We start from the raw sequence: 288,358 nt of genomic DNA, 5'->3' as shown, positions 1-288,358 counted from the left end.
CAGTCAGAAGTTCCGGAGACTGGGAATGATGAATTGTGTCTAATGGGGGGTGAGGAACAGTTGGGGGAGTGAGCCCTCACCCCCCAGGGAGATAGTGTCAGAATTAAACCAGAGGACACGCAGCTGGTGGCCATTGCCCAATGCAGAATGAATTGATTGGTAGAGGGCAGCCTGTTTCTGAGTGTGATGGTGGAAACTGAGCATGTCCGGCAGCAGCAGGTGTGAAAAGCCATCACTTTGCTGCAGACAAAAGAAGAAAGAGGCTGATACCACCAAGTCCTGTTGGCTGGGGACAGGGCCCCTACACCTGGCACCACAGGCTGACTGTATGATCAGGAGGTTTTCTTCTCCCTTGGGGGGGGTCTCACCTTCCTCCTCGGCCAGCCTGAGTCTCACTTCAACTCATCCTCCCAAAGGAGCTCAGTCTGCCCCTGGGGCTGTCCCAGTTAGCCACCCCTCCGGACTCAGCCATCACCAGGACCTGACAATGACTCTCACTGCTTCTCTCTTTCTCTTTCAGATACCAAGTCGTGCTGGAACTAGGAAGATAGTCCTGATTTAAATGAAATTTTGTCACACACACACACAAAAAAAAATAGCTTTTCCACTTGATGGAAACAAAAGAACACTGGAGAAATTCTTCCCTGAGAATTGAATTTCACAACCATGAACTCTTCTTGACAATTTTTAATCACATCAGCTGCTTTGTCCAGAGAAATCACAGTCCTTCAGCCTCCATTTGTTATAAATACCTAAAGAAACCAATGCGTAGATCAGGGTGGGAACCTTTTCGTGTTGGAAGCTGCACAGATTGGGCTGTAAACAAGTAAGTCTACATTCAAGAAACTGTAATTAGATATGCTTTAAAATGTACATTATTTTGTAAAAATCTAACTACTATGTACTTAATAATTTCAAAGGAAAAGGAAAACTGTTAAAGTGCACTGACCTTTCAATGACTTTCTGGTGTCTGCTTTTTTTGGAAATCATTTGAATATTTGGCATCAGCATCGAGGTGCTCATTTCAGTTGATCAGAGTGTCAGTCATTTGTGACCTTGGTTTAGGTTAGGTAGGGTGTCTTGATGTGGGTTAGGTAGGAGAATGTAGATTTGTAGCAGTAAGTGGCTGGAAAGCAAGAAAGCATTTTTCAGGCATGTTACCAAAGGTATGAATGTTCTACTTCATTTTTCCCTATTTCAACTGGATCTTTCTTAACATCAAACAATGACTTCAAAATGTCATCTGCTGAGAGCTTAATCAATTCCATCTGTAGTTCTTTAGATGCCTTGATGATCTCCCAACTAGGTGAGGCTGAAATACTAATTTGAGTGTGATGTCATGATTCCTAAAGTCAGTGAACCTTTCATTCTATTCACTAATTAATATGTCTATAAGTACATATTCTTCAAATGATTCGCATGTATCATCCTGCTCATCACTGGCCTTTGCTAACTGGGGAAAATGTTCATCTGAAATTTCCTTTTGAAGAAGAAATGTTTTGAAGAAAGGTAGCTTGTCTACCTCATTATTTCTCCAGTCCATGTAATGCCCCATATAATAGCAAACTTGTAAAGTTAGAATGGTAAATGTTTGTAAGAAATGGCCTGCAATCATTCCTTTCCATGAATCAATTTCCCCCCCTTTTGAATCTGAGCTAGCTTTATGATTTGCTTTGGCCCACAAAATGAAGTGGAAGTGATGTTCAGCCAGTCCCAACTTGAACGTCAAGAGGGCTCATCCACTTTTACTTACTCTCCTGAGGCCCTGGGCACTGGCCACAGGAATAAGCCTAAGGTGGGCCAGGCTGTTAGAGGATGGGAGGCCATAAGAAGCAGAGATGAGCCATCTGAGTTAAGGCCATTCTATACCAACCCATCCTTGATCATCTCACAGCTAACTACAGATGCCTGAGCTCAGAAAACGTAAGTCCCTCCTGGGCCAGGTAAGAGACACAACCAGTCAAAACAACAGTCTCATGAGCTAAATAATTGGCTGCTGTGATTAGCCACTAAGATTTGGGGTTATCTGTTACACAGCAAAAGCTAACGAATACAATGGTAACCCTGGCTTGCCCAGCGACGGTGGTGAGTGTTGCAGTGACTGCACCGTAAGGGAAGTAAAGCAGCAACAGCCCACACACCAAAGACCAGTCAAACCAAAGACCCAGTTCTGCCTCTCCTTTTTGCTCTCACCCCAAAGACTAGTCACAAGGTCTTCAAGATGAGAAAGGATCACGGATAGTTCCAAATACCCTGTGAAAAGAAAATAGGCAAACAGGCTTGAAGGGCTTTTAGCACACAGTAACTGATAATATAATAGAACTATTATACTGTTCTATACTGTAACAAGTGTTAGGTGAACAGTCTCTCTCTTTCTCTCAAAATATTTTATTTTACTTACCTATCTTCTTGTGATGACGTGAGATGATAAAATGCTCACATGGTGAGATGAAGTAAGGTGAACAATGCAGGCATTGTGACACAGCATTGGGTTAAGACTGAATAATTCTGACAATATGTCAAAGATGAATCTGTTTATTTCCGGAATATGTTCCATTTAACATTTTTGGAAAGCAGTTCACCACAGGTAAATGAAACCATGGAAAATGAAACCACTGACAGAGGGAGACCCCTGTGCTTGAGCAGACTCCACCCTCAAGGTTGGCTTCCGCCTGGCTCCTCTCTCCCCAGCCCCAGGGCAGGAAGGCTGTGCTATCTGTTCATTGGCCCTGCCCCCAGTCCCGTCCCTGTGGGCTGTGTCTCTTGACCTTGGGCTTCCTGCTGGACACAGCCAATAGGAAGCAGAGCAAGGCCAGAGAATGAGAAGTAGGGTTTTTCTGTCCTTCCATGGCCATGGGTCTCCCTGTAGCCTCCTCCACTGTTACAGCCTCTCCCAACCCACTTCCCCCTCTTTCCCTGCATCCCTGGGAGGGGTGGGTACTTCCAGTTGTCATAGTCCTAGGGTGCTGCCCTCGCATGTCTCTTCACCCTGCTCACACCCCGCGATGCTCTCTGCTCTTCACTGGGCTCTGTGCCGCCAGGTCTCTCTACTCTCTTCAGAGGTTCAAACATCAGAGGGGTAGACAGCTGTTTCTGTCAAACCTTATTTTAAAAAAATAATTCTGATCCCTCCATGAGAAGGCAGACCAGTGATGGACAGATTTAGGGATCAGGAGGAGCTTTTCTTTTCCCCTGAAATCATGCAGGAAAAGGGTGGCCTTCCCTGCCTTTGCAAAGATGCCTCCCCAGTCCTTGCCATGGCCATCACAACTCCCTGAACCCCACCTCTGTTCTCTGCCTAGGGCCATCTTGAGGCCTCAAGCAAAAGAAGGGCCCTTCAGAGACCTTCTGTGGCCCAGAAATGGCCAGAGGGAAACCTGGTCCTCTGCGTGGGTCATTGTTCCTGCAGCTCTCAGGTGTGCAGACCCAGATTGCTGCCCCATATCTATGGGAAGAGCCAGAAGGAGACCCAGCTCTGAGAGGAGCCAGGCTCCCTAGGCCAAGTTAGAGGTCAGGGCAAGATCAACAGGCAAGAAAGGCAATGCCCCCTCAGCCAGGAAGGGGCAGGCCCACAGAACCGTCCAGCCATCTCTGGAGTTGTGCAGTGAGAAAGTGTGTCTCCCACAACCCAGGTCTCCCCTTATATAGTCTCCCCCAACCTCAACCCACCCTCATAGGTGCCCAGCTGCGTTCTCTTTCAGGACCTGCTAAGACCCCAAGACCTTCAGACAGGGAGACAGCAAGTGCTGCTACTCCATGGGGAACTTACCCTTTGAACAGAAGAACCCCAGACAGGCAACTTCAAAGAGGGGCTTTAATGGGGAGTGGCAGGCAGACTTGGGGCAGTCTCAGGTGGCAGAGGCAGCAGACCATAACCAATTTTCTCTTGCCTTTCAAGGGAGAGTCAGCCAGGTCACTGCCCATGGCTGCCTCTAAAAAGAAGCTCCTCTAACAAGGTTCTGGCAACACCAGAGGAAAGAGCTGGTTACAGAGATTCAATTTGGGCTCAACCTTCCCTCCTCACTCCCCCACTCAGGCTGAGGCTCTCAGGTAGCTGCAGTCAGCAGCCTCTTTGGGGTGGCAAACAGCCCCACACCCAGAGATCAGAAGTCCTGTGTTCTGCTCCCAGCTGTCTCCTAATTTTCCATTTGACGTTAGGCAAGATACTAAACCCCTCTAGGCCTTGTGTCATGATTAGATGTCTCCAAGGTCCCTCCAACTCCAATATGCTATGACCCCTTCTCCCTCTCCCAGTATTGTCTCCCTTCCCCCACCATACACCTGCCCCAAAGAAAGCATCTTGAGACAAAGGCAGAGAAATGGTCTCAATCCGTCCAGAAATTCCTCAGAACTGCAATAAGCCTGCAGCTCACATCTGGTCAGTGTGGCCAGCTGTCTTAGGGACTGAAAGAGCTTCCCTTCCCAGGTCAACCAAAAGTTCAGGCCCAGATAAAAAGCCTGCCCCATACTTGTCTAGTGGAGTTCCTCTCCCGCCTGCAGGATTAACCAAAGCTCCTCATTGGTGCTCTGGTTTCAAAACAAAACAAAACTTTGAAAGCAAACTACATTCAATGGAAAATCCCCCAGTAGCAAGGCTCCAGGGAGCAGTTTGGGGGCACCATCTGTCGAGCATCAGTTTTCACCACCTGTGACCAAAACAGCCTTTTCATGTCAATCCCAGTAATAATAATAGCACCTCGTGTATTTAGACAGCTCTGTCACCTTTCAGAGCTTCTCATCTGGTCTCAGTTTGGCCTCATGCAGGCTTTCTGTAGCAGGCAGAGCAGGGGACTGTCACATAACTTAGTCTTGTTTTAAAAATGAAGAAATAGAGGCCCAGAAAGATAGGAAGAGACGAGTTCAGGGCTAGGACTAAGTCCCCTGAGCAAAGGTCGCCGAGTTCCTCCCCTGCCAGTGCATCTCAGACGTCTACCAAGGCTCGCCTGTTGGAATCACCAGAAAGATTTTGGAGGTCTTAGGTAAAACCCCCAAACAAGTATTTTTTACGATGATGCACACAGATTTGGGAGGCCCTGCCCACTGTGCTGTGTTCACAAAATCTGGGAATCCTGGAAAATCCAGACTAGAAACCCATCGGAGCTCATCGAGTGCAGACACCTGCTCAGCGCCTCGCACTCCACCACAGCCTGCAGCAAGGCCTTACTTAGGGCAGTGTTTTGGACCTTGTTTTATCTCACAGCACATTTGAACTTATAGTTCAACTTCCCCAGCACACTTAAATTATGTTGACGTAAAAAAAAGAGCGTTAAAAGGAATATACCTACTGTGCTTTAAACTTCTTTTGAAAATAATTTAATTAACGATCTTGAACAATTTTCAAGGCACACCTACGAGCCTCTCTCCGTACACTAGTATGCTGCCACACATGGGCTGAAAGTCACCAGCTTAAGGTGTGGACTGCACCGCAGCAGCAGACCAGAACAGTGACAGCTACAGGGGAGTTTCTTTCTCCCATCACAGTCTGGGTATAAACAGCCCAGGGCTGACGTGGCACCCCACGGTGTCAGGGACGCAGGATGCCTCACTGCTTTGGGTTCTTTAGGGTGCCTTGCAGCTCAGGCTTCCCAGGAAGCAGACTTGGAGGTGGGGGTGCACACACAGGAAATGAACTGCAGACCGCCCTCGGGATCAATGCCGTAGACTCGGATACAAAGCAGGACTAAGCAGAAAGAGACGTTGGGCTGTGATGAAGTCACAGGCGAGGCAACAGCTGTGGCAGACTTTCAGGGTTGTCTGAGTTGAGGCAAAGAAGCAGGGCCTTTATACACACAGGGGCTAGTCACTGGACACTGCTCCTCCTGGCAAGGACGTGACCTTAGACTGGAAGACTCTTCAAGCTGACAGCAACCCTTAGCTCAGGATGAGAGCTGAGAGCTGACAGCTTTGGGAATAAGCGGTTCAGTATGCAGCAGCGATCTGGTGTTGCAGTGCGGCATCTACCATGAGGTTATTGAGAGTCAAACTACATCTTCCCCAATATTCACAGGCAGAAGCCCTAACCTCCAGTACCCCAGAATGCGATCTTTGGAAAAAGGGTCATTGTCACTGTAATTAGTTAAGACGAGATCCCACGGGAGTAGATGGGCCCTTCGTCTGATAGGACTGGTGTCCTTACAGGAAGGGAGATGTGGACATGGACTCACACAGATGACAGGAGTGAAGACACGGAGGAGACGGCCACCTACAAGCCACAGACGGACAGAGGCTTGGAATGGATCCTGCCAAAACCCTCCTCCTCTTGGACTTCCTGCCTCCAGAACTGTGAGACAATAAATTTCAGTTGTTTAAATCTCCAAGTCTGTGGTCCTCTGTCACAGCCGTCTCAGAAAATTGTGATACAGTGTCATCTTTGTCCTCCTGGTCCACGTGGTCCACACCACGTGTGCATTCCATCCACAGGCAGAAGGAGGAAGACAGGGAAAGCAGACAGACCACCTCCCACCCCCACAAGGGTCTAGAAGTTTCCTGCCTCACTCAGTCTATGTCATCACTTGTCATGGCCACACTGGCTACTAGGGAGGTTGTCTCCGGCTTTATGCTGGGCAGCCGTATGCCCAGGTAAAAAGTCTACAACTAAAGAAGAATAGGATGGCTCGGCGCCTGTGGCTCAAACAGCTAAGGCGCCAGCCACATATACCTGAGCTGGCAGGTTCGAATCCAGCCCAGGCCCGCCAAACAACGACAGCTGTGACCAAAAAATAGCTGGGCGTTGTGGCGGGCACCTGTAGTCCCAGCTACTTGGGAGGCAGAGGCAGGAAAATCGCTTGAGCCCAGGAGTTGGAGGTTGCTGTAAGCTGTGATGCCAGGGAACCCTACCCAGGGCAACAGCTTGAGGCTCTGTCTCAAAAAATAAATAAATAAAGAAGAATGGGGTCATGACTAAAATTAAGCGAATCCTTCCAAGGAGCTCAAATGAACTCAGGGGAGAGGAGCAGACAGAAGAACACTTTTCTTAGAACACCTCACCAGGAGGTCTCTGAGAAAGGAAGGCTGTGGGTCTGTGGAAGCACAGAAGACGTTCAGATTCACCCTGACTGAGATCTGGGCAGGCTTCCTGGAGGAGGTGACATGGAGCTGAGCTGCAAGAAACAGAGAAGACATTCCCAGGACGTCACCAGAAGGGGAAGGGACTGCAGAGGAGAGAATAAAGAAAAGCTTGCTCAGCACACAGTGTGGAGAGAGCTCTGCATGTATTATCTCTTTTCCTCAGAGCCACCCTGTGAAGCAGTTGTTATTATCTTCATTTTACAGAGGAGGAATCTAAGAGGGTGAATTAAGGGTGAATTTTGGTCAGTTCTTTATCAAAAGTCACACAACTAGTAGGAGGCAGAACAAAGGAATAAACTAGTTCTAATTCCAAGCAAAGGCTTTATTTCTAACCCAGATATAGATGGCTTGAGATCTATACTGAATTGTCTTGAGGGGGCACAGACACAGCTAAATATTGCTAACCCTGTCCAGTGTGTGCGCATTCCCAGGGATCCAATCATTCCTGGTCTCCTGTCTCTGCCTCGGAGGTCCTGGGACTTCATGAGCTGTCTTGGTCCATCTGAGGCTCCACTAGGTATAAAATCCTTCAGCTGTTTCCTAAATAAGTAAGTAAAAAGTCCAGCTAGGAGGGATAGTGGGGAGGGGCACATTGCACCCTGCATAACCATCTCCTGACCCTCCAGCCCCAGCAAAGCTCTATCACGTGTCTAAAGATGGTCTGAAGTTGACACCATGAACATTAAGGCCACTTTAGGCTGCCCTGTATTTAGTGAAGAGGCTTCCCACAGCCCACAGTCAACATTTCCCATCATACAAGCATCTGGAAGAGATACCAGTTCTGTTCAAATGAAGCCCTATTTGTCACTTCTCTGATGTTGAAGGGTGCAGAGAAGCAGGCTGGAACTTCAGTGCAGGCTGGAGATCAGGGCACCATCGGGGTGGAGGTCTGGCTTGAGCTGGACTTGGACAGGAGAGGGCTGAGGAGCCAACAAATGAAGGCCAAGATAAGCTCAAGAAATCCTTTAAACCAGAGCCCAAGAATGACCTATGTAAATCCAGGTACACTTGTCTCCATAAGCTCTTGGGTAGGAAACTTGGCAGTCCCCAGCCCTCATGAATCTTTCAAATAATGGGAATTGAATCATTCGTTTCTTCGTTCTGACATGTCTCCTAGGCAGGACTGCCTGGGGATTACATCTTCCCGTTCTGGATTTGAATCTTGACTCTGCCTCTTATTATCTTTATGTCTTGGGCAAATGATTTAATCTCCCTCAATCCCAGTTTCCTCATATGTAAAAGAAAAGCTGGATAGGATGGAAAGTTTATCATACTTCCCTCAAAGGATTGCCGTAAGGATGAAATGAAATGATTCAAACCGCGATCACCCTGCCTCCCTGTGGCAAGAACACAGGCCCATAAATCAGAAGACTTCAGCTGGAGGGGCGTCCTCTCACCCACCAAACAGGTGACCTAATCCAGTCCCGCAGTCCCTGAGCCCTCCACTTGCCTGTTCTGTAAAACGAAGACACCAATGTCCCCTCTCTTATCTTACCAGGCTTTTAAAGCCGCAAATACTAGCCATGATTAGTTCATACAGCTTTGTATATCTTGACCCATCTTACAAGATTTTGAAGTTGAAAATCCCATAGACAAGAACCGTGTCTACTCAAATGCACCCCAAAGCACCAGGACGTCTACTGATCCTTGGAAAATGTCAAATAACTCCAAGTTGAGAAATAGCAAAGCACATTAACTTTTCTAAAACAGAGGATACAGATTTCGTACAGAGAACAAATGTTAAGAAATTAGTCAATTGCCTAACTCGCATTCCCAATTATTCTTTGGAAACACTATTGGATGGCAATTGGGGTGACTCACACCGAAGAATGGATGTGTCTGTGTGTTATTTCTTCAAGTAGCTATTAAAAACGCCACGGAATAGCATGTGTTTTTCCATTCTCTGGAAATCAAGAAATATAGAGCTGTTTTTACTCAAACTTTTCCAAAACAAATCACCTTTTGTGATGGAAAATGTGGCCCTAAGAGAAATTTTCAGGAAAATTATAAGTGGTGAAGAAAAACAGAGCACCTAATAGAAGTCCTGTTTAATGAAAACAAGACCTTGACCCCGCTAGCCTGAGTCCATTCACAGCCTGTGTTGCTCAGCTGTCTCTTCCCATCTCATGAGCACTAGAGTGTGGCAGGCCTCGGTTCATATCCAGCCGTGCCTGATATTGGCCGAGTAACCTGAGATGTCACTTCATCTCTCTAAGTCTCAGTTTCGTCAGCTATAAAATGTGGGTGAAAAAGCCTCCTCAAGGGCTTCTGGGAAAATTGAATGAGGTTATGTACTTAAAGTGCCCATGACGTTGTAAACTTGGAACAAATTGTCATTTCCCTCATACTTAACATGTGTGTTCCCACTAAATAGATACCTAAGACAGCCCTCCAAGGGCTGTCTTCTAGGAACCATTCTCCGCCTAGTGAAAGCTTTCGGTTCCTAAAACTGAGATTTCAGGCCTCTAACCAAACAGGAATTGGATTTAGAAAAGTAAAACGACTGCGTTTCCTCTCTCTTATCAAGTGTTGGAAACCACATTGTCAGTGTAAAAGATAGAAACCACTACCTACATGCCACCGGTGCCTATGGTATGTAAGGTGGGTAAAGAAGAGAGGAAGGAGGCAGGTGGAAGTGGACTAAGAAAGAAGGGAAGAGAGGATTGCAACTTTATCTTTAGTTTTTAGATTTTCAAAAAATGATAAAATAAATGCTTATGGCTATGCAAGGCGGTGGGTACATGAATGTTTGTTACCATATTCTTTGTACCTTTCTGTGTCTTTTTCAATCTCAAAATCATTTCCAACTAAACAAATTATTAATTAATTTCTTTCCACATTTTTAATGGAAAGAAATTCACCAGTATCCTGACCACCCTAACAATTGGTGTAACTTATTTTCTTTTTCTTGTTTTTATATACTGGCACAGCCATTCTGCAGAGTATAACGTATAATCTGTTTCCCCTTAGGGATAGGCAAAGATGGCAGAGTAGCTGCCCGAGGGCATGTTTTGTTGGGCAGTTTGCTTGACCCGAATAATGGCGCAGAAATTAGGTGGTTCACATTATAAGCAGGCTGGCATCTCCAGTCTCCAGGGCCGTCACTTCAGGGAATTTAGTGGATGATGTTTTCACCTGCCTGTGCCTTGACTTCGTAAGCTCCTCATTATAACACGGTATCTTCCTGCTTTACCCTTGGGTTAGCTCTTCCTCAGTCATAGATTCATCAAATAGTCTATGTCTGTTTACTGGACACCGTAAACCTCCTGTGCTAGGCCCAAGGAAACAGAATGCGTGAGGCCTGGTGGCTGACCACCTGTAGCTCACAGACAGATGTGAGAGACGGACAGGGAAGCAGCCTGCAAGGTCACGCAAGGGGGCAAGCTGCAATGACGGGCGCAGAGCAGGTGCCGGGAGGGGAGCGCCCCAGGAGGGCTGAGAGCTAGAAGAAATCTTGGAGGAAAGGTAAAAGCTGCTGACATCTGAAACTTGGGAGGTTCTTTTCCATTTTTAAATCCAGATGTTTTAGCATGTCTTAAAAAATCATATCCGACGACACTGAGGAAGAGTCCTACAGGGCAAAACTCGGCCGCACCTGGAAGACTGTGTGCCTGAGCAGAGGGGAGTGCGAAGAGCTGTGATTGTTCCAGAGCCAAGCCTGCTCACACTCCATGGACACCACGTGGGCCAGAGGTTTTCTGTGCCCCTTTGGTTTCTCTCATTTTTGAAGTGGACACATTGGCTCCTTCAGGCAGAGGAGACTTGGTTTGGAGAGGGGAAGGCTAAGGCCCTTAGGGAGCAAAGACAGAGTTCAGACTTTGCCGTCTGAAAAGCTTTGCCTCTAGGCCATCCCTGCTGCCATGATCCGGAGAAGTCCACCTGATGGGGAAGCTGTTGGGCATCACGGGACACCAGTTGGGGTGATGGTTTAGGGTGGGCAGTTAATTTGCGTCTCTATAGATCAGGCGTCCTCAAACTTTTTAAACAGGGGGCCAATTCACTGTCCCTCAGACCGTTAGAGGGCCGGACTATAGTTTAAAAAAAAAAACTATGAACAAATTCCTATGCACACTGCACATATCTTATTTTGAAGTAAAAAAACAAAACAGGAACAAATACAGTCACACCACCTCGTGTGGCCCGCAGGCTGTAGTTTGAGGACCCCTGCTTTAGATCACACCTCATGGTCCACGCTCTTCCCTGTGGCCTTCACAGAGGGGGGTTCCTTAGCAAATGAGGAGAGAGAAGAGGCATGTTAAGATGGTTTCATGCCCAAAGTGAGCTGAAATTAGATGACAGCTAGGAGGGTGATCTAGAGACCCTGGCCCCATTGATAAAAAGCCTACAGAGTGTCTGAAATGTTTCCACCCTCAAACCTAATTATACACATGTTCTGTTGCTGCGTTTGCCCTTCAGTGGGAATTATTCCAGCATGAACCATTTCATCCATATGAGAACCCCAGGAGGGAGGCTTTCTAACCTATACCTTAGAGATGAACAACTGAAGCTTCAAAAAGTATATGACTTATCCAGTCATCCACCTAGTGACACAGACCCAGGTTATCTGACTCAGAAACCTAAGGTCTTTCCACTAACCACAGTCAAGTGCCTCCAATTTCTGGGAAACCTAGCCAAAGAAGATAATCTCAAACTTCAGAAAAGCTTTATTATATACAACATCATTCACCCCAAGACTATCTATGCTATTTCAAAAAATGAACACTGCCTAAGTATTTACCAGTGGCTGGCCCAGTCTGGGCCCTTCAAAATGTATCTTTCAGATGAATGTAAAGGAAATAGTTGAGGAAATGATGGACTACCCATCTTGTTGGAGTATAGCATGCCCTTGACCAAGAGCCCTTAAGAAGAGTTTGTGATATTACCTTAAGAACTTGTTATCATGTCACGAGAGTACACAATTATATGCATCGTATCATCCCAATTACATTCAAACACATTTCGTGTAGACAAAAAGAATGCAAAAAAATATAACCTAGGTCACTACATTTGGCTGTTAGTTTCAAACTAATGAAGATTTAGTTTTTTCTTTCTTCCTGTTTTCCAGATTTTCCAGTTGTAAGTATGGATCACTTGTATAATGAAGAGGAAACACTTTCTCTTATTTAAAAGAAAACCTGACTTTTTAGGGTTCCAGTCTCAGACAATGAGGACATGGAAGAGCATGTGTGGAAAACTGGCTGGGCCAAAATGGCAGCCCCATAGGCAGGTGGCGGGAAAGGCCAGCCCCATAGGCAGGTGGCGGGAAGGCAAGAGCAGCTGCTCCAGGACTCACAGGCAAGAGCAAAGTAGACAACAGGGACAACTGCAAGGGAGGAGACTGTCCTTGTGGGGATGTGGTACAGAAAGGACATGGGCATAGGCAGGAGTGGGAGGCCACAATTACACACACAGTCAACGGGCACCTGGTGCTATTTTCTTATCGAGCATTTACTATATACGGGACTGTGGGCGTATTATCTCACTGAACCTGCACTGCAACACTGTAAGTTTTATTATTTCAATTTTACAGATTTTTTAGAAAGCTGATCTGGAGCCATCTTAGAGATGGAAAACACCTGAAAATTGATTAGCAGCAGAGATTCCCAGACCTAACTGTCTATCAGAATGCCTGAGATACTCTTTTAAAGTCCTGGGATATCATTTGGCCTGGGATAGCATTTAAAGTCCTGGGATATCACAAAGCTAGCAAAATAGCCAGGCTGAGACTAGAACACAGCCTTGGCAAGAGACAGCAGAGGACCCAGCACTTGGAGCAGCACCTCTAATGCTCCAAGGAGGATGTCATGAAGGAGACCTTGCCTTCCCACCACCACACCCCTGGTAACTCCCCAGACTGGTACCCTGAGCTTGACCTCACCGGCAGTCCTAAGTCTTTCTTGTGTATTTATTTAGCTTACACACACAATAGACTCATAGTTTGGGAATATTAGAGACAAAGATATCTTAGAGAGACCTAATTTAACCTGATTTCACAAATGAGAAAACTGACATCCAGAGAAGTTAAGGAACTTGCTCAGGCTCCCACAGCTCAGGAGTGCTGCTGGTCTTAATTCTATTAGAACTGGAACCCAAATGCTTTGACTTCAAGCCCACTTTCCATTTATCCCTCTCCGTTTGTTTAACTTTCCACGTTCCATTGCATTCTTCCTAAGAAGAAAAATCATTGATACCAAATGGGAGCGAGAGAAGACAAGTTTTTGTTTTTCGTCCCCAAAGGACTTTATTGCCAATAGTCAAGGGATTATTGTAAATGACAATGAGTAATATTAAGTCATTAAAACACTCCCATGTAAAATGAAAAAGCCATTTCTCAGAAACTGGTTTCAGACTCATTCTTCAGAAATTAGGGGGAAAAAACTAGAAACAGAGCAGGAAAGTCACAATTGATTCAAAGTGAACACATGTCAGGTCCAGGGCTGAGCCAAAGGAGGCAGAAATAGCCAATTGCTTTTAATTACGCCCATTTTCCATCCCCTAATCTAGATGCAGGCTGTCATTTTATTGGCTTGTCAACCTTCAGAAAACTGAACTCTGGTCTTCATTTATTCCATTATCTCTCCAGCTCCAGCACCCTAGCCAGAGGAAAGCACATGGCCCTGCTAACTCACTTTGTCCCCTCGGATTCTTCTGTTTACTTGTCATTGCCCGAGGAGTGGCTCATCTTTCTATTTAGTTTTCATTTTCCAACATTCCTAAATTCCTTGCTTTGCCCACTGCTCCAGAAGAGTGGACTTTAGAAATCAGCCTGAAGTTTGGTTTCAAGTTTCACAGGGCCACACACTAGCTGAGTTGCCTTGGATATTTGAGCTATCTGAGCCTTACTTTCTCAGTCTATAAAATGGTGATAATAAAAGATGATTTTTGCATGAAATAAATATGATTGTGTGTGTGAAGTAACCAGCACATAGCAAGTATTCAATAAATGCTGTTTTTATCACCCATCACCCATAACCCCCGGTGTGACAGACATGTCCTTTTAGCTTGGGAAACCTTGACTAGTTAATATTCAAATAGCCATAAAAGATTCCAAGTACTTTAATACTTAGAGAATACAAAGGGAGAAATAGTACACAAAATACAAATAGAAAAGTAAAGCTTTCCCTTGGGGGGAGAAAAATCAGAATTGGTAATTTTAAGAAACATAACAGGAGACGGAGCTGGGTAAGGACCCAGAAGCAAAGGCACTGAGAAGTCCTGCAGAAAGAAATCTGCATCCCTTTGCTTAACTAAGATTTTTTTTTTTTTTTGAGACAGAGCCTCAAGCTGTCGCCCTGTGTAGAGTGCCATAGCGTCACAGCTCACAGCAACCTCCAAATCCTTGGGCTTAAGCGATTCTCTTGCCTCAGCCTCCCAAGTAGCTGGGACTACAGGCACCCACCACAACACTTAGCTATTTTTGGTTGTAGTAGTCATTGTTGTTTGGCAGGCCTGGGCTGGATTTGAACCCACCAGCTCTGGCATATGTGGCTGGCACCTTAGCCACTTGAGCTACAGGCGCTGAGCCTTAACTAAGATTTTTGTAAGTTGGGCGGCGCCTATGGCTCAGTCGGTAGGGCGCCGGCCCCATATACCGAGGGTGACGGGTTCAAACCCGGCCCCGGCCAAACTGCAACCAAAAAATAGCCGGGCGTTGTGGCGGGCGCCTGTAGTCCCAGCTACTCGGGAGGCTGAGGCAAGAGAATCGCTTAAGCCCAGGAGTTGGAGGTTGCTGTGAGCCGTGTGAGGCCACGGCACTCTACCAAGGGTCATAAAGTGAGACTCTGTCTCTACAAAAAAAAAAAAAAAAAAAAAAAAGATTTTTGTAAGTTTATTTGACCACAGAAACTTTTGTCAAGTAGTTCTGATTAATTCCCAAGGAATTTACATGACCTTCATACACTTTGGGAATAGTTGATTATTTTAACAGTATTTATAGCTATCACTGGTCAAGATGACGTTATGTGTCAGGTGTTTCAACAGTCTCTCCTCTGCTCACACATGCACGAGAGTCTCTGTGATCCATACGAGGCAACAGTCTTGAAGTAGCCCAATATCACACAGCCAGTACGGCAGCAGATCTAAACCCAAGTCCAACCAACTCTGAAGTTCATGGCCATTCCCCCACGTTGTGGTGCAAGAGGGAGTGCACCAGTCCCCTGGAATGTCCGCCTGCACTGTATTTCCGCCCACACCCCACTATCATTCTCCCTCCCAATTTTGTCTGATTTCCGCTCCGTTCTTCCCAAACAGAGCTGCAGCTAGCACTTCTAAGTTCTGCTGAATCAGTTACCAAAATTTCACGATCAGCTGATACAGAGAAATTTGTAAATTTCAGCAAATATGTACTGGGAATATCTACAAGGCATTGTCCAGACTCTGCTTCCCTCTGGACCCTTCCTTCCCAGAGCATCTCACAGACAGGCTCCCAGAAATACCTAACTGGAGTCTATATTACCCTGTTTCTCCAAAAATAAGACCTACTTACAGGAAAGATAAGACGTCCCCTGAAAATAAGACCTAGTGCATCTTTGGGAGCACACTTTAAAATAAGACACTGTCTTATTTTCAGGGAAACAGGGTAGTAGGCACAGTGGAGGCAGAATTCTGGTCATTTTAACACAAGTCCTGGTTTTTCTTCAGGGTGACACTGAGCAGGAGTCAGAGGCTGGGTTCTTACCCAGCTCCCTCTCCAGTCACCAGTATGTCATTGAGTAAATCCTCAAGGCTCTTCCTCCCCAGAATTCTGCCCCCCACAGGCTAGGAAATGAACAGGGTACAGCAGAAAACTAACCTTTGGCATTCCCAACAAGCACATATGATAAGATAATCTGAGTTTATCATCTCATAGGGATTTGAGTTCTGAAGTTCAATTGCTGGACTGAAATCCTGGTTCTACCACTTACTGTGTGACACTGGACAAGTTACTTAACTTCTCTGAGTTAACTTACTCAGTCCCTCATCTGTTAAATGGGGTTAAATCATAGAGCCTATTTTGAAGGGTAAAGTGGTTAAAACAGAGTCAGGCACATCCAAGAGCTTGAGAAATATTAGTTACCATTGTTATTTGCATTAGCCCTGTGCACAGACTGCTCAGAAGCTTACACATCCCACAGTCCCCGGGTGCCTGGACAGAGATGACCCCTCAGCCACAAAGCTCCTTCTCTCCCCTTTTCCCTTCCCCCTGCTCCTCTGCACTCCTCTCTTCCGCCCACCCCCTTCTCAGCCTGAGAGTGGAATGCCTCTAAGAAGAATCTCCAAGGAGTATAAATGGAAGCCACCCGGCCTAAGGGTAGAGAGGCTGACCTCACACAGCTGGACCAAGTTTGCAGTAACTAGCAGAGCCATGCAAGGTCAGGGGCAGCAGTGGGGTCACCTGAGAAATTGGCCAGGTCACTAGACCATTCAGGGACACCTGGTCCCCTGCCCGTCCCTAAGCCTCAGGGCCTCTGGGCATATTGTGAGGGAGAAGTTCTTTTGGGCTTAGCCCCCCTGGGCCCCACAAAGAACCTGGCTGCCCAGTGCTGCCCGCAGAAGGGGCTTGCACCAACAGGGGTTCAATTGCCACATCTGGACTCAGAGAAGAGCTGGTGGGGGTGGGGCAGAGGGGGAGTGGGCAACAGCTACACCTGGTGGCGTCTCTGCTGTGAGCCAGACTCTGAGTGATGGTTGTGAGCAAGCGCTCGGGGGAGAAAATCCCAAGCTCAAACATGCTCCATCCCTGTGTCCCTGCGTGTGCCCATGTCACCTCACCACTCCAGGCCTCAGTCTACTGAGAGGATCGAATGAAATAACATGTGGAAACCCGTCGGAGGACATTGTAAACACATAATAAATCTCAGGCATTATTGCCAACGATTCTTCTTTTATTCCTCACAACAATCCTTGGAGGTAAAAAAGATTTCCATTTTCCTGATGAGGAAACTGAACCTCTCAGAGCTGGTAAGTTTGGCGGCCTGGGTTTAGATGCCGCTCTGACCCCAATGTCCCTGCTGTTGCTTGTCACCCCCATCTTAGAGTTTCGGATGGCCCCTTTCTAGCACATTCCCCTCTGATAGAGACAAAAGCTGTCAAGTTTGTCCATTCTGCCCATATCTGGGATACGCCAGGCACTATGTCAGGGTTACAATGGGAGCAATAGATGCGCATCTTGCAGAGCTTATGATTTGGGGCTGGGAAGGAATATGTCAACCAACAGGAGCAAAGTTTAGTTCCAGCACGAGGCAAACACTATAAAGCTGTGTTCCCCAATACTATGCCACTTGTCACGCGTGGCTATTTAAACTTAGGCTTGGGAGCTGCAGCCCATGCCTATAATCTCAGCACTTTGGGAGGCCAAGATGGGAGGATCACTTGAACCCAGGAATTTGAGACCAGCCTGAGTGACAGAGAAAGACCCCATCTCTATAAGAAAGAGAGAGAGAAGGAAGGAGAAAAGGAAGGAAGGGAGGGAAGGAAAGGAGAGAAAGGAGGAAGATGAGGAGAGAGAAAGAAAGAAAAGTGAGCTGGGCATGGTAGCATGCACCTGAAGTCTCAGCCACTTGGGAGGCTGAGACAGGAGGATCACTTGAGCGTAAAAGTTTGAGGTTGCAGTGAGCTGTGATTGCACCACTGTACTCCAGCCTGGGTAACAGAGAAGGACCCAGTCTCTTTACAAAAAAGCAAACAAACACTTAACTTTAAAGTTAAAAAAAATTTTTTAAAGACCCTTAACTTTCAATTTTAAACAAATTGAATAATTCAGTTCTTCAGTCCTACGAGCCAAGTGCCCAACAGCCAGTGTGGCTAGTGGCTACCATCCTGGACAGTGCAAGTATAAAGCGTTTCCATCAGAGAAGCTTCTATTGGAGGGCATTGCTTAAGAGGAAAGCAACCAAAACTATGGGTTCTGGGGGTTCAGATGCTGAGAAGCTTCCCCAAGGAAGCGACGTGTGAGCCGAAGGATGGAGGGGAAATTGAAGGGAAGAAGGTTTGGGGAGGGCAGGAAAGCACACCAGGCAGGGGACCCCCACAACTGGAAGGTGGAGAGGTAGTGCAGGATCAAAGGCAGAGTCTCCCAGGGCTTGTCACCTGGCTCACTTCCCCTGTAAAATGAGAACAGTAACAGTACCACTCTCCCAGGGTTCCTCTAATGACTGAAGGAGCCTGACACATGTTTAAGTTTTGTTTGGCCTTATGGTTACTGGCATAAGATGAAGCTGGAGAAGTAGATAGGAGTCAACTATGCAGGCCTTGTGGCCATGCAAAGAATGTTGGTCTTTATCCTAAAAGCAAAGGGAAGCCTAAAAGGTTTTACTCACAGAGGACAAAGAGTGACCGTGGCCGGAGGAGAATCACAGCCCATCTGAAGGCTACAGCAGCCACCACTCACTCAACATCAGCCACACTGGAATGTGCAATAGTGGGTCCAGGATTGCCAGGCCTGCCAGTTTTTTAAGAGACTGGAAATCCAGATTTTTTTTTTAATGCAAAAATCTTTTTTAACATTTTAAAGTAGGCCTCTTATATTCCCAAATGTTTAAATATTGCAAGAAACAAAACAGCTACCTACTAGAACATCTGGTCTACCCCACAATCTGCAGCTCCTCCATCCTCAATAAACCAAAGTCTATAACTAAAGCCACGTCACCCGATTAGCCAGGTGGCTCCGGGAAGAAACCAATAGACTTCCTGGAACAAAAATGGCACATCAAAAGAGTTGCCAAATTAAATAGGAACCAAATTGCTGCACAATTGAGCCAAAGGATCCCAGCGCCTGAGTAAAAAGAACCCAGGGATAAAGTATGAACAAGCTGCACGGCCTTTTAACTTTTTTAAATTCTGGTGGTAAAAAGAAAATATATGAAAAACAGTATTCTCTTCAGTCTGAGGTTGTTAAGTGAATTTTTATTCTCAGTCCCTTCATAGAATCTGTCAAGCCTTTCACCCAAAAAATATAGGTAGCAGGTGTGCATCTGGGGGGGGTCTATGGTCCATGTCATTTCCTGGTTCCAGGTTATAAAACAAAACCACTTAATTAAGACACAGTGTTGAATGAAAGAGCAGGAGCCAGCATACAAGCCAAGACTGATCTGATGAAATAAAACATCTGAATGAAAGCCTTATGCCAAAACAAGATTCAAGTATTTTAGATTCTTTCATTCCTGAGATCTGTTAACCTTCCTTAACCACAGTTTTTTCTAATTTTTCTTGTTTTAAAATATTAACGGAGTACAAACATTGGGTTACATGGGTTGCTCCTGTAATGCTTAAGTTCTGGCTATAACGTTCATTGCACCCATGAGGTAGGGCTTCACCCCTTGGTTTCCGCTGAGTTTTACTTCCTTCTCTGCACACGTGTGCTCATCTGTTAGTTCCAGCATAGTAGTGAGTACATGTGGTGTTTGTGTCTCCATTATCGAGACCCTTCACTTAGGAGAAAGGCCTCCAGTTCCATCCAGATCTTTACAAAAGGTATTAATTCATCTCTTTTATGGCTGAGTAGTACTCATGGTATACCTGTACCACATTTTATTAATTCGCTCATGAACTGATGGGCATTTGGTTTGATTCCACATCTTTGCAATTGTGAACTGTGCTGCAATAAACATTCAAGGGCAGGTGTCTTTTTGATGAAGCTTCTTCCTTGGGATAAATACCCAATAGTGGAATTTTTGGATCAAATACTAGGTCTACTTTCAGTTCTTTGATGAATCTCCATCCTGTTTTCCATAAGGGTTATACTTATGGAAAAGTATACTTTTAAAAGTATACTTATTAGCATTCCTTCCTCTCTACACCCATGCCAGCATCTATTGTTTCTGTACTTTTAAATAAAAGCCATTCCAACAGGGGTCAAGTGATATCTCACTGTGATTTTAATTTCCTTTTCCCTGATGATTCGTGATGTTGAGCCTTTTTTCATGTTTCTTGGCCATTTGTCTTTCTTCTTTTGAGACGCTTCTGTTCATGCCTTTTGCCCACTTTTTAATAGGGCTATTTGTTTTTTTCTTGCTAATTTGCTTGAGTTCTTTATAAACTCTGGATATTAACCATTGCTTTTTCATAGAGGTGCTTCTTCCAATAATATTGAGTACCTTATGTGTGCCCTAGAGCCTGTCCTCAAGGAACATGTGGTCAACCAGAGGAGAACTAGTTAACATACCTCTAATTGCTGTTACTCTAGATCAGTGATTTTCAACCAGTGCACCACAGATGAAGTGTGTTTATTTGGGCGAGCAGTGATGGAACTAGACAGTGAAACCAAGGCTCAGGGTTGTCAGCAGAGTTCTAACCTCCTTTCCATCACCCTCAACCCCTTCTGTTATGGTTATGTGCTGGCTCAGGGTCCCTGTATGTCTCATCTGGCTCGGAGAGAATAGGGGGAACACATTATGATACACAGACATGCACAAAATGTTCCCAGATGCTCCCAGGGGCATCTAAGTTAGGCTAGACAGAGTTAATCCATAGTCCATAGATAAAATTTAGAGGCTCCTTGAACTTGGAAGAGAAAAAATTTTAATCTTAATTTTTACAAACTTCTATCTGAAATGAAGTATGCTCTTCTATCATAAATATAGGCAACAAACCACAAAGGTGTTAGCAGTACCTGTGACTTTGCCACAAATTGTAATCACAGATACTCCACATATCACATTTCATTTGCGGCAGAAACCTTGAAATAACATTCAAGGTCTAAGGACATCAAAACCATGGCAGTTATCAGACCTGCTGCTAGATATTATTATTTATTGCATTAATAAAGAAGCACATAATTACTGTATCACTAATTAGGGTGTTTTTTTTTCCAGTGAGGTCCAAGACATACAAAGTTTAATGGCCCCTGAAATATGGGATGCAGGGGCGGTCTTCTGAAGGACTGTTTGTTTGAATTTAAAGGGCATGAATTAAACCAGGCAAAGGAAAGGAGCACAGGGAAGGCATTTCAGGCTGTGCAACAGTATTTGTAAACGCACATGCTTTGCAATACTATAGCCTCTTAGGCTGGTGGGAGTTGAGGGGATTAAGAGTGTGGCTGGAAGCCCACTCAGCCTGGGCTTCACCATCACAGAGGGCCCACGGTTCAGGCTTTGGACTTCAGGTGTCAAATGAGATTATTATATAAACACTAAACTTTTAATGCTAAAAGAGCTAGTTAACCATGACATTTATGCCACGATTTTCCTCACCTTATTTTGGCATGTCTTGATTGCTCTCCTGGGAACCTCCAGCCCAGGCATCTCTTGACCTCTGAGAGAGTGAAGTTGCCAAGAGGGAAGGGTTTACTGGAGGTAGGGAAGGTGGTGAGGCAGCAAAGTAAACAAGACCAAATCAAAGAGCTGGGATTTGATCTTGAAAATTATAGGTGGAGATTTTTTAAGTTTTATGCAAGTGGCATAATCAGTGTAATGCTCATTTGCTGATTTCTTTGCCCAAACTGCTCCTTTCCATCCACTTTCTCCTGGCAGAAGTAGTTCAGCTTTCTTGTGCAGAATCACCTCTCTGCAACTCTTAGACGTAGCCAATCAGAGCACAGAAGCCCCTAAACCATGGTGAAGTGAGTCGATCAGAATAATTTCATCCCTGATTTACAGAGATTGTTTCTAGGATGGATGCACTCCCAAGCTGATCCAATCGACTAAATCTTGGGATTTGTGGAAGCATATGGGTGAATAAATGTCTTTTAAGGCTGCATTATACCTAGAAGGGATTAAGCCTAGAGGTGGCAGCTATCTTGATACCAAAAAGAGCCTGAGAATGAAGTCAAACATGGGAAAGCAGAGTCAGGAAGTGAACAAAGACGGGGTCCAGACGATACTGCACCTCTGGATCCCACTGGGCCAGAGCAAGCCTAGACCAGACACAATCAGATCTGGGCTTGGAAACAGCATGCCATCTGCTTGGAGAGGAGTGATCAGGGGATCCTACAGAAGAAGCAGGAAAACCAGAATTTCAAGATTGGAGATTATACTAGTCCATCTTCCTTAAGGGAAGCTGCAGTAACAAACAGCCCCAAGATTCCAATGGCTTACAGCAACAAAAGTTTATTTCTCTCTCACATTGCATGTTGCCCATGGGTTGGGTCTGGCTCTGAGGCTCCGCTCCAAATGTCTACTGCATTCCAGGATCTAGGTTGGGAACAGCTATCATGGACTCATGATACCAAGTCACAGAAGAGTATCTGAACCACACAGTGGCTCTTAACACTTCTACTGAATGGTGGCTCTGTCATGTCCATATTTCATTGGCCAAAGCAAGTCCCATGTGAAACTGTAAATAAATGGAGAACAAAACCTAGTTCTTACGTAGTTTATTCAAAATTCACTCGACAAATATTGAGTGAGCTCCTCAACTCGACTGAGCTCCTACTAGCTGCCTGCACCACATTCGTTTATAATCTGCCGGCAAATGCAGACAAACACACATGCAGCCTACAGTTCAATTTCCTAAGTGCTACAACAGTGGTAAACAGAGGGGTAGATGAGAACAAGAGGAAGCGAGTGAGACCCACATTTTCTACCTCTTGCCTGGTGTGAGGTATGAAAAACCTTGGAACAGGACTCCGTACCTCTGCTCTCTCCAATTCTAACTCCCCCCTTGATTAACAGCTCATCCAACACAGGGACCTGCAGGGATTTAGGATATATATACTGGTCTTGGGCTTATTCTTTGTAATATAGAAAAATGTACTGGAGCAGAGCCTTAGGCCAGAATCAATTTCCCTTCCCATCCAAGAAACCAGGCAGTGTACTCACGGCTCATTAATGGGAGGGTAGGGAAGGAAGTGGAAGTCTGAGATGGTTCTAGAGAAGTCCAGAGATGGCTCTGCACTCAATTACTGATGGTGAGTGAAAAATGAGGTCAGCTCCCTGACAGCAAAGCCCAAGAGAGGCAGCTAAATACCACAGAACCTCCATTCTCCGTGGCCCCAAGGACACACATCTAAAAATAGACACACACAATAGATCCGCTTGGATCTGCCATGGATTTCACAACTGCTGGCCCAGCACAAAACGTCTGGTTTTGGCCAAGTCAAGATGCGATGAAAACCAGCCGGGAAGCAGAGCATGACCAAGATCAACATTCACCAGGACAACAGCAACCCCTTCACCCAGACGGCCTTGACCACAGAAGCAGAGTTACCAGCTGCCCAGAGACCTTGTTTAACTTACTTTGCTACTTACAGAAAGTATGCCTTGCATGCCAGGGACTTTCTAAGACACTTCATTTCAGGAGCATCAGGGTAGGGGTACTTGTGGAAGTGTGCCCTAAGAGCTAGAAAATTGGTGAGAAATGTCCCTGATTTCAGTATAAGAGGAAACGCAACTGCAGACGTGGGATGTGTGTGGGACGGGACAAGCAAACATTTGAAAGAGAAAATAATTACAAACACATGACAAGGAGAAAGAGCATGGCCCGGGCTAGAAATGTGTAAGAAAATAAAACGAAAACAAGAGAAGATTTGGCATTCGGTTTTGTGGGTTTAAAACCAATTTTAAAGTTGACGATTCGACTCTACTGGCAAATACCTGTTTTTATAATTTAAGGGATATTATTTACTGAGTAGGTGGCATGTGCCAGAAGCTGGACTCAGCCCTTTACATATATCATCTCATGTAGTCCTGACATTAATCCTAGGGAGCAGATACTAAAATTATTCCCATTTTCCAGATAAAGAAAGCAATTTGGACCCTTCAAAGCTTGAACAGACTTTAGCAATCATCTTAACACATTGCTGACCAGTCACGAGTTACCCAGTAACATGGATAGTTTCTGGGGGAAATTGCTGGTCAACAATGTGTTAACATAGCAGCTGTTCCCTAGTTCATTTCTCCCAGCCTCAATTCCCAGTCGTCCCAAATTCAGCCTATTGTATTCTTTCTCCCCTCCTCATCTGTCAGCTACTTATAATATAGAATCACAGCTTGGCGCATATGCTCAGTGGTTAGGGCACCGGCCACATACACCGAAGCAGGCGGGTTCGAACCCGGCCTGGGCCTGCTAAACAACAATGACAACCACAACAAAAAAATGGCGGGCACTTGTAATCCCAGCTACTTGAGAGGCTGAGGCAAGAGAATCACTTAAGCCCAAGAGTTTGAGGTTGCTATGAGCTGTGACGGCCACAGCACTTACTGAGGGCAACATACTGAGACTCTATCTCAAAATAAATAAATAAATAAATAAATAAATACATTGGATACTTTTTCTTCCATTCTCGAGATACTTTACTAATTTATGGCTTTCACATGAAAGCTATAACCCAGTTATAACCCAAGAATAGGGGGAAGGGGGAAAGGAGGGGAGGGAGGGGGAAGATGGGCGGAGGGAGGGTGATTGGTGGGATTACACCTGCGGTGCATCTTACATGTGAAACTTAGTAAATGTAGAATGTAAATGTCTTAACACAATAACTAAGAAAATGCCAGGAAGGCTATGTTAACCAGTGTGATGAAAATGTGTCAAACAGTCAATAAAACCAGGGTATGGTGCCCCATGATCGCACTAATGTACACAGCTATGATTTAATTAAAAAAATAAAATTAAATATATATATAGAATCACTTATAATAACTAATCATTTAGTTAAGATATATAACATCTTAATATGTTGTTGACCTGTAATTTCACACAGAAACTACCCATATTACCAGGTAACTCATGACCAGTCAGCACTGTGTTAACTAGTGATTCCTAACTGTGTTTCAGTTTTATTCAAGAAACCATGAAAGCTACAGATTCTGGAACCTATTCTGGACAACTGTCCTCCCCAAAATCAAAATAGATCAGGGTAGGTCCAGAAATCTGTGTTTTCAGAGCTCGCCAAATGACTGTCATGCACAGCCTTGTTTGGGATCCACTTACCCATCCAACCGACCTCTTTGTTTTCCAGTCTGGAATACTGATAAGCAGAGTTCCAGTGACATGTCCAAGATAGCCAGCTTACTGACAGCAGAGCCAGGACTAGAACCCAGGGCTTGCAGTGTGGTATCCATGCCCTTGGGTCCCATGCAGCATCCCCCACTGGAATCCTAAGTGGGGCACAGGTGTGGTTTCTTTGAATTGCTAGGCTTGACATCACATCCAGCCCACTCTTCCCCAAACTCTTCAACTCAACTCAATGCAATTAAACAAAGGTTTGCTGACCAGTTACTGTGAGCTACACACAGTGCATAGCACAGGGAACACCACAACAAAGAAGACTAACGTGGTTTCCTGCCCTCATAGAGCTTACAGTCCATTAGAAAAGAACATTTGCAAGAATGTAACTAGCTTATTAAATGAACCAGCATCAGCAAAAGCAACTCTATTTTCTCATCACTGCTCCTTCACACCTGCTCACTCACTCTCTTCCTATTCCCTGGAAATCTTATGTATTTTAGATGACTCCTATAGCTATTCTGGTCACTGATAGGCACTAAAGAACAGCATTGGAGCTGGAAGCCATGGCTCACACCTGTAATTCCAACAACTCAGGAAGCTGAGGTAGGAAGATTACTTGAGACCAGGAGTTTAAGACAAGCCTGGGCAACTTATCAAGATCCTATGTCTGAAAAAAAAAAAAAATTACCTAGATGTGGCATGTGCCTGTAGTCTCAGCTACTCAGGAGACGGAGGTGGGAGGATCACGTAAGCCCAGGAGGTCAAGGCTGCAGTTAGCTCTAACTGCCCTCCAGCCTGAGTGTCATGGATGTAGGGCCGTCTGCACTAGTAGAATGTCCTCAGTCATGGCAGGTGTCCAAAAGCTGGTTCTCTCTCCCATGAGGGCTTCCTCTCCACCCCCTTCCCATTGATGAACTTGCCTTCACTGACATGGGCCGTGCCCCCTTCTAGTTGACTCTTCAGCCCCTCTTCCAGCAGTCTGCCCTACATGTGACCTTAGCCCAAAGGCCAACAAGTGATCCAGCAGTCTCTCCTATTCCGACACTGTACTGGGGTCACCTTGTCCCTTGACAAACAGTCCCCCCTTGACCAAATTCTAGCCAGGCTCCTCTTAGTCCTCCCTTCGACTAGTCTCAGCCTTGGCCCATAATACTATAGATTCTCAACACAAATTATTTTGGACACACCTTTCCTCCACCCACCCACATTAAAAGACTTAAGTAAACACTAACATAGCTTCTAACAGCTGAAGGCTGAATCCCTAGGATGACCCAAGACCCTCATAAAGTACCCTGTTTCCCCGAAAATAAGACAGTGTCTTATATTAAGGTGTGCTCCCAAAGATGCGCTAGGTCTTATTTTCAGGGGACATCTTATCTTTCCTGGGAGTAGGTCTTATTTTTGGAGGATGTCTTATTTTTGGAGAAACAGGGTACCTGCCTGAGATAGCTCAAAGCTGCCAGAAGAACTTTCAGCTTGCTCCTTTAGGTCCTCCAGGGCTGAGTTGTGTACCGGTCACTAAGCCCATCAATGCCAGGAATTTTTCCAAATGATTGTCAGAAGCCCCTCTCATCTGGCTTGGAGGAAGAGGAGAAAGCACAATCCTCCCTTCCCCCATGAGGACGGAAAGGGACGCACACAGAGGACCCTAACAGCTTTCTCAGCAGAACTTCTCCCTCTCCAAACTCTCTCAATCCGTCCTCTGGCCTCCCACATAGATGTCTTCCATGTGGATGACAAGCTAAGAACTTTTAAAATAAAAATTGATTTCACATTCTCTTTGCATTTAATGCACAGATGGTCTCAACCTTTGGGTACTTTGCCAAAACACCAAAAGTCAAATTTAACATCCTATTACATAAGAAATTACAAACTCCGAGTGCTGAAGGAACATACAGCAAGGGCATTTAGGGCTAGCCCACTTCAATTTATAGGATTCTTCCTTCATATCCCTCACGTAAGATACCAAGTTCTCACTTTTTTAGGCCTCAGTAGAGACTTATTTTCCAGAGGGCAAATGAGTAACTTTTTGCTATCATTCATGATTTATTCATCTCATTCCACAAAATAGCCACTGCTTTGCATTGTACAGTATATATTTAATATTATAAATGTGTAAACTCTCTATAGTTCTGTCCCTATCTTTAAAATCACAGATTGTAAACTCTTATGAGTTTATATTCTACTGGATGTCTGAGGACATTCTACCAGTCCAGATGGCCCTAAATCCATAAGACACCCAGGCTGGAGTGCAGTCAGAGCTAACTGCAGCCTTGACCTCCGGGGCTTATGTGATCCTCCCACCTCCATCTCCTGAGTAGCTGAGACTACAGGCACATGCCACATCTGGCTACTTTTTTTTTTCCAGACATAGGATCTTGATAAGTTGCCCAGGCTTGTCTTAAACTCCTGGCCTCAAGTAATCCTCCCACCTTAGCTTCCTGAGCTGCTGGAATTGCAGGTGTTAGGTGATGGTGGTAGTGAGGATGATGATGGTGATGATGTCAGTTAATGATGAAAATTATTAGGGATAAGAGAGCAAAGAGAAATGATCACTTATACCTCCTACCTTTTCTATTTATTAATATGCTTCTGGGACATCTAGATCCAACTCAAAAATCTATTACTTCCATCAATACCACTCCAAAGATGTAAAATCTCTTCTTGAGTACTTTCCATGTGATAAAGGGTATAGTGTAGTGACCAGCCTCCAAGATAGTCCCCAGTGATCCTTGCCTTGTGGTAATCACACCTTTGTGTAGACCAGTGATTCTCAACCTGTGGGTTGCGACCCATGAAAATACATCCTGCATATCAGATATTTACACCACAATTCATAACAGTAGCAATATCATAGTTATGAAGTAACAACAAAAATAATTTTATGGTTGGGGGTCACCATAACATGAGGAAGTGTATTAAAGGGTCACAGCATCAGGAAGGTTGAGAACCACTGGTGTAGACCCTTTCCATGTTGAGTAGGGCTGACTTGTATTACCAAAAGAATATTATGGAAATAATGGTGTATGTATTTGCATGAGGGACTAGAGACTTAGGAAATAAGCCACCTTCAGAGAGCAAGGGTTCCTAACCTAGCATTACACATGAAAGATAACCACAAATTCTGTGACATGCTACCCATCGAGGGGTGGGATACATTTCATTGACTGTTGTGGCAAAGAGAGAATGGCAGAAGTAACGCTATGACAATTTTGGGTCTAGGCTTTTAAGAGAATTTGCAGTTTCTTCTTTGGTCTCTTGGAAGGTCCAGATCAGAGTATCTCTCAAAAGAACAGCACTAAGCAATTCTAGTCAACACCATGTGGAGTATCAAAACCATCTAACAGAGCCCTGCCTGAATTCCTCAGAAAAATAAAGATGTTGTTTTAAGCCACTAAGCTATTATCTAATGTAAGATATATCTGGGACATTCAGAGCCCACATATTCCAAAGTGCTGATGGATAGAATGCAGGAAGTCCATACATTTCAAGAGAAAAAATTACATCTTTGTTTTCACTAAACTAGAACCAAAAGATGGCATTTCTTTTTAATTAAGGATGTAGACAGAAAAACCTATGACTTTGATAACGAGAAGAGATTTATAGGCTTTTCCAAACTGTCAACCAGGTCCATCATGCATGTACATATATACACAGGCACACACACACACACAAACACACACAAGCTTAAGAACACTGGAAAAGAAAACAAAAGCCCAAAAGAGAAAGACAATGGGCCCAAGGCAATGGGCCAGTGTTACGGGAGGGCGGTATGATTCTAAGCATGGGATTCTATTCCCAAACTGGCTCTGACTCATGCCCGAGCCCCAGAAACTTAGCCCTGAACATAGCCAAAGGAGTCGTTTTACTGAAATAACTATGAGACTTTGAGAGACTTGAAACAGCAGCTCAAACAATGAAACACAGCCGGAGAGAAGAAGGTGGCAATCGTCTCAAGGAAGCTGTAGGACTCTAAATGCTTGATTTTTCTCAAAGCCATTCAGAAATAGTTGGGAATAACTCTGAATTGGTCTGTATTTCCATAAAAGAAAATAATATAGAGATATTATTTTGTGACTGTCCAGTGACAGCGTTTTTCTTCCAATGGAAACATGGGTATGTATGACAAAGGCATAATTATTAATTACCCTTTTGTAGGGACCAGAAGAGGTTCAGTGACTAAACAGAAGGCGTCAAGTTGAGAAGTAGCTGACCCAGGATTTGAACTCACATCTATCTGGCTCCAGAGCGTGTATTTTTCCACTAGATTGGTCCTTTCCCTTCTTCTCAAGATTTCCTGGTCTTTTTAATCACATCTCAGGTTCTCAATCATCTGTCTTTGCTCATATTGTTCTCTTTTGCTGACTGCCCTTCCCCAGTTTCTCCTGCGCACTCCCACTCCCATCCCTGAAAACCCCTTTTCTATGAAACCTTTTCATTTATTGTTTATTGTTCTCTGTGTTTTCATAATGCTTCATGTGTTGTAGATATTATCATGTTGTGAATTTTGGCCCACTCACCTCCCTGGCTACGTTAATAATCCTATTATTAATAATAATAGCTAGCTAGCACTTACTAAACACTTACCAAATACTATTCTGAAGACAACAGCCCTGTAAGATAGGTACTTCTATTATCCCTATTTTGCAGACCTCCTATTTTTTCAGACCTCCTATGACCCCTATCTATTATGTTTGTTCATTGCTACAGTTCCAGCCCCGGATCCAATGCATGATAGCTGGTAAGATGCTCGATAAGAATATGTTCATTCATCCATTCATTTTCAGCTTTAATGCCCTGTGATGGTGGGACAGGAACACAGAAATGAAACTATCCTCCCCAGGTAAGAGTCATTACAACTTCTTGATTCTGAAGACTCTCCTTTTCTGGGGCCATCACAACCAACAACCATTTTTTAAAAGGTTAACAGAATCTAAACCTTACAGAGTCCTTGGACGGGTTCCCTGATATATTGGAGAGATTTCAGCAAGTGAATCAAGAGGGGACTGAGTGTGTAGTCTGTGAAGTTCACTCTCAAGTTATTTTCCAAGCCAGACCCGGAGATCTGGTCTTGAAGCAAGCCAGAATTCATAAAAAGCAGACTTAGCATTCTTGAGCCACTACTTCAATAAAACAATAACAATGAGTTGAAAGAATAACTGCTTCTATGCCATTATTTATGAACTCCTGGGCCAAGCAGGCAGCTTCAGCATAAAGCTGCCTAGGTGTTGAATGTGGTAGGAAAAGATGAGATATGGATACAGATAGAAAAAGAGGCCTGATTGTCTCTGCTGGTGTGGCCGTCCACAATTTTGCTGGAGGTCTGCTCCCAGAAGATCCATATGGAAGCCAACTTTTCCTAACCTGGTTTGAATCAACTGCTGAGGTCTTAGGAGGGCCTTTTTACCTACCAGGTGCATGGCTAAAGTGGCCACATGGAGTGGCCCAGAGGAAAAAGAATATTAGGGTAGGCAATTTGGGTTTATTTTGAAATAAAACAACATAGGCCATGAAGTTAAATTAAATAATAGCTATAAAAAGTCCAGCCTGGGACCTGGCACAAGATTAAATGCTCAATAGGTGTGAGTTCCCCTTCCTCCTACAGATTACAGTTCTGCTAACAGAGACATTAACTTTGGCAATGCCTGTTCCAAGAACGTGATTAAATACACTGCAGCCGGGAGAGTATAAGATTTTCATCTTCTGCATTTAGTATCAAAGCCAGGGCTAATATTCAGCCAATTTGCCCAGTAAGGCTGGACCAGTTGTTTACAATGAGTGTCCCTCCGCACTGCATCAAGTTTGCATCTTCTAGTTATGAAATGCTTTTAGTATCACGTCTGTTCCAAGCACTCACTTATTACATATGTATTTATTGGGTGCCTGCCACATCCAGGCACTGGTCAAACAGTCATGAAAGACTGGATGGAAAAGAAAACTTAAAAATGCCTTCTCTTTCTGGAGCTTACATTCCAATGAGAAAGACAAAATGACATAGTACAACATGGAGTAGGCTCAATGATATTACGTGTTGTGGGGGAAAATGAAGTATGAATGGCATAGTGAGTGCAGGAGTATAATTTTTGAACTTGTCATTGAACTATCATACACATAAGGAAAAATGAACAAATTGCAAGGGTTAAGCTCAACTAATTTTCTCAAAGTGAACGTACCCATGTAACCAGTACCCAGATCAAGGAACAGAACATGACCAGCCCCTATGGAGATCCATTTTTATTTTTATATTTATTTATTTATTAGAGACACAGTCTTATTTTGTCACCCTCAATAGAGTGTCGTGGCGTCACAGCTCACAGCAACCTCCAGCTCTTGGGTTTAGGTGATTCTCTTGCCTCAGCCTCCTGAGTAGCTAGGACTACAGGCACCCACCGCAACGCCCGGCTATTTTTGGTTGCAGTTTGGCCGGGGCTGGACTCGAACCCGCCACCCTCCGTATATGGAGCCAGTGCCCTACTCACTGAGCCACAGGTGCTGCCCGAGGATCCATTTTTACATAGGGTGTCAGAGCCAACTTTCCTGAGATGTGAGAATTATCCCTACTATTGTTGACCAGATATTTCCAGGTCTTTGCCTCCTGGACTTCTGATAGGCTCCCACTTCTCTGCTGCCTATCAGGAGTAACCAGTGACTTCTTCTCACCTCTCCGCAGTCCCTGTCAGGCTGTGGTGATCGTGGAATTCCATGATGTAATGAAGCCTTGGTCCTGAGTGACTCTGTGGAGCAGAGCACCCCTGCCAACCCAGTGGGCATGTAGCATCAGGACAAGTAAATCTTTGTTACTTAAGCCACCAAGATGACATGTTTGTTTGTTATCTCTGCATAGCCATATATCTGACTGATAACCAAGGTGATATTTTAGGAAAGATCTAAGCAGACAAAAGTGGAAATTCTGAAAACTTAGGGGAAGAGCCACCCTGAGACAGCATATGCAAAGGCCCTAAAACAGGAATGTGTGTGATGTAGTTGAGGAACAGTATCCCTTGAATGTTTGTGTCCCTATCAAAATTCATATGTTAAGATCCTAATCCCCAAAGTGATGGTATTTGGGAGATGAATAAGCCATGAAGGCAGAACCCTCACGAGCGGGCTTAGTGTCGCTATAACATAAGCCCAAGTGAGCTCTTTCACTTTCGGCCACCATGTGAGGACACCGTGAGAAGGCATCATCAGTGAACGAGGAAACAGGTCCTCGCCAGATGCAGAATCTGCTGGCACCTTGGTCTTCAATTTCCCAGGCTTCAAGACTATAAGAAATAATAGTCTTGAATAATAATAATGCCTGGCCTATGGTATTTTGTTCTATCCCCTCAATGGGCTGAGACAGTGTATTAAATTGAAATTCCCCCAAAGCAGACCCTGAGACCAGGATATGAATGTAAGCGGTTTATTGGTAGCTGAACCAGAAACATTGAGAAGGGATTGAGGAAGTAAGACTGGGAAGGGGAGGAAGTCACTATGGAGAGGGTTCTTTAATGACCACTATGGGCAACGTTTCAGAGTTGCATGCCCCTCCACCACCTGGGGATGGGCTGAGTCATTTATCCTCCAACCCTGGCTTTTGGCTGAGGCTGCGGTCCAGGTGTTACCACCCAGACGATTCAGACCTGCCTTTGGACAGCCAAGAACCAGCCAGCAGGCGGAGCTGGGGGTGTCTGTCTCTGCTATAAGGTGGCATAGGCAGGAAGTGGGCGGGACACTGATACATCCCTACAGGCAGCAAGGAGGCCAGTGTGCCTGAGCAACAAAGATGTACTCTATGAATTACACAGCCCACCCCAGAATTGCTGGCGACATCCGTAGGCTAAACAAATTGTCGAGGTTCTTACCCCCATCTAGACTATGCAACACTCTACTGCCTGCCACCCCTCCCTTCCGCCTTATTCTGATCTAATCCATTCCTCAGACTCAACCAAAATGACCCATAAAACATGAGAATCTGGCAATGACACACCCCTACTCAGTGGCTTCCCCACTGTCAGGATGGGCCGCAAGTTCTTGGGGTTGGCATAGAGGACCCTGGGTGAGCCAGCCCTGCCCCTCTCAATAGCTCACCTCCTCCACTTTGCATGTAAACGTATGCATGGCGGCCCCATCAGATGACTGACCACCCACCCCTCACTGCCCATCATTCTCTCAAAACTCTGTGCCTTTGCACATGCTGTTCCCTCCACTTAGAGTCCTAGAATGTCTTCCCTCCATCTTTGTCCACTTAGTCAACTCTTATTCATTCAATGAATCATTGTTCAGGGCATGGCATGCACCAGGTGCTTGAAGACACAGCTGTAAATAGTCAGACCTGGCCCTGCTATCCTCAGAGAAGCTAAGGGGAGGTGGGGAGTAGAGCTAGTAACAAAAAAGCAAATGGATAAGAAAATCAAATAGTAAATGAATAAGGGGAAACAAAACATAGCAGTTACATGACAGAGAGTGATTACAGGTAGGGAATGATTGGGTGGCCAGGGAAGACCTCCTGAAGAGAGGACTGGCCTCAAAGACAAGAGGTTATCAGCCATGCTAGAACCAGAGGGGCCACTTCTCCCCGAATCCTTTCCATGTCCCACCTGTATGATTGAGACCCTTGACTCAAAGGTCTCAACAATCGATTTGCTTCAGGCATCTATCTATTCTTGACCTTGCCCTCGCCAGGCTGTGTGACATCCGTAAGTTAATCACCCTCTCTGTCCCTAGAATTTCTCTATAAATTTTTGTTCTGTCCTCTGAGTGTTCTTGAGCTAATTTGGCTTTGCAGGTAAATTAGGAGGAATGGCAAAATTTCTCCTACCAGAGGAGTGCGTTATAAGCACTCCCCTGTGCTATGCTCACTAGGAACATGGGTTTTGAAGTAAGACTGATTTTGCATCCTGTTTTCACTGCTTTTGGGGGTGGATTATTTAATCCCCCTTAGCCTTGGCCTTCTGAGTTGTAAAAGGGAGCTAATAATTGCTCCAACTGCATAGTGTTCTGGGAATAATTTTGTGAAGTGAGGCCTTGATTAGCTTACCATAATCTTTGCACAGAACAAAGCTAAATACATAGTTTCTACAATTTTTTAATCAATCCTTCCAATACCCTCTGGGCTTGGAATCTCATCTCATTGCTTCCTCTTGTAAAAAAAAAAAAAAAAAGTATGATTTACATTGCAAGGATCTCCTTGAAAGTTTACCCTCAGATCCTACTACAGTGGAAAGTCAAGGGATACTAAACCAGCCACTGACTGTGTTTTCAATCTAAAGTAAGTCCCTTCTGTCCTTAACACACGACTGAAGGAATGAACTGCCTTTCAAAGAGGCCTGTGCGAGATAGAATAATGCCCTCCCCTGACAGATATCCACATCCTAATAAAAGCCTGTGAATATGTTACCTTACATGGCAAAAGGAACTTTACAAGTGTGACTCAGTTATAGATCTTGAGATGGAGAGATGGTTTTGCATTATGCAGGCAGGTCCGAAGATCCAAGGATACTCAGAAGGATCCTTAAAAGAGTCGCAGAAGGGGAGATAAAGATGAAAGCCAAGTGTCAGAGTAGGCATGTAGATTTGAGGATGCTGCCCTGCCAGATCTGAAGGGAACAAGGACTGTGGGTGGCCTCTAGAAGCTGGAAGAGACAAGGAAACAGTCTCCTGAGAGCTTCCTGAGGGAGTGCAGTCCTGCCAATAATGCCTTGATTTTTAGCCCAGTGCAGCCAATTTCGAACTCTGACTTCCAGAACTGCAAGGGAATGAATTTGTGCTGTAGTAAGGCCCTGGGTTTGTGGTGATCAGCTACAGCAGCCACAGGAAGCCGCTACAAGGCCACTCTATTACTAAAGTTCTTTAAAAGTCACGCTTGGCCTGCTTGCTCGCACTGCCTCCCCCCATGGCCACTGCTAACATTTAAGGTGAATGACTTGGCAGGAGAGCAAGTCGCCTAAGCTCTAGCAGAAGGGAAAAGTGTAAACACGGGCCTTAATTACCCAGAGGTCAGAGGTCCCTGAACCTTCATTAGACCACAGCCAGATGTCACAGAAGCTAAACCAAGAGCTTCACAATCGCAGCTCCCCAGGAGACCCAGACCCTGGAAAAAGTCAAGGAATTTAAGATCTTTCCAATAAACTCTTGTTATGTTTCCACCCTTACTCAGAACCAAAAGATTTTGTCCCAACCAAATCCACCCTGGCAAAAAGATGGGACCATCCGCAGGAATTTAGCATAGCCATGGCTATTTTGCATCCACCAAAGAATACTAAGGGAACAAAAAATTAGCCTCCTTCCAGTGATCGCTGACAGCATTTCACTCCATCCTCTGTAATTACTCTGTGTTATTGTTGGTTTCTTGTGTTTTTCATTTCCCCCCCTCCATAAACAAGGCAATTTGCCTTCACTTTTGAGAAAGTTCCTTGGAGAAAGTGCAAAAAAAGTCATTTTTTGGAATCCCTCCCCCTAATTGCAAACTGCTAGGCTTCACGTTTTTCTGAGAAGTCCCATAAACATTCCGCCACGCAGAAAGCTCTGGCACCGGGAGCATTGTTTTTGGCAGCCAGACAGATCTGGTTGCCAGGGGCACACCTGCTGAAGGCAGCCCTCTCCAGTGCTTTGCAAAGCTGGGTGGGGAAGTGGACCACGCAGGTGGGTAGGGCAGGAAGGCCAGGGGTGGGGCAAACTCTTAATAGGACACGCCTGTCATGAACGGCCTTGCAAGGGGGCTCTGCAGTCCTCTGGGCACTTTTTAAGACCATGTGCTGTTAAAACACAGACCAAGATATAGTGACAATAAAGAAAGGCAGAGTTGTGTGTGAAGAGGAGGGTGGGGTGGTGGGAGCAGGTGGAGAAGGAATAACAGGAGTGCAAAAAAAGAGGAAGGGCAGGGAGGAACAAACCATTAATGTTGAGACTATAGGTATTATTTTTCAGAATTTATGGCTAAAAGATTCTCTGTCATATACACACACACGCCTTAAACTCCAACATATCCTGAGAGATTAGAGTCCTGTGCAGCTCACTTCATTTAGTTCAAGGTCTTCTCTTTTCTGGGACATCTGGAGCACCAGTTCCTCCCTCTTCCTGGGTCCCCCTCCATGGATGGCCCCAGGTTCCGTGAACAGGCTGTCACCTTGGGGTGGTGAGGAGCTGCTCCCCAACCTCCTTCTTTTTCTTTGCTTCTGCAAAAGAAGGGGCTCACATGGACAGAGGCTCAGGGAAAAGGCGTCCTGGAAGACTGGATGAAACCCAAGTCCCAGGCAAGCCTCCAACAACCAAAACGTCCACTGGAGGGGGATAACCGGACCATCTGGGAAGCTGTTGGGCTACCTGAGAGCATCGTCTACCGGGCTAAGGAACTCAGGAGTGTCCAACTTGTGCACATCGGCTGCATGCAGATTACTTGAGGACTGTTTTGCTAATCTGTGGTGTCAGATATTATCACCAACCTTTTTACCTTTTTTTTTTTGCTCACCAGCTTTTGTGAGTGTTCGTGTATCAAATGTGTGGCCCAAGGCAATTCTTATTCTTCTAGTTTGCAGCAGAGAAGAAAAAGGGTTGGACACCCCTGCAGGTGATGTTTACCTAGGAGTTAAGCAGGAAAGGAACATTTCAGAGTAATGAAGTTGGTGATCTTTGGCTGGGTGGATTACAGACAGATAAAAGGAAAAAATATGGAAAGCAGGAGAAAGTTGTGATTTTCTATAAAGAGAGGAAGAGAATGACAATAGGAAGGGCTACATACAGAGTCTTTACAAAAATAGATTGGTTGGCTTTATCTTTCTTTCTTTCTTTTTTTTTTTCGAGACAGAGTCTCACTCTGTCCCCCTGGGTAGAGTGTCGTGGCATCATATCTCATAGCAACCTCAAACTCCTGGGCTCAAGTGATCCTCTTGTCTCAGCCTCCCAAGTAGCCGGGACTACAGGTGCCTGCCACAATTCCCAGCTAATTTTTCTGTTTTTAGTAGAAACAGGGTGCTCAGTCTGGTCTTAAACTCCTGGGCTCAAGCAATCCATCTGCTTTAGCCTTCCAGAGTGCTAGGATTACAGGCGTGAGCCACCATGCCTGGCCTCTCATTTTTATTCTGGAAAACACAGAAAAGGATAATAAAGAAAATGAAAATGATCCATAATTCTATAGTCAAGAGATAGCCTTTTTACAGCTTTATTGAAGTATAATTGGTATAACTCAGGAAGTTTTAACACATGTATGTTCCCATGAAACCATCACAACAATAACATTACAATCATATACGTCGCTCCCCAAGGTTTTCTACTACAGCTCGGACTCTTTCCCGTCCACCAGTTTACATTTCATCTCCTAAGTTGGCTTATTAGCTATCATATATGTATGACAGGTATAATGCAACTCTTTCCTTTGTGATTTTAGTGAGAATGCTAGGGTTTATGATATACATCTTTCACTCACAGGCTACCTTCAAGCATGTTGTATTGATTCACATGTAAGAACTATACAACCATGTCCTTCTATTTTGCCCTTCCTGCCTTTTGTGCTATTGTTGTCATATATTTTATTTCTACATTTGTTAAAACTCCACAATACAGGGCGATCCCTGTGGCTCAAAGGGGTAGGGCACCAGCCCCATATGCCAGAGGTGGTGGGTTCAAACCCAGCCCCGGCCAAAAACTGGAAAAAAAAAAACAAAAACTCCACAATACATTATTAACGCCTTTAGATTTAAACAGTCAATTAGATTTTACAGAGATTCGAGTAATACGAATTTTTATTCATATAATTAACACTCTGAGGCTCTTCATTCCTTTGCATAGATTCAAGTTTCCAACCAGTAGCATTCTTTCTTCTGCCTGAGAAAGAAAGAATATTTCTTATTTGGCTGCTGATAAATTCTTGCAGATTTAATATTTCTTATTTGGCTGCTGATAAATTCTTGCAGATTTACTTTGCCTTCATTGTTGAAAGGTATTTTTGCTGAGTTGCCAGCTTTGCTTTCACTATTTTAGATATGTTGCCCAGCTGTCTCCTAGCTTGCATTGTTTCCAACGTGAAATCTGCCGTCTTCCTTACTGTTGGTACAAAACGTGTTTGCCTCCCTCTGGTCATTCTTAAAGATTCTCTTTTTGTCACTTATCTTAAACAATTTGATTGTGATGTATCTTCGTGTGGTTTTCTTCATGTTTCTTGGAGCTTGTCAAGTATCTTGATCTGATCGGTTTATACTTTCTCATCTAATTTGAACATTGTCCACCATTATTTCTTCAAATATTTTTCTATCTCCCCTTCCTTTAAAGACTACAAGTACATGCATACTAGACTTCTTGTAGTTTTAACACAGCTCTCTAATTTTCCGGTTTTATTTTAATGTTTCATTTGGGGGTGGTTTCCATTGTTTATGTCTTCAAGTTTATTAATCTTTTCTTGTCAATTGTTTCATCTGCCATTAGTACCATCTTAGACATTGCTGTTTTAGCTCTAGAAATTCTGTACGGGTCATTTTTACATAACTTCTATATCTCCACTTAACAAGTTCAATACTTCTTCTAGCTTCCAGAACACATGAAATACATTTATAATAATTATTTTAAAGTCATTGTCTATAGCTTTTAACATCTGTGTAGGTTTTAGTTCAGTTCCAGTTGATTAAATTTTTTCTTCATTGAGAATTGTATTTTCCTGATTTTTTTGTAGACCTCATGATTTTTTGTTCTTTTTGAAACAGTATCTTGCTCTATTGCCTGAGCTAGAGTGCAGTAGCATAGCTCACTGCAACTTCAAACTCCTAGGCTCAAGCAATCCTCCTGCCTCAGCCTCCCAAGTAACTGGCATAACAGGCACCAGTCACAACACCTAATTTTCTATTTTTAGAACACACTTAGAGAAGGGGTCTTGTTATATTGCTCGGGGTGGTCTCAAACTCCTGGGCTCAAGAAGTCCTCCCACCTCAGCCTCCCAAATACTACAAAGTGTTAGTATTAGAGATGTGAGCCACCAAGCCCCACAAGACATTGTGAATTTTACCTTTTTGAGTGACATTTTTTTATTCATATAAGTATTCTTAAACTTTGTTCTAAAACAGAGTGGAATTACTTGGAAACAGTATTATGATCTCATCAAGTCTTGCTTTTAAACCTTTTTAGGCAGGACCAGAGAAGTTTAATGTGGGGCTAATTTTCCCCACTATTGAGGCAAAACGCTTCTGAGTCCTCTACCTAACGTACTATCAAGTATGAGGTTTTTATTTTGACTAGAGAGAACAGGACCCCAGGCCCACGTGAGCCCTGAGAATTGTGACCTCTCATCCTTTTGAGTAGTTCTTTCCTAAAATACATGTGCTGATGAGTACTCAGTTGAAGACTTGAAGTAGACTGCTGCAGATCTCAAAGTTTTCTCTTCTGTCTAGTTCTCTGTCCTGTAGCCTATAGCCATTTTGGCCTCACCAGGCTCCTGGCTCTGCCTCCTCAACGTGAGAAGACTGCCAGGATCCACCTGGGTTCCCCCTCCATGCACTGCAGCCCAATTATCTTCAGACAAGATTGGGCATGTTCAGGCTGGTGCAGCAGAGACCAAACTGTCTTTAATCAGGCAATACATTTCTCTCCAGGTAGTGAGCCAAGGAAGCTGTAGCACTCACTTCATTTGTTCCTCTTCTCTCAGGGATTATGGTTCTTCATTGCCCAATGACCAATGTCTTGAAAATCATTGTTTCATACATTTGATGATTTTTTTTAGTTGTTTCTAATGGGTAGATAAATCCAGTACTGTTATTCCACCTTGGCCAGAAGCACAAGTCGAGATAATGAGTTTTTCATTTCTTTTCTTCAGGAATCTTTATTACATATATTGGTCTCTGTAATATATCCATATATGTATATATTCTGTAATATAGGCTGTACTTGCACACATCTAGATGGTATAGCCTGCTATACACCTAGGCCGTATGGTATGGCCTATTGTTCCTAGGCTACAGATCTGTGTGGTATGTTACTATACAACTGCATAGTGTACAACTGTAACACAACAGAAAGTATCTGCATATCGGAACACATATAGACATAGAACACGTACAGTAAAGATATAGTACTATGATCCTATGGGGCCATTATCACATATGAGGTCCATCATTGCCTGAAACATCGTTATGTGGCACATTTTAGATTTGCCTTGTCAAAACATCACTTCTGCTTCTGTGGGAAGAATGGAGACAATTATAAGAGTCTAAGAGAGAATGGTGGATTGAACTAGAGTCATTATAGTAGAGAGCAGGGAAAAGCTCTCAGGAAATATTCCTAAAGATATGATCAATAGGATTTGGTAACCAAATGTGAACAGTGAGGAAGAGGAGCTATAAGGACTCATGCTTCTAACATGAGAAACTAAATAGATGGAAAAGCCACGTATTCCACCAGCTTTCAATGGCAGAGGAGAAGGTTTCAGAGGAGTCAATAATGAACTCATTTGGTGCACAATGAATTTAATAAACTTATACCATTCACAGGTCTTGGTTACAATCAATGCAAAACAACTCTGCCTTGGAAGGATATCCAGTAGCTCGCTGGTTCATCAGAAAGGCCAGAGACCCAGGTACTGAAAATATTGAGGCAAGAGGGAGGCAACATTCAGGGTGGAACAGTCTGTTGTGGATGCTGCTAGTGGCATTGCCACCCCTAGACATTCACCTCCTGAACTCGGATGCTCAATTTCTTTGGTTTCGGTGTAAATAACCTCTGATTATCTCTGTACCATGAAGATTCTGAGCTCTAGTCTGAGAGTGTGTAATCAGCTGAGAATCAGAAGAAAGAATGTCGGTGCCTCTTTCTCCACACAGAAGGAGGGCCCTAGTGACAGAGAGTCTGCAAAGGGTCTGTAAACATCCAGGCAGGAAGGTCAAGGAGGCATTTAACAGAGTTGAACTAGAACTCAGAAGAAAGGTGTAGGCTGGAGATAAAACCTTTGGGTCCTCAGCCTCTGAACCCAGGCACAGATGGCATCACCCAGGACGAGAGTTCAGAGCAAGGGGAAGAGGGCTGTTCATGACCACACACTTAGGTATGGCTGAAGAGGAAGAGAAACCTGCACAGCTCCCAAGAGGGCATGGCCAAGGAAGTGAGAAAACCAGGAGTGTGACAGGAGGATCTGGGATCTTGAAAATCACTGGGACCTCATCAGGAACCATCTTGACAGCAAGGAGAAGAGTTCACAACAGAGAGGAGTAAAGAGTGAAGAAAACGAGACAAGTACAGGTGACTCCAAGAAGTTTGTGCTTGAAGGCTAACGGTGGGATGGGCCTTGGAGGTTTCTTTTCGTTTCTTTATTTTTTCTGAACAGCAGAGAAATGAACACGTTTAAAACTGGACTAGATGAAGGCAGGGGAGAAGAGGCTGAAAACACAGGACTGAAGGGGAAGACTAGAGAATGTCTTGCTCTGGGTAGTCGGGGTCATTCATTCAGCAAATACCATTTGCAGAGGCATTGCGGCAAGGAAGGCAAACCATGTCCAGGTAAGTGTCCTTTCTGGGAAAGATGAAATACTGATTCATTGGGCCTGATAGAACCGTGGTTCAGAGCAGAGGATCTGGAACATTGGGATTTTGACTCTGCCCTTACTGGCTAAGGGACCTTGGTCAGGTCACACAAGACTCGTGATTTTTACTTCCTTGGCTGTAAATAGGACTAATAATACAACTTGCTTCACACACTTCTGTGAATGAGTGAAAGCATAAATACAGTGATAACAGAAAGCATTTATGGAGCACCTGTTATGTGCTTCCTATTTAGTTGTTTCAGATAGTTGGATAAATCCAGTCCCTATTACTCTAACTTGGCCAGAAACAGAAGTAGAGATCATGATTTTAAAATACATTTTCTTCTGAGATTTTTTTCTTGGCATACATTCATCCTGTAATATAGACATGCATACAGATCCCACAGTCAATAAATCTTTATCAGGTGCCTAATAGGTAATATTCTAAGCACTTTACAGATTTAATCCTCATAGGTACTCTATGACATAGATACTCAACCCCCTTTCTACAGGTGAGAAACTGAGACATTAAAAAGTTTAAGTAATTTGCTCTAAGTCACATACCCAGGTAGTGTAGCTCCAGAGCCTGTGTTTCCAGCCAGTAGGCTATCTCGCCTCTGTCAGCTCCAAGGATAAATCTAAGAGTAGTAACAGGACAGCAGGAAAGGGGGTGAGAGCCAACAAACACAGGAAGAGGCTGGAAAATTGGACGAGTCTTACCTACCCAGAGTTTATACTTTGGGTTCTGGCTCTGTGGTCTTGGGGTGAGTCTGGCAGGGTCAGAGGCCGATGGAGATGCACATACCATCAAAAACACCCATTCACCTTTCAGTGACAAGCTAAACCCTTCGTGTTCCCTTAAGACACTGTCCCTGATTTCTGGGGCACCCACTGAAATGACTCCAGTGAAAAGAGTCGCTGCGGGCAGGGGGATCCTCTGATGGGGTTTCTAAAACATAACAAGGCATGTTCAGTGGCTGCCTGGGCTGAGCCAGGAAGGGTTTTGCCTGCTGACTTCACTTTTTATCTCTGCCACAGAGCACCAGAGGCCACCACAGACTCTGCATCCAGCCATTTCTGGAAGGCATTTCCATCAAGGAAGAAAACAGGCCCTGCTGTTACAAAATGCAGAGATGGGCAAACCACCAGTGTGTGGTGTTTGTAACTTTAATTGTTTCTTTGGGATTAAGCACTCCCCCCAAGAAGGACAGCAGCAGGCTGCAACATAACTCTGAATTCCAAATGCCTTGGGGCAGTTTGACATTCTGCCCAACCTGAGCTTGGGACCCTAGGAGAGCTGTTTGAAGACCCAACTGGGGTCTGGGGCCCTAGGAGAGCCGCTTGAAGGCCTTTTTCCTCCTGCTGGGTTCGCATAGAGAGATTTGGGCCTCCACAAAAGAAAGTGCCCAGCTGTGCCCTCTCTGTCCCCAGCCCTTGTTTCTGGTTTTCTCCTCATATAAACCCACTTGGAATTCTTGGCTGACTCATTCCAATTCTCTCCTGACAGGATCACAAGTGTCAGAGCCAGAAAGGACATCAGGAAAAAAAACTGGGTCAAGCTTTTTAATTCACGAGTCTCAGCTACTTGCAAGCAGTCAAACTCAAACCTGCACTTCGGGCACCGACGCGCCCCGGGACCCCCGCGCTACAGTGCCCTCCTCTGGCGGTGGGTGGAAATGACCTCCGGGTGGCGTCCGACTCTGGCGCGGCTCTTAGCCCCTAACACCCCCTCGGCCGCCCCTGTCTCCGCAGAGGGGTTTCTCTGCAGATCTCACTCCCACTCTCCTGCGCCCTCCTCATCTCGGCGAACCCGAGTTCCACCTGTGAAGGGTGCGAGGAAGGTAGAGATCTGGGGAAGAATATGGAGCTGGCGCTGGGCCGACAAGAGCGGCTGCCATGGGCCTTAGTTCTTGGCTAGAAGAGCCTCTGTTCTTGGCAGGAGAAACATTATTACATGGCGAGAAAACCCCAAAGATCCTCTTTGATGTACAAAACCACGAAGTCGCGGGCCTTAAAAAAGATCGACAAAGAGCCCATGTTTCCATTTCTCAGGGTGACAATTTCCATGTATTCATCTCATACACTTCAAGGATCAAAACATCAAAAGCTACCAGGAGCCAGGCAGGAGGTCTAAATGGATGGAGACTCAGACGCCAGTAAGGGTGGGAACTCTTAGTTTAGGCACTCAGACTCGGAATTGTAAATGCACATTTTGCTGGCCAACAACCAGGGACTCATCTCACAAGCCTCCCATCTCAACCCCCCTGGCTCTAGTCATTTCTAAGTACTATTTATTAAGTTCTTTACCGTCTCATGGGCACTATTCTAAGCACCTTAGCTGTAGTAACTATTTTAAGCCACAAAACAACCTTCTGAAGGAGGTGCTATCATTACCACTGCACGCATTTATAAGTGGGGGAAACTGAGGCACAGATCATAAATCTCTGCCTGAGATTTTCTTAATCTCAGGCAGACAGAAAGAGGTATGGCTGGAATTTGAACTCAGTCTAGCTCCAGAACCCAATTTCTTAGCCACCAGTATTATATGTACAGTATGAGTATACAGAGTTGTATCCTGGGGCATTTTGACAAGCCTATTTTATCGCTATGAGCAACAGAGTATGTTTAATTGGAGAGAGAGCAGGTATTAGAGACAGACATATCTGAGTTTGGATACTGCTTCTACCATTTACTATGTGATCCCAGAGAAATTAGAGATTAATGTCTCTATAGATCAATGTCTCTATCTTAGCTACAGTGTCTGGTCTGAGACAAAATTTCTTACTCCCTGGGATAATTATCAGGATTAAGTGAGATGACACATGTAAATGTGTTCAACCTAAGGCATGACATGAAATACCATTACCAATTATGGGGGAGCTATTACTTAAGTTAACAACTAAGCATCTAACATTTGGCTCACCTAATTTAAACATTACTACCTGCCCTGGCCACAGGAAGGAGGAAGGTCCTTACCACTCTTAACTTCTACTAACAAAATATTTATATTAACAAAACTCTTAAGTTTTTGAAAGGAACTCATTAATGGGAGAGTATACATATTTCAAGGGTTTATAGCACAGAAAAATATAGTTGAAGGTCTTCTAACTAGTGGATTTCCTGGTATTTTTAATAGGATACCCCTCATTTCTGAAACAATCACTAAAAATGAAGAAATCTTCCCTGTAATCCCTGACTCAGACACTAGATGGCACTAAATTCTCATCTCAATTACATTTTCTGGGTTCCTGAAGCCAGAGCCAGGATTTGGGGTTACTCCTCAGCAGGAAGTTTAGGAGCTTGAGCTGCTTCAGATGTTTTACTGCTGCATCCAAGCATCTTCTGAAAGTGAACAGACCTCAGACGAGGTCATCCGAGATGTCAGCTCAGCCCGACCAAGTATCCCCAGCAAATAATATTTGCTGTGTATTCAGGGTGCCTTGAAGGGAGTTAGGGAAATAGCCTTGGTTAGGACAGAAGAAGCCTTCCCTGATCTCCAGAGATTTGTCCACCATCTCGTCATTTTGCCCTCAGGCTTCCTGCTGCCCATGGAAGGCTCCAAAAGAATCACTTAAGACGATAAAGCCCAGGAAAGTTGGAGCCCGAAGAGAATGCAGAGATCACTTTATCTCCCCTCAATTTTCAGATAGGAAGACAGAGGCCCAAAGAGAAGAAGTGAATTATTCAAGGCAGCATGGGCTGGCAGACCAGAATTAGGACCAGCTTCCCCACCACAGGTTCTTTCTTCCCTGCCAGCTGTCCCTGTAATTCCACGTGGAAAGTTCCCCAAGGACAGCAAACCAGGATCATGCCAATAAATGGAAAAGAAAAAGAACCCAGGTTTCTGAGTTTCAAAAAATGACTCCACATCCTAACACCCAGTAGTTACACCCAATTGGTAACACCTGTTTCAACAGAACATTACCAGGTATTTAAACACAGGCCGGAGTTGCCACAGGGTTTCCTCATTACCCAACAGGTGTTGCTCTGGGTGTTTGTGAGGAGCAACAGCTTGCACAGGTGCCACACCCCTTCCTGCCAAGTATGGGTTTGCAGCAACTGGGCTGCCCCTATCCTTTGCTTACTTCTAGGCATTTTGCATCTTTGCTTAGGCCTGGAATAGAGCCAAAATAAATACAGTGAAACCTCCGTAACTGACCACCTCCTCAAGTTGACTTAATTTTCATAAACCAGATATGCACCATATATATGTATCAATATAGTAGGCCTAGTTCTTTATGTTGACCACCGCAGTATGTTGACTACTTTGTCCATTGGATGGTCAACTTTTAGGAGTTCTACCATAGTGGAGAAGAGAAGGAACTAGGCCCTGTGTTTTTAACCAGGTAATGAACTTGGATGAGCAACTTTCTCCGAGGCTCAGTCTCCCTGTCTGTAACATAAAGGAGTTAGATTAGAACCTCTCTTCAGCCTTAGCCTTCTAAGGCCTGTCACATGGCTATCCAACTAACATTATTATGAAAAGCAATTAATCGTGTTTAAATACTGCACTTCATGTAATAGATGTAGGTATCATTTGCTTTCTGATTCATACTATTTCAAATGTCAAAAGTGCAAGCTTTTCCCTATGTGTGTTTTTAACATTTTTTAAAAAAATGTTTAATTAGGAAATATTACTGGCCTAAGAAAGTATCAAGAATATGGAGGAGAGGATATATGATAAGCAAATATTGCAAAATGTTGTTTTGTCGTATCTAAGTAGTAGACGAGTGTTCGCCGGGCAATTCTTTCAACTTTGCTGTTCATTATTTTCATAATAAAATATTGAGAGGAGAATAAAAGGGGTTTAAGAATAATATAATGAACACCTACGTAGCCTCTACTAAGCCTACGAAATCAAACCACCTGCATTTGGATATTTAGTGTCCTAGCCATTTTGTGATACTTGTGCTGCAATGTAATTATTTTGCACGGTAAAATTTCTTAATTTTATATATAAGACTTCATATATTGTGTATTTTCCTTCCCATTTTTCACTCAACATTTTAGTTGTGAACATCCACACTGACAGATGGGATCCTGGTTTATTTGTTATTATTGTTTTGAGGCCCATTGTATGAAATGACAGTGGATTTATTGATCTGGTTGCCGAACCTTTTAGGTATTTCCAATTTTCTTTCATTGCAAAGAACACTGCTATGCCCATTCTTTCCGTGGCTCTATGTCACTTTGTACACATGAAAGGTGGAACAACAGAGTTAAGCTCTTGGAGATGCCCGTGGTCTCTGGCACTCCAAGCACAGATGGATCCAGGTGTTCAAACTATATCCTCAGGGACTTGTCTCTCGCCATCTCTTGGTTCTTCTTTTATACTGGCTTCATTTCAGTGGTCTCTACACATGTGGCCACTCTTAGCAGTTCTGGCCTTTTATCCTGCTAGTTTGGCAGCCCCAGAGGACAAAGGACACCACTTTCTGGAAAGTTCCAGCAATAGTCAGTGGACCAGATAGCGACTTGTGTCCATCCTACACCAGTCAGACCAGGTTTCTCATTGGCCAGCCCTGTGCTCACTCTTCCCACACAGTCTCACCAAAGCCAAATGGGCTGAGAGCAGGGAAGGGAAATTCCCCAAAGGCAAACAGAGCAGCTGTTACCCATGGAAGGAGGACTGGACGCCGGGCAGGCAACAACACAAATGCCCAGGACCCGTCAGTCCTCTACGTGCATCCCTTTACCACTGCACAGCTCACACTGTGTGACTACAGTGCCATTTACATGTCTGTGGCCCCTGTTGGGCTGGGAACCTCTCACAGAAGGAGACTTCATCTTTTATCTCATCTTCCCTGAGAGAATGCAGCTCAGTATCAGTTTATACTTAAACTTGATGCAGCGTGTAGACCAATCCCAGGACCAAACACAGCAGTAAGGAGGAATAAAGAGGCCTATATAATATTTAGCACAGTATCTGGCAAACAAGTACTAAATAACAAGTACTGCTATTATTAGGTGGTAGGAGGAAGGCAACCCAGAGAAGCAAAGGAAATATGCCCAGATGTGCACTGGGGACCAAGGTTCTCAACCTTGACTGCATAGGAGAATCAGCTAGGAAGCCTTAAAGATGCCAGAGCCAGCCTCTTTCCACCCATTCAAGGTGAATCCAGGGGAGCAGGGCCCGGGCATATTTTGTCAAAGCTCCCAAGAAGATTCTATTAGATAGTCAAGGTCAAGATTCTCCTCCAAGGCTAACACGGTTGGAGACAAGCAATTACCTGTAAACAAACCTGCGAGTCCATCATAAGTACATCCCTGGGGCCGAGAGGGAGACCATCTCGGTTTTAGAATCAAAAGAGAAAAACTGTCTTAAATTGAAAATGTATCTATTTTTGGCTCAGCGCCCATAGCTCAGGGGTTAGGGCGCTGGCCACATGCACAGGGGCTGGTGGGTTTGAACCCGGCCAGGGCCTGCTAAACAACAATGACAACAATAACAAAAAAATAGCCGGGTGTTGTGGTGGGTGCCTGTAGTCCCAGCTACTTGGAGGCTGAGGCAAGAGAATCGCTTAAGCCAAGAGTTGGAGGTTGCTTTGAGCTGTGATGCCACAGCACTCTACCAAGGGCGACATAGTGAGACTCTGTCTCAAAAAAAAAAAGAAAGATCAATATACGTAAATCTATAAAGGTAATTCAGCACATAAACAAACTGAAAAATAAAGGCCATCTGATTCTCTCAATTGATGCAGAAAAAAGCTTTTGATAATATCCAGCATCCCTTCATGATCAGAACATTTAAGAAAATTGGTATAGAAGGGACATTTCTTAAACTAATAGAGGCCATCTACAGCAAACCCACAGCCAATATCATATTGAATGGAGTTAAATTGAAATCATTTCCACTTAGATCAGGAACCAGGCAAGGTTGCCCATTGTCTCCATTGCTCTTTAACATTGTATTGGAAGTTTTAGCCATTGCAATTAGGGAAGAAAAGGCGATCAAGGATATCCACATAGGGTCAGAAGAGATCAAACTTTCACTCTTCACAGATGACATGATCGTATATCTGGAAAATACTAGGAATTCTACTACAAAACTTTTAGAAGTGATCAAAGAATATAGCAATGTCTCAGGCTACAAAATCAACACCCATAAATCTGTAGCCTTTATATATACCAACAATAGCCAAGCCAAAAAAAGTCAAGGACTCTATTCCTTTCACAGTAGTGCCAAAGAAGATGAAATATTTGGGAGTTTATCTAACAAAGGACGTGAAAGATCTCTATAAAGAGAACTATGAAACTTTAAGAAAAGAAATAGCTGAAGATGTTAACAAATGGAAAAACAAACCATCCTCATGGCTGGGAAGAATCAACATCCTTAAAATGTCTATACTACCCAAAGCAATATATAATTTTAATGCAATTCCTATCAAAGCTCCAATGTCATATTTTAAAGATCTTGAAAAAATAATACTTCATTTTATATGGAATCAGAAAAAACCTCGAATAGCCAAAACATTACTCAGAAATAAAAACAAAGCAGGAGGAATCACACTACCAGACCTGAGACTGTACTATAAATCGATAGTGATCAAAACAGCATGGTACTGGCACAAAAACAGAGAAGTAGATGTCTGGAACAGAATAGAGAACCAAGAGATGAATCCAGCTACTTACCGTTATTTGATCTTTGACAAGCCAATCAAAAACATTCAGTGGGGAAAAGATTTCCTATTTAACAAATGGTGCTGGTGAACTGGCTGGTGATCTGTAAAAGACTGAAACTGGACCCACACCTTTCACCATTAACTAAGATAGACTCTCACTGGATAAAAGATTTAGACTTAAGACATGAAACTATAAAAATACTTGAAGAAAGTGCAGGGAAAACTCTTGAAGGAATCGGCCTGGGTGAATATTTTATGAGGAAGACTCCCCAGGCAATTAAGCAGTATCAAAAATACACTACTGGGACCTGATCAAACTAAAAAGCTTCTGCACAGCCAAGAACATAGTAAGTAAAGCAAGCAGACAGCCCTCAGAATGGGAGAAAATATTTGCAGGTTATACCTCTGATAAAGGTTTAATAACCAGAATCCACAGAGAACTCAAACGTATTAGCAAGAAAAGAACACGTGATCCCATCTCAGGGTGGGCAAAGGACTTGAAGAGAAACTTCTCTAAAGAAGACAGATGCATAATCTACAGACACATGAAAAAAAGCTCATCATCCTTAATCATCAGAGAAATGCAAATCAAAACTACTTTGAAATATCACCTAACCCCAGTAAGAGTAGCCCACATAACAATATCCCAAAACCAGAGATGTTGGCGTGGATGTGGAGAAAAGGGCACACTTCTACCCTGCAGATGGGAATGCACACTAATACGTTCCTTTTGGAAAGATGTTTGGAGAATACTTAGAGATCTAAAAATAGACCTGCCATTTGATCCTATAATTCCTTTACTAGATTTATACCCAGAAGACCAAGAATCACAATATAACAAAGACATCTGTACCAGAATGTTTATTGCAGCCCAATTCATAATTGCTAAGTCATGGAAGAAGCCCAAGTGCCCATCGACCCACGAATGGACTAGCAAATTGTGGTACATGTATACCATGGAATATTATGCAGCCTTAAAGATGGAGACTTTACCTCTTTCATGTTTACATGGATGGAGCTGGAACATATTCTTCTTAGCAAAGTATCTCAAGAATGGAAGAAAAAGTATCCAATGTACTCAGCCCTACTATGAAGCTAATTTATAGCTTTCATCTGAAGGCTATAAGCCAACTATAGCACAAGAATATGGGGAAAGGGCCAAGAGAGTGGAAAGGAGGGGGGAAGTTAGGGTGGAGGGAGAGTAATGGGTGGGGCCATATCTACAGTGCATCTTAGAATGGGTACAGGCAAAACTTACTAAACACAGAATACAAATGTCTACATACAATAACTAAGAAAATGCCATGAAGGCTACGTTGAACAGTTTGATGAGAATATTTCAGATTGTATATGAAACCAGCACATTGTACCCCTTGATTGCACAAATGTACACAGCTATGATTTAACAATAAAAAAAAACAAAAAAAAAATAAAATTAAATTAAAATAAAAAATAAAATAAAGAAAATGTATCTATTTTCTAATCCTGAAAGCAACCACGCTGGAAAAGTCATAACAAAGCTCAAGTGTTTATTAGGAATTAAAAATACTGTAAATAAGCCATACAATTCATTTCACAGTAAACTAAACAAACTTTTTTTTTTTTTTAATTTTACTTTTCAGGGTTTTTTCCTTTTTTTTTTTGTTTTTTGTTTTTTTGAAGGGCAAGACGGCCATTAAGGAAGAACAATACAGCTCAAATGGGAAGGAGATACAGGGAACAATTACAGAAACGCAGTGCACACGCTCCTGACTGATGGGTCTGCTCTGATGGCAAACCTCTTCCTGGGCATCCATTGTGTTAAAATAGAAAGATTTGGCCTACATTCTCCAGGGAGATATCCCATTCCTGCCCTGTGTATGGACAGTCTCGTAATACATTTCTTAAAAGAACCCAAGGACTCGCCGGTCTGGGGTTCTAAATCTCTAACCCTATGCATTATTTGGTGACCCTCCGGAGAGCTGATACAGGCCGGCCACCAGGGACAGATGGGCACCGGGACTCTGCTGAGTGTTGTGCTTTCACATTCGGAACCGTCTGGATTCTTTGCATAGTTACCTTGGATATCACTAGATGATTCAGGAATGGAAAAGACACTCACACCTCGGGAGGAGACTGTCAGGCAGCCCATTCTTATAAAATAAAGGCCGAGGGGCTTCCCCTCCACCCCCTCCTGCTTCAGAACTGACATTTATGAGTTTTAACCAGTTTAGGTGGAAGACAACAAGTGAGCTCTTTCATAAAATCTTCAGCCAGAAGTATAAAAAAAAGAAGTAAAATTCATTTTCCTTAAAGACAATTAGAAATAAAAGTCCCTCCCCCCTTTTTAAATTTGAAATCTGCCAGCCAGACAGGATTTTTGAGGTTAATCTGCTTCTGTTAATCCTACACTGAAGCCACTATCATTTTTCTCTGACACGAGAAACATCCCTTCTGAAAGCCACCTCTTTCTGGCTGGGCCTTCAAGGAAACCAACCCAAAGCAGAAGCAGAGACCTGGAGAAACCAATAGGGTGTGGTTGTAACTGTAAATAAATTAATTGGGGACAAAAGTACAATGCCTTGGTGTTCAGATGGCATCTACCGGTCTTGAAGAGGGGACGAGAAGTTGAGGTGGGGGCACATGGGAGAAAACAACACATTTTTTTGGTCATGAGAAATTGGACTTTAAATCCGCACCCTGCACAAACGATTCATTTAGATCTTCTCGTGAATCTTTTCCACTTTCACAAATAACCTATCCAGATCATTTCTCAGGTCATCCAGTAAACCCTTGGCTGATTCCAGGTTGTTCTCATTGGTTTCTATTTTGACGGAGTATGCAACCAAACTGTCCACGGCAGTCCTGAGCATTTTCAAGTCCGACTCCACTTTGCTCACTGAGGATTTCAGGTTGTCTAGGGAAGAAAGTCTGTCCAGGACGTCCTGAGGCGGCAGACGGGCGGCCTGGGCGCGGTCCTGGCTGAGCAGCGCATGTACCTGCTCCTGCACCTTCTGTAGCGACTCCACGGTGCTGGGGAGCTCGCCCACGCTCCTCTTTAGCTCCTCCACGTCGCTGTAGAGCGCGAGCTGGGCCTCACCCAGGCTCCTCACGGTGCCGGCCACACCATCCTTGTCTGCCTCTGAGGAGGATGCCAGGCCTTCCAGTCGGCCCTGCAGGGAGGCCAGGCGCTGCTCATGCTCCTGGCTCTTGGACAGGAGGGATTCCAGGCTCTCCGTCTGGCGCACGGTGGCCTCCTGCACAGAGTGGACTCCATCCTCCACGTGCTGGAGCCTGGAGTCCAATCCCTGACTCGTTCTCTGAAGCGCTTCTAGGGCAGCAGAGTGTTTGAAGACTCCATCTTCGTCCGGCCTGTGGGAATCGGCCTTCAGTTGGCTTAGCTCTTCCTCCAGTCTCCTGATCTCCTCCGGGAGGCGGGAAACGGACTCCTCAGACCGGAGAAGCTTCTCCGTGAGGGCCTGCAGGGCGAGACGCTCCGTATCCACCGCCTCCTTGAACACCTGCTGCTCCTGCTTGAGGCTCACCAGCTCCCTGACCTCTGTGTAGACGTCAGCCTCCATGGTCCGGAGGGTGCTCCTCAGTCCCTCCACGTCCCTCTCTCTGGTCTTCGCAGAGGCTTGTATTTCCTTCACAGCTTCCTTCAAGGCTTTCAGATCCTGCTTGTACCCCTCAGATGCTTCCAAAGAGGCGACCTTCGCCTTCACGTCATTGATTTCCTTCTGGCTCCTCTTCTGGACATCGGTGAAGATGGCAATGTTGTCATTGATGGACTTGGTGAGCTCTGTCAGCCTTTCTTCCACAGTGTTCTCCAGGGATGTGAAGTCCCGCTCTCGGGCATCCTTCACCACGTGGATCCCATCGGAGAGGTCTTTGAGAATCTCGTTCTGGAGTTTCTGCAGAACTTCACTGATCCGGTTGACTTCACTCTCCCCTTGCTTCACAGCTTTCTCTGTGAGGTCTTGCTTATGTTGGGAGCTTCTCAAGATGGACTCAAAAGTCCCAAATGTAGCTTGCAGAGACTGAACCTGTAACGAAAACCCGGGTGTTAATTGCTGAGAACAGCTGATGAGTTTTATACAACACAACTTTTTAGGTGTCCCCAGCCTCCAGGTTCCCTCTCTTCCAGAAGGGAATCACAATCTTCATTTGGAGAAACATCTTCCCACACACAGACCATGTGGTTTGGGGGGGGGGTCAACCCTAGGGCCCCCTCCAAGTGCTCTGGGGATGGTCAGTAACCCAGGTCTGTCTAATCAGCGCTTTCTACCCACCCACTCCCACCTGGAGCCCCAGGAAATAGCCCAGGAATGGGCATGTGGCCTAAAGCAGGTCATAGAGGCAATTCTAGGACTTCCATTAAGACTACTGGGCAAGCACCTCTCTTGGATGGCTAGCTATAGGATGAGGCAACACAAGGAATGCAAATATAAGAAGTAAGCCCGCACAGAGGGAAGCAGAGCTGGGACACAGGAAGATGAAGTTCAGAAGACATAATCCGAATGCCTAGACACAGCTACACCTGAAGGAATCTACTCTTCACCTTTTTAGCTTGAACCACTCAATTCTTCCTATCTCATTAAGCCACTGTGGGATCAGCTCCCCGCTCCTACAATTGAGAGAAGACCACAAGTTTTCAAAGGACCAAGACTGAGGCACGGGGAAGACACTGGGCTGGAAGTTAAGAGGTTAAGTGTCTGGGTCTCTACTCTACTTCCAGCTGTGGCCCTAAACAAGTCACTGTCCTCCCTGGACCTCAGTGTCCTCACCTGCAAAATGTGAGCCAGATGACGCTTTAGCATTCTCTGGCTTTGTGAACACATTATGATCTTGTTTGCCACTCACTATAGGTTCATTCTAAACTAATTCTACTCTACATAAGGCCTGACCTGAGAACTAGCGGGGAAGAGTATAGTATGCTGATTAACATATAACCTGGGCCTTATCCTGGTGTGGTAGAAAGTGCCACCTTTGTTGCAAAGGGAAAGAAAAAGAAAGACAAGAAAAAAAGAACCAGACTCTATCAAGTCCCCAGGTCTAACCACTAATTCACAAAAAATATGCAAGAGAAAGACATGCTGTGAGAATGTAACCATCCAAATCCAGAAAACTCTATGGGATGAATGACCAGGATCTTCAACAATTAAGTGGCATTTTAAAAGTGGAGAAAGATAGCAAACAACTATAGATTAAAGAAATTTAAGAGACTTTTCAATCAAATATAATCTGCGGCTTTTATATGAGTCCTGATTCAAACAAACCAACTGTCAAAAACACATTTTTGAGCTCGGTGTGATGGCACATGCTGGTAGTCTGAGGTAGGAGGATCCCTGGAGCCAAGTTCTGCCTGGCTTCAAATCCAGCCTGAGTAACATTGTAAGACCATGTCTAAGGTGGCTCATGCCTGTAATTCTAGCACTCTAGGAGGCCGAAGTGGGTGGATTACTTGACCTCAGGAGTCAGAAACCAGCCTGAGCAAGAGGGAGACCCCCATCTCTAAAAATAGCTGGGGTTCGGCGCCTGTAGCTCAAGCGGCTAGGGCACCAGCCACATACAGGAGCCTAGCTGGCAAGTTCGAATCCAGCCCAGGCCTGCCAAACAACAATGACAACTATAACCAAAAAATAGCTGGGTGTTGTGATGGGCGCCTGTAGTCCCAGCTACTTGGGAGACTGAGGCAAGAGAATCACTTAAGCCCAAGAGTTGGAGGTTGCTATGAGCTGTAATGCCATGGCCTTCTACCCAGGGTGACAGCTTGAGACTCTGTCTCAAAAAAAATAATAATAATAAAAGAAAAAGAAAAAGAAAAATAGCTGGGAACTGTGGCAAGCACCTATAATCCCAGCTACTTGGGAGGCTGAGGCAAGAGGATCACTTGAGCCCAAGAGTCTGAGGTTGCTGTGAGCTGTGATGCCACAGCACTCTACCAAGGTTGAAAAAGTGAAGACTGTCTCAAAAAATAGAAATAAAAATTAAAAATAAATAAGTTTTAGGAAGAATCAGCAGAATCCGATTCTGGACTGGGTATGAGATGACATTCATGAATTACTATAAACTCTGTTAGGTGTGATATGTCAAAAGAAACAAAGAAAGGGGTAGAAAGGAAAGGAAAGGAAAAGGAGCCCTTATCAGTCAGAAACAAATCCTTAAATACTTTGGGTGAACTAATATGTCACTCAAGGCTTCATTTTAAAATTAGTTCCTAATTCACTATCCACGGGTCTGCCAAGGCAGCACCAGCCAAGTTTTCAGAGAGCTTAGAACTCAGCTGCCAATATGTTCTGAAGCCCTGGACCTATCCACGCCTGATGAATCTTCTGGATTCAGAACAGGCCAGCCTCTCTGCCTGTGCTATGGCCATTCAGAAGAACTGGGCCATTTTCTAATACCAAGAGCACCACCTATGTGGGCACCAAATAGGGCAGAAGAGTGGTTCAGAGTCAGACTGTTCTAACTCCAGCCAAAAAAAAATGAGAGCAGGTAAAGGTGGTGATGGACTGAAATAAGAATGGCAAAAACTTCATAATTATTAAACCCAGGGTGCATTATACTATTCTCTTTGTTTATGCTTGAGCGTTACCATGGCAAGTAGTTAAAAAATAAAGTAGTGTGGGCTCTACAGCCAGCCTGCTTAGGTTCAAATCCTAGATTTGACACTTCCCAGCTGCGTGATCTTGGGGGAAGTTATTTGGCCTGTCTGTGCCTCGGTTTCCTCAGCTGCATGATGAAAACAAAAACAGTGCCTGACACGTAGGATTGTCTTTGGGAGAATTAAGCAAATTAATGTATGCAAAGTGCTTAAGGCATGCCTAGCACATAGTGAATGCTCAATAAACAGAACCCCAGAAGTCTGCAGATTGCTAGGGGCATCCTCAGCCCAAGGCCAAAGGGCAGAACAGACTGAAACCACAGCAGAAATGCCAGCAGCATGCCTCGGCTCTAGCCCCAAACCCACAGCGACCAGCTCTGTGAGCATCAACAAGTCCCATTCCCTTTCTACATCCCAGGTGCCTCATCTATTAACCAACAGTCTCTAAAGCCCCATCTAGTTCCATCAGTCTGTTCTTCTCAGACAGATTAGAATAAAGTTCTCTGGGACTTCAGAATATTATGCCATTTCCCTGCCCAACCAAATGTAACCTGAGTCATAAAGGGCACTTTACCACAGTTCTTGAGAGAACTCATTTGGGAAACTAGGTTATTAAATCACAGTATCTGCCTGTTCTAAGCTCAGCACTCAGAACAGAGAGAGGTGTGAGAACAAGAGCACAGTACCTGCAACATGGTAGGCGTTGAGCCAATGTTTCCTGAATGAATCATAGAATGAATGAATTCAGAGCAAAGCCCAGTGAGCTGGTCCCTTTCCCCTCTGATCCCCGATTATCATCCCTAACCTGGGCTGGCTCTTTACAAATGGTTAGGAAGAGAACTAGATCAGAAGTTGGGGATAAAACCAAACCAACCAAGCCCCAACAGTGCTCCCCTACTAAGGGTGTTGTGATATTCATCTTTATGTCTGAAGAACTCATTATAATCAATATGCATTGGAATTATCTGTTTCCTCAATAAATGTGGGGGATACCCACTGAGTGGCAGGCACTGGGCATGATGCCAAAGATGAAACACTGGTGAAGACAAGATCCTTGTACTCAAGCAGCTCACAACCTAGTGTGCATGTGGTGGGGCATAGGGAACCCTGGCTTTTAACAGTGGTGGCTGTTAGCAGTAGTTGATGGTTGACATTGAACAGGTACTTACCATGTACCAGTAACTATGCAAAGGATTTCAGAGACATTACCTTACTATATCCATATCATAATCTCCTGAGTTAGTGGTTTTCATGAGGAAATTGGTAAATGGTACATCAAAATCCCAGAACGTCTGATTTCAGAACCTGAAGTCTTAGCCACTATGTGATACAAATACCTGGAAGGGAGGCTGTTAGCACCTGTTGCCCTGACACTTGTCCTAAGAATCAAGACAAAACAAATAAAGAAAAGACAAGAGAATTCCCTCTTCCACAAGTAGGTCCTAATGTCATTAAACTGTCTCCATCAGGCCTAAGTCTACATTTACAATCACACTATGCCACCCTGGGTCTGTCAGGGCAACATACACTCTAAGAGGGCCTGGAACTGAACATTTTCTAAAGCCCTGGACCCACTTGTGCCTACTGAATCTTCTGGGTAAAAAAAGGTCAGTCTCTCTGCCTGTGCTACATCCATTCAGGAGATCTGAGCCATTTTCTAATACTACGAACACCTAGAAAACAAGAAAGACCAGGTGGACACCCAACTCCAATTCCAGGCACACCTCTTACTATCTGTGTAAGTAACACAACCAGTCCTCAGCCGTTCCATCTATAAAATGGTTAAGTGGCATTTGCCTTAGAGGGTGGCTAGAAGGACCAAAACCGTGGTGATAAAGCATTTAATAGCATGCTTGACCCACAGTGAATAGTAATTATGAATAATACTGTAAGTACATTTCCCTGCTAAGAACAAAACCCTATCTCCACCAAGTCTCGCAGTTATAAGGGGTTCAAAATTAGGTTGCCAACTGCCAACCTTCCCTCCCTCACAATTTCCTAAATGTTACTCTGCCACAGGTAGGGTTACCACCTCCTGTCCCTCAAACATTCTCAAGATTGTCCCCCAGCCTGTGTGTTCTTCACATTTCCTTCAAACACTTATCGATCACCAACTAGATGGCTGATGCTACCCTGACCACGGGGACACAGGCCTAGGGAAATTTTGCACCCTCCTTCTTCTAAACTTGCACAGGAGTTACCCTCAAATGATATCTCCTAGTGTGATTCACAAGTACAATGTCTTTCGCTTTTTTGTACCCTCTAATGGGCCGACACATGAGTACAGCATGTGACTATCAGACTTCTAAAAGCATTATGACTGATTAGCAAGTAAGTGGGTAAAAGACAGGAGACAAAGAGGCTAGTGAGTCCATTTTTTAAGATGATTTGACATTCAAGATAGGCAAAGCAGCACTGCCTACTTAATTCTCTTAGAAAAGTCACCTCCCTTGGCCTGCAGCATTTAGCAGGCTGACTCATTCCAGTTGCTCTGCCAGTCTTAAGAGAAAATTCCTAGTCCTGCAAACTCAACAAAAGCAGACAGTAACTTGGCAGGACAGGCAGCATGCTGGGAACAGGAGGCAGTAGCTCCAGGGTCAGAAGTGGCGGGATTTTTTGTTTCAGTCTTGCAACCAACTTTCATTGAGCAATGACATGAGTGGAGGCCGAGAATGAGATCCAAGGGACTGCACTTGGTCTGGACAAACCGCAGAAAGGTAGAAGCTAAGCAACTCTGTCCTGAGAGCTGGGTCTAATCCATACCTGAAATAGGCCCTTCAGACCCTTAACAGGGCAGTGGCCTAGACATTCTCACACATCTGGCACAACCACTGAGGACCTTTTTCAATTCAGTTTATCTCTAGAAACCTCAATTTTCTGGTCTGGAAAATGGAGTAAAAAACGTTAGTCCTTCCTCCCCCAGGGGGTTGCTATGAGGATGAATAGTATGTGAGTAAGCTCCCTAAAACCACATAAATGTGTCTAGGAGTCTTACCAGTATGACCCAGTATTTTTGTTTGGCCTTTCCTTCCCCTGAAGCTGAAACAGGACTTCTTCAAAGGCCCATAGGGACTCGCCGGTCCAATACAAAACAAGGGGCTTCCTAAAAACAGATACTATTTCATTTGAACTTAACTAATGAATAAGAACATCAGTTTTTCCTACTCCAAGCTCTGAGTCTCCCAGTGGCAGAGCTAAGGTGCGGCCTTGCCTGTGGCTCCCAGAGATGCGCTGGCTTCCCTTCCAACCTCCTTTTCAGACAACTCTGTCCATTCAGCGCTTCCTAATCCAAAAAGAATGGGCTCCCCGAAGCCTGCCGGCTTCCTTACAGGTCACCGCTAATGTCCTGTGACAGGCCCTTGGCCCACCCTCCCAGGCCGTCCCGACCATCCTCTTAACGGTCCGTCTCTGGGGACCGAATCCTCCGCGGCCATTAACAAAGAGGGTCTGGGGGACTGCCTCGTAACTTGATCGGGTGGAAGGGGGGGAGGGTTATCCAGGCCGGAGTCCACAAGGACGGGCAGCCGACTTCGGCCACCTGGCCTGGGCAGGGAGGGTTAGGGGCCAGCCGGGAAGGTAGGAGGGGCCCCAGGCGCGGGCCCGGGGGCCACGATCCGTGTGGGGGAGGGGGCTGGGGTACCCACCTTCTGCTCGACGCCCTGCAAGCCCTGGCCCAGCTCCTCTCTCTGCCGGGAGAAGTCCTGGTGGCTACGTCGGACCTGCTGGACCTCCTCCAGGACGTGGTGGACACACCAGCCCGAGAAGGCGGCCGCCGCCACCAGGGCGAGGTAGAAGAGAAAGTTGAGCGCGCGGCCCAGCCTGCGCGAGCAGGACGCCGAGGACGAGGCGGCGGCGGCGGCGGCGCCGGAGGACCTGCCGCCGCCGCGGTGGCCGCCCTTGCCGTGCGCCTGGTTCTGCGGCTGCTGCTGCGGGTGCTGCGGCGGGTGCGGGGCGGGCGGCGGCGGCTGCTGCGGCGCCGGCGGCGGCTTCTTCGCCACGTCATCCGCGCCGCCCGACGGGTGGGCGCCCTTCTCCGAGGGGCTCGCGGCGCCGTGGCCGCCCTTGGAGCCCCTTTGTTTGGCCGAGGGCATGGCGGGCGCAGCGGCGGCCGGGGCCGCGGGCTGGGAGGCGGGCGATTGGGGCGCGCGGCCCGGGAAACTTGCTCGGGCTCCCCCGGGGCTGGGCGAGCGGCACGCGGGCGCTGCTGGCGTCGGAGCGGCCGAGAGAGCGGGCGGCAGAGGAGGGAGGCCGGGCCGAGGAGGAAGGAGGAGGGGGCCTGCCTCCGCCGGCGCGGCGCCGACCCCGCCTCCCGGGAAGGGAGGCCGAGCGCGCCGAGCTGGGAGCGCCTGCCACGCACGCCGGGCCTCCGGGCGGCCCCTCCTCCCCGCCGCCACGACCCCAAAGAGGGCGGGCCGGGGGGGCGGCCGGCGGGAGGGGGTGGCCGATCCGGGCCTGCGGCTGCGGGCCGGGAGGCGGGGGGTGGCCCGGCTGGGTCTGCGGACGCTGGCGCTGGCACGGGGGTGGCTGCGAGGGGAGGGGACCCGAGGCGGCCGCAGCGGGGAGGGCGCCGGGCGGGTTCTACGGTGGCCGGGGGTGGCAGCTGGGGTGGCCGAACGGAGGGGGCGGAGGACTGGATCGATCCGCTGGCAGCCGAGCAGCGTCCAACGGAGTCCGGGGTGGGTGGCCAGGTGGGGCCGGAGGTACGAAAGCCCGGGCTGGCCCTGAGCAGGGGGCCAAGTGCGAGCCTTCCCACTCCTCTCGGCCAGTGCGGAGAGAAGAAATGAAGGGGGCGCCGGAAGAACCCTGACCCTGGGAGTGGGAGTCTGGGTGGGAGCTGATCTCGGGCCTTTCTGCTGGGAATTGGGGGAATCCCCTATTTTCGCCCTCCCAGCCGAGCCACAGGGCTGGGCCTCTGCTCTTTCCTGGGGTTTGAAGGCGGAGGCACAAGGGCTATCTAAAAACCGGTGGGCTTTGGAGTCGTGCTTGGTAAGAGTTAGCAAAGATTCCTAGACTTGCAGTTCAAGTCAGTTCAAGGAAACGCGTTTATTGAGCTTCCCTGTTAGCTAAGACAGCTAGGTGTGGACAGCTCGTTACTTTTTCTGGAAGCCCTTTCAACTCTTTGCTCTTTGGTGATCAAGAAGTCGGTCCACAGCCCCTACTTTGAACAGACTCTGGACTGGGTACTGGGAGACTAGTAGTAGACGCAAGGAAAGGCAGGCAGATCAGGGCTGCCCCCCTTACCTTTGGAGAAGAAAATAGAGTAATGCCAGGCTCTGTGCTTAGCGTCTTACACGTGTTCTTAAAACTTCACAGAAGACCTATAAGGTAGGAATTATTCTTACCCATTTTATAGGAAAGAAATTGAGGCTGAGCCTTCACTCTCCCCTGATGGACTCAAAGTCACGCAAAACTGTAACCGGAATCTCCATCTGCTTCTTCCAGAGATTCTGCAGCTTAATCACTTCAGAATGGGAAGGAAACTGAGGCCTAGGGAAGTTAAGCAACTTGCCTTCTCCCTTAGGCTAGTTAGACCTGGGGCAGGCACAGAACTTCATTCCACTGCTTTCCCAGTGAGTGGTGACTAGGAGTGTCTGATAAGGATGCTATTTCTTCAGCCTGTTTTGCAATTCTGTTAAAAAAAAAAAAAAATCCCTGTCCTTAAAAGCCTATAGGTTTCACCTTTAATGCCACCTTTTTTATACTTTCCCTATAATACCACTTGATACCCCTCTTGGGACATAAGCAAATAATTGCAACAACTGGCGTAATACATGCTAGTACAATTTAGCAAACCTTTGTTGAGGGCCCACTATGTGCCTCTCCTTGAGGACAGGAAGCAACCATTGTTTATATTTCTCTTTGAATCTCATAAGGCACTTTTTTTTTATTTTTTTATTAATTTATTTTTATTGTTAAATCATAGCTGTGTACATCAGTGCAATCAAGGGGTACAATGTGCTGGTTTCATATACAATCTGAAATATTCTCATCAAACTGTTCAGCGTAGCCTTTGTGGCATTTTCTTAGTTACTGTATGTAGGCATTTGTATTCTGTATTTAGTAAGTTTCGCCTGTACCCTTTCTAAGATGCACTGTAGGTGTGGCCCCATCCATTACCCTCCCTTTTAAACATCTCTAGCGAATGAATGAACACTTATGCCTGCCCTCAGGGAGACTGCATTACTTGGAGAAATACGCAGAAATATAAACAGGGTTAATTGCATAAATTGAGAATATAAATGTAGGGCGAATTTGGAAAAGTTGTACAAGGGAAAAGCTTTGAGGGACATCGGGCTTCAGCAAAACTTTGAAGAGTAATTTGCCTGTGAGGAGAGCAGGGAGGATATTTCTGTAGCGGAAATGGGGTGAGCCCAGAACACCTGTTGGACTTGAGGGTTTGTGTTGCAATAGGGAAGAAAGAGATGAGCTGGGTGGAGTGGCTCCAGATTGCAGAGGGCTGTAGAAGCCAGACAGGCAGGCAGAAGAGTGGCTACTATTATGGGAGGCCAGAGTAAATTATAGCAAATTCTGGACTAGAAACATACCTAGCCATCTGCCCCAGACAAGAGAGGAAGGTCCTTATTTCAGCTAAATACCAGATGCCTCCTGGCTCTTGAGGGCACAGGACTTTGACCTGGGGGTGTGTGAAGACAGCTAAAAACTAACTCCTCAGAAGGTGCCCTGAAGAACCTTGTTTAAAAAGTGTTCAGCTAACTTTGGGTGGTATTTAAAATCGCTAGGGTATAAAAAGACATTGACCCCCTTCAAGGAGTCCTCTTTGTAAGGGGCAGAAGCCATGATAACTCGCAAAGCACTTTGCTGGGACCAAACCAACCTCTGGCCTAGGACGCAAGAGCCCTGCTTTTTTAGCCTTATCTCTGTCCCCAAACTATGTGACCTTGAGAAGTATACCTAACCTCTTCTCTGGATTTCAGGGTCACCCATTCTATAAAGTGCATCTCTAAGGACCTTTCTTATTATATTCTATTTCTTTGAGTAAAAGTCATCTGATTGTTATCAGAAAAAAATCAGTGGTAATTTGATTTTTAAAAATTGATCCAGACTGCAGGCCAGATATGAGAATGGAGGGTTTCTAGGCTTCTCGCCTCTATTGAGCTCCAGAAGAATAAAGGGCAGGGAAGAAGCTTGAGTTTGCCTCTCACTCTTTTCCCTCTGGGAGGTAGTGAGTATAATGGTTAAGACACAGACTCTGGAATAGACTAACTTCAGAGTGTGACCTCTCTGAACCTCAGTGTCTTCATCTGTAAGATGGGAGTGGTGAAAAACCACATCACCAGGTTGTTGTGAAGATTAGATAAAAGATACCATGTGATGCTGGGCACATGTCAAGGCTTAGTGAATAAAGGATAGCCAGTAAAATTTTCAGAGTCATTGAAGGAAAATATAGCTTCACAGAGCTTCTATGTTCAGATTTCAACGATTTTCTTTCGTCATTATTTCTCAGAGCTCCCAGGACTATATGTGGCTCACAAACCACAGGCTATGATGTGTTTAACTTTAAAAAAAGCAGGCAGTGTTTTTCTCTGAAGTGTGGCTTCTGTGTGGTGTTCAGTTACAGCTGGAGGGGGAGGCTGGTGGGCAGTCCTGAAAGTGTGTCTTCTAGGACAGGAAGGGACCGACTGTTCTTGGAGATTTCCACTCTTCTACCCCGTTTTCCACGTCAGCAGAGCACACATTGAGAGGGGTTTCTCTTCAGCTTTTCCTCCTGATTTTGGGTCCCCTATCCCGTTGCCTCTTCTTCCTCCCTAAAGTACCTTGGATGGTTGGGCATGTGGGCGGAGAAGAGGAGGAGACAGAGACTTCTCTTTCTTTCATCCAGCTGAGTAAAAATGCCTCCCAGCACGCTAGGACTGCATGGACCATAAATTATAAGGTTGAGCTTTCTGAGCCTGCAGCCCTCTGGTTTTCCACGGTCAGTTAGAACCCCCCAAATGTAATTTAAAAAAACCCTGTTATGGTCCATTGTCTCTTCTCTGCACCAGGTTAACAACCCCCCCTCCCCCAGAGGCCAAGGCATGTGCCTGACTGTCCTGCATACTGAAGGGTGTCAGCCATGGGCTATCCTTTACAGTTTGGCTTTAGATCCCAGCTTCAGGGATTCACATTCTAGGGAGCTCTCCAAGTCCACGTGCTACAGCTCCATGCAGAAGGGGAAGGCCTCAGCAGGGGCACCTCTTTGCTGAGGGCTGGGTATGTGGGAGCATTTTGATGCTACTATAACCATAAACAGCTTTCCACTTGTTTTGCAGCCCTACATTAAGTGCTTAATAGCATCTCTGGCCTCATGGGGAGAACTTGAGGAGGGGGTAAGACCAAAGGATGGCATAAGGGTAGGAGGCAACAAAGGCCTCATGTTCATAACATTGTGAACACGTAAAACGGTTTTACTTTTGATGCCATTTTGTTAAATTGACCATATCCTAAAAGCTGACCGTTCAACCTCCTTTAAACTCTGGTTAACAGATCCGTATCCTGGGGTAATATCAAGTGATAATGTCTATTAAAGTATTTTTTATTTCTTTTTATAAAAGTATTTTTTAAACTAAAAAGTGATGAATAGGCTTGACGCCCGTAGCTCAGTAATTAGGGCGCTGGCCACATACACTGGGGCTGGTGGGTTCGAACCCAGCGCGGGCTAGCTAAACAACAATGACAACCAAAACAAAAAAAAAATAGCCGGGCCTTGTGGCAGGCGCCTGTAATCCTAGCGACTTGGGAGGCTGGAGGCAAGAAAATCACTTAAGCCCAAGAGTTTGAAGTTGCTGTCAGCAGTGATGCCACAGCACTCTACCCAGGGCGACAAAGTGAAACTCTGTCTCAAAAAATAAATAAATAATAAAAAGTGATAAATGATGTTCACTTATATCTCTCCCTATGGGGCAGGGTTGGGTGCCATACACAAAGTCTAAACAATGATGATAACAATGAGCACAAAGTAAGGTCTTAATAAAATGATACTAAAATTAATAGCTTTTGTTGGGTCTTTATCATGTTCAGGCGCTGTGCTAAGCACTCGGCATGCACTATCTTTTAAAGTTCACAACCACCCTGTGAATTTGTCTTCTCCTGATTTTAAAAATGAGAAAACAGAAACACAGAGCACTTAAGTAACCTGCCCTCGGTCCCATGGCTGATAAGTGATAAAGACAGGATTTGAACCCATGTGGACTCAACTGCAGAGCCCATGCTGTTAACCACCATCTAGCTGCTTACAATCATAGCAGGTCCAACCAGTGCCAAAATAGGTAATGATGATCTCTAGGGGCTGAGGATGGAGAAGTCTTCACACCCAGAGGTGGAATGAAAAACAAACAGCTCGGTCCAGGATAGCCTCTCAGCGATTACTGAAGCTCATTCATTATCAGGCAAATGAATTAGAACTTCACTCCCAAACCGAAATTTCACTGGCTTATGGATAAAGTGATCTGAAGCATCCTCCAGCTGGCACAAGTGATGTTATAGTGGGTGTTCTGGAAGGGTAGCTGCCCTGAGTGTTCTCCCTGAGGAAACGGAAGCCTTCATTTGCTCGTTTCATCTCCATGAAGAAGAGGGACCTTGTTAAGGCTGGATGGGTGCAATCACCGTGACCCTGGATGGTCAGTTGGTAAAGCCCTTGCAGCGTGAGAAGTTGGTTGGAACCCTAGTCTAAGGCAGCGAAGCCCAGGGTTTCTGTCAGTTTTGCTTTGTTGTGGGGTTATATGTTCTAGAATCAGAGAAAACTAGACCAAATCTTGGCTCTTGGCACTTAAAGTAACCTTCACCTTATTGAGTCCTGTTGTTATAGAGAATAACTGTAATACCTACCTCATAGGGATGATGTTGGCATAACACCGGTTTTCTCCCCCACATCTGCTCACAGTCTTCTGCCTCTCAGAACATGTCATTTCCGTCTATGCAGCAGCTGAGGGGACACCCTGGACTCATCTTTCTCTCACCCCATCCATGTCCAGTGTGGTCCATTAGGGCATCTTGTTGGCTTTTCCTGCAAGATACGCAGGCGTGCAGCACTTCTCACTTGTGGTGACCCCCTCAGCCACCCCCGCTGACCCAAGCCACCAGCAGCTCATGCTTGGTTTTTTTGTTAAATAAAATAATCTGCAGACCAGTTTCCCTACTTGACGTACTTGCTGCTGCCCTGTCATCTGTTTTCAGCACAGAAACCAGAGCAACTCAGTGAGACTGTGGCAGCTCATGTCACATCTCTCTCCAAAGGCCTCCAGTGACTTTCTAAGTCAGAGTAAAAGCCAGAGTTTGTGCAATGACCTCCTGGTCCTCATGTTCTGACCCTGCCACCCTTCTGATCCCATCCCTTGTTACTGCCTTTGATCACAGTCGTCCAGCCACCCCAGCCTCCTTTCTGCTTCTCATAAGCCAGGTATGTTACTAGCTGGGGCCTTTGTAATTTTGTTCCCTGTCCTGATGAACTTTACCCCCAAAGTATCCACACGGGGCCTCCTTCACTTCCTGAATTCAGATGTCGCCTCTAGATGGCCATCCTACATAAACAACTGTCCAACCCCCCCCCCAAACTGTCCTTCCTTGCTTGCTTTATTTTTCTCTCCCTTATTTATTTTTCTCTGACAGTATTTGCTTATTTAATTACTATTGCCTATCTCTTTCATTAAATTAATTTCATGAGCAGGAATTTTATGTAGCTCACTTTCGTGTCCCCAGTTCCCTTAACAGTGTCTGAAGTAGTAGGAGCTCAATAAATGTTATAACTCTCACATTATTAGAATCGCTTGGTGTAGCGCTTCTCCTTCCATATGACAACCACAAGGGAGAGCAGTGGAGGGGAGGAATCCCGTGACGAATGATCTCTGACAACGTTGATATCTGATGGTGATAAAGATAACAGCAATGATCATTATCGGAATGATGGAGATGGTGGTGGTGCTGCTGCTGCTGATGGAAACGGTGATGATGTGATGGTAAGATAGTGACGATGAGATGGCTATGATGATGGTGACCGTGACGAGGACACTGAGAAAATAATCACTAACCCTGCTGGGCTGCAGGGAAGCTGTAGTATCACATGCTCTTGTAATCTTTAACATTCACTGATCACTTACTGTATGCCGAGCACCATGCCAGGGATGTAACACGCCTTCCATCCTCAGTGAAGCTTTGATGTAGGCACCACAGCAATATTTATCCAGTTTCCTGATGAGGGTGGACAACTTATCCAAGGTGACCCAGCTTGAGAATAGGCAGGACCCAGGCATTTGATACTAAAACTCAGACTCTCAGCACGGTAACATATAGAGCTGTGATTTTCAACTGGCGTGTCAAGAGAGGAACTTAGGTGTGCCATGAAAATTTTTGAAGATCATTAATTAAATTATTTTCAAAAGAAGTTCAAAGCACAGGTAAGTATATTCTTTTTACTCTGTTTTACCTTTTTTTTTATTATTATTATTATTTTTTTTTTTTTGTAGAGACAGAGTCTCACTGTACCGCCCTCGGGTAGAGTGCCGTGGCGTCACACGGCTCACAGCAACCTCCAACTCTTGGGCCCACGCGATTCTCTTGCCTCAGCCTCCCGAGCAGCCGGGACCACAGGCGCCCGCCACAACGCCCGGCTATTTTTTTTTTGTTGCAGTTTGGCTGGGGCTGGGTTTGAACCCACCACCCTCGGCATATGGGGCCGGCGCCCTACTCACTGAGCCACGTCTGCTTTACCTTTTTTTATCAACATAAGTCGAGTGTGCCATGGAAGTTTATTTATAGGTTGAAGTGTGTTTTTTAAAAAAAAAGGTTGAAAAAAAAAAACACTGGTATATACAGATAGGAGGAGAAGGCCTATCTAGCCTTCAGATAAAAACCAGATTCTTGGTAAACATCATGAATCTCAAACTGTAGGAAGAGGGCAGGGCTGTGTCTCAGTCCGACACTGGAAATTCATCTCTCTCCGTGCTTCTCATGGATATGTTTTCTCTTAGGTATAACATAGGTAGGGAAAAAATGATGAGAACCACTGCCTTAGTGTAACATTTTTTAAAAATCCATTATAATCTGGCTCCTGCATCTCTCTGTAGTCTCACGTTGCCCGCTAATCCTTTTCTACCGTATGGTTAGCCAGACTGAGCTTTCTTGCAATTGCCCTAATTTGCTGTATTCTTTTAAGAACTGGGCTTCTTTGAGCTTTTTCCTGCCTTCACCTGGGCAAAGTGTCCGTCCTTGGTAAACCCCAACTCCCACGTGAGTCATAGATAGCACTCTTCACATTGTATTGTAATTATCTGTTGACTTATTGTCATCCACACTACAGAGTGTCCCAAAAGTCACCCATAAAGCGGCCACACATAGGGAAAATGGGAAATTGAAATTAAACTTTATTTACAAACTACTCATTACAAAATTTTACAAAATATTTATAAGATATTCTCTATGTGTTGGCTACCTCTTTGTAAAATTTTATAATGAATAGGTTGTAAATAAAGGTACATTTAGCTATAATTTCCATTTTCCCTATGAACGAGTGGCTTTTGGGGACACCTCATATAATTTTCCAGGTGGAGACTGATCTGTTCTTTTTTTATTGGCAGTATCAGACAATTTGCCTGGACTGCACTAGAGGCACTCAATATATGATGCAGGGATGGAGAGATGGTATATGACTTTGCTAAACTTCCATAACAAAATACCAAAGGCTGGATTGTTGTAAGGAACAGAAGTTTATTTTCTCACAGTTCTGGAGTCCAGACATCCAAAGTCAAGATGTCAGCAAGTTTGGTTTCTCTAAGGCCTCTCTCCTTGGCTTACAGGTGGCCACCTTCTTGCTGTGTCTTTACCTGGTCTTTCCACTGTGTGCCGGCATCCCGGTGTCTGTCTCTCCATGTGTCCCAGTTCCCTCTTCTTATAAGGACACAAGTCAGAGGAGATGAGGGCCCACTCTAACAGCCTCATTTTAACTTCCTCAGCTCTTAGAGACTTTATCTCCGAATGTAGTCACATTGTGAAGCATTGAACTCAAGGGCTTCAATATAAGAATTTTGGGGCAGAAAATCCACCTCATAACTGATTGATGATGGATACGACAGTGCTTGACTTAGAATTCTAGGCTTCTGATTCTCAGCATCCCGCATTATCAGACCACCACTGTTTAGGTGGAGGAAATGTTGGGAAAGTCTCAAAGCTTTGAAACTCAAGCAGAAGTGGGTATTAGATATAAATGCAATGTTTTTTGATGCTTCCAATAGCACCTTAAAAATATACGTTGCAAATTTAACCAGAAAATATAGAAGTGCGTGAACATGATGGACCTATGTGAATGGGGTGGAGAAGGGGCTGCAAAAACCCAGCTCCCTTGAGACCTGTCCCTGCCTTGCTCAAGGATCTGCCATATCTCTTTATTACAATCAAACCACAATGGCCAGGAATTGTGGGGGTTGTTGATGTGGGAAGTGTGCCTCTCCACCCACCTAGGATTCTACCACTCCCTGCCCTATAGTCACTTGCAAGCCTTTGTCCTTTGTTCCAGCTCTTCTCCCCAGTCTTGCAACCTGAAAGTCCCAATTGCCTCCTTCTCTAGGAAAATCTATTTCCTGACTGCCTCGTCCCACCCACCAGTCCCTTCATCATTTGAGTTCCTCACACAGGAAGAATGGTAAGGATACAAAATAGATTTGATCCTATCTGGAAGACTTGCTACGTGTGTGGCTCTGGGAAGTCACCTAACTTCTCCTGCCTCTGTTTCCTCATTAATAGGAGGAATATGTCACAGGATTCATGGGAAGTAATTAATATGAAAAAGACCATTATCACTGTAAGTTACATATGTATATAATTATCATCAAGGTGTGCCCACTAAATAAAGTTCTGCCTCTCTGTAATTTAGAACCTAATCTGGATATTTTCAGCTATAGAAAAAACAAAGATAGCACCTGTAAACTATGGTTTATAGTACCCACACCTAGGATTGTGGTAAGGTTTCAGTGAAATGATATCAAGAAAGCACACAGCAGATTCTATTTTAGGAGAGTGGAGATCATTATGTAATTAGTCTAATATCTTATCCTCAACAGGCCATAGGCTTCTAGAGGACACAACTATCCTGGTGCTTATTGTTGGGTAGAACACATAACCGGCACTAAGAAACATTTATTTCTCTTTTCTTTCTTTCTTTTTTTAATTTTTTTGAGACAGAGTCTCATTCTGTCACCCTGGGTTTGAGTACCATCATGTCGTCCTCATAGCTCACAACAACCTCAAACTATTAGACTCAAGCGATCCTCCTGCTTCAGCCTCCCGAGTAGCTGGGACTACAGGCACCCATCACTACACCCAGCTAGTTTTTCTATTTTTAGTGGGGACAGGGTCTCACTCTTGCTCAGTCTGGTCTCAAACTCCTAATTCAGACAATCCTTCCATCTTGGCCTCCCAGAGTACTGGGATTACAAATGTGAACCACCATGCGTGGCTAAGAAAGTATTTATTTCACTCAGTTCTTTGAACAAATTGGAGCATCAGGCCCAAGTGACACTGGGCCCACCATTCTATCACCTGAGACCCAGTGGCCAGAACTAGGACTTTGCTGTTTGGAGCTCAGATTAGTCTCTGTAAGGTTTTTTTTCCTAAAATGGGGTAGATGAAAGTGAGGGAACTGGAGCTCACCAGGACCCTTCCAATCACAGTAATCATCACAGGAACTCAGGAAACTTGACTGGTATAATAAACCCTCACTTAGCATCATCCACAGGTTCTGGGAAACTGCAACTTTAAGAAAAGTGACATGTAACAAAACCAATTTTACCATTGGCTCATTTATACAAATACAAGTTTAGTTCCTGTGGCATATTTTTGGTCCCAAAAATACCACCAAACTTGTAAACAAAGACCAAAACACTTCTCATATTAAACACTGAAATAAATATGAGCTATACACTCATTTAGTAAAAAAAAAAAAAAACAAGAACAATAATTTTTTACCCGATTATTCCAGTTCCGGGTCCAGAGGGACTGGAGCCCATCCTGGCAGCTCAGGGTACAAGACTGGGACCCACCCTGAACAGAACACCGTTCCATCACATCAGTGTTTTTCAACCTTTTTAATCTCATGCCACACTTGAACCTATAGTTAAACTTCCACAGTACACTTAAATTATGTTGATCATAAAAAAGGGTTAAAAAATATATATACATATATATACTTTCTGGGCTTTGAACTTCTTTTGAAAATAATTTAATGAATGACCTTTACAAATTTTCATGGCACACCTGAGATCCTCTCACGGCACACCAACGTGCTGTAGCACACCAGTTGAAAATCACTCTATCACGCGGCACACTCACACACACCCCCACACACAGATGGGCAACACGGAGACATACCAATGAACCTGACGTGCACATCTCGGGGACGTGGGAGGAAACTGGAGTACGTGTGGAAAACCCACACAGGCATGGGCAGAATGTGCAGAGTCCACACAAACAGTGACGCTGGCCGGGAACCAGTCTTTTTTTTTTTTTTTTTTTCTCATCAACCTTATAATGATACAACATTGAATGAAACATTATTCAAGGACCTGCTGGATATCGAAGAGATTGAGAGTCACTTATGAACTCCCTCTGAGTCTCTGTCAGCAGGAGATTTCGAGTCTTTAGAAAGGAGACTCTGGAGACATAGGATATCTTGTACTTTTCTCACAATGAGGAAGTCGGTATGACTTAAGCCCCTCTTGTTTCCATAAGCCCAGGACTCTTGTTCTTTCTTCAAGTGAAAACAATGCCATCCTTCTCTTGATCTATCTCTCTGATGTCCAGGGAAGGTGAAGCAGAAGAGAGCTCTCTATTCAGAAGAGGCTTTCCATTCAGCTGCAAATTGACTCTCAACCTGTTGGTTCCCTGTCCCCTGCAGCTCAAGTCCTGCCAGCACCTTAGGACTTCTCAGACATCTATGTACTCAGCACTTCCTGTCTTTTGCAATGAATGAGCACTTTCCTCCTCTCCATCCAACCAAATGCTGTTCTCTGAGTAAGAAAGCAGTAGTTTTAGAGTAAGAAAGACATTATTTTCATTTTAGAGAAAAATAAAGCTGGGGCCCAGAGTGTCTTCGTGATTAGCCTAAAGTCATGCAGCTTGTCCCTACCAAGAGTCACAACTTGAGACCACTTGTGTCTGATTCCAAACCCCTGTCCCTTTCTGCCAGCCACACTGCCTCTTGGATTAGTGACCTCCAAGGAAAACTGATTAGCAGTCAATCCCGAAATAAATATTTGGTGACAATTTAAAATACAAGGCAGTCTGGAAAATCAGTTTTTAGTGATTACTATTTTGAGGCTAGTTCCAAAACAGTTGTCAAACAGAAGTGATATCAATATGTATTTGTCAATACCTGAATGAACATCAGTGATCTGTAGTTAAGGCAGGTGGGTCTTCTGAGAAAGAGTGCTAGTTTCCATTTTCAAGAAAGGAGATCCTTTGCATTGTGAGCAGATTTGCATGAGGAATTTTCTTTTATAAAAATGGCTATGACTGTGTTATTTTCATAACAGCTGACACTGGTTCACAGGCTAAGCTGCCCAGGAGCTAGAATTATCTTTGCAACTGAGCTGAGGTGGCCCGTAGTAGAACCAGATTTTGCTTTTGTCAAGCTATGAAGGCAAGGCCTTTGTCAAGTTCAAAGCTTCTCTCCATTTCTCTAAGGAAGAAGGGTTACTCGCCAAAAAAAATACAGCCTCTTTGAAGGTTTCTGAAACCTCTGAGGTTAAAGGACAACTTCAATCTTTTTCCATTTGTCACCTGTATTTGCATGTTTTCTGTGGAAATGTCTTGCATCGGTTCATTCCAAAGGCAGTATGACACTGGCCTGGCATGGGCTGAAGGTTCATTCAAGAGGAAAAAGGGAGAATTAATTTCCCTGTCAGGTGCTAAATCAGGTATTTTATAGCTGATTTTCCATCGAATCATCACAACCCTGTTAGGTAAATATTATGTTTGTTTAAGATTGAGAAAAAAAAAACAAAACACAAAGAGACTCCTTGCAATCTGCCCAGGTAACATAGTCTACAAGTGGTACAAATGGGATTGAAATGTATGTTTGCTTGAGTCCAAAGTCCACGTTCTTTCAACTCTACTCTTTCCATAGGCTTCCTGAACCTACACCGAAATTCAGCTTGGCATTGCCTTCCCTCTCAGTCTGCTCCCTAGATACCTGACCACCTATATCTCTCATAATTTCCTCTATCAGTGCTACCTGGGGCTCTTTTTAAAAATAGATGAATCAAGGGGAGAGCAAGAGAGCGGCCGAGTAACAGCTTCCTTGCATCTGAGCACCATGAGTCCAGGGAAATAGGACTCCAGGCATCTCTGGCTGGTGGGTTCTGCATATCATCACCCCTGTGAGGATACAGAGTGCCAGCGAGAGACTTCTGGACCCCAAGAGGAGGACTAAAACAGTGGAAAACCGGCAAGTGGTCGCGTGTGTTCAATAGGTCTAAACCCGCCCGCAACTGTAAGTTCAGTAGCAGCAAGACTACAAACCGGAAAGGCCTTACCTGTGAACTGTTTTGGTGTCTTTGGACTTGGCACTCAGTTGAACTGCCTTAGGGAGAGCCTGAGTGGGAATGTGGAGAACTTTGGCTGTTGTCTAGGGCCCCAGTCTGAGCTGCTGAGCTAATAGTGTTTGGCTGTGGATCACAGGGAGCCATTGTGAGCGATCTGCCCCGGCAACCTCCGCCCTCAGGGTAGCAGAGCTAGAATCGGGTGGGAGCTGGTAACCCAGCGACCAAGTAGCCTAAGGGTGGGGTCTGAGCCGCCTTGCAGCCCTAACCCTCAGGGGCAGAGTGAGACCGGTTTTGGCACACTGGGTAAGTGGATAGCCACTTCAGCAGTGATTCCAGCGACTAGCACTTTCCTGGGAAAGCTTCTGCTCAGCAAGTTCACAAGTTCAAAGTGCCTTTTAAGTGGGCTGAAGAGAGATTTAGGGTGTCTACCTGCTGGGGTTTGAGAAATCTCCAGTCTCCAGTCATATCAGAACTGTGATTAACATCTCATACCCCAGAAGACCATGTGTTACCCAGACAATTTTCAATAACGTAAACATACTGCTTTGTTTTTGGTTGTGTTTTTTTTTTGTTTGTTTTTTTGTTTATTTTGATGTAGTTGATGTTGTTTTGTTTTTAATTTCAACCTTTTCCATACAGATCTTTTTTCTTTCTCAATTTTTCTAGTTTAATTATAATTTCCCATTGCTGCCTTTTTTAATAACTAGAACTTCATTTTTGCTAGTGTTTCTACCGCTATTATTTGGTTTTTCACCCAATATTATCCCGTAAAGTTTTCTATTTGCTTGTTTTGGTTTGATTTATAGCATTTTTGTCTTTCCTCTCTACTTGGTGGAGGTGGGGTACTGTGTCTGATCAGGTTAGCAAAGAGCTGCTGACCTCAAGGGAACCACCCAACTGGGCACCCCAAGAAGATGTTTTTTTTAAGGTTGTGTCAAAGTACCCTACTGTACACCTATATTGCTCTGTCTCCCTCTTTCTGTGTCTCTCTTCTTCTTGTCAATATTCCTTTTACCCACCCCCTTTCCTTTCTCTATTTTTTTTTTCTTTTCACTTAGTCCTCCTTTCTTTCATCCCTTTCTTGCTCTTCAACCTTCTCACCCTTCTGGTCCTGTACAAAAGGACTCATCTAACCCTTAGTCCACAGGCACAAGAACTTAAAGAGCAAGAGGAAGTGAAAGGAAAATTAGGGCAAGGAAACAGATAAAAGAAATCACTCATGAGGAAGAATCAGCAGAAAACCCCAGGCAACATGAAGAACCAGTCCAGAACAACCCCGCCAAGGGACCATGAGGTAGCTACTGCAGAGGATTCCACCTATAAAGAAATGTTAGGAATGACAGAAAGGGAATTTAGAATACACATGATGAAAACAATGAAAGAAATGATGGAAACAATGAAGGAAACTGCTAATAAAGTGGAAAATAACCAAAAGGAAATCCAAAAACAGAATCAAATAAGAGATGAACGATATGAAGAATATAAAAAGAATATAGCAGAGCTGAAGGAACTGAAACAGTCAATTAGGGAACTTAAAGATGCAATGGAAAGTATCAGCAACAGGTTAGACCATGCAGAAGAAAGAATTTCTGAGGTAGAAGACAAAGTTCTTGAGATAACTCAGATAGTAAAAGAGGCAGAAAAGAAGAGAGAGAAAGCAGAACGTTCACTGTCAGAATTATGGGACTTTATGAAGCGTTCCAACATACGAGTTATAGGAATTCCAGAAGGGGAAGAAGAATGCCCCAGAGGAATGGAAGCCATACTAGAGAATATTATAAAAGAAAATTTCCCAAATAAACACCAAAGATTCTGACACACTGCTTTCAGAGGGCTATCGGACCCTAGGTCGCCTCAACTCTAACCGAGCTTCTCCAAGACACATTGTGATGAACCTGTCCAAAGTCAAGACAAAAGAAAAGATTCTGCAAGCTGCCAGGAGTAAGCGCCAGTTGACCTACAGGGGCAAATCCATCAGAGTGACCGCAGACTTCTCTAATGAAACTTTCCAAGCAAGAAGACAATGGTCATCTACCTTTAATCTACTTAAACAGAACAATTTTCAGCCCAGAATTCTGTACCCTGCTAAGCTAAGCTTCAAAATTGATGGAGAAATCAAATCATTTACGGATATACAAACATTGAGAAAATTCGCCACAACAAGACCAGCTCTACAGGAAATACTTCAACCTGTTCTGCACACTGACCACCACAATGGATCAGCAGCACAGTAAGGACTCAGAAATTAAAGGACAGAACCTAACCTCCACACTGATGCAAAAGATAAAACTAAGCAATGGACTCTCACAAAATAAGACAAATAGAATACTACCACACTTATCAATTATCTCAATAAATGTTAATGGCTTGAATTCCCCACTGAAGAGACATAGATTGCCTGACTGAATTAAAAAACACAAGCCATCCATTTGCTGTCTGCAAGAAACACACCTGGCTTCAAAAGACAAATTAAAGCTCTGAGTCAAGGGTTGGAAGACAATTTTTCAGGCAAATGGAATTCAGAAGAAAAGAGGAGTTGCAATCTTATTTTCAGATTCATGTGGATTTAAAGCAACTAAAGTCAAAAAAGACAAAGATGGTCACTTTATATTGGTCAAGGGAAAAATACAACAAGAAGATGTTTCAATTCTAAATATTTATGCACCCAACTTAAATGCTCCCAGATTCTTGAAACAGACCTTACTCAGTCTGAGCAACATGATATCTAATAATACCATCATAACAGGGGACTTTAACACTCCTCTTACAGAGCTGGACAGATCCTCTAAACAGAAATTAAACAAAGATATAAGAGATTTAAATGAGACCGTAGAACAACTGTGCTTGATAGACGCATATAGAACACTCCATCCCAAAGATAAAGAATATACATTCTTCTCATCACCCCATGGAACATTCTCCAAAATTGATCATATCCTGGGACACAAAACAAATATCAACAGAATCAAAAGAATTGAAATTTTACCTTGCATCTTTTCAGACCATAAGGCACTAAAGGTGGAACTCAACTCTAACAAAAATGCTCGACCTCACACAAAGGCATGGAAATTAAACAATCTTCTGTTGAATAACAGATGGGTGCAGGAAGAAATAAAACAGGAAATCATTAACTTCCTTGAGCATAACAACAATGAAGACACAAGCTATCAAAAACTGTGGGATACTGCAAAAGCAGTTTTGAGAGGAAAATTCATCGCTTTAGATGCCTACATTCGAAAAGCAGAAAGGGAGCCTATCAACAATCTCACAAGCCATCTTATAGAATTGGAAAAAGAAGAACAATCTAAGCCTAAACTCAGTAGAAGAAAAGAAATATCCAAAATCAAATCAGAGATCAATGAAATTGAAAACAAAAGAATCATTCAGAAAATTAATGAAACAAGAAGTTGGTTTTTTGAAAAAATAAATAAAATAGATAAACCATTGGCCAAACTAACGAGAAATAGAAAAGTAAAATCTCTAGTAACCTCAATCAGAAGTGATAAAGGGGAAATAACAACTGATCCCACAGAGATACAAGAGATCATCTCTGAATACTACCAGAAACTCTATACCCAGAAATTTGACAATGTGAAGGAAATGGATCAATATTTGGAATCACACCCTTTCCCTAGACTCAGCCAGGAAGAAATAGAGCCCCTGAACAGACCAATTTCAAGCACCAGGATCAAAGAAACAATAAAAAATCTTCCAACCAAAAAATGCCCTGGTCCAGATGGCTTCACACCAGAATTCTATCAAACCTTCAAGGAAGCGCTTAATCCTGTACTGCAGAAGTTATTCCAAAAAATTGAGGAAGAAGGAATCCTCCCCAACACATTCTATGAGGCAAACATCACCCTGATACCAAAACCAGGAAAAGACCCAAACAAAAAGGAGAAATTCAGACCAATCTCACTCATGAATATACATGCAAAAATTCTCAACAGAATCCTAGCCAGTAGGTTACAGCTTATCATCAAAAAAGTCATACATCATGATCAAGTAGGCTTCATCCCAGGGATGCAAGGCTGGTTTAACATACACAAGTCCATAAACGTTATCCACCATATTAACAGAGGCAAAAATAAAGATCACATGATCCTCTCAATAGATGCAGAAAAAGCATTTGATAAAATCCAGCATCCTTTTCTAATTAGAACACTGAAGAGTATAGGCATAGGTGGCACATTTCTAAAACTGATTGAAGCTATCTATGACAAACCCACAGCCAATATTTTACTGAATGGAGTAAAACTGGAAGCTTTTCCTCTTAGAACTGGAACCAGACAAGGTTGTCCTCTGTCACCTCTACTATTCAACATAGTGCTGGAAGTTCTAGCCAATACAATTAGGCAAGACAAGGAAATAAAGGGAATCCAAATGGGAGCAGAGGAGGTCAAACTCTCCCTCTTTGCTGATGACATGATCTTATACTTAGAGAACCCCAAAGACTCAACCACAAGACTCCTAGAAGTCATCAAAAAATACAGTAATGTTTCAGGATATAAAATCAATGTCCACAAGTCAGTAGCCTTTGTACACACCAATAACAGTCAAGATGAGAAGCTAATTAAGGACACAACTCCCTTCACCATAGTTTCAAAGAAAATGAAATACCTAGGAATATACCTAACGAAGGAGGTGAAGGACCTCTATAAAGAAAACTATGAAATCCTCAGAAAGGAAATAGCAGAGGATATTAACAAATGGAAGAACATACCATGCTCATGGATGGGAAGAATCAACATTGTTAAAATGTCTATACTTCCCAAAGCAATCTATCTATTCAATGCCATTCCTATCAAAATACCAACATCGTACTTTCAAGATTTGGAAAAAACGATTCTGCGTTTTGTATGGAACCAGAAAAAAACCCTATAGCTAAGGCAGTTCTTAGTAATAAAAATAAAGCTGGGGGCATCAGCATACCAGATTTTAGTCTGTACTACAAAGCCATAGTGCTCAAGATAGCAGGGTACTGGCACAAAAATAGAGACATAGCTTGAGGAGGCTGGCTGAAGCTCTGCCTAAACAATCTGTGGATGGAAAAGCACCACTTCCTACTGGAGAGGACGATGATGATGAAGTTCCAGATCTTGTGGAGAATTTTGACGAGGCTTCCAAGAATGAGGCAAACTGAATTGAGTCTACTTCTGAAGATGAAACTTGAAGAAGTTACTGGGAGCTGCTATTTTATATTATGACTGCTTTTTAAAACTTTTTGTTTATGGATCTAATAAAATCTAGATCTCTAATATTTTTAAGCCCAAGCCCCTTGGACATTGCAGCTCTTTTCAGTTTTTGCTTATACATAATTCATTCTTTGCAGCTAATTAAGCTGAAGAAGCCTGGGAATAAAGTTTGAAAGAAAGGTTAAACAGGCCATACAAACAGGGGTAAGTAGTCTAAAGAGGGGGACCCTATCTGTCTTGTTTACCATCATATTTCCTGTGTGTATAGATGCCTGGCCAATAACAGCACAGGAGTAAATATTTGTTAAATGAAGAGATTAAAAAAGAACTTTGAGTTCCAAAAGGTAAGAGAGCAAAAGACAGGAACATACTTCACAAAAGAGGAAATATGATCATTTAACACAGAAACATATTACAGATCTCACTTGGAAATGTAAGAAATGAAAGCACTTAAAACACAAGTGAGTTATTATTTTTGCCTACGAAATTTGCTGCAATCGTAATACAAAGAAAACTATAAAATACAATGTCAAACACACAAGGGCTGTTATTGACTCAGCCTCTTTGGAGCCTAACAGAAATGGGAGCAAGGTTCCAATGTATTGAGATGGTCACTGGAGTGGGAATTACTGGTTTTGTCTGTCCAGCAGCGCTCTTGGCAGACCCCAAGAACCTCAGGCGGGATTAAACACCAGCCAACTCTTCCCTGGGATGTTTCAAACCAGAACTGAAGCCCTCCTTTTTCTCTGGCTGTGAATCTGTGAGAGTCTAACTCTGGAAGCTGCCAAGAGCCATGTCTCTTGAAACATGGAGAGAACAGATCTGTAGCAGGGGAAAAAAGAAACACTGGTTTGTAGAAAGAATCCTCCTGGCTTCAGTTTCCCTGGTTCCTATCCTTCCTGAGGTTATTTTCTATGTCTCTGCTCTTCCCACATGTTGATGAAATGAGTGAATCATCTCCTTGCCTTTTTTTTTTTTAACCCTTTTTATAGTAGAAGGGACTTCTTCTGATTTGCAAGGGCCTAATGTTAAATGTTCATGAATTTTGTAAACTGGTTGTTAGGTAGCTGAAGCTTGAAATCAGCCCTGGTGGAAGTATTGACTTCAAGGCCACAATAAAAGTATCTGGCCCATGGAAATCTGCAAATGGTACAAATCAGGGCATTTTTTTTTTTCTTTTTTAATCTAAAGAGCCAGTTGTTAAACATTTACCAGCTTTCCTTAAGGTATCTGGGCTGGGCTGGATTTTGTCACTAACAATCCAGAGAATTTTGGACAATGTAGCCAGAGACTCTGACAGCACCTAAATCCCACCAGAGACATTTATTATCTCCAGATTACAAGTGAAGAAACCTCCCCCAGGCAGACCTCAAGACAGGAAAAATCTAAAGAGAGCTTTTATTTTTAGATCCCAAACTCAAAGCAGAATTCTGGCACATCACAGTCAAGGTGAGAACTGTAAGGATTAGCCATCTCTTCAGGTCTGAATCTTGGGTCAGTCATTTTGCACAGAAAGATAATTTGGTGCATATTTATAAGTGCTGGATGACATAGAGCCACAGAGCAAAGAAATCCCAACAGAAAGTGCATTTGCCCCTGAGCTTAGCAAGGATCCTGCCTGGGCAGGAGTCAGGCCTGTGGGCCACATGGGAGAAAAGAGAGCAAAGGAAACACCCAGTTTTCTTCCTCCAGGGGTCCCTGGTCCAGGTCAGCTTTCTCTCAGACTGCATTCAACAGATTGGCAGAAAAAGGAGATACTACTCCAAATCTCTAGAGTTCTTTTAGTCTGGTGACCCTGCCCAAATGGTCCTGCCCACTGGTAAGGTGACCCAGTGAGTACCTGGGCCTCCAATTAGTCATGTTCTTCCTCCTCTTGGAAAAGAGGCAAGGGGGATGGGAAGAAAGACAGAGCCCGGAGACAGAAGCCCTTCCCATGTGCCTTCAGAATGATTAATATTTTGGCATTAAGATAGAGCATTAAAACTGTTCATATCTTCTACATCAGTGATTTCATTTCTGAGAATTATTTCTAAAGAAATACCACAAGATAAAGGAAAAGGTTTATGCACAGACTTGTTTATAACTGAGCTATTTAGAACAGGGTAAAACCTTGGAATCCACACAAATGTCTAACAATAGGCGAATGATTAAGTAAATTACAATATGTTAACTGATGCATTGCAGTCATTAAAGTGTTTTAAAGAGATGATAATAAGATGGAAAAATTTCGATGTTAAAAATTAGAATTTAAATTTTATACTCAGAATGACAAGAAATACAAAAAAAAGAGGGGAAAAAAGGCAAATTAAACTATGTTTTGTTTATAACCAGAAGGATATACTCAAAAATCTGAACTGTGGGGGTTTTCTTCTTTGGATGGTAGAATTATTGGGTGGGTTTTTAGGTCTGTTCTCCGTATTTTCCAAGTTGTGTTCACTAAACTTACATAAGAATGGACGCCGTTTTCCTGAACATTCACCTTGTGCCAGGCTCCGTGCTAAGCACTTTTGGTAGCTCATTTTATTTAAATTTCCCAGAAGCCCTATGAAGTGGGTACTTGTATTATTTCCAGTTTACAAATGAAGACACTGAGGCTCAGAGAGCTTAAGTAACTTGCCCAAAGTCACACAGCTATTAGGTACAGGAGCCAGGATTTAGAGTCTAATCTGTTGGATTTCAGAGGCCAAGCCCATTATCCATCCCTGCCTCCCCAATTACAGAATATAGTAGATAAATAATTTACATATATATTTGTATAAAGAACTGCACATTAAAGAAAAATAAACTTTTGAAAGCAGTCAATCTATCCTTCAAGTCTAGTTCAAGGCTTACCTTTTTCTGGAGAACTTCCTGCTCCTATCTCCAGACCTGTGCGCTGCTGTTTGCTTCCTTCACTGACTCTTATGCTGTCCTGCATCCTTGGCTATTTTTCTTATATGTAGAATTTATACATCAAGTAACCAGAAAGCCTGAGGTAGGAAAAGCATCTTCTCCTCTGTTCTTTCCTTCCCCACCCCCTCTTCTTCCTGTGTGTCCTAGAGGTCAGCTGCAGTCTCTCTGCACCATAAAATAAAATGCGTTCGACACTCTTAAATTGATATCTTAAAGGAAGTTTAAAAGCCTTGCCCAAGATTTCCACAAGTTCCCTGGGACCCACCTTTAAGTTTTAGGGCCTTGTCTGCCTCCAACTCCAGGCTTTCCAGGGAACTAGTTCATTCAGGAAAAGGTCTCACCTCTCTCTCTCTGACCCAGATGGAAACTCAGCCCTTTCCTCGGTTTCTACAGAAAACCCACACTTGCAAGGCAATCCCAAAGTGTAGACTTTATCGAAGATGTGAGAGAGCCAAAGGTTTATGGGGCTGAAATTCACACTTCAATGTGAACTTAAACATCCTTGTGAAAATAAAACTCTCTGGCCACCAGGCCCTAGAGATGTATTATTCATAGGCTGCTTTGCTCTATCCAGTATATCACAAGATCGTCCCTCTCCCTACCAGCTCCACCGTTGCCTTCCTTCCTCCACACTCTCCTTTACCTCAACTCCAGTTTCTCTCCACTCTGCAAAGCCATTCAGCTCACTCAAGCCCCAGTCTCAGTTCCTTACCCTCCCACCTGTCCAGTTGAACAAAAGGACCTTCATGAAAGCAGAACCTCCCCTTCTTAGGAGACAGTTGTATTGGTGGATAGCAAACTTTTAATCTTCTTCTGTTATATTTGAATATATAAATTTAATTGAGAACCTGCTTTGTGCAAAATGCTAGAGATATACAAAACTGGAAAATCACACACAAGCAGCAATACTTAAGAACTTCAACCTTAAGTTCCTGAAAAACTTACAGCTCATGCAATAATTAACCCCCATGCCAGGTCACTGGGGTTGTAACAGAGGTAGGGTCAAAGAACCATGGGGCTCAAGGTGATGGGACAGCCTGTAGATTTGGGCCCTGTAGAAATTCAAGGACCTGGCATGCAGCCACCTTGGTGTCCTTTCTTTAGCCATGCGTTAAGCTAGTGTTCCTCATATGTCCCTTCCAAAAGCTTCATTTTGAGTGTTATTTTCAGGATTCTTTCCATCACGTTACAGGACATCCAGCATTTTTTTTTTTTTTTTTGAGACAGAGTCTTAGTATGTTGCCCTCAGTAGAATGTAGTGGCATCACAGCTCACAGCAACCTCAAACTCTTGGGTTTAAGCAATTCTCTTGCCACAGCCTCCCAAGTAGCTAGGACTACAGGCACCTCGCCCGCCACAATGCCCAGCTATTTTTTTGTTGCAATTGTTCTTGTTGTTTAGCAGGCCTGGGCAGGGTTCGAACCCGCTAGCCCCCCACGTATGTGACCAGCGCTCTAACCACTGAGCTTCGGGCGCTGAGCTGGCCTCCAGCATTTTGACTGATCCTAGCCCCAATAACACTAACTTGACAATAACCCCAATATGAAGTGTGTAGGACATTAGCCGTCCACTAACTCTGAACCATCCCGCAGAATACTATGAGCATCTTTTCAAGACCAACAAATAGATGGAGCATCAAATAAAATTGAGGAGTCTATAAAGAAAGTTAATATGTGTCTATGAAGCTCAATAAAGTCCATTTCAACCTTGGTTTCCTGTTCCTGTTTTTCTTTTATTTCAAGACCAAATGCAAGACAGAGCTCTTCTTTCAGAATCTTTACAAATAAATGGGGGCGGGGAGAGATCTCTGTTATCACAAAGGATGTTGCCTGCCTTGACATTGGTTTCAACAGTTCCTTTGCAAAATACTGTGACTGTGCCTTATTTAGCCTTACCTTGAATTTTGAATGTGGAACAATGGGTTGTCAAGACAATCAAAATGCCTTGTCATAGAAGTTCTAATATTTATAAAGCACATGCTACATACTAGTTACTGTGCTGACTAGTTAAATATAATATCAAATTTAATCCTCAGAATGAACCCATGAAGTAAATGATATGTCAGATTTCTAAAAGAAGAAAATTGAAGCTATGAGAATTTGCCCAAGATCACACAGCTGATAAGTAAAGGAGCTAAAATTTGAAGCCAGGTTCGTCTGGTTCTAAGCTCATAATATCTCTCAAATGCAATCATCTGTGGAAATAAAAATTGAATTAATTTGAGGTTATATCTAGCAATTCAAAACAAAATGTTGAACAAAGTATTTTATCTTTTAAGGATATAATCCGGATTTTTTTTTTTTTGAGACAGAGCCTCAAGCTGTCACCCTGGGTAGAGTACTGTGGCATCACAGCTCACAGCAACCTCCAACTCCTGGGGTCAAGTGATTCTCCTGCCTCCGCCTCCCAAGTAGCTGGGACTACAGGCACCTGCCACAACACCCAGCTATTTTGCAGCCATCATTATTGTTTTGCCGGCCTGGGCTGGATTCCAACCGGCCAGCTCAGGTGTATGTGGCTGGTGCCTTAGCTGTTTGAGCCACAGGCACCGAGCAATAACATACTGCTATTAGGTTTAAAGTTCAAATTGTAGTTACTGTTGTATTCTGGATTGGCATGTTTTTATTTTATTTATTTATTTATTTTGAGACAAAGTCTCTCTGTGTCTCCCTCAGTAGAATGCCATGGTGTCACAGTTCACAGCAACCTCAAACTCTTGGGCTTAAGTGATTCTCTTGCCTTAGCTTCCCAAGTAGCTGGGACTACAGGCGCCCACCACAATGACTGGCTATTTTTTTGTTGCAGTTGTCATTGTTTAGCTAGCCAAGGCCAGATTCAAACCTACCAGCTTCAGTGTATGTGGCCAGCGCTGTAACAACTGTGCTACAGGAGCCAATCCTGGATTGGGATGTTTTAATTATATGAAGGAGAGATATGCTTATTATAAAATGTTATAACTTTATGGAATTACAAAGTAAAATATAAATATCAATAGCTCACAAAAATTCAAAAAGACACTTCACCAAACAAGATGGCAAGTAAGCATATGAAAAAATACACGACATCCTTCATCATTAAAGAAATAAAAATTTTCTATTAAAAGGGCTAAAATGGGGGGGGGAACATATGCATTTAGTCCATTGCAATGCATGTGTGTTTGTGTGTTGAACAATTTTATTGTATAATTGACATACAAGTTGGATATACTTAAAGTGTACCATGTAGAAAGTTTTAAAACATGTGCACACTAGTGAAGCTACCACTACAATTACAGTAATGAATATATCCATCACCAAAAGTGACCTCACACCCATTTGTAATCCCTTTCTCCCATTCTTTCCTTTTTTTTTTGAGACAGAGTCTTACTCAGTCCCCCAGGGGTGAGTGCCATGGCATCATAGCTCACAGCAACCTCAAACTCTTGGACTCAAGAGATCCTCTTACCTCAGTTTTTCTATTTTTTTAGTAGAGACAGGGATCTCACTCTTGCTCAGGCAGGTCTCAAACTCCTGACCTCAAGCAATCTATCAGCCTTGGCCTCCCAGAGTGCTGGGATTACAGGCCTGAGCCACCATGCCTGGCCTGTTCACAACAGCTTTATTCATAATAGCCCCAAACAATTAACAGTCTAAATGTTCATCAGCATATGAGTGGAGAAGCAAATTGTAATACATCTGTACAATGTAATGCCGTTCTGCAATTAAAATGAATTAATTATTGATACACTGAACAACATAGATGAATCTCAAAATAATTTTGCTGAGTACAGGAAGCAAGTCCAAAAATGGTACATATTATAAAATTCTATTTGTATATAATTCTACAAAATGCAAGCTTTTAGTGACCAAAAGCAGACGAGTGGTAGCTTGGAGAAGGGGGATAGGAAAGGATGGGAGGGCTGGGCGCCCATAGCTCGGTGGTTAGGGTGCCGCCACATGCACCAGGGCTGGTGGGTTTAAACCTGGCCCAGACCTGCTTAAAAAAAATAAATAAATAGCATGCGTTGTAGTGGGTGCCAGTAGTACCAGCTACTGGGAGGCAAAGGCAAGAGAATCACTTGAGCCCAAAGAGTTTGAGGTTGCTGTGAGCTATGATGCCATGGCACTCACCCCTGGGGGACTGAGTAAGACTCTGTCTCAAAAAAAAAAAAAAAAAAGGAAAGAATGGGAGAAAGGGATTACAAATGGGTATGAGGTCACTTTTGGTGATGGATATATTCATTACTGTAATTGTAGTGGTAGCTTCACTAGTGTGCACATGTTTTAAAACTTTCTACATGGTACACTTTAAGTATATCCAACTTGTATGTCAATTATATAATAAAATTGTTCAACACACAAACACACATGCATTGCAATGGACTAAATGCATATGTCCCCCCTAAATTTGTATGTTGAAATTCTAACCCTCAAGGTCATGATATTTGGAGGTAGATACTTTGGGAAGTGACAGGTTATGAGGATGGAACCCTCATAAATAGGATTACTCCTCTCATAAAAAAAAGGACTGCTAGGGACTCTTCACCCCCTCTGCCACAGGAAGACACAGAAATTGTCCTCTATGAACCAAACGCCTCACTGGACAACAGATTAGCCAGTGCCTTGGTTTTGGACTTCTTAGCCTCCAGAACTATGAGAAATAAATTTCTTATTGTATATAAACTATTCAGTTTATGACATTTTTCTTACATCAGCCCAAATAGACTAAGATGCAACGCTGCACACACACATGCACACACACACAGTCAACTACCCCAAAATCTTCCTTCAGAAATTACCACTGATATCCATCTTATGATCATTTTTCCAGACATTTATACAAGGATTATAATAGACACACTATTCTACAAATTGCTTTGCTCACTTGGACTTTTTTCCATGTATATACACACAAATATACCTCGCTGGCTGACTATTAGCTCAGTACGTGACCTCTTTGTGATAATTAAGGAGTCTCCTGTTTGTAAACATTTTGGATGCTCCCAGTTTGCACTACAGAATTCTTTAAATCACTACAGCTCTTTGCAGAGAAGTTTCCTGGCTGAGAAGCTTCCTGTCCTATTCTTTCTCACCTGACACCTGCAACCAAGCTGTCCTGGCCTACTTGCTCCACCTGCTGGGGCAGTTTAAGATACTATCTGGTTTAGTATTTCTCTCTGAAGGGTCTCCCAGTCTCCAGTTTGCCCTTCTCAAATCCATTTTGCCCCTAGCTGCCTGAGTGATCTTTCTAAATACTAATCTTACCCTCTCGCTCTCCTGATGAAAACTCATCATCTAAAGGAAACATAAACCTCTTGGCACAGCATACGAGGTAGCAATACTCTGTCTGACTCTTGCCCTCCTTTCTAACCTCAATTTTCTTCATATTACTTTGTACTCCAGCAATAACCAAGTAAAGTTCTTTAAACACACAGTGCTGCTTCATATATGTATATCTTTTTACCTGCTGTTTTCTCTCTCTGAAGTGTCACTCTGCCCATTCATATTCATGTTTGTCTGGCAAACTCCTATTCAGACTTCAAAACCCTACTTAAGAGTCCCTCCTCTCTGCAGTCCTGTCTTTTCCCTCACATGGAGTTGATCACTTTTCCTACTATGCCTGGCATATACATCTAATACCATATCCATAACATTTGATTGTAATTTATCTGTTTATGTTTGTCTCCTATGCTAACCTGGCTCCCTTCCAAAAACTCCACACTAAACTTGAGGGGTAGGACTGTCTCTTGGTCATTATTATCTCTGCAGAATCTTCCACAGTGCCCAGAACACAGGAAACTGAGGCTTAACAAGCAGATATGGAAGTAGAAAGAACTAACCATATCATAGCCTCAAGGGAATAATGCTGGGTGCTTCCTCTTTCTCCTATGAGTGTAGGGCCTGCCAAAGTCAGGAATGCTGTGGGTCAAGACACAAAATCCAGAGGCCAAGGCCACTTACAGGGACCACACCCTCTTTCATTTTTATCAAATACATTGTCAAGTAATATCCACCACTTGGGCAAGCCTGAAGGTCATTTGAACAATCTTGAACCTGGCATTTTTCATTCACTAGTTGGGGAACAAGTGACAATGAGGTTTGGGTTGCAGTTTATAGTTTTGCCCCTTTGGGGGCCACAAGAAAATTGTTCCAACAAATGAAGAGTTTCCTCAATTTTTGCTTACTTTCCCAGAGGAGAAATGGTAGGGTCACTATAACCCTCCATTTTCCCCATTTGGGTTCCGAAGGAAGACATTTCATTCTTTTTCACTCATTCATTCAACAAACATTATTTATTTATTTTTATTTTTTTGAGGGAGAGTCTCAAGCTGTCACCGTGCATAGCGTGCGATAACATCACAGCTCACAGCAACCTCAAACTCTTGGGCTCAAGCGATTCTCTTGCCTCAGCCTCCCAAGTAGCTGGGACTACAGGCATCCGCCACAACGCCCGGCTATTTGTTGTTGTTGTTGTTGTTGTTGTAGTTGTCATTGTTGTTTGGCAGGCCCGGGATAGGTTTGAACCCCCCAGCCCCAGCACCCTGACTGCTGAGCTATAGGCGCTGAGCCAAACAAACATTTTTTTCAACAAACATTTTTGAAGTATCTACTATTCACGTCAGGCACTGTTCTAGGCACTTAGGATACATAAGTGAAAAAGTTGAGCAGGTGGGGGGGTTTCTGTGGAGACATGCCTACCAAAATGTGAAAGCAAGCAGAATGTTGCTGGACTTCCAGTTATGGGAAATGATTTCCTCACTATTTATACCAGATTTTTGTTCCTTGAAGCTGAAAGCACCCTGACTAAACTGAGACTCGGCATGCCTTCCTGAAGAGCAATGCTTGTCATCCACTAGTCCCATCTGTTTCCTTGGCAAATAATTAGGAGATGCAAAGTCTCAGTTTCCATTGAGGGGGTTTCCTGAGGGCCTTTGATGACACTGCGTTCATTGTCAGGTACTATCTGGTTATCTCCATCCCGGGTAATTGCCTTCTTGCTGTCAGAAGGCTGGACTGACAGTGCGCCCCCAGGACAGGATGCCAATGCAGCAATATCCAACTGCTGTTCACAGGCACGCTCTCTCCATGGGGACAAGACCACCCACATAACCCCACACAGCCACTCTCATCTCCAGCCTGAATTATTGCCACAGCCTGCCAACTGGTCTCCTCACAGCAACCACAGTGATTCTTACAGACCTGTCATATTCTGTCACTTCTCTCCGGTCACACCCCATCACTTACAGGCTCCATGTCATCTGGTGCTGGGTTAGCTCCAACCTCTTCTCCCACACCTCCCCCTGACTCCCGGAGCTCTAGCCACATTCAAGGATGCCAGCCTGTTCCCACTCTGTTCTTCACACTCGCCTTTCCTGGGACCTAGAACATTCTTTCCCCGGACATGTGCAAGCTTACACCCTCACGTTGTTTAGATGTCTGCTCAAAAGTAACTTCAGCATTGAGGCCTCACCTGACCAACCTACCTAAAATAGCCCCGCACACCCCGGTGTCTGTCTCTTGCTTTATTTGTCGTTATAACACGTGTCATAAATGAAACGATCACATGGTTCCTTTCCTTGATTTCTGTGCTGCCGGCCTGTCCTCCTTGAGGACAAGGACCTTGCTGATTTTGTTCACTCTTGGATTATACAAGCAGTGCTTGGCACCTAATAGCTATTTAAACTATATCTTTTGAATGAATGAATGATAACTTGACTGATTCTACTTCACTCCATGGCCAAGAGAGGTCATTCACACACAGACACACAGTCTTTGAAAGCCTCTTCTTCCTCTTCCCTGCCCTCCATTTCTTATAATATCTTTAGGAAAGCCTAATCTTTTCAGTCCCTAGATTTAAAAAAGATACATAAATATACACACACACAGTTGAACCTCTGTAAGTTGACCACGAAAGGGACTGTAACAAACTAGCCAACATCCAAAGGTGGTCAACGTAAGGAACAAGGCCTGCTGCACTGACGCGCACACATGGTGCTTGTCCAGTCTATGAAAATTAGGTCAAGTTGAAGAGGTGGTCAGTGTAGGGAGATGGTCAACTATGGAGATTATACTGTATATACACACACACGACTTTTTTTAAAAGTCATGTCTGGTTAATAATATTAATCATAATAGCTGATAGAGCTGTCCCCAGGAGGCCAAGCTGTTTTGAAACTGATCAAGGAAGATCTCACAAGACTCCAAGCATAAGCAAATAGGAGTGTGTACAGGGTCAGGGAGGGAACTTGCATCTCACCTCTGCACCAAGCCTAGCACAAGTTTCAAAAGCTTTGGAAGCACCCAGAAATTGACTGGCATGAAACTAGGCTGTCCTGTGGCTCACAGTGGCAGAGGTGTCCAAGGATCTCTGTGAAGAGTGGACCTGCACATGCAAGAAAGGATATTGAGTAGATGAGGACAAACAAGGCATGTGCCATGCAGTGTTTGTAAGCCCAGAGGCATGCATGAGTGCTCAGAAATAACCAGGGAATGTTTTAAAGAAGATTTGTTTTCAGCAATACAATGGGTGGGCACCCATACTATCATAATCTGATATGAAAAGGAAGTGTGACTTCATATTCTAACCACAAGATTGTGTGGACCAGAACTTTTAATATCCAGTCAATTTTTGGATACCTGAGAAAGAAAGCATGCATTAGAAATCAGAGTTAGATAGCCGGGTATGGTGGCAGGAGCCTATAGTCCCAGCTACTCAGTAGGCTGAGGCAAGAGGATCCCTTGAGCCCAAGAACCTGAGGTTGCTGTGAGCTATGATGATGCCATGGCACTCTACCCAGGGCATCAGAGTCAGACTCTGTCTCAAAAAAAAAAAAAAAAAACACAAACAAAACAAAACAAACAAACAAAAAACCAAACAGAATCAGAGCTACGTATAAAAATGAACCAGGTACATTAATCATCAAAGTCCATGGGTCAAAGGGTCTTATGTAAATGCACCCCAAAATTCTCTAACTCCTTTCTCATTTTTCTTTTCTCAAGTTAACTTTTCCTCCAAACATGATCATGTTGGAGAAGTTGGTTTTTTGTTTGTTTCTTCTTTTTTGAGACAGAACCTCACTTTGTTGTCCTCTGTAGAGTACTATAGCATCAGAGCTCACAGCAACCTCAAAGTCTTGGGCTCAAGCGATTCTCTTTCCTCAGCCTTCTAAGTAGCTGGGACTACAGGTGCCTGCCACAACACCTGGCTATTTTTAGAGATGTGGCTTGCTCCGGCTGGTCTTGAACTCCTAAGCTCAAACAATCTACCCACCTTGGCCTCCCAGAGTGCTGGGATTACAGGAGTGAGCCATCAAGGGCAGCCTGGAGAAATTGTTTCAAAAATCTATATTCACTTCTTTTTTCAGCTTTGTTTAACTATTAGCATTGTATGATTTTTTAATTAAAATTATTTGGTATTTCAAAGACATTATTGCTTGAATAGTGTTTTATAAGCCACCTAGGGAACTTTAAATTCCCAGTGTGTTACCAGCTCTTCTTGCCAAGAGTCCCTGAAAATTATTGAGCCATCACTGATTTATAAATCATAAACTGCTTAACAGTGTGAGTTGCTTTTTTTAGCGCTAATACTGACTGTGAACAGAATGATCTTGGTTAATCTGCTTGCTGTGGCCCAGAAATTTCTGCTTTTGTGGATGAGAAAATCAAGGAAGTGAGACTAGAGAGGGTAGTGAGAAGCCAGGCTACAACCTGTCTGTTTGAAACAGAAATATCAATCTTTAAGGTGTCATTAATTGTCATCAATTGTCCTGACAATTAGGCAGATAGAGAAGGAGGGAGGGGGTGAGGGAAAGGAAAAGAAAAAGAAAAGAAAAGAAAATAGTGACTAATTCTCACATAAATTGGATTTAATTTTGACCAAAGTACATTACTTAAACATTAATTTTCAATTCAACTTTTTAATATGTTGTTTAGGATATTGCATCCTGATTTATAAGTGAAATATGTTTGTAATTTCCCTTTTATAATAATATATTTTTTCCAATTTTAATATCAGGTGTATCCAGATGAAGTAGAATGATTTTAAAGTATTTCTTCTTTTTTCTATTGTCTATAAGATTTGGCATGATCTGTTTTTTGAAATTACCTTTTATTTTTATTTATAAATACTACTTATCTATTTTTTGAGACTTTGGAAAAAAAATAAGAAGTTAATTGATGACTGCATACTGAACCTCAGAGTCAAAGCATTCTATAATAGACAATGTGAATGTCACTTTTTTTGCATTATTATTATTATTGCTCAATATTTCCTTGAAGCAATCGTCTGATTTCTTTTCTGAATGTATTTATCTTCGTTCATTCTTTACGAAGTTTTTGTTTTTAGTCCTTATCTTAAACATTGTTATTGTTATTAAATTTTAAGCCTTTTTAATTTTGTGAAGGCAAAAAGTGGAAACCAAATAAATACATGTATATGTAAAAAATAAAAATAATTAAAAAAAAAAGAAATATCAATCCTCTCCAGAAAAGTGGCCGTTGGTTGAAAGGTAGCCATGGCAAAGGACATTAATTCCGACCTATAGAATCTTATAGTTGAAGAGCCTTTTATACCCTTTCAGTATTTGGAGATAATCTCTTCCAATTGTTCCAAATGCCCTCCAATCAAATATTACCCGTTTAATAGAGAAGTAGTCACTTAGTAAAATGTGCATACGTTTGTGTGTATATATGTGTGTGTGTTTGGGGGCAGGCAGGCTTGCTCATTCTTTAAGAGGCCAGATGGAAACTAAGACTCTTTATAAATTAGGCACAGCATCAATACTCTTTTGCTTTGGGGCCATCACTAAGTAAAATAAGGATTACTTGCACATGAGCACCGTGACACAGCCACAGTCAATCTGAGTAGGCTACCAAGTGCTACCAAGTACAGGTGGTATAAACAGCGTGAAAGGGATGATTCACCTCCTGGGCAGATCAGAGCAAGATGGCAAAGAATTTCATTAGCCTGCTCAGAATGGCATATAATTTAAAACTTATAAGTTGTTTATTTCTGAAATCTTCCATTTAATGTTTTCAGACCACAGTTGACTGCAAGTAACTGAAAACTTGGGAAGAGAAATCACAGATAAGGGAGAGGCCACTGTAGTTATAAAACATGTCTGCAAATTCCTTGACGCTCTTCCCACAGAAAAGGGGATCTAATTCCACTCCCTTTACAGGCCTCTAAGCAATAGAAAGTGGCAGAAATGACACTGCTAGACTTCTGAAACCAGATTAGAAAAGGTGACACAACTTCCACCCAGCGCTCTCTCTCATGAAATGTGGTTTGGGGACCCACATGTGAGAATTCCAGCTACCCTGAAGCCACTAGGCTGGAGAGGCCACAGGACAGAATGAGAAAGAGTCCCCAGGGACCCCAGCTATTTGGGTCTTCCCAGCATCAACCACCAGACACACAAATATGAGAACTTTCCAGTGATCCTTACCCTCTGCCTCCAAGTCTCCTATTTGAGGTCCCAGACATTGTAGAGCAGAGATAAGCCTTCCCTGCTGAGTCCCGTTCAAATTTCTGACACATAAGAATCTGTGAGCATAATGAAAGGTTGTTTTATGCCACTAAGTTCTGGGGTAATTTGTTACACAACCACAGTACCTAGAGAAAGTTTGTTGAGATAAGGCAGAAGGAATTGGTTGCTTTCCAATGAATGAAGGTCATGAAATTCATGTTAGAAGTTTAGATCTTACTTTGAGCTACTGGGGAGCCTCAGGTGGTTTTTGAGTAGGGATGTGACATCATGATGTCTTTTAAACTGATCTCCAGTGTTTTCATGAGGATGACTTGGTATTTCCTTGAAGCTTTATTATCACTGAGAAATGAAGAGGAAGAGAGCAAGATACGAAGTTCATGATCCAGGTCAGTAATATGGAGGCAAAAGCATTGATCTCTGAGGAGCTCTCTCACCTCCCTGGAACATACTGGAAAAGAGGAAAACAGAAATATGGTGGGCAGGAGTATCTGAGATCTACCATTATGTATAAAACCACTGATCCTGGAACTGAATATTAGGCCAAAAGCTAGTCTTCTCCACGCCCCACTCTCATTTTCCATATGATTAAGTAAAAATAGATTGGTTAAACATACAAAAAGAGAGATCAACTAATCAACATGACCTTGCTGTTTAAGTCACCCCCTTGACCCAAAGGCATACACTGCTACTTCTCATTTCTTTGCCTTCTGTCATGGTGTCCCCTGACCTAGAACATTCTGTCTCTCTTCTTCTAGCTAACTCATCCCTCAAGACTCAGGTTTGGAGCAGCCCATTCATTTATTCATTTACAAAATATTCATTAAGAACCAAATATAGTGCCAGATACCACAGCAGGCATTGGAGAGAGGTAACCATGAAAACGGTTGATAAAGTCCTGCCTGCACAAGGTCCAGGGGGAGAAGCAGATGTTACAGGACACGCAAATGAACAGCAATGGTATCAATTTTATCTGGAGCCCCAAGAAAATGGGTGACAACCCTCCATCATTTCACTCCCATTTCATTGGCCAGAACCCAGTGAATAGTATGTCCATATCTAATTGAAGGGGGGCTGTGTGCCCAGGAGGAAAAGGGAATGCATCTGGCATATATTCTAGATGCATACATTTCATTTTATTTTTACAGACTTCTCAATTAGTTAGGCCTTACCTTTTTTTATGGCTAGGGTAATTCAGATTTTGAAAGGCTAAACAGCTTGCCTAAAATCATACAGCTGTTAGGTAGTAGAGCTGCAATTTAATTTAAGGGTTTTTAAAAAAAACAAATCCACCCACTTTTCACTGCACTTACGCTATTTCTCCCTATGCTGCTACTATCTCCCAAAGGAAATACTTAGATTATTATGTGTCTTTTAAAATAATTATACAAGGCGGGGAAGGCTGGCTCATGCCTGTAATCCTAACACTTTGAGAGGCTGATTCGGGTGGATTGCCTGAGCCCAGGAGTTCAAGACCAGCCTGGGCAAGAATGAGACCCTGTCTCTAAAAAATAGCCAGGTGTTCTGGCAGATGCCTGTAGACCCAGCTACTCAGGAGGAGGCCGAGGCAAGAGGATCACTTGAGCCCAAGAGTTTGAGGTTGCTGTGAGCTATGATGCCACAGCGCTCTACTGAGGGTGACAAAGTGAGACAGAGTATTATTTAACAATAAATAAATAAGTTAATTAATTAATTAAATAAAATAATTATAGAGTCATATACCACATAATAATGTTCAGCCACATATTTGATAGTGGTCCCACACAATTATAGTGGAGCTCCCCTATATAGTTGTACCATTATTTATCTTCTATACCATATTTTCGCTGCATGTTTTCTATGTTTAGACATGTTTAAATACAGAAGTACTTATCTTCGTGCTATGATTACCTACAGCGTTCAGTACAATACAACAGGTTCAGTAGGCTACACTGCACTCCATCATGTTTGCACAATGACAAAATCGCCTAACAACACCTTTCTCGGAATGTATCCCCGGTGTTAAGCATCACATGACTGTAATCAAAACTTAATCAAATACTGTATTTCCCCAAGTTCTGGGTAGTCCTAGTTGTCCTTAATCTTTGCTGGTTTGCCTTGGTTTGTTTCAGTTTATCCAACTTCAGAATATCTCTCTAGATTTTTCTCAAAAACCTCTGTAGTCAACACCCATATAGCTCTTGATCTTTAAGGAACAGAGAGATCCCTTTGCAATTTACACTGAGATAAGGGAATATATTTCCATCTTAATTTTCACAGTTAGCTCTTCCATCTCTCTGATTACCTTGTATATTTCCTGGTTTTTAGGAAAAGTAGAAAAAGAAAGTTATAGTCAAAGTTTGTCAGAGTTAATTTAACTCCTAATCAATGATTTCTCTTTCAACTCTCTCTGTACTCCCAATCACTATTTACAAGTTTGCCTGTAATGTGCTCTTAATAATCAGTATATACAGCAGTGAGAACCTAGTTTATCACAGGTACTGTATGAAAGAACATAGATTAATTTAAAGATAGTTACAAAGGGTTATTGCCTGACATGGGATTTGGGGCAAACAGTAGCAAGTATCACTCACTGCAGGCTTCAATGGGGTATCTCATGTTCTCTTCACATGTGGCCGAGAGGGGCATTTGGGCAAGGACATAGCTGCATGTGCTTCAGGGATGTACTAAAGAGAAGGAATTCCCGTACCTGCTTTCCACCCTTTATGGAGAAAGCATGAAAATGACCCTGAACAAAAAGGACATTGTGATCTCAGCCATCAGTCAGCCTGAGAATAAGAGGAAGCCATTGACAGGCACTGATAAACACTAGCTGTTAGAGCATCTGGAGACTTTAACCACTCATGACAAGTTTGGCATAACTCCTCCTGCCAAAAGGAAGAACCCCCCAAAACTTTTGTTAGCCCAAAGTTAGGCAACTGAGGATGAACCTCTGAGGTTAGTCCTTTGACAGTTAAACCCCTTGTCTCCACGAGTTGGAGACAGTACTTCTTTTTTTTTTTTTGAGACAGAGTCTCACTCTGTGCTCTGGGTAGAGTGCTATGGTATCATAGCTCACAGCAACCTCAAACTGTTAGCTCAGGTGATCGATCCCCTTGCCTCAGCCTCCCTAACAGCTGGGACTATAGGTGCTTGCCCCAATACCTGGCTAGTTTTTCTATTTTTAGAAAATGGGGTCTTGCTCTTGCTGAGGCTCAAACTCCTGAGCTCAAGCAATCCACCCACCTCGGCCTCCCAGAGTGCTAGGATTATAGATATGAACCACCACACCTAGCTAGAGACAGTTTTGAACCCAAGGAACTTCCAGTCTAAAGCGAATGGCTTTTGTGTAATCAAGTCATGCAGGACATGTGTGATACATGCTGCACGTTCAAAAGCTTGCCTGAAGTTTGTTTTTGTGCCTAGGCATGCTTAGCAGATTTTGTGGGTGAAAACAAAGCTAAAAACCCTTCTTTTCTTCATGGAGATAGCACAAATCTTTAAATCACCAGATTAATCATGTAAATGAATGAAGTAGGCTACAAATAAGAAAAGTAGGCCTCCAGCATTCAAATTTAGACAAAGTACATCTATGAGCTAAGACCCACTCATTGCAACTCTCTCTAGATCAAGCTTATGTTTTAGGTCTGAACTCCTGGGGAAATCTCTAAGGATCATCTATGACACCTAGAAACTGAAGTGAATTCCTCAGCTCATTTGGCAAGAATGACCTTTAGATGATAATCACATGACTATCATATGATCTTCACATGACAGTCACATCATTGCCATGTGATCATGGCATGATCTTCACATGACCAGCTTGTTACCTTCATGTGACATTAACATGGCTGTCAGGTAGCCATCATGTGACATTCACATGACATCAGATGACCCTCACATGACCTTCTTGTGATAACCACATGCTGTTCACATGACAATCACCATTGCATGGCTTTCACGTGACCAGCACGTGAGCTTTGTGTGACATTCAAGTGACCCTCACATGACCACCATGTGTCCTTTAAATGACCTTCCTGTGGCCATTACATTACCACTAGGTGACAATGATGTGACCTTCATGTAACACTGTGTGATCTTTGTATGATAGTCACATGGCCACTGTGTGATCATGGCATGACCTTCCTGTGACCTTCACGTGACCAACTTGTGATGTTCACTTAATCTTCACTAATAATTACATGATCATCACATGATTGTCTTATGACATTCATGTGTCCTTTCCATGACCTTCCCATGATTATCAGGTGGTGATCATGTGACCATCTCATGACCTTCAAGGAACAACCCCATGCTGATCACATGACCTTCATGTGGCCTTCAGTTTGCAAATACCTGTGGTATGTGAGTCATTTACTGCTATTTTAAAAAATTATAAAAACACCACCCAAGTAATTTAAACCATTCTAGATTTTTGGCTAAAGAGTGTTAAGTTTCTTCCAAGCCAGTTAAGCTGACATTAGCCTTATTTTTCAGCAATGAATTTAACCCAGATACCATTTACGTGGACTTGAGTCTAATCTATTGAGGTCCGGGAGAACTCTCATACACATCTCTCCTGAGATGCTGCTTTCCTGGGAAGCCCAACCTGGTCCTCAGGTCTGGATTACTTGCTTCTACTAAATGGCACCGTGGATTGACTTCTATTTATCAAGGTGCAATTTTCAAGAAGTTAGAAACATGACTCGTATGAAATAGAACAAACACAGGCTGTGGATCAGTACTGGTCTGTGGCCTGTTAGGAATTGGCCCACACAGCAGGAGGTGAGTGGCAGGTGGCAAGCAAAGCATCATCTTTATTTACAGCTGCTTCTTATTATTTGTGTCACTGCCTCCAGTCACTGTCCTCTCAGATCAGTGGCAGTGTTAGAGTCTCACAGGAGTCAGGACCTTACTGTAAACTGTGCATGTGAGGGATCTAGGTTGCTTCCTTATGAGAATCTAATGCTTGATGATCTGAGTTAAATGTGCTTGAATCATCCCAGAACCATCCTCTCACTCTCCATCCATGGAAAAACTGTCCTCCATGAGACTGGTCCTTGGTGCCAAAAAGGTTGGGGACTGCTGGACTAAGGTACTTACCCTTAATAAAACTTACACTACTGGTTATTTCCCTGCCTACTCAGAGACCCTTTCTCTTCCCTTCACCTACTCTGCTCTGTTTTAGGGCGCTGATCCTAGACACTACATCTCCCAGGCTCCCTTGCCAACTGGCTTCAAGTTAGATTTGGGTAATAAGTGGCCCTAGAGAGAGGCAAGAGGTTGGGAAGAAGGAAAAAACTTCCATCCTATTTCTTCTTCTCCTTCCTTCCCCTGTCAGGGGTTTTTGCACATGAACTCTGGACCTGGTTTGAATGCTGGCTGAGAAAAACAATGCTGAAGATACCCAAGATTAAAACAAAGTTTGAAAGTGCCCGGAGAAGGCTTACTTTAAACTCAGGCCAAGTAGTAAGACCGAGAAAATGCAGCCTCTCTCTGGCCTGTTCAGAGGCCCTTTTTTGGGGGTAGGAGGGTCAATAACAGCCACAATTTACTTAGTACTTTTTATATATAATGTCATGACAGTCATGGCAAGCTGAATTCGTGCCCATTTTATTCCAAGAAAAAAAAACTGAAGCTCAGAGAATCAGCGCATTGCTGAAGCTGGAATTAGACTTCCAGGCTATCAACTCCAAAGTCTGCTCTGAACCATCTTACATGGATTATACTACCCCTCCAACATATCTTTTAAAATCCTAGTTTCCCAAAACAAAAAACCTAAATGGTCACATCTTTTGTAGATAAAGACCTGTTATTTACCTAATACATTTAACCACTTTCTATAAAGTTCCTTGTCTGAAGGAGACTGGTAGCATTACTAGTTATACTGATAATTAATCTTCAACTATTTGTATAGCACATAAGAATTTTTTTTTTTTTTTTTGAGACAGAGTTTCACTATGTTGCCCTGGGTAGAGTGCTATGATGTCACAGCTCACAGCACCTCAAACCCCTGGGCTTAAGCTATTCTCTTGCCTCAGTCTCCCAAGTAGCTGGGACTATAGGCACCAGCCACAACACCCAGCTATTTTTTTGTTGTGGTTGCCATTATTGTTTTAGCTGGCCTGGGCCAGGTTCAAACCCGCCAGCCACGGTGTATGTGGCCGGCACCTTACCCACTGAGCTATGGGCACTGCTCTAGTCAAGGATCTTAGTGTCAAATAATAGACAGAGACACCTACTCTGAATAGATCAGAAGGGTCTTGGCAGCTCATGGAATGGTTTTCATTGCTCATGGAATTAGCTAATGAGTAAGCCTAATATATTTTAGGCTGATGAACCAGGCTTGGGAAAGAATTAAGGGAAGCCAGGCACAGCTAAGACCATGCCACAGAGATGATCTGCTAAGGATGCTGTGGCTGGTACCATAAGCATTGGAGACCACCACTGCAGGTGCTGTGAATCATCCCTACCTTCCTGTGGTGGTCAGCACCTAACAGAACATGCTTATGTCCTATGCAGCTTTTAGGGTTCTGGAAGAGAGAACATCTTTCCAGCTTCAGTAGTAAAGTATTAAAGATATTATTATACCATCCCCACTTTGGCTAGTATAATAAATGATAATGATATGATTAACATTTAGGAAGTTGGACCCCAAAATGGCAAATGGCACCCACACCATTATCCCTATTTTAAGATAAGGCCATGTGCTAAGTGAAATAAGCCAGTCCCCAAAAGACAAATACCAGGTGATTCCATTTATCCAAGGTATTTAAAGTAGTCAAACTCATAGCATGTTTTACCTACTTTGGGGCTTCACAGAAATAGAATAATGCAATGTATATTCTTTTGTGTAAAGCTTCTTTCCCTCTGGCATAACATTTTTGAGATTCATCCATGTTGTTGCTTGTATCAGTAATTTAGTCCTGTTCACTGTTTGGTAGTGTTTCGTTGTAAGAACATATGACAGTTGTGTGTTGTCTTATTAATGAACACTTGGACTGTTTTCAGTTTGGGGTTATTATGAATAAAGCTTCTATAAACATTATCACCCAAATGTTTTGTGGACTATGTTTCTTTTTCTCTTTGGTCAAAACCTAGGAGTAGAATAACTGGATCATTGGGAGGTACATGTTTCGTTTGTAAGAAACTTTGAGACCATTTCCCAAACTAGTTGTACAATTAAAAAAAAAAAAAGATAAAGGCCTATGTATAGTGAGTTGTGAACTTGGCTATGAACTCCCTAGTCTGTTTGAATCCCAAGCCCACTCTCTTTCCACTCAACTGCATTTCCTCTTTATATACTTTTACTGAGTAGTTCTTTGAAAATTTTGATCTCCGTAATTACCTATAAATTTTAAAAAGTCATTTAAAAAATTAGAGGTATAATCACAGTAGCCTTCCTTTAAATAAAAGATTCAGACCAGGAGCAGGGGCTCACATCTAGAATACCACTCCTTTAAGAGGCTAAGGCAGGAGAATCACTTGAGCCTAGGAGTTTGAGACCAACCTGGGCAACATAGTGAGACCCCATCTCTACAAAAACTAGGAAAATTAGCTGGCTATGGTGACATGTGCCTATAGTCCCACGTACTCAGGAGGCTGACATGGGAGGATCACTTGAGCCCAGGAGTTTGAGTCTATGGTGAGCTATGATAGTGCCACTGAACTCCGGCTTGAGTGACAGAGCCAGATTCTGTCTCTAAAAAAGAAAAGTCAATTAAAATTTACTTATATAATTATGTTGTAGTATAATACCCAATTTTTCAGGGACTTGCTGATTATGGACATGCAAATGTTCCTGTAACATAAGCAATGTCTTGTCCTCAGATCCCTCGCAGGGAACTGGCCAGAGATCTTCATATATACATTCATACATGAAGCATAAACAGCCTCATATTTTAGTAGAGTTAACAGCATTCCATTCTTCTTGCTTTCTGGAAGATACTGCCACCCCAGTATCAGGTGTGGGCACCCTTCTAGGATAATGGAATGTGATTATAAACACTTTGGGCACGTAGTTGGTACAGTGCTAATACACTTGTTGACATATCGTTGTAGAAATTAGCTAATTATGCCAATAGGTAATACTTTGCACATGACACTATGTTTGTGTGTGTAGAGAAGCTCTGAATGAGTTCTTCTGGTTTCTATTCTTGACCTGCCAAGTGAGTGAGTCACTACAGAGCTTCCCTTCGGTCAAGGCCCCATATAATACCTTCCACAAGTTCACCCAGGAACACAAGTAGAAGTTACTGTACAGGCACCTGAATGCTCAGGTTCTCAAGTTTTTATCCTTATAGTAATATTTAAGTCTCATACCACTTGGGGAAAGGATACTTGTACAATTTATTGTTTAAAAAAAAAAGAAGGGGGCCAGGTGCAGTGGCTCATGCCTGTAATTCTAGCCCTGTCAGAGGCTGAGACAGGTGAATTGCTTGAGCTCAGGAGTTTGAGACCAGCCTGAGCAAGAGTGAGACCACCATCTCTACTAAAAATGGAAAAAATTTAGCTGGACGCCATGGCATGCACCTATCGTCCCAGCTACTCTGGAGGCTGAAGCAAGAGGATCACTTGAACCCAGAAGTTTGAGGTTGCTGTAAGCCATGATGCCACAGAACTCTAGCTAGGGCAACAGAATAAGACTTTATCTCAAAAATATATTTAAGGCTTGACACCTGTAGCACAGTGGTTACGATGCCGGCCACATGCACTGAGGCTGGTGGGTTTGAACTCGGCATGGGCCAGCTAAACAACAATGACAACTGTAACAAAAAGTAGCCAGGCGTTGTGGCGGGCACCTGTAGTCCCAGCTACTTGGGAGGCTGAGGCAAGAGAAGCACTTAAGCCCAGGAATTTGAGGTTGCTGTGAGCTGTGATGCCACAGCACTCTACCGAGGGGGACATAATGAGACTCTGTCTCAAAAAAAAAAAAAAGAAAAATATATATATTTAAATTTTAATTTAGAAAAAAGGTCTTAGAGATCAGAGATTAGGGTAACAATATGTTTTAAATGAAGGCAAAACCTACTGGCTATCTACACAACTTTTTAAGTTTTAAGTTGTGGAAGAGAGCAACTTAAAAGTGAGGATTCCCCCACTTAGCATAAATACAGTCATTTTGACATACTGTAGTGAGGGGGGCCTTTGCAAGTCTATTCCTTTATATACACTTTATATGAAAAGCTCCATTTGTTGTCATCACTTTCTCAAAAACAGATAAAAAGGAGAGGGGGAAGCTATTTATTGTGCAATATTAATAGCCTTTCTTCACTAAGTTATATTTAGGAGGACATACAATGATAACAGTAGTATCATTGTACGGCAGTGTGAAATTACACCAATAACATATGAATGAATACATTGTCATCGTAAAGAAATATGCCATTTGATTATACATAGAATAAATCAGGAATGTCCTAACTTTCCTCTTAAACAATTAGGAGGGGATCTTTTTAGTCCAATTTCTATGTATGTGTATTTTATACATATGAAATGCATATATACTGTCCTTAGTGTAAACTCTTTCTAGTATAAATCTTATCACCCCATAATCATTCTATAACTCATATTTTTATGTTGAACTTTGTATACAAAGAGTCACATCTGTTTTGTTTTTGTTTTTTTTTAAGACAGTCTCACTCTGTTGCCCCTGGTAGAGTGCTGTGCTCACAGCAACCTCAAACTCCTGGGCTCATGCAACCCTCTTGCCTCAGCCTCCCGAGTAGCTATAGGCACCCACCACAATGTCCAGCTTGTATTTCTATTTTTTTAGTAGATACAGGGTCTTGCTGTTGCTTAGGCTGGTCTCAAACTCCTGAGGTCAAGCAAGCCATCCTCCTCAGTCTCCCAAAGTGCTGGGATTACAGGTGTGAGCCACAGCACCTTGGGGCTAAGAATCACATTTCTTAATTTTTCCTTTACATCTTCTGGATTTTTTATTTTTCTTGCAGTTTTTGGCCAGGGCCAGGTTTGAACCCACTGCCTCCAGTATATGGGGCCAGCGCCCTACTCCTTTGAGCCACGGGTGCCGCCCACATCTTCTGGATTTTGTACTTTTATTTTAGAAGCTCTTCTCCACTCCATTGGGTATTCCACTTGATTTTGAATGTTCATTCATGAAAGCATTTAGGAAATGATTGATCGCCTATTGGTCCAGAGGTGGGATAAGAGAGTGACTGTGTTTGTCCAGGTACCAAACCATCACATCTTTGGCCTCCCATAAGTGCTCCTTTGAGTGTCATCTCTCCTTGGCCCCTCCCACTTCCTGCCTCGGGTTATCTTTGCTATTGCTTCTTACTTTCCTGTCTGCTTCTCAAGGGACAGCAGTGGTGTCCAGGTAAGTAGAAGGGGCCCATGGAGGGGTTAAGGAAGGGACAAAGAATGTTTATCTTTTTAGTCTATGGCAGGGTCAAGGGTCTGGGCAGTGTCTAACTGTGAGAATACAAGCAATGAAAATGAGAAATAACCTCTAATCTTGTACTAATTCCATTCAGTGGAGTGTGGGGAAAATTATTTTTGGTGCTTTGGAAAATTGATGAAGCAACAATTAAGAGTCAAAACTGATCAATGACCTAAATCTGCCTTATCTTCAGGATCAAAGGAAAAACAAACAAACAAAAAAATTGCTAAGATGGTGTGGTTACTTTTTAAAACCAGACTTTATTTTTTACAGCAGTTGTAGGTTCACAGTAAAATTGAGCAGAAGATATGCAGTTAATTTTTTAACATTCAGGGCCCCATTCTCTAGTGTGTGTGTATTAGCCAAATTCTTTTTCTTCCTTCTGCCTTTTATTGCATTCCCCCTACCCTTGCTGGGTTTTGGCACTTTCTCTAACACCTTTAAGAGGGATAGGGAAGATAAAAAGGTAAGATTTCTATTTATTTTATTTATTTGTTTATTTTTTACTTGCAATGGAGCCACATCTTACATGATGAGTTAAGCTCTAAAGGGATAATGTAAGATCAAAACTATATCCAGTCAAAATTAGTCTTGTAAATTTCTTGAAGGGCTTATAAGACCTGGGATATACCCAATTTTTGTTGTGTTTTTAGCTTGTTTCTTTAGTCTGGTTTTTCTGTTTGGGGTTTTTTTTTCCTCTAGTACTGAAACAGATATATGGTTTTTCAACTGAGTACTAGATGAAATAATCCATTTGTGCTTAGGGGCAAGTGGACTTTAAACACTGGACTTATATTCAGTGTGGTCAGATCAAAACCAGTTACATTATTTGTGAGGCCCAGTGCAAAATGAAAATATAGAGTTGTTTGTTGAAAAGTACAGTATTGAGAATTTCAAGAGAGTATCAGCAAAGGATTAAGCACAGGTCTCTTCCAAGGGTGGGGCCTGGTGCAACTGGAAACTCAGATCAATGTAGGAAGAGAAGCCTCAAAACTCTCACAGAGAGAAATAGGGGGCAAAATCACTGCAAGGATTTAAATTAATCTCTTGTGCTCCCCACACCCTGTCGTAGCTGAGTATGTATAGTTCAGCTTAAATAACATTTGATCAACACAAGATGCAACTCTGTTAGAAAAGTTAAATGGTTGAGAGGTTGCAAGTCCGTATTACAATTATACTTTCAGATTTCCTAATTTTTTCCAAGGATTCTGTAATTGAAAGCTAAAATTTCAGATGTGTAAAAAGAAAATAAGTATTCATAATTCTTTTCCAAGCAAAAATTTTGATCTGCCCTTAGTCTTTTGCCAAGAGTGATAGGACAAATTTAGTCTATCATGTAATTTATATGGAGAAAACAATCTGTATTACCATGAGTTCTGTAAGTGGTTCAAAAAAGATAAGTTAGAAAAATTAGGTGTAATGAGTCTTCTTCAAACAAAATGCCAAGTATTTAACTTCCTAAAGATGTTGCCTTTTCAGACTTTTTTCCCCTCCAAAAGGTCATGAACATAATCTGACCAAGGAGAATTTAACTTAATGACTGTCTGATCTCTCTGAGCAAGGATGATTTTTAAGAGTTCTGAAATTTTAGAGCGCTATTTTTCCAAAGTGTTTTTATACTCAAGCCAGGCTGAGGTCAATTGGTTCCTTGTGGCTTTAAGAGTTACGCATTTGAGCTTTAAAAGAAGTGTCATACCTAGGGTCAGGTAGCTGGTCACCTAGGTGTAGAATGTACTACCCTGACTCATGTTCACCTGTTCCAAGTTTTATCACAGCACAAAACAATACTTAACAAGTTCCTACAAAGCCAACAAGGGAAGCTATGCTGGGATGTGTCACAGATCTCCCAAAAGTTTGGGGGATATTTTTCCATGTGCAGTCTTTAGGGTGGTGGTGGCAGTTGTGTGGTGGTTGTGATTTGGCAAGACTTGAAATTGGAGGCTTCTATCATCCTGATTGCTTATTCCAACAAATGATATATATAAATAAAAAGAGCATGTTTGAAGGAAAGAACTCCAGGTGGGGTAGCATTTTCTCTTTAATCTCTTGATCACTATCAGGTTGTGTATCTTAAGAGAAGGATGGTGAAAAGAGATAAAGATACAAATTTATGCAGATCACCAGCTAAGTTTGAGTACAGTGGTTTGCCAAATAGTTTCAATAACACTTATTAAGCGCTTACTGTGTACACCGCTCATCACTTCACATGCTTTACTTGATTCATCCTCACAATAATGAGATAGCTATCATTGTTCTCTCCATTGACCAAGATCTTATGGGTAGTAAATGTCCAGAGTTTGAACCCCAGAGAGGACTATGTTACAACCACTGACCAACTGGCTTTCTACCTTGCTTTACAATATTGCCTTTTTTTTCTAGAATGGTGGTGGCCAACTTGCCCCCACAATCCAGACATGATTTCAGCACCAAACAGAAATAGTTCAGTCTTTACAAAATTCACTTACATTCCTGCATGAAACTGTCTCCCAAGTAACATCTACTGATTTACAACTGGCAGAAGACGTGGTTTTGATGTGTGTGGTTGGGTAAAGCTTGCTCTTGCACACCCTGAAGCACGCCCACAAGAGCTGAACTGAGGGCCTGACCGCACACCCCCTCCCGGGACTGGTTATTTACATTAACCAATGTCGAAACTTCTCCCAGAGATAGGTACTGACAAGAACCGTAGAGGAAGTTAAGACGCTTTATCTTCTGCATGCACACTAAGTCTACAGAGAGCCTGGGTGGGTGTGACTCTCAGGAGCTAATCGCCCCATCCAGGTGCAAATCTGGACTCGTGTTTACGCGGAGGCGTAGACACAAACCCAGATAACACGGTTAGTCGCTTGTGTGCAAGGGAAAACCCACCAGCACTGTTGTTGGTTGCGTTGCCTCTGTAAGTGTAGATAGTGTAGGGTGGCATCCAGTCTGGAGTCCAGCGTCTAGGTAAGGGGTGTGCTAGCGCTAAATGTTACACCGACGGCGGGGAGCTTGCAACATTGTCCACGCCGGTGGGTCCCGGGAATCAAGGGTATCAGTCCAGCGCTCCACTAGATCCGGAGGAAGCCTCACCCTACCGCTAGAGCCCGGCTCGGTCCCGCCCCCAGCGCCCCGACAGGCCCCGCCCCCAACGCCTGGCGCTCCGGGCGGTGCGGCTGCCCCAGTTCCGTAAACACTTCTCTCCCCGCCCCTAGCAGCCCCGGACTGCACCACTCGTATCGCACGGGGGGGACAGTTTCTTTTCTCATCCCAAGCACCCTCTAATCCAAGGTATTTTCGGCCTCTCTGATCCGAACATGAGAGAAACTCGTTCTCAAGTAGGTTGAACCTGTGCGAACTCGGCTATCGGAGGGAAATATCCCTGATTCTCTGGCTCCGCCGCGCCGTCGTCCCCTCCCTTGTCGGTTTTGTGACGGCCGCGCCGTGGCTGCCTCCCTGGAGTCCCTCGGGGCCCTTTAAATACCGCATGGGGTGGGGGGAGGACGCTGGGCTGGTGACTTTTGGAGTTGGTTGTCCTGCGCTCGGTGAGGGGTCACCCAGAGACCCTTGACCCAAGGTCACTCAGTCGCCTTTCTCCTCCTGTCTACTTGTTGGACCCGGTGAGTATCCATCCCGGGGGAGGGGTCTCGGCTCTGAGGTGACAGGCCAGGGCCAGCAGAGGGGACACCGCTCCTCCAGCAGCCCGTGGGCCTCTCCCGCTTCCTCTCGGAACTCCGTCCTGGGACAGCCGGGCCAAGAGCCATCGAGCCCTGTTCCTTGCTCCCGCCCCTTTCGTCCCCTTGTTTGACCTAGAACCGCCGTCTCGCGTGGAAGCGGGTCGTGGGCGCCTAGTGGCCGCCGCGGGTGTCGGGGCGGACACGGGCTTTGGGCCCGGGAGGGGAGGCAGGATCGGGATGCTTTGCCGCTTTTCCCACCCCGCTGACAGGGTGCCAGCGGCTTGCCACCATCAGGACTCCAGGAGGGGGCACCGCCTCCTCCGCGTCCCCGGCCTGGCTGGAGTGGGGGACTGAGCCGGCGTGGGGGACCGGGCGGGGCTGGCAGTGTGTGTTTGCGGTTTGTTGCTGGGGTTTCCTTGGCGCACGGTTCCGCCTCCGCCGTCCCCTCCCTCAAGGGTTTGTTTTGACAGGAAACCTGGTGCTCTGGGAGGGAAGGGGCTGCCAGAGGACGCGGGCTAGCGCGTGCAAACTCCAAGTGTGTTCCCTTGACCCGACCCTCGGTTAGCTGGAAGAGCTGGAGAAAGGCCAGTCAGGCCTGGGCTCCAACCAGTGCCCCCGCTGGGATAGCTTGCTCTTCCCAAAGCTGCTACTGGGGTGGCGCCTCTTGGGGTGACAGGCGATGATCTAAGGTGGCACGTGGATGAACTTAGTTTTGTGTTTTTGTTAGCATTAGGAAATTCTGTTCCTTTAAACGAGCGATTTCACAATGACATAAAGTTTTTTTAAATGAATGTATTTAAAATGCCAAAATCGAGTCATGATAAACGTGCTTTCTAAATTATAGTATAGGTAGGGATGGAAACAATCGTGATAAGCAGCACTCAAATGACTGACGTTTTGGAGATCTTAGATGTTTGTCCTGCTACCTTAACCGTAACGAAACTGGACAAGTTGTCCTTTTCTCTAGTGGGCCCCTCAGCACTCCTGGTCCCCAGGCCAGTCAGAGACCTTGCTCTTCCCTCCTGCCACGTGCCAATGAGGTTATCTCAGTGGCTCCCACTTTAGTGGGCTCCTTATCTGCTCACAGCTTTTTTTTCTTGTTTCTAAGGAATATCAGACATCACCTGGCAGCCAGTGGAGTTTGCCTAACTTGAAGATACCCAGGGCTAAAGATACCCAGTCAAGTGTAGAAGCAGCTTCAGTGCCATTTTGTGAGGGGTTGAGGGCCCCAAAGGGGGAAGCACAGATACTCAAACAGACTAGCAGTGGTGGAAGGAGAGTGCTGTCAAGTGTGAGAAGTGCCTAGAAATCCTTCCCTCCGATACAGTAATGCCATGCATTGAGTGAACATCTGCTTTATAGACAGTGACTGGCTTATTGGCTTTTATCTAGCTGCTTGTTGGTTCTGACTTGATGAAGACCAGTATTGTCTAGCTGAATGGTGCAGGCACCTATCTCTCTGCTCTGTGGTTTATGGTTTGCTGTGGATGAATAACTTTTTAGCATTGCTATTTGGGACTAGTTCTAAAGCAGCATTTTGCAGAAGATGGAAATTTTCTATGCTGTCTGCAATTTTTCCCTTCGGAGCTTCTCTGACTCCCTGCTCTTTACTATACATATGTGAATGCTTGTCCTTGCTCTTGACCTTGATCTAGTCTTGGAAGAATGGTATCCACTAGATATTTCTTGAAATTTCTCTTTTTCATGAGCTAACCTTAACTGCTTGGGTTCCATTCCTCAAGACCCTGCTGGATAATCTGAATAATTCACTTCAAAATGTTTATGACTCATACTAGCTATACCAAGTTAACCCTTTTGATAATATTTTGGTTTTAACTAGGGATTTTGCAGTGCATAAAGAATGGTTCCCTGCTAGAGGATTTTCAGTCACCCTGGTGGGGTGATTGAAAGTTTTTTTGATTGACTCTTTCAGTGATGTCCTTTAGGAAATATAGCTCTTGGGCAGCCAATCCAGGATAAGGTCAGCTTACTAGCATATGTGCAAGTCTCCACGTGGCGATGGATAGATTGATTTGGCAGAGTAGGCATGGAAAGAATGAACAGCACACCAGATTTCCTCTAGCCTCCCTAGAGCAATAGAAAATGTGGGCTTTAAGGATCTGCTCACTCCATATGAGTTGTACCTCTGCATACTATGAACTCTTGGGCAAGTAATACAAACTGTCTGAGCTTGGGGAATCTCATTATAAAATGGGGATAAGAAGAATACCTTAGCTAACAGGTTGTAATGAGGATTCAAAGAGATAAGGTATGTAAAGCACTTATCACAAAACAGTTCTCAAGTACTTATTATCGAAAACATAATAAGCACTTAGTGACTGTTAGCTCTAATTGTTATTTGTTAATAGTGAGAATAGACACAATGTAATAGTTTCTTTAGGCTTCTGGAATCGTGACTCTTTGCTAGTTTGAACTCTTGCTGCCTTTTAAAAATGTGTTGAGGTAGGCACTGGGAATCGGGGAGACGTAGCTTCTTCCTACAAGTAGCTTAAAATTGAGTGGCGAGACAGCTGTGCAAACAACTATAGTACTTTAAGTGACTGCACAATGAGAATATGAGCAATGAGAGGGCGGCAGAAGAGAAGGAAAGCTCAAGTTATGAATAGGAATGTGGCATAATTTGTTCATGCAGTGATATTCATTGACCTCCCATTCAATCCCAGGCCGGGTTCTAAGCTCCAATCAGGGGTCCTCAAACTATGGCCCATGGGCCACATGAGGCGGTGTGATTGTATTTGTTCCTGTTTGGTTTTTTTACTTCAAAATAAGATATGTGGCGTGTGCATAGGAATTTGTTCATAGTTTTGTTTTGTTTTTAACTATAGTCCGGCCCTCCAATGGTCTGAGGGACAGTGAACTGGCCCCCTGTTTAAAAAGTTTGAGGACCTCTGGTTAGATGCTGTGAGTGGAGTTATCAGGGAAGGTCACCTTGATGTTGTGATGTTGAATTTCAGATATGAATGACAGCAAGGAGCCAGCCTCATGAAAATCAGGAAGAAGAACAGTCCAGGGGGAGAGAATAGCAGGTACATGTGCTCACAAGTAGGAAGTTTGGCTCATGTCAGAGGAACCCAAAGATGCCATTCTGGGTCATGAAGTGTTGGGGGAGAGTGTTACAGAATGAGGCAGAAGTCAGATCACAGAGGGCTGTGAACCATGGCCAATGAGACTTCTAAGGAAGCTATCTGGAGGTTTACTCTTAAAAAAGGATTACTTTGCTTTTTCTGGAGTGCTCGGCCCTATTTCCTGTTTTATTCTTTTTTTTTTTTTTTTTTTAGTAGAGACAGAGTCTCACTTTATGGCCCTCGGTAGAGTGCCATGGCATCACACAGCTCACAGCAACCTCCAACTCCTGGGCTTAAGCGATTCTCTTGCCTCAGCCTCCTGAGTAGCTGGGACCACAGGCACCCGCCACAACGCCCAGCTATTTTTTGGTTGCAGTTCAGCCGGGGCCGGGTTTGAACCTGCCACCCTCGGTAAATGGGGCCGGCACCTTACCGACTGAGCCACAGGCGCTGCCCTCCTATTTTATTCTTTAAGCACTGTTCGAGAAGGATGCTGGGACAAGTTAGACTGTCTAGAAGAGCTTTTCATTATAAAATGGTATTCAAGCTGTCACAGAGGTAAGAAAAAATTAAAATTTAAAAAACTGCAAGACACTGAACTATTCTTTTTTTTTTTTTTGAGACAGTCTTACTATGTTGCCCTTGGTAGAGTGCTGTGGCATCACAGCTCACAGCAACCTCTAACTCTTGGGCTTAAGCGATTCTCTTGTCTCAGCCTCCCAAGTAGCTGGGACTACAGGCACCTGCCACAACGCCCAGCTATTTTTGTTGTTGTTGTTGTCATTGTTGTTTAGCAGCCCCAGGTTAGATTTGAACCCCCCAATCCCAGTGTACATGGCCAGGGCCCTAAGCACTGAGCTACAGGCCGAGCCATCACACTGGAGTATTCTGAATTAGAATCTTAAAGTTTCAGTTCACCACTTTATCTTCTCCTTTAAACTTTTGTTAAAAATTTGCAAGAATAGACAAAGAATACCCTGTGGTCTACCTTTTACTCTGATTTACCTATTAACATTTTTTCTCCCCATGCTTTATTGTTTTCTCTTTTTCTCTTTCTTTTCTTTTCTCTTTTTCTTTTTTTTTTTTTTTTTGCAAAAGAGTCTCACTTTGTCACCCCCAGTAGAATGCCATGGCATCATGGCTCACAGTAACCTCAATTCTTGGACTCAAGCTATTCTCTTGTCTCAGCCTCCCCCAGTAGCGGGGACCATGGGCACCTGCCACAACACCTGGCTATTTTTAGAGATGGGGTCTCACTCTGGCTCAGGCTGGTCTTGAACCTGTAAACTCAGAGAATCCACCCATCTTGGCCTCCCAGAGTGCTAGGATTTATAGGCGTGAGCACCGTACCTGGCCTTTCTCTCTCTTTCATTTGAGAAGAAGTTGCATACATCATGATCGAAGGGTCATGGAACATTTCAACTTCAGTGTATTTAACATTGGAATAAGGACAGACTCAAGTATCTACTATGCTGTCAATTGACCAGTAATGTCTTTTATAAGACAGTACAAGATCCAGTCTAGGATCCCTATCACATGCAGTTATCAAGTACCTCTCATCAAGAACATAATCCTCAGTCATTCTTTGTTTTTTATGACGCTGACACTTTTGGAATTCGTAACTTTTTTTTTTTTTGAGACAGAGCCTCAAGCTGTCACCTTGGGTAGAGTGCTGTGAAATCACAGCTCACAGCAACCTCCAACTCCTGGGCTCAAGCGCTTCTCTTGCCTCTGCCTCCCAAATAGCTGGGATTACAGGTGCCTGCCACAATGCCCGGCTATATTTTTGGTTGCAGCCATCATTGTTGTTTGGAGGGGCCGGGCTGGATTTGAACCCGCCAGCTCAGGTGTATGTGCCTGCGCCTTAGCTGCTTGAGCCACAGGCGCCGAGCCAGAATTTGTAACTTTTTAAAATAATAATAATAATAATAGTTGACATCTGTTAGGCACTTACTAGGAAGTTAAGTACTTGATATTTCATACTGAAATAGGAAACTATTTTAGTTAATTTTCACAGCAGCTCTACAAGCTAGATGCTGTTATTATCTCCATTTTACAAATGGTAAGTTCTCTGTCTCCAGTCAGCAAATATCAAAAGCATGGACCAAGAACGCAGTCTTCCTGACTCTAGAATGAGTGTTCTTACTGCTTCAGTTACATGGGTATCATCATTGGTGTACCTTTGCAATCCTAAACCAGCACAGGACTATTTGCAGGTAGTTTACTACAGAAAGGAAATAAGGAAGTATAGTTGGACACAAGCTTAGAAATCACAAGCAAATTAAAACCAAACTCCCCTCCTTTTTCAGGTCCTTGTATCTTTCCCTTCTTTCTTAAATTTTAGTTGTCATACTGCTGTTCATTCATTCATCCATTCATTTATTCAACAATAAATATTTAAGTACCTGTTGCGTTCCAGTCATTGGCTTCAAAGGAATAACATGATATTGTATTTATTAACATAAAATGATGGAACAATACAACAAAATATGAATATGATAGTACTTTTTTCCTTTGAATAATGACCTTCTAATAGTGTTGGAGGTTTTGCTTGGAGTTATCTTCTGTCTTTACCTTTTACTTTACTTTTGACTAGTGATGAAGTCCTCCAGGTAGGATGAGGTGTGGTGTTCCTGAAAAGTTTGATTTACTTGTGAGTTGTAATGGTGAAGGTTAGGTAGATCTAAGTTTGTCCATATGAGAAACATTTCCTTTCTTAAAGAAACAGCCTGGTTTCTTTATTACCAGTCTAAGAATCCACAATAGTTTTAAAAGCAGTCTAATTACCCACAGTGCCCTCTGAGTGAAGTAGCTTTGTCCCCAGATGACTTATTTGGAAACCTGAGACCAAGAAAGGTAAGAGCAAGTGTGAAGGAACTTGCAGAAGACCATTCACACTGTGATGGGCCCTTTGCTTTGGCTTTTGTATTTCAGACAAGTGCTGGAGTTTGGTCCTCCCAGCCTTGTTTGTCTGTAGTAGAGGAACATGCTTTCATCATCTTGATATAAAACTGTTCCTCCCTCCAGAGTTTTTTAATTCCTGAGGTGATGATATTAACGGACAAAAAAGTTAATAGCAAACATCTGTATATTTTTACTGTCACTGACTGCCCTATATGTATTGACTAAATGAAATCTCACCCCAGTCCTATGAGTAGGTATTATTAGGATGTCTATATGAGGAAACAGACAATTTCCTATTGAAGTAATACAACAATGGGTATCTTTACTCCAAAGACTGGCTTCTGCTTGGATACACTACAGTTCTAATGTGGAGGCTTCTACCAACTAAATACGAGTTTTTAAACATTTTGAAGCTTTTTAAATTTTCTGTCGGGGCTGCAGGGCCAGGACTTCTGCCTTCAGTGAAGTGTTGGCAGAAGGTGTAGTTGGCATTATCAAGCACACCTATCGTTTGATTTCTCAGAACTTCTTAGTGATGCTTCGTGGTACCCTGAGTTTGGAGCATCTTAGCAATTCCTAGCCGAAAGAAACCTTATAACTGTGCCAACCCTTTCAGAAACAGGAGGTAAAGAGAGCAGGTAGGCGCATAAAGTGACAACAAATTAATGGCAGGCCTGTACCCCCAAACCCGATTTCTAACTCCTAACTTAGAGCTTTTTATTTTTTAATTTTTGGACTTTTCTGCCCTGTTAAACACAATTAAGAAACCTACCAAAGGGCGGCGCCTGTGGCTCAGCGGGTAGGGCGCCGGTCCCATATGCCGGAGGTTGCGGGTTCAAACCCAGCCCCGGCCAAATTAAAAAAAAATAAATAAATAAAGAAACCTACCAAGTATGCTGTCCAGCAGGAGTAGGAAAATGAAATGGACAGTTATAACTATTAAGCTAGTTCATACATTTCCATGGCCGAAAGCTTTTATTCGCTTTTACTCAGAGAATCAGCCAAGGCTGGTTTGAAGTAGCTGTGGTGGACAAAAATTAACACGAGGGCGTACAAAGCACAGTTGTTACATTATTCAAACTAATAATAAGGTGGGAACAAACTTTAGGATATTCAAAGAAGAGCATGAGAAGGACCTGGGAATTTTGAATTTTAAATCTAGTAAGACCGGCTTAGGTGGTAGATTCTCTGTTCTAGGGCTTGGACTTTGGCAGTCTCGGGCCTGTAAATGTGTAGTGATATCAGCTTGCAAATGTTCTGGTTGAAGCTGTACCAAATGGGATTCAGTGATTCTGATTCAACTGACACTGAATGAATACTTGTCATATACTTGGCACTGGACAAGATACAATCTCTGCCTTATTAAGGAGATCCAGAAGTGACCATGGGAAGAAAGTAACTGTACTAGAGACTAAGTGCTCTAGTGGAGGTGCAGGAGATATGGTCCAGCTGTACAAAGAGGGGCGGCATTAACTCTGACCAGAGGATGGAGGGACGAATGACTTCCTGGCATTTTCAAGTCATCAGTGGGACATGAAATATTGTCAAAGAGAGAGAAAATGAGCTAGAGGGGAGGGTGAGTAATACATACTCTGTTCATCCATCCATTCATAGGATTTGGTATTTGGTGGCAGTGAAAGGATTAGAGCAACCCCTTTTCTTCTGTTCTCTCTCCCCTATCCCTGAGCAGGGTAGAGTTAAAGCTCAGGTGGAATATGGTTTCCATGGGGCAGAACAGGTTATTTTACCACTGAAGATGCAAGGGTTTGGGGTTCATGGTGTTTAGCTTTGGTATTCTAGGATACAGCATGTATGTAAAGCCAAAACCAAGCAACTGGTTTTATGGCATAGTATAGGTCCTCTTGTCCCTCTGAGTCTCCCTACCTGTGAATCAGAACCTGTGTACCTGTGCATTGTTAGGGTTATATTGGGTACTTTGTAAATTGTCAAATGGAAAACAAATATTAGGTCATACTCTGAATACCACAGTTCATGTGAAAATGGAGGAGAAGAAAAAAAAATGGAGAAGAAGCTAAAGACTTGCCAAACAGATTTTAATCAGTCTTTCCCTTTCCCCAAGAGGCTCACAGAAAGCATAAAGAGGTTGATTTCAAAAATATTTTATTTAAAACAAAGCAACAGGAGCAATAATAACAGCCGATATTTGAGTGCTGTGCCAAGCACGTTAATAACATTAACCTGGCTGGGCACAGTGGCTCATGCCTATAATCCTAGCATTTTGAAAGGCTAAGGTGCGAGGATCACTTGAAGCCGGGAGTTCAAGACCAGCATGAACAACTTGATGAGACCCAATCTCTATAAAACATAAAAAAATTAGCTGGGGTGTGCCTATCGTCCCACCTACCTGGGAGCTGATGCAGGAAGATCTCTTGAGCCCAGGAGTTTTAGGTTGCAGTGAGCTATGATGACACCACTGCACATTAGCTCAGATAACAGAATAAGACCCTGTCTCAAAAAAAGAAAAGAAAGACCAATCCCATTCAATCTTCAGGTAATCCCATGAGATTAGTCTTTGAGTCCAGTTTCACTCATGAAGCAGGCGGTTAAGTGACCTCCCCGTGGTCACTTGAATGGAGACAGAATAAGCAGTCTAACTCCAGCGTCCCACAGTCATACGTTGTCATTGTTGTATTTTAAAGATCTGTCCTTAGAGCTGCTCCACTTTTACACCCGTAAGTCCTGAGTAAACTTGTGCCTATGGCTGGGGAATCCCTATTGTGGAAGGGCATCTTGATGGCTGAGTGGTGGGGGAAGGATAAGGTTATCTTCTGAGGGGCCTTTCCAATGCTGTGACACTTGTGGGCATGCTGGAAAAAGCATTGGCACTGCTGGCGGAAGTACCATAAAATACTGACACAGGTCTGTTTGTCTGTGCAGGTGCTATTTCCTCATCCATACCTAAGTGACAGAAAATGCCCTTCAATGGCGAGAAGCAGGGTGTGGGAGAGGACCAGACAAGCGATTCAGACGCTTCACGGTTTTCCGAAAGCACGGCCTCACTCAGTGACTATGAGTGCTCCAGGCAGAGCTTCACAAGCAACTCCTCCAGCAAATCCAGCTCTCCTGCTTGTGAGCCAACAGGGGGGCAGGAGCTGGGGTGGTGGGTGTGCTACTAGAGTTGTGTGCTGGCTTTGCAAACTCAGAAATGGCTGAGAGCAGCAGACTTCCCCTACTTTCTAGATGTACCAGAATAGCACTGCAGAGGCATTGCAGCTTTCCTAGACACATTCTCAGAAATAAATAGCCACTAAAGCTTACAACCTGCTGATTTTTATTTTAATCATTGTCTCTGCTCTGCTTTGGTTTGACCATAAATCAGGTCTTCAACCCTATCTGTCTTTTCTCCTAAGTGGCAGAAAGCCACTCTTTGAGATTACTTCTTAGACCACCCTCAATGATAAGTTAAAATTGGTCTTTTCTGGTTGTTTCTAATTTACATTGAAGGAAAATTGCCTTCATGGAAGGGTCAGAGGGGAAGTGAAATAATATTTAGGGTTTCCTGCTGATTTCAAAAATTGTTGTGCAATTCACCCCAAAAGAGTGCCCAAGAGAATTATTACACTAGAGGTGCAAGAAAGAATTAAAAAGGGGGGCAACCTCAAAGGGAGACATCTTTTTTGTTCTCGTTTGAAGGTAGAAACTAGAGATGTGTAAAGCAGGTACATTTGCCTCTTTTTTCTCTAGTTTTTTTTTTGGCCGGGGCTGGGTTTGAAACCACCACCTCCCGGCATATGGGACTGGCGCCCTACTCCTTGAGCTACAGGCGCCACCCCTTTTCTCTAGTTTTTTAATTGGCATTTTGTTTAGGAAATTTAACACTTTTGCAGGAAAATGCAACTAATGTTTAATTATGATCAAATGTCCGCTTCTAAAAAATGTGTTCATTTGTATTTATTTTAAATTCATACAGTTTCATTTTAAAAAACCTTGGGAAATATATAAGTATAGAGAAAAGAAAATATTGCTTATTATATCACCCAAAGATGACAGCTGGTAGTGCTTTGCTGTATCTTTATCTTTCACATAGACATATGTGTGTATATATGTGTGGACTCTTTTCACTTAGGATTATAACTAAAACATTTACTCATGATTATATATTCTTGAAACATTGTTTTTATGGCTACCTACTACTTCATCAAGTGAATATACTTAAATTTACTTAACCATTGACCTATCATTGGACATTTAGTTTCTTTTTCTTTCTTTTTTTTTTTTCTGTTACAAATAGTGCTTTATAAACATCTTAGTGCATAATAAAGCCTTTCTAGAAATTCCTTTGAATCCCTTTGGGTTATTGGACCAAAGAATACGAACATTTTTCTTTTTTTTTTCCTGAGACAGAGTCTCACTATGTCACCCTTGGTAGAGTGTCCTAGCATCACAGCTCACAGCAACCTCCAACTCTTGGGCTTAAGTGATTCTTTTGCCTCAATCTCCCAAGTAGCTGGGATTACAGGCACCTGCCACAACGCCTGGCTACTTTTTGTTGTAGTTGTCATTGTTGTTTAGCTGACCTGAGCCAGGTTTGAACCTGCCAGCCCTGGTGTATGTGGCCAGCGCCCTAGCTTCTGGCACCCAGCCAGAATACAGACATTTTTAAGGAGAAATTTGCGGCAGAATTGGTAGAAGCACTAACAGCAGGCCCAGGTTTCTGCACCTTTTCTCACTCCTGTTGTTTATGGGCTGATGCACCTTAGGCACCTGAAGAAGGGTTTTACTAATTCTGGGTATCATCTTTCTTTCTCCTCTTCCTTCTCTCGTTCCACCACCACCACCACATTGTCCTCTGCCTCCAACTCCTTTTTATGTTTTTCTTTAAATTAGGTAGCAAAGTATTAAGTGTCATTGCTGTCATTTTTGATCATGATTTTTAATGAACAGAAACAAAGATTTCCAGCCGTGATTTTAAACCATGATTCATTAGAATGGTTTCTTAGTATAATCCTTAGGAACAACTCAAGTTCTTTTACTACCTCCTACTGAGAAGTAAATTGTCCAGCTTCTCAGATTTATGACATTATACTTTAATTATGTAAATTACTTGAGTTCTTACTATGGTCTTCTTTACTTGAGTTATCTAATTTAATTACCTTGGGCCGACCCTGCAAGGAGGTAAGCAATGCCTCAATCAAATCAAGAATGAGAACTACCACTTGGCAAAATTTAGAATTGAATTTAAACATTATATTCTTATACATTTAGAAATTATAGCTTTAAAAATCAGTTATTTCATATTGAGTCTACTTAAATTAATGAGACTTCTAGATTGCAAAATAAAAGTAGTCTTATTTACTTCCTATTTAATACATATGATACAGATAACAATAAGCACTAAAAATGAGGTCTGTCTTAATAGGCCTATATTAATAAGATTGTCCCAGAAATAGTTGATAGTTTATTATCAAATATAGTAACTGAAGCTACTGAAAGAGTTCTTAAAGTTTTGAAATCTTTATTGCAAGAGAATCCACCTGTTTTAATACATATTCTCCTTTTAAAACCCTATAATATATAGTGTAATAAATTAAGCTTTGTTCATATCAGTAGACTTTGTTGGATGACAGCTTCCCTTCTACAGTATTAACTGGCTTTTCTTTTTCCTTTAGCAACAAGCCCTCCCAGGATTGTAACATTTGACAAAGTGATGGCTACAGCAAAGAACTTATCAAACATGACTCTTGCCCATGAAATTGCTGTAAATGAGAACTTCCAGTTGGAACAAGATGGCCTCCCAGACAATAGGTAACCTGGAGGCATTTGTTGTATGTAAAACTGTGCTTAAGATTGTGTATAGTGTATGTGCTATAAATATATTCACTCCGATTCCTGGAATAATACCGATATCCACAGGAGGCAAACATTATTTAACTCTCTAACAAGATCTTATACATTTTTGTTTTTTACAAAAAAATTCCTTTACAGTACATGTTACCTATAATCTTCAGAACTCAGCTTTTATGTCACTTCCTGAGAAAACCTTTTCCTAACATTCCAAGCCTCCTAGACTACAATTAATCCCTTTGCTAAAAGTCCTTGTAGCCCCTGCTACCTCTCCTCTGTTAAGAGGTCTTAGAATTTTATGTTCAATGTCCATCTTCCCCACTTTATTGAAAACACATTAGTGGAGGAACTTTGTATTGTTTGCTGCTCTCTCGCTATTGCCTACCATGCTACCTGACATATACTACAGTTTCAAGAAATATTTGCAGATTTATTAATTAAAAACCGATATTCTGGTTAGAAGGATAAAGAAATGCAGCCAAACTGACAAAAGTGCAGGCAATCCAGAAACCTGTGAGGTCACAATTGCAGCCACAAGGGACATTTACTGGGTAGCCTCACTCCCATGGACCTCTGGTTGGAGCCATATCCTTATATCCACCTCAGCCTCTCTGGTGTCAGTGGCTTATAAATTTCCTGAAACAAAGAGGAGAAGCAGCTTGAAATTATCATTACAGATAAACCATCTTTAGAAAAGCAAAGTTGGCTCATGGATTAAATTTTCAACCTAACAGTGCTGATTGTAAATCCTGAAGCCTTCTTTCTATGTCAAGACACCTTATGGTGCTGGGTGAACTGGCTGGCAACCTTCAGAAGACTGAAACTGGACCCACACCTTTCACCATTAACTAAGATAGTCTCTCACTGGATTAAAGATTTAAACTTAAGACATGAAACTAAAAATACTAGAGGAGAGTGCAGGGAAAACCCTTGAAGAAATCGGTCTGGGTGAGTGAGGAGGACCCCCTGGGCAATTGAAGCAGCTTCAAAAATACACTACTGGGACTTGATCAAACTAAAAAGCTTCTGCACAGCCAAGAACACAGTAAGTAAAGCAAGCAAACAGCCCTCAGAATGGGAGAAGATATTTGCAGGTTATGTCTTCGACAAAGGTTTAATAACCAGAATCCACAGAGAACTCAAACGCATTAGCAAGAAAGGAACAAGGGATCCCGTCGCAGGCTGGGCAAGGGATTTGAAGAGAAACTTCTCTGAAGAAGACAGGCGCATGGCCTTCAGACATATGAAAAAATGCTCATCATCTTTAATCATCAGAGAAATGCAAATCAAAACTACTTTGAGATATCATCTATCTCCAGTGAGACTAGCCTATATCACAAAATCCCAAGACCAGAGATGTTGGCACGGATGTGGAGAAAAGGGAACACTTTTGCACTGCTGGTAGGAATGCAAATTAATACATTCCTTTTGGAAAGAGATATGGAGAACACTTAGAGATCTAAAAATAGATCTGCCATTCAATCCTGTAATCCCTCTACTGGGCATATACCCAGAAGACCAAAAATCACATCATAACAAAGATATTTGTACCAGAATGTTTATTGCAGCCCAATTCATAATTGCTAAGTCATGGAAAAAGCCCAAGTGCCCATCGATCCACAAATGGATTAATAAATTGTGGTATATGTACACCATGGAATATTATGCAGCCTTAAAGAAAGATGGAGAGAGACTTTACCTCTTTCATGTTTACATGGATGGAGCTGGAACATATTCTTCTTAGTAAAGTATCTCAAGAATGGAAGAAAAAGTACCCAATGTACTCAGCCCTACTATGAAACTAATTTAGGGTTCTCACATGAGAGCTATAACCCAGTTACAACCTGAGAATGGGGGGGAGGGAAGGAGTAGGTGGGAAAAGGGAGGGGGATTGGTGGGATTACACCAGCGGTGCATCTTGCAAGGGTATATGTGAAACTTGGTCAATGTGGAATGTAAGTGTCTTGGCACAGTAACTGAGAGAATGTCAGGAAGGCTATGTTAACCAGTGTGATGAAAGTGTGTCAAACGGTCTGTGAAGCTAGTGAATGATGCCCCATGATCATATCAATGCACACAGCTATGATTTAATAAAAAAATAAAAAATATAAAAAAAGAACTTTCATTTTTATTTATTGTTTTTATTATTTTTTTGGTTGTTGTTATTGTTGAGACAGAGTCTTACTATTTTGCCCTTGGTAGAGTGCTATGGTGTCACAGCTCACATCAACCTCAAACTCTTGGGCTTAAGCGATTCTTTTGCCTCAGCCTCTCAAGTAGCTGGGACTACAGGTGACTGCCACAACACCTGGCTATTTTTTTGTTGTAGTTGTTATTGTTTGGCCGGCCTAGGCCAGGTCCGAGCCTGCCAGCCTTGGTGTATGTGGCCAGTACCCAAGTGCTACAGGAGCCAAGCCAGAACTTTCATTTTTAAAACAGGAAAATAAGTAAACATAATTTTCCATCTTTATAATGTGGACAGTAATCTTCCTGGGGATATTGTTCATGTAATATTAATACTTTTAAAGATTACTATCTAAACGAGGCATATCTGTTTGATTTTCTTCACTGTGATCCTTTATCAGCTTTAGTGCTGTACCCCTCGGCTAGGCCACCATCATCTCTAGCCTGGACTCCTTCAATCCTAACTGATTGCCCCATCTCCATTCTTAGCTCACCACAGTCCATCTTCCATACCAACACAGTAACTATTTTGATCTATCTGGATGAATTGGATCAGATCATTTCCTTACCCAAAACCTTCCAGTGTTTTCTAGTACGCATAGAATAAAAATCTAAACCATTATGGCCTGGAAGGCCCTAATTTCCCGACCCTGTCTTAGCACTTTCCGTCCCTCATACTATGCTTCAGCCATGCTGGCTTCCTTCTTAATCTCAAAGTACACCACACTTGATCCTGTCTCAGAGTCTTTGTTACTTCTTCTTTTTGAATGTTCTTTTCCTAGATCTTCACATGGCTGGCTCTTTCTTCTCCTCCTTTGAGTCTGAACTCAAAGGTCACTGCTTTAGAGAAGCTTTCCTCAACCACCCAGTGAAATCAGCGCCCTCTTTATTACTGTCTACCACTTTGTCTTACTTTGTTCTCCTCATAGCTCAGAAATTGCCTTACTCGTTTTTACTGTTTTTCATCTTGCTGTCCCTGCTAACATATAAGCTTTCTTTCCATTGAGTATCCCCAGGTCTTAAAACAGGGCCTCATGCGATTTTAATGTTCAGTAAACATTTATTACCTAAGTGGTAAAAATGTATTTTAAAGTTAAAGTTATCTTTTTTATGCAGTAAAACAAAATTCAATAATTGCAAGTAAAGGCCATAGAGAAAGTGCGTCAGGATCAGACAGACCCTGAGGTTTGAGTCCTGGCTTTGGTGAGATGATATCTGAGTCTCACATTCCTTAGAATAAGATGAGGACTACATTACTCACTTCGAAGGCATTGGCATAAAAATGCACATGAGTACTTTGGTACTATGGAAAAATATTAATCTTTCCTCCCTTCATTTTCTGCCATGGCTAGAAAATGTGAGCAAGGGAAACGATATGCAGAGTTAGGACATAGTACCTTTGTTTTACAGTGAAGTAGCATATTATAGTATTAACTGTTGATTTACAGGTGACCCTTCCCAATGGCCAAGTTTTTCCTTTTTTTTTTTTGGCAGTTTTTGGCCAGGGCTGGGTTTGAACCCGCCACCTCTGGTATATGGGGCCAGTGCCCTACTGCTTTGAGCCACAGGTGCTGCCCCCAAGTTTTTCCTTTTTTAAATATGGCTGACCCTCATTATTTTCTTTGGGGGGAAAATTTGGTAAAATTAGTCTGGTTTTTGATAATAGTAATGATTATAAATGATTTCATTGATTTTTGTCTCCTCTGTACTCCTACACCTCTCCAGAAAATTAAAGAGCTAAAAAGTACATTGCAGCTTTTAGGAAAACTTAAATTTAAACTCTGATGTCACTTGCGGACGTCATTCCTTGTTAGTCCATTCAAGCCAGGTATGTGTGGCTTGTAAAACCCAGAGTGCAAGTCCATCCTGGCAAAGTTAGCCTTTCTTATTGTTTTGGAGTTGCCCAGGAAGGCCTCCAACTTTCGAAATGGCATTTATATTGAATAAATCCCCTCAGGTACTAGAATAAGTTTTTAAAGTTGTTGAATAGAATATAGTATTTGCAGGTATAGACATATTTTAACTTATACTCAAAAGCTAATTTTCATTGCTCATAGCATTATTGTATACTTAGCTATTTGTACTTTAAGAAGAAAATTGAGAGACATGCTCAACTATCAAATTAGTCATTCATTTACCATGCTGTTATTACTCACTATATGTCAGTCACTGTGCTAAGCATAATGGCAGGGACCTAGAGGAAAGAATTATGGCTGCTGCTGGGAAAAGTGCATAGCTCTGTGAAGAAAGGGGATCATAAGGGGTGGTGCCTGTGGCTTAAGGAGCTGGGTGCCGGCCCCCCATATACCAGAGGTGGTGGGTTCAAACCCAGCCCTGGACAAGAAAAAAAAACTGCAACTAAAAGAAAGAGGCTCATCAGTAATTATAGTGCAAGAAAATATGTAGGTTTTGTTGCAGATCGAGTCGGAGTTCAGTAGGAATGTGTATTTCCATGTGCACCTATTTTAGGGCATTAACATAATGGGTGAAATAAAGTGGCCACCTATTCTATTGTGAGCTCTTCCTAGGAAGGGTCATATTTCAGTTTGTACTTTAAATGGGACATCAAATGACAGGCATTCAATATCTCCTTGGGGCCAATCTGTTCTGTACCATGAAAATTCAGCTGTTAGGAAAGAGAACTCTGCCATCTCATCCCAAAAATCTAGAACAAATCTGATGATCTGTGTAGAAGAGTAGCTATATAAACTGTGGTATCTCTTTAGGAGATCATTTTATGAAATTATTGAAAACGATATTTAAGAAAGAATTTTGAAGGTCTAGGGGGTAAACATTTGGGACAGAATGTTAAATGAAAAAAGTACATAATATATATACTAAAGTATGTTAATATAATGCCTTGACTAAGAGAAATATTCAAAAGATTAATAATAGATTTAAGGACTATTATTCTGTTGTTCTGCATTGTCTGAGGTTTGTACCATGAGCATATTTCTTTTATAACCAAGAAAAATGAGGCTTATTTTTAAAAACAATGTTTCATTGCTATAGTTTGGCTGGTCAAGTGAAGAACGTTGTTCACCAGGCCTTCTGGGATGTCTTGGAATCGGAACTAAATGCTGACCCTCCTGAGTATGAACATGCCATCAAACTGTTGGAAGAAATCAGAGAGGCAAGTTCACATTGTTTGCATCAATTAGTGTTGGGCTGCTATAACAGACTGGCATAGACTGGGTGGTTTATAAACTATACAAACTTATTTCTCACAGTCCTGGAGGCTTGGAAGTCCAATATCAGGGCACCAGCAGATTCAGTGTCTGCTTGGGGCCCACTTCCTGGGTTCATAGATGGCACCTGCTTGATGTGTCCTCACATGGCAGAGGGGAAAAGGGAGCTCTCTAGGGTCTCTTTTATGATGGTACTAATCTCATTCATTCAGACTCCACTCTCATAACCTAATCACCCCTCCAAGGCCCATCCCCTCTTCCTCATACCATCCCATGGGAGGGGATGAACATTTGGGTTTGAACATTTGAATTTAGGTGGAGAGACTACATTGAGACTTACATTGAGACTATAGCAAATTAGTTTTGTTTTTCTTTTCCCAGAAACTATTTTATGTCCTTTGTATTGGCTACTCTTTTTGAAAAACTGAGTTCAGTCACTGCAAGGGTTTTCCCCTGCACCTTCTGGAGTAGGGTGAAGGCTGGGAAAATAGTGCAGTGGACAGAGCTCAGGGTGAGGCTTACAGTGCAGAGTATTGGCTAAGAGTTGAGACTTTGGAGTTAGATAGTCCTGGTTTACCAGTGGACTCTAAGTCTCTGTCTTCTGAGTACTTACATGGTAGTCAAGAATTAAATGAGATGACAGCAGTAATTTTAGCTAACATTTACAAAGGATTTGCTGTATGCCAAGCACTATGTTATTCATTTATCCTTACTTTAATTCTGTGTGGTATAAAGAAACCAAGTTCCCTGACTCATGTGGGATCATGCAGCTTTGAAAGGTGGAGAAGGATTTAAACAGATTCACTCTGGCTCAATCTGTGCTCCTAACCATGTGCTATGTGTGTAAGAACAGTGTTCACGGTGTACTGAATACTCAATAAATAGTTTGCTCATATAGTATATAATAAATATTTTATATCTCAAATATGTTTAATGGCCCCCATGGGATGTTCTCATCTATTTTTATTTAAAGACTTCTTTTGGAGGCCTGATCTACAACATGTCTTCTCTGCATTGTTTATCTGGAGCCTCATTGGAGTATAGCAGGTCCTTGAATAAAGTTGTTCAGTGCTATTTCTTTATAACACTGGAAATGGAATAACAATGGAAAAAAAATCGGCCTAGCTGGGGCCACTGTCTGTGTAGAGTTTGCATGTTCTCTCCATATCTGAGGGGGTTTTCTCCAGGTACTGCATTCCTCCCACATCCCAAAGATGTGCACAGGAGGTTCATTAGCATGGCGAAATGGTCCCAGCCTGAGTGAGTGTGGGTGTGGCCACACACAACCCTAAACTGAAATAAGTAGGATGGAAAATGAATGAATGAATACAAATTATTGTCAAATAAGAATTTTTAAAGTATACAATAATCATACACATGCACAACAATAAATGATGTAGTATGAAAGTGTTCAGCGAGCCAGCATGGTGCAGTGCCAGTACCACTTTGACCTCTGTAACTTACTAATTCACCAAAAATTGGGTAAATAATTATCTACTTGTTTTTATTAATCTTTCTTAAATGTATGTATAGCTCACATTTATTTTAGTGTTTAATATTAGAAGTGTTTTCAAAGTTATTTAGAAGTTTGGTGATGTTTTTGTGACTAGAAATGTGTTTATGATAACTCACTTATGATAAAATTGGTTTTAGTGTACAGTTTCCAAGAACCTATCAAAGCAAATCTAAAGTCAGGACTTACTGTGATTTCAGTAATATTGCTGCCTTGTTAATTGTTTTCGTTCTGAAAATATCAGGGATTTTTCATGGTGGGGGGACTTTAATTCAGAAGATGGAGCTTTCTTCGTAGCCTTGAGACACTGGAGTGCTCCTCTGACCCACCATTCAGACATTGTCAATTTCTACGGCATCTAGGGCTCTAAAATATGGATATGAAGCTTGGTCATCTAGACATTGAAAAGTGACAACCTTTATTCATGTAATGATGCCGTTAATTTTTCTTTCCTTCCCTATGTAGATTCTTCTCTCTCTTTTGACTCCCTGTGGCAACCGGCTTCGCAACCAGATCTGTGAAGTTTTGGACATAGACCTCATCAGGCAGCAGTCTGAGCACAGTGCTGTTGACATCCAAGGCCTGGCCAACTATGTCATCAGTACGATGGGGAAGCTGTGTGCTCCAGTGAGAGATAATGATATCAGAGAGTTAAAGGCTACTGGCAGCATCGTGGAGGTGCTGAGGTTAGCATCCTTGCTGCTTGCATTTTCTTAGAGTACTTTTGGGTTTACTCCAAAGGGAAGTATGAGTATTGGGAAACATAGAATAATAACTGGTCTCCCAAAGGAATTCTTGACACTCGAAGAAAACCAAGTAAGCAGGGAGTAAGTTCATTTTTTACTATGTACATAGAGTTTTCAGATAAAGTGTTCTGACAAGGGTGTTAGCATGCATTGGTCCCTGGGGAGGCAGTGATGAAAAAGACAGAATCCCTGACCCTAGGGAGTTTATAGTCTAATGGAAGAGAGAGACCTTGAACAATGAATTACAACTGTGGTAAGTGCTATGGAAGGGAAATTAGAGGGTCTAAATAGGGCCTCTAGGAGGTGGACCTAGTCTAGTTAGTGAGGGTCACTAGTTGCTACAACACATAAACTCTGAATTCTCAGTGATTTAACCAATAAATGTTTCCTCCTTACTCATGTCACATTCTGATTCAGGGGTTCTTGGTCAGGCAACCTTTCACATGTCATTCATGTGGAAGCTCCTCTGTTATTGGTTCCACCCCTGCCTAGGTCCTTGGACTCCTCTCCATTCAGCTGGTGAATGAAAAAGAGATGATGAGGAAGATATACCTAATATGTAACTACATTGGCCCAGAAGTGACACATTCCTTTGACTGTGGTCACCTGGTCTCATCTTCATTGAAGAGGGGGCTGGGAAAGGTGGTTGCTATCTGGAAACACATTTCCCAGCCAGAAACCTGCACAGTGTGCAGAGAGCACAGATCGTTGGTGGTCAACCAGCCTTTTCTGCTGCAGCTTCCCTGAGGAAGCGGGTTATACATTAAATCATGAGCATCTCATTGGCCCACATAGACAATAACTTCCTCAAGATGTGAGAGAAAAGAAGAGTCTGTAATCCTTTTTGCCACTGAGGGGAACTTTTCATCTTTTTATGTGTAAATTTGGCTACAATTGAGAATTGAGGGGTTTTTTTGTTGTTATTTTATTTTGGTTTGGTTTTTTTTTTGCAGTTTTTGGCCAGGACTGGGTTCGAACCCACCACCTCTGGTATATGGAGCCAGCGCCCTACTCCTTGAGCCACAGGCGCCATCCAGAATTGAGTTTTATATAGATGTTTTATAAAGGTAGAAGAAGGAAACTAGTCTGCATGTAGTGGGTAATGGACTTTGTTACCTCATGCAAGTTGATAGCCTCTAGAAGTGACACTTTCCCTGTCTGGAAAATGGCCTTTGTGTGTCCTTAGAATTATGCTCCTCTGGTAGATTGTGATTCTTCAGTTACAGGATCCTTGCTTTCAGTTATCTTATTACCCATGTATGATGTCAAATTTGTTTCCTTCGTCTTGGTCATTTATTGAATGCCTACCGGGTGCCACAGCTATCTGCATGTCACATTCATTATCTCATTGACTATTGACAACATCCCTCCAAGGTTGATATTATTCTCTCATTCTCTTAGGAATAGAAACATATACACTATATTTGGACTCAAGGGCTTTAATCTAAAAATCTCTTCTTACATTTTTCATGCATTAAGACTAATTGCTTATGCTTCTCAATGTCTTTCTATCATTTTATAGCTGTATATAATGGATCAGCTGGAGGTATTATATCTACTAAAGTAAATACTTTTGAAATCTGTGAAAGAACACGTTTGGAATACATGTATGACCTATGAAAAGTGACCTTACCAAATGGTGATTGGAATTTCAAACCAATTTCAAACCAAATTTCAACCATTTTGGGGATGTTTATTTTTTCTAGTTTGGAATATAGATAATAGTTAATGAATTTCAACTTAACTTCTTAATCACCCAACTATTTTAATTGTAAATTTTTAGACAAATATTCCATGTTCTGGACCTCATGAAAATGGACATGGCCAATTTTACAATTAGGAGTATTAGACCACACCTTCAACGCCAGTTGGTGGAATATGAGAGAACCAAGTTCCAGGAAATTTTAGAAGTAACTCCAAGTAAGTATAACATAATATGTACTTATTTTGAAAGTGGGTTAAAATATACCTAGTTTTTGATATCTTATGTAGAGTATCACTAAAGAATTTTGGCCTTTCTAGTAATTTTTTTTACCTTCTAAAATTGACATCACAAACTTATAAGTGTTTATTCTGTCCCAGGAACTGTGCTAAGCACTATTCATTTCTTCATTCATTCATATATCAGAGCCAGGTGTAGTAGCTCATGCCTGTAATCCTAGCACTTTGGGAGGCCAAGGCAGAAGGATAGCTTGAGGCCAAGAGTTTGAGACCAGCCTTGGTAACATAGCAAGACCCCATTTCTATGAAAATAAAATATCTAGATGTGGTCAAATGGGCCTGTAGTTCCAACTACTAAGATGGCTGGGAGGATTGCTGGAGCCTGGAAGTTTGAGGTTGCAGGGAGCTATGATCATACCACTACACTCTAACCCAAGCAACAGAGCAAGACCCTGTCAAAAAATAAAAAAAGAGAGAGAGAGAGAGATTTATTGAGTGCTTGCTGTATTCCAGACACAACAAAGTTGCTAACCTCAAGGAGCTGACGTTCTAGCTAGTAGACGTGACAAAAAAACATAAATTGTCAAATTTATTATCAAATGCTATGAAGAAGATATACCTGAAGATATAGGAATGAGGAAGCTATACCTAATATGTAACTACATTGGCCCAGAAGTGACACATTCCTTTGACCATAGTCAAAGAGCGAAGAAAAGTATTTTAAAGGGACAAACAGTAATGGGGCAGTAGTGGGGGTGGAGGGGTTTTTTCCCTCCAATATGAAGTACTGGGAAGACTATTCTAATTAGTAATATCCAAATAGAATTTATAAATAAATATGGAAAGGGCATGTGAAGATGGTTGGGAGATGTAGAAGAACATTCTAGCTACATGGAGCTGCAAGTACAAGGCTTTGCAGCAGAAACTTTCTTATAAAATCTGACAAATGCAAGACAGACATTGTGGCTGGACTGGGGTAGGTCAGGGGACAGTGTCAGGTGGTGAGGCTAGAAATAGACAAAGGCAGGTCACAGTTTGGATTTCATTACACATGTGATAGGAAGTCACTGGAGAGTTTTTGAGCAGGAGAGCAACATCTGATTTTCATTTTTGAAGAATATTCTGAGACCTGGGTAGAGAATTTCCATTTTGTAGGAGCAAAGAGGGAAGCAGAGGTACCAGTTAGGTGGTACTGCAGATGCTCAGGCAATAAATTATAGCGGCTTGTTCCAAATAGCAGCATTGGAAGTAGCGAGGAGACAGATTCCAGATGTATTCTGAAAATAAAGTAACAAGATTTGCTGAAGGTTGAATGAGGAAGAAAAGAGGAATTGAGGATGACACTAAGGTTTTTGGGTTGAGCAGCGAGTTAAGTGGTGATGCATTTTAGTGAGATGGGAAAGACTAGAGGAAAGAAGGTTGGGAGAGGATGTGGAATCGAGAGTTCAGTTTTGGATATATGAACTTCAAGATCTTGTTTACCATTAATGTGGTGATGTCAGACATTTAGAAATGAGAGACTAGGGTTCAGGGGAATAATGGGAGCTATGGTTATACATTTGGGAATTATCAGTATATTTATGGCATATAAAGCCATGAAACTGGATAATAGTTAACACTTACACAGTCCTTAGCACATGCTAAGCACTTTACCTGTATTAACTAATTTAATCTTTACAGCAGCTGTAAGAAGTTACCCTCTGTTTTATAGATGAGGAAACTGAAGCATGGGGAGGTTAAATTGCTTGCTTCCATAACATAACTTGTAAGGGATGGAGGTGGGGACTCATATAGGCAGTCTGGCTCTACAGTCTCTGTTCTTATCCATATCATATTGGGTGTGACCATCTAGTATTGGGTAAGACTACCTAGGGAGTGAGGGTAGATACTGAAAGGGCCTGACCTGAGACACTCCAGTATCTAGAGGTTCAGATGAGGTGGAGGATCTCTGTGCAGGAGTAGCCAGGGTGGTATGAAAGTCAGGAGGGTGGCTCTGCACCCTAGCACAGTGGTTACAGCACCAGCTACATACACCAAGGCTGGTGGGTTCGAACCCAGCCTGGGCCAGCTAAGACAACCATGGAAACTGCAACAAAAAGTAGCTGGGCAGTGTGGCGGATGCCTGTAGTCCCAGCTACCTGGGAGGCTGAGGCAAGAAAATTGGTTAAGCCCAAGAGTTTGAGGTTGCTGTGAGCTGTGACACAACAGTACTCTACTGAGGGTGACATAGTGAAACTGTCTCAAAAAAAAAAAAAGAAAGTCAAGAGAGTGAGGAGTGTCCTGTATGTAAGGTAAGTGAAGAAAATATGTGAAAAGGAAGAGGTGGTTAGGTGTGACAAGTGTGACAAGTACTGCTAAGTGGTTGAGGAAGGTGAAAGCCAAGTCTGGACCCAGATTTGACCCTATGATGATTGTTGGTAACCTTGATGAGAGCAGCTTCAGTGGACTCATGGGCATTAGAATCAGACTGGAGGGGAGCCAAGGGAGAATGGGAGTAGAGGAAGTATTACTTCATTGCATTGTCACAATTCCAGTTTCCTTGTGAGGTAGGTACTGCTATCTTCTTCATTTCATAGGTGAGGAAACTGAGATGTTGCACAGCTAGCAAGAGGCTGGCTAACTGCTCATTAACAAATGCTTAACACCAGCCTCTGGGATTTTATTAACCAGAATATAAGCCTGAGTTAGGTGATATATGTTAAAATAATCAACACAATAGCCTTATATACAAAGCAAAACAGGTGCCACTTTTAAAAGGGCTCTGGCAGGCTAGAGTGCATCCAGGGGAGACCACATGAAGGCCACATGTGGAACCTTCAATGAGGCTGGGCTTGTTCTGCATGATAACAAGGAGACTTGGGTTTGGTGGCACCACCCTTCCTGCTTATAGTGACTCAGAGGTTTTGGTTCAGTTCTGTAGGGCAGCCTAGGGTCCATACAAGAGAAGTAGCAAACAGCCGATTTTGACCTTCCTGACTAATTAGAGCTGTTTTAACTTTGCCGTGGGTCTCGCTATGACAGGTAGTAGTCAATGCTGGCTAACATTTTGTTTGAGTACTGATTACATGCCAAGTCCTTACTAAGTTCCAAACACTTTTCATTTATTAGTTCACTCAAGCCTCACAATTGCCCTGTAGGGTTGGTATTATTATCATGCCCTATTTACAAATGAGGAAACTGAAGTTAATGTAGTTGTGACAGCTGAGCCTGGGAACCCGGACAGATCTTTGCCTCCAAGAATGTGGATTTAGACACCACACAACACCACTTCTCTTTTAACAACATATTGGCTATCTGTGGTGGCTACTATAGATGAGGGGTGTTGAACCTGTGACCCGCAGGCTGCATGTTGATTTTGTAAGGACTTTTTTTTGCTTATCTTTGTGTCAGATATAACAAAAAGTATACACAGACGTTTTTTGGCTAATCAGCTTTTCTTAGTGTTTGTATATTTTCTGTGTAGCTAAAGATAACTTTTATTCTTCCAATGTGTGGCAGAAAAGAAAGTATGTTGGACATGCCTGCTGTAAATGAATCTCTGGCATCAGCTGGCAGGTGAAACCAGATGACTCATAAGAATTCTTCTACAACAAAAATTCTATAAGTTAAAAGGTTATGTTGTTTTAGATCCAAAGGGACAGAGAGAAAAAGAAGTAGAATTCTACTTAGAATCTGAATCTGAAACCTGAACTGTAGAATTTTCCTGAGACTTAGTGGGTGGTTTCTCTGGTGTGCCTGTGTATGTACACATGTGTGCAAATGTGCCCACATCTTGAATCAAGATAGCTTGGAATCTTGAGTAAATTCCTTAATGTAGAGTTGAATTATAATTTTATTTATCTCAAATTATTTGCTTCTGTTTTTAAAAACCAGGCTTAATGACCTGTAATCTATTTGCATCTTTCCTATTGATTTGGGTATTTTTATAGATTTAGTAAAAGAGCAAATCTAGCTTTGCATATAGGTCATTATTACCCAGTGAAAGAAATCAAGAGCCCAGGAAGGAGTGCGCATGTCAGCTGTTAATTATATCTCCAAGCCACTCTGCCAAAAATTGGCCCCTGTGCCCTAGTATCAAAATAAGAGCCTCACAATATCACACAGAAGGACAAAAATGTTGGATTTCTATGTACATGATTTTTATATAAGAATTATTGAGAAATTAACACAGAGAAGTACTCTGGATATCTAAATTGACTCTAGGAAAACACTGTGTTTTATTTTGCCTTAGGTGAGATTTTATATAATTGCCTATTTAAAATATACCTAGGAAAACCTTAGACAATGATTGAGTATGTATGCTAAGTAAGCATCAACAAGGTAACTGCATTTGATCCAACAACTAAATTATCTGTGGAAAGAATGACAGATTATAAGTAATTTTTAAGATACATAGAAAAGTATTTATTTAGATAATACATCTTTTAATAAAGTGTTTTCATGATGTTTTATTTCATGTGATTCTTTCAAAAATTTATGAGACATAAATATCTCTTTTTGAAATATATCAAACTGCACTATGATTGCCTTTACCTGGCATATAAAGCATTCAGGAAAGATTTATGGAGCATTTTAAAGAAGAGCAAACCTAATGCTCAGCAATGACCTACTCAAAGTCAGAGTCACACAGCTAGTAAACAGCAGAGCTAGAACCAGAAGCCAAGTCCATATTAAACTAAACTGCTACTTTTTCTACCTTCTTTAGATTTTTCAATTTTGTGTTATATTGGCTAGGTTATGTTGTAACCAAAAGAAGCTCTAGCAGACTTAGCCAAAAGGAAGTGACAATGGAAGGAAGGATGAGAGCTGCTCACAGAATTGAAGGAAATAGAAGGTAAAATGTCAAACCAGAAGAGCGTCAGGATCTAGGCAGGAAAGACCAGGGAAACTGAGTTTCCAGAACCCAGGGAAACTAGGCTCCATCATCAGAATAATTATTTAATTAAGGTGCATCCTTGAACACTCTGGTGACAATTCAGGGTCCCATGGGTATATCATTCAGCTATGCCAACCCTTAGTGAGGTCCAGACCTTATAATACTCACAATTGAAAACATAAATTGAGGGAAAATGGTTTTTTAAAATCAATACCAAAAGAAGGGAAAGTGGGAAAAATAAAGGGAAAGTAAAGTGTTGCTAGGCAAAAAAGGTAAGGGAACTACATTTTTCTAAGTGAAAATTAGGACACATAAGAAAATACACCTGTAATCCACTGCTTGTTCTTGCATTTTTCCTATTAGACTAGGAACTTCCTGAATGCAGGGCCTGTGTTTTTTCATGTGTGAATCCTCAGTACTTGGTACGGTACCTGGCACGTGGTTGGTGCTTAGTAGTTATCATCTAATAAATGATGGAATGGAGCCGCTCTTACTACAGTCCCATGAGAAACTATGGTTACAAGTGCCTCATGGGGTTGACTTCACTTTTGGAGCAGTCAGCACACTAGCTTGTGGGTGTGAAATCTCAGCGGATCTCTAAGAAAAAAGCTGATGTTGCCCTGTAAACACCTGCTCTTTCTGCTTTCCCACTCATATTTAATTCTGATTACAAATTAGAATTATTGCAGCTCAATTTACAATCGCCAAAATGTGGAAACAGCCTAAATGCCCACCAACCCAGGAATGGATTAACAAGCTGTGGTATATGTATACCATGGAATACTATTCAGCCATTAAAAAAAATGGAGACTTTACATCCTTCGTATTAACCTGGATGGACGTGGAAGACATTATTCTTAGTAAAGCATCACAAGAATGGAGAAGCATGAATCCTATGTAGTCAATTTTGATATGAGGACAATTAATGACAATTAAGGTTATGGGGGGGAAGCAGAAAGAGGGACGGAGGGAGGGGGGTGGGGCCTTGCTGTGTGTCACACTTTATGGGGGCAAGACATGATTGCAAGAGGGACTTTACCTAACAATTGCAATCAGTGTAACCTGGCTTATTGTACCCTCAATGAATCCCCAACAATAAAAAAAAAAAAGAATTACCTAAGGACATTTAGACAGAGGCCTGAGCCCTGCCTCAGACTGAATAAATCAAACTCTCCAGGAGCTTGTGCCCATGACCATTTTTTTTTAAGGTTCCCCAGGTAATTCTAAAGTCAGCCAAGTTGAGAACCACTACACCACACTGTTGCTTTTGTTCAAGATAACTAAATAGGCTCTTAAATGTGTCAGCTGTAAGTGATTAAACTTGAAGTATAAATGCTTATTACTGCCACATTGTAATTATATCCATGATGATTTCCACTCACTCTCTCAGTTGGATGTCTTTTAAATAAAAGTCTGCAAGTCTTTTACATCTTTATAAACAGAACTAGCAAACCAAAAAAACAACATTTGCCAACTGAAGAGAAACAGAGTTGTGAAATTCTGGGGGTGGTGTTGCTTTAGTGTGGCAAACAGAGGCACTCCTAAATTATCCCTCTTCAAGGGCTGGGTCTGAGGAAGAATGTCAGCCTATTTTTCCCCCCCCTCTGGCTCCTTTTTTTAATCTGCACCTGTGTTCAGGCTGTATTTTCTTAGCAATTGCCACCTTATAACTCCTACCAACTATATAACTTTATAAGAATTATGGTATAAAATGCAATTTGTTTTTAACAGGAAGCCTTAAAACTGGATCTAAAGTCAAATAAAGTAAAATTTAAGGCAGACAGCCCCAGTAGAGAAATGTTGCTTCCAAACTTTAAGCCTTTGGAATAACCTTCAGTATGTCACATTTCATTTGGTTCATGATGTAAAAGATATTTTATTCGAGGTTGGAGGAAATACTTGTAAACATTAATTGTCCTCTGAGTGAGTGGTTCTCAGCTTTGGGTGATTTGTGCCCCCTGCCCCCATATTTAGCCACGTCTAGAGACACTTTTGCTTGTCCCAATCTGGCAGGAGGTGGGTGGATGTGGCATGCTACTGTCGTTTAGTAGGTGGGGTCCAGGGATACTGCTAAACATCTTATAGTGAACAAGACAGTGCCCCACAATAACAAATTATCCAGCCCAGAATGTCAATGGTGCTGAGGCTGAGACGCCTGAAGAATTGGAATGAATCCATTTCATGATGGCACAAAGAATTATCTTCATGCTCCAGGGCGACTGGGGCTTCAATAAACCAGGAAGCCTGGTGGCAGCTGAGCACTGCGGATTGTCTGTGTTTGGACCAGTCTCATTTCAGCTGGTCATGGCTGGCCGTGGGTGCCTTCCTTCTATTGTCTGGAGGAAACTCTCTCCACTTACAGAGACAAACATTTGCAGGGGCAAATTTTGGAACAATTCTGTGTAGGTTGTAGTTGTTTTTCAATAGAAACTGCTAATGTTGAGGGAAGCTGCTAATAATAACTCTTATATACCTAATAATAATAACCCAGGTGATAGCAATATTTAAGTGACATATGCTTCAAAGTGAAATGAATTCAGGTATAAAATCTCATTTCCAGTGATTATGTATTTTTAACGCCGAAGAATTGAACTTGATAAATAGACTTGTTTATAAAGTGAAAGGATAACATAACAGGACATTGTCTCACACTCTTTAAGATCAAATTAAATATGAGACTGAAGTTCAGTGATTTCCTCCTTTCTGGCTGCATCCTTCTCCAACTTGCCTTCTGGAATAGCACTTACCAATTATTAGGGATCATGCTGAGTAAACTAGATTTCCAGTTTCTGTATGTTTTCTAGATAAATCTCCTTTTAAGCACTGGCTTTTCTTTAAGGGCATCTGCTGAGATTCTACTTTCTCAAGCTAGCATGCTAACCAGTCCTTTTTTTTTTTTTTAAATCAGGTTCCCCACAAAGCCCATATTAACCAACTCACTGCTTATATTATTCATTCTTCGTATTCCATGGGTAAGCACTTCCATCTGAGACAACTTTAATAGTAAGACTGCTATTATATGTTGGTTGGGACCTCCTGAGACAAAATTCCCCTTTAAAGATTGTTTGGAGAGTTAAATGAGCATGGTTAACAATTGCTAACACTTACTGGGCATTTCCTTTGTGCCAGAAACAATTCTAAGTGTTTGCATGTATTACCACAACTGTAAGAAGGTACTATTATTATTTCCGATTTACAGATGAGGAAACTGAGGAGACTTAAATAACTTGTCCAGACATACAGCTAATAAAGAATGAATGGTAGAGGCCAGACTTAAGTTGAGACTGCCTGGTTCAAGTTACATAGGTTCTTAGTCCTGTGTTGATTGCTTTGGTATTACTGGGTTGCACTTGAGTGAAATTCCTTAATCTGCAATGCAATCTAACTCCACAGGCAGTCTGCTTCCTCATTCTGTCTTGCTTTTCTGAGCTCTTTTGCTGATCATTCTCTTTGCCCTGCAAGTTATGTTTATGTTCTTGTCAAATCTATTGCAAGGAATAAATAAAAAGCACCTCTCTGCTTGCTTATATTGAGCTTTGTGTGACAGATAATTAATTTTAGAAATAGACACTGCTAGTAGTGTGCTACATATGGTTGGTACCAACTTTGGAGCCATTTGTACAGTTTCAAGCCTAAACACAGCCATTACTAAAGTTTAAATTAATGTACATTTACAATTAAATAAATTCTATTACAAACAAAGGTAAAACTCTGGGAAACCATTTGGCAGCTTCTTGTTAAACATACACTTACCATATAAGCAATACCTAGCAATCGCAATAATGAGTCTTTAACCCCAAGAATTGTAAACTTAGATTCACACAGAAACCACAGGTAAATGTTCATAGCTACCCTTATTTGTATAACCCCAAACTAGAAACAACCCAAATGTCTCTTAACTTGTGTATAAATCAGCAAACTGTGGTATATCTATATAATGCAATGCTGCTCAGGAATAAAAAGGAATAAACTGTTGATATACCTTGGATGGATGCTGAATAAGCAAAGCCAATCTCAAAGGGTCATTGTATTGGCCTGCTCAGGCTGCCATAACAAAATGCACTAGACTGGGTGGCTTCAACAATAGAAATTTCTCACAGTACTGGAGGCTGGAAGTTCAAATTAAGGTGCTGGCTGATTTGGTTCCTGATGTTTTCTTCCTGGCTTTCAGACAGCTGCCTTCTCCGTTCTTACATGTCCTTTTTTCAGTTTGTTTTCCAGAAAGGGAGAGAGCAAGCTTTCTTTTTTTCTCCTCTTAGGAAGTCACCAAACCTCATGACCTCGTAAAACCCTAATTACCTCCAAAAGGCTCCATCTCCAAATATCACCACAGTGGGAAAGCTTAAACATAGAAATTATTTTTTGGGGGGGTGCCTAAACAGTCTTTAACAGTTACATATTGTATGATTCTATTTATTTTGCATTCTTAAAGAGACATAGTTAGAATGATCAGTGATTGCCAGGAGGTTAGGATTAGGGTAAGAGTGTTGATATCAGGGGTAACGTGAGGGAGTATTTTTACGGTATTTTTCGGTATTCTGATGATTACATGAAGCCACAAATGTAATAAATTTTATAGATCTATACACACATGTAAAGAATACATGTGAAAACTGGAGAAATCTGAATAAAGTCTGTATTTAAGGTAATGATATTGTACTGACGTCAGTTTCTTGATTTTGATAATGTTATGTCAGATGCTACCATTGGGGGCAGCTGGGTGATGGGTATACAGGAACTCTGAACTATTTTTATAACTTCTTGAGTCTTAAAGTATTTCAAAATAAAAAAAAGTTATTTTGTAAAGTCCTTAAAAAAGAGAATGAACCATGATACCTAAGACAACATGGATAAATCTCAAAAACATTATGCTAGGCAACATATGATTCCATTTATATGAAATTCTAGAAGGCAGAACTAATCCATGAAGTTAGAAGTTAAAAGTAGTTGAGAGGGGTACAAATTGACTAGAAGAGAGATGAAAAAAATTTTCGGGTGTAGTGAATGTGGTCTCTATCTTATTTTAGGTGTTAATTGCGTAGAAATAAAGAATGGTCAAAACTCACCAAAGTGAATGCTTAAGAGCTGAGCATTTTATTGTATGAAATTATTATGTGTCTATAAAGATAAATATATATATTGTGAAAAACAATAATAATTATAAAAGCAGAAGTAAATAGATACTAAAACTTCATTACTTTCAAGTTACCTTATATTGACTGTCGTCTTGAGACTGTTGTATGTGGATGACAGAAACACTATGTAGCAGTGTGTTACACTGGGCATCTCTTCCCAGCTTCACATTGAGTACCTCTCCTCCCACTTGCTCATTTTACAAATGAGGAAATCAAAAGCTCAAGAGAGAAATGAGGGCTGGGAGCCTTCTGGGGCATGGGTGGAAATAGAAACCACAGAAATGAGTAAGACAGTCTAGTATGAGTGAAGAGTAACAAATCAAGGTGGAGGGGGTAGAGTCCTGGGAACAGGCAGAGGAACAAGAACCCTGGTATGACATGTAGAAAGGACAACTAGAGAAAACCAGGAGAGAGTGGAGCCACAGAAACGAGGAAAAGAAAGAGTTTCAGGAGGGCTGTACTCAGTCAGGTAAGTAGTATTACAGAGATGTCTTTTAAAAATAGGAAGGACGTGTTTGTTACATTTGACAAACAGGAGATTGGCAGTGGCCTTAGAAAGGTTATGGGAAGGATTTATGTCAGGACCCCTCTACCTATATTCCATACCTTGGAAATGGCACAACCATTCATTCAGCTGTCCAAAGTGGAAATCTGAGAATCATCCTAGAATCTTTCTTTCCTATTTCTTACCTTTAAATGGTCACCAAGTCCTATGGGTGCTCCTTTTAAATATTTCTCACTTTCCCCCACTTTACCCCTCAACTCCACTGCCCTTGTCCATTCAGTCTCTTGTGAATAGACTGCAACAATCCATTCTTTCCCCCCACAAATTCAGTCTTCTTTATCAAGTGATTTTTCTAACATACCCCGTTTCCCCGAAAATAACACATCCTCTGGAAATAAGACCTACTCACAGGAAAGATAAGACGTCCCCTGAAAATAAGACCTAGCGCATCTTTGGGAGCACACCTTAATATAAGACACGGTCTTATTTTCGGGGAAACAGGGTACATATCTGATCACAGCACTTTCATGTTGAAAAATTTTTTACAGCCTCCTTATTCTCCATACTTTATGTCTGTAACCTAGGGTCTATGAATCTGATAAGATAGAATGAAAATTTGTCTGGGCGTGCGCATGCGTCTTGAGAAAGGCAGAGCTCTAACCAGACATTCAGAGGGGTCTAGGACCCAACAGATCAGTAATTATACCTTCTCTGCACAAAACTCACAGTCATATGAGCTGGCTTTTGTCTGCCCATCAAATGCCATCTGCTACCACCCTCTTCCCTCTGGTTCTTTATGGACCAGCAATACAGATTTGTTTGTAGCATCCAGAATGTGCCCTGTGCTCTCTTTCCCAGGTCTTTGTGTGGGGTATTCTCCTTGCCTGGAATGCCATCGCTTTCCTCTGCCTTTTAACTTCAAGTGTCACTTAAAAGAGTTCTGCCTCTTAGGCTCTTTCCTGGGCAACCTCTACTCCTTCCACTTCCTTTGTGCTTTCTAGTATTCATTGTATTCTGTTATAATTGTTAGTTTACAGATCTGTCTCCCTATCTGGAATATAAACCCCTTGAGAGGTGTGGGCTGTGTCTTTTCATTCATGCCCAGCACCTAACAGCGCATCTGTGATGTGGAATGCATAAATGAAGCGATCAGTTAGCTGTAGGACAAATATGTGGCCTTTTCACTCTTAGGTGCTCTTGATCAAACTACAGAATGGATAAGAGAATCTGTAAATGAAGAATTACTTCCTCTCTCTGAGCCTGCTTTACCTCCTGGGGCTGAAAATAGCTCCAAGCCAAGCCTGAGCCCTACGTTGTTGCTAAATAACAGTTTCTTGAAACTATTACAGTGGGATTATCAGAAAAAAGAATTACCAGAGGTGAGTGATTTTTTTTTTTATTCCCCCAAGTTTTCCAGTATTTTGTTTCTTAAGTTCTGACTTTGAATCAGCTGGTCTGTGTTGCATGTGGTTTAGTGACTTTACTAAAATCAGATAAAAATGAGAACTTGGATATGACATTGCTTCTTTTACATTTTCATGATATTGAGCTTCCTTTTCTATTTTTACATTTTAAATAAATATGCTAGACACTCATGACAGATGGAACACGTCTTCAGGAACTGACAGAAAAACTGAATCAATTGAAAATTATTGCCTGCCTGTCCCTAATTACCAACAACATGGTGGGTGCTATTACAGAAGGTCTGCCTGAGCTTACAAACAGGTTAAAAAGGATTTCAGCTGTTCTACTTGAAGGCATGAACAAAGAGTAAGTTCCAAATGTATCTATCTGCTCCTTTTTTAAGGCTCTGCGTGTATTTCAGAGAACAAGAATAACCTTGAACATCTGGATGTGATATTCAGGACTGTGCTTTAGAGAAGCTTATCTTACACCTTCTTTTTCTCAAATTTCTTTTAACATCTCTGAGGTTGAGATGTCCTTTCATAGGAAGGGAGAGGTGTAGTATGAAAAGTGTAGTATTTCTACTTAACGATGGGTGCATGCATGAACTTCTCTTTGACAATGCTGTGGAAAAAAATCAACTCCTCCCTCATTCACCAAGCTCATCAGAAAGGGATTTCTAGATTAAATTGCTCTGAATTCATTTTTCTGCAATGAAATGTTTATTGGCTTCACTAACCCATCCTGCTATGAAGTCTTTAAAGTAGTAATAATTCTGTCCTGCAGAGATGTGACGTAAGTCCACTGAAGGGTTTTGTTTTTGCTAACTATATCTCCAGTGTTATACCCTCATTGAATGCTAGAATTACATTTTGATTTTGCATTTAGATCATCCTGTTAGAAATCCTATGCAAATATTGTACCCTCATATTTATTAATTTGAATAAAGTTTTATTAAAAAGAAATCCTATCCAACTCAGACAATTCCTAGTTTTGGTCACTGGCTGTTTCCATTGATCTTACATGAGTCACCCCCTGCTAGTTCTGTTTTCAGGTATTTTCAGGGATGTATCTTCTTTATTCCTATTATTTTTTCTTTCTTCCTTTTTTTTTTTTTAGAGACAGAGTCTCCATTTATTGCTTTCAGTAGAGTTCTGTGGCGTCACAGCTCACAGCAAAATCCAGCTCTTGGCTTAGGCGATTCTCTTGCCTCAGCCTTCCGAGTAGCTGGGACTACAGGTGCCCGCCACAACGCTCGGCTATTTTTTTGTTGCAGTTTGGTAGGGGCTGAGTTTGAACCCGCCACCCTCAGTACATGGGGGCGGCGCCCTACCCACTGAGCCACATTATTGAAGGGAGATACACCTGTCCTCACTTCCTCTGCTCATTAGTCAGAGATCCTATAAATTACTTGATAAAATCCTAGAACATTAAGAACCAGAAGGAACCCAAGTGCTTACAGACCCTAAACTTCTCATTTTCAGCTGAAACTTAAAGTGAGAATAGAATTTGCCATGAGCTGCACAGCTAGAAAAGGGAAAACCAAAGCCCTAGCCCTGATCTGACCATCTCAAAGCCACGTTCTTTCTCCTGATTCTGGTACTCACCTCCAGGCTCATTTCATATTCCAGGACCCAAGACAAATACTGACAAAAACCTCTAATTTTGTAATTGGTCTTGGCATTTCTCCCACTAGGTAACCATTACAATTTCCAGAAGTTTTTATTGATTAAATCTTTAATGAACACCCAAAGCTGTTTAAGTATTAATGTAAAACATATACAGAGTGATCACTAAGAGGACAGGTTAGGTCAGACAGACCAGGGTTTAAATCCCGGCTCTGCTATTAACTTGTTATATGCATTTCAACAAGTTCTTGAATCTCTCTGAGCCTCACTTCCTCACTTGTAAAAAGGGAATAATATTAATAATTGTACCTCCCTTGGAGTTGTGAGAAGATTCATGTGAAGTACTCAGTACAGGTGTCTGGCACATAGTATGTCCTAGGGGAATGTTAACTATTAATGACTATTTACTTGTTAAATAATCTTTATAGCTTTATCTGATTGCTTATCTGGCTATTTAATTTTTTCCCCTTTGTTAGGAAATGAATACAGGCAATTCTCAATTATCCTCATTATAGATGGTGTACTAGTATTCATTCATGATACGAAAAAGCAGATGATATGAAATAACGAGTAGGCCCAGATGTCATTTATATTTGGTTTGGTGATGCATCTTGAAAACCAACAAAGTTTTACCTTCTTTATTATGAATAGGAAATTATGGCTTATGCTAATAAGCTTATGCTATTTCCTTTAGCCTAAAAAACTCACTGATTAAAAGGAGGAAGAAACCAGGGCAATATGGACAAAATGTCAGGAGGTAAAACTTCTGCCTCAAACAATCTACCCTTAGGTTGCAGAACCTCAAAGGCAAGTCCAGTATAGAACCTCAAAGGCAAGTCCAGTGTGGGTTTATAACAAATTCCAGTCAAGGCATAATAACCAAGGACTTATCTTTTATTGCTATTAGTGATGATAATAATGCAATAATAATGATAAACCATTTTTCTTCTTCATCTGATTAAGCATTTACTATATGTCTGACAGTCTGCTAAGAAGTAATATAAGCATATAGCAAGTTCACTGGTAGAACCAGGATTTGAATCAGCTGGTCTGTGTTGCATGTGGTATCCACGTGACCCCACAGCTTATGTTCCAACTCCTTCCATTGGATCACCTCGTATCATTGGGCCCTCTCCCTATCCTTTAATTCCCATTTTGCAGGGTTATTTTAAAGACCCTTCTGGTTAGTTAGATATAATTTTTAGTCATCATTCCCTATTAGTGTAAAGCCAACGAATGCCTTTTCTAATTACCCCTTTTTCCTTACCTGTTAAATAATCCATCCCTTAATTTTGTTTTACAATATTCTAGACTCTATATATTCGGGGTTATTCATCAGTTACTTGAAAGTAATAAAGAGAAGGAGCTTATTAACTTGGGTCATGATCAATCAGAGTTTTATGTAATTTGACCTTTAAATATCTTTGTTTTTTTTTTTTTAATTAAGTCATTTGTACATAGATCATAAATACATTTATGCCATTATGGGATTCGATGTGTTGATTATTTGTACAAATTGAAGTGCTTACATCCTACTAATCAACATAGCTTTCACCTCATTTACCCAATTACAGCGTTAAGACATTTGTGTTCTACACCTGACAGATCCAATTTGTACTTGCAATATGCTCCATAGGTGTGGTCCCCCTACTAACCCTCCCTCTATCAACCGACCCTCCTCCCTTCCCCTCTCTCTCCCCTTCCCTGCTACATCCTAGGCTATAGTTGTGTTTCATTTTTCATATGAAAGTGTAAGTGATTATAAATTGGTTTCACAGTAGAACTGAGTACATTGGATATTTTTTTTTCCATTCCTGAGATACTTCACTAAAAAGAATATTTTCCAGCTCCATCCATGTAAACATAAAAGAGGTGAAGTCTCCATTTTTTTTAATGCTGCATAGTATTCTATGGTATACGTATACCACAATTTATTAATCCATTCATGGTCAATGGGCACTTGGGCTTCTTCCATGACTTAGCAATTATGAATTGAGCTGCAATGAACAATCTGGTGCAAATATCTTTATTATCAAATGGTTTTTTTGTTGTTTTTGATTGGTATTATAGATTTACTGCTCAGACATAGATAAATGAATGGATTCCTCTTTATTTTCCAATTACATTTTTAAAAGTATGAATGAATCAATTCAGAACAAAGGATTTAGTTTAAGAAGTTGGTGTTTTCTGCCCTGTTCTGATAGCCCTGCGTGTAAATAGAGTTGCTGACTTATTTTCAGAGACTGCATTTTTTGCCTTTGCTTTTCTATTCAAACATCACCTACATTAATTGAGTGTTTTTAAGCATTTAAAAATCTGCAACATATGAGGGTTGGTGTTTGGGAGGAGGTTACTGTTTTATAAGTCCATTGTAATAGAGGTTATTACTGTCTGTATAAGAGAAAATTGGTAGACCTCTGAAACAAGTTCATATATTAAAACCCAGAAACCTGATGAGCAAAAACTTTCCTTGATGGCATTTTGTTTTATGTTTTGTAGGACCTTTAACTTGAAGGAGGTCCTGAATTCTATTGGTGTTCAGACTTGTGCTGAGGTTAACAAGACCCTGATGGAAAGAGGTTTACCCACTTTAAATGCTGAGATTCAAGCTAACCTTATAGGTCAATTTTCAAGCATGGAAGAGGAAGACAATCCTATCTGGTCCTTGATTGGTGAGTCCCCATGTTTTTTACTGGTTTCTGCTTCAATTACAATTTGCTTTAACTTTCTAGTTCTGACTAATTTAAATGTGAATCAAATTTCAGTCTTAATACTTTACCTGCTTTTTAAGGATAAATATGGAAAATATAAGGAAAAATTAATATTTTTAAAGTTTTGAGATTCTTCTGTGTCTGTGTGTATATGTAGTGGGAAGGGAGGATGTTTCAGGGCCTACTATCTTAACCTATTCAGCCAATAGATTTCTGTGAAGAAAATAACACCATGCTGGCAGTAATGTTAAAGTCAGGATTGATCTGGAGATCAATGCAACAATTCAAACCAGTGAACAGTGTGTTCACCAAAAGTAGGTCTCAGGTCTGCTGTGAGCAAGCCTAATGGAACTTGGTCAGGCTTAAAGAGACAAAGAATAAAAAAGCTGTGGAACTGGGGTGCATGGTAAGTGGGCTCTTTTTGTACCTAATGGCCATGAAAGTGATGATCTTGTGTCAAGCTGTGTAGGTAAGTTGGGGAAAGGAGACTGTATCAGTTAGGACTTTTTCTATTATCTGTGACAAAGAATCTAAACTTCTATAATAGCTTACGTAAAAAGTGCATTTATTCTCTTATGTATCTGAAAAGACCAGGAGGAGGGCTGGCTGCTGGTAAAGCTCAATCACAGCTTAAACTCTGTCACCAGCCTGAGTTTTCCTGCCTTCCTCCAGGTTGGCTCCCTTTGTAGACAGACTCTTCTCATAACAGCAAGATGGCGTAAGCCAGCCTACATCTTTCCATATTTAAGTCAAATGAAAAAGGAATCCACCCCCTGTTAGCTCAGCCAGTGACCCTAGCATTGCATCTTATTGGTTTCAATTGGCTTGACTTGAGGTCATGTCCCATTCTTGAATCAGTCTTGGTGACCAGAGGAGAAAGAAGTTAAGCCTGAGACATGTGTTCACTTCTTTCCTGAGAGTAGGGTTGAGATAGTTACCTCCAAACAAAGTCAGAGTATTAAGGCCATAGAAGGGAGAGTGACTGGTGTGCGGCAGAAAGCAATTATCTACTCCAGAGGTTGAGGCATAAAAACTAGGAGGAAAACAGTATAGAATTAAAGTATACTACCATTCTAGAACAGATCTGCAAGTTTTCAAAGTGCAACATTAACTACCCTAAGGATACAAATACATTTTATTATTTACTTGAAGCTCTCAAATGTTTTTTTCATCCTTATCCCTGGGGACATGAAATGCTGGTGATCCAGGTTGCACAGGCTACCTGAGTGGGTCAAGGCTTCAACCTTGCTCCCAGAAAAGAACAGCGCTGGTGTAAATACCACTGGGGCTGCAGGAAAGGCTGCTGCTGAGAGGGGACGGTTGATAACAGTAACAGAGCATAACAGCAGCCCCCTGTGACTGAGCTCTTATCTATTTACCATCCTATGCTGATATGTGTCTGTCCTCACAATATTGGCCTCCAGCTAAACAGCTGATTCCTGGAAGAGTAGTTCCTAGGGGGAAGAGGGATAGAATGGAGACTGAGACGCTGTCTAGCAGTCCCTGCCACATTGTTAGATCCCCACTAGTAGGCCTCACAAAAACAGGGTGCATGTTTGTTCACTGTTATCTCTCTGGACAATGCTGAGTCCATATATAATATTTAATAAGTATTTGTGAAATGGGTGAATGCATGGGAGGCTTGGAGAGGTTAAGTAACTCAAGGTCACATAATTAGCTGGAGGGGATGCAGGGAGGAGATGGGGTTGAGATTCTTTCCTAACTTGACTCCGAGCTCATCTTCCTAACTGCTGTGGTGGGCCTTTTGGTCAGAGGTGGAGCCCTGCTGTTTGTTGGCTGAGTGTACTCTGTGCCCTTGCTTTAGACAAGGGAAGTACTTGCAATATAAAAAGGGAGAGGGAAGCCGAGGGCCAAGAGATGCCTCTTAAAATCCGGTCAAGCAACTTTTGTCCACCCAGCTTTCCCCAGTCCAATTTTCCTGTCCTTTTGCTAATTGAAGGCACTTTTTAACCTTATTCAAGTACTGTTGCCATTAGCAACTCCAGTGACTCACTTGGGCGGCTCTCCTTCAACTCTGAAAGCCAAGGACACACCTTTGGCAGGGACTCCATTTGGCTGCTCCTAAAACAAATGCTCCTGTCACTTTAGTCTTGGCCTCAAAACTAACTTGTTCGCAGAGGAGACAGAACTACTTGTCAGCATAATAACAATTTTGAAATGATTTCTTCTTTATTATTATTTTTTTTTTTACTGTGGGTTCTTTATTTAAGAACAAAGTGATGAGTGATGTGGGGATTAAAATCAAGAGCATCATTGAACTTCACCTTCCTTCCAGCCAGCTCCTGCCCTTTGTGTTCCCAGTTCCTTCCTTAGTGGTTGAAGAACTTAATTCCAAAAGCCCTGGTACAAACTCCAGGTTTTCCTTCCCTAGCTTCTTTCTTTTCCCCGTACCCCAGCCCCCATTCCTAGAAGGGCAGGCACCCCGTTTTGAATGCCTAGGAGAGCCCAGAGTGGTTATAGAGACAGAGGGAAAGGCTTCTGCCTGGTGGTAAGAGACCAAGGTGAAGTGAGAGCTCCCATAGCCTGGGGTTCTGAAATGGGGCCCTGGGGCCAGAGGAAAGGGCACTGGTCCGCCTGAGAAAGCAGGCCAGCAGCCTGGAAATAACTCTCATTGGAATAGTCACTGCGGGATCGCTTGCCCTTCTGGTGCACTCGGACCGACTGTGTTCTTCTCCAGCCCAGGCTGCTGGCAATGTGACTGAGCTGCAGCATGGGCTTCAGGTGCCACAGGGACAAGTTCTTCAGGTTGCCTCTCACTATTTCTTGATACTTTTCTTCTTTGGGGCCTGCATGAGGGTCTCTGTTTTGCCTGTCTCCTGAGGATTTTCATGGTCATCAGCTTCCTCACCCACCACTGCAGCAGGGGCCTCAGCTTAAACATGTTCTTGAAATGGAGCTGTAGAGCCTCAAGGTGATAGTCAGTTGTTTGGCTGAACACCTTCCCAGAGAGATCCCCAGAGTGAGCCCCATCTCAGCCTGAGTATATTGCAGGCCCATCCTCTTCTGCTTCAGGAGCTTGGTAGATTGCCCGAGTTCTTTCTCAGGGTTTTGCTCTATCCTCTCCTTCTCCGCTTCATTGGGGGTGGGGGGGACAGGCCTGGGAGGAGTTGCTTGCCACTCCAGCACCATTGGGTTGAGAGATGTCCACGCTACTTTGGGGCACTAGCCACACTCCAACCTGAGGTCCATAGTATGCCATCCTTATATAGAACTCATATAGTGGAGGGCATGAGGGATCCCCCACACCCCCAAGGCTGGCCCAACCCCCAGCCTGACTCCTGGCCCTCAGGGAGGGCCTTGGAAGCTTAGCCGGGATGGAGAGTTAAACCAGCCCAGCTCCAGCCCTCTAGTCCCATCTCTTCCACTGCCTGGTGGTGGGGGCAAGAAGGCAAAATCTGAAGTCAGCTGTCCCACCATGGGGAAGGAAGGTGCCCCAAGCTGGGGACTTGGTGAAAATAGGTTTCGTCAAACTTTTTTGCAGTAGAGTGTTTGGGCCATATCAGGTAAATATAGACCTGAGCTTGTGAGAGTCAGGCTATCAGTCTAAAGGAAATTATTACTCAGTTAAATCTTAATTTTCTGCCTGCAGAGGAGTTAGAAAAAATTAAGCACTTAGATCTCTCGGACACAAGAAGAGTTCACCCAGTGTTAGCCCTGGTTTTCTCATCTGTTGAGGGTACCCATAGTCTGCCTTCTTTGGTTTTTAGTTGATGTGCTATTTACTGGAGAGATTACAATTCTCAATTCCTATAACAGTTCTTTCCAAAAAGATATTAGTAAGGGAGTTTTCTTTCAAGCCATTTTCCCTCAAATATATACAAAAACCAAGTAAAAATTATTTAAGGATTACCTGCTGTGTAGATTATTTGCATGTCTACAGCCATCTACATTTTTAGTTAGTAACTTCAGGTGTATAGATGATTTTTCCTTGTTGAAAATTACAAATAAGGCATAAGTCACCTTTGCTTTCCTGCTCCGGTCCTCATTCCTCCCTGGCTGCCACTGTTTCAATTTGGCACCTGTATTTATAGAGATTTTTCATTCCATTCTCACTTAAATGCTCTATTTTTTTTTTTTTAATCAGTTAGGTATTGCTGTGCAACAAATTACCCAAAACTTCATAGCTTAAAAAAATATAAACATTTATTATTACTCACAAGTCTGTGGGGCAGCTGGGTAGTTCTTTTGGTCTTGCTGGACCTGCTAATGAATTTGTGATCCTCTTTGGCTTGGATTGGTCGCTCTGCTGATCCTGGCTGGGCTCTCTCAAGTGTTTGGGATATGGTTAGCTACAGGCTGGTCTAAGATGGCCTCAGAGGGTTTCCCTCCACTTGGTCTTCTATTCTCCAGCAAGCCCAATCTTATTCTCAGGGCAGTGGGAGGTTAGAAAGTGGACATAAACCATGCTTCTTGAGGCTTGGGCCTGGAACTGGTACCCCAGCATTTCCACTGCATTCTGTATGGACCAAAACTGTCTTAAAGGCAGCCCAGACTCAAGGAATAGGGACCCACAGCCTTTGATAGGAGGAACTGCAAAGCCACCTTACAAAGAGCGTGGATGCAGGGAGGGGTAAGTAATTGGGAATATTATTACAGTCAATCTACTACTTGTTATTTTTATTAAAAAATGTAGGTACATTTTTTAATAAATTAATAATGGGACAGATGTAAAGATATCTCTTTTTTTTCCCTTTAGATAAACGAATTCAGCTATACATGAAAAGCCTACTTTGTCTTCCAAGCCCTCAAAAATGTATGCCTCCCGTGCCAGGAGGCCTTGCTGTCATCCAGCAGGAGTTAGAAGCCCTGGGCTCTCAATATGCAAACATTGTGAATCTCAACAAACAAGTGTATGGACCATTTTATGCCAACATACTTCGAAAGTTGCTCTTCAGGGAGGAAGTTGTGGGGAAAGTAGATGCTTCACCTCCTCCTAACTAAAGAGGAGCTGACATGGGATAAGAGATTGGAAATCCAGCATTTTGGTGTCCAGTCCATTTCCACTGATGGCATTATAGAGGCGGCACATTTCTCAGTACTGTCCGTGGTGCAGTGTTAGCCCGAGTCTGTGTCATATGGTGATATTAGCATTACAGAAGACATATTGCATAGACTAGAACTAGACCCTATTTGTTTGCATCATTTTCAAGTTTAAAATAGATGTTTGTAATGAACAGAAAGCAATTTGTAATTACTTATATTACGTATATAATACTTGTAATAAATGTTTTTTTAAGCATTTATATTCGGCTTATTCATTCAAGCCATAAGGAGAAGTTGTTGTTTTTCTTGTCATTATCAAATCTAATGATTTTTAATTTTAGTACAACTTCTTAAAGGGTTAAAAATTGTGAGAATAACCAAGGAGATTGTTGTTCTGAATAAATGATGTGAAATAAACATAATTAGAAATGTAAGTTACATTTTATTAATGTGTAATAGAAACTTACATAGTAAGTCTTTAGATTCCACAAGTGTACCAAGTCAAATTTTATAATGCCAATTGTCAGTATTTATTAAGAATTTAAACTTTTTAAGTACCTTTTAATATTATACACACATGTTAGATAAAACCTTGTTTGTTTAGTGAAAATAGAAACAAATCCCTTCTAAATTTTTATTCAAGAGTTTGGCTGCTTCTTACAAATTAACCTATTCTCTGAGAAAACAAATTTTTGCACAAATTTAGTGAATGTCCTTGCATTTCTCAGGCCATTAATAAGGTTTATATAAAATTTTAATACTTTTATGTAAGACAGGACTGGTTTGAATCAGTAAGGAGGAGAAGGGAAGTTAGCAGTAAAATGAGATCCTCTTCTCCATGGAGTTCATATCGGAGAAAGAAACAGTTGAACTCTGGATTTCTTACCCATATAACTTAACTAGCAAATGTCTTTTGTGCTGATTAAACCCTTCCCGTGCTGTGACCAAGATGCTCTTCTAAGTGTTATTACCATTTGCCATTCTTGAGCATTAAAGCAAACTTGGAAACCTGGGCGCTAGTTGTCATTGGAATTTTAGAGAAATCTGCTTATCTTGGAATTACATACTCCTTTTGGAGCGAAGGAAGCACTACAGTTTGGAGTCACTGTTTAAAAAGTGCTTTGCAATAAAATACATTTTTTGTTATTTTGTTTTCTAAGGACTGAATTGAACCTTAGCACTCTGGTGAGGAAGAGTAGGTAGGATGTAAAAAAGTATTCCTGTCTTCTCTAACCTTCTTTTCCTTACCTTAACCTTCACCATTATGCTGTTATTTCATTATTTTATAAAGTTCTAGGAAATTGTTGTGTGAATAAATTATCTCCAATCTTTGCATTTTGAGGGACCTGCCAAAATTTTGAGAAATTCTGAATGTTTTTCCCCCACTATGCCCAATACATCCATTCTCTCCATTTAAGCAATTTATGTAAGTGGAATTTTACCGAAGAGCACATCATTGGTCTTATCAATTTTTTTCTTTTCCTACAATTCTGTTATGCACATGTTTTCCTGTGCTTAGAAACCATGAAGTGCTGAAGACTTTTGTTTTCCTTTTTCTCTTAAGCTGAAGTAGTTTTCAGCTGTGCTTACTTTGGGGCAGGGTGGCAGGGGGACTCAAACAGTAGAAAGTTAGTATGCAGTGTGATTTTTTTTTTGCTGCTGAGATGAGCTGTGTACTTAACAAGTGGTGTACTTTTTTATTAGATTGGAATCCAGCTGATGTTCTTTTATATACTTGATTATACTGCAGTTGCCAATAGGAAAAAATATACAAACATTTTTTAAAATGTACTTAAAATGAAGGGCATTCTGCTTGTTTGTTTTTTTTAAGTGGCAAAATATAATAAATCTCAATGTCTTGAGCCTGAATGTAGGCAATTACATCTATTAGGATTTTTTAATTATATCCCTTAGCATGTTGCTTATCTGGTTTTTACTTAAATGTTTACTTCTACTTTTAAGGTTTTCCTAATATGGTCTTCTTTTGTAAGATAACTTTTTTTTGGCCAGGGCTGGGTTTGAACCCACCACCTCCGGCATATGGGACTGGCACCCTACTCCTTGAGCCACAGGCACCGCCTGTAAGATAACTTTTATTAAACACCATACACACATTTTTATTCTTCTACTGCTAAAATATGTATTGTGTGCACTTACTAAATTTTAAAACATTAAAAATTATTTCAAGATAGCCAGTGTCTCTGTTTTTTAACCACCTTTGGGGTAGCTTGGGGCTGGAATGTTGGATAGTCTTTATTATAGTTGTTTTAGAATGATTCTTGTGTTGATAATGAGAGCCTTATAGACATCAGGTCAAGTTCGCTCATTCATTCAGTTAACCAACACCTATTAAGCATCTATCATGTGCCAAGAAATATTCCAATTGTTGTGATACATAGATGCTTAGAGACACTGTCCTCAAGAAGTTTATAATCCAGTATGAGGGACAAACTTGTGAACAATCCAACGAAGTGTAGTAAGGGTATAAAATAAGTATGCATAGTGTTAGAGAAAAAAATTTCAAACTCTTTCATAGAGAAGATAATTCTTGAGCTAAAACATGAAGGATACCTACAAACTTGTTAAGAAAGGGAAAAGCACAACAGGCCAAGTTCACAGTAAGTATGGGATAGAGAAATGGTGAGTCCAGGGACCAACATAAGGTAGAAGAGTGAAAGTGATATGGTGAAACAAGAAAGGTGAAAAGGTTCTTGGATGCCAGGCTAAAATTCATAGGGTTGTTGGGGGGAGGGTCCCAAATGAGATAATTACTGAATCTTTTGAAATAGGAGAAGGTCATGACCAAATTTATGGTTGGAAAGACTGCCCTGGCAAAGAACACTTGGTGCTGTAATGTCCTATGTGTGTGTGTATGCATACATGCACTCAGACGGACACATGATACAAGCAATCGAATGGGCTCCAGCTCGCTGAAGCAGAAAAGGAGCTTAACTGAGTGGGTATGAAGCGCTTCACAGACTAATCAGAGGAACCAGGCTTAGAAACTGGGTAGGAACCAAGGCAATGAAAGCTACAGGAATCCAGCCAGGATGGATTCAATGTTGTGGCTTCAGAGGATTTTTCAACTGTCTTTGCATCTTTGCCCCCTCTCTTAAGATTTAAAGTTCCAGACAGCAGCATTCAGTTATAAGTCTAGGTCAAGTGCCCAGGCTCTAATTTACAGCGGAGGGAATGAGAGAGTAGTTGAAACTTACACTTCTGTGATCCCATTGAAGTCATCTGATTAGGGATTTCTCCCTAACAGGAAGGGTATGCTGAGGGGCAGGAAAACAAATTTAACAAACATTCATGAGCTCTTTAAAATTTGAATGTGAGAAATGTGTGAGGAGACCATCCAAACCAGCAGTGCTTCTGAGAATGATACCAAAGGTGATTTAAGGAAGGGCATGGTTACGTGAAGTCAACCTTTCAGGATGTGTAGATGAACTGCTGAACAAACTGCCCACAAATCTCAGTGGTCTCAGTGTAAGCTCATTTCTCATAGTTCAAAGAAAAAGGGGGAAAGGTAGACTGTTGGGGGCAGCTCTGGTAAGCCATTCGGAGACCCACCTTCCATCCATCTTCTGGCTATGCTGTTCTCTAGATATTCATTCCATCCACTCGCTGAAGAGCAAAGAGATTGCCCATTTTCACTCACATTTCACTGGCTAGGATTCATCATGTGGCCTCATCTTCCTGCAAGGGGAGGCTGGAAAATGTGCACAGGAGACAGAGCTTGACGTGGATATTGGTAAGCACTAGCAGTTTCCACCTCAGATCCCTCCAGCTTTCTTGAACAAGCACCAGGGAACCTCCTCTTCATGAAAATAGTTTAAAATCACGTGTCTGCTCTGATCTTTTTGGTAGTAGCTCCCCAGAGCTGTTGAGAAGATTTGGAAGCCAGGTCCAGGATAATCAAGAGTTGTGTGGTTGACTGACAAAGTATGCCACAGACATGGGGAAAACCGTCTTTTGTGCAACATATTCTCACTTCTCTCTAGCATCTTTCTGAAAACAAAAATTCAACCTATTCTATCTTTGGGATATCAAGTTCCAACATTTTCCACTCATTCTGTAGTGAAAATAGGATGGGACTGAGAGCCACAAGAACTGAGTTTCAATTCACTCCTACTACTTAATAGCTATACGAACTCAGGCCAGTCTTTTCATCTCCATCAACTTCAGTTTTCTACCCTACCCACACACCCTACCACCTGCCTACCTTAGAGATATTTAAAAATCAAAATCCTTGGAAATTGTCTGCAACTCCAAGTATAATGTAGCCAGAGTACATTATAATAACTGTAATTTATGAGTCTTAAATCTCTTTCAAGCTTCAAGGGGTTTTAGTATTTTGAGATGTGATGATCAAGTACTTGAGTACATAAAAACAAAAATTGCCCTATCTCATCAGAACTATGGTTCATTAAGCCCAATATTGTCATTGGCAGAGAAAGTCAAGGGCATGCAGAAGGCTGCGGCTATCTCCTTGATGTCAACTTCAAAGGATAGAGACAAAACCCAACATGCTCTAATTTCATTAGTAATCATTTATGACCTTATCCTCCATGATTTAATCTAATCTTTCAAAAATATATATTATCAACTTGTACCCTCTTGTTATCTATTTTTGGAGTAAAGGTTTATTTTTTCATTTCTAAGCATACTATGTTAGCCTCTTTTCCGATTTCAAAGGAAAGGAACATAGGCATTTATTGTAAAGCTTTATGAAAAAGAAAGGAAACCTAGGAATTTGTCTCAGCACCTGCACTTGCAGGTGTGGTGAACCTGAATATAACAAAATAATAGCCACTTAGCACTTACCCTATAGCAGGGCCTACCTTATGCCCTTTATATAAATTATCTCACATAACCGCACAGTAGACTGTGAGACAGGCTCTGCCATCATTTCTGTCTGTACAAAATGACACTCAGAAAGGCTAAGGAGGTTACCCAAGGTCACAGAGTTGGTAAGTACATTTGAACCTGAGGAGTCTAAGCCTGGAATATGTGCTCTTAACTGCTTGCTATATTGGCTCCTTAGGTCATCCAATCAAAAGTGTTTTTCACTATTGCCTTGCTACCAAATTCTGACTTGCCATTTACTTCTCAGCTCCTGTTCTCCTTTAGTGTCAACTAAAAATATCCTGATGACAGAATATGCAGAATATGATTATTTGTCACTAATTGGTATGGGCATTCTCCTCTCCAATTCCCAAAACACACACATCAGAAAAGGATCTCCTGACAACCTACATCAGCTCCCTTACAACTAGCCTACCTGGCGTCTCGGGCAGGTACCTGGCTCTATTGGTTTTGACAGGATAATAAGGTCATATGACACAAAGCAAGGCTTTTCTGAGAACAGTCTGTGGATGTGGCAGGCAGCTGAAGGTTTTTTAACCATGAAGAACGTTCTCTGATTGCAGCATTTAGAGACTTCTGTCCCTGGTCACCCTCACCTTGCTGTTCGTGAAATAACTTCCAGGACTCTCCCTCTGCCTTTACCTTTTTAGACAGAAGAGTCTTACTCTTTCTCTGACATCGTTTCTGGTCTTCTCTAGTTTTATTATGAATTAATTCAGGTATAGCAATCAGAACCATACATCTCCTCCGTTGGAATGGACTAAGGTTTTCAGAAGATAATCTTTTTCTTTTGCTTTTAGCATCTTCATGTTGAAGCCTCAGAATAAATTTCTTTAACATGGCATAAGGGCCAAAAATGGCCGAGCACCCGTGGATCTTTCTAGAGTCATCTAGAAACTTCCCTTGATAATCCCTATGTGAGAACCATACTTGATTGTCAGAATGTGGTATAATTTACTCAAAAGCCCTCATGCCAGTTTCTCTCTGCTTGAAATGTCTTCTGTTAGCCTATGCTTTCAGTGTGGTATTATTGACAGAGTGTTTGAAAACATGGATTCTGGGGCAAATAATTATAAATTTAAATTCTAACTCTACCTGTGAAAATTTCTTAACCTCTATGAGCCTTACTCTCTTCATCTGTCAAGTGGGGATAATCATACTTATCTCCCAGGGGTTGATCATTCAATTAAAGAATGCACACGAAGTGGTTATTCCAATGCTCAACATTTAGGAAATGGAAGCTCTCTCTAATATTTCAGGGCCCAGCTTGGGCACCTTTGCCTTTTCCTTGATCTCCCTTAACCAATTCTTCCAGTTCCCCCATCTGTGCCCCAGAGCACTGGTCAATTTCTCATCTGGCAACCCAAAACTTTAGAGATTAGTGATGGGATAGTATTCCAAAATGTTAATCATTTTCCCTCAGGGAAAAATTACCACCACTAGGATTAATTTCCTAGTCCTCTATTCAAATCCCCAGTGTTTTTGTACTTATATTTTAGGAAAAGGATGTAACAGCTGACAGAAAAGAGAACAATCACAAGACTGTTTTTGTCTTTTTGATTTCAAAAATACATACCCTTTAGGGACCAGAAAGAGGACAAAGAAGTGACCCAGGGTGCAGGTATAATACAGGGATTGTGAGGGACTGTGGCAGCTGTGGCTTTAGGGCTGACATCACTCAGCATCAGCCAATTGTTGCCATGTAGACTGCATTTTGGGACCACTGCTACTTTACTATAGAAACTTAAAAAAATATATCAGATTTAAAAACGTGACTATAATACCAAACTTACTATAACTCATTGCATTTTTTCTTTCAAAATATTTACAAATGATGGGTTAGAACCTGAGGATATAAAGACAAAGACAGTTCCTATTCTAGGAGCTCAGAGTCTGAAGGGGAATTAGATTCATAAACAGGATTATGGTACTGAGTGCTAATTCTTAGGTTAGAGTAGTGATATTCAAAGTGTGATCACTGTACCAACAGCAGTTGGGAACTTGTTAGAAACAAAATTTGTAGGCCCTAGCCTACCAATCAGAAAGCTGGGATTGTTTTAACAAGCATTCCAAATGATCCTGACACATGCTAAAGTTAGAGAACTATCTTGGTAGCGGAAAGCGAAGAGGACTTTGGCGCAAATAGCAAATATACCTGAGCCAACGTTGAGATCCTCTCCCATCTATAACTCACTCTCACAGTCCCTTCCAGGCTAAACAGGCTGCCATCTGCTAATTCAAAAGGATAATACATGCAAGTTGTTTCTTGTCCTTGTAGTTAAATTGTAAGAACTTCAAAGACAGCAACTGGATCTTTTATTTATTTTTTCCTTTCTTCTCCTACTTAAAAGATGTCAGCACAATGCTTAGAAAACACAAGCATTGAAATTTAAGTAGCTGATTTGGAAATAAGACTAATACGGTGCAAGGGTTATACCTTTATGGGAAGAAACTGGAAAGTACATATATATTTACAAACTATAACTTTTTATTGTTGTATGATACACATAAAACCGTTTTAACTATTAAAAATATTGCACAGTTCAACAGCTTTAAATAGATTCACATTGTTGTGCAACCACCACCATCATCCATCTCCAAAAGTTTTGCATCTTTTCAAACTGCAACCCTATATCCATTAAATAACTGTAACACCTACCTTGTTTTTTCCAATGGCCTTTCCCCCACCCCATTGATTTGGAAGAGCTCATTCTAAATTAGGGAGAAGAGCCTTTCGTCTTCTGTCAACTTGCGTTTTCAATAAATTCTACTCATGGTGATTTTTAAAAATCTGTCCAGAAATCTTAAATTTTTCTTTCTTTTCGGTCACTTTGTTGCCCTGGGTAGTGCTATGGCATCATAGCTCACAGCAAACTCAAATTCAAGCTCAAAGTCATTCTCTTGCCTCTGTCTCCCTGGTAGTTGGGATTACAGGCACCCAACACAGAGCCGGCTATTTTTTTTTTTTTTTTTAAGAGCCGGGGTCTTGCTCTTGGTCAGGCTGGTCTTGAACTCCTGAGCTCAAGCAATCCACCTGTCTCAGCCTCCCAGAGTGTGAGCAACCATGCTCAACCAGAAAATCTTACATTTTTCATAGAATCATAAAAACATGTTTAGAATTGTATCACAAAAATCCTTTGTAATTTCTGACTGTCTGGAAGGCCTTCACCACCTCAGAGATATGGAATATATTCACTTACATTTTCTTCCAAGGTTTTAACATTTAAATATTTAATCTACAGAGGATTTACTTAAATGTATTTTTTTCCCAAATGGCTAATCAGCTGTTCTAACATCATTTACTCTATAAGCCCTCTTTCCTTTACTAATTTATTTACTTTATTGAATTTCTGCCACTTTAATTTTAAGAAATCAAAAGAACAAAACAAGTGTATTTTTCTAGGTTAATGTAATTCAAATACAGGGTACTAAAGCCAACACAATTTTAGTAAAGCCAAATCGATTTCAGAAGAGGGAAATCATACAGTTTCCCTTCCTAATTTAAACGTTACCTTTTCCTACTAAATTTCTCCACGTGCTGGTATTTACTCCCCGAACTATCTAGTACTCTGAGATTTTAACAATTGCTGTCCCGTTATGCCCCACTCTCTCGTGCTAATTTCTCCCCCCACTTTTATGGTTACGTGGATGGTGTATACTAATCCATTACATGCACGTGCCATCATTTCCTTTACCAATACTTGGGAAGTTTCCTGCTTTTCCATACTACACAACGCCGAACGTTTCAGAATGAATCACATGAACACTCTTCCTCAGTGGTTCAAGTTGTGCAAATTATCCGTTTACATTTTTCTTCGAATTAATTTTAAAATTACAACCACTATATTTTGATGGTCTCAACTACGGGAGAATTAACCTGTCAGCTGAAGTTTAGGAATCCCTGGGCCAGACCTCCGAGTTACACCAGGGGGCGCAGTTTCCCGGCTTCGCTCGGTCACATCCGGGTTCCACCGCAGGTTCCGGCCGGGAGCAGGCGGAACCTTGTAGTCGCGCCTCCAACTAACAAGCGCAACGGGGACAGTTTAGGCTTCTGCGCACCGCTCTCCACGAGTGCTGCAGCTTGCTTGGGGCAGGGAAGGCGGGCGTTGTAGGGTGAGCGGCATGGACGTGCTTGCGGAGGAATTCGGAAACCTGACCCCGGAGCAGCTGGCTGCGCCGATTCCGACTGTAGAGGTGAGTGCCCGGCATGCGGGGAGCGGAGGGACCCGGGATGCTCTCTGAGGAGGCGTTGCCTCTACTGCTTGGGCCGCCGAAGGGGGCGGGCCGGCAGGCCGGCCGGCCATTTCTGCGCATGCTCGGGCTTCCGCGCATGCTCAGGGTTCCGCTAGTGCGAGTTCTTTCCCGAGCCGGCCTCCGTGTGCGGCTGGAAGGGCTGAGCAGCCTTTGTGGGGGTCAAGGAATCCCGCAGTGGGTCCCCGGATTGGACCTCTTCCAGTGTGGGTGTGCACCCACCCTGGGGGATGTATCGTATCTTTGAAGGCTTAAGAGGGACGGTGAGGTCCAGGGAGCTTTGGCCACTTTCACGTGGTACCGCGGCTGCCTCTGGTAGTAAAACCAAACCGTTTGAATCTTGCCTTTTAACCCGGAATTCAAGTTTGGGCTGCAGGGGAAATTACAAGCGCCCGGAATATTCGCTCAAAAGTTTGCCCGAGGGCCGGCGTGGTGGCTCACGCCCTTGAATCTTAGCTATCGGAGAGGCTGAGGCGGGGGGATTGCTTGAGCTCAGGAGTTTGAGACCAGCCTGAGCAAGCGTGAGACCCCTGTTTCTACCCAAAGTAGAAAAATTAGCGGGCGTCGTGTTGGGCGCCTGTAGTCCCAGCTACTTGGGAGGCCGAGGCAGGAGGAGCCCACGAATCTGAGGCTGCTGCGAGCTGTGCCGATGCCGCCGCACTCCACGCAGGGTGACAGAGTGAGACTCTTGTCTGAAGAAAAAAATTTTTTTTCCTATGTGTTTTTCGGGGGCGGAGAGCTCCTTAACTGTCATCCGATTTTCAGAAGTTAAGGGTAACTAACTGCCTTTCAGTGAGCTGCCCAATGAAGTGCAGCTGTTGACATACTTTATTTTCTAGAAAGGCATAAGTTATAACCTCGCTGTGTTTCAAAATCTTCGTTGGCATGGAATGGGGAAGATAGTCAAGAGAGAAATTCCAAGTAGAGGGAACGAGATACTGGAACCCCCTACCTAGGCAAGACCATCTCAGGAATTAAAGTAAATCTGTAGTAGTGGAAAGAAGAAAAATAGAGGAGAAATACGGTTCCTGATGATGAAAGGTTCTGTTAAACATTTGGAGGAGCTTGGGCTTTCTCCTGGAAACAGTAAGATACTTTTGAAGGCTTTTAAAAGGAGAGTGACCTGATCAGTGAATCTAGATTGGAAGAGTCTCCTTATAATTATTTGGCAGCTTAATGAAGTTGAATTATAATTGGTCCATCAGATTTGGTTTGTAAGTACATGTGATACACTGCTGATCATCATCAGGCAATACAGGATTTTAACTTTGAAGAGTTAATATCAAGAGCCAGCATTTACTGAGCACTTACTATCTGCCAGGCTTTGTTTAACCACAATGTACATTATGTTATTTTATCCTCTGAAGTATCAAATAGCTGATCTAGGGTTTGGATTGTGTCATTCAGGCTTCAGAATCTTTATTCTTTTTGTTTTCTTTTTCTTTTTTTTTTTGCGGTTTTTGGCCGAGGCTGGGTTTGAACCCACCACCTCTGGCATATGGGCAGGAGCCTTACTCCTTTGAGCCACAGGCGCTGCCCACTTTTTGTTTTCTTTTCTTTTGAGACAGAAGTCTCACTTTGTCACCCTTGATAGAGTGCTGTGGTGTGATAGCTCACAGTAACCTCAAACTATTGGGCTCAAGTGATCCTCTGGTCTTAATTTTTTTTCATTTTTTTTTTTTTTTTTTTGTTGGGGATTCATTGAGGGTACAATAAGCCAGGTTACACTGATTGCAATTGTTAGGTAAAGTCCCTCTTGCAATCATGTCTTGCCCCCATAAAGTGTGACACACACCGAGGCCCCACCCACCTCCCAATTTTTTTTTCATTTTTAGTAGAGATGGGGTCTTGCTCTTGATTAGGCTTGTCTCAAATTCTGAGCTCAAGCAGTCCATCTGCCTCAGCCTCCCAGAGTACTAGGATTATAGGCATGAGCCACCTCGCCTGGCCCAGAGTCTTTATCCTTAACTATTGACTGAACCACTTCTCCAGAAAGCGGAAGAAATACGCCCAGAAGATTTATATTGTCAGAATTTGCACAGCTGTGAATTTCAGTCTTTTGATTCAAGAATAACAGTTCCTCACCCTGGGCCTCTGCATCCAGTGCACTGTCACATCTTAAAGATCTTGCTTTCTGAATATATGCAAATCTGAAACTTCATTCCCACTGTTTTCCAAGTCAGAATGCTGTCATCTTTTATATCCTAACTGGCCTACTTGGCTCTTGACTTGTGCTACTCCATTCTTTTCTCTGCCATCAGTTTAATCACACAGTATGATTATATTGACCTCTTGGTTAAAATTCTTTCATCTCTATTCATGGCTCTTAGGGTAAAAGGTAGTCTTTACCATGTATGTAATAAATTTCCTCAGTTTGGCCACTACTTCTGTAGTCCTTTTCCCACCATTTCTCCTTCTCCCTGCCCTGATCTTTCTTCTAACCATATGCTTCCTTATGGATCTTTTCCTCATTCTTTTGTTGTTGTTTTCAAACTATTCAAATTAAAATGAGGCTACAATTTTTTGGCTACTTTGTTCTCACTTCCAGGGTAAAGCGCCATTTGTAGAAGAGCTCCTCACCCAGGGGGCATCTATTCTCATTCTTATTTGTAGATTAAATTTTGCATATCTATGATATGACTTCCTTAGGAAGGCCTTCCCAGATTCTCCTGGAAGATGTAAGAGCTCCTTGCTACTTGCTGTCACAGTATCCTACTCTTTCTTAGTACTGCTGCCTTATTCTCTGTGTCATCATTTCTTCACATTCTTATTGAGTGACTGGATAATATGGATATTATTGCCTTTTCCAAAGCAGATGCATCCAGAATGGCATTTAGAGACTCAGAAAGTGATGTTTCACTTATTTATATTGTTGAGTATTCTCTTTGCATTTTTAACCTTTTGAGGTAAACACTTTACAGTAGAACCTCTGTAAGTTGACCACTCAAGGGACTGTAACAAACTGGTCAACATACAGAGATGGCCAACATAAGGAACCAGGCCTACTATACAATGAGTACATGTGGCACATGTCTATGAAAATGAGATGAACTTAAGGAGGTGATCAATGTAGGGAGGTGGCCTGCCTCCTTCCCTGGCCACTTCTAGTTCTCTTTTGCTTTATCCGTCTTTTACTCCTCATTTCTAAATGTTAGAATGTTCTTGGTCTGATTTTGTGGAACTCCTCTCCTTCTTTACTCTTTAGGTGATCTCATCTATCACACGGCTTTCATCATCATCCACTTGCTACCCTTTTCCTAATTTCTGTCTCTAGTCTACTCTGTTCCCAAGTTCCAGAGTAAAATACATAGTTTCTAATGAAAGGCCTACATGACATTTCTACCTGGATATCTAATGAATATCAAACTTAACATGCCCCAAACCAAACTCCTGATAGACCTTTAATACCTAAGCCTGCTGCTCCTACAGTGTTCTGCTTCTCATTTTCAGCAGTCATAGCTTTATTCTTCTAGGCCCAAAATCTTGGCTCCCTCTACTCTATTTAATCAAGTCCTGTTGGTTCAAACTTCAAGTCATGTCTTCTTAGCTAGCATCTTCTCATTACTTGTACTATTATGAACCTGTATTATTAACAGTAAACTCCCAAATCATCTCCCTGTTGCTAACCTTGTCTATTTTCAACCCAGTAGCCAGAGGGATCCAGTTAAAATGAGTCAAATCATCACATCCCTCTTTTGCTCACAGGCTTTTGATAACTTTTCAGGTCACTCAGAATGAAAGACAAAAGTTTTTACAGTTGCTGCAAGATACTGTGTGATCCTTAGGCCTTTCATTAGAAACTGTGTATTTTAACTTTAAACTTGACTCAGACCATTTGTCAGGTTTCCCATTAGCAGATTAGATGTCATACATGAAAAGAATCTATCATAGTAGGCCACATAGAACCTCAGGAAGGTATAAAACCCCAAGAAGTGTGGCCGTTTACAGCTGTTTATTGTAAGAGGCAAACACATGAGTGCTGTTCTACAGCCCCGAGACGAACTCTGATCAATGGGAGGGGAAAAGAACTCCCTTTGGGGGGGGGTAGGTCCTAGCTCCTCCACCAGATTTTCTGAGACTTACTTTCCCTTTCTCAAACTGGCAAACCCTGCTTACCTAGGAAGTGTCATGAGAATAAAACAAAGTATGAAAAGTGCTTGAATCATCAAGAAGAAATTAAATATATTTTATTTAAGAAATCTGTAGTCTCTATATGTGTATGTATGTACGTGTGTACACGTATTTGCATGTGTACACTTGGTTTTCGTAAAAGTAGTTACCGTTTAAAATTTGTTCTTTTTGATTTACTTCCTTTTGTCCATTTTGGTATGTTAAAATAACTTCTTATAAAAGTATTGTGGTTGCTGCCACTGAGTTCTGATATTCTTACTGTTTTGGTTCACAGGAAAAATGGAGGCTGCTCCCAGCATTTTTAAAGGTAATTATTTTATATTAATTATAATAACAATAGGTTATTTTTCAGATGAAAAAGTCAAGAAACAAACTTATTTAAAGATTAAATTTTTGTCACATTTTTCCGCTTTGGAATTATGGACTTCGCATGGTTTTGGAAATACAAGACAAACACTCTACCTTCAAGGTTCTGGTTAGGGGAGTGGCATCTAAATTTAGAGAGAACTAGCACACAAAGTGGCATGGCACGTGATTAATAAGAACCAAAGTGCTACAGGGTAAAGAGTGATGCTGCAGGTGGTCAGAGAGGGCCACCCAAATGAGGTGACAGAGACATAAGCCACATATTAAGAGAGGAGGATCTAACTAAGCTGCAAGGTAGAATGCAAAGATCCTGGCTTAATCATGGTGCTCAAGAGGGGCCTCCACAGGTCTATAGGAAACACTGGCTAGAATGGATAGGTAGTCAGAGGAGCTGATAGTCAGAGGAGCTACTGAATATAGTATAATATGGAATAGGGCTTCAATTCAATTTGAAAGAGTTTATGCTAAGAAGTAGTTGATACCATAGGGAGAGGCCACTTGACACCTGCTAGGATGGCTGTAATCAAGAATAAATGTTGATGTGAATGTGGAGTATTGGGAACCCTCATGTCCTCTGGTAAGAATGTAAAATGTTGCAGCTGCTTTGGAAAACAGCCTGGCAGTTCCTCAAATGTTTAAACACCAGGTGGCCATATAATCTAGCATTTCTCCTTTTGGGATATCTACCTAAGAGCAATGAAACATAAGTCCACACAAAAACTTGTACACAAATGTTGGTAGCAGCATTATTCATAATAGCCAAAAGTAGAAACAACCCAAATAAACATCACCTGATGGATGGATAAATAAAATGTGGTATAATCATGCAATGGAATATTATTTGGCAATAAAAAGAAATCAAGTACTGATCCCTGCTACAGCATGGATGAATCTTGGAAGCATTGTGCTAAGTAAAAAAATGGAGACTTGAAAAACAAGTAGTGGTAAAGGCAATTTTATCTTTTTTTGAACATCATGGAGTGTACTTACACAAACCTAGATAGTGTACAGCCTACTACACACCCAAGCTATGTGTTGTAGCCTGTTGGGGTTCTACCCTGAGAGCAGCATCCACTGAGACCTGTGGAAACTGGCAGGCGATCCACTGAAGAAATAGGGAGTAGCAAGGGTAAAGAAAGATAAGAGACAAAGTAGAATTAAAAGTGGGAGCTCAGGGGTCCTTTGCCCGTTGTGGGATTCCAGCAATGGTCTAGAGTGTTTGCTCCACTCTGATTTTATTGAAGTCTATTTGCCCAGAGGGTAAGATCAGGGAGGGAACAAAGACCTCAGCAGTTTCTTGCATTGATCATATCAGCTCCTGTTGTTATTACTATAAACCTTCAGAATGCTTGAGGTCACACACACAGATTTCTAGGGAGGTGTTAAGCTCTGCTGTGTTAAGCTCCCCTGAGGGACTGGTGGGAGGGAGGCATTTTCCTCCCATCACCACCTCGGAGGATTTTCCTCTGCCATAGGGATATAAGCTCTTTTGCCTATATGTCAGAGCTCAAGCTACTCCCTTGGTCTCTGTCCCAGGCAAATGCAAATCTCCACAATGGGTATCTGCTTTGCCTGTTTAATGGGCAGGAAATGCCCTAGAAGATTATCTTCTATGGCCATTTTTCCTCAGAGTGCTCACAGACCCAGCAGGGTGTTTGTAAGCTGTATCCCTTACAGGCTAGAATTTCCGAAAAGGCAAGAAGCTTGCTAGCAATGGCTAGTTTAAATGTAGACTAGCTGACCTTTCCTTGTTCCAACTCACTCAGCTGACTTTTTAGTTTTCCTCGTTTTCTGGGGGTGCTTTCCTTTGCCAAGAATGGGGTCTTCGGTCCCCATTCTTCCAGCAGTAGCCTATTGCTCCTAGGCTACAAACCAATAGTGTGTATTACTGTACTGAATATTATATCAGGGGTATCCAACCTTTTATTTTCTCTGCTGTACATTGGAAGAAGAAAGGCTGTCTTAGGTTACACATTAAATACGCAAACACTAAAGAAAGCTGATGACTAAAAGAAAGGTCTATGCACGATTGTTATAATATTTCATACCACAGATAAACAAAACTGTCCTCATGTAATCTACATGGGGCTCACAGGCTGCAGGTTAGATACCCCTGCTAGGTAAATTATAATAGTGGTTAAGTGTTTCTGTATTTAAACATATCTAAACTTTTAACACTTTTTTGTTAAAAACCAAGACATATGCACATTAGTCTGGGCCAGGATCATCAGTATTGCTGGACGTCCACATCTTGTTCCATTGGAGGATCTTCAGGGGGCGGTAACTCAAATGGAGCTGTCTTCTCCAACAATAACAATGCTTTCTTCTAGAATACTGAGCCTCTTCTTGAAGAGGTGTTTGCTTCTCTTTTCAGAAAAGTCCAGTGTAAGTCACTAGGTGATAGTAATTTTTCAGCTCTATCATAATATTATGGGACCATTGTCAGATAGGACGTTGTCCAGAAAGTATCCAGCCATGTACTATGAAAAATAGTATTTACAATGGCAGGATACCCTCCAGACAGCCCTCGTATGCAATCTGTTTCTGATTAACATGTCATTGTGTCATGCCTGTACTCATAGTTTGAATCCCAAAGATCAGATTGTTTCATAGGGAGGAAAACTTGAGATGGTGTGGAAATGGAAAGAGGGCATATTAAATATTGGAAGTTTTATTAAATATAATTTATATTTTTTTCTCACTTTGAGAAAAATTGGATGTTCACCTATGATTAGATTCTGTCATATAATCTGTTATTTTGTTACTAACCTACTTTATTCTTTCTGTCTCTTTAGGTGAAAGGCCTTGTGAAACAGCATATAGATTCATTTAACTATTTCATTAATGTAGAGGTGAGCATCAGGTCATTGAAATAGACATTTGATAAGAATTAGTTGGAAGCCAGAGTCTGTCCTAATGTTACACTTTTCACTGCAGATAAAGAAGATAATGAAAGCCAACGAAAAGGTTACAAGTGATGCTGACCCCATGTGGTACTTGAAGTAAGGAACCAGCTACTGTTAATTGGCTGTTTTGATTACGTCTAACATTTTTAAAGTGAATGTAGTTGCTGTCAAACTCTTAAAATCATTCTCTTTTATCTGTTTAAGATAATTATAAAGTGCTCAAACTTAATTTTTAATTGGTAAACTAATTATAACAAATAGAGTTACGATTGAGAAATTAATGAAATCACTAGATTTTTAAATGTTTTAAACAAGTTTTTATTTTAAATAATTTTAGACATAGAGAAAAATTACAAAAATAGTACAAAGAGTTTTATATATTTTTCATATTTCATCCAGCTTCCACTAATATTAACATCTTACGTTAACTATAGCAGCACAATTACCAAAACCAAGAACTTAGCAGTTATACAGTGCTGTCAATCTGTAGACCTTATTTGATGTTTTCCTACTAGTTTGGTTTGAGAGTTAATCCAGATGCCATGTTATGATTACTTGTTTTGTCAATCTTGTCTCGTCAATCTGTGACAGTTCCTTAGTCTTTTTTTGGTCTTTCATGATTTTGACATTTTTGAATAATCTAGTCCATTTTTTTTATAAGGTCTTTCATTTTGAGTTTAGGTGATATTTGGTCTTTAATTAGATTGGGTTATGCATTTTTGGCCAGAATACCAGAGAAGTGATGTTTTGTGCTCACTGATTCATATTCATATTCAGATAGCAAAATATTTTATTAGTGGTGTTTTTAACTTTGTTCACTTGGTTAAGGTGGTATCTTCAATGTTTCTCCATTGTAAGTTACTATTTTTCCTTTCGTAATTAATAAACGAAGGTGAGATCCTTCGAGACTATGCAAATATTGTAGAAACTCTGTAAGTTGACCGTGCAAGGGATTGTAACAAACTGGTCAACCTACAGAGATGCAACATAAGGAACTAGGCCTACTGTACTGATACATACATGTGGTGCATGTCTGGTCTGTGAAAATTAGGTCAACCTGAAGTGGTCACTGTAGGGAGGGGGTCAACTATGGAGGTTCTGCTGTATTTTATTTCTCATCTTATGCATATGTTGATAGTTTTTACTTATAACAGTTATTATGGGGCTTACTTAATGGTGAATCTCTATTTCCATCATTTCTTCTGCATTATTATTGGAATTCTATAAGGAAGAGCTTTCCTTTCCCCCCCTTTTATCTCTATAAATTTATATCAGTTTGGACTCGTGAATATTTATTTTATTCTCTGAGTTATAATCCAATACTGTGATTATTCTGTCGCTCAGACTATTTCAGCTTTGGCTGCAGGGAAATCCTTCAAATTGATGCCTACGTCCTTTCAATATGCCACCGTTTTTTGGAGCATTCCTTTACTTTCTAGCACCATAAAGATGTGATTCACCTAGTAGGGGAATATTATCGGCTATTTCTCCAAGAAGCCCTAATCCCTTTTATTGGAAAATAGTATTTAGAAACCAAGATGTGGACAGTAAGGTCTCAGTGGCAGACCTAGGAAATGTGTGTATGCATACTAACACATACATGTATATATTTCTATATCCTATCCATTTTTACATATATTGAAAACCATGCAGACCTGTAACTCAAATTCCAGTCCAATACTATAAGACTCCTTCTAATCTTTTCCCTTCCTTTCTTTGTGACTTCTCTTTCTGACAATGAGAAATCTGGCTCTCATCATCTATAATATATTTTCTTATTTTTTCAATTGTAGGTTATACATGAAGTTGCAGAATTATCTGACACTTCTGTGGGAATAAAATTTCATTAGAGTACAATATTTGTGCACTGTCCTTTTTGTCTTTAGCCCTATAGTATCCATTCAAAATATTGTCTTCCAGAGTTAGATTAGTTCTTATCTTTGTTTTTTGGGTATGTGAAACATTATTATTCGAGTGGTAAGAGTGAGACCTCTACAAAAAAGTATATTCAGAAAATGGTTGCTCCCCTTCCTGTTCTTTCCCCCTGTTCTCTGCCATTCTCTGTAGGTAACCAGTCTCATTAGTTTCTCCTTTCTATGTTTCTTTTGTGCAAATGGGTACACACGCATATGTATGTATATATTTTCTCCCTTTATATCCTTTCTGTCTTATACAAATGATAGCATACCATCAGTACTCTTTTGTACTTGGCCTTTTTCATTGTTTCATTTTTAGGAAGCTGTATTTCCAGTATTTTTAATAATGAGATTGATAATATTTTTTAAAAGAGGACTTCCCATGATAATTTTTTTTTTTGCAGTTTTTGGCCAGGGCTGGGTTTGAACCTGCCACCTCCGGCATCTGGAGCTGGCACCCTACTCCTTTCAGCCACAGGCGCTGCCTCCCATGATAATTTTTAACTTGTCATCTTTTCATACTCTCGTTCCTTATCTTGTAACTCTTATTGGATTCAGGGGGAAAGGGTTCTTCTGCCGGAGCAGAAGGTGATAAACCAAGTACAGATTGGAGAGGGGGCTCTTAACTGATTAATATGAATATGACAGTTACTGGTTTTTAACATAGATTGAAGAATTTAAATAAAGAATTCACACTCCAGTGAGCCAGACTGTACCATAATTTATTACTCCTGATGAAAACTACCCCCGTACACACAAAAATTACTTACCAACTGTGCAGTTTCACTTCTTCGTACTCACGGGGGCTTCCCTCACCTGCGTGCCCACCTACTGCTCTGTACTCTGGTCCCTGTTCAGGGCACCACCTGTTGCGAACTCAACTTGTCGTCTTTAGTAAGATAAACATTTGCCAAACACAATTCATGTATTTGAGAGGAAAATAGCTTATTTATATGTTCTTTGAAATAGTATAATTGGTACTGGAATAATTTGCTTTTCAGATATCTTAATATCTATGTTGGGCTTCCTGATGTTGAAGAAAGCTTCAATGTAACTAGACCAGTGTCCCCTCATGAGGTAATTATCAATCTTACTTTGATTGGACTTGTTTGCATTAACATAGTGTCTACCCTTAATGTATACTGCTAAAAGATGACTTAAAAACAAGGAAAACAGGCTCAGCGCCTGTAGCTCAGCGGCTAGAGCACCAGCCACATGCACTGGGGCTGGTGGGTTTGAACCCTGCCCTGGCCTGCAACAATAAAACTACAACAACAGCAAAATAGCCCGGCGTTGTGGCAGGCGCCTGTATTCCCAGCTACCTGGGAGGCTGAGGCAAGAGATTGCAGTGGTTCTCAACCTTCCGAATGCCATGATGTATTTTCATTGTTACAAAAGGGTTGCAACCCACATGTTGAGAACTGCTGGTTAAGCCCAAGAGTTTGAGGTTGCTGTGAGCTGTGACACCATAGGACTGTAGTGAGGGTGACATAGTGAGACTCTGTCTCAAAAAAAAACAAAATTTCTTCTGGGACAAACTACAATAAACAAACAACTTATATAAATTTATAGTATATTAGGAAACAATTCTGTACTAATTATTTTATCATTTGATTTTAATTAGCTTGCACTGTTGTTTTTGTGTTCTTACTGATGTCCTGTTTCTGAGCTTTTTAGCAGCCTCACACTCCCCTCCGTTCATGCTTTGCATAATGTGCTATTCATCAGAGGAGTCACTCACTTAGCACACTTTCTGAGGATCAACCAGGCATTGCGTTAGGCAGAAAAAACTGAGGACTAGGAACTCATAGTTTAGTAGGAGACAGATGAGAAAAATATTGAAATACGAGGGTTTTAATAGGTGTATAGACAAAGGACTAATGGAAGACAGGTCTGTTTATTGGCTATTTACAAATTCTAGATTTCTCTTTAAAATCCTTTACTTAGTGTCCATAATTGGGAATTGGTTCAGGAAAGAAAAAAGATTTTTGTAGATTCATTTGGTTTGTTTTAAAGTAAAGCTAAAATAGCAATTAGGGGATGTAGCACGGATCTTTACTAAAGAACAAGTAAAGTGTTAGATTTATAGTTAATGTTACTGTGTAGGCAGTATGATAAAGTAACCAGGCATTCTATATAGGTACTTTAATCACCAAGTATTATTGAACATTTAGTTTTTGTCTCAACACTGAAAAAAAGAAGTGAGACACAATATTTTTTTCTCAAGGAGTTCGTACTCTTGTGGAGAGATTAAAATAACAAGGCATGTGACAGAGAGGCAGGGAGGATTGTGAAGTTAAATGCCTACGGACCAGGTAGCTAAGGTAAATACATCAATTTGTATTGAACAGGGAGTGGGTAAGGCTGTGGGATATTAGAAAGTATGTGTCCTAATTTGGCTTTCTCTTCTTTCTCATTTCATTTTGCTTGATCTTTCTAATTTTTCAGAAACTAAGCACCAATTGGCAATTTCCAAGTTACCTTCTTTTTTTTTTTTTTGAGACAGAGTCTTACCATATTGTCCTCAGTAGAGTACTATGTGCCACAGCTCACAGCAACCTCCAACTTTTGGACTTAAACGATTCTCTTGCCTCAGCCTCCCAGGTAGCTGGGACTATAGTAGTAGGTGCCTGCCACAACACCTGGCTGTTTTTTTGTTGTAGTTGTCATTCTTATTTAGGTGGCAAGGACCGGACTCAAACTTGTCACCCTCGATGTATGTGGCTGCCATCTTAACCACTGTGCTAAGCCCCCAAGTTATCTTCTAATCTAAACTATATTACAGAGTTCAGAGGAGGGAGAAGACAAAGTAGTTTGAAGGAGTTCAAGAAAACCAAGGCTACGTTTGGCATTAAAATGACTCATTCTTATTTTGAAGAAAACACATGGAGACTATTGCAGTGGTGCTGTGGTGAGAGCTTTTGGAAGGATTTTGAATCCGTAGCAGGACTGGCTAGGTGCAGGTATTGCAGGTACCACCAGCACACGCCCGCCCCTATGATGGACAGATCAGGGAGTGCCCATGGAGGTAGTGTGGGTCCTTTGGAGTGGACCCCCCACATTTTACTACTTATGTCAAATTCCATTTCCATTCGAAGGGATGAGTTTGTTATAGCACACTGAGTGCTTACCAGCCACATACATTGAGGGTGACATTTTATCTTGTTAAAATATACTGAGTGCTTGCCTATCATGGTCATTACATTAATTTTATTAATAAAAACAAAAGATAATATTTATATAGTACTCTGTACTGGCCACCATTCTAAAAATTCATATTTATGCTTTGGGAATTAAAATAATTATTGTCATCCCCAATTTTATGTATGAGGAAACTGAAATTCAGAAAGGTTATTTAAAATTTAAGTGAGCTAGGATTTGAACCTAGACAGTAGAGTTCATGTTCTTTTTTTTTTTTTTTTTGAGATGGAGTCTCTGCTGCGTCACTTGCATAGAATGCATGCATAGCAAGCCTCCTGTCTCAGCCTCCCAAGTAGCTGGGAGGCTTATGCCACCATGCTGGCAAATTTTTCTATTTTTAGTGAGTTAGGGGTCTTGCTTTTGCTCAGGCTGGTCTCAAATTCCTGAGCTCAAGTGATCCTCCTGCTTCAGCCTCCCAGAGTGTGAGGATCACAGCTGAGCCACTGCACCTGTCCTGGAGTTCACATTCTTAACTACCATGCCACATTGCATTTAGTGTGGCCTGAAACAGGAGGCTTGACCTAGTTAAATATAATGTAACCTATTTATTTATTTATTTATTTATTTATTCATTTTGAGACAGAGTCTCAAGCTGTCCCCCTGGGTTAGAGTGCTGTGGCATCACAATTCACAGCAACCTGCAACTCCTGGGCTCAAGCGAGTCTCCTGCCTCCGCCTCCCAAGTAGCTGGGACCACAGGCGCCTGCCATAACACCTGGCTGTTTTTTGGTTGCAGCCATCATTGTTGTTTGGCGGGCCCGGGCTGGATTTGAGCCCATCAGCTCAGGTATATGTGGCTAGCGCCTTAGCCACTTGAGCCACAGGCGCCGAGCCAACATAACCTATTTATTATTGGTCAGTAATAGGAAGATTTGATATTTTATTGGGTGTCTGTGGCTCAAGGAGTAGGGTGCCGGCCCCATATACCGGGGGTGGCGGGTTCAAGCCTGGCCCCGGCCAAAACTGCAAAAAAAAAAAAAAAAGATTTAACATTTTAAAAATCATAGATGCCCATTATAAGGCTAGAAGAAGCTCACATCTATCTTTTGTTCAGTAGAAATCAGAGAAGAGGATTTAGCACCATGAATTGTGTGGTTGGCATTCAGACAACCTCTTTTTGAAACTGCACTTCACCTGATGACCATCAATATAATGGGGAAGTCATTAGAAGATTTTTATTGGAATTCCTATCTCTGATCATGGCTTAGGCAAGGGCCTCATTTTGCTACTGATCACTATGGGAAACACACAACAAAAAAATTCTAAGATCCTACAAATGATTTCAAAATTGTTAGAATGAAGTGGATGAATGATTTATGCTATAACAGACAGAGTTCTGTAATATAGTGTAGTTGGAGAATAAAAGGAAGTATAGTTTAAATTTGTGTAGGTATATCTATATAATTGTTGTTATACTGGTTATTAACTATTTTGAATAAGCCAAACCATGTTGATTACTTTCCATGGATACACTTTGCACGAACCAACCCAACTGTTTTAAAGATACGGGAGCAGACTGGTGATGGCATCAGATCAGGAAATTTAGTACCAGATTTATTGTTCCGTTTTTTCGCCTGACAGTGGAGGAAAGATCAGAATTCAATGTGGGGCAGATTTGTACTAGAGACAGAGCTCCTTGAAGTGCTCAGGACCTTTTCTTTTCCATAAAGGAGGAGCAGTAACTGTCTGATGCCTTACTCTCTTTCAGTGCCGTTTGAGAGACATGACATACTCTGCACCCATTACAGTAGATATTGAGTATACCCGAGGCAGCCAGAGGATCATCCGCAATGCCTTACCCATTGGCAGGTGAGAAGTGAAGTCTGTATTGAAGCCACATTACCTGGATGCCAGCCCTGAGCTATGACCCCATTTCCTCATCTGAAAAAATGTGGGATGTGTTGGTTCCTGTGGGATTATGGTAAAATGGAATTATTTTATGGATCCAACAAGTCAGCGTATGTAAAGCACTTAGAGTATTGTTCAGTGCATAGCTGTGGTTATTATTTATTGTGAAACCTCTCTTATAAAGTTAAGGAAAATGCTTCCCTTTCCTCTAACTCCAAACTGTTACTGGAAATATTAAGTAAATAGTATTTCAGTTTAACTCTTCTGGGTTAGTCTTGGTGGTTTCCATGTATATTTTAAGTTTGAGATTTCTTTTTTTGAAGTTTAACTGTTTTCCCATGTAGAAATATTTAAGGGAGAAGTTACCTTATTTTCCCAGAATCAGTTTGGAAATAATAGATAACATCAGCTGGCATCTCTGCATTCTGCTTTTTGTAATTAGGGAAATATATCAAGTCCTATAAAAATGGACAAACCCCAATATTATGAGTGTATTAGATATTAAACTTAGTCCACATAATTCCTTTCAGCTGTTTCCCCCACCCCTTAAAAGTGCTAAGAGCTTAATAAATATTCATTTGTTCAACACATATGCACCAACTGCCTGTGACTTGTCATGCACTATGTTGGGTGTTCAGGTAAATAGAAGACAAACAGTATAGGCTCCTGTTGTCTACCTTTATTCACAGCTGCCAGGAAAGGGAGGAATAAGTAATCATGACTCCATTGGCAAGTTTTATGATAGAGAAGTCCAGAGTGTTGTGAGAACACTCAGGTTTAACAAATCTTTCTCCTGTACTTACCTCAAAGGAAGGGGCTATTTATATTTATTTCTTCATTCTTCAGTTAGAAAAACAAGTAGGCTTTTAAAATAATCTTGTTTTTAGCAGGACGTTTATCAGTATTAAGATGAGAGCTTTTCTCTTTCTTATATATAGTCCATACTATGTCCGCTTAAATCTTGGGCCGTTGCTGAATTGTAGATCAGATTGAATATTGTGAAGGAAAGGCAGGCGAGACTGGAGCAAAACATAAATAGTAAGATTTAGGGTTTAAATCTTGGGATGTGGGGGATGTAACGAGTATTTACTGTGTGCCAGGTACTGTGATGTCATTTGTTAGACCTGCATTCGTAAAAATGACTTCTGTTAATTGTAATATTCCTTTGTCCCAAGCACCATCTATATCACGTACATTATCTCATTTAATTGTTTTTTGAGCTACAGTGATTTTAGTTTAATCCAAATAGTATTTGTAGCTGACAACAAATCAAATAGTACATAAGAACATTTGATACAAAACAGTACCATCCTTCCATATCCTTCCTTACCAATACTCTCCTTCCTTTATAACTATTTCTGTTGGTTATTACACCCATAACTTAACTTTGCCTTTATCTCTTAATAGGTCAACTCCTAATAAGGAAGATGGGGCTTAGTTTGCCTATATCACCCATTTTGCTTCTCTTTCCACCTCCAAATTTTGTTCTTTGTAATTCTTCTTTGGTTGTTTAACATTCTTCTATCTTTTATGTGCCATCACTTTAGTCAGTGTCTTGATTTTCCTTTATGTAAAATGAAAATATTATTATTCCTATTATGATTTTTTTAACCTATGAGTTATTTAAAAGAATTTTTACAAATTCCAAATTGGTGATTTATGTCAGTTTTTGGAGTTCTGTGGAGACCTAGTTGTATAAATATTCCATGTGTGTTTAGAGACAAAGAATATTCTCTAGTTGCCGTTATCTGTTTTGCCTTCAGATAAAGCTTATTAATTGTGTTTAGTTATTATGTATCCTTATTGAATTTTGATTTGTTTATTCTATCAATTACTAGGATTACTAGGTAAGTTAAAATTTCCCACTATACTGGTAGGTTCGTCCATTTCTCCTTATGCTCTTGCATATTTTTGATTTTTACAGCTATGATATTAGGTGCATAGAAATTTAGAAATTGTTACGTATTCCTGGTGTATTGAAACTTTTGTTACTGTTCCTTTATCTTTTTATCTCTTGTAATATTTTTGGCTTTAGTTATGTTATGTCTACTCCTACTATAGCACGTTTACTTTCTTCTGGTTATTTTTCTGGCATGTATTTTTTTTAAAATTCTTTGTAAATGTTTTGGCACAGTAACTGAGATAACGCCGGAAAGGCTATGTTAACCACTGTGATAAAAATGTGTCAAATGGTTTATGAAGTGAGTGTATGATGCCCCATAATCATATCATTGTATACAGTTATGATTTAATAAAAAAATTAAAAAAAAAAATAAAATAAAATTCTTTAGTTTTTTTGGCTCCGCACCTGTAGCTTAGTGAGTAAGGTGCCAGCCACATACACCGAGGCTGTCAGGTTCCAGCCCGGCCTGGGCCTGCTACACAACAATGACAACGCCAACCAAAAAATAGCTGGGTGTCATGGTGGGCACCTGTAGTCCCAGCTACTCGGGAGGCTGAGGCAAGAGAATCGCTTAAGCCCAACAGTTTGAGGTTGCTGTGAGCTGTGACGCCACGACACTCTACCGAGGGCGACACAATAAAACTCTATCTCAAAAAAAAAAAAAATTTTTTTTAATCTTCTATATGTCCTGTTTTGTTTTGTTCGAAGTAAACTGCATATAGTTAAGATTATTAAAAAAATTGTCTTGAGGATGTAGTCCATTTATATTTATGTATACACATATAACATATGTGTGTGTATATATATATATGTGTGTGTATTTGGATATACTCTATCAACTTATTGTATACTTTAAAACTACCTAGCTTTCATTATGTTTTAGTTTTTTCTCCCTTACCGCTCTTTGGAGAAGGCAAAGTTTCTCTTTCTTATTCTACTCCAACTGATTTGAAAGTCATATACAATATTTCTGGCTTGTGTTTACCTTAGAAATTTTGAAATGCATAATGTTTGAAAATAATGTTTATTTTCCTCCCACAAAGAGTACTGACCGTAGAAAGCTTTAATTCGAATCAAGTCAATTCTTCTGAATTACGCACTTTTGTTACACCAAATTTTAGTTCTCTCTTGTTTTTTTCCTTAACCCATAAATTAGAAATTTTCATCACTGTCTTAGAAAGTTCAAATTTGTATATATTTTAACACATTATTTTCCATTTTCTTTGTTCATCATATATTTTTGCAGGCCAGATCTCATCCTGTGTTTATTTTCCATCCTCTTGAAGATGAATTTTTTTTTAGAAATTCCTATAGTGAAGGATTCATAGTAACTTCTCTTAGTTTTTGTCTGAAAAAACCTTTATATTGACCTCATTCTGTGATGACTTAACAGAATACACAAATTGAATGACAATTATCTTCTCTTAGCACTTTGAGTTTATTACTATACTGTGATTTATTAATTATTGTTTTGAAATTGTCTGTCAGCCATACATTCTTCGATTTCTAGTAGCCTGCCCTTTTTTTCCTGGCACTGGGTTTTAAATCTTCCCTTCATCTTTGGTGTTTTGTATCTTGACTATGATATATTTGGGTGTGGCTTTCATTTTATTTATCTCGTGTAGATGTTATTGTGAGGATTTATGGCTTTTGTGTATTTTTAAAAACTTATGCCATTATCTCATTGAATAGGAATTCTTTCCAATCTCTGTATTCTTGCCATTTAGAAGTCTGCTTAGATATGTATTAGACCTCCTCAGTCTTGTCTCTTTCCGTGACACTGAAACTCTCTTTCATATCTTCTCTTTGTCTGTATGAAATACATTCTCAATAATTTCTCTAGATCTCAGTTCCAATTCACTGTTTTCAGCAGTGGCAAGTCTGTTGTTATTCAGTCTATTTGTAGATTTTTAAGTTAATGCTTAAATTTTCTCTTTGTAGAAGGTTTTGCTTAGTTCTTTTTCTAAATTGCCTTGTTGATTTTGATAGCTTCCTATTTCTTACATTTAGATTTGTTGTACTGTGTCTAAGTAACTAATGAGAGTCACTGTTTCCTATGAATGAAATGTTTGTCATTTCTGACTTTCACTAAAGCCTGTATGCAACATTAAAGTAGATCAACCATTTGCATTTTTAATATCTGCACCAGAAGAGCATTGTGCCAGAAAAAAATAAATACTTTATTTCCCTGGGCTCTTCATGTATTTGCATTTTTCTCTTCCTTTTCTAACATGGCACACAGAAATATAGACCTTTAGTTATGTGTTTATTTGCACATTTGGTGTTCTTTCTAACTTTTGCCAATGGCAATCTGTACATGATATTTTCTTTTGTTTCATTTTAAACAGAATGCCTATAATGCTACGCAGTTCAAACTGTGTTCTTACAGGAAAAACGCCAGCAGAGTTTGCCAAACTGAACGAATGTCCTTTAGATCCAGGTATGTGTGATGCCTTGGATTTGTCCCACCTTCCTTTTTTTTCTTTTGTTCTGCTGTTGCTATAGTTTTAGCATTTTTCCTCAAAAACAATAACAGCTTTTCTGCTTTATAATTAGTTTGTTAGGTATAACTATGTTCAGTAAATTTGGCGCCAACTTTATTGTTTGTTTTTATTACTGAAAGGCATACTGTTTCCATTTTTATTCAGTTTTAAACATTAATATCCCATGTTCTTGTTTATTGCCATGAATATTGCGTGGTTTATTTATTTTTATCTTTGTTCAATAGTTTCTTTTGGTATGCTTAAAAATTCAAGAATAATCTCGCTGGTCTCCCAACGTTACTGGTCTAGGCAGGTCTGAAGATTCCAATAGTTCATGTCAGGCTGTTTTAAGTACAGTGAAGGGGAGAGTGTGAAAAGAGTCTTTTTTTTTTTTTTTTTTTCCAAATTTCTAAATTTTAAAAACTTTAGGGAAAAATAAGTACAAAAATTTCTATTGTAAAGTTTCAAACTCAGGACTTAACAAAAAGTTTCTCTTAATTCTTTAATTCAGGTTTCATATTGATTTATTTTTAACTTACAGTTGTATCAATCTAATTCCTATTGATGTAGAATCTCATAAGTTTTGGAAAGAAAGAGAACATGACTTTATTAGACTTTAACAAATTGTCATATAAGTCAAATATGTTTTGTTTTTGCTTATATTCTGCAGATAAAATGAAGTCTCATTTTATCCTACTCTGAATTTACAAAAGAAGTATCATAATGTATGAGTATGGAATATTATTTTGGAATATTAGTCTACCATTGTTACTGATTTATTAGAAAACCTAGAGTAAATTTCAGTTTATATTGAAGATTTTCAGTTACTCATGTGCTTAAGAGATCTAATGACTAATTTATTTAACATATTTAACATCTTTTTTTTGTTCATCTGCAATATATGTTAGGTACTGGTGATACATTGACCTACAGCATATATTCCCTGTCCTCAAGAAATTTATCATCTTGTGGTTCATTTGTACAAAATCATATGCTGGTCATCAATCCATAAGACAGTATCAACAGACTTCTTCAAATTATTAGTAGCCACTGCCGTGAAGCAGTAGAAAAGGTGGTGGTCTCTAATGCAGGAGATCCCTGCCGTTACTGAAAAAGCCTGGCTGAAGAATAGATGGTAAAGCTTCTCTTGTTTCTTTGGGCAGGTGGCTACTTCATTGTTAAAGGAGTAGAAAAAGTTATTCTTATCCAAGAGCAACTGTCTAAGAACAGGATCATCGTGGAAGCTGATAGAAAAGGGGCAGTTGGAGCTTCAGTTACCAGGTATAGAAAGCAGAGGTGTTCTTAAGAAATAATGGTAATTCCATTAAACCCACACACGTGGCTGTCTATTAATAGAGAAGCAGCCAATTATTTCTCTCTAATAGCTGGCATCGTAATATTTAAACTATCTGCGTTCAATTTGTTGTATAAGTCTCTAAGCATAAGCATAAGGTATTGATTTTAAAGTTTCAATGAGGAAAATGTGAAACATTGTTTAAAAAGTCACTAGTTATTTTACCTAAGTTGGATGTTCTGTTAACTTACAGAATTAAAGGAACTTAAAAAAAAAATGAAGTCACTTTTCAGCTTTCATGCGCCTTTTCAGTCTTTGACATTTACATGTGTATTCCTACAGATAAGATCAGAGACAGGTCTACACTTAATATTGAATTATTTGTATCCCAGACTTAACACTTACTGTTAGTTTTCTAGACCAGCCTCTTTCACAGCCTACTCATTTTTACAACAGCATCCCTTATAACACTTCTGTAACTTATTTTCTTTGGTTTATTATCATATGCAATTTAAAATTTAGAGGTTAATGAGTTCTGGGAATAGACAGATTTATAGCCTGGATAACATGTTAGTGTGTAGTAAGTTTCTCTTCTGATAATCTACAATGAACTAATTAGCTCAGAGTTTCTGATTGTTCTTACTGATGGAGAGGCAATTAATAAATAGCCATTTCTTGTGCACTTACTAGGAGCCAGGCACAGTACTAGGTACTTTTTTATTTGTCACCTCAGTCCTTCAAGATAAGTAGTAGTATCTCCATTTTATAGCCGACTGACAGGGTTTAAGCTCTGGACCACCTCATTTGTAGGAGGTAGCCAGCCTTCTAACCCAGATATAATAATTCTATAACCCACATTTTCCTACACCTCATAATTTTGGAGCCAAGGCAATCTGGATTTCAATCTTAAAGCTGCTGTTTTCTAGCTGTGAGGCACTAGAGTATGCTGCTTGGCTACTCTAAGCCTTGATTTCCTCATATTGATTTAAAGACAAGATTTCAAGTACATGTTATGTAGAAGATTAGAACTAATATAAGAAGGGGATAACAGTGCATAGTATCTAGCAGATAATCAGTATGTTACGATTGTAGTTGACTAGAGCTTTTGAAATGCTTTTAAATCCATTAAGAATAGAGATAGCAATAGATGGAGCTTCCTTATCAGTTTCACTATATAACAAGACTGGGGGTATGTTTTATTAGATTATTAGCTTAAAATCCATTATATAAATTAATTTCCTTTTTTTTTAAATCTTCTCATTATGATTTAGGCTTATTTTGAGGCTTATCTCTTCAAGTACATAAAATTGGCTATGAATATACTTTACACGGTGAAATCAAAGTAAAGTAAAGCAGAAGGTGACTTATTCACCCACAAAACTTCCACCATAATTTTAGAGCTAAGGAAACATTTATTATGTTTTTAAATGTTCATGGAAGTGGCAAAAAAGCAGGAAAGAGGTTGCATATCTTTAAAAAGTACTTATAGGGGCTGGGTGCCTGAAGGCGAATGGTTAGAGCACTGGCTGCATGCACCAGGGGTGGTGGGTTTGAACCTGGCCAGGGCGTGCTAAACAAACAACAAAAAAGTACTTACAGGAATGGAGTAATTGAGACTGCAGTTTAACCAACTTGTATTTACTTATAGCTCTACCCATGAGAAAAAAAGCAGAACCAATATGGCTGTGAAACAAGGACGATTTTATTTGAGGCATAATACTTTGTCAGAAGATATACCCATTGTCATCATATTTAAGGTAAGGCTGCAACTCTCGTCTGAAAATTGTAAGGAATTCTTTCTCTGGTTCATTTCCATCTATAATTAGAAATTTGGAAGATGAGGAATTCTAGGAATAGAAAGATTTATGGCATAGATAAATCGTCAGTCATATGATGTATTTTATTTTTTTTATGTGATGTATTTTAAATTGAAAACTAATAAGACTGAGGTTCAGATATTTTAAAAAAATAATAACCTATTTCATAGAAAATTCTGAAAGTACAGAAGGATATATAGTGATAAGTAAGCCTCCTACCTACCTTGTACCTACTATATATCCTTTTGGGTAAAATGCCAATTAAATGTCACTCCTACCTGTGACGCCATTGTCACTAGTTACTTATCACTCCTACCTGTGACGCCATTGTCACTAGTTACTTATCACTCCTACCTGTGACGCCATTGTCACTAGTTACTTATCACTCTTACCTGTGACGCCATTGTAACTAGTTACTTATCACTCCTACCTGTGACGCCATTGTCACTAGTTATTTATCACTCCTACCTGTGACACCATTGTTACTGGTTTCTTATGTATCTTCCTAGAGCTAATCTGTGCATATATAAGCACATGAGTCAGTAGTAGTTTTTTTGTTCCCTGTGTTTGTTACTTACATGTATTGTATATCACCTGGCCCTTAGCTTTTTTTCTTTTTGTAACTTACATCTTGGAGATAGTGTTAGATTAGTACATACAGAGTTACTACATTCCCTTTGACAAAGTTCATTTATGAGTGTGCCATAATCTATTTAACCACTCTCCAGTCAGTGGAGTATACACCTCTTCCTGTTACAAAATTGCTATAATATCATGTTATACACGGGCAAGGGTATCATTAGGCTAAATTTCCTGCAGTGTAATTTTCCAGGTGAAAGAGTATAGACCACGCTTATTTTCTTTTTTACGGTCTCCTAGGTTCTGTTGAGTTTCTATGTAAACAAATCTTCAATCTAACTTTTTTTTTTTTGCAGTTTTTGGCCGGGGCCAGGTTTGAACCTGCCACCTCTGGTATATGGGGCCAGAGCCCTACTCCTTTGAGCCACAGGCGCCGTCCTACAACTCATTTTTTAAATATCAGCTTGTTTGTGAATTGTTGGCTCAGAACCCAAAAGACATTTCCATGGAAATAATGTTTAAGTTATATAATCTTCTCAGATACAGACATAGCTTAGAAATATTGCAGGTTTTGTCCCAGACCACCACAATAAAACAAATCTTGCAGTAAAGCAAGTCACAAGAATTGTTTGGTTTTCCAGTATATATAAAAGTTATGTTTACACTGTACTGTGGTTTATTAAGTGTGCGATAGCATTATGTTTTAAAAATTTACATACCTTCATTAAAAAATACTTTATTGCTAAGAAATGCTAACTGAGGTCTTACCTCAGTGTTGATGGCTGCTGACTGATCAGGAGGGTGGTTGTTGGAGATTAGGGTGGCATCAGTGAAGTCTGTCACATTGGTTGACTTTTTCTTTTATGAACAATTCCTCTGTAGCGTGTGATGCTGTTTGATAGCATTTTACCCATAATAGAACTTCATTTAAAATGGGAGTCAGATCCTCGCACTCTGGGAGGCTGAGATGGATAGATTGCCTGAGCTCATGAGTTCGAGACCAGCCTGATCTAGAGCGAGACCCCCATCTCTAAAAATCTCTGGGCATTGTGGCAGTGCCTGTAATCCCAGCTATTCGGGAGGCTGAGGCAAGAGAATCACTTGAGTCCAAGAGTTTGAGGTTGCTGTGAGCTATGATGCCACAACACTCTACCAAGGTGACAAAGGGAGACTCTTGTCTCAAAAAAAAAAAAAAAAAATGGAGTCAGTCCTCTTAAACCCTGCCACTGCTTTATCAACTAAGTTCATGTGATATTCTGAATCCTTTGTTGTCATTTCAATGATGTTGATAACTTTTGTACTAGGAATAGATTTCATCTCAAGAAACCACTTTGTTTGCTCATCCATAAGAAGCAACTCTTCATGTGTTCAAGTTCTATCATGAAATTGTAGCAATTCACGTCTTCACTCTACTTATACTTCTAGTTCTCTTGCTCTTTCCAAAGTTTGCAATTACTTTCTCCTCTGATGTCCTAATCCCCTCAAAGTCATCCATGAGGCCGGGGAGCAACTTCCAAACTCCTGATAATGTTGACTTCTTCCTGAATCATGAGTGCTCTTAATGGCATCTAGAAGGATAAATCCTTCCCAGAAGGTTTTCAATTTACTTTGCCCAGATGCATCAGAGGAATCACTATATATGCTAGCAGTAGCTTTATGAAATGTATTTCTTAAATAAGACTTGAAAGTTGAAATTTCTCCTTTATTCTTGGGCTGCAGAATGAACATTATCTTAGGCATAAAAACAACATTAATTTCCTTGTACATGTGCGTTAGTACTCTTGAGTAACCCAGGAACATTGTCAGTGAATAGTAATATTTTGAAAGCAATCTTTAGTTTTTGAGCAGTAGGTCTCAACGGGGTGTCAACAGTGGGCTTAAAATAAACTATTCAGTAAATTATACTATCAGCAAATGCACTGTCCTCCGGGCTTTGTTTTTCCATTGGTAGAGCACAGGCCCAGTAGCTTTAACGTAATTCCTAGAATTTTTGTAATGAAAAATGAACATTGGCTTCAACTGAATATTAGCTGGATTAGCCCCTAACAAGAGAATCATCTGTCCTTTGAAGCTTTGAAGCCAGGTGTTGACTCCCAGCTCTGAAAGTTCCAGATGGGATCTTCTTCCAGTAGAAGGCTGGTTCATCTACACTGAAAATCTGTTGTTTAGGGTAGCCACCTTCATCAGTGATCTTAGCTAGTTCTTTGGGCTATCTTGGCTGCAACTTCTCTATTAACATTAGCTGCTTCACCTTGTCCTTTTATATTAAGGAAATTACTTCTTTCCTTAAACATGAATGAACTTCGGCTAGCTCCCAACTTTTTTTCTGTAACTTCCTCACCTCTCTCAGGTTCATAGAATTGAAGAGAGTTGGGGCCTTGCTCTGAATTAAACCTTGACTTAAGGGAGTGGTATGGCTGTTTTGATATTCTATCAAATTAATAATATTAATATTTCTGTGTTTATTGGAGTAGCACTTTTAATTTCCTTCAAGAACTTTGCCTTTGCATTCACAGCTAGGCTAATTGGCACAGAGACCTAGCTTTTGCCACATCTCAGTTTTTTTTTTTAATTTTTTTATTTTAGGGACAGAGTCTCACTTTATCACCCTTGGTAGAGTGCCCTGATGCCACAGCTCACAGCAACCTCCAACTCCTGGGCTTAGGTAATTCTCTTGCCTCAGCCTCCTGAGTAGCTGGGACTACAGGTGCCCACCAGAATGCCCAACTATTTTTTTTTTTATTGCAGTTTGGCTGGGGCCGGGTTCGAACCTGCCACCCTCGGTATATGGGGCTGGTGCCCTACCCACTGAGCCACAGGCACCGCCCCACATCTCAGTTTTGACATTTCTTCCTCACTTAGCTTAGTTGTTTATAGCTTTTAATTTACAGTGAGAAACATATAACCTTTCCTTTTACTTTAGCACTTAGAGATCATTCTAGGATTATTAATTCGCCTAATTTCAACATTGTTATGTCTCAAGGAATAAGGAGGTTCTAGGAGAGGGAAAGAGAAAGGAAAATGGTAGAAGCAGTAAAAACACACACAATATTTAAGTTTGTTGTCTTATATGGGTAGGGTTATGGCACTCCAAAACAGTTACAATAGTAACATCAAAGATCACTGATCACATATCATTATAACAGATATGATATTGAAAGAATTACCAAAATGTGACACAGAGACACAAAGTGAACAAGTGGTATTGGAAAAATGGCGCCAATAGACTTTCTTGATGGGCTGTTGCAACAAACCTTCTATTTTTAAAAAATACAGTATCTGTGAAGTGCGATAAATGAAACACAGTAAGATGAGGTGTGCCTGAAGTTGCATAGTGGGCCTCCTCTGAGATGTAAATACTATACACATTCCATGTTAAATTGTAGTGTTAGTCACTAAGCAAAGTAAAATAGTTGGCATTATGTGACATAGTTGATGTTTAATATTTGTAGGTTGTAGTATTTATAGTTGATGTTTAGTATTTGTAAGCAAAAATAGTAAAGTAATGTAGAATATAAAAGTCTTAACACAATAACTAAGAAAATGCCAGGAAGGCTATGTTAACCAGTGTGATGAAAATGTGTCAAACGGTCTGTAAAACCAGTGTATGGTGCCCCATGATTAATGTACACAGCTATGATTTAATAAAAAAGAATAGTAAAATAGTTGGCATTATGTGATATAGTTGATGTTTAGTATTTGTAGGTATCACAGATAGGTACATATGCAGGATGCATGTGAGTCACCCCAATGCACATGTTCCCAGCTAAGATCAAACAGGGTGACACTCTGCCTTCTTGTTTTGTCTCTCATTCTGCAAACAGTTTTCCTGTTTACAGTCTATTTAGTGCCATGTTTTTTGTATTTTTCTGCCTTTTTTGGTTAATTTTGCTGTATAAGATGGCCCCAAATATAATGCTAAAGTGTTGTCTAGTGTTTTGAAGGGCAGAAAGGCTGTTAAGTCTAGAAAACGTGTTACATAATGCTTTTTTCAGGCTTGAGTTATAGTTCTGTTGGCTATGTTAATGTGTCAATGATATATATTAAATAAGATGTCTTTTTAACAGAAGGTTATAGAAAATAAGGGTATTATTGACTTACGGAAAATGTGCCAATAGGCTTGTAGGAACCTAACTCTGTTTTTCCTAGAAATTACTGAATACTTTAGCTAATTTTTGAGATTGATGATACTCATTAATTATTCTTCATTTTTGCTCCAGAATTAAATATTAAATATTTCTGTCCAGTAGTTATGATAGGGGAAATATTTTGGGGATCTTGGTTAGAGGAAACAGGAAGAAATCCTCTGAAGAAGATTTATTAAGTTGGTTAAAAAGGAAAAACATTTGGGTACAAGCTTTAGAGGAGTAAGAAAGAAGGGATTGAGCCTTTACTGTAAAAGTTGTAGCTGGGAACAGAGAATAGGAGTGAGAGGGAAGTAGCCCTCAAATCAGTCTTATGGTTGGAGGCTAGGGAGCATACCATAAGACTGATTGGTTATTCTGGAGTACTGATGGATACTGGCAAGTCAGGTTCTTTAACCCAGGAAACATCCATGTTCTAAATGCAATTACATGAAAGAGGTTGTAGGAAATTTTGTTTGTTTAATGTAGCTTAATGTGCTTTTGAGTTCTGTAAATGAGACTGAGCTATTTATTTTCTTTTCAGGATGATGATGATAATTGTAATACCCTGTTTCCCCGAAAATAAGACATCCTCCAAAAATAAGACCTACTTACAGGAACGATAAGACGTCCCCTGAAAATAAGAACTAGCGCATCTTTGGGAGCAAAACTTAATATAAGACACTGTCTTATTTTCGGGGAAACAGGGTAGCAGTACCACTATGTCATAGGGTCTAGAGAGAATACTTAAATAGAGAATTCTTTTTTTTTTTTTTTTTTTTTTTTTTTGATAGAGTCTTATTCTGTTGACCATGATAGAGTGCAGTGGCATAATCATAGCTCACTGCAACCTCTAACTCTTGGGCCTGAGCTATTCTGCCTCAGCCTCCTGAGTAACTGGATCTACAGACATGTGCCACAGTGATTGGCTGATTTTTTTCTAATTTTTTTTAGTAGCAATGGCATCTTGGTCTTACTCAAACTTCTGAGCTAGAGTGATCCTTCCGCTTCAGTTTCCCAGTACTAGCCAGCATGCCAGACCGAGCTTTGTATTTTTAAACACAGAAGGAATTTTGGCTTTTCTTGTAGAGATCCCACAATGTCTAACTCAGTATTTTATATACATAGTGATAAATAGAGAAAGTGTTATCTAACAATGTAAAATTAAATCCCCAGCAGATGGCAGTATGTGCCCATGCATCCAAAGGACATAGAAAATAAAATTTTACACATTTGATGCCCAGTACTGCTTTCTTTAGACCAGAATTTATACATTAATTGTAATACATAAAATCTTGTATCATTCATGTGTAAAATGCTAGATGCTTGCATTCATTAAGATCAGAAAACTTTTATTAAATACTCCTTTTTTTAGACTAGGTGACAAAAGTTTAATAATTTTATTTCTGTCAAATTTTAAAAATATTTATATTATAAATGTAGTGTGCATATGGGTATGTGTATGTATGTATATACCTGAACTGAAGTCTTTTTAGAATGGGGCTATAAATTAAAAATATGTGTATATTCTCAACCAGTAGTTATTTCAAACTTCTTCATTTCTGATCATAAAAACAGTTTTTGGATTCTAAAATTTAGCAAGCAACTGAAAAGTATGACAACATTTTTTGGATATATTTTTTCAGGTTGTGCTTTTATAATATACACATTTTTTTTTCACTTAACAGTGAATTGTGAATAGCCTTCTATGCTTATAACTATGAATCTATGTCATTATTTTTTACTGAGTGTTGTGTAGTAGTTTCATACATGTAGTGTAATTTACTTAACCAATTTCCTACGGTGGGATATTTAGGTGTCATCTTTTTCCTGCAAGTTTTCTCTTTTATACACAACCCTGGGATGATTGTTGTTACATATATACATGTTTGTGCACATTTCTGATTATTTCGTGAGACTTTATTCCTGGGATTAGGGGTGTATCTTTTTAAAAAACTTGATAAATGTTTCTAAATTTTGTTCTGAAATGTATCTGTTACAGTCTGATCAGTAGTATGTAAGAATTGAAATAAATATTTTTAAAGTTTTAGTTTAGATAAATGAGAGCTAATATTTTGGTTATATGTAGTCATTTTTGAGATCTCTTATTAAACTGGAAACTTGTTTGGTGACCACTATTTAGACTTTTCCATCTGGGAGGCAGCATAGAGTATTGGATATATTAGAATTAGATAGATCTAGCTTGAATCCCACTTTATCCACTTATTAGTTATGTGTGACCTTGAGCAAATTTCCCAGTCTCTTTGAGTCTTGGATAACTCATCTATAAAATGTTTTACCTAAGTGGGTTGTTGTGAAGAATAAACAGAATCAGGCATTTTTTTTAAACAGTACCTGGAGGGCGGCGCCTATGGCTCAGTCGGTAAGGCGCCGGCCCCATATACCGAGCGTGAAGGGTTCAAACCCGGCCCCGGCCCGGCCAAACTGCAACCAAAAAATAGCCGGGCGTTCTGGCGGGTGCCTGTAGTCCCAGCTACTCGGGAGGCTGAGGCAAGAGAATCGCCTTAAGCCCAGGAGTTGGAGGTTGCTGTGAGCTGTGTGAGGCCACGGCACTCTACTGAGGGCCATAAAATGAGACTCTGTCTCTACAAAAAAAAAAAAAAAAAAGTACCTGGAAAGGGTACTTTTTCTTTCCTAAGTTCTCCTTAGCCGTTTACTGTCAGAAGCCCTGGAAAATAAACCAGGATACCAGAAAAGGCACATCATTTCTCTTTTAGTGTTGCATGGCCCTAACACAGCCCTTGACAGTCATTAGGACTTGATGGTTGTTGATTGTAACAAACAATTGGCTAAAAGTGACAGAAACAGCAGGGTTTCCAGATTCCATGCTGAGTCTGAATATGACATACAAAGCTTTTAGGACATAGATCAGCCTTATTTATGGTCTCGAATCACTACAGAGGTTTTCCTGGCCATGAATCTTTCCTGCTTTACATTTGTGTTCCCAAGTATTCAGCAGTTGCTCTATGATGGCATCTGAAGTTTAAAAGTTTGTATGGAAAAGAGGATCAGATTTCAAGGGTACTGAGCAATGTTTTCTGGAAACCAACTTCTGTTTTACAACTTCTGTTTACAAATAATTACAAAGTTCTAAAGTGGGCCATCCCAGTTCTCTTGTTATCTGCTTTTAGTAATAATCAACAGACTTTAGTCTACTTTAAAGAAAAATTAGAGATTTCTAGCTAGATATTTTAAGAAGTTATTCCCTTTTTCACTTTCACACAATTTTTGTCAACATATCACCATACCGCACATTTCATTCTCTTCTGCTCATTAGTATTCATTCTTCTTTCTGTCTTTATTTATTTATTTATTTATTTTTGAGACAGAGTCTCATTATGTCACCCTGGGTAGAGTGCTGTGGCATCACAGCTCACAGCAACCTCTAACTCTTGGGGCGTAAGTGATTCTCTTGCCTCAGCCTCCCAAGTAGCTGGGAGTACAGGCGCCCGCCACAACACCTGGCTATTTTTTGTTTGTAGTTGTTATTGTTGTTTGGCGGGCCTGGGCTGGGTTCGAACCCGCCACCTCTGGTGTATGTGGCTGGCACTCTAGCCACTGAGCTGCAGGCACTGAGCCTTCTTTCTGTCTTTAAAAGTCACACTTTCAGTCATACTTTGTGGATATCCAAGTAGTTGTGCCACGTTTAAAGAACACCTCCCCTATTTTTGTTCCACATTATTGCTGATTGCCAGACTATGTGTGACCTTATGCTGAAACATATTATCTCTACTAGTTTTTCATAAGATTATTATGTAGCATTTACTTTTGACTTATTAGTTAGGAAAAATGATTTCAGATATCTGGAGTATGAAGAGTTACGTATAAAGCCAGATTTCAGATGTCTAAATTATGTCTGTAAAGTAAAATGGTTGGGCATTTTGTTGTCGTTTCCATAGCAATATGTCATTTATTTATAGCTGTGACTACTGATGGCTAAGCAGTCATAAAATCAGCTTGGTCTTTGCAGCTGGAGCACTTTGATGATAACGTGGCTGAGTTATATCACCCCTGTATTTCAGCGACTCAGTATAGGAAGAGTTTAGTCCTTTTGGAGCACAGCTTTGGCAATAATCATGCTTTCTACACATATGGTGTCATTTATCATGTGCTTTGCATATCTTTGCTTCAAAGCTTAGAAATATTTGGAGGACCTAAGCAGTCTGTTTAGATCCATGCTAAAAGACATACAAGAATTTTATGTAGTTATATAGTTAATAGTTAGATTCAGTATCAGGACAATTTGAAGTGGCAATCCATATTTCAAATGAGAAAGGACTTTTTCTTTGCAGGTCGAGTGTCCTTTATCTGAAATGCTTGGGACCAGAAGTGTTCCAGTGTTTGGGTCTTTTCAGATTTGGGAATTTTGACATGATACTTAACAGTTGAACATTGCAAATCCAGAAATCTGAAATTGAACATGTTCCAGCGAACATTTCCTTTGAGTGTTATGTCCATACTCAAAAGGTTTTGGGTTTTGGAAGCAAGGCACAATGACGGGTTTGTAGTCCCAGCTACTTGGGACTGAGGCAGGAGCATTACTTGAGCTCAGGAGTTTGAGGCTGTAGTGTGCTATGATTGCACCTGTGAATTCCCACTGCATTCCAGTCTGAGCAAGATAGTGATGACAGTTCATCTCTTAAAAAAAAGAAATTGAAAGTTTCATATTGTAGAGATTTCAGATTTTTCAATTAGGGAAACTCAACCTGTATTATCACTTACTAAAGTATGCAATCAAGTTTATAGTGTGTATCGCTTGAAGAGTGCTGAAATAAAGATTATTGAAATGATCTAGGTGGCCTTCAGTTCGTGTGATTTAGATGTTAACATGCCTAAAAGTGGGGGCTGATCCAGAAAGCTATTGCCGTTTTAATTTTAGGATTCTATTTCTGTCTCAGACCTTTTTCTGCTATTTTTTTTTGCACACTTAGTTTGATGTCTGTCCCATACAGATCTCTTTTAGTGTTTGGCCTTTCCACTGAGAAGTGAAGTTCATTGGTTAAAGGTTTTCTGTCAAAGATTTTGGAGATGTGTGGACTTGATTTCACTGCAATGTAGTTACTTTAGAATTGTTTTTCTTATTCTGACTCCATTGAAATCCATGTAACATTATTTTGAGAGATTGACAAGTAAAAATTAACTTCAGCTTTTCACAGAGAACAATTCTGTTGTAATATTTGTGACTGGCTATTTAAAGACCAGGGAGAAAGTATAGATGGTGTGTTCTACATGTGCTGTCACCATCAGAGTAAGTGCGGCTTCATGTGCTCGCTAAGAATAATGTGGTTTTTATCTGTTTGTTTAACGATTAGAACTGATAATTTTTTAAGATGGCCTTCCTTTAATCCATGAAAGGCTGTTTTAATGAATTTGTGTAGTTGTTAGATAGTGGAGTTTATTTCCACTATTCCTTTTAAGAAATGCATCATATCAAACTGGAGGTAAAAAGCCTGCAAAAATTAAAGTACAAAAAGGCGGTTGTGTGCTAAGAACTCCTTGTTTGTTAAACATAAAAATTTTTGACCAAAACAAGTTATGTTATTTGAACAAATATTTTAAATTTTGAACAGTAAATTTAATTCCAAAGTTGATATACTAGTTATCTGTGCTGTGTGTCAAATGGGAGCACAGTTTCTATTGTAACTTAAGAGTTGCTTGGCTAGGTTGTTCTGACTCAGGGTCATTCATGAGTCAAAATATCAGATGCTGGGCACAATGTCATGCATCTGTCGTCCCAGCCACTTGGGAGACCGAGGCAGGAGGATTCATTGAAACAAGGAGTTCAGGGCTGCAGTTTGCTGTCATCACATTAGTGAACAGCCTGGGCATCACAGTAAGACCCTTTTCCAGAAAAAAAAATTGAAAAGCCAAGGCTGTAGTCACTGAAAGCTGAATTGGAGCTGGAGGGTTTGCTTCCACCATAGCTTACCCACATGGCAGTTGGCAGAAGACCACAGGTCCTCATTGGTAAGAGGCCATTGTTTCTTGCCACTGGACCTTCCCACAGTCTGCTTGAGGGTCTTCATGACTTGAAGGCAGCTTCCCCCAGAGAGCACTCTAGGAAACACAGTGGTCAGGAAGCTACGGTGTCTTTTATGACCCAGCCTCCAAAGTCACATAGAAGTAAAGCATTAAGATTAGCCTACACTCAGAAGAGGATTCATCTCCACCTTTCAAAGGGAATGTCAGAGAATTTGTGAAGATTTTTAAAACCACCACAGTTGGCCTAAAAAAGACACAGTGTCTATTTAGCTTTCCCCTACATTTTTAAAACTTTCAATAAGTTTACATCTGATTCTAAAGTATGTAAATCAAATTTGCAGAATACAGGTTAAATGTAAAATATTAGAATCACAGAATTTTGAGCTGGAAAGGACCTGATTGTACCATTTCTTTACACAAATTGAAAAACGAAGGTATAGGAAGTTTTGTGACAGTAGTAGGGTGTACTATCTGTTTCTGTCATTGGTGTTATGTTAGGACAAATACCTCAGGTCTCTCTCTCTCTCGTTTTTTTTTTTTTTTTTTGGCCAGAGCCAGGTTTCAACCCCCTACCTCGGGTATATGGGGCGGGCACCCTACTCCTTGAGCCACAGGCACCACCCAACACCTCAGGTCTCTTGACTGTTATATACATGTGCTTTCTGCTGTGCTCAGGACGATGTCCTTGGTGTTCTACATTGGAACTTGGGATTTGCTTTTCACTTCCTCTCTCTTTTGTGTGCAAGAGAACTGAGAACTAGAGTATCAAAGCTGAACTAGACAGTTATCCTTAGGTTCTGTCTTCTCTGCGTAGCTAAGGGAAGAATTTTAATGCAAGCATAACTCTTCTAACTTCTAAGAAGCAGATTATTACTTTTCCAAAGTTTAGTGAGATTATGCTCTGTTTCTTGATGTGGCATAATTCTAGGCAAATGTGTGAAGAAGTGAGCCTTAGTACCATATGGAATCTTCAAAGACCTGCCTTGCTGCTGCCACCTTGAAACACTTAAGTGGGTTTCTTAAACCTGTTAAGTGTATTCCTAGTTTTTAAAAATCTCCTCTTAACCCTGTACAAAGTATAGTTTGCTATCTATAGAATGGTAGGGTAAAACAGCCTGAATACAAGCGATTTGACAATTCTCTGAAAAATTAATCTTGTGACAACACTAATTGAAGTTCTGCTTATTTTCGGCAATGCATGTTTTCTGATTTACTTCCCTTTAACTGTTTTTCTTTTTAGTTTGCCTTCATAATTGTGACCAGTTGTCTCCACTATACCTCCTGGCCTCCTTTTTTCATGATGAAGCTCTTAGAATATTTACAAATTTTAGAAGATAGTACACATGCAATAAGTGTTTCAGAATGTTTGTTTTCCTCTTTCTAATCAGAATTTTTGTTTCAGGTTCTTCTGCAGCTTGGGCTATGGCTGCCAATGCCAGATGGCACCATTTCTGAGAGAAGAGCTAGCTTTTGCTTAGAAGTAATACCCACAAACAATGCCAAATTAGCATAAGCAAATGTCAGTGAGTTAACACAAAGCCAACACTCTTTCTATCTTTTCTTTCCTTCCTAGGCCATGGGTGTTGAGAGTGACCAGGAAATTGTACAGATGATTGGAACAGAGGAGCACGTGATAGCTGCATTTGGGCCCAGTTTGGAAGAATGCCAGAAAGCTCAGATTTTCACACAGATGCAGGTGTGTCTTTTCATGTTGTTCTTTGCTATGAAATGGAATTGAAGATTTAATGCTTTTCATTGATAAAGCTTTGGATGCAGTGGCTTGGAGCTTTTTTGGGAAGGGTGCTAGGGAGATGGGAGATACGGTAGAGACGTTTCTTTGACTCATTTCTATAGGAATTGTAAGAAGGAGTTTGCCTAGAAAAATTATCAGCTTGTGGTATCTAATTTAGAAGAGAAATATGTGGCCAAGAGGTTTTTGTTTTGATATAATAGCAAGTACTATTTTTCTTCCTTATTTGCTCGAGTGATGATGTATTTTTTAAAAATAGCAACTTTAGCGTAGAGGATTTGGGGGGGTTGAGGGGATTTTTCCTTAATGTCCTTTCCCCCCACTTATTTTAGTGGCTTTATGCATCCAGTTTTCTATGGTTTGTATTCATTTTCCTGATTTCCCAGGGTTACCTTAGGTAGCAAGAAAGGCCCAGGAGCAGTCTGCTTTACCATTGCAGAGCCTTCATCACCTACCTAGCATTCCTGGTTGGAACTCAGTTATTTTAGGACAAGGTGAAAAAAGGGAGACATACATAAGCACTGAATATTATAAAAATAATTGCACTTCTCTTTTCACATGGGAGGGAGCCCTAACAGCTATAATTAGGATTTTTAGTCCCTATTTGCAAAGTGCTTTTATAAGTGTAAATCAATGGTAATATTCCCTGTAGCCATCCTGGGAGATGGGAATTCCCTACCATAGAAGAACAGTACATAGTTCTTACTTATCCCATATGTACGTTGTCTATTCTGTGGGTAAAATGACAAGATAAAAATTCTGGGTTGCTTTTTTCTTGTTACTCAGGATGTTTGTAGAGAAAGCATTTCCCATTATATATTTGTTAGTATGTGTTTAGAAATCAAATCAGTCTCAACATTTTTGTAGACTAAGTCAAACTTTCAGAAAGATTGTCAGATATAAGTGTATGTGATTCTGAAGCACAAATCACTAAGGATTATTCTCATCATTCTCTTGCTCTTTGTCTACAGCTAGTTAATTGTTGACCGTAGTTGTTGGGCAGGCAACACAGGAAAAGGTGAAGTTGTTTGGATTTAGGAAATTCTGTTTTTGCCCTTTTTAAAAAGTGAAATATTTGGTAGGCACAAATCTTTGTTACAAACTTAAGTAATATTGGCCAAGGGTTTGAAGAACATGAAGAGAAGGCATTAAGAAATATCAAGGAAGTAGAAAATATATAATCTACCCTGAGAACAGGAATAATTGGTTCAGTTTGAGGAAATACTATTCTTTAAAGCCAAATAGGACCCTGGAAGAGCAGTGGCTTTAATGAGCTCCATTATGCATCTTAATACAAACTTCATCGTTGTGATCAAATTGCCCTAGCATTGTAAAGCTGTTTTTTGCAGAAGCTAAACATTAGGTTGGAAAATCATTCATTTATTTTTGTTAACTAAGTCCTGACAGAAAAATTTTAGCTAACTGAATTAGACCATATCAGTGAAAAGGTAGCAGGAATGTATAATTAGTTAATGTAAGAAAGGCAAATGTTCCTTTTCCCCCTAAAAAGGAAGCATAACTTTGAAAGTGCTTGTACTCTGTGTGCTGGATTAAGGGCATATTTTAGTTATTGCAACTAATAAAAGGGTACAGAGGCACAAGTTATCCAAAATTGTTGATACATTGAACATATATTATCACTTATGAAAACATGAATGTCTGATGCTATTCTAAGTGAAAATGTAGCAAGTATACTTTATCTTATAGAACTTTTGAAGATGTGGCCTTAAGGGATTTTTTAAAACCTGTGGTTTGTTTTTTTGTTCGTTTTTTGTGCCTCCCTCTTTAGTTTCCATGATTTCTTCTGTTTCTGTACTGGTCATGTACATTTTATATATCATTGTCTTGTAGGTATGGTGTACAGAGAAAAAATTACTACCTTTTTGGGGGTGGGGATTGGATTACTAAGGGTGTCATTTTGACCTATTTGTGAATAGTTCAGGCTGTTAATGCATCAGACGTCACACAAGAAACCCTGGCAATGTAATTAGGTATTCCAGGGAAAAGATGACTTTCTGCTACATTGGAATAGTTAGCTTACTCTCCTGTGTTCTTCTATTTTTTCCTCTAATAAGTGAAGAATCTTTAGCTTTTTCCCCCAGGGAACCAAAAAGCCAAAATTTAATGAAGTTTAGGGCAAATGAAACTGCCCATCTACTCATGGTTCCCACCAACTGCCGACTTGCTTTAATCAGCTCCTTAGTACTACTTACTACTAGGTCACTGCAGCAAGTGTTTTCAAGGTCTTAGTTTATCTTAAGGTGGTAATGGCATTTTAATACTGAAGATCCTAGATTTGATGTCCAAATCTTATCACAGGAGAGGGAGTTCCATTTAGTTCCAAGCACTGTAGTAGTCATTGCAAATCAAAGAAAATAATGACAAAAGCCCCCATCTTCAAAGTCTAGAAGGAAAAATATGTAAATAGATACTTAACACACAATGTGGTATAGACATGAATGAAAGTACTCAATTCTCTATACATAAGGAATTAAGAAGTAGGTTGAGAAAGCCTTCAGAGCAAAAGTGATACCTGATCTAGGTTTTGAAGTATGAAAAAGCAATTTCCCAGGCAGGTAATTAGGGCAGGAATTCCAGGGTAAAGAATCAGAGATACTAGTAGCCCTTTCTTCTGATAAACTGAAAGCTAGTTTTAAAAAATGTACATAGTGATTAGAGAATAATAAGATCCACATGGTCCTCTTCTTTAGACACTTTATTATGGAAAAATTTCATCATACACAGGGTATGGAATGTTCCCAGCACTCAACCTGCAGTACTTAGCAACACTGTGACGTTTATTATTTTATCTAACTGTCCATTCACTTCTCACCTCCTCTTGATTATATTTTAGTAATGCATTCTTTTTTTTTTCTTTTTTAGGGTAAATTTATGTACCCTAAAACGTAAAAATCTTAATTGTGTGGCTTTTATGAGATACACAATATTTCCAATATTCTAGAAAGGTTTTTTTTTTTGGCAGTTTTTGGCCAGGGCTGGGCTTGAACCCACCACCTTTGGCATATTGGGCCAGCGCCCTACTCCTTTCAGCCACAGGCACCACCCAAAATCAAAATGATGATTACTTTTTGTGTGCGTGTGTGGTTTTTGGCTGGGGCTGGGTTTGAACCCGCCACCTCTGGCATATGGGACCAGCGCCCTACCCCTTTGAGCCACAGGCGCTGCCTCTAGAAAGTTTTCTCATGCCCTTTCCTGGTCAATTTTCCCCATCTACCTTCTGATTTTTTTCCCTATACTGATTTTTGCACCATAGATTAGTTTTGCCTGTTTTAGAACTTTATGTGTGGAATTAAGCATACTCTTGTGCTCAAACCAGTTCTCTTGCTTCAGTCTCCCAAGTAGCTGGGACTGCAGGCACCAGCCACAGTGCCTGAGTAGTTTTTCTGTTTTTTTTGTAGAGATGGGATCTCTCTCCCTCTTGCTCAGACTGGTCTCAAACTCCTGAGCTAAGCAATCCACTCACCTCAGCCTCCCAAAGTGCTAGGATTACAGGCATGAACCATCATGTCTGGCTGTCTAGACTCTTTTGCCGAGCATATTGTCTGAGATTCATCCAACTTGTTCCTTTTTATTCCTTATGTCAATAATCCATGTACTTCATTTCTTTTTATTGCCAAGTAGTATTCCATTGAATGAGTATATCACAGTGTTTTCCTGTAGATGGACATACTTTTTTTCAGTCTTTAACTATTATAAACAAAGTTACTGTTTAAAAAATCTTCTTGCTGATTCATCACTTTCATTTCTCTTGGATAAATACATAAGAATAGGATTGCTGAATTAGAAGTTGTGTATACAACTTTATATACCTTGGTATATAAAGGTATATGTATGATTATACCATTTTGTAGTCCCATCACAGGCTATGAGACTTCTGATTGCTTGCTCTCCTCTGTTCCTCACTAACATTTGATGTTGTCAGTCTTTTTGGGTATATAGTGGTATCTTGCAGTTTTGATTTTCATTTCCCTGATGATATTGAATACTTTTTCATGTGTTTACCGGCTGTTTGTGTTTTCTTTTTTGTGAAGAGTTTAAATCATTGGCTCATTTTCTTTAGTGAGTTGTCTTTTTATTATTAAATTTGAGTCATTTAAAAAAAAAAATCCTGGATATAAATTCCTTATCAGATTTGTCAGTTTTATGTACCATAAATACTTTATCCCATTGCTTTCCTATTCATTTTCTTAATTGTCCTATAATTTTGAAAAAGTCTAATTATCGGGAGGGTTTTTTCTTTGTTTGCATTTTATAATTTTGAAAAAGTCTAATTATCAGGAGGGTTTTTTCTTTGTTTGCATTTTTATGTTGCATTCTATTGCATTTTCTGTGTTCTGTTTAAAAAAGTCTTTCCCTGGGGCGGTGCCTGTGGCTCAAAGGAGTGGGGCACTAGCCCCACATGCCGGAGTTGGCGGGTTCAAGTCTAGCCCCGGCCAAAAACTGCAAAAAAAAACAAAAAACTTTCCCTGCCCCAAAGTCAGGAAAATATTCTCTGATGTTTTCTTGTAGGAGCTTTATAGTTTTGTTTTTATGTTTGGTTTAAAATCAATCTTAAATTGATTTTTCTATTTGGTATAAGGTAAGGGTCAAGATTAAGTTTTTACTTTTTGGATATTTAGTTTTTTCAACACCGTTTGTTGAGAAGATTTTTCCCTTCTTCATTATATTGCCATGGCTTTTGTCAGAAATCAATTGATCATATAGTGTAGGTTTATTTCTGAACTTTTTACTCTGTTCTGTTCTATTTGTCTGTTCTTAGAACAGTATCTCACTATTTTGATTATTGTAGCTTTTTGAAATCAGGTAAATACTCTAGCTTTCTTCTTTCAGTATTGTTTTAGCTATTTCAGGTCCTTCACATTTCTATGTAAATTTTAGAAGTAGTTGATTTTTGTTTTTTAAAAGATTATAATTAGGAGTTATGAATTTATTGGTCAAGTTGGAGAGAATTTTAATGGAATTTTAACAGTAAGCTACTTTTAACACTATTGAATTTTCCAATCCACGAAAATGTCATAACCCTTAATTAATTTAGGTTTTATTTTCTCTTAGCAGTATTCATAACTTTCAGTGTAGTGGTCTGAAATGGTGCGATTCCTTTTTGAGAGGAAGGAAGCACTGCTTCCACATGTTACCTGTCCTCTATGGGTAAAGAATGAATGGCTGCTTTACATATGCATGCATACATACACACAACGCATATATATTCAGTAGAACCTCTGTAAGTTGACCCTCTAAGGCACTGTAACAAACTGGTCAACAGAAGAAACTAGGATAAATACATGTGGGGCATATCTGGTCCATGAAAACTAGATCAACTTAAGGTGTTCAAAGTAGGGAAGTTGTCAACAATGGAGGTTCTACTGTATCTTACTTATTCTATGTTTAAATTTTCTACAATGAGAATATATCAATTTTATAGTAAGAAAACACATGTTAAAATAAGGGAACCAGTTTATTAGGCAATATGTTACACTATTTTGTCACTCAAACATGATATATGATAAATACTGATTTCGGCCAGATCCAGTGCAACCAGGGTCCTTATCTTTTTTTCTTACAGTGTATAATAGAAAAAAGTAGTATGGTTAGCTACTTGGTAAACTTTGTCCCATGTTGTCATTCAAATGTTACTGTAATCTGTTTCTTAATAGGCATTAAAATATATAGGGAACAAAGTAAGAAGGCAAAGGATGTGGGGAGGTGGACCAAAGAAAACCAAAATAGAAGAAGCAAGAGAGCTCCTGGCTTCTACAATTTTGACCCATGTAGCAGTGAGTAATGCATTTCTACCTGTGAATAATGATGATGTGGCATCTGTGAATTTGTTAAGAATTGTGAATTAAGAGTTTACATTATTTAAAGTCTAGTTCCTTAGGAGAGAATCCTAGCAAAGACTATACTGCCCCACTGCAAATAATCTTCCACTGTCAGTAATTTATTTGTACTCAGAGAATGTTAGCTGTGTCATCGTCACCATCATGTTCATTCTTTCATGTTTCTTCTTTCAACCTTAAGGTATAGTTACTTTATATGCATACATAGATTAGTGCTACCTCTAGAGTCCATGGTTTTGAAGAATAAGGTATCTTACATTTTTTTAAAATAAAACAAGCTTACAGTGCTTGCCTGTAAGAGAGAGAGAGAGAGCCTGAGAGAGAGTTGTTGTGGTAAAGTATACATAATATAAAGTTTGCCATTTTAAGTGTACAGTTTTATGACCTTAAGTATATTCATGTTAGAGTATTTGTATCAAATCCTAGTTTTCTGCATCCTAACTGATTTACTCTGGGAAAATCTTAACTTTTCTAAGCTTCGGTTTTCTCACCTGTGTAACGAAAGTGTAATAATAATTATTTTCTCACAGGGATCTTGCGATGATTCAGTGATATGATGTACATAAACCTCCATATTTTCTATGGATGCCCACATAGAGTCTCTGTTAGAATCCTCATGTAAAAATCCTCTTTTGTATAAAGAACTTTTGACTAATTAAAGAGTCTTAGCTGATAGAATGCTAGCTCTACTGACATTTGTTTAATTAGGTTGATAAAGGTAATTATTTGCACTTCTGTGTGGTTGCATTGAACTTAAATTGACATTTTTAAAGTTTGGTTACACATAATCCAGCTAGGAGGAAAATAGAAATAGAAGAACCAGGAAAAAGATCTTCCTTTTTCAGAATGGTTTAGAACAGTATGTACATAAATGTCATGTGAAAGGTGACTTTTGGTGGTACAAGGACAGCTTGCGTTAAGTAATTATGTACTTATTAGAAAGAATACAACGAGCACATCAAATCCATTTTTGTGATATGTGTGACTGTGGTTTTATTGCATAAAATGAAGCTTTAAAATGAGTTGTTTAAAGATGAACAAAAATAAAACTAAGTATTATGGAGATATGGCAGTACTCATGACAGTGGAACTTCAATGACTAAACTTTGGAAAGCACTCATTTAGGTGTGTTAACATAGAGGGGGAAAATTGGCAGGATATTCATTGGTTCCCAGCACTTATACTTGACGTTGGCCTGCAGAAGCCTTTTTATGGTACTGTGTCCTCTCACTTCCTTGGGGGCTGTGGTTCTCAAAGAGCATTCCCTGGACGAGTAAACATCAGCATCACCAAGGAACTTCTTGGAAATATTTGTTGTTGTTTTTATTTATTTATTTATTTATTTATTTTTATTAAATAACAGCTGTGTACATTGATATATTCATGGGGCATCATTCACTAGCTTCACAGACCGTTTACCAAGTTTCACATATACCCTTGTGAGATGCACCGCTGGTGTAATCCCACCCTACTGAATCAGAAACTCAGAGGTGGGGGTGGGGGGGGCTGCGGGGGTGGGTCCCAGCAATCTGTAGTTTAAAAAGCCTTCCAGGTGATTCTGATGCATACTAAAGTTTGAAATCTAAGGGTGGTTAGGCTCCAGAATTCCTAAGCCTCAGACCTCTGTTTCCTGCATGCTAATATTAAAAGGTCTCCAGAGTTCTGTTTGAGCATTCCAAACTCATTTGTTAGTTCTTTTTTTCTCCCTCCTTTAGATAATTCATAGGTTAACATCCCAAAGGCATATAAGAACTATCATGGCATTCTACCAAAATTGATGCCAGCCTCCATAATCTCTGGGAATAGCCCTGGAAAAATGTGCTAAGTATTAATTTATTATTTCTAATTAGACCTAGGGTTTGCTTTTCAGCATATAGTCATTAAAAGGGGGAATGAGGCTGGTGCAGTGGCTCATGCCTGTAATCCCAGTACTTGGGAAGCCAAAGAGGGTGGATTGCCTGACCTCACAGGTTTGAGACCAGCCTGAGCCAGAGCAATTTTTTTCATCTCTAAAAAATAGCCAGGCATTGTGGCTGGTCCCTATAGCCCCAGCTACTCTGGAGGCTGAGGCAAGAGAATTGCTTAAGCCCAGGAGTTTGATGTTGCTGTGATGCCATAGCACTCTACCGAGGGTGACAAAGTGAAACTCTGTCTCAAAAAAGAAAAAAAATAAATAAAACAAAAGGGAATGAAATGAATTAGGGTTCAATACTAAGAAGGTGATGGACTCTACCTTAGTGAAGAACTTTATAAAGTACAGTACAGTGGGTGCATTTGCTATAAATATCCATATTTATGTCTACTCACAAATGTCTTGGGAATCTCAGTATTTATGCAAAAGGAAAATGTGAAATGGGCTTTGTTGAAAATTGAAAATTTGGTTAGTGGAAGTTTGCTTCATTTTTCTCATTAATAAGAAGGATAACTACAACTAGAAGAGAAGTATTTCATTTTTAACTTGCCATATTCAGATCAGAAAAAATAAGGTGTAAATAGAGGTACCTGAATGGAGGACCATACAGCTTTGGAAATAGCAGCTGAGAATGTGAATTACTTATAGTTGTCCAGAAACTGGAGTTGGTCTTTTTTTTTTTTTTTGCTTGATGTTGCGGTAATAGGTATTAGGATTTAGGGGATTTTTTTGAGGATAAACAAAAGACGATTTTTTTTTTTTTTTTGAGACAGAGTCTCATTTTTTTGCTTTCAGTGGAATGCCATGGCATCATAGCTCACAGCAACCTCAAATTCTTGGTCTCAAGGAATTCTCTTGTCTCAGCCTCCTGAGTAGCTGGGACAACAGGTGCCCACCGTAACGCCTGGCTATTTTTTAGAAAGGGGGTCTCACTCTGGCTCAGGCTGGTCTTAAACCTGTGAGCTCAGGCAGTCCACCTGCCTTGGCCTCCCACATTGCTAGGGTTATAGGTATGAGCCACTGTGCTGGGCCTAAGAGACTTCTTTTTAAAGATCTTTTATTAATTTAATTGTTTTGTGGGTCAAGATGATAAAATAGCCTTTAGAGCTTTTCCTTTTATCACATTTCGAATACATTTCTTTTAACACATTCCAAAGTTCTCAGTAATAGAGTATAAATTGACCTAGAGAAGAAATAAAACTTCCTTGAAAGGAGAATAAACTTTTGAAATACATACAGAATTCTAACATTATTTAGTGGAATTCCTTAACAATAACAATAAAATGTATGAAGGAGAATGCTTACTGTTCTTTTAAATCAAGATTTGCTGAATTATTTTCATATTGATAAGCTTAATAAAAAGGATCTTATTGGGGTTTTAGTAAATGATTAAGGTAGTAAAAAGGAAATTTTCTAGTAGTATGTATCCTTTCTGGAAAGGCCTACAAAATATTCCTTGAAATTGACAAAAGCTCAGACCACACTCTCAGAATTCACCTTATTAGATGTCGGGAAAGGATCTACCTCAGGTGTTTGTCTCCCCAAGCAAATCACAATTATTTTACTAGTTGTAATTCAACTTAATGATTGAATCAGATTCATTCATATGGGTTTTAGGATTTGTACTAGAGAAGATTGGCTAGAACATTTGTAGCAGATTCATGTACCAGTTTATCCACTCATTTACTCACCAGATAATCTGTTGCATGCTAGACAGTGTTTTAATATGAGGCTGTAGTCATTAGAAGGCTCAGCTGGGCCAGATGTCCAAGATGGCTTCTTCACTCATATCCCAGGGGTCCTCAAACTACAGCCCGTGGGTCACATGTGGTGGTGTGATTGTATTTGTTCCCGTTTTGTTTTTTTACTTCAAAATAAGATATGTGCAGTGTGCATAGGAATTTGTTCACAGTTTGTTTTTTTTTACACTATAGGCCGGCCCTCCAGCCATCTGAGGGACAGTGAACTGGTTCCCTGTCTAAAAAGTTTGAGGACCTCTGCTAGCTTCTCAGTGCTTTTCCATTTAGTCTCCCTCTCTGCACAGCAGAGTGTTCTGGACTTCTAACATGTTGTCTCAGGACTCTAAGAGAAAGGAAGTAGAAACTGCCAGTTTAATTAAAGGATAAGCCTTGGGCGGCGCCTGTGGCTCAGTGAGTAGGGCGCTGGCCCCATATGCCGAGGGTGGCGGGTTCAAACCCAGCCCCGGCCAAACTGCAACAAAAAATAGTCGGGCGTTGTGGCGGGCGCCTGTAGTCCCAGCTGCTTGGGAGGCTGAGGCAAGAGAATCGCGTAAGCCCAGGAGTTAGAGGTTGCTGTGAGCCGTGTGATGCCACGGCACTCTACCGAGGGCGGTACAGTGAGACTCTGTCTCTACAAAAAAAAAAAAAAAAAAGGATAAGCCTGGAATTGGTTTGATATCATTTCTGCTGTAGTCTGTTGGTCAGCTCATCACAGGCTAATTGCAAGGGGATAATGGGTTTCCCTGTAAGGAATGACGGGCACAAAGTGTATAGGAAGGAAAGAAGTAGATAGTAGTTGTCTTTGAAGAAAAGGAACTGAGTGTAAAGATCAAAAGTCATCAAATCACCCTCAAGGAAGTTTGCAGACTAGTTGAATTTCTTTGAATAGGGAGAAACATAATTTAGTATTTTCTCATTTAGTTGATATAACATTGGTTCTTTTCTTGGAGCATCTTAAATTTTAGTATGCATTTTCTCAAAACTTTTCTCTAATTTCTGAATTACAGGTTAAGGAATTCAATTTCCGAGCCAAATGTATCTATACTGCAGTGATGGTACGAAGAGTAATTCTGGCACAAGGAGATAATAAAGTTGATGACAGAGACTATTATGGTAACAAGCGATTGGAATTGGCAGGACAGGTGATTTAATTATTTTATGTCAACATCCTTCTTTAACAAGAATTTGGTTTTCATTTTAGATCGGAAGAAAAGGCACTTAAATGGTGTGTAGATTACATGTTTGAAGTATAAATACTTTATATGACTTAACCATCTATTAGACTTAAGGATTTAACTACGAAAGCATTAATTATTTAAATGTTGATAGTATATTACCTACATTTTGTCTTTTGTTGAGATGTTTACTGTATTTTGTATAGTGAAAGTAAAGTATGACTTTAATATATATTCAATTAACAAATACTTATTAAACACCTATTATGTTCTAGACATACTTCTAGATATCTCACCCCAATTCTGTTAATCTACCAGAATGCTATTTTAAGACACAAATATGATATTCCTGCTCCTGTGCTTAAGCTATTTGAATGGCTGCCCATTCCTGAAAGCAGTATTGTCACCACAGTGAAATGTGATGTGGTTAATGGAGGATGCCAGGTTAGAGAATGAGTGGCCACCACATCACCTTTCAGAAAATTAGGATCTATGTTGTTGGTGACAATCCCCTACTTATGAAACCAGTCTGTGTGATTGTCGCAGAGGGATGGTGGTATGACGGATAAAGAGGATTAAGGCTGCTACAATGTAAGGATTTGATTATATAAGGCACTTGTATGTTCCCAATTGGAGGTACTACTTCCCAAGTCCCCTGGAATTTTCCTAGAAGATATATACTTGTGAATGATACCACCTAGCCTCAACCGAGATTCTGCAAAGCTCAAGCTGCTCTTCTTGTTATTCCTATTTAAACAAATATCTTAAATTTTTACAAAAGCATAATGGTATGATTTTTTAAAAATGTTAACAGTAAAAATAATAAATGTAAGAAAGCAGGTGTATAAATATAAAAAGATAATTCTCAGTAAAACTGCTTTTAAAAATAATATTTTAGCATTGTAAAAAGAATTTTAAACCAAGTTTACAGTGAAAACTGAGTCTCTCCCATCTCTGACTCTCCTTTTCCATATGACTCAGTTCCCCAGGTCCCTTTCCCAGAAAGGATCACTTTTTCTGTCCTTTCCATTCTGCCAGAGACACTTTATACATATGTAAATATCTTGTTAACTGGCATTATAAAGTTATAGCATTGGAAACTTTTAGCCTACAGATTGTTTGGGGCTATATGTAAAATTTTTTTGTTTTGGAAATTTTTTTTTTTTTTGTTTGTTTGTTTTGTTTTTTGAGACTGAGTCTTGCTTCATTGCTAAGGCTACAGTGCAGTGGCGTAATTATAGCTTACTGCACCCTCAAATTCCTGGGCTCCTCCTGTCTGAGCCTCCCTCCTCAGTAGCTGGGGCTATATAGGTGCATGCCAATGAACTTGACTAATTTTTCTGTTTTTAGTAGAGACAGGCGTCTCTCTTTTTTGCTCAAGCTGGTCTTAAAGTCCTTAGCTGAAATGATCCTCCACTTCAGCTTCCAGGAGTGCTAGGATTCCACATGTTCCTATGTGTGAATTTATGCTAAGTTCTGTAGGGCTTCTGAGGGGACCTTTGTCAGAAGCAGAGGACTCAGAATATAAGGTTAAGAAGAAATATAAAGGAACAGGGACAATTTGTCCTCATTAATTTGAACCAGATTTTCAAAACAATGTGTATGTTTGAGAATGTTGACCATTACTGCCAATCACTTTTTACTTAAGGGGGGATTTAATCAGTTAAATGTGTCTGTTGGTACAGAAATTGACATATACCCCTTTTGTGTATGTGCTTTTTTGGTTATGTAAAATTTCATGCATATAAGACTGTACATATTGTGTGTAAGTCTCATGAGGCAAATACTTATATATTTCCACTCAGTTTAAGAATGAACACAACACTATACATTTGAATCTTCCATGTGTCTTTCCTGATTCTTGGATGCCCCTCACATCTGTCTGCTTAGTAGGATCTGCTTGTGTGCCTACCTGTTCACCTGGTGCAAAGCAATCCCAACACCATTTCCTGGGAGCATCCCTCAGCAGGCCTGAGCTTCAGATGTAGTTTCAAGGTTTTTTTAAAGCATGAACTTTTTTTTTTAATTTTTTTTTTTGTAGAGACAGAGTTTCACTTTATCACTCACGATAGAGTGCCCTGGCGTCACACAGCTCACAGCAACCTTCAATTCCTGGGCTTAGGCGATTCCCTTGCCTCAGCCTCCCTAGTAGTTGGGACTACAGGCGCCGCCACAATGCCCAGCTTTTTTTTTTGTTGTTGCAGTTTGGCTGGGGCAGGTTTGAACCCGCCACCCTTGGTATATGGGGCCGGCGCCCTGCCCACTGTGCCACAGGCACTGCCCCTAAAGCATGAACTTTTAATGGAATCTCAATATAAAAACAGATTGAAGTTGAGCCTTTCTAGTTGTGGCCAGGTCTAAGAGCTATGCAAGATGGTTTTTTTTTTTTTTTCATGCTGTCATTTATAATATGTTTTGTGAGAATCCTTGGGATTAAAGTTTTGGTTATCATTATTTTTAAGAAAAGCCAGTCTCATACAATCTGGAGAACTCCATTCCAGCAAGAAACACAAGCAGGTGTACATTTCCCAAGTCAGGAATGAGTTTGGGAAATGAAGGAACTGAGAGATTCCGTATGGCTGGAGTGAGTGAGGTATGTGGGTGGTGAAAGATCACGTAGGAGACCTAAGCAGAGGCAAGATTGTCTGAGGCCTTGTAAACCAGGGGAAGGAATTTAGATTTAATTCTACATACAGTGGCAAACCATGGAAGGGTTCTACTGGTAATCAGGGGAGTGACATGATTTGATTTTTGGTTTAGAAAGATCTGATTCGGAGACAACAGGCCTAGAGTGGATTGGCTAGGAGGCCATAATAGTATTCTTGATGAGAGATTTAGGCACTGGGATGATAATAGCAAATACTACCATACCTAAAATTTTAAAACTTCAGAATTAAGAAAATATAGCTGTTTTAGGTTTTATAAAAACCTTGGGAAAGCTCTGTTTGGTTAATGGCTAATGCCTAACAGACAAATTTTTGGACACCTTTAGATTGACTACTGAATGAGTAATTATGGGTATCCCTACTACCATCAGTCCCAGTTTTTACTGAGAAAAATCATGCTGTCAATGAGTCCATTATAAAAATATTGGTTGTTTAGAGGAATAAGGAATGAGTAGGGAAGGGGGGGAAGGATAGCCAATCCTGTTGCTTAAAATACTAGAATTAAAAAGAGTGTTCCCATGTGCAAGAAATATGTTTTCTTTATAAACAATGTAAAGACATAAAAGGCATTGTGTTAGCAAAAATGTGTAAAAACAATAGCTGCTAATTTCACACCCCATGGGATGAGAGAGTATAAATGTGCTTCAGCTTTAGATAACGGAGTTGTCTCCACTGGCCAGGCAAGTTCACAGAGCTTTCCCTCAGTCTTACTGCCACCAGAGGGTTGGCAGGCCAGCCGCCAGTAGAGGTGTTAGCAAAACCTACCCATTTCAGGCTTAATCTTTTCACCTACCTTTTCTTTTTTGGTAATGTGTTCATTATTTGCTGAGCATTACTCTGTTCTTTGTCTGCAATTTTTTTGTTTCTAATGCAGTTTGCTTTGTATGGGTGAGATATGGAATGGCACCAAAATCCGGCACCCTGGAAAGCCAGGGATTTCCACCCTGTGACAAAAGAATGCCGTCTTGACTTCAGAGATTGCCTAATCCCAGCTGTTCTGATAATGTAATTAAGGCTGCCTAATGTCTTTAATTTTGCAACCAGTTTGTGTGAAAAGGAGAATTTGGCATTCTGAAGGCTTAAACACTAAATAACAATCTCAAGACTCCTAATTAGAATTCTCTGACATTAAGCTAATTGGTGAAACTGTATTTCAGCAGCTTAACTACTTTATTAAATTTTTTAGCATTTTCATTGAAAATCAATTGATGAGCTGTCAGTATTTTTTCCTTATATATGATCTTCTCTTTAGCGTGCCTGTCTTAAGCAGGCTGAAAGGCCTCCTGCTACCAGTGAAAGGTGTTGAATATTATCACCAGCATTCCATCCATTTTAGTCATTTTACTCTTGACCTAAATAATGTGGTTTATTGTGTGGCTTGTCCTTGTAGCTTCTCACTGCTCTGTGAACCGGACATTAGAGAAATTTATTTATGAGGTAGTGCTTCTATTGACTGTGCTCTTAGTTTTTACCTGTTTCTACTGGGATTTAAAAAAACTTTTTGATAATTTGAGACAAAAGTGTCTAAGTGTAAGGGACTAATTAAAATAGAGCTGAGCTTTTGTGGTGTAGGTTAAGGGCATTTGATTTTGTTCAGGATGCTTATTCAAGTTCCTTTTGCCAATTCCACAGGAAGTTGCTGAAATGGGTTTCTTCATCCCCTCTCACCCTCTGCACCTGCTTCTATTCCCCTGTTCTTTTTTTACATGAGTGAAACTGCTGGGTCTGACTTTAAGAAAGGATTAAGCTCTCAGAGGAGGAAGTCTTCTTTTTAGAACACTTCTGACATAGTAAATTCAGGATCCAGGCTTTCATGTCTACAAAGTTGATTTTAGTGGAAAAGTGGAAGGACATGTTTTAACTTAAGGAAGAAAAGCATAAAATCATATTCCACTTAGGAAATTATTTCTTCTGTTTATTTGATTTAAGTATCTAATTCGTTATAAGTCAAAAAACTACCTGTCAGTTTTATAAACATTCTGGAATATAGCCAGCATGAAATTTGGAAAATCTTTAACGTAAACTTTTTTCATTGAATCTCAGAAGTCTTCATTAAGGAAATAATTAGTATAAATATAGTGCCTCCCATCATATTATTTTAATGTGTTGTTTGTTAACTTAAATCACAAATAGATTGTGCTTTTTTTTCTCTTTAAAGGGCAAGGGGAAAAAAATCTAAATACAGTTAATCTTATAGGGGAATTTAGTATTTGTAGTATCCATTATATTTTATTATTGAAGAAGTCTGCCTGCTTTCTATTTGTGTTAAGCCACCTATTTATTAGGTGCATATTAATAGTTTTGCTTTTTTGTGAACTTGATATAACTGATATAAGTATATAACATAGTTACCTGCTGCTATGTTACATTCTATCCCAAAACAGTGATTTAAAATAATCACCATTTTATCATATACACCTCATAGTTTTCTGTTCAGGAATTCAGGCAGAACTTGGCTGTTTGATTCTTCTGTTTGATGTGGTATTGATGAAGGTCAGTTGGTAGAATTCTAGAGCAGTGGTTCTCAACCTTCCTAATGCTGCGGCCCTTTAATACAGTTCCTGTGAGTCGCGACCCACAGGTTGAGAACCGCTGTAGAGAGGGCAGCTGCGCCTGTGGCTCAGTGAGTAGGGTGCCCGGCCCCATATACCAAGCATGGCAGGTTCGAACTCGGCCCCGGCCAAACTGCAACAAAAAATAGCCAGGCGTTGTGGCAGGTGCCTGTAATCCCAGCTACTCGGGAGGCTGAGGCAAGAGAATTGCCTAAGCCCAAGAGCTGGAGGTTGCTGTGAGCTGTGACAGCACAGCACTCTTCCGAGGGCAACAAAGTGAGACTCCGTCTCTTAAAAAAAAAGAAAGAAAGAGAACTGCTGTAGAGGATGGTAGGGAGGGCTGGAAGGTTGGACTGAACTAGGACCTGACCTTTCCAGTGTTGTCACCTCAGGGTCACTCAGGACTCCAAGAATGTTTCCTGTGGTTAAGAAAAAAAATGCATGACCTTACAAACCTAGACTTTTGAAAGTCACAGTGTCACTTAACGTTTATTCTATTGATCAAAAGAGTCAAAACTCACACCAAGATGTAGGGCAGTGGAGAAGCATGGTCACACCTCCCAAAGTATAGGTCAAGGGTCACCAGACATGTGGGCAAAGTTTATACTATATATAATTTGGGATTTTCTCCCTGAGGTTCTCTCCTTTCTAGTATTCCCCCTCACTTTCTAGCTACCCAGATTCTGTAGTTCAGAACTTTATCCTCTGGTTTTTAAATCAGTAAGAATACAGGTCTCTTTCTTTGAGTTTTACTTTTCAGATGTGTTTTGGCTCCATTTTAACTAAGGTGAGCTACTCTTAGGTGAAAAGCCTTAAAAATGAGATGTTCATCCAATGTTGTTCACTAATTTCTGCTTGCTGTAGTGCACTCTCTACTGCCTTCAAATAGTTTTAAAATGTTTTGTCCTGAGTTTATAATTATTATGTGCATGTAAGTCCATCTGATAAGGGCTATTCTACCAACTGAGTCTGTTTTCATGACTTCCTTTTCCATCCCATTAATTTGGCTTCTACGGTCATGCTGTTTTATATATATATATCACATGGTTTAATAGTATTTAATTTTTCTTAGGTAATTTTTAACATAAAAATAATAAATTTGTTGCATGTATATCATGAACGGTACAAATAAAGTACAACACCCTCAAATCACCACCTAACTTAAGAATCAGACTGCATCAGTACCATTTTATTTACCTATTGTACTATATATTCTTGCCCCATTCCACTTCTTTCTCCTACTGTGCTTGATTTTTTCATTTATTATTTTTTCTTATTTTCCTTGTTTATAAGGTATTTTCTTACCTTATATCATTTAAAATTTTAATGTTTTAAAATCATTAATTATAATACGGCTTTTGTTTACTTTCGTGCATTGTAAAAATAGATTCATACCATATAATTTCCCTGCAAAATTTTTTTCTCAACATTAAGATTCATCTATATTGTTGCATGTCAGTGTAGTTCATTTTCATTCTGCATTATATTTCATTGAGTGAAAATATAATATGATAAATTATCTATACTACTGCTAAAGGACTTTGTATGGTTACCCTCCTGTGAAAAACCTAATATTCATGTCTCCTGGTTACAATATGCAAGAGTTTGTACAAGGAGGATTGCTTCGTTGTGGAATCGTGGAATCAAATTAAATCTGGAACTTAACCTGGAGAATGTCAAACTGTTTCCCAAGTAGTTGTACATTGCATTGTATATTAGTTCCTAATAATGTCCATCCTGTGACTTAGTATCAAACTTTTAAATTTTTGACTGTCTACTGGGTTAGAAGTGGCATTTCTTTGTGGTCTTAATTTGCATTCCTAATTGAGCCCTTTTACATGTGTGTATTAATCATTCCTGTTTTCTTTTCTTTGAGATGCCTTTTGAATTGTTTGCATTCTCACTGATTTCAGGGAAAGGTTTTATATATTTTACATCCTAATTTCTTGTTGCAGATATCCTCTCCTAGTCTAAATTTTTTTTTTTTTTTTTTTTTTTTTTTTACTTTATGGTATAGTCTATACTTTTAATTGTGGTCAATTTTGTCAGCCCTTCTTTTTCATGAAGTTAGTGCTATTTATTTTTTCTTCTCTCATTTTTCATGAATATGCTGTTTATATTTTAAACTTCTGCCTTTTGTATTTATTCTTTAGTTCATCTGGAATTGAGCAAGGAATTCAATTTTATTTGTTTTCTAAATGGATAACCAGTTGTCCCAGTACAATCTTTCATTTCCTCACTAATCCAAAATGCATCTCTATCATATAACGAGTTTTACTATATGTCTGGGTCTGTTTTTGGACTCTCTGTTTTATCTGTTGGGTAGTTTGTACATTCATTAGTATCTTCTAATGTTGTTGTAGTAATAGTAGTATGTAATGTATGCAGCCTTCTTTTCATTAACTTAGGTTTTGTTTGGTATCTTTCTTTTTTTTCTTTCTTGGATGCCTTTCAACATTTATAATTTTATCCATGAAGGTCTTGCACTTCTTTTGTTAGATTTATTATTATTATTATTTTTTTTTTTGCAGTTTATGGCCGGGGCTGGGTTTGAACCCGCCACCACCTCTGGCATATGGGGCCAGTGCCCTATTCCTTTGAGCCACAGGTGCCGCCCTGTTAGACTTATTTTTATTTTTAAGTACTTTGAGGAATGTGGAGTATATTTTTAAAATAAAAATATTAATAACAAAAATTTCAAATACACAGTAGAATAGTAAAAATTAGTTCCCATATATCCATCACAAATCTTTGTTTGTTGGTTTGTTGGTTTTTTAGAGACAGGCTGTTCTCTCTGTTGCCCAGGCTGGAATGTAGTGGTATGATCCTTAGCTCCCTGCAGCCTTAAACTCCTGTGTTAAAGTGATCCTCTTGCTTCAGCTTCCAAAGAGTTAGGACTACAGGTGCACATCACCATACCTGGCTAAGTTTTAAAAAATTTCCTCAGTGAGGAAAATGTGTATATATGTGTGTGTGTGTCTGTGTGTATATACACACAACATACATGTATTCCTTTCTCCCCTGAATTTCTTGTAAACGAGGAGTTAAATCTAGAGGTCAGATGCTATTCAAATTTGTTTTTTGAACCAGAACACTTCAAAGGTGTTAGTTATGTATCCTATGAAGAAGCATATGTCTGGTTTGTCTATTGTTTGTGCCATTAGAATTTATCATTAGGTTTAGGTGTTTGATTCCATTATAAAGGTCCCCATCAGCGTTAGCTTTTCTCTTTAGCATCTGATGATGATCATTTCCTTTATTCATTTTTTTCTTTTCTTTTTTCTTTCTTTTTTTTTTTTTGGGGGGGGGGACAGTTTTACTTGTTGCCCTTGGTAGAGTACCATGGCCATACAGCTCATAGCAACCTCAAACTTATGGGCTCAAGCAATTCTTTTACCTCAGCCTCCTGAGTAGCTGAGACCACCCGGCTATTTTTAGAGACAGGGCCTGGCCCTTGCTCAGGCTGATCTCCAACCTGTGAGCTCAGGCAGTCCTCAACCTCCTAGAGTGCTAGGATTACAGGCATGAGCCACCACACCCAGCCCCCTTTATTCGTTTTTTCATTAGAGCATGCAAGATAGTGATATTCTGACATTTTTATTTTAATGTGTTTATTAGCTAGAATTTTCTTTATAAAGAATATTTTTCATCATTATCTCTTTGGTTACCCTGAAACATAATTTATATGGGAAGGGCAGTCTACATGCTTGCTAGCTGGTTTTATAAAAACCAGTTTGCAGACTAACTGATTTACTACTCTAGTTTCCTCCAGAGGTGAATAGTGCAAGGTCTTTTTTGTTTCTGAGTGTCATTATAAACTTAGCAATTTTAACATTTTTACTTAAGTTTTAGGATTACCTTTTACATTTTCATAAAAAAATAAAAGCTTGCTAGCTTTTGACTGAGTTTGCATTTAAATTTATAGGTCAACTCCGGGAGAATTGACATGTAAATAATACTTAGCATTCCAATCCGTGAAAATAGTACATCTCTCCTATTGAGATTTTCTTTAATGTCTCCCAGAAATGTTTTAAATACAGTTGCTTTTGTTTATTGGCCTTGTATCTTGCGAGCTTACTAAACACAGTTTCTAGTAGGGTTCTTTTTTTTTTTTTTTTTTTTTTTTAATTCTTTGAAATTTTCTTTGTGGATGAATATGTTATCTCTAAGTAAGGACAGTTTTATTGTTTCTTTGCCAATATTTACCTTTTATTTCTTTTTTTGCCCTCTGGAACTGAATGGTATCTCCAATACAATGTTGAATAGCAGTGAAGGGAATGGGTATTCTCTCCTTTTTCTCAATTCCATAAAGAAAAGCTTTCCATTTCCTGCCCCTTCCCTGTGGTATTAGGTCCCTGCTGTGTATCTAAGCAGGATCCTTGGTCCAAACAGATTTCCTGCTCTTCCCCCAGAAAAGGATGGTTTTAACTTGTCCTTCCTCTTCCTTCTGGCATATACCTTTTCTGGAATCAGTGGCCAGAAGGCTTATTGGCCCTCTCCCAGTGGAAGACTACTATTGGTTATTATTAGGTACAGGGCTGTTGGGAGAACTAGGGGGATTTCCTTTTCAACCCTCAGAGTCGGAAAGCTTGCACCTCTTCACCTATCTGAATACAGGTTACTTTTGTCTCCTGAGGCTTTGCTATTCGAGAAGGTTTTCTGGGGCTTCCCAGTGACTTAAGGGTTTTGCTTCATGTGCAAGAAAGTACAGGGGGTTAGATAGCCTTTGTCCCAACAAAGGTATCTTCCTTAGTTGTTCTGCTGCCGACTCTCCAGAACACTCTACTGAAAAGAACTCATGATGGAGTTCTAAAGAATTCTAAACTTTCATGGTAGTGAACATTTGGCCTATACAAAGTCCTTAAAATTTTAGCTAATTTCTTTTACAGAATTTGCATTCTGGCATTTTAGAAAATTTTATCACTTAGCATAGTTCTGTTTTTTCAACCTTATATAAATGTAGTCATACCATATATATTCTTTTATGTCTCATTTCATTTGCTGAGTATTATTTTTAAGATCCAGTCGTGATTTTGTGGTTACTTTTTATTTTCATTGCTTTACAGTGTTTCATTATATGTATATGCCACAATTTGTCTAACTAAATATTATTTCTATGATTTCCAATTTTTAGCCATTAAAAATAATGATACTACACATATCTTGTATGTATGTCCTGATGTAATTAAACACACATTTCTGTAGGACTTCAAATTGCCTTTTTTTTAATCATGAGCACTGGTATCCATTGGTATCTCTTGGGAGCTTGGACTGTATCTTAGACATATGAAATCAAAAACTGTAGGAGTGGGCCAGCAAATTGTCAGTCCCTCAGAGTGGTTACTGCATGTGCTAAAGCCTTGAGAAACCACCACAGTATTGGGTGAACTATTGTGGCATAAAGGATGGGTAGAAAATTGCAAACTGTTTTCTAAATGATTGTACTAATTTATATTTTTACCAGTGACATCAGAAAAGTTCACATGGCACCACATCTTTGGTGTCATCAAACTTTTTGATGATAATTCTCCCTCACCTTTTTTTAAATATATAACTTTATTTGTAAAATTATAAATTACATCACTGGTCAGTGAAATTTTAAAGTCTGGAACTGACTAAATTAAATGTCTTTGAAGACAGGGATTATGTCATCATCTTTGTCCTCATTCCCCAAAACAGCATAGTGTTAAGCACCTAGAAAATTATGTATATATCTACTGGATTAAATTTTAAAATATGTATTAAATTTTTTTTTCAGTTGTAAGCAGTTTCTTCATCTTTTTTTTTTTTTAACCAAAGCCTTAAGTCCTAAAGTTTATTAGAATAGCCTCATAGTGCTTTTTGAAAGATCACCATATATTTTTCTTTTCTTTTTCAGCTTTTATCACTTCTTTTTGAAGATTTGTTCAAAAAATTTAATTCTGAAATGAAGAAGATTGCCGACCAAGTGATCCCTAAGCAAAGAGCAGCCCAGTTTGATGTTGTGAAGCACATGCGCCAAGACCAGATTACCAATGGCATGGTGAATGCCATTTCTACTGTAAGTTTTCAGTCATTGGTTTAGAGCAGCGGTTCTCAACCTGTGGGTTGCGACTCCTTTGTAACAATGAAAATACATCCGCATGTCAGATATTTACATTACAATTCATAACAGTAGCAAAATTACAGTTATGAAGGAGCAACGAAAATAATTTTATGGTTGGGGGTCACCACAACATGAGGAAGTGTATTAAAGAATCGTGGAATTAGGAAGGTTGAGAACCACTGGTTTAGAGTTTTGTAATTTATTTATAAATCTATTCAATGGAATGGAAACATAAGGTACTTTGTGAATCAGGGTAAGATAGATACAGTTAACAGAATGTTTACAAATTACAAATTTTCTACTTTGAAAGATAAAATTTAAATGTCATCACTAGGAATTTTGTTATAATTTTCCTACTACATTATAGTTACTGTTATGTGAAACAATAAGAAAATAGTTACTCTTACAAAGAAGAAACATCTTTTAGTTTAACTGTTAATAGCCATTCTTTTAATGGATACTTTCCTTCATTATTTTCTGTAGTAAAATTGACATATTTCAAGCAGGATTAGTAATTGGCAACTTTTGTCTAAAACAATACAAAATTTTTCATTTCATAGTAGGTTAATATTCTTTAAAAGCCTATCAGCTGTTCCTCACATCTACAGTGAATTCAGTCCACAGCAGCTGCTGTGTATTCAGGGCCTCAGGCTATTCATAAAAGGTTATCAGATAGGTTATTGCTCCCTTTCTTAAAGCATAATAACTATGGGTCAATCTGATGAAATCTGGGTCATGCTTTGTATGTCAGACATAAAATTAGTTTTATGGATGGGGTTTTGCCCCAACAAAAACATTGTATAGCCTAACATGTTGATATCCCTTAACGATGAAAGAATTAGTGCAGATTTGCTTTAGTACTTGACTTTAGAAATTTTTTGTGCGTCTGTGTAAGCGATGCTTTCAGTGACAGCTATGTCTAAACTTGAGCTGAACCACGCCTTTGTGCCTGTATCGGTACATTAAACTCTGGTGCCCCAAAACTTGTCTGAAGGTAGATCCTTAAATGCTTAAAGAAAAGCCTCCAAAGAGTAATTGAGCACACTTCTGTTATAATTGGTTTTTCTTGCTTTCTGGTCCGTCATTTTCAGGTCATAATAGCTGTTTTGAGTAGTTCTTTTGCCCCTAAATGACACTGCTTTATCTCCCTGATGAGGCTGCTTATTAGAAAAATAATTTGTAGGCTTTGTTGCAGGTATGCCTCTACCTGTAGACAACCAGAAAAAAATCAACCTTTAAAAATCGGCGAGTCTTACCCTTAGTAGAATGTTTTCACCAAGTAAATTTTTCTCAGAGTAGTTTTAGACCTCTTGTTTGTTCCTCTTATTTCCTTTTTGTAATACTCCTGCGAATACAAGAACAAATTCTCTTGCTGAACATCTTGGTTTCACTTTCCATCTATTTCCTATTTGCCAACAGCTGCTGTCTTATTTGAGCTCTGTGCTGAATATTTCTTTACCTTATTTGTACTTACTCTCTGAGCATGAGTTAGTTTACTAGATTCATTTTCATTCAGGGATAGAAGGAGTTAACTGAATAAGCAATCTAAGAAGTTATTTTGTGAGATATATGTGTTTGCTCTGTTTATTTGCCCTATAATAGAGTTTTTTCCTAGAATTTAGTTGTTTTCCATGTTATCAAAAACTCGAGGTTCTGAAGTGATAGATCTTCACCATACTTAATTTAATTACATTTCAGTTACTCAAACTTTAATTTGTGAAGGAACTCTCCCTAACAGATCTGCAAACAGATCACTTAATTTTCTTCTGAAACCCTAGCAATTTTTCCACTACAAGAGTTTTTAACCTGGGATCCATGAATTTTCTCCTAAAATTGGATGTAAACTTTTGTGGTTATGGTCCCATGTGCATTTCTCTTAAGAGAACACTAATAGTTTTCATCAGGTTCTCAAAGGAGCAATGAAGAATCACAGCAAATGCAAATTTTCTCTTTGGAATTAGAAAGATAATTGAGTTAACCATTTTTTTTTTGACATTTTATTTTCTACTTTGCTTTTTCAAAGCATACTATTTTCTACTGTTCATTCATATTATCATGAATTTAAATTTTAACAGTTTATTGTTTTTAATTTTAGGTTAATGTGAAGGGTACAAACGACCCAATTACAATATTTGAAATTCTAAGGTAGAGTCCTGCTTATAGCTATGTCCTACACCCAAAAGGTGTGCCATACACGCCTACATTGTGCCCATTTAGAAGGAGCACCCCAAACAATTTTAACAATTTCTAACCTTAATCTTTAAATTATCCTTGAGAATATTATTTAGTGTATGTAATTAAAACAACTATAAAATATTTAAAATAATACATTAAATGCATAGGAGATAAAGTAAATTTAAGTTCTAGATTTATTTCATATGAATCTATTTTAATATGACATGATAGCTATAGTGTATATATTTCTTAATATAAATATATAGATATAATTTTTAGATTACTTGAGCCTCAGTTAAGAAGCCTATAGTTTCTTCATTATCCGTAATAACTGCTTTCAGAGTTATTTTTGTGTTGCTGTATTTTTCTCTACTTAAAGAATTTTGAAATATATACAAATAATAACACATACCAACATGAAATTATCTCTTTGAATTTCAAACTAGTTTTACTTTACTTGTATATAGAATTTGCTGGTATTTTATCAGTTAGCTTACTACTGGTAGTGGAAATCTCTGGTTGAACTGCCTTGTTCGGTATATACTTGGTTGCTCAGAAGACAACTGCTCAGCTGTGATGGTTGTTGCAATGAAGCATTCTGATATGGTTGCTGGATATAGGTAATGCTTATTATATTTTTAGAAAACTCCAGTGATTGACTTGGCTAAATTATAATTTTAATTGTGAGATTTTGAATTCTGAACAGATATTATGGTTCTACTTTTGTAAGCAAGCAGTTCTTACGATGAACTTCTCAAAGTGACTGTACAGTATCTGGCAGTATCTGAATGGTTTAGGGATAGTCCTGTGTCTTTCATCTCTCTACAGGGAAACTGGTCTCTAAAGAGATTTAAAATGGACCGCCAAGGTGTGACCCAAGTGCTGTCTCGCTTGTCATACATATCTGCCCTGGGCATGATGACAAGAATATCTTCCCAGTTTGAAAAAACAAGGAAAGTGAGTGGTCCTCGCTCTCTCCAGCCATCTCAGTGGGGAATGCTTTGTCCTTCAGACACTCCCGAAGGAGAGGTAAGGTACCTAAGGAGTGTTAGTAATACTTCAAAGGAGGGTTCTGCTTCTGTCCCCATCCTGCAGGCCACATCCTTTATTTGGTCAGCCACTTACCTAGGAGAGAACTATTGACATGCTTATGTATCTTTCCAAAACTATAACCTACAGAAGCATTTGATATATAGTATGTCACCTAAATAGAAACACAGTCCACATTTTTGTCGCATATTTTAATTTATCCTGAGAATCAAACCATGCAAGGGGGGGTAAGAATGTGAAAGAAAATTTAGAGTCCTGTCACCTTTAAGCTAAGGAGGATCTCATTTTGAGCAGTTCCTTACTTTCTTTAGCTGTGCTTAGAAGACATTGTAGACTCAATTGCAGCCAACTAGTAGTGTACAGCCCAAGATCTAACATGGATTCTGACTCACTTAGGCGAGAAACACAAGCACTACCTAAACACTAAGTCAGGGAATTTAAATAGGTTTACTTCTATAGCACCCACTACTCACTGTGTCATGGCCCTTTCTCCTTTGGTTACCATTGTTGATTTTACTTGATTCTGTTCCTTCTAAATTGTAAACTTCCAAAGGAAGGAAAGTTCATTGTATCTCAAGCCTCCTAGCATTGGGCCTAGTCAAAGTAGAGGCCCCAGGAACAAACACCGATTGAACAAATAAGTTGTAATATGTAAAAGATATAGGTGCCAAAGTGTAGGAATTAAGTTATGACTTGGAAGAAAGTAAAAAATGGGAGTCTATATATATGTAGAGTTGTGATGTTTAGAAATTACTCTTCTCCTAATTTGTCTTAAACCATGTGGAAATTCTTACTAAAATTATGTGGTTTATCAAATTTGCCTAATTTATACATCCTGAGCTTCGAAACACTAAATTCTCCAGAGATTGCTTTAGATAATTTTGTAAAGTAGCTATTTTGTATATTACTATAGTAGATGGTTTTTATGAATTTAAGATATAATCTTTATATGTCACATGTGTCTCAAACTTTTTTTCTAATTTGCTATATTCTGTCGATATTTTTGTCTTAGAATTTTTTGGTTGTATAGAAATTTAAAAAGATTCATTTCCTTTTCATTTTGAAATAATTTTAGATATACAAAAACATTACAAACATAGTGTAAAGATTTTCTATAGTCCTTCACCTAGATTTTCCAAATGTGAACATTTACATAACCACAGCACAGTTACTAACCTTAAGAAATTAACTTTGATAACAATACTAACTTAGTAGACCTTATTCAGATTTTGCCAGTTTTTTCACTAATGTCTTTTTTCTGATCCAGGATCACACATGGTTTTTTGTTGCCAGATTTTCTTGTCTCTTTTAATCTGAAAGGGCTTTTCAGTCTTTCTTTTGCTTTTCATGACCAAGAAACCCTAGAGTTCTGCCCAGTTATTTTATAGTTTCCATTTCAGGCCAGAAATTTATACTTTTTATCTATTAATACTATTTTTCTTTACTGATTTTATACAATGTCATATTAATGACTATGATGTTCTATTGTCTAGGAATAATTGTTCATGTAATCTCTTTGTTGGACATTTATGATGTCATCAACCTTTGCAATGCAAATATTACTGTGCTGAGCATTTCTGTAGCTAAATCTATTTTATATCCTTGCTTGTACCTTAAAATAAAATCCTCTGGGTGAAAAGATACATACATTTTAAAGGCTTTTGTGTGAATCATCAATGTGGACTGCTTTGCATTGTCACCAGCAAAGTGGCACTGTTTTCAGACATTAACTATTCTTTGTGAAACTAATGTTCATTCTTAGAAATGACCATCTTTTGTTTTTTAGGCATGTGGTTTGGTTAAAAACTTGGCCCTTATGACACACATCACAACTGACATGGAAGATGGACCCATTGTTAAATTAGCCAGTAATCTGGGAGTAGAAGATGTGAATTTATTATGTGGGGAGGAGCTCTCTTACCCAAATGTATTTCTTGTTTTTCTTAATGGTGAGTGTATTACAAAGACATGTTGATCGTAAACAATCTGTGGGAACGGGAGGAAGTGCACTGTTATCCTTGTATTTAAAGCACAAATATACTCTTAATTCTGAACTCAGATTGACTTTTATTTGAAGGTAGAAAAAAAATAACAGAAATAACTATTCTCTTGGCTGGGTTATCCAAGGTTCTGGGAGGATACAGCAGTGATTTTCAACTAGTGTGTCACGGCGCACTAGTGTGCCATTAGGGGATCTTAGGTGTGCTATGAACATTTTTAAAGATCATTAATTAAAATATTTTTGAAAGAAGTTCATAGCGCAGGAAGTATATATATATATTTTTTTAATTGTTAAATCATAGCTGTGTACATTAGTGCAATCAAGGGGTACAATGTGCTGGTTTCATATACAATCTGAAATATTCTCATCAAACTGTTCAACATAGCCTTCACGGCATTTTCTTAGTTACTGCATGTAGACATTTGTATTCTGCCTTTAGTAAGTTTCGCCCGTATCCATTCTAAGATGTACCGTAGGTGTGGCCTCAACCCATTACCTTCCCTCCACCCTAAGCTCCCCCGTCCGTTCCCCTTCCTTGGCCCTTTCCGCGTAGTCTTGTGCTATAGTTGGGTTATAGCCTTCATGTGAAAGCTATAATTTAGCTTCATAGTGGGGCTGAGTACATTGGATACTTTTTCTTCCATTCCTGAAATACTTTGCTAAGAAGAATATGTTCCAGCTCCATCCATGTAAACATGAAAGAGGTAAAGTCTCCATCTTTCTTGAAGGCTGCATAATATTCCATGGTATACATGTACCACAATTTGCCAGTCCATTCGTGGGTCGATGGGCACTTGGGCTTCTTCCATGACTTAGGAATTATGAATTGGGCTGCAATAAACATTCTGGTACGGATGTCTTTGTTATATTGTGATTTTTGGTCTTCTGGGTATAAACCTAGTAAAGGAATTATAGGATCGAATGGCAGGTCTATTTTTAGGTCTCTAAGTATTCTCCAGACATCCTTCCAGAAGTAATGTATTAGTGTGCATTCCCACCAGCAGTGTAGAAGTGTGTCCTTTTCTCCGCATCCACGCCAACATCTCTGGTTTTGGGATTTTGTTATGTGGGCTACTCTTACTGGGGTTAGGTGATATCTCAAAGTAGATTTGATTTGCATTTCTCTGATGATTAAGGATGATGAGCTTTTTTTCATGTGTCTGTAGATCACGCGTCTGTCTTCTTTAGAGAAGTTTCTCTTCAAGTCCTTTGCCCACCCTGAGATGGGATCACGTGTTCTTTTCTTGCTAATACCTTTGAGTTCTCTGTGGATTCTGGTTATTAGACCTTTATCAGAGGTATAACCTGCAAATATTTTGTCCCATTCTGAGGGCTGTCTGCTTGCTTTACTACTATGTCCTTGGCTATGCAGAAGCTTTTTAGTTTGATCAGGTCCCAGTAGTGTATTTTTAATACTGCTGCAATTGCTTGGGGAGTCCTCCTCATAAAATATTCACCCAGGCCAATTCCTTCAAGAGTTTTCCCTGCACTTTCTTCAAGTATTTTTATAGTTTCATGTCTTAAGTCTAAATCTTTTATCCAGTGAGAGTCTGTCTTAGTTAATGGTGAAAGGTGCGGGTCCAGTTTCAATCTTCTATGGGTTGCCAGCCAGTTCACCCAGCACCATTTGTTAAAAAGGGAATCTTTTCCCCACTGAATGTTTTTAATTGGCTTGTCAAAGATCAAATAACGGTAAGTAACTGGATCCATCTCTTGGTTCTTTATTCTGTTCCAGACATCTACTTCTCTGTTTTTGTGCCAATACCATGCTGTTTTGATCACTATCGGGTTATATCAGGTTTGGTAGCATGATTCCTCCTGCTGTGTTTTTATTTCTGAGTAATGTTTTGGCTGTTTGAGGTTTTTTTCTGATTCCACATAAAATGAAGTATTATTTTTTCAAGATCTTTAAAATATGACAATGGAGCTTTAATAGGAATTGCATTAAAATTATATATCGCTTTGAGTAGTATAGACATTTTAACAATGTTGATTCTTCCCAGCCATGAGCATGGTATGTTTTTCTATTTGTTAACATCTTCAGCTATTTCTTTTCTTAAAGTTTCATAGTTCTCTATGTAGAGATCTTTCACATCCTTTGTTAGGTATACTTCCAAATATTTCATCATCTTTGGCACTACTGTCAAAGGAATAGAGTCCTTGACTATTTTTTCGGCTTGGTTATTGTTGGTATATATAAAGGCTACAGATTTATGGGTGTTGATTTTGTAGCCTGAGACATTGCTATATTCCTTGATCACTTCTAAAAATTTTGTAGTAGAATCCCTAGTGTTTTCCAGATATACGATCATATCATCTGCAAAGAGTGAAAGTTTGATCTCTTCTGACCCTACGTGGATACCCTTGATCGCCTTTTCTTCCCTAATTGCAATGGCTAACACTTCCTTTACAATGTTAAAGAGCAATGAAGACAGTGGGCAACCTTGCCTGGTTCCTGATCTAAGTGGAAATGATTTCAATTTAACTCCATTCAATATGATACTGGCTGTGGGTTTGCTGTAGATGGCCTCTAATAGTTTAAGAAATGTCCCTTCTATACCAATTTTCTTAAGTGTTCTGATCATGAAGGGATGCTGGATATTATTAAAAGCTTTTCTGCATCAATTGAAAGAATCATATGGTCCTTATTTTTTAGTTTGTTTATGTGCTGAGTTACATTTATAGATTTACATATATTGAACTAGCCTTGAGTCCCTGGGATAAATCTCACTTGGTCGGGGTGTATAATTTTTTTGATGTGTTTTTGGATTCTGTTTGTTTAGGATCTTATTGAGTATTTTAGCATCAATATTCATTGGTGATACTGGTCTATAATTTGTTTTTCTTGTTGGGTCTTTCCCTGGTTTGGGGATCAATGTGTTGTTTGCTTCGTAGAATGTGTTGGGTAATATTCCTTCTTTTTCTATATTTTGGAAGAGGTTTAGTAATATAGGTACTAGTTCTTCTTTAAAGGTTTGGTAGACTTCTGACGTAAAGCCATCTGGTCCTGGGCTTTTCTTTTTAGGGAGATTTTGTATAGTCGATGCTATTTCAGAACTTGATATAGGCCTGTTCAACATTTCCACTTCGTTCTGGCTAAGGCTTGGTAGGTTGTGTACTTCCAGGTATTGGTCGATTTCTTTCAGATTTTCATATTTCTGAGAGTAGTTTCTTGTATACGTTAAGGATTTTTTGAATTTCTGAGGGGTCTGTTGTTAATTAATCGTTACCATTTCTGATAGATGAAATTTAGAGATTTTACTCTTTTTTTTCCTGGTTAGGTTGGCCAAAGGTTTATATATTTTATTGATCTTTTCAAAAAACCAACTTTTGGATTTATTGATCTGTTGTATAATTCTTTTGTTTTCAATTTCATTTAATTCTGCTCTGATTTTGGTTATTTCTTTTCTTCTGCTGGGTTTGGGGTTGGAGTGTTCTTCCTTCTCCAGTTGCTTGAGATGTCCCAGTAAGTTATTAACTTCTTCTCTTTCCGTTTTCTCGAGGAAGGCTTGTAGTGTTATAAATTTCCCTCTTAGGACTGCCTTTGCAGTATCCCAGAGGTTCTGGTAATTCGTGTCTTGATTGTTGTTTTGTTCCAAAAATTTGGTGATTTCCTTCTTAATCTCGTCTATAGCCCATCTATCCTTCAGCATCCAAGGTTGTTTAGCTTCCATGTTTTTGTATGGGTATGCAGGTTCCTGTTATTATTGAGTTCAACTTTTATTCCATGATGGTCGGAGAAGATGCAAGGAATAATTTCTATTTCTTTAAATTTGCTGAGGTTAGATTTGTGGCCTAGCATGTGGTCGATTTTGGACTATGTTCCGTGGGCTGATTTTAAGTGTGCACAGAAATTTAACTATAGGTTCAAGTGTGCCGTAAGATAAATAAGTTTGAAAAACACTGCTGTAGAGATTAGCTGCTAGCATATCACAGTGGAATAAGATTCAACACATCTTTAATTCAAGTACAGGTTGAATAGCTGAGTCACTCTGCAGAAATAATAGTGAGTTAACTATATTCAGCCAGTTGATAACTTATGTGTCAACAGCCTGTGTCAAGAGGATCCTTTTTCTTTGGTTCAAATTCATAGATGAACTCGTTTAGTCTTCCCAACCATTGTGCGGAAGTCATAGAGGTAATGTACAAACTCAAGTGGTCTGGATCACAAGTGCATGCTCCCAGCACTGTGTTGTAGGTGAGGAAAATGAAGCTAACTTTTCCAATATTACTCAGACAATATGTAGTAGGACTGGCCCTGGACTCCAGGTCCACTGTGAACCACTGTGATGTATTACTTCCTTTCAGCCTTTTGGGCTGGCTATAGGTGTCAATAAAGAGTATTTTCAAATAACTACTCAGTGCTGCTTATTATTTATAAATTTATTTATTTTAAACCATATTATATTTTTTTACTTCTGTCTTAAGTATTCTTTCTTCTTTTTGCATAGGTAACATCCTTGGTGTCATTCGAGACCATAAAAAACTAGTGAATACATTTCGACTGATGCGAAGAGCAGGATATATCAATGAATTTGTTTCCATCTCAACAAATCTTACAGATCGATGTGTCTACATTTCCTCTGATGGAGGAAGGCTGTGCAGGTATATGTTACTAAAAAGAGCTATTAAGAATCTTTTTATATTTACTTTTGAGAGAAATTTGTTTTTGTTTTTGAAGCTACTTTAACATCTTTCATTGTTATAATAAATTTAATTCCATTAGCAAATACTTCATGAATATGCATGAATCTTAGATACTGAGGATTCAGAGATTAGTGGGAGACAGTCTCTGCCCTCAGAGAGCTCAGTCTGTTTAGAGAAACAGAAATAATTACTAATAACAATCAACTATGTGGGTAATTTATCCTAGCCACTATCTTATTATTTTAATGGATATAATAATTGTGTAAGGTGTTAACGTCATTTAACCCTGTGAGTTTGGGTTAGTGAGGCTAAGTATCTTATCTAAAGCTAGAGATGATGGAGTCTGTTTTTTTTTTTTTTTTTGTAGAGACAGAGTTTCATTTTATCGCCCTTGGTAGAGTGCCGTGGCGTCACACAGCTCACAGCAACCTCCAACTCCTGGGCCTAGGCAATTCTCCTGCCTCAGCCTCCCAAGTAGCTGGGACTACAGGCGCCCGCCACAACGCCCAGCTATTTTTTTGTTGCAGTTTGGCCGGGGCCGGGTTTGAACCTGCCACCCTCAGTATATGGGGCCGGCGCCCTGCTCACTGAGCCACAAGCGCCGCCCGATTTAGTCTGTTTTTAACTGAAGATCCTTAGAACTTGTTTTACTTCACCAATCCTGATTTTATCCACTGCATTCTATTGCCACAAACTGAGCTTTAAAAGAATGAATAGGATTTTGTTACTTGAATGTACAGTAAGAGAGAATAGCTAAGAAAAGGCCAGAATGAAAACATGGAGGCCTGAAGAAATAAAATAACTTCAGACCCAGTAGAAAAGTAGGTTTCTTTTATTTATTAAGCAGATATTTATTAAGGGGTTATTCTGCACATGTGCTGTATAGAAGGTGGGGTTCAAAAACAAATGTGACATAGTATCTGGTTTAGGGGGGATGCAGAGACATTGCTGAGGACATTACCTTGTTTCATAAGCCTTCCCTTGCTTTGCTATATTCAACAGTTTGGTATCTATATAGTCATTTGAACATATAGTCATTCTCTGTGGACCTCCAGTAGTATTAAAATAAAGCACAAGGCGATGAGTTAACAGTAGTTGGGAGTCCCCGTCAGAGGTGAGAGAGTGGGCTGCTGTTGTTCTGTCTACCTGGCATCCTTTTCTCCCTCTGAATACATTACCTCATTTTCCTTTGGGGACTGCCCCTCCCTGCTGGTCTAGTCTTCCTGGGATGATCGGTCTGGTGTCCTCTCTTCCCCAGCCAAGTGTCAGCCATATGACCCAAGAGAACCTATGCAGACACTCTTCTTCAGAGAATTTCAATCCCAAGCAGAATAAATCAAGGGAAGGAAGTGGTTGGAATTGGTTCATTCTGATAGTGATACACAGAGAAACTGCATTACTCTTCATTTTCTGGATCCTTGGGACTGCTGTAGTTCCTCATCTTTCTGAGGTTGAGCATTTCACCTTTTTCTTCGATTCTTGTCCTTCCACTAAATTGTTAATGTTTCCATTAAATTCTGTTTTTACTTATGTTAGCCAGAACTGATTTCTCTTTTTTGCAAACAAAGAATGGTTAGCTGATGATGTACCTGTATTCAAATTCTAACTTCCCACTTAATGATTTATGTGACTCTGAGTACATTACTTAAGTTTATGAGCCTTTGTTTCCTTGGCTCTGAAGTGTAGATATTAATGCCTGCCTAGGATTGACCTGAGAACTGACTGATAGAAGAATAAAGTGGTAAGTGCCTTGTAAGGTACCAGGCACACATTAAGTGCATATTTATAGCTAATAACAACGTGGTCCAGGAGGGGGCAAGAAAAACAAGGACAACTTCTAGATTATTCATTTTTAGGATTTTTATCTTTTGTTACGTCCAGCATAATGTAGCATATTCTAAAAGAAAACTAATTGTTTTTAGAACCAATTTTATAATGGTGTAACAGATCTGGGAGGAAGAATTAGTAGAATTTATTAAGTAAGGATAACCAAGGTAGCTAAGTGTGACCATCTCGTCTTCCTCCTGCTTCTGTCATCACTTATGAGTCTTAACCTGAACTACATTGTAGCCCTTGAATGAGGCGGTAGTGTTGCTGTGCTTCCTTACCAAGAAAGAGCCAGAATTTCGAGGTACTGTTGATTTCCATGAAAAGCTCACCCAGTTCATTTTTCAACAACTTGTGTTCTCCTTTTGTAATTGTGCAGCTCCTCTTAACTGTTTAAAAGTGCTCATTAGTCCTCAAATAGTTATTTGGACTTTAGGGTAGAGCTCACAAGTGTCTGGTGGTTACTTGCTTCTGTCTCTAAGAGCTGCTTATCCAAATAGCAACAGCCCTTGACGTTTCAATGCTGCATGCCATCCTTTGTGTTGGTGTTTCCTTGTGGTGGTGAAGCCCTCAGAAGCAAGTCACCACTGACAGTTACAGGTTAATCTACCAGAATACTCTCTACCTTACACCCATTATATCACTAAAAATCACAAAGTCAGAAAGGTTTATTTGCTGCATACTTCCAGCTATGCTTTTGGGGTCATGGAGTTTCAAGTAACCTGCTACTCTAGCTTAGTGATGTTTAGCCTGAATCAAACCACTCCAAACATCTGGATATCCATCAGAGCCTCAGAACAAAATGCCATGATTATTTCTGGTAACAGTGCTTCTTTGCTTTCTGACTCCATGGGTAATATATCAAATATTCCCAGTGTGAAATCAAATGCTTTTGGAATGATGTATTACAGTTTTTAAAAATACGGCATTAAAGGTTTTATTTCCTTTCTAGGCTTTATTGAGTATCATTTTTGTGTTGCCTTTTCATTCAAAATTACGTGTTTCCTAAGATTCGTGGGGAAAGTACTATGTGTGTACATGTGTGTTTGTGCACATATACTCAGATGCATGTGGGGGGTATGTGTGTATATGTGAGAGAGAGGCCCCTCACCCTGCTCACACATGGAAAAAAATACCTAGTGTCCTCAGGCAGTCCAGGAATAAGTTTGATTGTATTTCTTTCCATCTTTCCTCATTTCACTATGGTAAACTAACTTATTGATACAATTCTTCCCTAGAACTATTCTTAATTTGTTGGGGGGGGTTTTTTGTGTGTTTTTCATTTTAGACCTTACATAATTGTCAAGAAACAGAAGCCAGCAGTCACAAATAAGCATATGGAAGAGCTGGCCCAGGGGTACAGGTAAATAGCCAAAAGTAAAATTTATCAGTCTTCTTTTTTTTTTTTTGAGACAGAGCCTCAAGATGTCGCCTTGGGTAGAGTGCTATGGCATCATAGCTCACAGCAACCTCCAACTCATGGGCTCAAGTGATTCTCTTGCCTCCGTCTCCCAAGTAGTTGGGATTACAGGCTCCGGCCACAACGCCCGGCTATTTTTTGGTTGCAGCCATTGTTGTTTGGCAGGCCTGGGCTGGATTCGAACCCGCTAGCTCAGGTGTATGTGGCTGATGCCTTAGCTGCTTGAGCCACAGGTGCCTATCAGCCTATCAGTCTTCTTAATACACACATAAATTCTCTTCACCAAATGTGCCAGCCTGTTAAAAACGTGTTTTTCTCCATGTGAACTTGCTTGGACATTGTAAAATATTTATCAATTTAGATCATGGGGGTTACATGGTATAAACTGGTTTGCACAGTTAAGTGTTTCTTCTAGTAAGAAAAGGAGACTGTCAGTTTTTCGTTACATGGAATTTGTAAAACGGTTTTTATATTTTAGGAGTAGGGATAAGAGTCACAGACACTTTACTGTTTTTATTTGAGTAATGTATTCTATTATTAGATGTTGTTGATTAGATTCTAAGAATAAGATGTTGGTATCCTAATGTATTGATACTCTCTGGGAGAGGAAGGTACTTTGGGCCTAAATGAAAGCTAGTTTCTTCTGTAGAAAATGCTTTCTAATAATGTCTTTTCACCAAAATTTTCCCAGGAATTTTGAAGATTTCTTACATGAGAGTCTGGTTGAATATTTAGATGTGAATGAAGAAAATGATTGTAACATTGCACTCTATGAACATACAATTAATAAGTGAGTAGAATCCATAAAAACCACAATCAAAACCTATTCTAACTGTAGAAACTACTTTCTGTTTTCACTGTAATTTTCATTTCTTCTATCATGTATGCTGTTAGTAGGAACTATTAGAAATTTATTATTTTATAATAAAGCATAATCCATCACTATCCCAATTAAGAGTATTACAAAGTTGCTAACAAGTCCTCTTTAGATTATTCTTCCTATTTATGTGACACTTTGTATATATTTTTAAAGGAATTCCTTCTCCAATGTTAATACATGATTACTGTCAAAATTAAACTAATTTAATTGGTCTATATAAAGGTATTTATCTTTTCTTAGAAATGGTTTTGTCTGATGAACGAACATCTGAATTCTTATTGTCATTGTAAGAATCCCCTACATAACATATTGTAAATAATACTTCTAAGCTTATGTGTTGTGTAAACTTGAAATGATATGTTCACAGTGTTTCTTCTAGAGTAATATTTTTAGAAGCATCTGTATTCCATTGGAATACATGAGTGATATACTACTTATTTGAAATTGTAAAGTTTATGATTATGATGTTAGAGTTTAATACTACCACCAAATAACTATTTATATCTTCAGTTAAGAACAAGTGTGTGTTTTCTCTGACCACCATTTTATTTTTATTATAATTTAGTAAATAATGCTTTTCAGTGAGAATTTTTAATTTTTTTTTTTTCTTTGCAGTTTTTGGCTGGGGCTGGGTTTGAACCTGCCACCTCCAGCATATGGGGCCGGCACCCTACTCCTTTGAGCCGCCCGAATTTTTAATTCTTAAAGGTGTGAATCTATCAAAGTACTATTTTGTACCCTCATTTTAAGATTGAGTATAAGAGAAAACTATCTTACAGTATCTCCATAAATGATGATTCTGTCTTTCATGTTACTCCAGCCAGAAACTTCAGTTTCAGCCTCAGGTCCTCTCCTCCACATCCACCTTAATCCATAACTTTTCGTGTAAGTCTTCAAAATAAGCCCAGAGTCTGGACTCTTCTCACCACTTCAATTACTTACTCCTGGCTACTCCTGTTGCTGGCCCGAAATATATTTGCCATTGTCCCCATACAGTCTGTTCCTATTAGAGTAGAGTTTTCTCATGTCACATCCCCTAGTGGCTTCCATTTTTCACTGAAGTGCTTTCAGAGGCTTTCAGGTTCCTAATTGATCTGCCCACCCCTGCTTTACTCTGCAATATCATTTTCTGCCTGTCATTCACTGTTTGGACCACATTGACTTCTCCAGACAATCCAGGCATGCTTCTGCCTTGGCACCTTTGCACTGGCTGTTTTTCTGCCCAGAATGTTCTCTCTCACGTATCTGCGTGGTTCACTGCTTCACCTCACCAGGTCCTAACTCAGGTGTCACCTTGTGAGTCTTTTCCTGATCACCCTAATTAAAATAGAAACCTCTGTTTCTTTCCACCCCTCTTTGCTGCTGTATTTTTTTAGTGCTTATTATCATACAATAAAATTTGTACTGATTTGTTTGCACATTGTCCATCTCCCTCCACGAAAAGCTTAATGAAGAAAGGGATTTTCATGTTTTTTCATTGCTATAAATGAATATAAGTCTCAGTGGTACCCAGTTACCGAGCTATTCAATACATCAAATTCACTTTATTTAAATAATATAAGAAATTGTATATTATTCACTTTATACTTAATGAAGTTTTTTAAAATGTAGAAATGCATAAAGTAAAAAGAATGGATTCCTTCCTTCCGTATTTCACCAAACTTCACCCTCGAAAAGTAGCTAACACTAATATTAGTAGCTTATTATGTGCTCTTCTAGATTTTTTTCTGAGTACAAACATACATACATGATCTCATACAATGTATGTGTGTAAAACAATGATAATATTTTCAGGGTCTTGATTTTTAAACTTAATAGTACTTCTGGATATTTTCCATATTAGTGTATTTGTATATATTTGTATACATGCATTTTCGTATATATAGTCATAAGTCACCTAACAGCAGGGATACATTCTGATAAATTTGTCAGTAGGTGATTGTATCATTGTGCAAACATCACAGTACATCATTGGCTGCCTGTTGCTCCTAGGCTCCAATCTTGTATAGCATGTTACTATACTGAATATTCTAGGCAACTGTAGCGCAATGGGAAGTTTTCATGTATCTAAATATGTCTAAACAGAGAAAGGTACATTGAAAATATGGTAATGTAATCTTAGGGGACCATTGTTGTACATGTGGGGGTTCTTTGTTAATGGAAACATTGTGTGGCATATGACATATTTTTTTTTAATTACTATCTGTGTATTTTTAGTTTAACATGTTCCCTGCAGATGAATGTTTATATTGTTCCCAATTTCTCTGTACTGTAAGCCAGGTTGCACAATTTTAATTTGAACTAAATGTTGAGTGTTTTATGTTTGGGAAACTTAATTCCTGTTGGTGGTTATGATTTTATTTATTTATTTATTTATTTATTTATTTTTATTTTTTGGCCGGGGCTGGGTTTGAACCTACCACCTGTGGCATATGGGACCAGCGGCCTACCCTTTTGAGCCACAGGTGCCGCCCCTGGTGGTTATGATTTTAAAGGAAATAGTTTTCTTTATTGTAAAATCAGAATCCAGAGTGTTTGGACTTTGAGTAATTACTAGATACTATATGATCTTGTATGTATATGTTGTCACGCTGATAGACAAAAGAAACCTCAAGTATTTCTCTTCATTTTTCAACTTAACCCAATTTTTGCATCAGAAAAGGTGTCTTTTTACATACACAAGGAATGTCAACTTGGCCAATATTTAAAAAAACAGTATACTTAAAACAAAAATTGGTTTCATTCCAGCCCATAAAATGTAGCTGTAAGGTGATGTTCTTTAAAGAAACAACAAACAAAATCTTGTTCTCTTTCCCTTCTTGATGGCAAAGGCCTAAAATGTCTGAGAGAATTGAAATTTTGCTGTATCCTAAGGTCAAGCCTTCAAACCATAGCTACATGGAAAGCACCACCTTCATGCCAAACTAAGGATATATATAATTCAATACACATATATTGGGGGTGTGGGAGGATAGATGAATAAGTGGGAGATCTTTTACCAGGTACATTGCAACTGAATTTCCATGAGTTGGGACCTGGTTTCTTAGAAATCACTTCTCGTCACAGAAAACCACTGAAATTTTTAACGTTATACTTCACAAATACTTGAGGAAGGAATAATGGGTACATGGAGACCTCAAAGTCCAGATGTGGTATTTATTACTTTCAGCCAACTTCTAAAAGTAATCAGGCTGCTCTTTCCTACTAATTCAACTGAGTTGCTCTACCATTTAGATGAAACGTGAGTTTTCTGTAGAAATACATTATGAAAGTAACCAAGATTCCAATACCTAGTAGATAAAATCTTATTTTGTGTCCAATAATATCTCTAACAGAAGTGTCCAGTAAAATATGAAGCAAATCATCTATATAACTTCAGATTTTCTAGTAGTAGCCACGTTACAAAGGTAAAAAGAAATAGGTAAAATTAATTTTAATAAATTTTTTTTTTTTTTTTGCAGTTTTTAGCCAGGGCTGGGTTTGAGCCCACCACCTCTGGCATATGAGGCTGGCACCCTACTCCTTTGAGCCCCAGGTGCCGCCCTAATTTTAATAATTTTATTTAGCCCAGTATATTTAGAATATTACCATGTCAAGATATAATTAATATAAAAATACTGAGATATTTTACTTTTATTTCCTACTATAAGTCTTCAAAATCTGGTGTGCATATATAGCACATCTCAATGCGGATGCTAAAAAATAGCTAAACTGAGTTATTTAAATTTAAATTTTAGTTTTAAATTGAAATTTAAAGTAATTAAAATCAAGTAAAATAAAAAATTAAGTTCCTCAGTGACACTCGCATAAATATTTCAAGTGCTCAATGTCCACATTAGCTGGTGGCTATGGTATTAGTCCTGTAGGTCTATAGTAACTTCTTTTTTTTTGAGACAGAGCCTCACTATGTTACCGTGGGTAGAGTCCTGTGGTAAACTCAGCTCACAGCAAACTCAAACTCTTAGGCGTAAGTGATTGTCTTGCCTCAGCCTCCCAAGCAGCTGGGACTACAGGTGCCCACCACAATGCTCAGCTATTTTTTGGTTGTAGTTGTCACTGTTGTGTGGCAGGCCCGGGCTGGATTCGAACCCACAAGCTCCCATGTATGTGGCTGGCACCCTGAGCTATGGGCGCCGAGCCTATAGTAACTATTCTTAAAGTGGATTTATTCCTCTTTAAAATGGTAATACATCTTACTCATCAGTGATGTTGGAAGAATGAGGAAAAGCGGTCTCCTCATCCATGTGAATATTGTTATTATATTTCTATATGTTCAATATAGTAATTTGTTTATGTGTTAATTTTTACATTTTACTGTATTAAGCAAGTTTTTGTTTTACCAGTTTTACTAGCATCAAATTTTATTGTCTTATAAATCCCTCAGGGACCTATATAGTACTTTTGAGAGATATTTCCTTTAATACTTGATGCTTAAGATGTCTAATTCTTAATTAACTTGATAGAGACACCACTCACTTGGAGATTGAACCCTTCACTCTTCTTGGCGTTTGTGCTGGCCTGATCCCGTACCCTCATCATAACCAGTCCCCAAGAAACACATATCAGTGTGCCATGGGGAAGCAAGCCATGGGTAAGAGATCCTTCTTGAACTTGATTGTAAATACTTGGAGAAAAGTCTTGTATCTTTATTCTTACTTCACTAGCATTGTATGTTTGGACATAAAGTGTTGGGAACACCTGAGGAACTCTGCAGTCCTTGCCGGTGTCCTGTTGTGTCTAAAGTTTAAACAGTGGAGAAAACCTTCCTGAACTCGTTTCCTTGACTAAGATGACATATAATAAATGTCACAGAATTACAAGGGAATACATATAAAGAGAAAAGCCTTATAAAATGTAAGATGTTAACCATGAGAGATGGGAGAAATCGCAGAGAAATTCACAGTTGAGGGGAGAGAGGAAGAAAAGCTGGAGATAAAAAACTACTGTGTATTAGAATGTACCCAGTAATTGCCTGGGTAACAATCCTTGAATCTTTTATATACTTGTAGTTGCTATTGTATCTTCTGAAACTGAAGCTAGTTCATGTCACAACAGTCTCTGAGTTATCTTCCTTCCTCCTTTCTATTTTCCTTTCCTCTCATCTATTAATTTAGTTTTCTATCCATTTGTAATATTTGTTGAGTATAACTAACTATAGACTAGACATGGAGCTGGAGCCTGAAAATACAGAATAGGACAGGGCCCTGTGCTCACAGAGTTCAAAGTCTAGTTGGAGAGACCAATGAATTAAACTGTAATTCAATCTAGTGTGATAAATGCTGTAATAGACTGACAGCCCAGATCTAAGGAAACTAAAGGAGGAAGATCACTTAAAATGAGAGAGTGTATGCTTTCTGCAAGACAGAACTGAGCTGAGTCTTGGAAGGCAATATTTTTAATAGATACGGAAGTGTAAGCAAGGACAGCTGTGAAAGTCTGGGTATTTTGCTATGGTTGTCCGGTGCACTATGGATATCAAGGTGTGCGCGTATTGAGGAGTCTGGCCTTCATAATGAAGAAAGGATACTAGGCTAAAAATAAAAATGTTTTGTTTATAAATCTTTTTGACACGTTTTAAAAAATCATTTGAATCATAAATTTAATAAATTTACTTTTCATAAATATCTGTGACAACAGTATGACTTGCCATCTTTAAGATGTGATACAAAGAGCTTCATGAGAAAACTAAAAATGTAGAGGGAAAGCTGTTTGCAGTCCTTTGGCCAACAACAACATACAGTTAGCTTCTCACTAACTGACAACCAGCTACCATAGGTCATAGCTTAAGGGTTAAGGAATCCTATTTCTTCATTATGGTTTTATATATATATAAAGTGTATATATATAATATAAAGTGTATATATATATGCATATATATTTCTTTTCAAGCTTTATATATATAAGCATATATAGATTTCTTAAGCTTAAATATATATATATATTTCTTTTCATGCTTTTATATTACCCTTTGGGTGGTAGCTGCAAATAAATAAAAAGCATTTTGTCCTACCGTCATTTACCTGGATGATGTAATGCCTGGACAGTTCTGAATAATTCTCAGTGGGAAAATCTGAACAGCAGCTCATCAGTTTATTCTTTCCCATTCAGCCTCAGCCTTAGTGTAGGTTGATTTCCTGCTTGTGCCTCCGACTTGCTAACAAGTTGAAATATACAGTAGAAAACCCTGTGTGTCATGAAAGGGCTATCACTTCTATTGGGTTTACCAAACTGGTTTGTTTCATGATGTGAATCCCAGCTAAAACAATACACCTTTTGTGTTAGAACCTTCAGCAGAATTAACGGCAGACTAATCACTTCATCACTAATGCCACTCTGTAGTGTGTTTGAAGATTGAAACAGAAAGAGCTGCATTTATCTCACTTTAAAAAAAAAACAACAAAGAATAGACTTGAAGAAAAGAAATAATATTTTTATTTTTATAACTCTCCTCCCCACACACACAAAAAAGGCCTTTATATGTGGCCATGAGTATCTAAAACGTTTGGTTAGTTACCACACACAGTTAAGCAGGATCAGTGTGTACAGAAAGCCAATTCAGTGTCTGTAGAGTTCTTTTGTAGTTTTCTGTGTGAAGGTTTTTTTTTTCTCGTTTTGTTTTGAGTGTCATTTGCAATTCATTGTCTGTGTTTTCTGAGGTTGGTGTATTCAGCTGTTCTGACCCTGGGTCCTGCACATTTAGCTCCTTGGATACAATCCTCTGACGTTACTGCTGACGCTAGGAAGACAAAAGCCACTGAATATCTTAAGTTATTAAAAAAACGCTTTTGTTACTGTTTGTTATTATAAAACACCTGACTAGAAAGAAAAGCAGCAAGATAAAAGTACATTTAAAGGTGACACATTAACATTGCAACATTTCTCTTTGGACACTGAAATAGCTGCAGAGGTATTGAGTGAAGTCTATATGAAAAATCACAAAAGGAAAGAGGTTGGCAAAGAGAAAGCCCACAACAGATACCTAGGTTTGTAATGTAGACTTAGCACTTTGAGTAGGGTCTCTTTGGATCATTTTAATTCCATGCAGTTTTGAAAGCTAATCATTAAAAGTCACACATTATTTCATTTTAAATATGAGCCATCACTGAAGACTGTAAATGTAGATTCTATGCAGATTTTATGAAATAATATTTTAGTTGCTATTCATCTGTCTGCAGAACAGATATGTAAGACAGTAGCCCTGAATTAATTCACTAAATATTCTAACCAAGCTGGAAAATTTGCTATCTACCATTCCCTACCAACCCCTTTCCCCCTCACCCAACAGAGTGAAGAAATGAAAGAAAGTCATTTTCTGTCACTATGAATTAAAGAATAAAGACTAGCACAAACCACAGAGACTAAAAGCCTTACCTGGCATGTAAGAGAAAGCCAATCCAACATAAAACCTCAGCAGGGAGTGTTTCTTAAATCTTAGGTGCTTTAAGTTATTAGTAAAGTTCAAGTTTCTACATAGCATCTTACTGTGCTTCTTACATAGCACCTCTGTCTTCCATAGAAAAGGCTGTGTGTGTTGTGACAGGGTTCAGAGCAAGAAGTCAGGTGGACATCTGGAAATGCAAGGTCTCCAGGTCACTCGGTGCTACCAGCAGGGGTTGTATGTTGGAGCTGCACTGTGTGTCCTCTCATTGGCACCTGATGCCAAGTTCACATGAGACACAGTTTCATATCCTGCCCGTTTATTAGTTGGCAGTCCTCTAGTGGAACACTTCTTTCAGTCACTATCAGCTTAGTTAATGAATATGCAGCACAGACCTCCCCAGCCCCAGGGGCTTCTCACTTTTCCCCTTCAGCTCCAAACTGCTGGGACTTAGTAGATTTTTGTGTTTTTTAAAACTCAGAAGCTAATGCTTGCTTCTGTTTTTGTGTTTGTTTTCTTTTTTTTTTTCCTCCTTTTTTTTTTAGCTGGCTGGGTGGGGTGCGAACCTGACAGCCCCAGTGTATGGAGCCAGCACTCTAACCATTGAGCTATGGGTCCCCAGCCTTTGTGCTTGTTTTCAAAATAGGTTCTATTTCTAAGCAGATACCCTCTTCCCTTTTATTACCCACTTTACAGGAGGGTAGGATATATTGGAAACAGCTTGGAAAATTCTGAGATATTAAAATCACATAATATACAAAGATCAGAATCATAAACTCAGCTGATAAAATATATATGTATATATACTGAGATCCTTATAAAATTTTATTTTATTCTATACATCTTTCCTACATTCTGTTTGAATTTTTTTAGCATAGTTATTCTTTGTTCATTTTGGGGTACAAAATGAAAAAGAGTCTTGGCTGCAATTACCCCAGGAGATTCTTTTTAGAATTCTATTGATTTTTAAAAAAACAAACAAACTTAAAATCATTGTTGTTATTTTGAGTTTAAGCTTATATGATATTTGCTAAGACTAGAATGGTGGCAATGAATACTTAGGAAGTAAAATTAATGTTTAATGTGTATATCGAATTAGAGGTAGGATAGGTGATATTGCAGGTGATAGAATATTTATTTTTATTATTATTACTAATAATGTTAATATTGGTCATAATGAATGTTGCCATTTATTGAGTACTCAAAACCTGTATATACATTTTTACTTTTAATCACAATAATGACACTCTGATATAAAATACATGCCTTTTTTATCCTGAAAAAGAAGCTGAATTCCAGTTTAGATGAATAACATTTAAAAGGTTATATTATGTCTTCCATGTAATGTTATCTATAAAACTTACTAAAATTCTTCTCAACTGAAACTTCTTTCCTTACTTTTTTCTATCTGCTATGGATCACTATCAGGCTGTCTTTCCTACTAGACTGTAAATTATAACCTTGAAGACAAGGACTGCATTATTTATTACAAGCTGAATATCCCTTATAGGAAATGCTTGGGACCAAAAGTTTTTGGATTACAATTTTTTTCAGATTTTGGAGTATTTGCATATATATAATGAGATATCTTGGGGATGGGACCCAAGTCTAAAGACAATTCAGTTATGTTTCATATACATCATCTACACGTAGCCTGATGGTATTGTTGTATATTTTTAATGATTTTGTGCCTAAAACAGAGTCTGATGCTTTTTTTTCTGTGACCCATCATATGAGGTCAGATATGGGATTTCCCATTTGAGGCATTATGTTAGCATTCATAATGCTTCAGATTTTGGAACATTTTGGATTTCGGATTTTCAGACTTGGGATGCTTAACCTGTACTACAGTTGATCCTTGAACAATGTGGGGTTAGGAGCAAAACAGAAACCAACTCACCATATGGGTCAATGGAATGGAATCAGGAGTCCAGAACTAGACCTACACATTTATGGGCAATTGATTTTCAACAGATTTGTCAAAGCAATTCAATAGGGAAAGAAAAGTCTTCTCAACAAAATAAGATGTCTATATATTTACATAAAAAAAAGAGTATCAATTACTACCTCTAAGCATATAAAAATAACACAAAATGGATTATAGCCCTAAATATAAATGCTAAAAACCATAAAACTTAAAGAAGGAAATATAGGCAAAAATCTTAATGAATTAAGCTTAGATTTCTTAGATAGGAAACAAAAAGTATAAAATATTTTTAAAAATTGGACTTTCTCAAAATTAAATTTTGTGCTTTGAAAAGTACTGTTAAGAATATGAAAATACAAGCCAAAGAATGCGAGGAATTACTTGCACTACCCAAATCTAATACAGGGTGAGTACCAAGTATATATAAGGAACTCTTCAATAAAACAGGGCATGATGGCTCATTCCTGGAATCCTAGCACTTTGGGATGCCGGGGCAGGAGGATCACTTGAGGCCAGAAATTCAAGGCCAGCCTGAGCAACATAGTGAGACCACATCTCTACAAAAAATAGAGAATATTAGTCAGGCACGGTGCCACATACCTTTAGTTCTAGCTACTCAGGAGGGTGAGGCAGGAAGTTGAGATTGCAGTAAGCTATGATAATACCACTGCACTCTACCTCAGATAACAGAGCCCCTGTCTCAAAAGAGTAATAATAATACAAACAACCCAGTTAAAAGATGAGTAAAACAGAAACCAAAACCAAGTATTTCACAAAGGTTTGGAACGATCAATAAACACATGAAACTATGTTCAACATTATTGTTAGGTAAATACAAATTAAAATCACTATGAGATAATACTACACACTCTTTAGAATGATTTAAATAAAAGAGACTGGCTTACAAACTGTCAGTGAGGATGTGGAGCAACTAAAATGTCTGTCCATTGCTAGTGGAAATGTAAAGTGGTATATTCAGTCTGGAAAATCTTTGGCAGGTTCTTGAAGTTAATGATACCCTTACCAAACAACCCAGGAATTCATTTGAAGACACTTACCCAAAGAAATGAAAACACACAAAGACTTGTACATGAATGTTTATAGTGATAGCCAAAAACAGGAAATAGCACAAGTATTCACCAATAGCTGAATGGACAAATAAAATGTTTATTTGTACAATGGACTACTACTTAGCAATAAAAGGAAATGAACTGTGATATACAAAATCATATAGAGAAATCTCAAAATCAAACTAAATGAAATAAGCAGATACTATATGAGTCTACTTATTAATATATCAAATTATAGAAAATACATACTAATCTATAATGATAAAAAACAGATCACTGGTTCCCTTGGGCCAAAGGACAGAGAAAGGGATCTTTTGGTGGTGGTAGAAATGTTCTACATCTTGATTGTAGTAGTGGTTTCACAGACGTTTATGTCTGTCAGAACTCATCAGTTTGAACATTTCAAATGGTAAAGTTTATTATATTCAAATAATGTTAATAAAATAAATTGTGCAAAGGAAGGCAAAAAATAGTTAAATGCATAAAAATTTATTATTTTCAGTGTACATTTTCTAAGCTGTTCACATCCTTACTAACCTTTTTCATCCTGCCTTATAAGAAAGCACTTCTTTACTATTTTAACCTATGTTTATATACCTTACAATGCCAACTTGTGGCTTCTTAAGAAAAGTATTATCAAGAAAATGCAACTTTGTAAGAAAGATTATGTCCTGGATAGTAAGAAAAGGAAGTCATTGAAGACTGTATAGTTAGAGCAAAGTGGGGCAACAGAAGTAGAATGCAGCTCCGAGATTCTCTGTGATTGTACTGTGTATTAGTGTCACTAACAACTGAAAATAGTGAAAGGAGTATCCTACTTTGAACATACGTTTCACATGGGCAAGCTTTATAATAGCCATATAACATTTTCTCAAAAACTGGGAACATAGCTAGTGAGCCATTCATGATTTTTATAAAAATGATGGGGTTCTGATGGCATTTTGAAGTTTAAATCATAGTTTATAAGTCATATTTTAATTTACACACTCCTAAAAACATATATATATATACACACATATACTTGTATTTCTACAAGTTCTTCAGAAAGTCTTTAAAGAAAAATTTTTGATGAGATCATAGCACCTAACATTTTTAAAACTATTTTGCTATGTATCCTTCAATGGTTAGTTGTAATGCCTGAGAATGATGTTCCGGGTCTGATAGCACAATTTATTGCAGGATTCAGTCTCTCACCATTGTTTAGAGGTACAGCCATTTATGCTTCCCTGCTGCATAATAATGCTTCTCTCAGGTTCAGAAGACATGTTTGGCAGCCTGGTGGGACATTGCTTGAACCCTTGTCTCAAGCTGGGTAAAGTACACAGTTGGAGCTGAAATTTCAACATAAATTTTAAATGATTTCATGTAAAAGGACAACTTATTGTCAGTGAACTTTACCATGATCCCAGCAGCAGGAATCTTATTTCTAAAACAGTAAGTGATCTACTGCCAAGTATCCCGCCCAGTTTATTAGTTGGCACTAAAATAACATAAATTCATTGGTAAGTTATAGTGCAAATTTGATAAAAAGTTTCTGATTGGTTTGCTTACTTTTCAACTGAATCTTGGTAAATTTTTTGGAGATTTAAACACAAATACATACTGTCATAAAAAGTATAATGGGAATCTTCAATTTAATTTACTTGACATTTCTTAGACGTCTATAATGAGCTTGGCACTCACTATACTAGGTGTATTTCTTTGGTACTCCCTACAGATTTTATTATTTCTTTTAATAGGAATTGTCAAGAAGTACTGTGTGTTTGCTGCTTGATGAGTTGTCTTTTCATTCTTGAATTAAAATCACCATTGATTTAATGACATGAGTATGGAGAACAAGTTAAGGGAAATAATATTGAGTTTAGTATCTGCTCACTCTGAGCATAACTCCATGAAATGGTGTACATAGGTACTTTTTGTGTGTGTGTGTGAGACAGTCTCACTATGTTGCCCTCAGTAGAGTGCTATGGCATCACAGCTCACAGCAACCTCAAACTCTTGGGCTTAAGCGATTCTTTTGTCTCAGCCTCCCAAGTAGCTGGGACTACAGGCTCCTGCCACAACCCCCAGCTATTTTTTTGTTGTTGTGTTGTTGTTGTTGTTGTCATTGTTTAGCAGGCCTGGGCCGGGTTCAAACCTCCCAGCCCCAGTGTATGTGGCTGGTGCCCTAACCTCTGTGCTGTGGGTGCCAAGCCAGTACATGGGTACTTTTGAGATGTGTGCATGTTTGTTGTATATGTGGAAGATTAGAAGCAAACCTCAAGCTACCTTCTTTCCCCTAACATTAAAATCTGTCCTTCTCAGCCCTTAATGGGAATGGGGGAGCTGAGGGGGTGGAAATACTTAGGACAAAATAAATAGGTTCTGAAGCTCAACAGTAGGGCAAGCCTGAGTTTTCCAATGTTAAGGTCTCTGTGTCGGATTGAGTTTGTGCCTACATGCCCTGAAGACCAAAAGACTTCTAAAGACAGGTCTTTGAACCCCAGTGTGTTTCTAAGGGGAAAAGAGATTCTGATTTCATTTCTAGTTGACAGTGAGCCAGTGTCACCCTTCCAAGGAGAGAAGAGCCCCATCTCTGAATGGGCTGTACCCTAAATTTCTTAGAGGAAGGGATTATGCTTTCCCCCCATTTTATCTCCAGTGTTTAGCCCAGAATAGGTTTTTACTCACTGCTTGATACGTGAGTAGTTAAACAAATGAATAAATTCACTCTTCCCTGCTGTCACTTGAATTCATCTTTCTTCATTCTGTTCCTTCCCTTCTCTCCTGCTTTCTTTTTCATTTGGAACTTTTGTAATAGTTGATTTCTTTTTTTGAAATCTCTTTGTCATGCTGTATAAGCTCTTGCCTGTGAACATGGCTGTTGTTCTCACATTACCTTTCCCCAGCACCTAGAAATGTGCCTGGAGCATAGTAGAACCAAATACAGGATTGTTGACTTACTTGTGAAGCTAACCTGTAGAAACTAGTAGAAATGAAATTAATTATATAAATCCAAACAATTGAAATTATTTTAATTAGTATACTGAATGTAATTTTTTCTTCTTCATAATGATATTAAGTATTAGTGAGAAAAAACTGCTTTTGAAATTTGTTAGTTACCCTGAGAGTATTGCTTTTGAAATGTTTGACCTGGAGATTTTCTTCATTTTAATTAGAGCAATTAATGTGTTTATCTCTATATTCATTGCTACCTAATTAATTCTTATAATAAAATGTTGCATTTTGTTTTCTCTATCAATGAAGGTACCATTGGATACAACCAGAGAAACAGAATTGATACTCTCATGTATCTACTAGCATATCCACAAAAACCCATGGTTAAAACAAAAACCATTGAACTGATAGAGTTTGAGAAATTGCCAGCTGGACAGAATGCAACAGTTGCTGTCATGAGTTATAGTGGCTATGATATTGAAGATGCTCTTGTTTTAAACAAAGCCTCCCTAGACAGAGGTAAGTGAATTTTCAAAGCTGTAACACCAGAAGATGCCTTCTGTAGAGTTAGACATAAGTATGATGACTATACAAATCACTTGATATCAAAACATTAGTGCCACTTTCAAGAGATTTGAATTTTATATAAACAGGAGACAGTTGTGTTTTGGTGTTGGCCTTTTTTAAAAAAAATGATATTATATTGAGTTAATTTGTTAAATATACTCCTACAAAATCTTTTTTCTTTGTTATAACATTTTATTGGTAACTTGCGGCAGTTCTTCAAAGAAAAAAAGTAAGAATTGTTTATTTTCCATCAGGAATTACAATTTATGAAGTATTTTTTGTGAAGATATTCAATATCAAACCTGTTGGAGAAGGTAGTAGCAATATTTGGGTATAACAGACTATTTTTTATTTCTGTAAGCCCATAATCTATTATACTAGGTTGGGGTTTTTTTTTTGTTTTTGTTTTTATTTAGCCAAATGACAAAAATAAAAATATACATACACAAACCTTGACTTGTATTATTAATAGGTAGTTTTTACACTTTTCTTTCTCAGTTTTTGACAGTTTACTTTTGCAAGTCACCATTTCATGGTTTGTTAGCTATCACCTGATCTGAAGTCTGACTTCTCTATTCATAATCTCTGTTTCTCTCTTCCTCTTTGGCATACCCACTATGCCTTCCCCTTCTCTCTTTGTAGTTGCTAGGCAGCCATAATAGTACTCCTAGACATGTGTCTTTGGCATTAATGTTGGCTGCACTTAATTTATGCCTCTTTTTTTTCTCCAAATGACAACAGCCATGCTTTAAAACTAGTTGTTTTCTTTTCTGATCAACTGGTAACGTTTATGTGGAAATCTGAAGACTTTGTGATGTCTGTCACAAACTCTGCAACCCAATTTAATGATCTGAGTTTACTGTCCCTTAGCTTTTAAGCTACTACCTGTAAATAAAATGTCCATTTGCACTTAAAAGAAAACACTTCTTGATTTCAGGCAGTTCAGACTCACACTCCAGTATATTGCAGTTAATGTCCATTGTATGAAATTTCGGGATCCTATAATGTTTCCAAACCATCTGGCACTCTGAGCCGAGTTTACTGTGGCCATATACAATTTACTAGGAGCCATAATGACTGAGACCTTACTCAAAGACATAGAAACATCTTCATCTGTCTTCTAGTTGTAGAAACTTGTTATTTCTTTGCATGGTCACCTTTATATTTAAAAATTACATTAGAGCAGTGGGATTTTATTTTGAAATCTTCTTTCACCTAATTGATTTTGTAAACTCACATTCTTAGATTTCTGCTTTTGGTAAGAAATTGTAGGTGAAGGATTTTACAGCCATTCATTTATTCATCCCTAATGACATTTAATCCTAAGACATTTTTCTATTTAAGTAAACCCTGACATGGCTGAGGAGATTAGAGAGAGAATCTAGTTTAAAATAACCGCTTAGCCCAAGGGAAAAAGAAATGCAGCCACTGAATCTTAGGAAATGATATTTAGTGTTAGAAGGAATGACAGCTCTTCTGGGTAACTCTGCAGCTGATGAATTTTTGTGAGGGATTCATTGGTTGGATTTTTCCTCCCTGTCGAAAGGTTTTTCTTCTGTCCATTTTGAGTATTTCTTAATGTTTAGATTGTCAGTTGGTCTTAGCCTTATCTGCTAAAATAAATATGATCTAAAAATGTAATTAAAAGTGAACTCTAATCTTTCCAGCAGAGACAAACTATCTCTCCCATTAAAATTACTTGTTTCTCCTTTCATTCTCTTTATTTTCTAGAGAAAATTGATTTTTTGTTTGCTTGTTTGGAACTTCCTCTAAATGCCAAAAATTAGAAAAAGGAAAACTTTCCAGGAAAGGTTAGCAGACGTTAGGTATGCATCAACAGTCACTAGACTTGGTCTATTTCCTAATCTGCTACAAACTTACTGGGTGACCTTGGCCATTTAATTTCTCTGGACCCCCCTCATAATGCCTATAAAAGAGAGGGAGGGAGTAAGCCAAGTATTTTCTCAGGTCCTTTCCAATTCCAATATTCTGTGGCTCTGTGCCCCAAAAGAATGGTGGTGTCACTCTTAGATTTCCCTCACCTTTCTCCAACATGACAAAGGTGTATTCCGTGCTGAAAAATGGTTGTGGAGATTCTAGTGTTTATATGAACACTAGGTAAGGGAGGAGTCCTGAGCCATTTCTTCACATTATCAGATTCTTAACTTGGTTTGTACTAGTCTCAGATTATCCAAATTTAGAGCAATTTTGAGTTTTCTGGGAGGTGAAGTGCGGTGGATTGTTGAATAACACAAATGCATGTTTTCTGACACCCATTTTGTTTTATTTTAGGCTTTGGGCGTTGCCTTGTATATAAAAATGCTAAATGTACATTGAAACGATATACCAATCAGACGTTTGATAAAGTGATGGGGCCCATGTTGGATGCTGCTACAAGGAAACCCATCTGGCGACATGAAATTTTAGATGCAGATGGTATTTGTTCTCCAGGTGAAAGCCTTTAAAAAAAATTTATAATTTTTGGAATTATGAGTCTAATTTATAAGTATTTTGGTAAACAGGGCAGGAAAATATAGCAACCTATAATACCACTACCATTTGGTACTCAACCAGTGTGGTCATTTTTAATGAATTTTCTTAAAGTCTGTTTTCCTATGCCTTACGTTTTTTCATAGCAGTAATCTATGCTAATTATAATTCTCTAGTTAAAGCAGTAATCTATGCTAATTATTATTCTCCAGTTAAATCCTAGAAAAACTACTTTCAGAAAATACTTAGAATAGGATCAAGTCCCTGCATCTATGTTGGTATTTCTTCATTTATGCATTTAGCTTACAAACTACTTTGGAATCTTCTCCTCCTAAAAAAATGTGACTTTATTATAATTACAAATTTGTAACGAATTTTGTTGAAGCAGTCCATAACCCCTGCTTTTATGGGTTTTACAGGATAGTGCAGGAGACTAGCATTGATCAAAGGATCACACACAAACATACAAGCCCTGACAATTAAGTTTGCAAACTCATCCTAGAAAAAGTGCTACATACCTCATTGCTAAATATTACTATGGTCACCTTCAGAGTACTCCCCTTGGAAAGCTATACATTGACACCAGCTGTATACCACCCTTCAAAGCAAATTTGGAACTGTTTTTCTGATGGCCATCAGAGCTGCAATTGTGTTACCCTTGCTGTGCTGAATCTCTTCCTTTCAATATTTCCTTTAGCTTTGGATAAAGAACAAAGTCTTTGGAGGCCAGATCAGGTGGTTAGGAAGGGTATTCTCATAAAATTATTTGCTGTCTCGCAGTGCCACATGAGCTGGTGCATTGTCATGATGCAAAAGCTATGAGTTGTTGGCCAAAATTTTCAGGTATGATTTTTCTAACATTTGCTATGCTTCTCATAGTCAATTGACAATGTTGACACACAATTTGACAAATTTTGCACTGTTTTCATCAGTTCTGCATGTTATTGGCTGCCCTGACCTTTCTTCCATCAGTAACATTTTCTCTTCCCTCAGAAAAACGTTTGATTCATTATTTCTACACTGCCATCTTCTTCATGGCATTATCCCCATCAACTTGGACTAACATGTTACCTATTTCACTTCCAGTCTTACCAAGTTTAACAAGAAATTTACGAATGTATGTTTGTTGCCCTAATTCAAGCTCTGCCATTCTCGCACTACACCACACAAAACAGGCACCAATAATGAACACCACTCCGCAAGGCACCACCACATACCAGTACAAACACAACTATGAAACACTGGTGCCAAGGTTATGAAATCTTACTGAGTTGTTTGTACAATGCTGCCTATATAAGTGCACAGTGGCAAGTTCGCAAACTCAATTGTCAGACCTCAGATTACAACCAGGTTAAGAAATTATATACGTAGCTATCATCTTACAACAAGAGGATTTGGCCAGTGTAGCCTTCCTTAGGGAAGTGAGTTAAAATCTGACGTATTGGTAGGAGTTAACTAAAGAGACAGAGTGTGTATTCTGAGCAGTGAAAGACAGGGTGTGTATTCTAAGCAGTGAGAGAAGCTTATGCAGGTATCCTGGAGCTCAGTAGTTGAAGGATTTGAAAGAAGGCCAGTGTGGCTAAAATGAAGAGTACAGAGGATTGTGGTGAACATGAATGGGGGTTGAAGGTGATAGGGAGCAGACTAAGCAAGGCTTTGCAGCTGTGTTCTTATTTTCCTTATGATCCTAAAAGCAAGGATGTGATCAGACACGCATTTTTGAAATGATCATTCTGACTGTGGTGTGGAGGAAGGATTAGAAGGACACCAAAATAGAAGATAGACCAAGCACCAGGAGCTGTGGGGAAGGTGGAGAAAACATGGTCTTTGGGAGGGAAATTCACATGACCTTATCGGGGTTGGTATGTGAGTGGTGAGTGCTGGATCAAACTGTGGTCCGACAAGGCACACAGTGTGTGTGTGTGTGTTCCCTCCTTCTTTCTGCCTTTGTTTCTTGGGGAATTTCTGTCACTTTTAATACTGGTCAGTGTGGCTTGGAAAATAAGTGCTGTGATAGTACTAAAAGAAGTTAGTTTTTGAGCATACTATGAAGAAATACAAAGCAAAAAATGGAAATAATAGCAAAAACAAAGAAATGTTTTAATTTCCTCATTGCCCAAGTTGGTGGTGACTCACTACTGGGTGAAATAACTATAAATAAAAATAAGTAGTGTAAACATATCCTAACACCCTAAGGGATATATAAAATTGCTATTTACTGAGAGGATATTTCTCTTAATGTGGTCCCCTAAAATAGTTTCTTAATTTTATGCACACTAGGATCTTAATCTGTGATTTTTTTAAATGGCTTGCAAAATTATTTATGGGCTTTGTTGAATTCTAGTTCTTAATGTATAGGTTCATTTTTTTTTCTTTCATTTTTGGATTTCACGGACCAAGTCTTACCACATAGTTTTATGCCCTAGTTATTTTTTTTTTTATTTTTTATTAAATCATAGCTGTGTAGTTATTTTGTTTTTGTTGTTTAGAAATGTAGTCTTACTGTGTTGCCCAGGCTGGACTTAGACTCAGCTTACTGAGTCAGGACTGCAGGTGCAAGCCACTATGCCTGGCTCCCGCACAGCTTTATATCTCACACAGATGATAATGATATGCCTAACCATTTTCTTTTTTTTTTTTCAGGTGAGAAAGTAGAAAACAAACAAGTGCTTGTTAATAAGTCCATGCCCACAGTGACTCAGATTCCTTTGGAAGGAAGTAATGTGCCACAGCAACCACAGTACAAAGATGTGCCTATAACGTATGTATTGATTATGCCTTGGTAATACATAGAAAGGTGAGAAAAAGAGAAAGAAAGGGAGGGAGAAATTACAGTTTATGTCTTGGTGGGTTGGAGACCTAGAAATTGCAATTTAGGGTACTATTGTTGTGAAAACAGCACAGCATAGACTGTGGAATCATGTAGATCTTCTAACTTAGATTTTAAGTGTGGACCAGATAGGCAAGGGTTCCAGGTGGAAAAAAACAGCAAGATAAAAGGCACATGGCAGAAAAGTATCTGGGTTTTGGTGGATCAGTACAGCTTGCTGGGAATAGATTGTAGAAGACTTGGAAATTTATTCTGTAGAGCAGCAGTTCTCAACCTGTGGGTCGTGACCCACAGGAACTGTATTAAAGGGCTGTGGCATTAGGAGGGTTGAGAACCATTGCTGTAGAGAGTGACATGATTATATTTGTATTAAAAAAACAAGAAAACATACTGGCCACATGAGGCGTTGTGATTGTATTTGTTCCCATTTTGTTTTTTTACTTCAAGATAAGATATGTGTAGTGTGCATAGGAATTTGTTCATAGTTTTTTTTTTTTTTTTTAACTATAGTCCGGCTCTCCAATGGTATGAGGGACAGTGAATTGGCCCCCTGTTTAAAAAGTTTGAGGACGCCTGGGGCATCACCAATATACTAGAATACAGCCAGATTCTAGTACTCGTTGTGCTGTGTGTTTTCTTATATGGGTAAATAGAGCATTTAAATTCTTTGAGCCCCAATTTTTTCTTCTGTTCCCTGAAAGATATTTATTAATCTCTGAATTTCCTCTAAGTGCTAAAATATAATAAAATATCATAATATATGAAACTCAGTGAGCTAAGCCAATGATAGTCACTACATTTTGATATAAAAACCAAACTAGTCTGAACATGATGGCTCATGCCTATAATCCTAGCACTTTGGGAGGCTGAGGCAGGAGGATCACTTGAAGCCAGGAGTTGAAGACCAGCCTGAGCAACACAGTGAGATTCCTATGTCTTAAAAAAAAAAAAATGACCCAACCTGGCTGCACATGCCTATAATCCCATCTACTCAGAAGGCTGAGGTAGGAGGATCACTTGAACCCAGGAGTTCAAGACTGCAGTGAGCTGTGATTGTACTACTGCACTTTAGCCTGAATGACAAAATGAGACTCCATCTCAAGAAAACAAAGAAGAGGAAGAAAGAAAGAAACCAAACTAGAAAAGATAACAAGATATCCAACCTAGCCAAAGTAAACCAGGTTACCTAAGTTCAGGAAGTAGGGCTGAGAGTCACATAGGAAAACTGGATTCTTGAGCTATGAAGACAGTTTTAAAAATCCATTCAAGACGCAGTTGTATCAAGCCACTCTGCTGCTTGTGCCAGGATTGCACAACTGAAATAAGCCACAAGCCTTGTTTGCCAGGAGTCACATCTAGTTAGCACAGATTGCCACATAAAAAAATACGGTAATTATCATGATCATAATAGCTTAGTTGAGAACTTAACACTGTATTCGTTACTGTTCTGGATATTATATGTGTGTTTGCTCAGTTAATCCTCCCACCACCCACATGAACTATGTTCTCTTAGTAGCTCTTTAGAAATAGGTGGAAACTGGCCAGGCTTTGTGGCTCACAAAGCCTGTATTCCTTGCACTCCAGGAGGCCAAGCCGGGTGGACTGCCTGAGCTCAGGAGTTCGAGACCAGTCTGAGCAAGGACAAGACTCCATCTCTAAAGATAGCTGAATATTGCGGCAGACTCCGGTAGTCCCAGTTAGTTGGGAAGTTGAAGCAAGAGGATAACTTGAGCCCAAGAGTTTGAGGTTGCTGTGAGCTGTGATGCTACGGCACTCTACCCAGGGTGACCAAAAAAAAAAAAAAAAAAACCAACAAGAAAGAAAAATATGTGGAAACTGGGGCAAGGAGAGTTTAAGTAACTTATAAGGCTCATTTGAAGTATGAAGTATAGGGGCAGAGCTAAGATTTGAACCCATATAGTCTAGCGCCAGTGTCTAATGCTTGCCTGTGGTAAATATAACAGAATGTGGTGGGAGCCATGGACTTGTCTCTGGAGTCAGAACAACAAGGTGAAAATGGACAGTTCTTGCTTGAAGGGAAGAGTCTGGACCCTTGCACTGAGTCCTACAAAACCAAAAGCTATTTTGAGATACAAAGGTGATTATGCCATTGGCTTTTTTCCTGTCCTGAAGGAATATTTCTTTTTCTATTTAAAACTAATCTTCTCTTTTTGAGTTCTTAATTTTATCTACTTTTTTCAAAGACCTTTCTCTGTCTAGTTTTCTTTTTTATCTTCCCATATTTACAACCTGTTTTCTATTGATTCCTTCCCTGCAGGCTAGAAAATGCACTCAAATACGTCTTTTCTTTAAAAGAAAATAAAAGCTTTTTCTGGACTTGGTGTTCCTTTTTTAGCAACCACTCTATTTCTCTTCCTTTCACTGTGAAAATCCTCAAAGGAGAGAGGTCTTTTGTCCATGTTTCTACCTCTGTCTTTCACCTTCCTCTTTACCCTCTGAACTGACTCCAGAAAAGCTCACCAAAGACTTCCTATTTGTTTAGTTCATTCAAGAATTATTTTTTGGGTGCTAACACTAACTACCTTTCAGAGTTCATACCCCAGTGAGGGAAGATAAGGAGTAAATAAGCAAAACCCATAGTTGGTCAGATCTGTCAAATTCAGTGGATTCTTCAGTCCAAATCTTTCTGCAGGCTAAGACTTTGTCTCTTTTGTTTACTTTGTATCCCTAGTGTTTGCCACAGTGCCTGCCACATAGTTGATGAGCAGTAAATAAAATGGTTCTCGAATGAATGAGTGAATTTCATGTGGCCTTTCTATAGCATTTGACACCACTTCTGCCTGGGCAGTGGCTCTTACGCCTGGTTTGGATGGGTTCCCCTGTCCCCAGCACAACAGTCACCCTCTTTTGCTGATGACTACATGTAGACATCTACCTGGTGTTGGCACCACCAGCAGCACAAACGTGACTTCTTTCCTTTACCTGCCACGCACACCAGGCCTGTAGGTCCTGTCTTCTTAGAAGCTGTCTTATCTTCTCCCTCTTTTCTGTTCCTGGTGTTGCTGTCTGGGTCTGGCTCTCTGTTCCTTCCTGGACTATTTATTGATTATTGGCTACTCATCTGCTTTCAGGCTTGTACCTCTCAGTTATCTTCTCTGTGCTACTATCAGGACAATTTTTTTTTTTTTTTGATATAGTGTTTCACTATGTTGCCCTCTGTAGAGTGCTGTTGTGTCACAGCTCACAGCAATCTCCAACTCTTGGGCTAAAGCAATTCTCTTGCCTCTGCCTCCTGAGTAGCTGGGACTACAGGCACCTGCCACAACACCTGGCTATTTTTTGTTGCAGTTTGGCCGGGCTGGGTTCAAACCCGCCACCTCCATGTATGGGGCCGGTGCCCGACCCACTGAGCCACAGGCGCCACTGTCAGGGTAATTTTTAAAAATTATTCCTTCGATCATGTTATTTTCTTGAATAAATAGAGCAAAACGAGTAATTTAATAAAACTTAGAATGTCAATATGGCTTGTAAGGAAGAGCATCCTCAGCATGTCTCTCTAGCCTCCCAGTCACACACTAGGCCCTGTGTTTCTAGGAAGTCACCTGTTACTGTCCAAAACAGACAATTGTAAGTCAGGCCTCACGCATTTGCTCAGGCTGCTCCCTCTGCCAGCTCAGACTTCACCTCTGGGCATACGTGCTCTCTAGGAGTGCTTGGCAGCCAGTCCCTCTCTGTTGCCACTGTTATCCCTAACCCCCAGCAGAGCTAACTATTGTCTCCCTTGGGCCTTTCCTGTTCTCCATACCATTAACACCATTATCACATTTAGCCCCCTCTCTTCCTTAGTGGATTGAAAGCTCCTTTGGCATAGGAATTGTCTCTGTGTGTCCAGAGCCTACTAGGATCTGATGCCTAGTAAACTCTTTTTCTACTTAGTATAAAAAAAAAGAGTAGTTGACAAAACAGTACAGGCAGCCCCCAAGTTATAAGCATCCAACTGACATTTGACTCACACTTAGAAATGGAGGCTGTTGAGGGTAATAGGTAAATATACTTGTTTCAGCTTATATACAAACTCAAGTTAAGCACAAACCTATACAACCTATCTTATCTGTAACCCAAGGACTGCCTGTAGTTAAGAAGAGTAGACTCTTTTTCCCTCCTCAACCGCAGAGTTTCAGGGAAAAAATAGTGGACTCTTAATGTTTGTTGTATAAAAATAGATAAGAGGCAAAATGTGTGAAAAAATTAATAGTGGAAAAGCTGAGTAGGTAAAAGTACTATTACAAAAGTGATTAAGAAGTTAGAGCTGAATTTGACAGACTTCATTTCAAATCTCAGTTCCACTTGGCCTGAGTCGTGTGCCCTTGGACAAGTTACTTAACCTCTTTAATCATCAATTTTCCCTGTCTATAATGAGAAAATAACAATATGGGTCTATTGTGAAGATTAAATTGATTGTGTCTGCCTCATAGGCATAGGATAGGACTATAAAAGGGAAGTTGTAAAATTTGAATTTAATGTTAAAAAATGAAAGTCATTTTTCAGAGCTCAAAATGAGAATGGTCTATGGTAGGCATTAAATTAAATATGACACCTGGGTGATAAGTTCACAAAGGGTAGTTTGAAAACTCTGTTTTAGTGACTTTCTTATACCATTAGCTACAAAGGAGCAACAGATTCATATATTGAAAAAGTAATGATATCTTCAAATGCTGAAGATGCTTTTCTGATCAAAATGCTGCTGAGACAGACAAGGCGCCCAGAAATTGGAGACAAATTCAGCAGTCGTCATGGGCAAAAAGGTAAATTGTATCATCTCTCTACTTGATTGTAAAACTGAATAGGCTAAGGTATTTGTAATAAATGTTTATAACTTCCCCCCTTTTAAAAAAATATGTTTACAAAATTTGATTACCTTGTAATCAAAATTATTCTTGTTTTATTTCTTAAGTCAGCCTGTTTATTTCCATGGTACTTAAAAATAGTGTATATTGTACTTCTCTGTGCCATTCATGGCTCTACTCAAAATTATTATAAATACATTCTAGATGATGTATGTATTGAAGTGTATGTGGTTGTTCAGAAAATAAACAGTATTAACTTTTCTTTTCCTGAAAGATACACCTTTAAGCTACTGTATGTTCTGTTGGGTCATAATACCAAAGGGCGTCAGCATTAGAATTCAGAATTTTTTGCCCCTTTATTTAATAGATGAAGAACTGCAGACCTGTGGGATCAATGGCCAGTCAAGGGTACACTGCTAGTTGGTATTAGAACTTAGGTCTTCTGACCCCTATGCTGTGGGATCAATGGCCAGTCAAGGGTACACTGCTAGTTGGTATTAGAACTTAGGTCTCCTGACCCCTATGCTACGCTTTGTCTGTCTCCTACATCTGATCCCATTGTCAAGCCTCACTCTTTTTATTGATGGCTACTGCTAAGTTTTTCATTCATTTGTGGTTTTATTTCATTTTATCTTCAAGAAACGCAGCATTATATCATACTTGATTAACTCATTGATCATTAGTAGGGTCTCTTTTAGTGAATATATAATCTTTAAAGTGGAAAATTTGTCCAAGGGTTTGAATTTGGCTCTATCTGCCACTTACTTTTAAGAACCGCTGCTGTAGTTTAACACTTATGTAGCATTAACCATGTGCCTGGCAATGTTCTCAGCACATCACATAGACTAGCTCATTTGAGTCTCATACAGTCTCATACAGGAGACAATAAGGTACATACCGTTATTGTCTCTATTTTATAGATGAGGAAACAGAGGCATAGAGAGTTTAATAGCTTGCCCAAGGTCACACAGTTGACCTTTATATGGCTTGCCATTGAAAATCAAATTCTCTTTATTGAAACTGTTTTTCCTTTTCTCTTAGTTGACAGTTGCTGAGATACACCTCTGAGTTGTTTTTGTTCTGGGGTAACCATAGCTTTGTTTATAGTCTGTATATTAATTGGCATAACTATCACCTGGACAAGACCAAAGTGTAATACTTTCCTTATAAAATGATGACACTGAAAGCTTTGCAAAAATGCATACTATAAGAGAATATCCCCATTCTCAATCAGCTTACAAACCTCAGATAACCCAAATCCTACTGTCTTTATCTCATCAGAGTATTGTGCAAAGAGTTACAGACTACCAGACATCTCAATGATTATCTAATGTGTTCTAACTCCATTAAACTTCTGAGGGCAAAGACTGTCCTCATATTCTCCAAAAAGCCTGTTAAAGCCTTTCTTATACCAGACACCTAATAGATAGCAAGTGGATAATGGATGAATATGTGTATGAATGAATTAAAGCCGGAAGAAATAATGAGTAAATTCTCTACTCCTGATGGACTGATTTTACTGTAAATAGTGTGGGAGTACATGCATATGAATAAATAAAACAGTGTTTTCACAAATGAAAAAACATCTGCGTAGTAAGCTGCTATAAATAAAGACCTCTAGGTAAAATGTCATGAAGTCTTTGTGCTATAGCATTTATTCAGACAGTTAAGCTGATAGGGACATTGTTCATTGACAGAAATGGTTTCTAATTTGCGATGTTTTGGTTCTAATTTTCTGTAACAACGGATTCTAGACTTCTGTTCAATGTTAGTGGGGGCTTTGACTTACACATCTTTTACGAAACTGAGGAAATCCTCCTGGGTTTAGCTGACCTTTCACTTGTAGTGAGAAGATTGTATTGCTACTTTTCCTTTTCCAGATGGCTTTTAATCCAATGGTAAAAACCTTCTGATTAGCCTAGATTCCCTTGACAGTCCCTTCTATTACAGCTTCATCAAATTTATTGAAAAGATTGGTGGGGGAAGCAAGCAAAGAAACAAAAAAATACATAGCCTAAGCTTCAACGGAGTAATAGAAGGAATGACATACGACTTATAACTGGCCATAATTTGTATTTTTTAAGTATAATTTTTTATCACATAATAAATGCATATCATAATAAATGCGTATCATAGTAGGGCTGATCATTTTAAAAGGCCAAATAGTACCCCCCCCCAAAAGGTTTGTTTTGTTTTTCCACTGTAAAACATCAGTGTCTGCCTCTCCTTGGCCCAGCTTTAGTTAGGTATAAAAGTCTAGGTTGAAAAATTGTTTTCCCAAAGGATTTTGATGGCTTTGCTACATGATGATCTAGATTCTATTACTGATGTAAACTGTAATGTGACTCTTCTTCTTGATCTTTTTTGTGCCCCATTTCTCTCTTTTCCTCCCTCCTTTCTCAACCCTTTCTTTCAAGCTTTTATTGTCATCTTCTCTTCTTGGAATTCCGAATTCTTTTAAGCCTTTTTTTCATTTCTTGTTCTCCAAAATCAAGTACCATCTCATTCTGCAAGTTTAGTTACTTTAATTTTTGGACATGTTCTTATATTATTTTGTTGCTTATTTCAGCTTCATCATTTTCCCTGGTTTTCTTAGATAGATGTTAAATCTTCCAGGTTGATGCTGTAATTTTTTTCTTTTTCTTTTTTTTTTATTGTTAAATCATAGCTGTGTACATTAGTGCAATCGCCTGTATCCATTCTAAGATGCACCATAGATGTGGCCCCACCCATTACCCTCCCTCCACCAAAACCTCCCCCCTCCCTTCCCCTTCCTTGGCCCTTTCCCCATAGTCTTGTGCTATAGTTGGGTTATAGTCTTCATGTGAAAGCTATAATTTAGCTTCATAGTGGGGCTGAGTACATTGGATACTTTTTCTTCCATTCCTGAGATACTTTGCTAAGAAGAATATGTTCCAGCTCCATCCATGTAAAACATGAAAGAGGTAAAGTCTCCATCTTTCTTGAAGGCTGCATAATATTCCATGGTGTACATGTACCACAATTTGCTAGTCCATTTGTGGGTCGATGGGCACTTGGGCTTCTTCCATGACTTAGGAATTATGAATTGGGCTGCAATAAACATTCTGGTACGGATGTCTTTGTTATATTGTGATTTTTGGTCTTCTGGGTATAAACCTAGTAAAGGAATTATAGGATCGAATGGCAGGTCTATTTTTAGGTCTCTAAGTATTCTCCAAACATCCTTCCAGAAAGAATGTATTAGTGTGCATTCCCACCAGCAGTGTAGAAGTGTGCCCTTTTCTCCACATCCACACCATGCCTGTAAAACCATTTTGTTATGTGGGCTACTCTTACTGGGGTTAGATGATATTTCAAAGTAGTTTTGATTCGCATTTCTCTGATGATTAAGGATGATGAGCTTTTTTTCATGTGTTTGTAGATTTTGCGTCGGTCTTCTTTAGAGAAGTTTCTTTTTAAGTCCTTTGCCCACCCTGAAATGTGGTCACGTGTTCTTTTCTTGCTAATAAATTTGAGTTCTCTGTGGATTCTGGTTATTAGACCTTTATCGGAGGTATAACCTGCAAATATTTTCTCCCACTCTGAGGGCTGTCTGCTTGCTTTACTCACTATGTTCCTGGCTTTTTAGTTTGATCAGGTCCCAGTAGTATATTTTTGATACTGCTTCAATTGCCTGGGGAGTCCTCCTCATAAAATATTCACCCAGGCCGATTCCTTCAAGAGTTTTCCCTGCACTTTCTTCAAGTATTTTTAGTTTCATGCCTTAAGTTTAAATCTTTTATCCAATGAGTCTATCTTAGTTAATGGTGAAAGGTGTGGGTCCAGTTTCAATCTTCTACAGGTTGCCAGCCAGTTCACCCAGCACCATTTGTTAAATAGGGAATCTTTTCCCCACTAAATGTTTTTAATTGGCTTGTCAAAGATCAAATAATGGTAAGTAGATGGATCCATCTCTTGGTTCTCTATTCTGTTCCAGGCATCTACTTCTCTGCTTTTGTGCCAGTACCATGCTGTTTTGATCACTGTGGATTTATAGTACAGTCTCAGGTCTGGTAGCGTGATTCCTCTGACTTTGTTTTTATTGCTGAGTAATGTTTTGGCTATTCGAGGTTTTTTCTGATTCCATATAAAACAAAGTATTATTTTTTTAAGATCTTTAAAGTAGGACAATGGAGCTTTAATAGGATTTGCATTAAAATTACATATTGCTTTGGGCAGTATGGACATTTTAACAATGTTGATTTTTCCCAGCCATGAGCATGGTATGTTTTTCCATCTGTTAACACACGCAACCACTTGCCAGTTTTCCACTGTTTTTGTCCTCCTCTTGGGGTCCAGAAGTCCCTTGCTGCCTCCCTGTATCCTCAAAGGGATGATTATATGGAGATCCCACAGGCCAGAGATGCCTGGAGTCTTGTCTCCCCAGACTCGCTGTTCCCAGTTGCAGGAAAGCTGTTACTCAGCCGCCATCTTTAATCCCAGTGATGCTGTAATTTTTTTAAATATTTTCTTCCTCTTCCTGTTTTTCTTCTGGGAAATGTGGTTAACTTTATTTTGTAGATTTTTTACATGTATTTTAAATTTCTAATTAAATTTTTATCTTAAAAAATTTATATATTTATTTAATTTTTTTAAAAGAGATAAGGTCTTACTCCATCACGCAGGCTAGAGTGCAGTAGTATAATCATAGCTCACTGTAATCTCAAACTCCGAGATTCAAGCAATCCTCCCACCTCAGCTTCCTGAATAGCTGAGACTACAGGTGAATGCCACCACACCCAGCTAACTTTTTTATAATGGTAGAGTCTTACTATGTTGTCCACTCTGGTCTTGAACTCCTGGCCTCAGTCCTCCTGCCTTGGCCTCCCAAAGTTCTGGGATTGCAGGCATGAGCCACCACACCTAGCTTCTAATTAAGTTTAGAAGTTTATTTTATTTTTTTTATTAACTCATAAACACGTAGATCATGAATATATTACTGCATGTATGGGGTACAATGTGCTGATTTCATACAGAATTAGGAGCATGTACATCACACTGGTTAATATAAACCTCATCTTGTTCAATTAATTATTATGTTAAGATATTTATACTCTATACTTAATAAATCCAACAAGTACCCTTGCATTATTACCATAGGTGTGATCCCACCATTCACCCTCCCTCGATCTGACCTGCCCCCTCCTCTTCTACTCTCCTCCCTCCCCTCCCATCCTCTCCTTCTCCCTCCTTCTCCCTCCTTCATCCAAGGGCCATAGTTGTGGTCTGTTCTTCATATGAAAGTGTGTGTGATTGTAAATTGGATTCGTAATAGTACTGAGTACATTGGATATTTTTTCTTCCATTCTTGAGATACTTTACTAAGTAGGATATGTTCCAGCTCCATCCATGTAAACATAAAAGAGGTAAAGTCTCCATCTTTTTTAAGGCTACATAATATTCCATGGTGTACATATACCACAATTTATTAATCCATTCATGGATCAATGGGCACTTGGGCTTCTTCCATGACTTGGCTATTATGAATTGAGCTGCAATGAACAATGTGGTGCAACCTCGTAGAGGAATTGCAGGATCAAACAACAGGGATCTACTTTTAGATCCCTGAGTATTTGCCATACTTCTTTCCAAAAGGGATATATTGGCTTGCACTCCCACCAGCAGTGCAGAAGTGTTCCCTTTTCTCCACGTCCACACCAACATCTGCAGTTTTGGGATTTTGTTATGTGAGCCACTTTTACTGGAGTTAGAGGATACCTCAAAGTGGTTTTGATTTGCATTTCTCTGATGATTAAAGATTAATTTTTAAAGGTAATTTATTCCCTTTGTTTTTTAGAGCAACAAGTATATATTTTTTGTTTTCTTTAAGATTTTTATTTTGGTGAGTTTTTTTTGTTTGTTTTCTCCTATTCTAAATCTTGTTACTATCACTTGACAGATTTCTTTTGCTTCTATTTGTTTAGTGTCTGATTTGTTGTCATTGCTGGAGGCTTTCCCCCAATGCCTTGTATACCCTTGAACCCAAGAAACCATTTGAAGCTCTACCATTTGATCTGACTTATTCTGGCTGCCATGTTGCCAATGCAAAGGCCATTTGCAGTAAGCCAAGAGAGCTGGTTGGGCTGGAAAAGCATAATCATAGGAGAGTGGTGACCAGGGATCAGAGTCTAGACATTTTGAAAGTAAAGCCCCAGGAATAGCTGATGGTTTGGGTGACTTTGAGTGACTCCTAATTTTATCCCCACCTACCACCCACCCACCCCCGTTCTTCACAGATTTAATACTTTGTATCTCTGTTGAGCCTTCTTAGGACTCTGGGTGAGGGCTGAATCAGTTCACCTCTTCATACTTCCTCTGCAGGTACTTAAGTTTACTTTTCTCTTTCTATTAAGTCACTTTTCTTTCTTCTGTTCATCAGTTTTCAAAGCTATAAAATTCTTGTGTTCACTTATAATACTTTGCCCATACTTTCCCCTCATAACATAGATTTATACCTTAATTTTTTAAACTCTCATGTTAGTGAAGTTTGGGGAAGCACTGATGATAAACACGTTTGTTCTGTTCATCATGTTTAACTAGAAATCCATATGTCTATTATTTGGGAATATTCAACACAAGAATGCTTAGTAGTGAATGTGCTCAATTTTTTCTAGTACAGCTTATAGAACTGAAGTTAAAATTATTTAAATAAAAAGTGAGAAGGATTTGTAGAGCACAGATCTTTTTAATCTGCTGATCAGAATCTTGCCTCTAAAGCTTCTGGAGGTTTTGGCTATTTTAACCATTTCTAAGATTGAAAACTAACTTTAAAATGTTTAATGCTAACAATCATCAGTAAAGTTTTAATCACATTTTATCAACTCTTAATTATCTGAAAATAATTCATCTTTTCTGGATTATTATTGTAACTGAGTTTGATCCTTTCTTTAAATGTCACCCATCTGAAGTACAAGTATGATGGTAGCTAGAAGTCAATTATTTGACGTTCTTTTCACTTATAAAAAAATTATAAAGGTTCAAAAATACCAGTGGTTTTGTTAAAGTAATTCTACATATTAATATTAAGTATCCAGGACACCATATTAAGTATCCAGAACTCAGGTAAGAATATTTTAGGTTCACTGAAATAGGAAACATGACCTCAAAGAATCTAGCACAGCACTTTGCATATAATATGATGTCCACTCAATACGTTTGTGAAATAATTCATTAAATAAAATATCTTAAATGTACATTGTTCTCATTGGAAATTGTACTGATATAACAAGCCAAATTAATTATTACCCACATGAGTGTAATTTATTTTTCTTTGTAAATATCAGAAATGGATGTCTCATTTTTATCTGAACCAGGAGTTTCTATACCTAAGACTCCAAGCTCCCCAATCCTCACTGAGCAAACAAGCCCACTAAATTTTTTCCACCAAAATAACTAAATACAGTTGTTCTTAGATATATTCAGGAGGTTGTTTCTAGGACCCCTACATACACCAAAATGTTTGCATACTCAAATCCTGCATTTGGCCTTGATGTACTTGAGTATATGAAAAGTCAGCTCTCCACATATGTGGATTTTGCATCCAGTTAATACTGTGTTTCATTTTGTGTTTGGTTGAAAATAATCCACATATAAGTGGACCTGCAAAGTTCAAACCCATGTTGTCCATGGCTCAGCTGTATATATATCCCCCCCACATGCATCCTAGACACAAGTTTGAATCTGCTTTGACAGCCCCAGAGAAATCCATTTGGTCATATGTAAGTCACTGTTGTGAGCTCAGAACTGTGGCAGGTTTTCCAGGGGATTGAAAGGAAATTCAGCTCTTGGCTAATGACCTTGAGGAGTTGACTATACACCTGTCAAAGCAAAAAGGTAGATACAGAGGGTTACACAGTTAAATACTAAAAACTATATGGAAAAAACCATAATGATAGAGAAATTTAGAGTTTATTGTAAATAGGAGCAGCATCTTAGAGTATGAAATGGCCGTTTAGAAGTCTAGTCTAAATTCATCTTTCTGTGTAAGAGAGCATTGGAACCTAAAAATTTATACCTTCATATTAATTTGAAAGAAAAAAAAGAAAAATTTTTTTAAAAGCGGTTTTTTAGATTATCCTTGGCAGATGATTTTCCACACTGATTGTGGCCTGTAAAGGGAGGCCCTTACTGCTTTCTGAGGAAACCTGTTCTATAGTAGCAACACTCAGATGGTCATCTTGAATCTGAAGTGCACATGCTATAATTTACTGCTGTTAGTCCTGCCCTGTCCAGTGGCCCCTACTGGATGGCCACCCCTCTGTTCAGCATTTAAAGAAAGTCATCAGGTTAAGAAAAAGTATAACAAGCAAAGGTCTTCATCTCTAAGAAAGTGAGCTAGTTTGTCCTTTCTGTGTCTTGGTTTCCTTGTCTTTGAAAGAAAGACATTTTCCTAGGGTTTGTTACTGGTGTGTGTATAAAACAGTGAACATAGGGAATGCAGCACAGGTAGCGGGCAGTAAGTGTGAGCTGCTATTAGGTCTGTCCCAGGTCTTTTCTGACTGGATAGGCAGCAAAGGAAGGCTTAAGAGACTAAATGGGTTTGGACTTGGGAAGCTTTGAAAAAGATGTGAAAGAAAAATGGGGGGCAACAGAGAAGAGCAAATCAATGGACTTGTTGATGAACTGAAATAAAGAGAACAAAAGAAAAGAAAGAGGCCACAGAGATTGCGGTTTTAATCCTTATATATCGTGGCACCATTCACAAAGCAATTTTGTGTCTCATTGACTTGAGATGATGGAGGATCTCTCTAGTACTTACATTATCGATTAGTTCATCTACTTGTAGAGCTTTTACTATGTACCAGGCACTGTTCTAGATACTGGAAATACAGGGGTAAACAAGACAGACAGAAAAGTTATCTTGGGGGAGAAAAAGGAAAAAAAGTAAACAAAAATATAAACACAGTAATTTAAGGTAATAATAAGTGCCATATATGAAGAATGATGTAAAAGAGTGGCTGGTTCGGGGGTGTGGTGTTGGTGGTAATTCAGATCAATGATCAGGAAAGACCTCTTGAAGTAACATTTAAGCTGAGACCTGAAGGATGTAAAGGAGCCAGCAAAGCAACAGTCTGAGAGAATTAAGTTCTAGGCAGAGAGAAGCATTATGGTAAAAGCTCTGAGGTGTGAATGAGCTTAGTGTATTCAACGAAGAGAAAAAAAAGGCCAGTGTGGCCAGGCACATATGTATGCCTTAGAAAGGGCAGTGTATGAGACTTTGTGAGAAAAATAGGATGGGGCACATCCTATAAAGTTTTGTGGCCAAAAGAAGGAACTTGGATTTTATTCTAGATATACTGAGAACCAATAAGACAGTTGGATAGCCAGTGTCTCAGTTTGTTTTCTGTTGCTGTCACAGTATACCACCAACTAGGTAGTTTGTATAGAAAAGCTTATTTGGCTTATAGTTCTAGAGGCGTAGAAGTCTAAGAGCGTGGCGTCTGGTGAAGGACATCCCATGGGAGATAGACAGAAGGACAAGAGAGCTCACCACTCTTGCACTATCTAAACTACTCCTGTGATGTGGCATTAATCCATTCATGAAGGTGGAAACCTTATGACCTAATCACCTCTTAAAGACCCCATATCAATTAAATCTCAAGAAGAGTTTTGGTGGGGACATACAAACCTTAGTCATGAGTACGAGCAAGGGAGTGACAAAATCTAACTTACATCTTTAAGAGCTGTATTCTGTATAAACAGTAGATAAAGAGGACAGGGAGGGAGGCAGGGAGATCATTCCAGTGGTCCAGGCAAAAGAGTGGTGGCTCAGAGTAGGACAGCAGCAGTAGGAAGACGGAGAGAAGTGAGTGGTTTCTGGATGTTCTCTGTGTCTACAGCCAAACCACCCTGAACGCGCCTGATCTTGCCTGGATGTTCTCTGGAAATAGAGCCAACAGGAATTTCTGATGGCTTAGTTGTTGGGAGAGGAAAAGATAGAAATTGAGGATGAGGTTTATGACATGAACAGCTGGTAATGCTATTTACCAAGACGAGAAAGACTAGGGAAGGAATAGTTTTCAGGAGTTAGGCAAGGGCAGAGGTCAAGAGTTTGGGCCTCAGGTTTGAGATGCCTATTGGACTCCAAGCGAAGATGTTAAGCAGACAATTGGGTATAGACTCAGGAGCTCCAGGGAGAAATTAGGGTGAAGGAAAAAATTGAGGAATCATCTACATGTTGTTTATCCTCACACCTTTAGTATTTTACTTTTTGCATATTGATAATTTATAAGCATTTTCATCTAAATTCCATCCTTTAACCTGTATGGATCTAGGTCGTGTTTTTATTCCTACCATAAAGAATAAGGAAATTGAGGCTCAGGTGGGTAGCTTGCCTACTACAGGTAGTGCTGGCAGAGATTTGAATCCAGCTGTTTTATTCTGAGGGTATCGCCCAGTCTTTTAAATGTGGTTAAAGGTGGCTTTTATATCTCATTATCACCCTGCCCCAGATTTCTAGAGATTTCTCCTTGGAAGAGGCATAGACTTTCCTGAGACTCAACCGCAATACTTCTTATTATTATTTTCTGGTTCCTCCTTAAAATGAGCATCTTCTCAAAATTCCTATTTTTCCTGGATATGCAGCTTTACACCTGCCACCAATCCAGAATAAATTCTATGCACACAAACCTTGATCCAGAAAAGCCTGCCAAACCCTCATATTGAGAGGAACTCCTGAAATAGAGCTGTGAAACACTCCCCATGCTCCTTCTGCAGTTTGTCTTCTGGTCAAGTTTTAGTAGCCTTGATTAAAATTCAGAATCTATCGAGACTTCAAATAGATATAAAAGGACTTCAACCATTCTCCCAGTTCATCTGGCTAGATATATTAATTAAAGCCAAAAAAAGAGGGGCACTTGAAGAAGTTACGGCTAGTTTATGTGCAGGGAGCCTAGCTGGCAGGTGTCTGTAGGGAACCACACAGTACCCCAACCCTTAGTGTGGGACTCAAGGAGAAACTGGATCAGGCTTAAAAGTGAAACATGAATGAAACAGAGAATGTGGTACACAGCGTCAGTTATGCTATTTGTATTTGTCATGACATGAGCTAATAAAAATGTCAAAGAGTGAAGGCTATGTTAACCAGTTTGATATAAGCATTCCAAATTGTATATAAAATCAGCACATTGTACCCCATAAATGCATTAATGTACACAGTTATGATTTAATAAAAATAAAAAAGTGGTAAAATTAGGGGAAAAAATGTCGAAGTATTGTGAATTTTCAGGGTCTGTGTGTCATACCACAATTCCTATAGTGATTTCTTTTGTTTCTATTTTGATCCAAACACAGACCAGACAGAGTAAGAGCAATGGTTAATTAACTTAGTTTTCACTCTTGAAATGTATGATAGAATTAGAAATTGTTATTTTTTCCTTTACAGCATAACCTGCAAGTTGACGCATATGTATTCTCTATGAGAAAATTTAAAAATTATCTTGATTTAGTGTACTTTTTTACATGTTCTTTTTCTCTCTTCATTTGGAGCATTACATTTGTTGCTCTTGGTGTTCAGAAAATAACATGTCCCTGCATATTACCTGATTTTGTCTTTTGTTTTGTTTTGTTTTAGTTCAACAGAGCTATTGTTCAGGATTCTTTTTGTACATGCATGGTGTGTAGATGGTATTTCCATGCCTGGTGCCTCTTAAAATATCCTCTAACATTTAGAGGAGGCTTGGAAATTTGGTTTCGTGGAGCTTCTATCCCACTCAAGGCTGATCACTTCATAGGCTAATTGGTAACTACATGAACAAATACGAAGAGAAGCTAAACGGGTGGTCATATGCTATGTATGATAAAAGAGCTGGTGCAGAAGAGTGAAGGGGGCAGGATGAGCGAGTAAACTGGCGTAAGGGAAGCAATGCTCAGTAGATGGAGTCAGATCAATGCAGTGTGATGAGCAAAGACTGAATGCAGTTGGTAAAGTGAAAGTGATTCACCAGTCACGGAGGGGACAGACTCAGTAAGCACCAGCACCTTCTGTGATATCCGGATAGGGGATGGTTAAGCTGAGAGAGCCAAGTGTTGAGGAAGGAAAAGTATTTTATGAAGAAGTTGGTGTCACAATTAATATAAAGACTACTCTGGGCTCAGAAGCAGGCGGGATTCACTGACAGCCTACTTTGAAATGAGGGAATTTCAATACAGTCTACTAATGAGACATTCAAAGAATCTTAAAAAAGTACAGCTGTCCTTTGGATCTTTGTGAAGTCAGTTATGTATATTACCAGTAAATGTCCAGTGAATCAGCTCCACCCTGAAGAGCCAAGCATTTGATCAAGAATCTCTACAGTCATTCCTCCTAGTAGTATGCAAAACACTAGCAAAGATGAGGTATGTATGGCAGTATGTCAAAGTTGTGAATTTGTTGTATTTATCTTCAGAGTCAGCTGGGCGGCGCCTGTGGCTCAGTCGGTAAGGTGCCAGCCCCATATACTGAGGGTGGTGAGTTCAAACCCGGCCCCGGCCAAACTGCAACCAAAAAATAGCTGGGCGTTGTGGCAGGCGTCTGTAGTCCCAGCTATTCGGGAGGCTGAGGCAAGAGAATCGCTTAAGCCCAGGAGTTGGAGGTTGCTGTGAGCTGTGATGCCAGGGCACTCTACCGAGGACCATAAAGTGAGACTCTGTCTCTACCAAAAAAAAAAAAAAAAAAAAACAGAGTCAGAAAAGTCTGTTTAGTTTTGCTTTGAATTTATTTGAAGAGAAGTAGCATATAAACCTTGAAGTCTCGATCTCCTTTACCAGGTGTTCTAGACTTCTAGATCCTGAAAAGTGAAGCCATGACTTACAATGATGTTCCAAAGGGGAACACGAATCTGGAATGTTCTATGTTTTCTCTTCGTATTCTCATCAGTTTTATAGAGTTAAGGCTAGGAAGAGAGACATTCCCATATAATACTGATTGGGATTATGATTGGAACTAAACTTTCTATTAAAATCAGAATAACTTAAATAAGCCTCTTTAATTTCAATATAAATTCTAACAGAGGGAACTCTTCAATGGCAAATATTTTTATCTTGATCCTTGTTTTCTCTGATGATTAGTGCATGTATTAGAAGATTTCCTACTCCTTTTTAAAAATTCTTTATCAAAAATGTCTGACAGTCTGAGGAATTCTCAATTTCATTTCCAACAAACCAAATTATTATATTTCCAGATTTTCCCTTACTTTTGCTGCCATTCACAATGAAGGAGGAAAAAGTAGAATCCTTTGATGTGAAGAGAGAAAAAAAAAGCAATATATCACTTCCCTGAAAGAACATTTCTCAGTCTCTCATGTGAAAAAGGATTAGCACCTCCAACAAAGCTCCTGTAGATCACAGAATCAGGCATCAATACCAAACAGTATGCCTAAGGAGAGGAAAAACTGTATTTGAGCAAGAGTGTTTGTCCTGGCAAACAGAAGCTTTTTAATAACTGCAAGACTGAGATAATGGCATACACTCCTCAGTGTCTTCCCCTAATTCCTTAAGGATCAGACAGCTAATTTAAATAAAGTAAAGTCAACCTTTCTCTTAAAGTAGAAGTCTAGTCTTATCCAAATGTACTTTTTTCATTTAATGGTTAGTGTATCTATCTTTGTTTGACAAAGACTAACATATATCCAGATAAAATCATTAGGAAGATGACCCTCTCTTATTCCAAAAAAATTCCATTATTAGGTCACTTGCTTCCATTTTGCATTAATAAAAGTTATTCAGTAACCTACTGGGTTTATTTATTAAGATTTTGATTAAATGTTTCTTAGAAGAAAAGGAAACCTACCTTGACTTCCTAATACATTAAAGAATCCTTTTACAGTAGATACAAAGAGGTCATAGAACATAAGAAAATGTTAATTCATGTGCAGTGGAAATGCCAAGAAAAACATTTATTTATTAAACAAGTTTTGATTAAAAACTTTGGTTTTGCTAGATCTTCATTTGTTATTTCTTTTTTCTGTATTATGTTTTCTAAAATTGAGAGTGAAAAGACCCAGGTACAAAGTAATAATAATAACATCTTGTACTCATGTAGCACTTGAGACTGTCTAAAATCCTCTCTGCCAGTCTGAAGCTTCAAACAGTCTGAATATCTTTGGCTCCCTACTTTGCTTGATCCTGCTTGAATGGAAGTTTCCAAGTGGGAGGGGCGAAGAGGGCTGCTGGGGCTAACAGTATGATTCTCAACGTAAGGTATGTGATGCCAAGCAATCCGTCAGAGTCTGGGTCCAGAAACAAACTCCATCAACTGTACTTTAATGTTACAAGTAGTAATCAGGATTCTTTTTGCCTACAAAGACACCTAAATGTAAGAAAATTTTATTGAATTTACCTTTTTAAGAACAAATTTTGTTTCCAATAGCTAGCCAGTAACCCTCTGACCTTTCAGTAAATATCCAACTAAAGCTTTGAAATTAGAGTATTTAGTGTTTTATGGCCCAGAATAAAAATCTCCAATTCTGTTTCCAAATAGTGTAGCCTCAACACATTTTATTAAGCTCTTGACACATTCAGCCGTGTGTATTTTGTAAAGTTCCTATGGTTATTGTTTTACAATAGCTGCTTCCAGAAGCATTGTAAGGGTTTCAATTAATCAGCCCTTTGTGTGCTTCAGACTATGCAAATTTATCACATCAAACCATTCAACTGCTCATGGGAAAGCCGTGTAAAAACTGTATTGTCTTCTAGCGCCTCCTCTCATTTAGAGTGATGTTTTAATAAGAAAGCTAATCAAGTTTTCTTATGCATTATTTATCTGTTAACATGTAAGGAAGAGCCGAATTAAAATTATGTCAACGGGGATATGGCAAGTGATGTGATAGATCTGGAAATGATTCAACAGCAGAACAAAGCTCATATGATTCAACAGTTTTTGTCTACTCCCTTCCCCCCTGGGATTATTTAAGGTGGTGGTGTGAAAACTAAAAGAAAGTTAATTTGATAGCTGGAAAGGGGAGAGGAAAGAAAGGAGTAATCACCTGTGTTAGCCTTCATGTTTTGATTTAAGAGATTTTTATTTCTGAATGTATAAAGGCTTATTGAGATGAGTTTATTCAAAGCAAACCATTTCTTAATAGGAATAGTCCAACTTGAAAGCATTCCTGCTGCTTCTTTGGCCCCATTTACCACCATATTCATCAGCAGTAAATTACTCCTTGCTAGAAATCTGCTGCCTCGTGCCCTTCATAAAGGTCTAAAGTTATCAGGAGACAGAGTCTTGGTAATGTTAAATGACCTGAACAACCCATGAAGGAGTAAGCTTCTTCTGGTCTCTTCAGCCAAAGTTAGTGCAACTGCAACTGCTCCTTCTATTCATTAAGTTGGTCTCCTTTGCTTTGTTAGTTTGCTTCCTGCTGAGAGTAATTAGGTTTCTTATATAATAATAATTCCTTGTATTTAGATGCGGCCTTTCTCTAAGGACCTTAAAGTACCTCTCAGACGTTAGCTCATCTGTTCTTCTAATGCAATTGCCTCATGAGATAGGTGCTAATTATTCCTGTTACAAAGACCAAACAACTAAGGCTAACCAGAAAGTGGTGCTTTCCCCACACCCCCAAGGTGCCACAATATCAGTTGAACAGCTCTGACTCAAATTTAGGTCACCTGATTCCTTGATAGCCTGCCCTGCATAAGTCTGCAGGTCCAAGGGGTGATAAACTCTTTGCAGATGGCATTCCCCTTCATTTATAAACCTCGTTAATACTGGGCATTGATAGTGTTCACTCCGTTACTGAACACAGGCCTCTTGTACTGTGACTGCTAGAGAAAAATCACAGCATCATTCACCATTCAGTGCAGAGTGTTAAGGCAGAATAGTCTTGTCTAACAGTTAAGTGTCTGCAGAAAGTAACAGTAGATGAATCTAATTAGTATTATTTCAGCATACCTTACTGCCAGATGCACTCCACACCGTTTAGACTTTTAGAGCCTTAGCATGTGTTTTAATTTTCAGTATTTGCTCAGATCACTCAGCGTAAGCTGCCTCTGCCTTTCTTGAGTTGAGGCCTGAACCTCTTTGTATTCTCACCTCCTAACAGCACTTGCTACACAGCATATGCTTAGTAATTGAAGGAAGTGATTCTTTTTTTCCTTTCCTCACTTGGAAAAGGAAGAGTAATAAAAGATATATATATATATATATCAACCTCAGACTGGTAAATTTAATCCAAAAGTGGTTACACATAGAAAGTATACTTGCTCAATAAAAATTTTAAAATAAAAAATTAAAGTTGGTTGATATTAAAATGAGACCTGGCCACCAACGAAATCAAAAACCATTTACTGGTAAGGTTTCAACACGTTGAAGTCACATCAGAAACAGTTCTTGAACTAAAGATGTTATTATAGTTGTCTTCTGCAGTTGCCATTTGCTTTCCTGTCTTCGATATGGAACTAGAATCCTTTAATTTTTTCTTACCTTTTTCTCCTGTGTTTTTACCTTTTATCTTTTTTTGTTTTATTTAAACTAGCCCATTACACAGAGCCAGTACACTGAAACAAGTACTTTTTTTTTTTTGTGGTTTTTGGCCGGGGCTAGGTTTGAACCCGCCACCTCAGGCATATGGGACCGGCACCCTACTCCTTGAGCCACAGGCGTCGCCCGTGAAACAAGTACTTTTAAAAGGCCAAAAAATGTTTTTTTAATAAGTCAGTCAGTTCTTTATCATTGGAAATACTTTTTAGGAAAGTCAAATGATTCATGAGATAAACAGGACTTTTGCTAAGTAAACTTATTCGTAAACAGTTTCTGTGTAGTTCTGTGAAGCCAGGAAAATGGAAATAACAATTTGGTATAGGTGCCTGCAATGTCTGGAACATGACACATGAAACTGTGGATGCCAGGCCTGGATTTGCCTTTCCTGAGTGGACTGGCAGTCAGCCTTCTAAGACTCCCTAAATTCTTCCTCTTTGCAATTTGAAATCGATTGATAGTGATGGGATAATGTTTCATTGAATGGATGTCCGCAGCTTTTCTGCCCTCACTTTCTGTGATTCCAGTTTTTCCTTATTACCCGTTTGCATTTGTTAAAATTTCTATAGTAGAGTCTGTGGTCTAATTCCGTGTTGCCCCATGAGTACATTAAGTGATCCTGGGCACATTAAACTGGTGTATTTGCATTTTACTGCCAGGAGGTTGTGCTGTAAACAATGGGATTGAGACACCAGCATGAGCCAGAGGATGAAATTTTATTTTAAAATCTGAAATGCTGTGTAAGCACTTAAGGTATGAATCGGTAATTGTTTCACAACAGCTTCCATTAGATATGGTTTATTTGTAGTCCATCCTCTTTTCAAGGATCCAGGGGAGTGTTAACACACTGAAGCATATTGCATATCATTTACATTTTTAAACCAGTATTAAAGGAAAATGACCATAACTTTTAAAACTTACAAATATTGGAATGGACTTTATGCCTCTGTCCCTCGAGAAAACACAGTTCTAAATTTGTCATTTGAAAACAAGAAAAGAAACCTTCCCCCTTTGAATAAGGGTTTGAATAATTCTGAAACAGAAAAATAGCACTAAGAAAAGAAAAGTCTGGTGCTAAGATTGAGAACTCCCTTTTACCCTTAATGAATTCAGTAAAAATACAAACTTTTAAAAATCATCTGTCTAATTTGAGATTCGAGATCATCAAATTCTGTCTAAATATTTTGTTTTAACTTCTAAGCTCATTATGGTCTCTTTGTGCTAACTTGTATTAAAATCTGTCAGCTATGACTGGTCTCATAAGCACAGTCAGCGGACCAGAATAAGTTAATTATTTACTTGTGTCACTAGTGCTCTTCATCTAATGAAATGCACAGCTGTGTCAGATCTGCAGTTGGATGTGTAGCGTCCATTGTTCCGCAAGTCAGCAGAGGGTAGAAGCCGCAGTGATGGAGAGCCCTCAGTTCTTTCTGCTGTTCTGGCTTTCTGTGTCGATTTCATGGATCTTTTATCATTCACTTTCACACAAAACAAACAACACAGGGCTGTCTGCTATGGGAACCATCTTGGCATATAAAAGGGTTTTCAGAGCCTAAAGTAATTTTAAGTTAGCTAAGATTTAATTTTTGGCTTACAGGTGCCCTTGGTTCAGATATATCCAAAGCAGTTCCTCCAATAACAGAATGAAAAAATCCAAAAGCTACTTACATGCACTTTTTAACAAAATGTCAGAAAAGTTCTGATAAGAAAACAACTTCTCAAAAAGGAAGCTTTATATACTAAATCAGATTTCAAGCAAAGTTATTGGAGATTCACATTTCAGGGGAATGAGCATTTTTTTTTTCATTTAATAATATAAAGTTGAATTTCCTTGATAAAACTTGTCAATTAAAACTAAAAACACAAAATACAAGTCATCTCTCTCCGGATCTTCCCCCAGTATAAGTATGTCACGCTTCCTTGGTCAGTTTCTGTACCTCCCGCCCCTTACTTCCACCTTCTCTGGTTGGAGGGTGGATAGGCAGCTTCCTCCTGAGCAGACGCCGGCATCCCTCTGTGACCTGCAGCTTAAGGGGTGCCGAGGTTTTTCTTTGGTTTTGTTTTTAAGGGGTGTAGTTGAACCTTCCATCTCCTCTCCTCACCAGCCAAAATTACATTCTCACCCAAGCCAGTCCCAGGACAGGCCCCTTTAGGAACTGCCGTTTTTAACATTTTGTTCACTGCTAAACAATGTTGTTGTCGGTGCATGTAGATTTACAATTTGATGTCTTTCAAAGTAGATTTCCCAGTAACCCTAGGGTTTTGTCAGATAATTTCAGTGTGGATAAGATGGATTTTTGGAGGGAAGAAAGAAGGGTCACAAACTGCTTGATTTAAATTCTAACACATTGTAGCTGAATTTAAAATAAGTGAACTGAATGATTGCTTCTGTTCTTCCTGTAGGAAAGCATAAATTCTTTATAATAAACAATACCATTTCAAGTAAAAAGCCAATTAAAGTAGCTACATGCTCTAGAATTCAGCTCCACAAGCCTAATAACCATATTGCAGGCAGCCACTAGACGTCAACTGTTAATAACTGATATTAAATAGGCAAGTGGCATTCTTTTCCTTAGACTTTGGCTATTGGTGATTATGACAAATCACAAAAAATTTATTTTAAAGTAGTTTGAGGAATTATGTAAAAGTCAAACTGAGGAATGAAAAATTTGAGTGGTTTCTTTTCAATAGGTGCAGATGGTTAATAACAGGGAAAAGGAATTTTATCTTACTATAGATAGAAAACCATTTCTTTCTTACTCCAATGCTATTCCCTAGTTTTCTGATTCTAAATAATAGAGATTTTAGTTAATTAATCTAAATTCTAGTTCTTCTCCTTCCAAGAAAAATAAATCAGAGGAATTAAAAACTAGCAACAAAATCTCTTCCAGGTTAGAATAATATTAAGGGAGTAATAAAGTACACTTAATTTGAGAGAATATCAGTAGTACATAGAATTTGATAGGGTTTTGTTCTGTTTTCATTCTTAGAATTCCATTTCTAATTCTAGCTTCTTTTTAAGAGTGATTTGGCATTTAATTTTCTTGTTCAACTTTACAAGTTCAATCAAAGATCACTTTTCTAATGTGCTGTAAGCTATAGGAATTAAAATTCCTTTAGGCAGTTTAGACTCAGCCATGGAAGCCCTGGCAAAAATCAGCCAAGCAGCCAGAACTCTGCAGCCAGTAGGTAGACCTATTAGCACATCAGCAACCCAGAGTACTTGTCACAGTTTTTCTAAGTCTGTGTTTTAAGCACACCTCTCATTCAATCATTTCTGTGTGTGTTAGTCAGACAACTTGATTCCTGTAATTTGGGTATAGCAGCAGATCACAAACTTAGCTGATGAGGACCAAAACTACTGTTGAAGTAAAGCTTCAGGGACATCGACAGCCCCAGGACCTAGTGACACCTCTACTGTTCAGTCTCCATGACACAGGAGGGTGGGCAAGCAGCCTGACAGCACCATTGTGTGTCATGCTAGCAGGACAGTCCGTAGGCTGCAGTGCCTTTATGCAAGGAGAGTCATTTTTGAACTGTTTGTCTAGCAGGATTGTTGGAAATTGCTTTTGTTACTCTTGGTAGATATCAAGGGGAATGTTTTAGAGCAGTGGAAATAGAGATAGCAGTAGGGAGATCCCAATTAAGTACTATATTCTTCCTCTCTGCCAATTTGCTTTACATGGCATGAAATTTTCTCTCCCCCAGGTGTTTGTGGCTTGATTGTCCCCCAGGAAGACATGCCATTTTGTGATTCTGGCATCTGTCCGGACATCATAATGAACCCACACGGCTTCCCATCTCGAATGACGGTAAGTTACCTTTAGATTTTTCAAAGATGCTGCCTGTGAGGAAGAAAGCAGGCAGTTAGTTTGCTTATAGTGAGTGGACGTGATGGGACCCTGAAGCTGATTTTAGGAAGAGCCCTTTGACCCCTTGCCAAATAAACAGATCCTAGCCCCTAATAGTTCTGGGCCACTCTCCTCTACAGAGAAAATGAGGAACATGTCTGCACTTCCCTTCCAGAGCAGAGTCTTCTGAGTGATGAATTTACCCTTCAGCAAAGAGATCCCTTTGTATCAAACCTCAGTGGTTCTCTCGTTGCATATTCTTTGCAGTCCTGGCTCCACCTCTGACCAGCTGTGTGGCCTTAGACCACTTGTTTCATCTCCCCCATCTGTAAAATGAGGAAATAGTAATACCTACTTACAGGGGGATTGAGAGGTATAAAATTAGATCATACATGTCAAGCTTTTTCAACAAAGTCTATTAATACAGTAAAGGATCAATAAATATTGCTATTAATTTATCACTATTATCAATAGTGGTAGTCTCATATTTTTTGAGGGGGGGAAGCCAGAGATAAATCAGCGAAGAGAATCCTATGCGCAGGGAGGTACTCAGTATAATCTGTTCACATCCAATAGGTGGGAAAGTTAATCGAGCTGCTGGCTGGCAAGGCTGGCGTGTTGGACGGCCGGTTCCACTATGGCACTGCATTTGGAGGGAGTAAAGTGAAGGACGTGTGTGAAGACCTCGTTCGCCACGGTTACAACTACTTGGGGAAAGACTACGTGACATCTGGCATCACAGGGTAAGTGTGCCATTTAAAAGAAAAAGAATGGTTTTATTAGGATAGGAGATAAGATCCCCTAAGATATACTCCTTAAGAAGGATACCTTGAGGTGTAAGCATTAAGGATTAAGCTTTAAGGAGTAAAGCTTTATTCCTTTAGGAAATCTGATATCAAAAAATCCAGATTTAGAAAACTGATAAATTGAGGAGTGCTGTTTATACTGGTATACATATAATTTTAAAAGTAGAAAAGATTTAAGTTACCAAAATGACTTCTATCCTACTTCTAAGGAACACATCAGTTGTATATAAAGCAAAGGTTTTCCTTAACTGTTGAATATTCTCTGCATTCAGATGATGAGTATCAGATAATTAATGCTTTCACAGATAGCCCGAATCCTAGCATTTGTGTATTTTTTTACTAAAGATGTGTTAAATATCTATTTAATATGTGCTAGGCACTGAGTATATACCAGAAATATATACCCTGACCCATGGAGCTGACCATTTAACCGTGTCACTAGACATTAAAAAATAGCAAACAGAAGGTAACTTTTCAATAAGGCCTACCATGACTGCCTAATTTAAAATTTTAACCCAGTACTGCCCATTTCCTGCTTTATTTTTATCTGTAGCACTCCTTGTTATCAAATATACTACATAATAATACTATATAATCCTGTTGTCTATCTCTCCAACTAGAGAAAAAGTCTGGTCTGTTTTGTTTAGTTTTCTATTTCCAGTGCCTACCTAGCACAGGACCTGACACACAGCAGGTGCTGTATAAATACTTGTTACCTGAAGGAATGCAGACAAAAAAAAAAAAAGTACAAACAGCTTTCACCAAAACGAAGACTAAGAATAGGTTAGATGATCCCTGTGAGGAAGTGGGTCTTTAAGCTAAGATGTGAAGTATGAGAAGGATATAGGCCGTTTGAAGGGTGTTTATGCTAAAGAAAAGTATGCCAGGGAAAGAGGTTGGGAAGTTCAGGGCGCCTGAAAAGGCTAGCTTGGCTAAAGTATAGAGAAGAGACCTTGCTGGCAGCCTGAGGTAAAGCTGGAGAAGGGAAGGAGCCAGGTCACCCAGGCAGAGCGTGGGATCTTCCTATTAACTGGTGAGAAACAAAGGTCTCTAAAATTCTTGTGAGCAACAAGCTTTAGAAACTTGAATCATATGTGCTTTTAAAGGATTAAATCAGTTACTTAAAGGAAGACACACTTAAGTGTTTATATCAGGTAAAACTCTAGGACATAGTTTATACCCTTCTTCCAAGGTTTTAAGACACTTGAGCACAAGTAAAACTCAGCATGAAAGCATGTGTGAGGACAGAGCTTGATTTTGGTGTTGCAAGGAGACTTCCAGGTATGATTTAAATCGTTAAAATCTGTATCTTTTAGAATTATAGAGTGTTTTTTAAAATAATTTTTCCAGACCATAGTAATATGGATATCTTTAGTTGTATCATACTTGAAATGTTACAGAAAACCATGTTACAGGAAAAGACACAGTTGTCATTGCTAAATTGACCATCTTAGTCTTCATCTCTCCACCCAGAAATAATGCAGATTTGACCAGAAGGTGTACAAAATCACAGAGGCAATTTGGTGGACCCTCTTGAACTAATTGGAAGGTTGAGTGGGTATATTCTGCTTGCTGTGGACAGTGGTAGTCTAGGTCTCCATCCATACTGCTTCCCTTACGCCTGCCTACCCACTGCTAGAGTTTTCATTTGTCATTTATTACATTGGCAAAAATTGAAAAGCACTGTTTGTTAGTTGGAAATTCCAGAGGGCCTGCAAACATATTTATATACTAGGTTTCATCCCTTGTTCATTTTTTCTTTTTTTTTTTGAGATAGAGTCTCACTGTGTCCCCCTTGGGAGAGTGCTGTGGCCTCACAGCTCAGAGCAACCTCAAACTCTTGGGCTTAAGCAATTCTTTCACCTCAGCCTCCCAAGTAGCTGGGACTACAGGTGCCTGCCACAACACCCAGCTATTTTTTGGTTGCAATTGTCATTGTTCTTTAGCAGGCCCTGGCTAGGCTCGAAGCTGCCGGTGTATTTGGCTGGCGCCTTACTAAGCTATGGGCGCCAAGCCCCCTTGTTCATTCTTAAGCATAGGTAGGAGGAAAAATTGCATATGGCTTTATTCTGTTGTTCATGGAATTGCACTGGGTAACAGAGTCTGATCAATCTTACCCTAGAATCATTCTCTATTAGAGTTTGAAAGAGCCTGTTCTGACCACCTTGTTGTACAACTAAGAACCCTGAGCTAAAGAGGTCATGCAGTTACTATGTTACAGAACAGAGACAAAAACAGGGTCTCTTGACACCCTCCCCATTGTGCCTTTCACTCTACTTTGCTTCTTCCAAGAATCCGATCACACTTAAGCTAGCAGAATGGCTTGATCGCTGCAGAAAACCTTTGCTAGTGATGCTGAGAGTCCAATCAGATATGCTAAGCAAGCAGGGGTGGAGTGGTTTTATTTGCTTCTCTGCTATGCCTATTCCTTCCTTTCCTCGTTTCACTCTTTCATCATACTGTAGCCCAAAATTTACTTGTTTCAAGATTGGCCAGTGTAACACCAGATTTGAACTTCTGCTGCTCCACTCGCCAGCTCTTAGCTAACCTCCAGGACCCTCTGTGCTTGTTTGTTCATCTTCAAAACAGGGATGACAGTTCTCCCTCCCTGGATTATTGTATGGATTAAATGGCAATTTGTAGGTGCTTCTTTTCCTTTGAGGAAGGGAATTCTGAGGTAGTTAAAAAAAATTTTTTAAAGGCATCAGTCCCCTAGTTGTTCTTAATCCAGACTTGCGAAAAAAGATTTCTTCTATCAAAGCATTTGTATATTCACTTTCTTTTTAAGCCCTTACTGTAGTTTTTCTGAAGATTCATCAACTCGATTATGTAACAGACATTTATTGAGCACCACTTATGTGCTAAGCAGGGTCATAGGTGCTGGAGGCACAGTTACAAAGGAAACAGAGTATTTTTGCAGAGTTTACTTCTCATGGGGAAGATAGGAGTCAGATAGGCCCAGATGTGAGCAATAATCAGAGAAATGGTAACTATAGATATCAAAGGGTGGTAAGTGCACTGAAGGGTGAAGTTAGGGGAGTGGCAATGCTGAAGGGGAACAAGGACTCCCTTAGATAAGGTGATCAGAGCAAGTCTCTCTGCAAGTTGAAATGTTTGACAGTCATGTGAATACCTGGTGGAAGATTTCAGGCAATGGAAACTGTAAGTACAAAGGCTCTGAGGCAGAAACAGGCTTGCTGCGTTTGAGAAGTAAGGTCAGTGTTGCTGGAGTAGAGTGAGTGACAGGAAGAGGGAATAGGAAATGAGTGTGAGGTGGGTGCATTCTGTTTGGCCACAAGGCCATGATACAAGACCTTTAGCAATACAGACTCTGGAGGTGATGAGAAAACATGGGGTAGTTGATAGCAGGAGAATGACCTTTTGTGAGTTACATTTTAGGTGGATTCACCCTGGCTTGTTACGTGAGTGATAGCCTGTTGAAGGATAAGAGTAGGAACAGGGAGACCAATTAGAAGATCATCTGTTGTAGCCCAGGCAGGAAAGGATGGTGGCCTACTAGGTGGTAGCCACAAAGGAGAGATCACCCTACATATACTGTTTAAATGCTTATTTCTTTATAAAACATTGACCTTATAACATAGCTATGGTACTTCTATATTTTCACCCACTCAGTCATAAACCTCTTTATGGTTGTCTCTTGTTAGCCCAATTTTAGTTGTTTAATCCAAAATACTGACCTTTCTTTCAGTGAGCCCTTAGAAGCATACATCTATTTCGGCCCTGTATACTATCAGAAACTGAAACACATGGTGCTGGATAAAATGCATGCCCGGGCCCGGGGCCCACGAGCCGTCCTTACCAGGTAAGAGAAGAGCATTTACAAAAAGAATTTATAATGCAGTCAGGTCTACCTTTACTTCCCAGCTAGAGTAAAATTCAGACTCAATAAAGTTGCAGTTTTCTAGAGATGTCAAAATTTTGAGTATTAGGTGTTAAGAAAAATTTGCCATGTGCGATTAATATAAAAATTTAGCAGCCAATTAAAAATTATTTCATAGGCACGAGAACAAACCTACCATAGGTCTTATCAGTGAACTACTGTGTAAATGTCTGCAAATATGATTCTATTCAGAAAGGTTCACACATATAAGAACGTACATACATGTATACCCACACATATACCAATATACCTGCATGCACCCATTTGAACACACATGCGTACCTTATTAGCCCAAACTACAGTTGTACTTTTTAAAAAACTAATGTTACTGGAACAAAAGCACCTGTACTTGCATGTTTATTTGGGTAAGCCTCAGTGGGGTAGGGTCCAATCTGCCCCAATCACCAGTATATCTTTAATTCCAAGCACAATGTCTGTGTGTTGATGAATGGGTCTGTGTTTGGGAAAGAATCAGAATGCTGAGTTTCACTTGTTCTTAGTACTACTTTTTCCAATTGGAGAAGTATAGTCTACATTAGTAGTTCTCAACCAGAGCCAATTTTGCCTCCCAGGGTACATTTGATAACATTTGGAGACATTTTCAGACGTTCCAACTTGGGGCTGGGAAGGGAGTTAATGACATCATAAACTTACGTGTAGAGGCCAGGGATGCTACAGGTATGCCCCCCATGACAAAGAAATATCAGTATGTCAGTAGTGAGCAACCCTGGGCTAGGGGAGGAAACCCAGGCCTTAGCATCAGATAGGCACAGATGTGAGCTCGTCTCCACCTTTTAGCACTATCACGAGCCTTGGACAGACCACTTAGTTCTCTCAGCTTCAGTTTTTCTCATATATAAAGTGGAGATGGCAATACCTGCTTCACAGGGTGCAGGTGACCATCAGGTATTTGAAAATAGAATGTATAAAGTGGCTATCTGTTGGATATGCTCAGAACTATCTGCTTTTCTCCCTGCTTTCACCGAGCACCACTTGGATGTAACAACAAGGGGAGCAGGGAATGAAGCAGCTAGTGTTTAGGGTTTTTTTGTTTGTTTTTTAACCAAAAGAGAGGTTTAGACATCTCCATCCCTTGACCATTAAAAACTGAGCATTTGCTCACATGTCTGTTGAAATAATACACATATGTGGGCTTCAGATTGCAGCAGAGGGAAGAGAAGTTGAGATGTTTAACACAATAATCACCTCAGCAATGAGACCTTATTTGGGTTAGGTATGTTTCTGTCCTAAATCTTATTCCCTCCTAAACTATTGTGTCAGTTACAACATCTAGAAACTATGTATTTCAGAGTAACATAAATGTCAAGGTAGTTATTGCCTATATTTCACTTTGTTGTGTAAAAGAAGTTATACTTTGGTATTACTCTTGGGTCTTCCATATGAAGAATGCCTAGAGAGCATTTGCTTGTAGTCCGTTCTCTCAGCTGGTTTAAAGTCTGAGCACTGTGTTCTGCATGCATGTTGTCTGACCACCTTCACCTTGCTCAGGGAGCTCCCGTGGAGGGAGCACCTACCCATGGGTTCTGTCAGTAGATAAAAACGTATAGATATTTGTCCTCACTCATGAAGTTTCCATTATAATGTCTTCATTTAAACATATAATATTTACAGGTCTTTCATGTTTAGATTTTCTTTCAACAAATAATCAACTTACTTGATCTATTGCGATTTTCATCCACAGTGTTTAAAAAATATTAAAATTTCAGAATGTGTTGGCATATACCATGTTCACCTTCTTAATTCCTTAGGAAACTGGCAAGAAAAACAAAGATTAAAAGATGCTATGGAATAAACTAAACAAGGAATTTATGGCTTATCCCTGCTAAAAGGGGACCTCTAGGACATAGCACTCCAAAATAAGCCGGACAGGGAGCTCACTTTTTTTTTTTTTCTCTCTCAAAATAATTTAGAGAGTGTGCTCAGAGGGGCAACCTAGGTGGCGTTGCCTAAGTTGTCATAATTCTCTAATTCTCTAATTTTACCTACATCTCTGGGTCCTCAGTTATTACTATTTAAAGTATTCTCAAGCCCAGCATATACATAAACCATAGGGAATCCATTCCAAGGGTTAACGGATCCTGGAGCCCTGGCACTAACTACAGAGACACCCAGATTTCTTCAGTCTGTTCAGGTTAGTTTTTCTGCTTTTAAATAACAGTAATCGGCATCTCTGAAAATATTCAAAGACACTGTTTCCTGATTTTGAACTCTACTATTATAATAATAATGATAGTGATGGTAACAGTAATATTAGCACTTGTGTTTGTGTTTATATATAATAGTATTAATATTACATGTTACTACATCTTACAGTATTATATAATTACATATTATTTTCATTTAACAATAACAACCACCAGTGTTAGATCCTTTCTCACTTGAAGCTCTGTAGCGTAGGTAAGCAGCATGTTCATGATCACTGTCTAGTAAGAGATTTGGATCCAGGTAAGCCCTGTTCCCAAGCCTCGTGCTCTTTGCAAGTATGTGAAACCATCTTTTTGTTTAATGTAATAAAACCCATTTGTCTAATAACTTTTTTCAAAGGCAACCCACTGAAGGTCGATCTCGTGATGGTGGCTTGCGGCTTGGAGAAATGGAACGTGACTGTTTAATTGGTTATGGAGCCAGTATGCTTTTGCTAGAGAGACTAATGATTTCAAGTGATGCCTTTGAGGTTGATGTCTGTGGGCAGTGTGGACTTCTGGGGTATTCTGGCTGGTAAGAGGATACCATATGTCTCTCATATCACACCCCTTTCCTCTTAAATGACAGCTCAAGAACTGACCCTGAATCATACCCATATAGTCTCCATTGTCTGTCATCACTAACATGCCTTCCCCATGCTTTCATTCCTATACTTGGAGATTCTGCATGTACATGTTATCATTTGTCTGCATAATGATCTGCCTACTACATACTAAAGTTTAGGCTCCAAAAGAATACAAATGATGTACCTTTTATGACATTAAATGCCTATTAAAAACTCCTAGCAGAAGCATTGTGGGATGTTAGAATCACAGCATGTTAAAGAAACTCTTTAGAGAAGATTGTATCAAATGCCCTGACTTGTAACTTTGAACCTAAAGAGCCAGGGATGCTTCTTCCCCAGGTCTTAGAGCAAATTGGTGACTATACTAGGACCAAGTTCTGTACCTTGGCCCCATTCTCTCTCTGCCATGGCAAGCAGTTTCCCACTTGGCCTGCAAATTCCATGAGGGCATGGAGTGTCTCAATTTTTTATTCAACAACCATTTCATGAGTAGCTACTAATTTACTAATTGTCAGACACTGTTCTGGGCCCCAGAAATACAGCAGAGAACAAGACAGATGATGGCTGTTCAAAGGGCCCTGATCTTCTAGTTCATTCTGATCATATCTATTGTGTTTACTCCACTTCTCTAGCCTGAGTCCTAGTAGATGCTTCATAAAAAATACTTGCTAAATGATACCCTGCATTTGTAGGATCGCCAATAAGTAAATTATATAATTCATAAAGTTTATAATTTTCATGTAGAGTTAGGTACACAAAGTCCAGCTTAAAGGATATGATATATTTTTTGTTTTATTTGTGTAGTCACAGCACCTTTCCTGTTGGTAATGATTCCATTCTACCACCAAAGAACAAAAAGCTCTGTTTAGGGTTGGTCATGATCCCATGTCCTAAAATACTCCTGTGGGCAAAAAAGCCTGTAGTTCCCCAGTCTCTACTCACTTTTCTGTCAGAGGCAAGATCTAAGATAGGTGCTGCTGGGATAAGGAACAGCCCCCCCATCACCCTTCACCTACCCTCCCCAGAGTACCTTTTTCCTAGGGAGAAGCCATCCCCAAAGGGTATAGTTAGGCCCAAATGAGCATTTGTTGCTGAGGTTTGAGGAATATGTGGGCCACCTGTTCCCAACTGTGAGGCCCCCCCGCCCTCTTGAAGCTTCCTTCCAGACAGAGTGCCAACTTCTTGCTATCCTGAGCTGCTAGTTTCTTGGTTGTATACAGCCAATCAAGAGTCAGAACAAGTGTGCTTCTTATAACAGGGTGTATATCTTGCTAGTTAAATAACAAAACCGTTTTTTGTTTTTTTTTGTTTTTTTTTTTGAGACAGAGTCTCACTGTGTCGCCATCCATAGACTGCCATGGTGTCACAGCTCACAGCAACCTCAAACTCTTGGGTTTAAGCGATTCTCTTGCCTCAGTGTCCCAGGTAGCTGGGACTACAGGCACCTGCTACAACATCTGGCTATTTTTGTTGTTGTTGTTGTTGTTGTCATTGCTGTTTAGCAGTCTTATGTGGCTGGCCCCGTAACCACTGAGCTACGGGCACTGAGCCAAATGGCAAAACTTTTTAACCAATTATTTTATGAGTTTGATGTTGAAGAGTTGATGAGTCCTGTCTGTGAATAAATCATTTCATTTTTAAAACTACTAGAAGAGGTGGCCATTTATAGTTCATTTTTTTCCATAAGGTTACAGAGATGGGATGACATGATTTTTTTTTTTTTTTTTTTTTGAGACAGAGTCTCACTATCACCCTCGGTAGAGTGCTGTGGAGTCACAGCTCACAGCAACCTACAACTCTTGGGCTTAAGTGATTCTCTTGTCTCAGCCTCCCGAGTAGCTGGGACTAAAGGTGTTGGCCACAACGCCCAACTATTTCTAGTTGCGGTTGTCATTGTTCTTTAGCAGGCCCAGGGCTCGAACCCGCCAGCCTCGTGTATGTGGCTGGCACCCTACTCACTGAGCTATGGGCTCCAAGTTGAGATGACATGATTCTAAGAATAAGCCTGACTCTTTTTTTTTTTTTTTATTAAGTCACATACACATAGATCATTGAATACATTTATGCATATGTGGGGTACAATATGTTGATTTTTTTTATACAATGTGACGTGGTTACATCAAACCAATCAACACAGCTTTCGCCTCATTTACTTGATTGTGTTAAGACATTTATGTTCTACACTTGACAGATTTGACTCGTACCCTTGCAATATGCTTCATAGGTGTGGTCCCGCCTTTTACCCTCTCTCTATCAAACCTCTCCCCTCCCCTCCCTTCCCACTCCATTTCTCTCCTTCATCCTGGGCGATAGTTGTGTTCTATCTTCCATAAGAAAGTGTGAGTAAATAGGAGTTGGTTTCATAGAAGTACTGAGTACATTGGATACTTTTTCCTCCGTTCTTAACTTGACTCTTTCTTACATCTGTAAGATGGGAGTTTGCTTCAGTGTTGAGATGTCTGTTCGTCTTTGAAATGCATATTGAGCTTGCTTTTTATAGTCTGGGCTGTGTGACTAAAAAAAAAAAAAAAAGAAAGAAAGAAAGAAAGAAAAAGCAGAAAGAAAAGAAATAGTGCAATAGAAACATGCCTGGAACCTAGTTGCACTATGCTTAATCTTCAAATCTGGCACAAGGATTTTTAAGTAATTTACTTTGAAAGGATGGTACAGAAGACTCATTGCATTAAAAATAGAGGTCATGAAACTTCAAAAAGAGTTTCCTTTTCTTTTCCCTGCATTCTTCCTCCTTTCTCCCACCTCCAAAGAAAAAAACAGTAAACTAGATTCACTTGTACACTTTGAAACCTTCCCTTCTCCTCTCCTGAACATGCAGGAAAAGTAATGTGAGCTGTGATTTATCTCCCAACGTTACTCTATTAAATGTATGTCTTCTTTCCTGCTTCATTTCTGTCTCAGTTAGAGATCATCTGATGGCAATGCCTGTTTTGAAATCTATGTGTTCAGTTTGTATTGTATTTGAAATCCTTTGAAAGGACTAAATCAGGTTATACGGTTTGAGGATCTTTACTGTAATTAAACAGACCTTAATATACCGAATGTCTGACTTTGAGTGGCCTACTTATACCCTTGTTGCCAACAGAAAAAAATCCTAATCCATTCTGGTAGTCTAGCTGCCTCCTCGTGTGCTGCTTCTGGCCAAGGAACATAATGATGGCTGTCATTTTTCCCATCATTACCTGATCATGTGTGCTGTATTGTGTGGGAGGGAGTATGGGCGCTTGTTGGAGGAAGTCGCTCTTTAATGAGTCGCACAATGGAGGCTGGGTAATTAGAGCGGTTCAGAACCTTGAAGCTGGCCTTTTGTCAGTGATTTGCACATTAGTAAGGCATTGCTATGGGGATGTTTACAGCAAGACTGTTGTTCTGCAGAAGACACCAAGGGCATAAGTCACAAAAGGGAGGTCCATAAGGAAAGCTGCAGGGAAAAGAAAATCCCTATTAAGATAATTAGCTCATAGAGGATGTTTCACTGGACAATCACTTCTCTTGTGAAGCTACAGCTGAAAAAAAGCCACTACCTTTCGCTTTGTCCTAAAAAATGAGTTTGTTTTATTGTTATTCAGGTCAAGTTTTTACCTTTGGAAATTGTTCAGACAAAGGATCAGGTAATACACACAAACACACACATACAGTTGAAACATTGTAAATGGTGGAAAATATTCAATAATAGAGAAGACTGGCCAGGCACTGTGGCTCACACCTATCATCCTAGCACTCTGGGAGGTCGAAGTGGAAAGAGCTCTTGAGCTTAGGAGTTCGAGACCAGCCTGAGCAAGAGTGAGACCCTGTCTCTACTAAAAATAGAAAAATTAGCAGGGTGTCATGGTAGGCACCTGTAGTCCCAGCTACTCAGGAGGCCGAACCAGGAGAATTGCTTAAACCCAGGAGTTTGAGGTTACTGTAAGCTGAGCTGAGGCCCCAGCACTTTAGCCCAGGCAACAGAGTGAGACTCTGTCTCAAAAGAAAAAAAATAATAATAGAGAAGACAAATGGGGTTTCTGGATTATGAATCAGCATGTATGGAAATTTTAAATAGATTAGCTTGGATTGTAGTCATAGAGTAATTTACTAGACAGGAGAACCAGCAAGAAATTACCCCAGTTAAATCCATTCCCTAATATGATTAAAGCATGAACATGAATGCTGAATAAATCAACTCAGGCATATTAAAAACATAATTCTTAAATTCTAGTGCATTAAAGAAGTCTTCAGATAATCTTTTAAGAAAAAGTAACTCTCCATGTTTATATGATTACTGTTAGTAGATCAAGTACTCCACAGTTTTCAGTACCCAGAATCCCCTGGTGTCTGTGATGGTCTGTCTTCTCCCTTTCTCTTCTCCTCAAGAAATCCTATATTTACATGGTTATTCACCACCACTTTCAAATTCTTACCTGCTGTGCTTACTTTTATTTTCTAAAATAATAAAAACTTAATTTTGCCTATTACAGAAGTGATCCCTGCAAAAAATACAAAGAAAAAGTGACAGTCACGTGACTCTTCTTTATGACATTTCCAATTGCCAGTAGTTCTTAAAATTTCTTTTCTTCTTTATATACAACCCTTTCATGACTCTGATAATAGCAGAAAATACAAATACACACACACAAAAAAAATTTTTTTTTTAATTTTACATATGATTTTGGGGGTTCTGTATACTTGCTGATACCCGTCACAGGGCCCCCTTTGGACCATTTCTGTGCTGTGTTCAGCAAACTGCCTTTCTTACTTCACAGCGTGGCCTAGACACCTTACATTTTAATAAATACAAATCTACCTGATCACATGTGACAGCTGCATAACATCCTTCTATGTAAATGCCCTACAGTCATGGAAACACTTGCCTATGAGCATCCACACAGTCTCTTGCTTTATGCTTTTTGTAAATAATATGGATTCAACCATTCTTGTGCACACATCTTTGCCACTTTTGTGATTAAAGAATTTGCACATTTACATTTTGTGCATTTTACTGTCTTACTACCCTCCAGAATGGCTAGTCATTTGTTCACCAAGGAATCTCCCTCTAGCTCCTGGTCAGCACCAGACCTTCTAAGCCTCAGTTGCTGTTCTTTCACTCATTTCTCCCTATTAACTGGGAGGACCTAGTTTTCTGCCTGTTAAGTGTTCTAGCTGCCTAGACCCCTAAGGAATAGTGTCAGGATCTGTTTTGGTCCTAAACCTGAAAGAATAATTACCTTTCTCCCCAGGGACCCTTCAGTTGTAGCCATTTCATTCAGTTCATTGCATCTTCCTGAAAAAAGAAAATCCTAGTTGAAATAAGAGCCATATTGGTTAAGCACAAGGGCTGTTGTAAGGACTAAGTGGGAATATATGCTCATGCGTGTGCACACGCGCGCGCGCGCACACACACACACACACTCCTTAGTTTTGCACAAGGGACTGAACGACCTAAGTACAGTAGCTTCAGATACCGATAGAAATAACCAGCCCGAAGAGCACTGGAAAAATTAGTATTTGATTGGACATCACCCTTCTATTCAAAAATCTTGTCTTTTTCATGGGATTTTAAATATCTCAATGACAGAAACTAAATTATAATTGTTGTGAGCCTTGTCCAGAATCATATCAAATACATAGAGATCTGTTGAATCAGTTTAAAACTCTTGAAACAATGAAAAATATCTAAATTCAAGTAAATTTCTAGGGCCCATTCAAAACAAATATATGGGTATATGTTTTTCATTTTAAGGAGAAAGGTCTAGAAATTTGTTAATAGCTGATTCAAGTTGCATGCTGTTAACACTAAAGGGAGTGGTATTTGTTTTATTATTTTCTTTTACTTCCTTGGACGTTTCTTTTTATTTGGGGGGCACATATGTACAAATTTGGCAGTGTGACTGAACATTTAGGAATAGGAAAATAATTTTATGGAATGACAATAGAATTTTGTAGAGACAATTCTCACTTCTTGTGTGCAGACCTTTGTTTCCGAGCTGCTGTTCCTCTAACACATGCCAACTTGGATTTCAGGTGCCATTACTGCAAGTCATCATGCCACGTTTCTTCCCTCCGCATTCCCTATGCCTGCAAGCTACTCTTCCAGGAACTGCAGTCCATGAACATCATCCCCAGGTTAAAACTGTCTAAGTACAATGAATGAGCGTTGAAAAGATGATTATTTAAAGAGAACAAGCGATATGTTCTATGCAATGGAAAGCAGAAGGGATTGAGGACTACTACTCCTGTGAATAATTCCTTTGAGTATTCTCTCTCTAAAGCAACAAAAAAAAAAAAATATTGATTACTGAGCAAACAACCTGGATCTGTGAGCCTCCAGCCATGGGAGGGATGCCAGCAACATGAACTGTAATGCAGTTTGATTCACAGATGGATAATGACCTGAAGGATAAACTTTTATTTATGTGAATAGCTTGAAGTGTATTCATTGGAAGAACTTACTCCTTAAAGAGAATGTTTGGGGTTAACTTTCCCATGATATCTTCTGGCTAATGATTTTCAAGATTCTTCTGAAATTTGGAGGATGTGAAGAATTCATTTGATTTGGTCAGGTTGACTTTTGTTGAGGTAGCTGGTTCTGAGCAGTACGTGGAGGAAAGAAGGACCCCAGGAAGCTGAAATGGTGGCCGACAAAGTGAGAGCTGTCTTGACTGGTACTGTGGAAGATGAATTTTCCCAACAATTAATTTCTTGCCTTTTCACACCCAAACTTTGTAATTTTAATCTTGGTGAAATATAATAAATGTGTTTCTACCTTGTCACCTTTTCTCATAGACTTAGTTGCTGGGCTACTTTAAATCTCCATGATCATACCATGCAAAAATATTTATTAAATATCTGAATATAACTCCATGGATGCTTCATCATTGCCTATTCCTTTCATTCTTGTCAGGATGTTAGCTTTCCATTTTCTTTTAACCTGACAGCCTTCCTTACTCATTTGTAATTTGTTCTCAACTGCTCTGCCTTAATATATGTATTAAGGATTATTAATAAAGTAAGAGTCAGCAAAGCTATTATTATTATTATTTTTTTTTTTTTTTTTTTGAGACAGTGTCTCTCTGTCACCCCGATTAGAATGCAGTGGTATCATGGTGGCTCGCTACAACCTCAAACTCCTGGGCTCAAGTTATCCTCCTGCCTCAGTCTCCTGAATACCTGGGATTATAGGCACCTGCCACCACACCCATCTAATTTTTATATTTTTAGTAGAAACAGGGTCTCACTCTTAGGCTGTTCTTGAACTCCTGAGCTCAAGGGATTTTCTGGCCTCAGCCCCCCAGAGTGCTAGGATTATAGACATGAGCCACTGCATTTCTAAGGCTACATTTCTAGCATGTCACACTGAAAATACTCCACAGAGTATTAGTAGGTATTGCATGCCAACAAGTATCAAGCTCCAGTGTCAAAAGAAGGTTGAGAAGCTGGGTGTTACCAAGTTTTCAAAACCTTTGTGATCCCGGGGTGGCTCCTGTGGCTCAGTCAGTAAGGTGCCAGCCCCATATACCGAGGGTGGTGAGTTCAAACCCGGCCCCGGCCGAACTGCAACCAAAAAAATAGCCAGGCATTGTGGCGGGCACCTGTAGTCCCAGCTACTCGGGAGGCTGAGGCAAAAGAATCGCTTAAGCCCAGGAGTTGGAGGTTGCTGTGAGCTGTGTGAGGCCACGGTACTCTACCGAGGGCCATAAAGTGAGACTCTGTCTCTACAAAAAAAAAAAAAAAAAAAAAACCTTT

General features: G+C 40.1%; 3 protein-coding genes across 6 annotated transcripts; 2 read left to right on the top strand and 1 right to left on the bottom strand.

The window, feature by feature from the left end:
- Positions 1-50,539: 50,539 nt before the first annotated feature.
- CKAP4 (cytoskeleton associated protein 4) lies at positions 50,540-59,835 on the bottom strand. The gene is made up of 2 exons (XM_053585154.1): positions 59,261-59,835; positions 50,540-53,055 (listed from the first exon to the last, which is right to left on the bottom strand). The coding sequence occupies exons 1-2, from the start codon at positions 59,705-59,707 to the stop codon at positions 51,727-51,729; spliced, it is 1,776 nt and encodes a 591-aa protein (XP_053441129.1). The 5' UTR covers positions 59,708-59,835; the 3' UTR covers positions 50,540-51,726.
- Positions 59,836-106,479: 46,644 nt separating this feature from the next.
- Positions 106,480-149,786, top strand: TCP11L2 (t-complex 11 like 2). Of its 3 annotated transcripts, XM_053585541.1 has the most exons (11): positions 106,575-106,675; positions 114,090-114,298; positions 115,621-115,812; positions 118,353-118,488; positions 123,724-123,844; positions 125,878-126,098; positions 127,942-128,078; positions 139,807-139,994; positions 140,204-140,385; positions 144,147-144,319; positions 149,076-149,786. In XM_053585541.1, the coding sequence occupies exons 3-11, from the start codon at positions 115,656-115,658 to the stop codon at positions 149,318-149,320; spliced, it is 1,560 nt and encodes a 519-aa protein (XP_053441516.1). In that variant the 5' UTR covers positions 106,575-106,675; positions 114,090-114,298; positions 115,621-115,655; the 3' UTR covers positions 149,321-149,786. The 3 variants fall into 3 exon arrangements, with proteins under 3 accessions (XP_053441515.1, XP_053441517.1, XP_053441516.1); XM_053585540.1 differs by lacking the exon at positions 114,090-114,298 and having other exon boundaries at positions 106,480-106,675; XM_053585542.1 differs by lacking the exons at positions 114,090-114,298; positions 115,621-115,812 and having other exon boundaries at positions 106,560-106,675.
- Positions 149,787-158,161: 8,375 nt separating this feature from the next.
- Positions 158,162-287,627, top strand: POLR3B (RNA polymerase III subunit B). 2 transcript variants are annotated; one of them, XM_053585261.1, is made up of 28 exons: positions 158,162-158,422; positions 162,885-162,917; positions 165,772-165,828; positions 165,914-165,978; positions 168,800-168,875; positions 172,708-172,808; positions 177,099-177,190; positions 178,397-178,514; positions 180,176-180,284; positions 192,624-192,746; positions 198,476-198,595; positions 203,317-203,451; positions 214,581-214,742; positions 217,791-217,991; positions 219,799-219,961; positions 224,466-224,619; positions 227,777-227,851; positions 228,600-228,698; positions 233,252-233,379; positions 242,410-242,619; positions 244,960-245,118; positions 247,801-247,918; positions 252,611-252,753; positions 272,981-273,084; positions 273,700-273,866; positions 277,639-277,752; positions 280,396-280,569; positions 286,637-287,627. In XM_053585261.1, the coding sequence occupies exons 1-28, from the start codon at positions 158,351-158,353 to the stop codon at positions 286,764-286,766; spliced, it is 3,402 nt and encodes a 1,133-aa protein (XP_053441236.1). In that variant the 5' UTR covers positions 158,162-158,350; the 3' UTR covers positions 286,767-287,627. The 2 variants fall into 2 exon arrangements, with proteins under 2 accessions (XP_053441236.1, XP_053441237.1); XM_053585262.1 differs by lacking the exon at positions 198,476-198,595 and having other exon boundaries at positions 158,184-158,422.
- The last annotated feature ends 731 nt before the right edge of the window (positions 287,628-288,358 follow it).

Source organism: Nycticebus coucang, chromosome 3, assembly GCF_027406575.1.
Source record: "Nycticebus coucang isolate mNycCou1 chromosome 3, mNycCou1.pri, whole genome shotgun sequence".
Classification (NCBI taxonomy): domain Eukaryota; kingdom Metazoa; phylum Chordata; class Mammalia; order Primates; family Lorisidae; genus Nycticebus; species Nycticebus coucang.
This window is presented reverse-complemented; position numbering and strand designations above follow the sequence as displayed.

What these genes read in the sequence shown, in the direction of transcription:
- CKAP4 (XM_053585154.1), bottom strand. Translation starts at nt 59,707, where the DNA reads ATGCCCTCGGCCAAACAAAGGGGCTCCAAGGGCGGCCACGGCGCCGCG. An exon ending in TGCAGGGCGTCGAGCAGAAG is followed by an intron (nt 53,056 to 59,260) that starts GTGGGTACCCCA and finishes TTTTCGTTACAG; the next exon opens with GTTCAGTCTCTGCAAGCTAC.
- TCP11L2 (XM_053585540.1), top strand. Translation starts at nt 115,656, where the DNA reads ATGCCCTTCAATGGCGAGAAGCAGGGTGTGGGAGAGGACCAGACAAGC. An exon ending in AGCATCGTGGAGGTGCTGAG is followed by an intron (nt 126,099 to 127,941) that starts GTTAGCATCCTT and finishes GTAAATTTTTAG; the next exon opens with ACAAATATTCCATGTTCTGG. An exon ending in AATTTTAGAAGTAACTCCAA is followed by an intron (nt 128,079 to 139,806) that starts GTAAGTATAACA and finishes TTTCACTCTTAG; the next exon opens with GTGCTCTTGATCAAACTACA.
- POLR3B (XM_053585261.1), top strand. Translation starts at nt 158,351, where the DNA reads ATGGACGTGCTTGCGGAGGAATTCGGAAACCTGACCCCGGAGCAGCTG. An exon ending in CGCCGATTCCGACTGTAGAG is followed by an intron (nt 158,423 to 162,884) that starts GTGAGTGCCCGG and finishes TTTGGTTCACAG; the next exon opens with GAAAAATGGAGGCTGCTCCC. An exon ending in CCATTGTCATCATATTTAAG is followed by an intron (nt 180,285 to 192,623) that starts GTAAGGCTGCAA and finishes TTTCCTTCCTAG; the next exon opens with GCCATGGGTGTTGAGAGTGA.